The sequence below is a fragment of the Pseudorca crassidens genome, chromosome 9 (genome assembly GCF_039906515.1).
Source record: "Pseudorca crassidens isolate mPseCra1 chromosome 9, mPseCra1.hap1, whole genome shotgun sequence".
Lineage (NCBI taxonomy): Eukaryota > Metazoa > Chordata > Mammalia > Artiodactyla > Delphinidae > Pseudorca > Pseudorca crassidens.
Window position 1 is genome coordinate 66,666,186 of NC_090304.1, and position 288,358 is coordinate 66,954,543.

At 36.6% G+C, this 288,358-nt stretch overlaps 1 protein-coding gene, 1 long non-coding RNA gene and 1 other non-coding gene across 11 annotated transcripts in view; 1 reads left to right on the forward strand and 2 right to left on the reverse strand.

The window, feature by feature from the left end:
• Window positions 1-5,797: 5,797 nt before the first annotated feature.
• Window positions 5,798-160,208, reverse strand: NOX4 (NADPH oxidase 4). 8 transcript variants are annotated; one of them, XM_067750664.1, is made up of 18 exons: window positions 159,990-160,208; window positions 151,109-151,204; window positions 128,642-128,748; window positions 126,982-127,066; window positions 122,666-122,763; window positions 119,262-119,289; window positions 112,469-112,541; window positions 110,401-110,481; window positions 95,433-95,649; window positions 92,982-93,146; window positions 92,797-92,859; window positions 74,511-74,571; window positions 44,896-44,977; window positions 26,000-26,119; window positions 24,372-24,480; window positions 19,666-19,734; window positions 17,968-18,068; window positions 5,798-7,939 (listed from the first exon to the last, which is right to left on the reverse strand). In XM_067750664.1, the coding sequence occupies exons 3-18, from the start codon at window positions 128,681-128,683 to the stop codon at window positions 7,819-7,821; spliced, it is 1,515 nt and encodes a 504-aa protein (XP_067606765.1). In that variant the 5' UTR covers window positions 128,684-128,748; window positions 151,109-151,204; window positions 159,990-160,208; the 3' UTR covers window positions 5,798-7,818. The 8 variants fall into 8 exon arrangements, with proteins under 8 accessions (XP_067606765.1, XP_067606764.1, XP_067606762.1 ...); XM_067750663.1 differs by having other exon boundaries at window positions 128,642-128,752; XM_067750661.1 differs by lacking the exon at window positions 159,990-160,208 and adding an exon at window positions 155,226-155,244 and having other exon boundaries at window positions 128,642-128,752.
• Window positions 93,507-93,613, reverse strand: LOC137231389 (U6 spliceosomal RNA). Its single transcript, XR_010946511.1, has one exon. It is a non-coding gene; the product is annotated as a U6 spliceosomal RNA (small nuclear RNA).
• Window positions 160,209-283,295: 123,087 nt separating the features above from the next.
• Window positions 283,296-288,358, forward strand: part of LOC137231341 (uncharacterized) — a 6,563-nt gene continuing 1,500 nt past the window's right edge. For both annotated transcript variants that reach the window (XR_010946465.1, XR_010946466.1), the window contains exons 1-4: window positions 283,296-283,428; window positions 283,793-283,886; window positions 285,495-285,548; window positions 286,761-288,358. The exon at window positions 286,761-288,358 is cut by the window's right edge. This is a non-coding gene — a long non-coding RNA (uncharacterized lncRNA). The remainder of the gene's footprint in view (window positions 283,429-283,792; window positions 283,887-285,494; window positions 285,549-286,760) is intronic.

Genomic DNA, 288,358 nt, shown 5'->3' on the forward strand with positions numbered 1-288,358 from the left:
TAGAGATGCAAATAACATAATGTCTTTTACTCTGAAGGAAATATCTTTTCATCCTGCTGATGCAAGAAGTTTTTCCAATTATGCATACCTTAGGATCTAAATGTGACCATGATTGTGTATACTGAAGCATTTTTACTCATTCTGTCCACTCTAAAATGGAATAAGTTCTGTGTTCACAGCCAACACAGAAACACAAAATGGAATAAATCTTAGAGAAAATTCTGGTGTGCATTTTTCTGATGGGGAAGTCACACAGCTAGTTTTCAGATGGTACTGGAACACAGGTGTAAAAAAGAAGACAGAGCAAACTGCTCATATTACACCTATGTAAATGTCAGACATACCTGTGAGTTATTATTCTTTATTTTGTGTAATGCACAAATTTCAAAAACGGGAGATGGTGATATATTGGAAAAAATAAACAAAATCCTTTAAGCAGAAGTTTCTATATAGGTGTAAATATTTACAGTATAGTCAATGTTTAGGTAAAATAGAAATCCGCAATGATCAACTATGAAAACTCAACATTTAGAATTCATAATGTACATATTATATTTTATTAATTTTTATGAAGAGAAATATGTATAGTTTTGACATCTTAAAATTGTATAAATATTTCACTGTTTTGATAAGCACAATTATGAGATTTGAGAATAATACCAAAAAACAAAGAAACCAAAGATAAAATCCAAATCCCAAACCCAGCATAGTAAATTTAGAGATTAGAATTCCATAATTCCCAATTATACATCCTGCTGAACTGAAAGTTACAATAGTGTTGACAAGCTTGTTACTACACCACGTTCAAAATTTTTCAAAGCAACATTTCTTAAATATTACTTGTTTAATATCTTCACAAGTAAGACTAGTGTGATCATTTGGTCTTTCATTAGGATGAAAACAATACTAACACACTCAAAATCCTGGAAAACTCTTGATTATTACTGCCAAAGGTGAGCAATTAGTTTACAATGAAAGGAATTTTAAGAATATTTATCCAACCTTTATTTGTTTAGCAAAACAATGAAGGTTTTTCTGCAAACGTACCATAACTTTACAACAATACAATTACATATAAAAGTAAGTGTATTTTTTCCAATTCTTTACAAATATTGAATCTGAGTTAGTGCTTCTTCCCCAGCACCGCGTAAACTCACACTTCCATTTAGCCCAACAAGAATAAAATGCCACACCTAGAATGCTGAGTGTCTCATATTGTGATGAGTGGGCTATGCATCCTCCAATTGTGAACCTGCCACCATTGAATGCTTATTGATGAAAGATGGAAAGTATCATTACACATCATTGCAGAATGTAATTTTCATATAGGCTATTTTCCTTCAATCCATCATAAAAATATTCTCTCTCACATACACATGCACATTCATAATTTAAATACAAATATCTATAAAATAGTGTAAGCTTTGATGAAAATATATGATACAAAGTATCTTTGTTAAGAGTAAGAAAAAGATAAATTTAATTTATTTCCATCTAGGAAAAAATAGCTATGATGCAGTGCTTTTTTCTTTTTTAGAATTATTTCTAGTTCTAAGATAAAGGCCTTGGTTTTAATCCAGTAGGAGGTCTCAAAAACACCTGCTTTTCTCTCCATCAAACCTTAAATAAGCAAGTAACTTACAACACCCTCCAGCAATTGCTAGCTCAACTGTCATAGATCAATACAGCTATCTCCAGCCACACTGGGCCTGACCAAAAATAGTCAAGAGGAATTCAGAGGGCAGTTGTACTGGACAGACAGGTGATTTTGTTTATGGAAATGTCAGAAGAACCAAGGGAGATAGCGGTGCCAGTTTGCTTGTGAGTACTTCTTTACTTGCCCTGAAAATACAAATACTAATTCTTTCAGTTACAATGGAGTGTGACTCAGAAAAGCCTGTGTTTTCACTCTCTTGGAGCAGTGTTTTATTTTGACTGTGCTATCAAAAAACCTATTAAGAAAGGTTTGCTCAGGAAGTGTATCCTTCTTCATCACCCTTTCCTCCTCTCTCCCACATTCTTGCCCTACTGCATCCCTGTAAGTTTAGCAGAGGTAAATATTATTCCTATTCCTATTTTTATGCACATGGTCTAATACTTTCCAGGGGTAAAGGCTACAAGTCTTCTGATTTCTAACCCAGGATCCTGTTCACTCCACACATTGGAGGTAGCTGAATAAATAAAATGATGAAACTGGCACACTCTCGGGAAGAACTGCCGCCAATCATTTCCACTTTTTAAAGTGCTTTCTATGTTTCCCAACTCTGAATTTAAATTAAATTTTCATGAAAAGAGAAGAACACATAGACAGTTTCCTGCTAACGCCATTTGGCAAGCAGATAATCGCCATCTTTAAATACGGATGTAATTGTACCTAGTGGGTACCCAGTTATGTGATTAAAGACGCCAAGCTGACTCAAGAGCTGGTATTTTCCTGACCTGGATAGTCCCTGGGAGTTTCTAGAATAAACTGTGTAGCACATCTAATCATGGAGAATGGAGTGCAACCCAGGTCACATTCCAACACATGTGTGGTAAGGTATTTTGCATTCCTTAAGGCTCAGCTGGAGAGGATACCCTGGAAGATTTAACTGCTTTCTCCCTAGCCAGTAGAGCAAGCAAGGCTCCCATTTTATGCCTTGTGGATATTTCTCACCAGTAAAATGAATTATATAGTCATCCTAAAATGATAACTAGGTTCAGATGAATCTGCTGATATAGCTGAACAGATACACTGTTATGCTACAGCACAGAGAATATCTTTCTCAGCGTCTGCGTTGTTAGGAAGATTTCATTCCCTGTGTGGAAGGATAATTGCTGAGAAATATGACCTTGCAATGACAGAACATCAATGTGCAGTGTATGTAGCGGCAGCAGTGCATGGCAGCCTCCGCTTCTTTATTGCCTCATATACTAGAGCATTTATGTGGTATTGGTTTTCACCTAAATATTGGGGTTGTCTCCAGGTCCACTAGTAGCTCTTCAAACTCTAATTCTTATAGAAGCCAAATATAATTCTGATCAAAAGTAAAGCTTCTGCTAAAATTCTAGTAGCAATGAAAATGTGAAAGGATTCCTAAAAACAAACACTACATTCTTGACATTTCCCCAAACCAGAGTAATAGCTAGTTTTGCCCACATTTGAGCATCTACGTTATGGAAAAAAGCATAATCGTGTCCTGATCTGTTAAACAATTTCTCTTTCTCTGACTCCCTTGTTTTCCCTCCTAGTTTTGCTCCTATGAGGCACTTCCTGCCCTTACCGATTCTTAAATTTCAGTATTAAGATACCGCATGAACATTATTGGGGATTTTGCAACAGTGTAAAATACAATAAAAAAATCTATTTTCAGATTCTATAAGCAAGAATATCAAACTTTTGTATAGGAGAAAATAAAAATTCTGTGTATCTGCTTCAAAGGAATTACTGGTGTGCGTTCTAAAACAACTTTGCTTAACTCTGCTAATTTTAAGTGATTCACACAGCCTTTTTTCTCTTTTCCCTTAATGGACCTTTCTTTGCTAAGTATTGGAAGTCTGCTTCTTTTCTTTGCAGAACCTCATCTAGCTAGCTTTTGCAACTCTGTCCTTTGAGAATACTACAGAATGAAATAAAGAAGTTGGGGTAATGGAGGGGCGATTTAGACAGAAGGAAGTGGCGAGTTCTCATTGTTCTGTGGTAGCTGAAGTAAATGTCGATCTCATTATGCTTGATTTCATTTATTTCTTGTCTCAAGAGTTTACAAAAAGTTGACTTTCTTCTCCTGAACAAGAAGCATGTTATGGTCATGTGAATAGCGAACAACAGTCATTTGTTTTAATATCAACATTTCCCTGGGTGGTTAGAAAGCTGGTGAGGTTATGACTTCTATCTATCAATCAATTTAAAATTACAATATTAGCATTTCCTAGAAACTATACTATTACATATTTCTCCACTACAGACTTCTGGAGAATATAATCCCTTTATCACAATTGTCATATTTTAAAAGTGATTATCTAGAAATAGGTTCTAATATGCAAAACATATAAGACTAACAAATTATAATCAGAAGATATATAGGGAAAAAGACTTATTTTCTGTATCTGAATCTGGAATTAACACTCATACTTTATTTTCCACATAGCACTAAATAGAGTTTATAGGAGGTTCAAACTAACAGCTGTGACTTATAGATGTTTATGTTACAGGGAGGGGGAAAGTCGTTTTCAGTAGCAGAGATTAGAAAAGCTGGACTCCAGTTTCCACACTGTGACAAACTCAGTGGATGACTTGAAGCAAGCTTCCATCTCCATTTGGGTCTCAGATTCCTCAACTGCAAAATAAGAGTACTCCTAACTTCAGCATTTTATGTTTCTATAATATAACCAGATATGAAAGTATCCTGGACAGCACAAGAAAAAGAATCTGTTTATCATGAGTAGCACTTTAAAATGTGTCTCATGGTTTGTTTAGAAAAATCACTGTTCAGCTGAGTTTACCATCCTTAAGGAAAAAAGAAACAATTTTTTTTTTACTTAAAATTTTTTCTCCTTAATATAATGAACATTCTTTAGCACCAACATTATCTATTGATGACAACCATGGCCCGCTTACTTCTAGCAAGCCTCTTTAACAATGACTTATAATTTAAATCCATTACCTGCTGTGAATGCTCCAAGTAAACACTGATTTGGGGGGTTACAAGTAACATGGACATATGGATTAAGTCAATTCAGCCTATGCTTTGTCTACATTGCTTTTATTTATTTTTTATTTTTCTTTTGCGGTACGCGGGCCTCTCACTGTTGGGGCCCCTCCCGTTGTGGAGCACAGGCTCCGGACGCGCAGGCTCAGCGGCCATGGCTCACAGGCCCAGCCGCTCTGCGGCATGTGGGATCTTCCCGGACCGGGGCACGAACCCGTGTCCCCTGCATCGGCAGGCGGACTCTCAACCACTGCGCCACCAGGGAAGCCCCACTGGTTTTATTTTTTTGTTTTAAGTGCTTGCACTATCACAATCACCCTACTGGCATTTAAAGTCACTAAATAAAAAATACTATCAGTCATTTTACTTTTAACTTGAATTTTAAAAAACAAAAAAAAAGTAAAAAAAAAAAAAAAAAACCCAACAACTCCAGAAAACAAGCCCTAAATGTATGTCTGGGGTGTGTGTGTATGTGAATCTGAGTTTAGTATTATTATTGATATGTGAAAACCACAGCATTCCCTTACATAAAACAGGAGATCCAAAAGAGATTAAAAACTGCATGGAAGATTCCATTGGATTCTTTGTTTTGGGGCATATAAAGAGAATTTCCTTTCCTTTGTCCATATAGTTCATGTCTTAGTATAATCCTATAAAAAAAGGATAGTTTCATCCAAAACATCAGAGAAAAGAAAGGCATAGGATAAAAAAAAAAGAGCACCGATAATGATGATTATTTGTTCAGAGTTTCTTAAAAAGGAATCCTTGCTTTTGGAGATTGTGGGCCCCCCAAAATTATATGTAATACTTTGTAGGTGTGTCATAGTATTCATCTTAATCAGGTTCTCAAAAATATACATTACTAAAAAGACTGCTAACTACTGACCTAGTCCAAAAGAGAAGTCTTCATTCCAGAGTGAGGAGCAATTGCCACAGTTCCACCACTAGCCAGTGTCACTGACAGCCCCAGAACTGAGATCCTTAAGGCCACTCATGCTAGTGCACACTCAAATAAATTATGTTTCTTAAACTTGTGTCATCTTGTGAAGAAACTCTGCCTGCTTTATTTGTTGCAAATGTAAAGTCAGCTTATAGAGATTTCAAGGATACCTTTTCAATTTTAACATTTATTGCCATTAAAATTACTGTTTTAAGATTGCTCCAACAAGAATTAGCCCCAGAGAAAGAATCCCTCAAAACAAAACAAAGCTCTCTTGTACATGCATGACGAAGTCTTCGTTTCATTCCTACTTACAGAAGCAAAAATTACCTATGTTTAACACTCAACGTTGGAACATCCGCTAGAATTTAAAATAGGCAAAGAAGCTCATCTAGTATAGCAGACCTACTTGGAAAGATCATTCTTCTTGAAAAGTTTTCCACCAGTTTTACTAAAATGAGGTGTATTAATATAATCACATAAATAAATTATAATTAGTAAAGAGTGTTGCATATCAAGCCGGTACTAACTCAAGTTTCTTTTTACCAGTTTTTCCTGTTATGTGTTTTTATGAAAATTATTTTTATTTTAGAAAGTGTTGCCACGATGTACTGGTTATTAAATATGCCTTCAGAGCTAAATCTGCAGGAACATTGCACATTTCCCATATCTTTTTCTGACTCACTTTCCTTCCGGAGAAGGAAAAGAAAGAGTTCCAAGGAGAGGAAGAAAGAGCTCTAAGTAATATGTTCATGGGCATTTAATGCTAGATGGTTTAACATGCTTGATTGCTACTGGTGAATCAGAGCTAAAAGATGACAGTAGCATCTATCACGTTATGTTATACCATGCAAAATTTTAACAAAGGCACGACAAGCTACACTGCTGATTCCAGCAATGTGCTATATTTGGTTGCAATTGATAGATGTCTGCAAAAGAAAATCACTAAATTGTAAAAATGCCTTAATTTTTAAGGTAGTGAATTATATTCTCTGAGCCGAGAATATAATGGCCGGGGAGCATAAACTGATAGGATCACACAGTACAGTCCTAACAGTGACTTTAAACTCAGTAATTCTTTATCAGGACCCAGAATACCAGACAGTGCAACAATAATATTCTTGATTCTGCACTTAAATTTCAATAAGCAAATAAAGCATTCCCTCCTGTATAAAGAGTAAAATATAGGTTTCCTATTCAGGGTTGTGACTACACTTTCAATGTCTCCAGCATAAACCAATGTGTGACAAAAGAGAGAGAAATTATAGCTCAGCGACCTTGGCAGACATAACACCCTTTGGTCTTCAAAGTGCAAACTAAACAAAGCCCCTTAAGAGGCTATGATAAACTGCATTGGGAAAAAAAGTAAATAAAAATAATAGAGGCCAAAATGCTGAAAAAGTTATTAGTCTATATGTCCCTTTATAATTTATAGTAACGATATTTTCCTCATTAAAATGCAATAGTAATAGATTAAATAAATTGGGGATAGAAAGGACTGATTAAATCATTGTGTCTAACACGTGCCAAGGGAGGGCAGATTTCCCTAGACTAAGGAACAAAGAAGAAAGAAAAATATAAAAATAGGTATTATATCAACATCTGCAAAAGGTTCATTGAACATGAGTAGAGGTATTAGCATCAGTAGTAAGCAAGATTAGATACTGACACAAAGTACCCGTATCAATGGCGTCCTGTGCTGTATTTTCAGACTTCTAGTATATTTACCTGGAGCTTTTCTAAATCAAAGCTTCTCTGTTTATACTCACGTAGAAAATATAATCTGAGTTTCAATGAATTTTTAATTTTGTTCAATCTTGCACTTGTTCAACCAAAAACAATTTAAAGAGGACCAAAGCTATCAGCCTCTCAGTGAGCAACACCTTACTAGGGAGTTCTTGAATCTGCCATAAAAATCAACAGTGTGCATCTAATAGTTTTCTTTTAATTTGAGCAGTGAAAAGTGAATAATCACATCAAATATTCTTCAGGGCCTCTTTGGTTTCCAGATTAAACATGGAATGTGACCTGTCATCTTGCCACATTCTCTGCATTTCCATTTTAAATAATCATAAATAAGAAAACCTTGCTACTCTTTGGCATGACACAGTTGTTTGATCCAGCTGCATTTCAAAGTCTTAGAAATTGCACTCATTCCTTCTTTAGAGTCCTTGTTCATCTCAAAGGTTTTCAGCTGAAAGATTCTTTATTGTATTCAAATCTTGTCCCATATGAATTGTTTTGATTACTCAGTTTATGAAGAGTCTTAGAAATTGAATTAGGTCCACAGCAAAAAACACCAACTGTTTTCCTGGAAAGACAAAGGGAGAAAATGGAAAATCATGTGGGAAATTAGGCAGAACATGACAAGAAGTATCTTTTAGTAGCATGTTTAAGGTGTTAACAAAGTTAACAAAGTTAATTTCTTGCTGCTTTGCATACAAATAATTTTCCAATTATTTTTTTTGCATACAAATAATTTTCCAATTATTTTTTTTTGCATACAAATAATTTTCCAATTATTACCAAATATAAGTGACCACCGGGAAGATATGCTTTTCATGCCAGAGATCAAGATCATTCAAAGGATATAGCTATGAGCACATATTTGTTTATCAGACAGAGTGAGCAGTCTGCATGTCATTGATGAGGGCAGAAACGAAGTCAAGAGCTGCAACTGATAGCTGTCAACTGCTCCACATTTGACATATGAATAGATTTCTATCCACCCTGGACCATATCAGTTCTTCTCATGCTAAATGTTTTACAGACATTTTTTCCCCCTAAAGATCCCGTGGATTTTCATGGGAAGTGGTGAATAAGCGTAAAGAAAGGAAAGCTATTACCAATTTGAAAGGATAATTTAAATGACTAATTTATATCTACATTATAACAAAAAGCCTACTAATCTGGATACATTTTCTTTTTTATTTATGTGCCACAATAATTGTAACAAATACCAAGCAGGTTTTATTATTTGCTATATTTGCTAACTTAAAATTTTGGTAGATAAATTATACATATTGCTAACAAATAGAATAAATAAATCCCACAAAATGATTACTATTTCACATTGATTTCCTGCAAAGTTTGTTGATTTGCATTGAATTCTTCCTATGATATCAAAATGATTGACAATTCTTATCATATCTTGGACAAATCCAGTATGTATTCATTATCTGAGAATAATTGTTGCTGAAAAAAAGACAGTGAATCCATTTAAATGGGTACCAAAATTTATAATAAATACTGAAAAAAGTTTTATTAAAATTTTCACCTTGAAAACTGAAACAACTACAAAATAAACTTTTACTTGCAGCCATGATGGAGAAATAGGGGCTAGATTTACCCTCTTGAATTAAAAAAATAGGACAAAACAGATAACATATGAAACAATTATTTTCAGATACTGGACAACAGGCAGCACTGAACTGTCATCCCTGAGAAAAAAAGAAAAAACAAGGTGAGCCCGACAGCTATCTCTTCTTGTGACCTGAAGGCAATTTAGAAGCTGTAGCACAGAAGAGGGAAATTCATGCAGAGACTGGTGGTCTTACTGAGTTAAAGAGAAAAAGAATGGAGTTCATGAAGGCCAAAGCAGCTAGGACTTGATATCAAAAGAAAGAAGCTCTGGAGATCTGCAGAGGAGTATCCTCAAGTCTTTGGATCAGTACTAATCTCCTCATATGTGAGAGGAAACCATGTGAAACTGGGTAGAGAACTACCAAGGAGCAGTAGGTCAAACAACTCTGAGTTTACGCAAGGCTGTCAACAATTCATATTCCCACAGCCCAAATGGAAAGCTCTAAATATAATACATTGGCAATGGATAGTGTACTAAAGTTATTACCTTGTTTGCAAAGGGTAGGGAGGATGTTGGTAAAATTAGCCCAGATTGGAGGCTGCTCTGGACTCATACTAACAAAGCTTAATAAAAGCAAGCCTTGAAAAGATCAAACTGACGGACTTCCCTGGTAGTGCAGTGGTTAAGAATCCACCTGCCAATGCAGGGGACATGGGTTTGAGCCTTGGTCTGGGAAGATCCCACATGCTGCAGAGCAACTAAGCCTGTGCACCACAACTACTGAGCCTGCACTCTAGAGTCCGCAAGCCACAACTACTGAGCCCGCATGCCACAACTACTGAAGCCTGTGTGCCTAGAGCCCGTGCTCCACAACAAGAGAAGCCACTGCAACAAGAAGCCTGCACACCGCAACGAAGAGTAGCCCCCACTCACCACAACTAGAGAAAGCCCGCATGCAGCAACGAAGACACAATGCAGCCAAAATAAATAATAAAATAAATTAAAAAAGAAGAAAGATCAAACTGAACCCAAGTAACAGAACTGTATGCCAAAAACAATTCCAACAATATTGAAAAGAATAAATAAAAATTTAGAGTTTGATGTCTAAACTTCAAAGTGTATAGCATTTAATAAAAAATTATCAGGAATGTGTATAGCAAGAAATTATGAACTATAACTAGAAGTGTTATGGGTTAAATTTTGTCCCCTTCCCCAAATTCATAGGTTGAAACTCTAACTCTCAGTATCCCAGAATGTGGCTGTATTTGGATATAGGGCCTTTAAAGATGTAATTAAGATAGAGCGATGTTGTTAGGGTGGACCCTATTGCAATCTGACTAGAGTCTTTTTAAGAGGAGGAAATTAAAGAGACACTAGAGACGCACATGCACAGATAAAAGACTGACCATGTGAAGAGGCAGCAAGAGGGTAGTCATCTGAAAGCCAAGGAGAGGTCTCAGAAGAAATCACCCTGCTAGCATCTTAATCTTAGACTTCTAGCCTTCAGAATAGTGAGAATATAAACTTCTATTGTTTAATCCATCAAGCCTGTGGGATTTTATTATGGAAGTCCTAGCAAACTAATACAAGAAGAAAGATAAGTCAATAGAAACGGGACGAGAATGACAGAAATGATGGAATTATTAGATAAGGTCACTGAAACAGTGATGAGAAACATGTTTCATATGTTCAAAGAAAAACATCGACATGATGAGAAAGGAAAAAGATTTTTTAAAGGCCTAAGTGGAAATGCTAGAGATTAAATGAAATATTTAAAATGATAAATATACTGATGGGTTAACAGAAGAATAGGCACTGAAGAAGAAAAGATAAGTAAACTTGAAGATATAGCAGTAGAATATATCCAAATGGAAGTACACAGAGAACAAAAATTGGGCGGAAAAGTGAAAAGAGCCTCAAGGTCCTGTGGGACAATACCAACCAGTCTTTCATATATGTAATTATAGTCTCAAAATAAAAGAAGACAGAGGGAAAGAGAAAAAAAATTTGAAGAAATAATTACCAAAATTTTTACAAATTTGATGAAAACAAACAGATCCAACGATCTAATGAACTCCAAGGAGAATATGCACACACACACACACACCCACACACACATAACAACATAACGCAAGTTATAATAAAACTCTGGAAACCAGTTACAAAGAGAATAACACAAAAGCAGCTGACAGAAGGTGGGGGCAGAGACACACGACAAATAATAAATAGATGAAGGATAGACTTCTTGTCACAAACTATTTATGTCTGAAGGCAATGAAGTGAAATCTTCAAAGTGCTGAAAGACAAAAAAAAAAAAAAAAAGCAACTATTCTATATCGAGCAAATTCTATACCAAACAAAAATAACTTTCAAAATTGAAGATAGAATGTAATCTTTTCTAACAAAAGGTGAGAGAATTCATTACCAGCAAACTAGCACTATAAGGCATATAAAGGGAATTCGTAGGAAAGGAGAATGAAATCAGATAGAAATGTGAATCTTCCCAAAGCTATGAAGGACACCAAAATGGTGAATCTGTGAATAAATACACTGTATATTTTGTCTAATTTTTAATCTCTTTAAAATATAATTGATATTTAAAACAAAAGTAATAACAATACATTATGGAGTTTATAGTATATGTAGAAGAAAGATGAACAAGAACAACAGTCAAAGAGATGCAGGGTGAATGGAAGTACATGAGGTAGTATAACATTATTTGAAGTACACTGTGATAAGCTAATGGTGTACACTGTAAACCTAGAGCAATGCTTCTCCAATTTCAGCTTCATCAGCATCACCTAAGGCACTTCACAGACCACAGATATCAAGGCCGTATTCCTAGATCCCCTGATTCAGCAGATCTTGGATATGGCTCCAAGAATTTGGTTTTCCAACAAGTTGCCAGGTGATGCTAGTCCAAGGATTGCAACTTGGGGAACAATTCCTTAAAGAAAGAACTAAAGTCAAACAGAGAGGTATGGCTAATATGTCACTTTAGGAGAAAAAGATGGAATCATAAAATAACACTAATTGAAAAGAAAGCAAAGAAAGAAAGAAAAAAGGAAAGAACAAATGAGATAAGTAGAAAGCAACAGTAAACTGTTGGACTGTAACTCAATCCATAGGAGCCAAGATAACTCAATGAGGAAAAGATACTCTCTCCAATTCATGATGTTGGGAAAACTGGATATTCCCATGCAAAAGAATGGAACTGCACCCTATCTCACTCTACTCCCAAAAATTAACTCTAAAGGAATTAAAGACTTGAATATAAGACCTTAAACCACCAAATCTTAGAAGAAAACACAGAGGAAAAAACTCTTTGACAGTGGTCTTGGCAATAATTTCATGAAACTGACACCAAAACTACAAGCAACAAAAGCAAAAATAAATAAGTGGGACTACATCAAATTAAGAAGCTTTTACATAGCAAAAGAAATGATCAACAAAATGAAAAGGCAAACTAGGGAATGGGAGAACATTTTTGCAAACTACATATCTGATAAGGGGTTAATATGTAAAATATATAAGAAATTCATATAACTCTCTAGCAAAAAAATAATAATAATAATCCAATAAGAGGAAACTCTTTCAGCTTTTCAGCATTGAGTAAGACATTAGCTGTGGGCTTATTATATAGGGCCTTTATTATGTTGAGGTATGTTCCCTCTATACCCACTTTTTGGAGAGTTTTCATCATAAATGGATGCTGAATTTTGTCAAAAGCTTTTTCTGAATCTATTGAGATGATCATATAATTTTTATTCTTCAATCTGTTAATGTAGTGTATCACTACATGATAAAAAAATAAATAAAGATACTGAACCATCCTTGCAATGCCTTGGATAAATACCACTTGATGATGGTGTATGTTCCTTTTAATGTATTGTTGAATTTGGTTTGTGGTGCTGGGAAAACTGTACAGTTACATGTAAAAAGAATGAAATTATAGGCTTTTCTCCCACCACATACAAAAAGAATCTCAAATTAGATTAAAGACCTAAATATAAGACCGGAAACCATAAAAAAGGAAAAATAGGCAGAACGTTCTTTGACGTAAATCATAGCAATATGCTTTAGGATCTATATCCTAAGGCAAAGGAAACAAAAGTAAAAATAAACAGGACCTAATTAAAGTGAAAAGCTTTTGCACAGCAAAGGATACCATCCACAAAACGAAAAGACAACCTATTGAATGGGAGAAAATAATTGCAAATGATATGACTGATAAGGGGTTAATATTCAAAATATATAAACAGCTCATAAAACTCAATATCAAAACAAAAACAAACAACACATTTAAAAAATAGGCAGAACAACTGAATAGACATTTTTACAATGTCTATTCAATTCATTTTTACATTTTAAATGTTGGCGAGGTTGTGGAGAAAAGGAAACCCTTGTACACTACTGATGGGAATGTAAATTGGTATAACCAGTATGGGAAATAGTATGGAGGTATCTCAAAAAATTAAACTATCATATGATACAACAATCCCTCTACTGTGTATATATCCATAGGAAATGAAATCACTCTCTTGAAGTGTTACCTGCACCCCTATGTTTATTGCAGCATTATCTAGAATAGTCAAGACATGGAAACAACCTTGGTGTCCATAGATGGATGAATGGACAAAGAAAGTACGATGTGATGTGATACTCACACACTGAAATATTATTCAGCCATAAAAAAGAAGAAAATCCTGTTATTTGCAACAACGTGAATGAACCTTGAGGGCACCATGATTAGCACAATAAATCAGACAAAGAAAGACAAATGCTGTATGATCTCACACATTTGTGGAATCTAAAAATCCCAAACTCACAGAAACACAGAGCAGATTGGAGGGTGCCAGAGGCAGATGGGGAAGGTAGGGGATGACTGAAGACTGACAAAGGGTTACAACCTTATAGTTACAAGAGGAATAAGTTCTAGGATGTAATGGACAGCATGGTGACTATAGTTAACAATACTTATTGTATATTTGAAAGTTGGGAAGACAGTAGATCTTAAAAGTTCTCATCACACAAACACAAAATTTGTAATTATTTGAGGTGATAGATATGTTAGCTAACTTTATTATGGTAGTCATTTTGCAACATATACATATCAAATTGTTATACTGTATACAATATGATATGTCATTTTTCAACAAAGCTGGAAAAACGAAGAATATTTTTAATCTATGTAATGATAAAATGTAATTTATTTTGTAATGAATGCAGTATAATAGTAAGATGTAAACAGTTTAATCACTAAAACTAAACCCTAGAACTAAAAAACTTCAAAATACATGTATCAAAAACTGATAGAACTGTAAAGACAGACAAATCTAGAATTATAGTTAATGACTTCAACACTCTTCTTTTGGAAATTGACAGAACAAGTAGACAGAAAATCAGTAAGTGTACTGAAGACTTAAATACCACTATCAACCAACTGGAACTGATTGATATTTATAGGGTATTCTACCCCAAACCAATGGAATACAAATTCGTTTTTAGTGCCCATGGAATATTCACCAAGACAGACCATATTCTGGGCAGTAAAACAGGTCTCAATAAATTTTAAAGGATTGAAATAACAAGGAGTATGTTTTCTTAAAACCCATCTGAACCAGAAATCAAGAACAAATACCCCTATATTTGGAAATTAAACAACATACTTCTACATAACGAAAAAAGAATTCACATGGTAATTGTAAAATTATTTTGACCTATATAAAAATGAAAATAAAACATATCAAAATTTGTGGTATGTAGCTAAAGTGGTGTTTAGAGGAAAATTTATAGTATTAAACACTTTTATTATGAAAGAACAAAGATCTAAAATCAGTGACCTATGGTTCCACCTTAAGTAACTAGTAAAAGAAGAGCTAATTAAACCCAAAGTGAGCAGAAGAAAGAAAATAATAAAAAAAGTATGAAAATAAATTCTTACACAATAAAATTTAGGTTACTATCAAAACCAGAGCTAGACACAATGGATTACTTAAAATGAATAAAACTGAACTACTGAATTTATACCACCAAAAATAAAAAAAGCCATAGTGCAGTTTTCATTAAGATGAAAAGGGAATGAGACATTTTGGCTGTCTGTATACAGTCTCTGTCAACACTGCATTATGACAATAAGATACCATTATTTTCTTTTTTGGCTTTCATAGGGCAAATATAGAGTTAGATTTTCAAATTTTGCAAATTTCCTAAAGGCTTATCTTAAATTCTTCATAATAATATCATTAGTTTTAAAGCACCGTATATGATCATTTTTTTTTTACATTTTCTTATTCCATTATTATTAACTAGTTTAACTCTAGGAGATCTTCGTTTGTATAATTTGAGGAGTTCCCCAACGTCACTTTCACTAACAGTGAAATCCTACAACTTTTAATTAACATTTGTAACTAATTTGCACTAATTTTCATTAAGTTGCTGCAATCCAACAATCATCTAGAGATTTATCTACAAAAACTCTGTAGAGATGGGTAGAGATAGACTTAGATGCTAGCAGAGATTGTTGTTTGGGGGAAGGTGTTGGGAACTAGTTCCAGAAATGTTCAACATATTGGTGAATATTTTCCTGTTATACCGATACTCGTTTTTCCATTCATTTTTAAAGTGTGTGATCTCATATAATGAAAGCTTATTCACGCCTTAGGGATTATTCACTCCTTGTATTACAGATACAGAGGGTCGAGTGACTTGACCCAGGGACACAGGAGAAAATGTAAGAGACCAAACCTAGGTATCCTTAATCTGTTTTGTTTTTAAAACACCATGTGGCAGTAAAATATAGATATATCTCAGACATCAATCCCAGAAGAGTTTTCCCTACTCCAAAGGCCATGTAAAGTTCTTTCTTTCTCCCTTTCCATGATGCATACATTCAACTAAGTTAAGGTATGATATGTATTTTTACTATAAATAACAGGAAACTGGACCTCAGGTATAATAAATAATTTTTAAAAAGACATACAAGGAAGAGACCACTCTCATACATGTGTGCAAATTAATATGCCTCTCTTCTCTATTTTTATCTCTTTATATGCTCTCAGCAATGTATGTACATGAAGTTAACCAAAATTTTACATCTAAAATGAAGTCTTCTATTTAAATAGTGCCTTTTTCCAGTTAACAAACCTTAAGACGTTGATCCATTCTTTTCCTAGCTACGCTACATAAAAATCCTTCAAAAAATAATGCATTTGAGGTGCCTGCCCAGAGCAAATACATAAAACGAAAGTGTACAAAATGTCAACTGTAGATGGTGCACACTTGCTCTTCTTAAATAAGCTTTGCTGTTTAAAGAAAATGAACAAACAACCAAATAAACATATAAAATCCCTCTCAATATGAACAGTATAACAAATGAGAACTCTTGAGATCTAACCAAAGAAACCAAAAATCCCAATGTAATTTCTTGCAAAAGATCCTCTACTGTTTGGTTTCAGAATTGAGAAAAACAAACAAGCAAAACAAAGAAACAAGCTATCAAAGTTTTCAGCACTATACTATGAAAACTAATAAAAGAAGGCTTGTCAGAAGTCAGTTAAATGTCATTAGGGAGGAAGGAGTCTGTGGTGCATAGCAAGACCCAGGTGAGTATGACAAGATGATCACATCTAAGGTGGATGATTTTGGAGAAAGAAGGGAAAGAAATATAACAAAAACTGGGTTGACTTTTTTTTTTTTATTCTATAGTTCACCTTTAACTAGCGCCCTGAATATTACAAAGGACCTCTGCTTTCCAAATAATGCTTTCCTCTTTAACCCAAATTACTTCATCAAGGAAGGAAATCTAGGAGTGCTTTCAAACATAATTGTAATCTGAATTACATGGGTCACTGTATTCCTTTTTAGATTTTGCTTCTGGGGCTTCACACCATGATTCCTAAAACAAAATCTCTGAAGATGAAGCCAAACGCCATGATGAATCCATGATTATTTCAGTAGATCATATTCATCCATAAATTTACAAATCGGGGCTTTAAAAAAACTCTCCATCTAATAAGCTGTCTCATTCATTTACAACCAAATACGCTTTTTATATTTATCAAAATGTATTCTTAAAATTATGAATTAATCAAATATATGCTAATAATTGTAGCATAATTCAATCTAGAAGAAAACGATGATCACTGGTGCCTTAGAGTCACAGAAAATTTTAAAAATTAAATCTTCTATTTATATACATTCTTATTGCAGGTGTGTTTAGTTTAGCAACAAAAGTATGGTTAGTTCAAGTGTAAAATTATATTGAATTTTAATAAAATTCTGCAGGATAGAAATACAAGTTCAACTAGACAAAAGAGTGATGTAAAATTTCTAACTGATGGTGAAAGCTACAAAACATACAAATATACAAGGTTGGTATCAAGAAACTATGATATTTAGATTCCAGTAGGTATGTTTAAAAGAGTTACATTAATTTTAAAATGTCAATATCTGCAGTATGTTAGAAATTATAGCCTTTGGAACTATTTAAACTTATGATGAAACTTTTTTGACGCCAACTTTAAAATGTGTGAATGGGTGTATGGTTTTCAAAATGCTTTTAAAATTCTTATAGACCATTGCCCTGCACTATGATAATTTTACAGAAGACAAACAGGTTCCCTAGTCTGTGCCCAAAATGAATGCTTTCCTTCAGCTGTATCGCTTCAGATCATAGACATATAGCCCTCCCTCGCTTGCTAACGTGATTTAAAAAAACTTTCCCAATGATTACCTGATTTATGCTATTGGAATGAACACCCTTTATAATATGGATCTATGTAAATTTAAAAGTAGGTAGGAGAGTCTAGTTCATAAATAGACTATTTTTAAGCCAAATTTTAAGTATTTGGCATTACAGATGCTTGAGGTGGTTCCTGCCTTGCCTCCTCCTTTGGTAGTGATAATTGAGTGTTTAAGTGACTCTGTAATTTGTAAACCCATTACTAAGTAACCTTTAAAAACTTAATGTGATGACTTGGGAATATTTTAATTTGATCATTAGCCACATAAATGTTTTGAGGAATAGTACTTACCCTCTGTTATATTTTGCTATTTCATTAAACAGAAGTTTCCACCGAGGACGTCCAATAAAAAGTCTTGAATTCAGTGCTTGATATTTTTCTCCAATTATCTTCTGCCAAAAAGAAAGCACTATATTTTATATGACACAGAGTGGGACAAATAACCCAGTTCTCTAACATCATCTTTGCTGGTGCTGTGGCTTCCTAACAAATTGCTGTGATATAAAGAATACAAGTATCATATGGCAACCTATTAGGTAAAGTCATTTAGAAGCATCATTTCCTCCCTCTTTCCCTTTAAAATCCATTACCTTCTTGAATGCCATTACTACAAATGGCTGATTTTCCTAGACTTCAGTTAGTTGCATCATTTTTAAGTAACTGCAGCGTTAGAGAATGCATTCTAATTGCCTACTCTCAAAAAAGGCGCAGCACATTAGCTTTATTGAAGCGTTTTTGTACTGCAAAGTTATCATATTTGGCTCATTATATGAGTAAAATACTATAAATTGTCACCATAAATTTGGGGAAATGATCCTGGACATGATAGCCTAAAACAGAAGAGCTCCAAATTTTGGATCTGTCAAGAAACAACTTCTAATGTACTGGTGCTTGCAATTAACAGACTATTAGATCTGAATTGGTGATAAAGAGAGTGAAGTGAGAAGAGACGAGAAAGTGTCTGAGTCCCAGGAAGACAAACTGAGAACCAGATGTAATATATGCTCTGTACCTTAATTACAGTGAAACCATGAGGAATAATGATATTGATTTGCTTCATAAGAGTGTAAAATAAAATGTTTTTACATACCAAGTAGGGTAGAAATCTGACTAAAAAAATAGGCTTAGATTAGTTTCAAAGTAACTGACATTCATATTTTGTATTCAAACTATTATAGAAAATGTATGATGGAAAATACTACAATAAAACTTGTGAAAGCATTCATGCTCAGGTCTATACGGCTATACAGCTCTTCAATGTTGTTTGTAAACAGTTTCTTCATCTGTGGTATGGGGATTGCAAAATCATTTACCTCTTGAATATGTTGGAATTACATGAGATAACCTATATGAAATGCTCAGCACAGCGTCTAATAGTGAAGTAAATAATGCGTGATGACTGTTACTTTATTTAGCTTCCCTTGAAGAGAAACAAGCTTAATTGTGTATGATCTTATCTTCTCTCGCCACATAAAACCTCCCCTCGGGGCTTCCCTGGTGGTGCAGCGGTTGAGAGTCCGCCTGCCGATGCAGGGGACGCGGGTTCGTGTCCCGGTCCGGGAAGATCCCATATGTCGCGGAGCAGCTGGGCCCGTGAGCCATGGCCGCTGAGCCTGCGCGTCCGGAGCCTGTGCTCCGCAACGGGAAAGGCCACAACAGTGAGAGGCCCATGTACAGAAAAAAAAAAAAAAAACCTCCCCTCGATGAACATAATCACAAGACTATTCGCTTATGTCCTCATCTCTAGATGAGGCAACTGTGGAGAGAAGAGAGATGAACTAAAATGTCTGTTCCAGCTCCCTGTGAAAGGGAGAATACGGTTGACTTCAAGGACAAGCCATGAGTTTGCCAGACACATTCCAAAACAGGCTTTTCTCTGGGAAACATCTCTTCAAACCACCTGCAGAAATTTTCTTCCACACGGTCCCTACAGTAAATCTTCTATTCTCAAGAGGCTTGTTTAATTTACAATAACATCCAAACACATACCTGTAACCCATCTGTCTGACTGAGGTACAGCTGGATGTTGACATAGTCAGGTCTGTTCTCTTGCCAAAACTGACAGGACATAAAAGTAAATAGACATTAAAATTTGTTCTGTATACACAGACTCTCCCCTACCCTAACATATGTGATTCTACGATTTGTTAAGATGTATCGTGTCTTATTACAGCCAACATCTACGAGCAAATGTACATATATACATACATATATATGTACCACAGGCATGGCAGATTCTAACATTAATAACCTGTCACCTACTGGTTTAATTAGTTATGATGGAGGTAGTGGACAGGATTAGTTCTCTGTTATCTTCATAGATACAAAATCAAACACGCTAAATGTTACACTAATATTCCCCTAAATCCTCCCCAATTATTTCTTATTTTATTCCCTAAGAGCCTCTAAATTTTACTAAAAAGTTCACTCAGAAAGAATATGATTTTTTAAAAGCAAAAAGTGATATTTAATAGGCATGCTAGGAATCACAAAAAACAAAACAAACAAAACCTGGTTCCAGTTCCTACCTTCTTCCTATTCAGCACTGGTTTCCCTTGTATAAAAATGTATGAGGCAGCAAATATACCTGCCAAAATAAAATAGTCTGGAAAAGCTCTCAAACATTTTGAAATCTTGAAAAATAAACTGACAAAGAAAAATATCTGAAGAAAAATGAATTCAACAAAGGGGGTAAAAGGGTTTTGTCCCCGTAGGCTTCCTTTTACCAGAAGGCAAAAATGAATCTGCTAATAATGACTCTGGCCTAGTTCTGACTGAATCCTGACTTCTGAAATCTACATTTAAAAAAATATTATTCTTCTTAAGGCCTCCTTTCACCACCCTGAAATAAGGAGATGCTGAAAGATAAGGAAAAGGAGTCAAAAAGTAAAAAAAACAAGAAGTAGAAGAGAAGCAAGGAACACAATAACCATGGTGTGCTCTGGAGAACAGAGATGAGTATCTGATGTGTAGAACCTGAGGAAAGGCTTAGAAGAGACCAGCACTGCTTCAACAGCCAAACTATCTCTTGAGCATCAGTGGGCATAGGAGGTTTGCTGGAGATGGTATGGCTTTGCTGGACCTTATTGCAGAAAAAGGATCAATTGATTTCAAGTACTGTTTTTACAGAGTGTGAAAGTAATAATTTTTTAATGAATATATATTGGGGCTCCAAATAGAAGGTTCAGGAATGCAAAATAAGTCATTTTTCAAATAGAGGGTAATTAAGTGAGGTTACATCACTCCTCTGGCACCCTTTATAATAGTAAGGGCACCTGGCAGGTGGCTAGAGACTTGTTTCTACTGCCATCACTGTCTAACCTTGAGATTTCCAGGGAGTTACTCAACTTATAAAGGCCTCAGTTTCTTCATCAGGACAATGATAGAGTTGAATGACATTATCCTACAGGTTTCTTCTGGATCTAAAACTATACATTTTCTGACAGGTGGAAACTCTAAGTTATAAAATCCCAATAAAAACACATTTTACTTTTAAAGTGATAAGTGATGATTCTCTTATCATAATAGTCTTAAAATATAATCATTAAATTCCACACCACAGCTGCCTCAAGTTATACCCAAACACTAAAGTCATTTTAATGCCCTTCAGGAATTGAATCAGGGTTTATGAATTTTAATTGTGAGGAAACAGGAATTTCCAGGTGCCAGTAATGGATAGCACCTCACAAAACACATGGCTTGCATTGACTTTTGTCTTAAATGTCTACCAGGATGCTCCTCTGAGATCACCCCAATAACTCCTGCATCAATAACTGCTGTTTGGAAGTAAGATCATCTATACCATTTTTCCAGATTCCACATATATGCGTTAATATACAATATTTGTTTTTCTCTTAACTAATTAGAACATACTGTATAGCACAGGGAACTCTACTTAATGCACTGTGGTGACCTAAATGGGAAGGAAATCCAAAAAAGAGAGGATATATGTATAGTCGATTAATTTTGCTGTGCAGTAGAAACTAACACAACATTGTAAATCAACCATACTCCAATAAAAATTAATTTAAACAAAAAGAAAAAAAATAACGTGTTTGATGCCCACAGCCTCCAGAGAGAAGTATGCAGACTTAAATAATGTATTTAATGATTTCAATGTCTCCATTTTAACTTATCTGTCATTGAAAACAAGCAATAGTATCTACTAAAGAAACACACACACACACACACACACACACACACACACACAAACACACTGAACTTGGTAACTCAGTTGCAAACACAGAAAATAAAAAAAGACTTCTTTTTAACATCTTCCTCAGAGGCACAATTGCAGGACCACTGTTCATCCCCTTGATGTGAAAAATCGAAACAGGTATACAGAGGTGTGTGTAGAGATAATCATCACCACATTATTTACACTAGTTTTAAGCTTTTATATTATTTACTCCATGGAATCCTAAGGGTAAGGCATATCCACCAAAAAGTTTGAGAAGAAATCTTAAGATTGAACTACTTCGAATGTCCAGCCATTTATATTTTTTTCTTTCCTTTACTCCTTTCCTGCCCTGCTACTTGCCTTATAAAGCATCTATCATTCAAATGTGCCTTTCCACATCTTGGATCCAATTATAGCCTTTTATTAAAAAAAGTATAGGCTCTCTATCAGTTCAAAACAATTTTTTTAAACTAGAAAAACAGGCAAAGGTAGAATTAGGAAATCCGAGAAGTAATACAAGTGGTTGATAAGCATAGGGGGAGAAGTTCAGTCTCACTAGCATTCAGGGAAAACTAGAGATGCCACTGTTTAAGAGATGGATAGAAATTTGAAAGATTGGTAATATAATGTTTGGAATAAATTTCTCCTATATTCTTTGGTGGAAATGTAAATTATTTTAGCCTCCTTGGGGGACATTTTTTTAGTATATATTAAAAATTTAAATTCATTCCCAAAGTCCTCAGAGCCTCCAACTCAGGAAGTCCAGCTTCAGGCATTAATCTAGAAAAAATACCCACGATGATGCTCTTCTTGAAAGATTTTTCCTCCCTTTCCTCAAGGACAGAACTACCTCTTGGTTTCCTACTATCTCACTGGCCACTCTGACCAATCTCCTTTACTGACTTATCACTCATCTTCTGCCCCTCTGGAAACTGCAGTACCCCGAGGCTTGGTATATTCACACACACTCTCAAGATGATCTACAATCATATAAGTATGCTCAAATCCATTCAATGGCTTCTCATCTCTCCCTTTTTTTTTTCTCCTGATTTAGCGGGCCCTTGGTGAATCCCAGAAATCTGCACTTTTTTTTTTTTATTGTGGTAAAATATACATAGCATAAGACTGATCATTTTAACTGTTTTTTTAAGTATACAGTTGATTAGCATTAAATACATTCACATTGTTGTGCAACCATCACCACCAATCCATTTTCAGAACTTCTTCGTCTTCCCAATCTGAAACTCTGTGTCCATTAAACAGTAACTCCTCATTTCTCCTTCCTGGAAACCTGGCAACCACCACTCTACTTTTTGTCACTAGGAATTAGACTACTCTAGGTGCCTTATATAAGAGGAAGCACACAACAGTTGTCCTTTTGTGCCTGGTTAGATAGTAATAAGTTTATAGAAAGCAATGTGCAGAACAATACAAATAGTATGGTAGAATGTATAGAATGCTCTTGAGTTACATCTGGTTACAAAGACTGGGTGGGGATTTTGCTTCATGTGGATTATTAGAAAAATCTGTAGCAAAGATGCATATGTGTATTACTTGAATAACTTAAAAAATAAAGATAGATACATTAATAGATAAGTAACAGATTACATGTAGGATAGACGAAAATGCCTGCTTTTTATCTCTGTAAGGAATAAAACTTAGAATTTGGGATTTTTGAAATTCTGTATACTGTGCCAAAAGTCTGCTGATGATCCAACTTGGAATATCAAAGGTGGAGATAAGAGCTAAGAGCTACTAGAGGGGCTTCCCTGGTGGCGCAGTGGTTGGGAATCCGCCTGCCAATGCAGGGGACACGGGTTCAAACCCTGGTCCGGGAAGATCCCACATGCCGCGGAGCAACTAAGCCCGTGCGCCACAACTACCGAGCCTGTGCTCTAAAGCCCGTGAGCCACAACTGCTGGGCCTGTGCGCCTAGAGCCCGTGCTCTGCAACAAGAGAAGCCACCACAGTCAGAAGTCCACGCACCGCAACGAAGAGTAGCCCCCGCTCCCTGCAACTAGAGAAAGACCGCGTGCAGCAACGAAGACCCAATGCAGCCAAAAATAAATAAATAAAATAAATAAATTTATATAAAAAAAAAGAGCTACTAGAACAAAGGATGAAAGGTGTAATAGTAATTGCCTGTTGATGTTTTCCTCTATCTGTCCTCTGTCACAATCTCATATGCATTCACATTTGCATGCATATGTACCCTATATGCATACATCACCAGCCATATGCATACATTTCTGTGTTAAAACATTCCATGTTAAAACATGTTCTAAATACACACACAAATTCACAGATACCAATATCTGAAAAGATGTGTACCAAATTATTAACAGAGGTCACCTCTTTTTTTTTTAAGTTTAAGGGATTTTTTTTCCTCCTCACTACTTATCTGCATATCTTCTGGTTTATTCTATAGTGACCACTTATTACTTTTACAATTTGAAATAAAATAATTTATTTTAAATTTAGAAAGCTGCAAAAGTAAAAACAAACCTAATTTTACCTTGTTGTACAACACACATAGTAAGTCTGCAAACCAACGGAAGGATTGGATGTCTCTGCACACCCAAATAAAATACAGTCTTCTAAGCCTGTATGGTTTCCAGTCATCCCTTTAAAATTAAAATAACATGATAGTGATTATGATGGCAAAAAAATTAAGAATCCCTATATACTTGAAATTTTGCTTCTCATTAGTAAGCAACCTATAGAAAAAACAGTCATTTACATTCTAGCATCTGACATACCACTTACTTTAACTCCCAAATTTATTTAAAATGTAATATACTGACTCAAAGATATGATATACTCCATGAATTTAAGTGTTCATGCTTGTGGATATTATATGCATATCACCCATTTCCATTTGAAGGCAATAAACTAAACTCCTGAATTAGAATAATATCAGCTCTGCATCTCAGGAAAAGAAAGTTCTCTGTTTTCAGTGAATTCTATCACTCAACAGGGCTCCAATGGTCATCTTGCCCTGGCTTCCAGGCAAAATGAGCCAAAACCATTCCAGAAAGTTCGTTTTTTACCCCCTTCTTAATAATTGTTAAAGAAAGAGATTTCACAACCACCTACTATGTAATTCATTCTAGCAACTCACAATTCCAAGTCTGGATTCCTCCTTATAATTACGAAGTAGGCTTGAGGTTAAGAAAGTATTCTTCCTTTTTTTAAACTTTAGGTGTCCAAATAACTTGCAAAACGTTTTCAGAAACAATTTCTGGTTTGGAATATAGTTATTTTTCGAAGAACCTTCAAAAAGTCCCAGATTTATATCAAGTATCACTTCAACTTATTATTTCTTTTTTAGTACTTCATAAAACAAACTTTTAATGCAAATTGTATTTTCTTGAAAAGTGAACAGAATAGATTTTGTTTGTGGGTTTCATGACAATTACTGTCCATTAATTTTTGCTTATAATGCTAGAACTAAAATAACTGAATAAGTATATCCTGGTTAAGCAATCTTACCTTTGAAATTTTTATTCTTCAGTCGGTTATAAATTTGCTGAGTAACAGACCAAGGAATGATGTGCTCATTTGTCATCTCCTCAGAAAGGTTTTCCCTGACCATACTTCTAAAATAACCCGGGCCCTTTATTTCTATATCCCATTAATCTCTATTCTCTTCATCATAGTTCTAATATTTTCTGAAATAATGTTATTTATGAATTTTTCACTGGTTTATTTTCTTCCTGCCCCATTTGAATGTAAACGTTTTAAGGGCAGAGACTCTCTTTAGTCATTGCTGTATTACCAGAAACTATAAGATGAATCGGCACATAGGTGCTCAAAAATATTTGTTGACTAAATGCGTTAGTAATGCCACTTGCCCCTGATGAGAAAGTAAAGAAACAGAGGCTGGTGGAATGACTTTAACAGAGGAAAAGGACAGAGGAATGCATAATTGTGATACTGACGTTATTCTACAAGAGAACACGCTGAAAGCCATAGACCACGTATTGAGAATCACTCAGTTATTCCCCTTATCAGTCAGTAAATGGAGTTCCTTGAACAATAAGTAAAAGAATTCTGGAAGGAATTACTTCTTACTGAAAGAGAGCTGTCTGAAATATTGACAGTTCTCTACTTGGACTAACATAATGGATCAAAATGACATACAGCAGAGTGTTGAGTATTGATGCAAAAGGAGTTACTCCAATGCCTCCAGCCACGCAGAGGCTAACCTCATAGTTCAGTGAGTCTTCAAATGGACTTCCAAAGGGACCATCAATGTAGAGCCTGTGGACAAGGCAGACAAAGGTGGAAAAAATGAAAATGAGTTAAATTAAATTTCTATAATACGTGGCAAACATGATAAATCTAGTGTCTAGGCTTTGTGATGGCTCGGGCCTCATTTCATTGTTTCTCATAGTGATAAGCTTAAAGGAACAAGAAGTGTTGTTTATGAACTGTCAATATTTACACAAGCACATCTGTTTCAAAGCATGGGTATTTTGAGGGAAACATTCATTTAAAGTGTAGGGAAATGTATATAGGACCATGATAGTTAGCTAAGGACTAGTTAAGGCTTTGATCTATTTTATTACTATATTGGACTAAATTAAAATATCTTGTTTTATTGTGTCTAAATTCAATAATATTACTCTCCATGGTAAAGATAGCAGCAGAAATATTTCCTGAAACGCTTACCATGTGAACAGAAAAGAAATTAACCCTGTCCCTCTTCTTGCCCTGGTTAGGTTGATTAGTATAGAAATAGCCAGAGCACACTCTCAAAGGAATCTCTGATTACTCTACTTGTGATTGTATATTCAAATGTATGTGTGTGTATGTGTGTGAAATCCTTCTTAACTACAATGAAACTTGAAAATCGTTCATTCAATATTCATCCTCCCATTCTTTCTTGCTTTTTTTTTGATTGAAGTATAGTTGATTTACAATGTTGTGTTAGTTTCCAGTGATTCAGTTATACATATACATATATCTATTCTTTTTCAGATTATTTTCCCTTATAAGTTATTAGAAAATATTGAGTATAGTTCCCTGGGTTATACAGTAAGTCCTTGTTGGTTATTTACTTTATATATAGTAGTGTGTATATGTTAATCCTAAGCTCCTAATTTATCCCTTCCCCCGCTTCCCCTTTGGTAACCATAAGTTTGTTTTCTATGTCTGTGGGTCTATTTCTGTTTTGTAAATAAGTTCATTTGTATCATTTTTTTTAGATTCCACATATAAGCAGTATCATATGATATTTGTCTTTGTCTGGCTTACTTCACTTAGTATGATAATCTCTAGGTCCACCCATGTTGTTATAAATGGCATTATTTCATTCTGAGCCATTATTCATGGCTAAGTAATATTCCATTGTATATGTATACCACATCTTCTTTATCCATTCATCTGTCGATGGACATTTAGGTCTCATTCTTGCTTAGTAAAAAAACATTAACGTTATTCAGGGAAGCAAAGTGCCCAGCCAAAATACGACATTTCCCAGACTGTCTTGCATCTATTTCGGTTGTGTGACTATGTTATGCCTAATGTGATATAAATGGAAGTGTAGTTAGGAAAACTGGAAGGTTCCTTGAAGGAAGCTGTCTCAGTTGAAAGTTGCATCTCTATCCCTGTTCCCTTCTTTCCTCCTTCCTGGTGCCTGAAATGTTGACTTGATGGTCTAAACACTTATGATGACTATAAAATTGCCATACCCTCTATGGACTGCCTAGTTCCAGATATCTTTATGTTAAAAAAAAAAGACCCATATATATAAAACACTGCCATTTTAAAGCTTTTTTACTATTACAAAAAAAGACTTTCTTAAAAAATAGTAACTGTCCAGGGCTTCCCTGGTGGCGCAGTGGTTAAGAATCTGCCAGCCAATGCAGGAGACATGGGTTTGAGCCCTGGTCCGGGAAGATCCAGAGCAATTAAGCCTGTGCACCACAACTACTGAGCCTGCGCTCTAGAGCCCGCGAGCCACAACTACTGAGCCCGTGTGCCTAGAGCCCGTGCTCTGCAACAAGAGAAGCCACCTCAATGAGAAGCCCGCGCACCGCAACCAAGAGTAGCCCCTGATCGCCGCGACCAGAGAAAAGCCTGTGCGCAGCAACGAAGACCCAACACAGCCAAAAATAAAATAAATAAAAATTAAAAATTAAAAAATTAAAATTTTAAAAAACCTAGCAATTTAATTAAAAATACAGTATATAAAGGTAAAAAAAATACTTTTTCTTAGTTGACATTAAGTGGATAATAAAACTGAACAACTTTATAGTGTTTTAAAGTTTACAAAAAACATCTCTATAAAGTTCTGATTTGATCTCAGATCAATCCTGTGTTTGGCAAAAATGGACATTCCTCCACATATTCTATCTGGGTTGATGTCAAAGGAAATGTTATTTTTAATGAAATTTTGGAATATAACAAGCCTCTGGGGTAGTGAGATTTTTATAAGAGAATAGCTATCTTTGAACTAAATTAGACAGCCCAAAGATTATTTTTCTAACCAAAATAAATTTATAGGCCTAATCTTTCTGTTTATGTAAAGATACTACAATGTAAAACCAACAGCTTTTTCCTTGACTATTCTGACGTCAATAGAGCTATGTGACTGGCACAGTGCTACATGCTTTAGATGAATTATTTGTAATTATTAAACAAGAGTTAAGTGGTATTATTCTACTTCTTCAGTTAGGAAGCTGAGGTTCTAGAAGTTTAAATATTTCCTCAAGGTCACACATCTAAGAAGTGGTTTATATTGACCACCAGAATGAACTCCATTTCTATTTATGAAACCAAAAAAATCAAAACTGTCTTCTTAAAAAAGGAGTTCATTCTAATCCTTTCAACCAGAGAAATAATGAATTGAACCTTTTTTTCACTGAATATTAACTCTATGTCTGAAAATATTTTTACCTTAAAGTCTATTTTATCTGAAACAATATTTCTTTGGTTAGAATTTCTCTGCTGTATTCTTCACCTTCTTTAACTTTTCAGCCTGTCTTTACCTTTATGTTCTGACCAAATCTCTTGAAAACAGCTTATTGCCCTGTTTCATTTTCTTATTCCAGTCTGACAGCCTTTTCCTTTGAACTGTAGAATTTAGTTCAGTGATGTTGAATTACGTACCACAATATCACCTGTACTGTTTGTCCAACTTTTTGTTTCTTCCCCTCTTTTTTTTTTTTTTTTGACTACTTTTATGTTAAGTGTTGGTCTCTGCTTTTACCTTTCTGTAAGTAAATTACGATTTTTCCTAGGGTGAATTTATTTTTATTATGTTGCTTGAGATTCATTGATATCCCTGAATTTGAGCTATTATTTCTTCAAATATTACATCTCCTTCACTCTCTCTTTTTCTCTTTTTGAACCTCTAATGTAAAGGAATGCATGAACCTCTCACTCCATCCACCATACCTCAACCTTTCTTTCATATTTTCCATGGCTTTGTCTCTGTGTGTTGCATTCTGGATAATTATTTCAGTTCTACTTGACAATTCATTATTCTCTCCATGGCTGTGATAAACTGCTCAAGTTTATGATATTGTATCTCTCACTTCTAGAAGGTCTATTGGCTCTTTTTCAAAAGTGTTTTGAGAAATTTGATTGTCCTTTGTCTCTTAATCATTATTTTAATACTCTCCTTTATTTCTTTTGACATATTAAACATTTGCTTTATACTTTTTAAATATACATTTTTACTAACATGTGATATGTTTCATTTTTTACAAAATACGAGCTCTTTGGTGCCTCATGTATAGGAATACTTTGAGGATTAAAATGTGTCCCTCCAAAAGAGTATTTTCATTTTCCTCTTCCAGGCCACCAAAGGATGCCGTGAATCTGGAATCACTTTAAACTAAATTTTTGTCTCTGTGTTTAGTGGGCTATATACATATTGTGAATTCAGTGTTTCAACTCAAGTGAGAGGGAGCTTGTGGTTACTAAATATCAGGGGAGATTTCTTTTTTCTTTTTTTTTTTTTTTTTTTGCGGTACGTGGGCCTCTCACTGTTGCGGCCTCTCCCGCTGCGGAGCACAGGCTCCGGACGCACAGGCCCAGCGGCCATGGCCCACGGGCCCAGTCGCTCCGCGGCACGTGGGATCCTCCCGGACCGGGGCACGAACCTGCGTCCCCTGCATCGGCAGGCGGACTCTCAACCACTGCGCCACCAGGGAAGCCCCAGGGGAGATTTCTTTTCTAATTCCCTTCAGAACCAAGGACAAAATAAGTCAGGAGCCGACTGACTTCTGCCAAGCCGACTATTTAATCTCTAGTTTATCCACTGGGCCATTTGCAGGGGTCTCTGATCTGCTCTCCAACCCTCTTCAGAGCCCAGGACTTATCTCTTGTCCACCACCCATATGGCCTGTTAAAACCAGCTCTAACTTTTGGGGATAAATACATATGATGTTACGAGCAAATAGAGGCTTTAGCATTCACTTCACTTATTCATCTAGGTAGGACATTCCTTATGGGTTACGACCCCAAGCAATTATTTTTATCTCCTACCATATCAAACATGTATTAAAATTACTAATGTTTGTGTGCTTAGATTTTTAGGCTTTCTATACTAGTAAGGTTATTATTGAGCATCTAGTGTGCTATATTATGTTTATTTTTCACTCTTAAATACACACATACACATACATAAACATATAGGTGGATCCTCACTATTGGAATTAGTTCCTATAGAAAGTTAAGGAGAATTTGTTTTTGCCCTTTGATTTTTTTTTTTTTTTTATTGTGCTGGCTAACTTAGGCTTGATCTGCTAATATGTGACTTGAAATGCTTATTAATATGCAAAAACTAGTTCAAATAATATAAAAGAAAAGCTACCAAGCTCTTCAAACTGTGCACACACTAGGTAGTTAACTGGAAACATGAATTATAAGCTGACCAACCCCTAGTGAATCTTCAGGTAAAACACCTAGCCAAATTTCACACCCCATTCCAACATATATTTAAACCCATCTGCAAGCCACACTAAAATAAAATTACCTCTGAAAGCTTTTAGAGGGAATATATTTGGTTAAAATAAACACTTTAAGATTGAGTTTAGATCTTTAGTTTAGACTTTTATACTACATCAGCCTTTCCAACAAAGAGTGCTATTTTTTAAATTGTATTTAATTTGGAATGTTATTTATTAAGATGATAACCAAATCTTTTTATTTTCTGTCCACTTATCTGCATTTAGGTGCAAATATTTTACAATTTCTTTTTCTCAAACAAATCATTCCATCCCTTTCCTAGCTTTCTTCTTTTTTCCACATGGCAACTTATCTCCTGCTGAAAGCAAGGTATATAGCTCGCTGGCTTAGTTGCTGGCTAATTTTAGTGTGAATAAACTCTTAAACCTCAAATTTATTTATGCTATATTTTGTTTTGTCATTTCTTTTCCATTAGTGTAGAGAGCTCAATTCAATTAAGAAACAGAAGTAAAATGTCATTATTATGCATCTTGTCTTCACAGGCAAAAAAAAAAAAAAAGAGAGGGTAGGGGAAGAAACAGAAAACGTGGGACAAATAATGAGTACAAAATAATTCTGTAGAATGTAATTCAACATAAATGAACGAACATCTTCAGCTCAATGGGAAAGACTGTCAGACTAACATAAGACAATAAAATTGAGTCATGGGTTTTTTCAAGAGAATCAGCTAAAAGATAGGGTACAAAAAAGTTGAAAGTTAAAGAATAAAGATATAGGAGGAAAATTTATTCGAAAGTAAAATATTTGTAGTTAACACTTAGTTCAGATAAAACAGACTGTAAGGAAAAAACATTGTTACAGATATTATGTTACTAATCATTGGTAATTCAGCTCGGTGGGGTGTGCTTTCAGATTTTCCTTTGTTATCAAAGATAGGTGACCATGAGGCAAGAGACTTCTTTATTCTACTCTCTTCTTTTCTGTACAGCATGCTGAGCACTCCTCTCTTCCCTGGTTACAGATGTGATAAAATTTGACCTTGAAAGGAAGGAAAAGCCTTTCATTAGGCTTTGACTAATATGTGGTATATTTCCATCCAAAGTGTGGTTCTTGGACCAATAGCATTAATTTTATATGAGAACTTGTTAGAAGACAGAATTTTAGATCCAACCTCAGACTTACTGAATCAGAATCTGTGTTTTATTGAGGCCTCTGGGTGGTTTGTAAACACATTAAAGTCTGAGAAGCACTGCTCTAATGCGTCTTTCCAGAGAATTCCATTAATGCTGATAATAAAGTGAGACTTTTCCCTCTTTCTTTTGTATTCTGTGAATATTATCTTCTTCGTGACTTTATAGAAAGTGATGATTCAGTTATTTCAAGATCTGGAGGGTAATGTCTGCTACCTGAACGTGAATCTTCTCCAAAATTGTACGATCAATAAGGAATGCCAATAAAATCATACATAATTCATATCAGCATTACCAGGAGACAGAGAATAACTATTGTAGAAAGATGATCACTAAATACCAACAGAAAAAAAGAAAGTGGTTGAAAAGGAAGACAGGCAAGTAATGTCATATACATATATATAACTGTAGACTCTGAAATCAAAACCAGAACAATGACACAGAACTATATTTAAAAATATAATCCAAGAAAGTAAGAGTTCAGAAATACCATCAACAAAATCTCAACTATAAAGTTAGACAGCCTTTGGGAATTAAGTGTAATATTACCATATTTTGTGAGTATATGGATTTTAATGTTTTGTCTCACCTTCCTCTGCCATCATTTTTCTCCTCCCTAGGTGATTCTGGAATAACAGAACCCCAAAATGCTGGATTTCAGCTGTGATACAACTTACCAGCTGCAATATTTTTCAGACAGGAAGAAATAATCACTCTACTGCTATAAGTTTCTATCATTCTAGCTTCTATGCTTACTCTTTGATTGACTAGAGGTTTTTAATCAAAAAGAGGTAAATATAAGATAAACTCATAGAATAAATGGGTGTAACAAACAAAATACTACACATGAAAGTGCTTTGAAAACAATAAAATGCCATAAAAAATAAAACATATTTTTATAAATACAGCTAGCCCTATTGTCTAGGAATCACCAGATTTCCTCCTTGGGTTTTACTACTAACTCAAAAACCCAGGAAAATCAGGACACTGTTAAAATAGTTTAGCTCAGTTGTTATTTCTAGTTGCTGGCGTACAATAGGCACTAAAAAATTTTGGTTGAAAGAAGTACTGAAAGAATAAAATATGCTCAACACGTTCATTTGCCTTTAATTTAGAGACAATACACTTGCAACCTCATTCACCAGAGGGGAGAATGCTCACAGTAGGGTAAAATTTTCTGTTCTCAAAACTTTCACAGCAATTACTTTCAGTACAGAGATTTTAACAGCAAAAAATAGCCGTTTAAAATCCAAGTAGGAGGGAAAATTGCAACTTAAAAGAGCTATTAAAGAAAATTTAAGGAAGATGAATAAAACTATGTGTTTACTACATAGTAATATAGTAAATTAGAATGTAGGCTCTAAATCGAGTTTAAATCATGGCTTCAGCAGCTAGGAGCTATGTAACCTTGAGCAAGTTACCTATCACTTCGTACCTCAATTACACTCCTTGTAAACAGAAGGTTATGTAAATAATACACACCTCACTGGTTATTGTAAGGATTAAATGAGATAATTCAGGCAAGGTAAAGACCACTGGTTGTCTACCCTTTATCTGTTTTCTCTCCCTTATTCCCAATTGGTGGTGGCGTTACAGTAATGTATCCACTTAAGAAAAAAAAATGACTATATTTCCCACTCTTTCTTACAAAGACATAAGACCCACTTTAGGGTAATATGAAGTAAGATGCTTGGGGTTGGGGTTCTGAGCAGCTCCTTGAAAAGGAGGACGCTGACTCAGCTTGCCTGCACCTTTTATGCCCTCTGCTCTTCTTTCTTCTGTCTGGAAAGAGAATACGATGGCTGAAGCTGAAAGAGGCATCTTGCAATCGAGAGAAGGAAAGGGGAGTTGCAGACACCTCAGATGTAACATGCTGACCCTGGATTAATATAAGCCACCACTTACCTTGGTACTTCTTGTCACATGAGAAAAACAAGCCCTCATCACTTTTAGCTATGTTTCTATTTTATGTAGCTGAATGCAAATATACTTGATAAAACTTTTATCATGGTGCCTGGACATAGTAAGTGTGTGATAAATGTTAGATTTTATTATTAAGAATAAAGCATTATAATTTACATACATGTAATGCTGATGCAAATGTACATTTCTGGAAAATTATTTGCCTTTGTTATCTTCATCTGATTAACTTTTACTTTAAAAGTGATTCTAATTTAAAAAAAAAATCAAAAACTATCTCAGACCCTTACCTCCCAAAACCTAAAATAAGGTATCATAATAATAGATACTCCTCATTGAACATTTAATTTAACCCAGGACCTACCTAAATGTTCTATATACACCTTCACTCCTAATTCACACAACAACCTTTACAGGAAGGTATAATCTCCCTTTTACTGGGGTGGGAACAAAAACTCAAAATGTTAAGTAATTTTCTCAAGGCCACATTTCTATTAAGAAGCGTTACTAAATTTCTTGTAAGACTGACTCCAAAGCTCATCTTCTTAATGATCACATATTAATGATTACAGTCAATTAGAAATTATTTTGGTTAGGGATAATACATAAAGGCAAAACAAAATATGAAAAGGGCACATTGTATCAAGGAACTCCTGGAAATTCCTGCTTTGCAGGATGGAAGGGTTCAGAGCCATCCTTCATATAACAGTTGTTTCTGGGAAAAAGGTGAATGTGATTAACTGTTTCCCTGGAAAGGACAGTTGCAGTTTTGGACTATTCCTTTCCCAGGAAGTAATCATATCAATAAAAACAACAAGGAGTGGGAGGGAGTTAAAAAGCTTGAGAAAGTCTTCGAAATCTTTCTATCTTTCTCTAATGGTCCTCAAATGCTAGTGTGCATCAGAATCATTTGGAGGGCTTGCTATAAAACACAGAGTGCTGGCCTCCACCCCCAGATTTTCTAGGTCAGTAAGGCTGGGGTAAAGTCTGTGTTTCTAACAATATCCCATGTGACATTGATGGTTCTACAAGAGCAGGTAGGAGGATAGAGAGTGAGCTGGCGCAGGTGGGGATTTTAAATATGGTGACCCAGGCAAGCCCTTAACATTTAAGTTAAGACTTGGTGGGAGGTGGTGGGTAGTGGTCCACACCGCTTAGACTTTAGGAACAACTTAAGGAAGAAAACTTCATCAGCAGAGGGCTAAGAAATCTCCGTAATTAACGAGTGAGTGATTAATACATAATACAATCTCATGCATAAATAAAAGCGACATTGTTCGAAAAACTGCTTTGACTGATGTCTGTTTCTTGGAGTTCTGAATCATTTAATCAAGATTTTCCAACAGAAACCGTTAATTAATTTAGGGGCTGCGAGGAGAAAAATTCTTTGGCTAGAAGTTCCGTAAAACAAGTATATTATCAAAATTATACTACCATAACCATTATGAATAGATTAATTTTTAACTGCTTTTTTAATATTCATTTTTACTATAGGTTCATAAACTGTTTCTAAAATCATGGCTTAACTTTGATAATATCTCACTCTTCTAGAGCTGAGAATATTGTTGAGGAGCTATATATCACCTTATGCAAAAAGGAGGTTGTTTCTATCCAAGGGTGTTAAGATAGGATTTTAAGATTTTTAACAAAGGAAGAACTTCAGGCCACTTTCTCTCTCAACTGATAGACAATTTCTGAGTCAAAGACAAATAAAAAATTAAAAAACTAAAAACAGCTGATGCCTGAGAAGATGTATGACAGCTGAGAATGCAGGATGAGGTAGAACAAAGAAAGTAAATGGTCTCAAAGGCACTAGATGGAGAATCCAACCAATATGCTTAACTTAATCTCCTAGAAAGTGTTTACTTCTTCAACTTGTTCTAAGATTTCAGCTTCCTGACCTCCCAGCTACAGGTTCTTCTTGGCCCCATCCTTGAACCAGTTCTTATTTGAGTCCAGAACCAGTTATTCTCTCACTCAGCACGGAGACATCCTTATTCTTTGTCCATTAGTCTTGCACTAACAGAGTTCTTTGACTTATCGTGTATCTGAGCAGAATGTTCACAATTTCAGCAATGCCTCAGTTTTTGTAGAACTGTTTGGTGTTTTTTTTTTTTTTTTTGGTGGTCCAACTTGCTTTTGCAGTCCTGATGGCAGGGTTTTTACTTGTGAATTCCAGCCCAGGGGCTGGGACCTACTATCTATGGATAGATCAGCTTAATTTTGACATTATGCTTGCCTAGATTCGAAAATATTCAAGAATTAAGAATCCTAAAAATATCAATTTTTTTAGATCTCCTGCCAGCCAGGTGTTGGAATATTATCTACTAAATAAAAGAAAACCTAAGTTTAGGGATGAGAAAATGAGAGAAAGTAATCCTTTAATATTATGTACATTATGAAGAAGGTTATGATTAGCTGTGATTGTGGAAACTACTAGAACGGCTGTGCATCCGTCATAAGCAGGCCCAAAATAGAAAGAGTCCCTTCCTGAGTAATCACTGTGCCATCAGATCCCATCACCCAGAGCCATCATTGTTGGGCAGAACACGTCCGTTCTGGCAGGATCTAGACTGGAATGAAGGGATAGAACCTCACCACCCTGCCCTGAGGTGAGGCATAGCTTTGGGAAAAGGTAGAATAGAGCTGGGAATGGGGATACTAATGAGAATTCACATTTGCAAAAAGTCAGGTACTTTACATCATTTTATTTAACAATCACAAAGCTTTACGAGGTAGAATTATGCCAGGCACTGTGTGTTCCTCAAAGCAACACTAGAGGGAAGGTACTTATCTGTCTATCTACCCACCCATCCCTAGTTCCTGACACAGAGCTCCTAAACTCTTCTACATATGGGTACTAGGAAAATCTTTTATTCTAGTATTTAGTCTTTGACTCTTATTCCTGACACAGAGCTCCTAAGACCTTTGTAATTTCCTCAATGATAGGAGCCTCTGGCACAGAGTTCCTATATTCTTGGAATTTCCTGATTCTAGGAAGGTCTCTTGTTCTGATGAGACAATTCTTGGTGGGCTCCAGGATGCAGCTGGTCACCAGAAATGCCAGGCCATGATTAGAAGCTTGGAAGTTTCAGCTCCACCCCCGCTATTCTCTGGAGGGGGGAGAGGAGCTGGAAATGAAGTTAATAACTGACCATGCCTCTGTGACGAAGCCTCCATAAAAAGGGGTTTAGAGAGCTCCCAGGTTGATGAACACATCTACGTGCCAAGGGGGTGGTGCACGCCAACTCTCTGGGGACAGAATCTCCTGCACTTGGGACACTTCCAGACTTCACCTTATGTATCTCTTCATCTGGCTGTTCGTCTGTATGCTTTTTCATATCCTTTATTGTATAATAAATCCGTAGGCGTTTCCCTGAGTTCTGTGAGCAAAGGACAGAATCCAAGGAGAGGATCATGGGAACCCTGATTCGTAGCTAATTTGGGCAGACGCTGTAAGACGCTTGGGAACTTACTACTTGTGATTGGCATCTGAAGTGGGAGTGAGCAATCTTAGGGGACTGAACCCCTAAGCTGTAGGGTCTGCAACTAACTCTGGTTAGTGTCAGAATTGAACTGAATTGCCAGACACCCATCTGGTGTCAAAGAATTGGTTGGTGTGGAAAAAACTCCCACGTACCTGGTGTTAGAAGTATTGTATGTGAGAGTAAAGGAGAAACAGGGAGTTTTTCCTGTAGTGCTAATATTGTATTTGAAATAGAGGGGAAAAAAATCATGTTCAGAAAGACCTCCCACTTGTCCTCAGTCACGGGGACAGTAAGCCAGCATGCGATACAAGTGAAACTGCTTGAATTCCTTCCTTAAAGTCCTTCCTCTTCCCTTCCCTCCCCTCACCCTTTCATCCTCTACCTCCTCTTCTTTTTGTCCAATAGTCATCCCATTCTGCTGATTGTGCCTCCTAACATTCTCAGACATCTATCTGCCTTTCCCTATCCTTTATCACTTCCCTCCTGAATATGAAATATGATCTCTCAATGAACCACCCACTTTCAGGTTCCATATGCTGTTATACTCTTTGTTCCATCTATAAAAAGCCTCTTCATCTGGTTCCATAGCACTTGTCAAGATTTTCCCCAAAGGGAAAATTAAACTTTACATGAATTGCCTAGACAGGAAGGCACTTTATCTTCACTTCTCCGATTGAATTTAGTACTTCTCTATAATTTATAGGACTTATCATATTGCTATAATTAATTTCTCCATTAAACTCTGATTCTGCTTTTCCCCAATGGGACTCTAGGTCCCACAAAGCCATATACTATGTCCTAATCATTTTTGTATTTTCAGTAATTATGACAGCTTCTGGTGCATGTAGTTTTTGAATAAATATTTGAAGAATGGAAAAATGGACAGATGAATAAATGAGAGGCAGTATAGCACAATTAGGTATAATTTGGGGGCCAAACAGACCTGGGTTTGAGACCCAGCTCTGCCATGTGACTTTGGATAAGTCACTTAACCCCTTTAAATTTTAGTCCCTTAATCTGTAAAATTTGTAAAATTGGGAAAATGGTCCTACCTAACTCATAGGGGATGGTAAAGATTAATAATGCATATAAAGCACATAACACAATCCTGGCATGTAAAAAGTGTTAAATGTTGCTATTTTTTATTATGAATGAGAATAACTTCACTCAGGTAACAAATATATTACAAATGTGCAGATTGAACAAAAATTACTGAAGTGGGAGGGAGGGTCTCTGGAGGAAGAGGAACTCAAAACTTTCTTTGGGAAGAGAAAGGAAGACAATTTGGAGAATAGATGACATCTGGAAAGGTCATCTGAGGCTCTGCAATTTAAGTATATTACTCAATATCACTGTTTTAAGCCATTTTTAAACAGCCCATTGGAAATGACGTTAAGTTGAGACATTGCTTTTATTGTCCAAATAATCAAGGTTGTCCTCTGGTGGCGAACCAAGCCAAAAAGAAAGAGCTCTGAATTTTGTCATAAATAGTATTCCCCTCTCTAAACAGTTCTGACATTAAGCATTCCAGAGAATTTGATCTTTATGAGAACGAAATAGAGATACGTGACATTTTGTTCCTGTTTTCCACAATATTTTTATATGTATTATGATTAAACTTTCAGAGCCATTGGAATATGTTTTGCTGGCCTAATTGCCAACATGGTTGCAAGTCATTTGTGAGTGAAATTATGCCAAATGTCTTCAACCGTTTTACATCCCGAAGCTGCATTTACAAGGATAAGAATATTTATAGCTACCCTCTATTCTAAATACATTATAAACCTAAAGCCTTCACAGTTAATAATGATGATGACAGCTAAGAAATGAGCAAAAAAACTTAAGCTCATTATCTCCATTTCTTTCCTCTAACCTATGAATCAATATTTACTTTATATTAAGTATGCATTCATTTCCTGCTTTTCACTCATCTATTTCTGACACATCTACTCCTGCTCTGCGAATTTTCATGGTGCAATGTCTTCTATGACATTCTGATGAGAATGGATGTGCCCGGTTTTGGCAATGGGTCACCTTTGAATTCAGGAATGTAAGAATGTGACTAATTAGCGTGATTATAATTTAGAACAACGTTCCCCAGCATCATCGCAGGTAACGTTTTTTTAAAAAATGGCTTACCCTTAAAAAACACACGTACACACACATTTCAAGAACTAGTCAGTTCTCTTCATGAATTCTTTCCCTAAATAAAAGACACCCTTTTCCACGTTTCATTGTCTGTTAGGTGTCTCTATAAGATGCTCAAGATTATAGGGACACTATGCTCACTAGAGAACCCACTCCCAATCCAAATTACCACAGTCCATTCATCAGCCTATATTAACCAGTGTAGCTGAGTCTCACTTAAAGAAGGTCAGCTACATTATCCTCTGTAAATATCACTCTGTGACACCATGTAATATAGGGCAAATAAGTCACTTCTTAACCCATATTTTAGCTCTTAAAATGTATTTCTCACAAATGGAGTCTATATTCAATGAGTCAGTAAAAGAATCAGAATAATCGTAATGTAGTGGGAATGTAAATTGATACAGCCACTATGGAGAACAGTATAGAGGTTCCTTAAATAACTAAAAATAGAACTACCATATGACCCAGCAATCCAACTACTGGGCATATACCATGAGAAAATCATAATTCTAAAAGAGAAAGGTACCACAATATTCATTGCAGCTCTATTTACAATAGCCAGGACATGGAAGCAACCTAAGTGTCCATCAACAGATGAATGGATAAAGAAGATGTGGCACATATATACAATGGAATATTACTCAGCCATAAAAAGAAACAAAACTGAGTTATTTGTAGTAAGGTGGATGGACCTAGAGTCTGTCATACAGAGTGAAGTAAGTCAGAAAGAGAAAAACAAATACCGTATACTAACACATATATATGGAATCTAAAAAAAAAAAAAAAGGTTCTGATGAACCTAGGGGCAGGACAGGAATAAAGACGCAGAGGTAGAGAATGGACTTGAGAACACGGGGAGTGGAAACGGTAAGCTGGGACGAAGTGAGAGAGTGGCATGGACATATATACACTACCAAATGTAAAATAGATAGCTAGTGGGAAGCAGCCATATAGCACAGGGAGATCAGCTCTGTTGTTTGTGACCACCTAGAGCGGTGGGATAGGGAGAGTGGGAGGGAGACACAAGAGGGAGGGGATATGGGGATATATGTATACATATAGCTGATTCACTTTTTTATACAGAAGAAACTAACACAACATTGTAAAGCAATTATACTCCAATAAAGATGTTAAAAAAATTATATGGTTATATCTGTAAGTGCCAAAAACTTATCTGGTAGAATTCAGCAGCCAATTCTATGTTTATTAATATAAAAACATAATGTCATTTACTATAAAGCAGATCTAGCTGCTGAAATTTTAGCGACATACAAATAAATTAAACTCTCAAACAATTACTAAAAAAAAAATCTTAATATAAATAGATATACGGCATTGTGAATAAAAGCAACAAATACTAACGGTTTGATTAAACTTTCAGCTTTCTAGAAATCTTTGTGTGTCACAAAATTACAAATTCCTTGACTTTTAGTTATCTTCAATAATGAATAAATGAGAGTATATCTGAGAATGAATATAAATGAGAGAAAAAATGAGAGTATTAAAAACCATGAATACAAAATTAGTTTGAATTAGGTCTAGACACACAGATTCCCTGCCCACCTGTATTTACTAATTGGCCCTACCACAACTTTCTCTTCTACCGCAACATTCTTTAAGTGGGTATTGTCTACATGCACAGAGTTTTTGCTCCTATGCTCTTTCCTGGACCAACTCAACACTGCCTAGGCACAGCACAAACAGAATTATATTATCCCTTCTACGTCCCCCAGCATCTCCTAAAATTCTGCCAAACTAGACATTAAATCAGCTATGGGAAGATGAAAATGGTTAATATTCTGTAACTTAAATAAACTAATTGTATTTAATCCAGAATTTTATGTAAATATTTTCAGCCCCAGAATCCTTTAATTAGCGTATTTTCATTTGATAGTTCAGAAAACTGAAGCTCATAAAGATGTTAAGTGGTCACCTAGGTGGTGTCTCACATCAGCATCTCGCAGTAATTTAGAAATATTGAATAAATAGTACTTCCCTAAATATTAATAAGGGTGGGTTGACGAAAGTATCTTGACATAAAAGCTATCCTGCAAGATAAATGAACAACCTATTTCCTATGGTGTTTGGAAACATGCAAATCTAGTTAATTCTAGATGCAATTTTAAATGAATAGCAATAAATAACACCTGCAGCTAAAATGCAGTATTTACTGTGTCAAGCTCAGTTCAAAATATTTTATTACTTCATTTAATCTTTGTATCATGCTTGAGTGGTAAGTATTATTATCTTCCTCCTTTCACACAGGTGGAACTGAGGCACAGAGGGTTAGGTCACCCAGGTCACCGAGTCAGCAGGGAAGGCAATCTGCTTCAGAGTCTGCACACTGAACGGCCATAATACGGTGTGTGTGGCATCAATGGGTGATTTTTATTTCTTTAATCTGCAGATGTCAAAAAGTATATCTACTCCAAGGGTTAGACACTGACAAAGGATTGTCACATGATGTCTGCTGAATATTAGAATGGATCACATCACTATCAGAAAAGAAATCTAAGAACAAGAAGGATACTTGTAAAGCTAAGGAAACCTAGGGAAACAACTGCAGACAGATTACCAGTTGAGAAACCATTGTAAGTCTCCTTTAAACAATGGTATCAGTCAGACAGTAAGCCTAAGAGGCAGAAAAGCAAGTATCACTGGCCCCTGCGAATAGCAGCTGTGGGCAAAAATACTGATAGACATGCATGGATCTCTTCAGGCACCTCCATGCTCCCTGCCAACATGAACATGAGTGATGTACCCATGCAAGGCTTCTCCAGGCACATGTATGTCCCTGTGAGTACTGGGAAGAAATTGGAAGATTACTGCTAGAGATTAAACCTGGATTAATATCTGAAACAATGAACAGATAATTCAGATTATGTATTTATTTTGTGACCAGAATTAAGTAAATATTATCATAGCTATGAAATCAGGGAAAAACTAACTCAGGTGAAGTTCAGTAAATACTTGAATAAACTGTCAAACTGATCAAAGAATGCATCATTCAACATCATGATGAGTTTTGATTAAATATGTGTAAACCAAGCTCTAATTCTTTAATTTGGTGACTGTTTTTTCTATTTCAGATAATAATTTATTCATTCTTCAGCCTGTTGCATACTAGCTAAAGAGAGTAAGTAAAGAGAGTCAGGTTACTCAAAAAGTAGAGGGTACTCCAAGCTTCCACAGGAAGGATCAAGACACCAGCGTACATCAGCTTTTAGGGAAGAGAATACCTAATAAAAACCTGGTACTTCCTTATTCTCTGGGAAGATGAGGCACATTGCTTCAACCAATTAATACACTTGTGGCATCTAAGAAAAAGTCTATCCCATTTAAGAAAGAGTTATCAAGATGCTAAAGAAGAATAAATTCCTAAAATCATATCTAGCATGTGGTTATTTTGAAAACCACTTATTAACATAGGCAGAACACTCTATGACATAAATCACAGCAAGATCCTTTTTGACCCACCTCCTAGAGAAATGGAAATAAAAACAAAAATAAACAAATGGGACCTAATGAAACTTCAAAGCTTTTGTACAGCAAAGGAAATCATAAACAAGACCAAAAGACAACCCTCAGAATGGGAGAAAATACTTGCAAATGAAGCAACTGACAAAGGATTAATCGCCAAAATTTACAAGCAGCTCATGCAGCTCAATATCAAAAAATCAAACGACCCAATCCAAACATGGGCAGAAGACCTAAATAGACATTTCTCCAAAGAAGATATACAGATTGCCAACAAACACATGAAAGGATGCTCAACATCACTAATCATTAGAGAAATGCAAATCAAAACTACAATGAGATATCATCTCACACCAGTCAGCATGGCCATCATCAAAAAATCTACAAACAATAAATGCTGGAGGGGGTGTGGAGAAAAGGGAACCCTCTTGCACTGTTGGTGGGAATGTAAATTGATACAGCCACTATGGAGAACAGTATGGAGGTTCCTTAAAAAACTAAAAATAGGGGCTTCCCTGGTGGCGCAGTGGTTGGGAGTCCGCCTGCCGATGCAGGGGACACGGGTTCGTGCCCCGGTCCAGGAGGATCCCACATGCCGTGGAGCGGCTGGGCCCGTGAGCCATGGCCACTGGGCCTGCGCGTCCGGAGCCTGTGCTCCGCAACGGGAGGGACCACAGCAGTGAGAGGCCCACGTACCGCAAAACAAACAAACAAACAAAAAAACTAAAAATAGAACTACCATATGACCCAGCAGTCCCACTACTGGGCGTATACCCTGAGAAACCCATAATTCAAAGAGTCATGTACCACAATGTTCATTGCAGCTATATTTACAATAGCCAGGACATGGAAGCAACCTAAGTGTCCATCAACAGATGAACAGATAAAGAAGATGTGGCACATATATACAATGGAATATTAGTCAGCCATAAAAAGAAACGAAATTGAGTTATTTGTAGTGAGGCGGATGAACTTACAGTCTGTCATACAGAGTGAAGTCAGAAAGAGAAAAAACGAATACCGTATGCTAACACATATACATGGAATCTAAAAAAAAAAAAAAAAAATGGTCGTGAAGAACCTAGGGGCAAGACGGGAATAAAGACACAGACCTACTAGAAAATGGACTTGAGGATATGGGTAGGGGGAAGGGTAAGCTGGGACAAAGTGAGAGAGTGGCACGGACATATATACACCACCAAATGTAAAATAGCTAGCTAGTGGGAAGCAGCGGCATAGCACAGGGAGATCAGCTCGGTGCTTTGTGACCACCTAGAGGGGTGGGATAGGGAGGGTGGGAGGGAGGGAGACACAAGAGGGAAGAGATATGGGGATATATGTATATATGCATAACTGATTCACTTTGTTATAAAGCAGAAACTAACACATCATTGTAAAGCAATTATACTCCAATAAAGATGTTAAAAAAATACGGCTTCCCTGATGGCGCAGTGGTTGAGAGTCCGCCTGCCGATGCAGGGGACAAGGGTTCGTGTCCCGGTCCGGGAAGATCCCACATGCCGCGGGGCGGCTGGGCCCGTGAGCCATGGCCACTGAGCCTGCGCGTCCGGAGCCTGTGCTCCGCAGTGGGAGAGGCCACAACAGTGAGAGGCCCGCGTACCGCAAAAAAAAACCCAAAACAACAACAACAATAACAAAATATATATAAATGAATCCTTACATTCAAAGGACAGAAAACAGGAAACCAGATGGGGGATTAGCTGTGAAGAGCTTGAGACATTATAGTGCAGGAGATGCTCTAGTTAGTTAGGTTAGGTTTTTCAGGCCTTTTCAGAAATCCTAAAATGGAAAAATTTTTTCTTTGCCCTCTCAAAGCTCACCCATCATTATGCCCATTCCCTTCACAATACCTAGAGAACTCCTTACTTACTTGGGATAATTTCTAGATTGAATGAAGGGCAGAATCTCGGAGTCTTGACTAGATGGAGGAAGGAGTAAATCTCGAAATCGTTCTGTCAAAAAAAAAATAAACAACAGGCTATGAAAAAAGTCATAAAAGAATTTCAAAATAGAATTATTTCCTATTCTTTTAATTTGTTAACTATTTTGACTGCATATCTTGTATTAGAAATTTACCCACCATTTTATGTACTACCAAAATAGGTTTTTATTTCACTTTAATGACTATGCATATTTTTCTAATTAAGATGTCATAACAACTGCATATATAAAAATAACAAGTATTTAGTATTAGTTTATACTAATAACAAATTAGTATAAACTAATACTAAAATCTTACAATTGAAAGGTTAGAGGAAACATATATGACCAATAAATATACCAAGAGATGCACAAACTCATTAGTAACCTGGGAAATGAGAATTAAAACCACACACCATAAGATAGCATTCACATTATGTGGCATTCAATTGACAGAAATTAATCTCACAAGACCAAGTGTTAGGATTGTATCAACATAAGCTCTTATATAATTCTGGCGGAAATGCAAGTTGGTGCAATAGCTTTGGAAAACAATTCCGTATTATCTTTTAAGTTTAACTTTTGCATACCCTATGAGCCAATATTTCCTTCGCTAGGTATATACTCTGCAGAAACTTTCAAATATGTCTCAGGCAGAAGAAAAAGAATATTCATAGCAGCACTGGTCAGAACAACATAAATGGAAACAACTCAATTGCCTAGGAACAGGAGAATGGATAATTTGTGGTATATTCACACAATAGAATATTCGTTGAAGTGAAACAATGAATTCCGTTACAAATAAAAACACAGTGAATCATACTAGTATGATGTTGAGTGAAAAAAATACCAGCAGATTACATATAGAAGAATATTATTTTTTGTTGAGTTAAAAACTAACTAAGCAATGTGTTATTTGGGTATGTTATATATGAAACAAAGAAAACCAGTGAAAAAAGGGATGATATACACAATTCAGGACAATGGTTACCTTTTAGAAGGAGTGAGGAGATGAAATAGGAGAAAAGCAAAAAGGCAGGTGAAAGAAATTGTCAATAAAGTCATATGTATTCATTATAGCATCATAAATCAGTGAATGAATGAGAGCCAGAAATTGTCCAATGATGACAGTGGGTCATGAACCAAGAATCTGATTAATACAATTCTGTACTCATGAATTCATAACGAAGGAAAGAGGGAGAAAGGGAGGAAAAGAAAGAGGAAGAGAAAGAGACAGGGAGGGAAGAAGTGAGACAGGAAACAGAAAAGAAGAGAAGGGAAAAATGGAGTGTGGAGAAAGGAAGAATCCTCAGTTCTACCTTAGAAATAGTTATAACGAAAAGCTATCTGCACTGATAGAGTAATCTATCGCTCTAATACTGATCCCACATTTCTAGGATTAGATGGTCACTATCTCTAGAGTCATCCCTAGGGAAGGCTTCCTTGATCTCTCCTCTTTCTTTCTTTCTTCCTGCCAAATCTGGAATAGATGGCCCTGCTGGGTACTCCTAGTACACTCTGTGCTACGCTCTCATGGAATCTATCATATTACATTTTTACTGTTATATACATCTGTCTATCCACCCCTCCCCCTCCTCCTAGTAGATGGGTATTGTGCCACCAGGATGCAGAACACTATCTGATACATATTAAGGTGTTAGATAAATATTTGTTGGAAGACTATTTCTGATTTCCATTTTTACTGGATACAGAAAACTGTTTGCCTAGGTTAATCTTAACGCCTTTTAGAAGAGCCCCACTGGTCATCGATCAACCATAAAAAGCCAGGGGACCTGTACTCTAGCCTGGACAGAGTCACACCATCAGGCTGAGAACAGAGTACAAAGCTGAAACGCTGCACTGCAGTAACCATCACTAACAAAAGGTGAGTAATTTCCACAAAATACTGAAAATCTACACTTGACGATGACTCACCCTTTCCAGGCTACTGAATAGCCAGACGTTAAACATTTGTGAGTACAGTGGTTAACAAGTATGGCTGAGAAACAGGATGTGGATTTTATACTCATATTTATTAAAGTAGATCGAATCAGATGTTTAGCTGACCTCTACTCTGCATTTTGTTTTCACCACTCTGACAGTTCTTACAATACACTTGGAGAGGAACTAAGAAAATTCAAACAGAGGTGGCTGTACCCTACAGTCCACAAGTCCAAGAAAGCATACTTTATTTTTCTCTCCTTTAGGCACACTTACTCTTTAATTTGAGTTCATATTTTTTAAAATTAAATTCTATTATTAACTGATATGCTGCTTTGTTTTTTTTTTTTTTTTTTTTTTGCGGTACGCGGGCCTCTCACTGTTGTGGCCTCTCCCGTTGCAAAGCACAGGCTCCAGATGCGCAGGCTCATGCTCATGGGCCCAGCCCCTCCGTGGCATGTGGGATCTTCCCGGACCGGTGCACGAACCCGTGTCCCCTGCATCGGCAGGCGGACTCGCAACCACTGTGCCACCAGGGAAGCCCATATGCTGCTATTTTTCATCAACGAAATTCATGATTATTTCAATGAATGAAATTCATTGTAAATTTTTCTGATGACATGACCCATGCTTTTCAGTCTACTTCCCAATTTATGTAGCATCCCATTAAATGAGTGCTTTGCAGTGTTTCTCTTTTTCCTTCTTTTGCCCCCCATTTATGCCTTTCCTAAAATGGGTCTTGAAAAATAAAAGCAAAACCCAACAGCAAATATGAACTTTACACATCAAGTAAAGAACTGTTCAATCAAACAGTTATATTAAATGTGATATATCCTTGGGTGCTGAAAATTAATATAAGTTTAAAAATCTCTGGAGATGACATTATACTGATAGGACTAAAAAACAAACAAAAACCCACCCTCTACACACACAGCAAAAGTAGCATATAAGAGATCATTTATTACGCTACCCAAACTATGAAATCTATAATTAGTATTCCTACATCTGGAGCATCCTTTAATCTGGGTATCATAAATGCAAGGAATACCAAGTGAACATGAAGACTCTTGAGTAGCTAGCGCGACTGTCAAAAAAAAAAGTTCACATATACACAAACAGAAAATATACACAGTACCTTAAAACTGTCCTTTTTAAATTTTCCATTTTTATACCATATGTATAAATTCCTAAATGAGAATAATTAACTTTTTCCCGTAAAAGTATAATGATTGCTTATTTTTTCTTTATGAGGATAAAAATAAATGATAAAAATTATCCTTAGAAAAGTCCAAGTAAGTGATAAATTGTTTCAAATGCTTACATTAATCCTTCTTTAGTCTCCTAAATTTCAGCTATTAGCACCCCATTCTTTATCTGATGCTAAGGAAAAGACCAAAATAAATTGATGTTTCCTCTGTTAAATAGCAAAAATTTTAAAATAGTTCTTCTTTTCTTAGAGTAAAATGTCACACCAGCTGATCTGCTTTCTCAGTAGGCCCAAAGTCTGTTTCTTAAGAAAATGGCAGTTATCCAAAAACTAGAGCTCAGTCCTTTCACAGGGCTTCTTAGAACAATTTCATTAAAGCCACTGAAAAGAACCAGAGGATTTTCTGCAAAGTGATATTTTGATGAGCTGACTAATGATGTGATAATGTCTGACCATAATCTTCTACCAGTAGGGGATATATCTTAATTAACACAAGCTTTTGTAGCCTTTCACCCACTGTTTCTTTCTCTCATTCAATCAACAAAAGGATTCCCAGGCAACAAGACCTGGATGACATGCTGCACACAATTACATTAATTTGGGTTCCCTGGACAACCAATTGTGAGACAATATACTTATTTATTTGAAAACAAAGATGAGAAAACTAAAATACTCTTTCCAATTTTAACAAACTGTTTTGTACATTTACTGTGACTCAAATTCTTTATTTTCCCTTTAGTGGAAAATAGGCAATCTGCAATCCTCCCCAACATGCAGAACGTAACAAAAGCAATAAACATTTGCATAACAACAAAAAACAGTATGCATATATATTCTTGGAATGAGAAAAAATAAAGTCTTCTCTCTACCACTATAATAATAAGGAAGAGAAAAAGCAAAAAGCACAGTCAGCAGGTAGCCTCCAGCTGTCAGTTACAACATCAGAGTCTGCCTTAGGTGCAGGGGAATTGCCTTTCCCAGAACAGCTCAAATCCAGTGACTGAACAAGGCAGGGGTAGTTTAGCTGTACACAGGCAACTCTGATGGGCAAAATTTGCTCCAAAGCTTCCTGCCACTTTGGCTGAGGCTTCATAGAGACTACATGGTGGTTCAGGTTCTTCCTGTACCCAGTTTCACTGCCTTCCTCTTCCCTTCACAGGTGTGGATCTCTAATAAGCATTTTACATTCACAAATTACTTCTCAGAATCAGTTTCTGGTGAACCCAACCTGCAACAGGTGGGTTTGACAGAACTCCACTTTGTCCTTAGAGCTTCTGCAGTGCTCTTGGTTACTACTGGGTGAGATGCATGAATGTGTGGTTAAGTCAGAATAAGTCATTTCCTTTCCAGCTCTTTCCAGAGGTAACATAACTAACACCTTCACTGCAATACAGATGCTCGTTGTTAAGAAGAGTTGCTCTCAGAAATGCCCTCAGACACACATACCCTGCGACAAGTAATACCATCTAATCTGGGCTGATGATGGGAAAAATAAACAAGTGGCCTTTCAGGGCACATAGTATACTAGCCAGTTGCACCATGCCCCATGCTGAGGTCCATAAGACGCACATGGCCATCAAGCCTTCAGGTGACAATGTCAGGGGAAATGTAGAAAATTATAATTTAGGTTGGTATGAAAAATGTATAGGAAATAGAGGTTAAACAGTCTAATGTATAGGGTAGCCTGAACACTCTTCTTATAGTGGTTTTGTCCCTTATCATGAAATGTAGTAACTTATTTCAACAGTAATAAGCTAAGAAAAGATAATGATTAATTTAGAAGTAAATATTGGGACTTCCCTGGTTGTCCAGTGGGTAAGACTCCGCGCTCCCCATGCAGAGGGCCCAGGTTCGATCCCTGGTCAGGGAACTAGATCCTGCGTGCACGTCGCAACTAAGAGTTTGCATGCTGCGACTAAGAAGTCCGCATGCCACAACTAAGAAGTCCGCATGCCGCAACTAAAGATTCTGCATGCCACAACTAACACCCGGCACAGCCAAAATAAGTAAATAAAATAATTTATAAATAAACCAACATTTAGAAAAATAAATATTAAATTTATTTGTCTTTGTCAAGAAAGTTGGTGATGAACATGCAATTTGAACAAAATGTTTGTATTTTGCCATCCACCCTGGAAGCCATAACAATTTCACTGAATACATGAAAACACTCAAATCTGTTGATAATGAATCAGCATCTACTTCAAAAGTTATTCATTATTTTATGAAAAGACTGGTCCAATGATGATAATTTAACACATAAATATGTAGAAGGTGCAGTAGGTGATCCATGTCATGAAAAAAAAGTAATTTGACAATAACTGGGATCCAGGTGGTTTGGTCTTTGTGCATAGTGCCAAGCTATTCATCAAAAGATAATAAAGCTATTCTAATTTTATAGAATTGCTCAAAAACTGACCATTAATACATGGGAAGGTGAGTTGGAATGAGAAAAGATTATATTCGAAGTGCCCACAAACATCTTAAACTCTCTTACCCTCCTTCCACTGATTGTCTATCTCAACATTCTCTACTGCAAGGCAGAGTTTATCCCCCAAGGATCTCTAGCTTGTATTTTCATGTTAGGAAGAACAGGTACTTGTTTCATTTTTCTTTTTCTCTCCTAACTTTCCTTTCTACACTCAACTTCCTGTTCTTTCTCCATCTTGCTCTTTTTTTAAAAAATGAAACTTAATCCCTTCCAATGAATGTTCTTCTCTCTCACTTCTCTAGTCATTTTCTACCCACTCCATTTACTGTATCACAAAAACCCAATAATATCAATAGTTCCCAAAGACATCCTTTTCTTTGGAAAGGAAATTATACAGGAGAAAATAAGCTGGTCAAGTCCATGTTCTGGTTAGTGAGGTAGGGACTGGAGGCGAGCTCTTCAAACACATACACTTTGACAGCTTTTACACAAATACAAAAGAATGGGGTCTACCTATTGGAGTTAAAGAAGAAACAATGGCATGGATGAAGAGGTAAATTTAAGACTAACAACAAGACATGAGAAATGTTCCTTTTTACCTAGAAGTACAAAACACCAAGAGTAAATTATGAAAAAAAATAGAAAAAAGGAGATTATATTGATAAGGGGATTCTGACAGTGGCTAAGTGTATTTATTCAATTCATGCATTCTGGAATTAAGGTGGATTCAAAGACCCACTGGGCCTATGGTGATACAGAGTAAAGCCAAAACTATTAACTTCCTATAAGAAGTTACTGGTCTACTGTAGTAAGGTTTTGGTTCCTAAGAAAATGGTGTCACCTTAGAGTCAATGTTTAGTTCCCCCAAAGTTGAATATTACTTTCACCCATGCACAGCCACCCTGCCAAATGGCTACAGGGTAAGAGGATCATTTAATAGTTTAATTTTTGACATGTAGAAGGCTTTTTCTCAAAGGGACTTAACCATCCCTTTATTAAAGGTGTTCACAATCTATGAACTGACTCAGATCTAGGAATTGGATGAAGGGCTGTGACTCTCTACTGAGATGATTCAGGTTATGCCTCTGTTTGCCAATCTTTGAGTTTTCTTTTCATTTGTACAAATCAAGTAAGACTTTACTAGGCTGTCCTTCTACTTGAGTCCTAAGGACACCATGGTCAGTCAACACCAAAGATCTCAACAGGTCAATCCATTCTGATCACTGCTCTGGACATGCTGCCCATAATGGTAACCACACCCAGCTTGAGTTTATCAGTTAAGTGCTGCCTTGTAACCCCTGCCTCTCAGAGACCTCATCATCTCCACTGAGTTCAAGCAGCCCAATGATAGCCTCTCTCGTTTGTCATTCTCAGCCTGCAAACTGTCACCATAGAGCTTTTCAAGTGTTCTAGAATGCCTATCACCAATGTATTTCTCAAAGCTGTAGTGAAAGAATCGTTCATGAGCGTTTAGTTAAGGGGTTGATAGCCATCATATATAATAAGTTCTCTTCAGCTTTCCAATCTCTGTAAGGTATTGGATAACTTCATCTACAATATATCTAAGACGTCTATAAGCATATATACCGAAGAGTTAAGAATAAATATGGTTAAGGATTTGAGATGGAAGTTTAAAAGGCATTAATTTTTATTTTATCTGTATCTTGTTTGTATTTTAAAGAGAACTTATATAAGAGTAATCATTTTTAAAAAGATAGATGTGTATACTATCACACACACACACACACACACACACACGCCTTCAAAGGCACTTGTCATTTACACTCCCTACAGTACAGCTTTTGTAACACTATCCACTCCTCTACCTCCTGAGGAAGACATAACACTGATGCAGAAACAGCATGCATGCATGCACACACACATACACACATGCTGCTTAAAAGAGAAGGTACAAATTAATATTTCCCATAATATTTAGGAAGTACTACTTAAATATACAAACAAAATTTGCATATTTGAAAAAATTTTTTTCAGCAAATCTTTATGATCATGTACTAAAAATAAGGCACCAAGTTAGGTCCTCAATAAACTAAGAGTCTAGTAAGGAAGGCATATGTGTTATCAAAAGAGATGTACACTGCAAATAAATAAGTGATAAACCCGTACTCTAACAGTCCAGAAGAATAGAGCCACCAGCTTTGCCTGGATACATCGGTAATAAAAAGCAAAAGAGGCAGAGAGGTTTTATAAAAAAGTGAAATAAACCAAAAAGAAGTTCTTCTTATCCATGACGTTAGATGAAATGAATAATTTTGCTAGCATTTTTGCTGTCTTCTATATAATCAGTTAAAGCATCCTTTATTCATTTATTCACTCACTCAACAAACTTCCATTAAGTACCTATTATTTGTCACACACTATGAACAAAACAAATTGTAATTCTCAAGGGCAGCCCTGTTTATCACAAGGAAATGCCAGGACAACAAAAGAACTGCAATGCAATTACAGCCATGATGGGGCTCAGGGCAGGCTGCCCCAGAATGTGCCACTTTGGCATGTGGATTATTCCAAGCTAAAGACAATCAAGGCCCAACAGATGCAAGAAGAGCTTCTTACCTCCTCCTTAACTACCTAAAAGAATTTAGATAACGGGCCTTACCAGGAAGAGAAGTATTACCAGCCATAACTTTTTACATCAGAAAGACTTATCTGCATGGCGTGGGAAACATTTATTTACCAAACATTTGCTCTTCCCATCTTCCTGTGAATTGTCTTCCTCCCCTTTGAAGACCCCTACCTGCTTCTCCTTAGCTCAGCATGGCACATAATTCTCAATTGCCTAACTGGCAAGAAGCCACATCTCTTTGGGGTTCCCATATATACGAAATTAAGTTTTTTTTCTTGTTAATCTGGCTAAGGTCAATTTAATTATTAGGCCAGCCAAAGAATCTAGAAGGGAAGAAGGAAAAAGTTTTCCTCCCCCTATCTACTTGAAAAAGAATTTAGAATGTAATTACAACATTACTTAAAGAGGGAAAGAAAAGCTGTTCTCCTAGGGATTCAAAGAAATTAATGGTTTGTCAAAATTCGGTGTTTTATTTTCCTTAGGAAAAGAAACATGCACACTAATCTTAGAAGAAACAAATTACTTCAAAAAATGAGAATTAAAGGGCAAACTTACAGAGAAGTACATCCAAACCAACTAGAAAGATACGGAGTATAAATTTTCCTTTTCTGAAAAGTTCAGATCAAGTAAATGTTCTTTATTACCATGGTAACTCAGTATTGAATAACAATAGTTGCTATTTAAAATATTGCTTTCAAAGCAACATCAAAGGCATTCAAATTAATACTATTTTAGATAAATCAGAAAATCTAGCTGCAGAGCAAGAATATTTTCCTATTAAAGATATAGACAAATCTTCTGTTGATAAAATTCAAATGGAAATGGACTGCGATTTTAGAAGAAAAAAACAATCAGCGGCATGCTCTGGTTATATAAAACTACCTTTTCCACAAATATTAAGACCAATATCAAAGGAATACAAAAAAACAGAATCTTATACTTGTCTTATCCAAGGGAGGAAAAAACAAGTCCATACTTGTAACTCAGAAGATAAGAACATAGAGCACAATGTATACAACCAGAGCTAATAAATGAATACGAACACTAATAGGTGCTAGATAGAAAACAAACATAAAAATCCCATATTTGGCACTTATCCTCCACAATATTCCCTGTGAGATTTTCTCAACTATCCCTCAATTTATCTGTTATCATTCCTACCCTATGTGGAATTAAATTATCCACATTTTAGGATATATTTCTCTGAAAAGAATTATACAGCCTTACATCAGCAATGAGCTGGTGAATGAGAAAATTATATCAATGCAACAGGTTGTAGGTGAGGAAACTAAAAACCACACTGCCTGACTGACTGGCCAGGGCCATATGGCTAGCAAGAGGCAAAGAGATTTAAAAAGAAAACAAAAACAGAAACAAAAACAAACCCCCAAAACTCACAGTCAAGTGTTCTTTCCACTGCATTATATTGCCTCATTCTTGGGAGAGAAAATACTGTACTTCCTTTCCTGGCCTCCCCCCTCTCTTATTTTCTTCTTGCCTAAGGATTACATAATAAGAGAAAAATGCAGCAAGGTCATATACAATCTGTGTGCCTTCACACCTGGTACTTTTAACAGTGTAAGGTCTGGAGGTAGGCCATGCAGTATTACACAAAGAAAAACTATTTAATGGATGCTTTTATTTTCAGAGCAAGCCCAGTGATAAAAGTCTATTCCTTTAATATTCATTATTCTAGTTCCTACTTGTTAAACATACTATTTTAAAAAAAATCAAAAAAATCAGCTTTTGAAAGAACTGCAAACAGACTTGTTGGCCTCTAAATACATCAATGAATCAATGTCTGTAACTGGCTTTCTTATAAAATATGAGTTCTATTTCCACCGAAGCTAAATACAAAAATTGACAGGGTGAAAAAAAAAGAACAGAGGTTTAAGGAAGGTGAAAGCAAGTAACAGAGGCATTTTCAGTTGCACATATTATTGCTACTAAGCTTTCCACAATCTACCTCTTAAGGAGAATGTTTTCTTTTCATTTGTCACAGCAAATGCACTTTTTTGACAACGTTGGCATTCAACAAAGGAAACACCTCAAAGTGATCAAGGCTCAGCTTGATACTAATTCAGTCCCTGCTTTCTGCACAAACTCAGTACCCCCTGGGTGCATATTCAAGGAGGAATAGGCAATTTTATCCAAAGAAACTGGAGGGTTTTTTAATGTTTTTATGAAGTTCTAACCTAAAACCCTGGGCAAACAAAATTACTGGCATGAAATACATGGTCCTTTAAAACCTATCAAAACCAACCTGGCAGTGGGAATCTTCTCTGTTCTTAAATACAGGACCTCCTGGTCAAAGACCAAGCCTATGAAATGATGGATTAGGGAAGAGCAACAAGCAAATATATGAATTCACTTCCTTCATTAGGTTGTTTCATTGGATAAATTTGAGTCCCCCCATCTCTCTGGCTTTTTTATTGCATGTGCATTCCCGATGCCAGGACTGCTTGTCCTTCTTTTAACCAAATCCTGTCCAAGATTTCAGGACCAACTAAGATTCCCATTCCTTGAAGAGGCCTTCACAAACTATGCCTACCAGTGATAACCTTTGTTTTTATTTTCAGCATAATAAGGTTAGGTACTGGAGCAGAGATTCTTAATCTCCTGTGGACTATACAGTGAAGTCTAATTTGTTTATCTGGGTGTTGAATATTCTTTAAACAACTGGCTCCTACATATCTCTGCAGCCTTATCTCCTAATATTTCTAACTATGAATTCTAAGCTCAGCTGCATTAACATCTTATTGTTTGCTATGACATCATGCCTTTTATGGCAATGTGTTCTTTCTTCCAACAGTGCCCTTTTCTGCATAGAAAGCTCCTACTTTAACCTCTGTGTTCCACCTCAAATGCACCTCATCATGCCCACATAAATTTTCTGATTTCCTAAGGCAGAATAAGTTAAATCCTCTTAAAGAACTCTAATTATCTATCCATGAGAGAAAATGTCAATATTTTGCATCCTCACCAGCAATAGATTATTATTATTAATAAAGAAAATCTTTGTTAATTGATAGATGAAATATGGTATTACGGTTATTCTAATTAACATTTATTTAAATATTATTATGATCTACTCTGTTCACATAGTTTATCCATTTCTTTTTGCAGCTTATTTCTTATTGAACTAAACAAGCTGTTTATATATTGAAGGTTTTAGTGTGTATTTACTATAAATTTTTTTTGTTCAATTTCCTTTTAATTTTTGGCATGATTTTAAAATTTTTATGTAGTTAAATCTACTTACTTTTCTCTGTGAATTCTTCCACAATAGAATGATCCTTCATATGGAGAGTTTAATTTCTATATTTTCTTCTGATGCCTTTACAGATTAACATTTTTATGTTAAAGTACTTAACCTATCTGGAAGTAATTTTTGGTCATCTGAAGTAAAGATTTAATGTTTTTAAATAGTTAAGTGCCAAATGCTTTAACTATTTACAAACTAACACTTCATATTGATTTACAGACCTTCCTTTATCATATGATATATATTTTCATGTATCAAAGGGTCTGCTTCTAGGCTATTTTCCTCTGTTAATATATTTCTTGTCACTTTTGCTCTAGTGCCACAGTGCTTAAACTTCTTGAACTTTATAGGAGGCAGTGTAGTAAATTATAAATTAGCACATCCTTTAGCATTATATGAGCCTGAGTTCAAATCTCAGCTCATCCACTTAATAGCTTCATGTTCCTAGGCATATTATTTAGCCTTGTAAATTCTTAGTTTGTTTGTAAAATTCATTTTACTTTATAACATGTTTAAATAGAGCCAGTCCTATCTTGTTATTCAAATTTTTCTAGATTTTCTTGTTACTCATTTTTAATTGTTTTCTTATGCAGTTTGTTTATGTAAAACTTCAAGTGCTGTCAAAACTTGAGTTGAGATCAAGGTATCAATTATCTTGTGTTTAGAGGTTAAATTTATTTGAATAAAAGTTGAAAATCAGTGGCTTAATCTTAAAAAAAAATAGTCCTTCCAGTGGTTGACATATTTGGTTATTTATTGACCTCTTTCACCTTATAAATTTATTTTCCCCTTCTGAATATTTATAGTAGTTTGTTTTTTTAAGAACTAAGGGTAATTGTGCCAAGGAGACAAAAAGGGAAGACAGATGGATTTGTTTTCAGATATTCATGTGAGCCAGTAAACGTGGTTGAAAAAGTCAAAAAAAAAAAATTATTTTTCTTCAAATAATATTTGAAGTTTTCTTCAAATAATATTATTTTTGATCTTGAGTTCTGATTTTAATTGAAATTATATTAAGGCTGTAAATTATTTTGGGAAGAATTAAGAGTTTTAAATATTTTGCCTTTGTATCTAGAAAAATTGCATGTCCCTTTCAACTTTTCTATTCTTTAAAAAAAATCTTTAATTTTCTTTACATCACTTGATTCTCAGTTCTTACTGAAGTTATATCATTTCTTTTTCCTCTGTGACTTCCTCTTAATATGGAAAAATAGTGAACACCAAATGGATGCCTTTGATAGGCTTAGGAAATTTCTTGTTAGAAGTTTACATCATACAGGCCAAGACCTCAAATAAATAAATAATAAATACAATTAAGAACTTCTTTTTGAAGGATGATTTGAAAAATATTGCCTCTGTTTCTGCTCTGTGGAAGAAACAAGAATAGGAATATTTATTTATGTAAATTGATTCCCAGGCCTAAAAAAAAAGAAAAAGATAAATTCTCATTTCTATTGAGTTTGCATCTTAACCTTGGTTGTCTTTTCTACTATGTTCTCTGCAAACTCTGGAAGTCTGTATGGTTGAGTACTATATCTCAACCAGCAAGGACACAATATTCCAAACCACCACTGAACAGTCAACCATGCTAGCAGCAACAAAAGGTTTTCACTATTATTGTGAAATTGTAATGTCAGAGGAATACATCACAAATAAGAAGAAGGGGCTGGGCGAAGAAAGGATGACAAATCATTCAACTATTCCTGAAGGACAGTCTAACTCTTACAATGTATTTTCTTATTTGCTCCAATCAGAGGCATAACTTTCTGCTAGATATTGTCATTGAAAATATTGGGATATGCAGAGATTTCTATGTGGACCTTCTTGGCTTTCCCTTCTTTCTAGCTATGTGGGTAGCCACATCCCAAGACATTTTAGTAGTTTCTCAATACAGTGCCAACAAAAAATAAGATTGCCTTCTATTTTTAAGCTCTTCATCACTCTATGACAGACCATTTTACCTTTTCACTTTATTATCTATCCAAAGTACATTTCTTGGTGTTCCCTAGCATTCTATGTCCACAATTTGTCACCTCCAAATTTTCTCAAAATCTCATTTCATGGAAGAGTTTAGTTTTCCCATTCTATTTATATTTGTTTATGAAATCCCACCCTTCTCCTCTGTTAAAGTTCAAAAGTCATAATAAGAGCAATAGCATTTTTACTAGACTCTATTCCCAAAGTTCCCTTACTTGATTGCCTTTGAATCCATGGAAGATAAGTATATTCCTTTGGGATTAACATACTTAATGTCTTAGGTGTGTTCATTTGGATGTCCCTAAAGAACACTGTCTGTGTGATTATAATCCATTAAGTTACAATTTTGCTTTAAAAATTACAATTTGTTTAGAATACAGGAACTATATTCATTTTTAGCTTCCTTTATAAAGTGCTTAGCAATCGCATCAAACAAATGAGTATTTAAAAATGTTCCTCATGATAATGATAATGGCCCAGAATCCTTGTCTTTTTGGCTTTGGAATTATTTAGTCCCTTACCACTGATTAGCTTGGCAAAATAACCTATTCTTTCTTGATCACCCAGTACATTATTGTCATATTTTTGACATTGCTTAAGAAATTACGTTACCAATAAAATTCCTCACTATTCTTTTTTTTTTTTTTGGCTGTGCGGCATGTGGGATCTTAGTTCCCTGACCAGGGATTGAACCTGTGCCCCCTGCAGTGGAAGCACGGAGTCTTAATCACTGGACCACCAGGGAAGTCCATCACTATTCTTATTTTCCTTAATATTATATAGTAAATCAAGCAGAAAATAGTAGGTAACAGAGAATCCAAACTTAGGAACAAACAGTTCAGAATAAAAACGTAACAATCCATGCAAAAAAACCACTTTGCTATAATAATTCTACTTCCAGGTCCAGAAATTATATAATTTGCTTATTTTCAAAAATAAGAAGTAAAACTCTTTATTGGATAAAAATCCCCAATTTCTGTATTTTCCCTATCTCTGGTGTTGTAAGATAACTGAACTAGAATAAAACTTAATGAGGAGTGGATTCCAATCACTTACTAAGCAATCTCTATATTTTCTGTGGCTTTATAAGTGAACTATCACCTACTAAAAAATGACAGCATAGATTTCATGTTCATAAACCAAGAAACCAAGGGGAAAACAATTTATCCTCTCTCCTGAGAAAAGATGGGCATTTATATGGTAATACAAATTTCTCATTTCCCTGATAGAAAAATTTCCTTGAATTCTGAGACTATGAAATATGCAATTTAACCACAGCTCATATTTATTGAATGATTTATTATATTATGATAGCAAATGAGTTATGTTAAATTCCATCATATTAGCTAATTAATGGTCCTCAGTGATTTCCACATAGACTTACATGGCGCTAGAGTTATAGTGTTTCATTATACAAATAAAACATACTTTAGGACATAATATGTTAATCCTCACCCTGCCCTAGGTAAACAGGTATCTATCTATTTACCTAGATAGATACACAAGTAATTGCATATGTATTTGTTACTCAACACCCCCCGCTAATTAAAGGACAGATCAATATAAATTCAATCCCTATCAGAGTTCCGAGGCAATTTAGAAATAGGAAGAATTTAGAAATAGGACCATTTGCTATGTGCTTCTCTTTGTATACTAACTCTCTCTACTTACTGGTCTCCACTTTACTCAGTAATTCACAGCAACTTCTACCATCCTCAAACCTCTTCTCTGCATTTTCCCAAAAAGGTGGTTTTTATCAGGTTAGCAGTGATGCCCTCTCACAGTTATTGTTCAGTCCTACTTCTTTGGTCACCATAGATCATTCCCTCCACAGAACTTTTTATCTCCTCAGCTTCCTTGATGCTATGACAGTCCTTTAATTTGGTGTCTTTGTTTCTAACCTGGTCTTTCTCTTTTCCAATCTGTACAAAAAAACAGCAGGGGGACCCATATAAAGTACAAATTTGATTTCAGTTCCTGTTTTAAACCCTTCAGTTTTTCACCAACATCTTTAGGAAAAAAGACCAAGTTTCTTAGTAATTCCTACAAGCTCCTCCATAACATGACCTCTGGATATGGTCCCAGCCTGCCTTCCAACAGCATGACATTTTCCTGACTTTCCATGATACTTCACCCCTCTGTGCTATTATTCAAGCTATTTTTCTCCCTGGAAAAATCTCCCACTCTAGACAAGTCCTATTTTTCCATTACACTCACTTTGGCCCAGAAAGCCTCCCAAATCTCCCTCCCCATGCATCTGCATCCTCCATTTTGGTGAACACAGCATGACATTATGTATCTGAACCCTGCCCCACTTACTGGTGATTTTTCACAAAGCAGAGGATACACCTTCTTGCTTGCCTACCTGCCTTCTCCCCTTCCTTCCTTCCTTCCTTCCTCTCTCCCTCCCTTCCTCTCTTCACTTAACAAATATTTACATTTATTAGGAACAACCATTTTAATGGACCCTTGAGTACAACGGTGAGCAAAAAGAGATACAGGCCTCTATCATGATAATGCTTATAGTATATCGAAGAAAACTTGTTACACCAATGATCACACTTTGAATATATAGTTACCAATGGAGATAAATTTCTCAAAACCAGAAATACAGTGATGGCAGCATATAAGAAACAACACCCCAAATTGAGGTGTCTAGAAGGCTTCTCAGATGAAGTGGCTCCCGGGCTATGATTTAAAGATGCTAGGTACCTAAGTGGGTAGGGGTGGGAAGAAGTGGTGGAGGGTATTACGGGTATATGGATCATGATATATATATGGTGGGAGGTAACAAGGGAAACAAAAGGAGCAGAAAAGCCAAGGTGCTCTTGTGCAGAGAAGAAAAAACTGAATCAAGATAAGAGTAGGTCAGGGTCCAAGCAGGGATGCCTTTTTAGGCCACTGTAAGGATTTTTTGCTTTATCCAATGAGCAATGGAAAGCTATTAATGTGTTTGAGGCAAAAGAAGTGATTTAATCGGATTCATGCTTTGAAGTTTCTATGGTTACAGTGCAGAGAATAGATTGGAAGTGACAACTATAGTGAATTTAATCAGGAGTGGACCAATGCTGGTTAAATCCAACTCCCCACCTGCTCAATAGCTAATCTGAAGAAGTGGGCCATGCTAGGAAAAAACTCACAATTATACTGACTTCTATCACTTTAAATTTTGGACCACATATCTCAGTAGGACTCTTGGCACAACTCAGAAAGGGCATCATGCTTCACTCATGAATTTACTATTTCAAATGATACATTACACTTTCTTCCTTCTCCTCAAAATTCAAAGTACTTCCCCCCTTCCTCATTCTCAGTGAAAATCTTACTATTTATTTCACTAAGAACACAGAAAGAGGGACTTTCCTGATGGCACAGTGGTTAAGAATCCGCCTGCCAAAACAGGGGACACGGGTTTGAACCCTGGTCTGGGAAGATCCCACATGCTGTGGAGCAACTAAGCCCGTGCGCCACAACTACTGAGCCTGCATTCTAGAGCCCATGAGCCACAACTACTGAGCCCACATGCCACAACTACTGAGCCTGCGCTCTAGAGCCCGCGAGCCACAACTACTGAAGCCTGTGCACCTAGAGCCCGTGCTCTGCAACAAGAGAAGCCACCGCAATGAGAAGCCTGTGCACCACAATGAAGAGCAGCCCTTGCTCGCCTCAATAAGAGAAAGTCCGCACACAGCAACTAAGACCCAACGCAGCCAAAACTAACTAACTAACTAAATTTATTTCAAAAAAGAAAACAACAGAAGGAATCAGACGAGAACTCCCATTCCTCTCACTCCAAGTCCACCAACCAATCAGTAGCCATGCTCTATAACCATCTTCTCTTGTCTTCCTATAAAGCATGAACTGCCCAGCTGCCTTACCTGAGGTCAACGCCTCCACTTGTACATTGTAATCTAGTCCTCCTGAAACCCATTAGGAGACCCTCATGGGCTTTGCTCCTATAATTATAACCTCTATCTCTCCAGCATTATCAATATTTCCATCTCTACTTTAATCTTATTATTCATATTGTCCTTAGACATATATAAACATAATAGTTCACATTAAATATATAAGTGTATATATAAAATACATATATATATTTATTTTATATGTACTCTAAACTCATATGTGCCTTGTCCCTATATCCTCCACCCCTTCAACTACTGCCCTATTTCTTTACTTCATTTTATATCCCAACTCCTTAGAATTTGTCCAGAGATATTTTGGCAAATATTTAATAGACAGGTCTTTAACAAATGTTTTTAATCCCTACCTTATGGTGTTTTTCGATTTCTATGGAATGAATACTCACATTGTGGATGATTTAAAGCTATCAAACTTGACTTCAGTGAACACAGAGTTGGAAAATAAGCACCCTATAACCCAGTGAGCTCATAGGAGCTGGCCCCAACACACTGGATTTGTCTATACTTACCATCTCCAGTTCTTCTCCTACTATTATTATCTCTTGAACCCACCTCAATCAGGCTTCTGTTCCCAGCACTCCACTAAAAACACGATCCCTAAGGTCATTAATTAAGCCTTCATTTTACTCCGATTTTCAGCAGCCTTTGTTTCAGCTGGTCCATTCCTCATTTTTGAAACACTGTCCTGTGGTGCCAGGACTCAGACTTGCCTGGTTCTCCTTTTACCTCAGTGGCCACTCCTTCTTAGTCACCTTTGCTGAGCTCTATGTGTTGAAATGCCTCAGGACTCAGTCCTGCGTTAGATTTCTTCTCTATCTATACACATTTCTTAAACTAGTTACTCTTTTTTTAAAAATTAATTTATTTATTTTATTTATTATTTTTGTTTATTTATTTATTATTTTGGCTGTGTTGGGTTTTCGTTGCTGTGCGCGGGCTTTCTCTAGTTGCCGCGAGCAGGGGTTACTCTTTGTTGTGGTGCACGGGCTTCTCACTGCGGTGGCTTCTCTTGTTGCAGAGCACGGGCTCTAGAGTGCGCAGGCTTCAGCAGATGTGGCGCATGGGCTCAGTAGTTGTGGCTCGCGGGCTCTAGAGCGCAGGCTCAGTAGTTGTGGCACACGGGCTTAGTTGCTCCGCGGCAAGTGGGATCTTCCCAAACCAGGGCTTGAACCCGTGTCCCCTGCATTGGCAGGTGGATTCTTAACCACTGCGCCACCAGGGAAGCCCAAACTAGTTACTCTTGATGGAAGAATACCACCTCTTAGGGGGACTTTTGAGAGCTTGTGGAGGCAATTTGGTCTCACAATGATGATGAGAAGTTACTGATGGTTAGAGAGTAGGGGTCAGAGACAGCAGACATCCTGCAATTTGTGGAGAATACTGTGCAACAAGAAATTGTCTCACTCCCCATATGCTTTTTAAATGACTTTCTGGACATTCATGTACATGAAAAATGCGAAGTTTTTGCATGATTTAAATATGCACTGGAATTTCTGGGATTGCATCTACCCTGTAAACTAAATATTATTGTACTCTATTGTGTCTAGAACTTAACCAAAAGATGTTCACCATTTTGGAAAAGCACATCATAAGAGAACTGGGGCTCACAGTATTTGACTTGCATTGGGAGCCTGCATTTAGAACTGTTTTATTCATGATGATTCTGTGTGCGGGTACAAGTCACCTATTTCTTATGACTTCTAGTGTAGTCATGCTTAAGAATTTAAATATTGAATGTAAATCATTTACTATAAATTATTTACATAGCTCCTTTATACTAAGATATATTGATTTTTTATAAATCATTTGTGTATATAATACCTGTAAATTGAATTTTAAGAACGTAAAGTGGGCATATAAAATGTTATAAAACAAGGAGTTGGAAAAACACCTAAATCCTGTCCAGCTTCAAGGATTTAAATCCATGAAGATACTAATGATTCCCAAGTTTAGATCTCTAGTTTAGACCTCTCAAATTTAAAATGTGCAAAACTGAAATTTGAGTGTCTACTCTTGTCCCCCCAGTATGCCACAGTGTTCTATATCTCAATAAGCAGCAACACTGTCCACTTACTTACTGAAACTAAAAACCTTGGAGTTATCTTTGATTCCTAACTTTTTTACACTCCACCTGCAATGCGTCCACAGAACCTGTCAGATACACCTTCAAAATACATCCACTTTTCAAGACCTATGCTGCGTAACCAGCATTTCCTCTTGTCTAGACATCAGCAAGAGCTTCTCAACTTATCTCCTGATTTCCACTCTTGACTCACCCAACATATTCTCTACATAGCTGCCAGAATTACCATTTTAAAATATGAGTCATCCCCTAATCAAAATCCTCCAATGGTTCTCCATAACATTTATAATAAAATTGAAGTCTGCAAATGCCTATCATATCTGGTCCACGGGTATTTCTCAGACTTTATTCCCTATAACGTTTCCACTTACTCAGTTCCAGCAACACTGCACTTCTCACTGGTCCTTGAACGTAAACATTTGACGGCTTCAGGACTTTTACACTTTCTCTTACCTTTCCCATATACCACTCCTCTCAGTGATTCAATGCTTTGTTCAGAGAGGATTTGCTGACCTTCTAAGTCTGGGTCCAGCCAAAACCAGGAAGGGCTCTATATGATTTAATTGAAAGGAATTTGCTGTAAGGAACTCAGGTGAGGTAAGAATTGGGAGGCTATATTAAAGATAGGGGAGAAATCCAAAGAGTAGCAGGAAGCCACTACCATCCATACAAGCTAGTGGGATATAGGGTGTAGGTGAGGCTACCAGAACCCATAAACCAGGCCCATATGGCAGAAGATAGAACCACCACTGAGGCGAGGTATCTCAAAATGATGATACACCTCCCCCTTCACCAAAAAAGTTTGACCTGTTTGGTTTATTTTGATCTGTTTTCTACAGTGCTCAGAAGTATCCCCTTTTCCTCCTTCTCCCTAAACTCAGTATTTTTTTGAAACAACAAAGCAAACAAACAAAACACACACACACACACACACACACACACACAAAACCCTTGGGTTGGCAAACACTAGGTAGTATATATTAGAACAAAATGGCTAATCATTCAAATGTAGACTTCAAAATCATGCCTTTTATCTCAATCAGATTAAAATCCAAGTCCTCCTGTAACCCACAGAGTCTGATCCCCAACTCCCATCTCTGATCTCATTTTCCACTACTATCTCCCTTCACTGACTGTATTCCAGCCCCACTGGGATCCTTGCAGCTCCCTGACTATCCAAAGTTACCGCCACCTCAGGGACTTCGCACTTACTGTTTCCTTTGCCTAAGCACACTTCTTTCTGAAATCCACCTGATTTATTCCCTCATCTACTTACATGTCTGTTCAGAAAGTCCATAACTAAATACCTTATCTAAGTAGCACTACCACCCTTCATCATTCTTACTCCCTTACCTTCCTTTAGTTTTCTTCATAGCACTCATCACTATCTAACACACTATATATTGATTTGCATTTTTGTTTCTTGGAGGTCTCTACCGGTTAGAACACAGCATTGGTCAGCGCCGTACCTCCAGAGACTAGTGCAATGTCTGGCATAGAGTAAGTGCTTAATAAACATTTGACTATTACCCCAAATTACACATAGTTTAAATGTTATCTTCCACAAATATGACCATTATAATTTGCTAGTCATAGAAACAACAACAACAACAACAACAACAAGAAGTGTATTTCAGGTCACTACAGGTCTCTTCTTTTGGCTGCTTCATTTGCTTCTTGGGTACTCTACAGCTCGGTGTAGCTGATTAGTCTTACATTAGACACATGAGGTGGTATTAAACCTGTTCTTTAGACGTGCCCAGGGAGAACATATTTCAGGGAAGAAATAGTCACTGTAAAATATCTCTCAGTCAGTTTAGAGAAGTAAACCTTTGATACTCAACTTCTTAAGCATCTCTTTGGTGTTTTCTATACTTACTGCTCTTAATACTGAGTAATACTTAATAAGCAATTCTTTTAGAATAAAAACCCAATAACCCTTGATTTCAGCAATGATATTCCCAATTTTCCTTTCATAATTATAATTCCATTTTTTTAAGACAGCTAAAACGTCTTTTGAATTAAAGTGCCAGATAGTGGCAGAACTATTTAGTGGTTCTCTGCATGAACGCCTGACATTTTTTTCCAAATCAACAAATATTTAAAGTCAACAACCAAGAAAGTCTATTAATTGAAAAGCATCTAACTGGAACTGAACTCTCTGAAGAGAATGATCTTGTTTCTCCCTCAATGGCACTGTATATTAAAAAAGACGATAAAATTAAAACTATTAAGTGTTCCTAATAGAGAAGGTTGAAATAAATGACGAGATAATCAGATAATCATTTATTTTAATGAGCCACTGACAATAGAAAATAACTTTATGAAGAAACTCAGTAACAATAGCTAGTAATAAGCCATGATGGGGCTCTGGGTCCCCATCGCTGCACAGCAGCCAGGCGATGCCAGGGATTTGGATGTCCGTGTCTTTGGGGGACCATTACTTCACCTGCCACATGTTTTATCTTCTTCAGTGTACTTGAAAATTGCCAGTAATTGGAAGATTACTAAGAAGATGTCCATGTCACGCAAACTTCACACAAGTGTGTAGGTGAAGCCAGTGACTAACATTTATAAGTGCATGTGTGGCTGAGAACGCTAGTAGTGGTCTGCATTGGGAGGATTATAGATCTTGTGTATGTGTATGCTTCTTTGTGTGAGTTTGTCTATATATCTATGCTTTTACCATTTTACCTAGTGTTCTGTTTGTCTGTTTTTTTTTTCTTTTTTTTAATACAGTTTTTAGTGCTTGCTATCATTGGTGGATTTGTTTTTTGGTTTGGTTGGTCTCTTCTTTCTTAACATTTTATTAATTTCTAAATTTTATTTTTAATAATTTTTAGTTTTTAATTTTAATAACTTTTTATTTTATTTTCTTCTTCTTTCTTTCTTTTTTTCTCTGTTTTCTTCTGAGCCAGGTGGCTGACAGGGTCATGGTGCTCTGGCCGGGTGTCAGGCCTGTGCCTCTGAGGTGGGAGAGCTGAGTTCAGGACTTTGGTCCACCAGAGACCTCCTGGCTCCACGTAATATCAAATGGCGAAAGATCTCCCAGAGATCTCCATCTCAATGCTAAGACCCAGCTCCACTCAACGACCAGCAAGCTACACTACTGGTCACCCTATGCCAAACAATTAGCAAGACAGAAACACAACCCCACCTATTAGCAGGCTGCCTAAAATCATAATAAGGTCACAGACACCCCTTAAGCAAAATGAGAAGACAGAGACACACAGCAGATGAAGGAGCAAGGCAAAAATCCACCAGACCAAACAAATGAAGAGGAAATAGGCAGTCTACCTGAGAAAGAATTTAGAGTAATGATAGTAAAGATGATCCAAAATCTTGGAAATAGAATGGAGAAAATACAAGAAATATTTAACAAGGCCGTAGAAGAAATAAGAACAAACAAGCAATAATGAACAACACAATACATGAAATTAAAAATTCTCTAGAAGGAATCAATAGCAGAATAACTGAGGCAGAAGAATGGATAAGGGATCTGGAAGATAAAATAGTGGAAATAACTACCACAGAGCAGAATAAAGAAAAAAGAATGAAAAGAATTGACAATAGTCTAAGAGACCTTTGGGAAAACATTAAGTGCAACAATGTTCGAATTATAGGGGTCCCAGAAGAAGAGAAAAAAAAAAGGAATGAGAAAATATTTGAAGAGATTATAGTTGAAAAGTTCCCTAATATGGGAAAGGAAATAATCAAGTCCAGGAAGGACAGAGAGTCCCATACGGGATAAATCCAAGGAGAAACATGCCATGACACATATTAATCAAACTATCAAAAATTAAATACAAAGAAAAAACATTAAAAGCAGCAAGGGAAAAACAACAAATAACATACAAGGGAATCCCCATAAGGTTAATAGCTGATCTTTCAGCAGAAACTCTGCAAGCCAGAAGGGAGTGGCAGGACATATTTAAAGTGATGCAAGGGAAAAACCTACAACCAAGATTACTCTACCCAGCACGGATCTCATTCAGATTTGACACAGAAATTAAAACCTTTACAGACGAGCAAAAGCTAAGAGAATTCAGCACCAACAAACCAGCTTTACAACAAATACTAAAGGAACTTTTCTAGATGGGAAACACAAGAGAAGGAAAAGGCCTACAATAACAAACTCAAAACAATAAGAAAATGGTAATAGGAACATACATATCAATAACTGCCTTAAATGTAAATGGATTAAATGCTCCAACCAAAATGAATACACTGGCTGAATGGATACAAAAACAAGACCTGTATATATGCTGTCTACAAGAGACCCACTTCAGGCCTAGGGACACATAGAGACTGAATGTGAGGGGATGGAAAAAGATATTCCATGCATATGGAAATCAAAAGAAAGCTGGTGTAGCAATTCTCATATCAGACAAAATAGATTTTAAAATAAAGACTATTAGAAGAGACAAAGAAAGACACTACATAATGATCAAGGGCTCAAATCAAGAAGAAGATATAACAATTGTAAATATTTATGCATCCAACATAGGAGCACCTCAATACATAAGGCAAATGCTAGCAGCCATAAAAGGGGAAATCGACAGTAACACAATCTTAGTAGGGGACTTTAATACCCCACTTTCACCAATGGACAGATCATCCAAAATGAAAATAAATAACGAAACACAAGCTTTAAATGATACATTAAACAAGATGGACTTAATTGATATTTATAGGACATTCCATCCAAAAACAACAAAATACACTTTATTCTCAAGTGCTCATGGAACATTCTCGAGGATAGACCATATCTGGGGTCACAAATCAAGCCTTGGTAAATTTAAGAAAATTGAAATCGTATCAAGTGTCTTTTCCAACCACTACGCTATGAGACTAGATATCAATTACAAGAAAAAATCTGTAAAAAATTCAAACACATGGATGCTAAACAATACACTACTAAATAACTAAGAGATCACTGAAGAAATCAAAGAGGAAATCAAAAAATACCTAGAAACAAATGACAATGAAAAAATGACAAACCAAACCTATGGGATGCAGCAAAAGCATTTCTAAGAGGGAAATTTATACCAATACAATCCCACCTCAAGAAACATCTCAAATAAACGACCATATCTTACACCTAAAGCAATTAGAGAAACAAGAACAAAAAACCCCAAAATTAGCAGAAGGAAAGAAATCATAAAGATCAGATCAGAAATAAATGAAAAAGAAATGAAAGAAACAATAGCAAAGATCAATAAAACTAAAACCTGCTTCTTTGAGAAGATAAAGAAAATTGTTAAACCATTAGCCAGACTCATCAAGAAGAAAAGGGAGAAGACTCAAATCAATAGAATTAGAAATGAAAAAGGACAAGTAGCAATTGTCACCGCAGAAATACAAAGGATCATGAGAGATTACTACAAGCAACACTATGCCAATAAAATGGACAACCTGGAAGAAATGGACACATTCTTAAAAAAGCACAACCTTCCGAGACTGAACCAGGAAGAAATAGGAAATATAAACAGACCAATCACAGCACTGAAATTGAAACTGTGATTAAAAATCTTCCAACAAACAAAAGCCCAGGACCAGATGGCTTCACAGGCGAATTCTATCAAACATTTAGAGAAGAGCTAACGCCTAATCTTCTCAAGCTCTTCCAAAATATAGCAGAGGGAGGAATACTCCCAAACTCATTCTACGAGGCCACCATCACCCTGATACCAAAACCAGACAAAGATGTCACAGAAAAAGAAAACTACAGGCCAATATCACTGATGAACACAGATGCAAAAATCCTCAACAAAATACCAGCAAACAGAATCCAACAGCACATTAAAAGGATCATACAACATGATCAAGTGGGGTTTATCCTAGGAATGCAAGGATTCCTCAATATGCGCAAATCAATCAATGTAATACACCATATTAACAAATTGAAGGATAAAAATGATATGATCATCCGAATAGATGTAAAAAAAGCTTTTGACAAAATTCAACACCGATTTATGATAAAAACCTGCCAGAAAGTAGGCATAGAGGTAACTTACTTCAACATAATAGAGGCCATATATGACAATCCCACAGCCAACATTGTTCTCAAAGGTGAAAAACTGAAACCATTTCCTCTAAGATCAGGAATAAGACAAGGTTGTCCACTCTCACCACTATTATTCAACATAGTTTTGGAAGTTTTAGCCACAGCAATCAGAGAAGAAAAAGAAATAAAAGGAATCCAAATTGGCAAAGAAGTAAAGCTGTCACTATTTGCAGATGACATGATACTATACATAGAGAATCCTAAAGATGCTACTAGAAAACTACTAGAGCTAAACAATGAATTTGGTAAAGTAGCAGGATACAAAATTAATTCACAGAAATCTCTTGCATTCCTATACACTAAGGATGAAAAACCTGAAAGAGAAATTAAGGAAACACTCCCACTTACCATTGCAACAAAAAGAATAAAATTCCTAGGAATAAACTTACCTAAGGAGAAAAAAGACTTGTATGCAGAAAACTACAAGACACTGATGAAAGAAATTAAAGATGATACAAATAGATGGAGAGATATGCCATGTTCTTGGACTAGAAGAATCAATATTGTGAAAATGACTATACTACCCCTAGCAATCTACAGATTCAATACAATCCCTATCAAACTACCAATGGCATTTTTCACAGAACTAGAAAAAATTTCACGATTTGTTTGGAATCTTGGAAAAACAAGATTCAGTATAAAAGATTACACTGAATCTTTGGCCCGAATAGCCAAAGCAATCTCGAGAAAGAAAAATGGAGCTGGAGGAATCAGGCTGCCGGACTTCAGACTCTACTACAGAGCTACAGTAATCAAGTGAGTATAGTACTGGCACAAAAACAGAAATATAGATCAATGGAACAGGATAGAAAGCCCAGAGATAAACCCACGCACATATGGTCAACTAATCTATGACAAAGGAGGGAAGGATATACAATGGAGAAAAGACAGCCTCTTCAATAAGTGGTGCTGGGAAAACTGGAGCGCTACATGTAAAAGAACAAATTTAGAACACTCCCTAACACCATACACAAACATAAACTCAAAATGGATTAAAGACCTAAATGCAAGGTCAGACACTATGAAATTCTTAGAGGAAAACATAGGCAGAACACTCTATGACATACAACACTGCAAGATCCTTTTGAACCACCTCTTATAGAAATGCAAATAAAAACAAAAATAAACAAATGGGACCTAATGAAACTTCAAAGCTTTTGTACAGCAAAGGAAACCATAAACAAGACCAAAAGACAACCCTCAGAATGGGAGAAAATACTTGCAAATGAAGCAACTGACAAAGGATTAATCGCCAAAATTTACAAGCAGCTCATGCAGCTCAATATCAAAAAATCAAACGACCCAATCCAAACATGGGCAGAAGACCTAAATAGACATTTCTCCAAAGAAGATATACAGATTGCCAACAAACACATGAAAGGGTGCTCAACATCACTAATCATTAGACAAATGCAAATCAAAACTACAATGAGATATCATCTCACACCAGTCAGAATGGCCATCATCAAAAAATCTACAAGCAATAAATGCTGGAGAGGCTGTGGAGAAAAGGGAACCCTCTTGCACTGTTGGTGGGAATGCAGATTGATACAGCCACTATGCAGAAGAGTATGGAGGTTCCTGAGAAAACTAAAAATAGAACTACCATATGACCCAGCAGTCCCACTACTGGGCATATACCCTGAGAAAACCATAATTCAAAAAGAGTCATGTACCACAATGGTCATTGCAGCTCTATTTACAATAGCCCAGACATCTGTCCATTGACAGATGAATGGATAAAGAAGACGTGGCACATATATACAATGGAATATTACTCAGCCATAAAAAGACACAAAATTGAGTTATTTGTAGTGAGGTGGATGGACCTAGAGTCTGTCATACAGAGTGAAGTAAGTCAGAAAGAGAAATACAATTACCATATGTTAACACATATATATGGAATCTAAAAAAAAATAAAAATGGTTATGAAGAAACTAGGGGCCAGACCAGAATAAAGACACAGACATAGAGAATGTACTTGAGGACACAGAGAGGGGGAAATGTAAGCTGGGACGAAGTGAGAGAGATGCATCGACATATATACACTACCAAATATAAAATTGATAGCTAGTGGGAAGCAGCCGCATAGCACAGGGAGATCAGCTGAGTGGTTTGTGACCACTGAGGGGTGGGATAGGGAGGGTGGGAGGGAGATGACATAGGGAGGAGATATGGGGATATATGTATATGTATGGCTGATTAACTTTGTTATAAAGCAGAAACTAACACACCATTGTAGAGCAATTATACTCCGTTAAAGATGTTTAAAAAATAAAAATAAAAAAAGCCCTGATGAACTTTCTGCTTAACCTGATGAATTAAATTATGACTTCATTATGCTTGTTATCCTTCAGATATAGAATTCTATCAATTACCATTCATTATTGAAGTTAATTCTTACTATATTGGGATTCTTACCAGAGAAGAATTTCAGTTCATTCTTTATTTGCCAAACAGTGCAAAACAATTTTTATTATATCAACTAGTTCTGGGCTTATGAGAATTACTACTTCTATACTACACCAGTATTCTTCTAACAATGGACTACAATGATCTCTTTCGAAAGCTATCAAATGAATAATATGAATTTAAGCCTGATTTTTCATGATTCCAAATAGGTCATCACTGCTCAAAGATCTTTGGATTAGTTTCTTTGTTTGCCCATTAAATCCTATGTTGCATATTTTCCCCATTTTCTTCTCATCTCCATTTCCAAGCTGACTGCTCTTTTTAGAGACAAAGGATTTTATACACACTATTATTATTTAACTGTATAATATAAGCTCTTTCACTGTCCTTTCTAAAATATCTCTTCCCTGTTACATAACATCTTGTCCTTTCCTAATTTTTACAACAATTAGTCCCCCCCTTTCCAATACTAACTTCTTAAGCTGCATTTGCAAATACATTTCTTCTAGTCCTCAGTTTCCATCCTCACTCCTTTATTGACTCCTTCTCCTCTGCCTTCCAGTACCAATAAGTCTTCCTTTGATCCTAATCTAATCAACTACCAAGTTATCAATACCATTTACATTACGACATTCCAAATCCTTCAAAGATTCCCTAACATCTCTAAGTTGTTCTGACACCTTGTCAAGGCATTCAAGATCTTTACCATGCTGACCGTAAATGGTTTTTCCATACTACTCCCCAGAACAATATCTTTGCTTCTGCTAGACTGACTGACTCACACTTCTCAAATAAGGTTTAATCATTACCTTCCTTACTTTTTGACAGTGCTGTGGATTTTACTTAAATGAACTTCTTCTTTCTTCATTTGTCTGATTTTCAATGTTCAGCTCAAATTCTATCTTCTCTGTGAAGCTTCTCTTATTGCCCGAGATTACACTAATCTGCCTTTTTCTGATTCTGTATAGTTTTCACAAACCAACTCCTAGTTTAGCGTTCAATTCAAAATTATTTTTTATTTACATTTGCATCCTTTCCTTTGAATAGCCAAAATAAACAACCAGCCAACAAGCTAACGTTTGCTGAGCACTCACTTGTCAGTCACTCTGTTGGGCAAAGGGAATATAAGAATGAATTGAATAATGTTTATTTACTCAGAACTCTTAATACAATGCACCTTTTGCTATTATAAATGACCACTATTCAAAAGATGTTGTAGAGTTGCTATATATATAGATAATACCACGCAGACAATCATGTAAGAACTAGAAGATTTGTGTGATCTCAATCCCAGGTGTTCATTATTTTGAAAGTAAAACCAACCACTAATTTTAAAATGACATTTTCTAAAAGACATTTCAGTGTTCCCACTACTTCCAGTACATCTGACAAGCAGGTAGAAATCTATGATTTACAATCACATGAACAACACACTATTAACAATTACTGATATCCAAGGTATTCCAATTCCAAAAATGCATCTTACAGAAGAAAAAAAAAAAACACATGAATGTTAAAACTGTACAAGCAAAGAAGGAAAATAAAACAACAGCTTGAGAACACATACACATTTCTATATGTGCTGGTCATTCCACTATTTAGACATCAACATTATTGTATGACCCATTATTTTCAAAGGATATATTTTAAAACTTTATGTTCTACATACCTGTCCAGTCTCCTACTATTTTAAGGTGGACCCCAAAGGTTGCTTTGGTTTCAGTAGGACACTAAAAAAATAAATAAATACTGGAGTCAATTCTGAATAATAATTATGTAGCACCAGAATATGATTCAATTACTACTTTTATTCTCAGAGCAAATCTCCAAAATCAATAAGAAATGGAAAGGAATGGACTAAAAAAAATCTATAGAGATCCTCATTAGTGGGAGAAAAAAAGCAATGCCAACCAGTCAATAAGACATTATACGTTTCTCGAAAAGCCCATATTTATTATATAAAACAAAAAATACACATAGTCTAAAACGGCTAGTATATTATATCTAAGCATAAATCTTACTTAAATATATTTTGAGTTAAAATATTTAAGAGGACACAGCTTTTAACCACGAAGGAAGAAATGGAGACTAATGATTTTGGTGTCTTTTTCTTTGCAGATATTCTGATACGATTCACATCCTAACAAATTCCGGGGAAATGAAAAAAATAATTATCAATGTGACCTGAATTTTCTGTGTCCAGTGAAGAAACTCCTACTGAAAGAGTTTTATTTCATTCCCTCCCATAATTCTCAGAAGAAATCTGGAGTAAAGTGGCAAGGGTACCTGAGGAGGGGAGTAAGCTGTAGTACTGGAGGTAAGAAAAAGTACCTGTGGTCCCATGTTTAGCAAATATAGGAAACAGCCACACAGTAAAAATGAGAGAATAATTTTTAGTTCACAATAAGAAAATGCAGTATCTCCCTTTATTTTACAGAATCCCAAGCCCTTTCCACAATTCTAAAATTCAGAGATTTTCAAAAATGAGTTTTTTCATAACACATTTGGTGGCACTATCAGACCTGAATTGATGGGAAGGTAATGATGGGAGGTTAATACTTCTGTATAAAAGTTCATACAGAACTATTTTCCTACAGAAATACCCATTTGTTTAAGAATGCTGCCTCATATCCTACTAGACATCTTAGGTAATATATTAATTATGCATACCTTTTACAACCTCAAAAATTCTGAATTCCGAAAATACATCTAGCATAAGGGTTATGGGTAAGGGATCATCTGCATGTGACTAGCCAGTGTTCATTGAATATCATGTACCAAGGGCAGGGCTAAGTGCCTCATTTCTAAAAGCTCACAATAACCCTGGTGACTTGTCTTTAAAAAGAGTGGATATATATATAACTGATTCACTTTGCTATACAGCAGAAACTAACATAACATTTTAAATCAACTATACTCCAATAAAAATTTTAAAAAAGGAAAAAAAAAATCACTTGCCCAAGACAGAATTTGGGTCTGGGTTTGTCTGCCTACACAGTTCATAACTATGGCAGGCCACTGTCTCCACTAAAGCAAAGATATGGAAAATGGCTAAGGATTGCATGAGAAGTCAAATGGAGTAGAGGGAAAAAAAGGATTTGTTGAAAATTAGTGGAATCAATGTACAACGATATGAATTAATGGGAAATATGGGCTGAAGTTAAAGCACAGATGAAAGACTATGCCAGTGGCTCTGAGGGCCTTGTGATAGAGAATAGGTTACATGAAGTAAGTTGAAGATCCTCGAGCTCACTATGTTGACTAATTAACGTAGGTCACATAGGGATGCTCTAAGGAAAAGAAATAAAGGAAGGTGAAGACACCATGGAGATATGTAAACAGCTCATCAAAGAAGATAAGTAGCTTGGAGGTCAGTGAAAACACTAAATAAAAAGTTAGGTATTAATCATTTCTTCATGACAAATCATAAACAAACTAAAAAGCACATGTTCAGGGTTGAGATTTATTGTAACATGGAATTTCCAAACCACTATTTCACAATCAGTGTTTCTAATAGGATTATTACTACTAACTGTAGTTTAAAATATTGAAATAAATGAAAAGAATATAAAAATCATATTACTTAAATATTATTTATACTAGTAAAATATTGCTTCATTTATAATTCTCAATCTAACATTTAATTATTTAATTTACATTCTAGTTTTTAATAACTCCAAGAGCAATGTTTTGTCATTAGTAAATCTCCAAATAAGATGATGTGATCTGTAAAAACCCACCACCACTTTTACTTCGTACTATCAATACTTAACGCTGGCCAGAGCCTCTATGCTGTAAAAGTTGTAGCTGCCAGAAAGCAAGAATCCCAACAGAGTTCCAAGCTACCAATCTGATTGTTCCCATGTCTCTTGATGTTTCCCTTATTGTGAACTAAATCTTAGGTTATGAAAAGAAGATCTAAGCCAAGAAAATAGAATAGGGAGCAACAAAGTTAGTCTTTGTATGCCTGAGTACGCATCTGGCTTGAGTTAATCTTATAATGTATTCTAAAGGAAAATGTACATTTTGCCAAATATTCATATCTCTGTTCTATTCTTTCAGTGCAGACATTGTAAAAGATAATTACATATGATGTTTAACATTCCCTCAGGCCTTGTAGGAGCCTATAAACCTCCTTCTTCTAAGTGTTGGCCAAATGTATCAGGATAGCTTTTAAGGTTGATCTGGTTGTGAACAGGTAGAACACAATATTGTTCCTCTCAAACTCTTGGGAATGATGCCTTTATAAATTACTGATACTTCCTCAAACTAGCTAGGAATGAAGAAGACAGATTTTAACAGAGTCTTTGCCCAGTCATATCACCCCAGATTTGAAGGAGGCTTGCATAGAATAGCACACAGAATGACTTCACCATGTGTGGTTTGAAACAATGACTGAAAATCTTAGAATCACATTTTAGTACCTTTGCAAAAATAATGTTCAGATTCATTAATGTTGTCTAAAGCACAGTGTAGTGATTCCTTAATGTTGTTTCACTATCTTTTTAAAAGTGCTTAGAAAACTTCTCAAAGGGAAGAAATAATAAAGTATTCATATCTCTGGCTATATTGTTTCTCTTAGAACATTAAAAATAAATATGCTAATGACAAATTTTCAGTTAAAATATGTTATAGGACATGTAGTAAAGTTCACACTCTTAAAATTAAAACAGATATTAGGGGACTTCACTTGTGGCACAGTGGTTAAGAATCCACCTGCAAATGCAGGGGACACGGGTTCATGCCCTGGTCCGGGAAGATCCCACATGCCGCGGAGCAACTAAGCCTGTGCACCACAACTACTGAGCCTGTGCTCTAGAACCTGAGAGCCACAACTACTGAGCCCACGTGCCACAACTACTGAAGCCCATGCGCCTAGAGCTCGTGCTCCGCAACAAGAGAAGCCACCGCAACGAGAAGCCCACACACCACAATGAAGACTAGCCTCCACTCTCCGCAACTAGACAAAGCCCACGTGCAGCAATGAAGACCCAATGCAGCCATAAATAAATAAATAAATAATAAAATTTAAAAAACAGATATTAGTGTTTTTTCTCTATACACAAATACATTGATGAGACTATATGATACATTGTTAAGAATATTAATTTCTGGGAAGTAAAGTTGAAGACAGAGAAAATAACTCATTTCATACACATCTATTTTTAAAATTTATTATTAAGGTTTTTAATGTTTATAAATTTACATACTTTAAAAGTTTAATTTAAAATATAAACATTAAAACATTCCTGAGTCTTACTTTAGTCTCACTTAAGTTTCCTAGATGAAGAGAATGGAGTTTGGCTGTTACTGACCTTAATATAAGTAGCAGAATACTCATCACCTAGTTTAAGGAGAAGAAAATAGAATGACAGAATTTGCAAGAGACCTGGAGGAATGTGTACTTTGATATCCTGGAGAAAAACAACCTTTTCTTTCAAATTATTTGTTCAAAATGGCATTGGGTTTTTCATGTGCTCAAATGACTAATGATTTTATAACAGTCCCACAAAAATATAAACAGATATTACATAATCATCTTACATTTGAGAACAAAATGTAAAAATGATGTCACTGCACAAGAATTTATTCAACACGGAAAATGAATTTAAAAGCCACAATGTGTTTATTTTAAATCAAGAGCTTTGCAACAATAAATAAAAATAATTCTAAAATGGATGTTACTATGGTAAATATTAAATTTTCAATGTAACAAATTTCTTAAACCAGAGAAAATGATCACAGAATATGATGTTCTTTAATCATTATTGTCAGGTCTTTATTTTTAACCCTCTTTTCCAAAGCTCTAGTTTCACATTTTCTATGCCTGCTAGATAATTTCTACTTGAAATTCGCTCTAAATGTAATATATCTAAAATTGCTGTTCTCTTCTTTCCTAAATTATCTTCTCCTTCTAATTCCCCTAGGTCTGGACATGGAACCTACATCCCACCAGAACAGACGTTCAAATCTCAGAGTAATACCAGGTATTTCTCTTCCTGCCAGCATTCAATCAACTTTCAAGTCCTTTCAAATAATATTACCAAAGAAAATGTCTGATCACAGCAATCTCCTATTGATTAACCTTTCGTATCCTATTATGGGAAAACACGCACATTCTTTCTTTCCTACGGTCTCTGACCAACCACATTTGTCCCAAATTCTTTCCAATTTTATATCCCATTTTTCCTCTTTGATTCACTCTAATCCAGCTAAGCCAACATGGATCAACTAATATATTTTCTTGTCTCTTCGTTTTCTCACTTACTAGTATACTCATTTAGAATGACTTCATTCCCATTTCTCATACTGGACACCGGTAATTCTTTAAGGCCCATCTCAAATGCTACCACTTTCATGAAGAAATCTTGATTTCCCATGCTACAAAAATCCCTCTCTTCTCTGAAATTCCAAATTACTTGACTTTTATGCCCTTTATTACAGTTTACCTCTTTAATTTTGTGTAATTTTTCCAGTATTAATATACGATAAATGTCTTGAGATCAAGAACTATTTCTAAATCATTACCATATATTCCATAGCATCTTATCCTTATTGGGTATGCATTCAAATATCAGTTAATAAAATATTGGAGAATTAACCTGAGAATGAATAAGGACTTCAACAATGGGCAATTCTTCTACAATTTATTCAAACATTCAACAAACATGTATTGAGTATTAAAAAGTTTCACAGACTATACTAGGAGCTCATGTAACTTCACAAATGAGGATTGTTCTAAAAGTAAGAGAGGAGATAATGTGCCAGGAGTGCAAAATCCATCACAATTAGTGCAACATCGTGACTCTAAACGTTTTGACAAATATAACATTTCAATATTTACTGGTTTACTTGAAGGAAAAAGTGTTTACTTGTATAGTTTCATGAAAAAAATGCTAAATATTAAACAGAAAGATCCTGGAAAAGTATGTAAGTGAGATTTTTGCTAACTGCAATGGAATATGTGCATTTATCTCAGCTCCCTCAAAAGAAAAAAACCAAAACACTGAGATAACAATTTATGAATATAAAAATACACATGGCAATATCAAAGGTAACACAGGGAATGATAACAACAATAGAGAGGTGTCAACACATTTTGAAAGATGAAATGTGGGTGACATGGTGGTTTGGGAACTGACTGGAAAAAATTCCAAAGCTGAAATCGCACAACCTTCAGAAAAGGGATCACCTTGAGAAGCAAACCCATCTTTCTCACACCTCACTGGGAAAACTTAGGTCTCAGAGACCTCACAGACAACAGAAGAAAACTGAGGTTGGACTTATCATTTTAAAAAAGAGAAGAAATGTGTTCATGTCTGTATATGGGATAACTTGACCCCCAAATTACCTCACCCCAAGCACAAGCCAGGCAGCTATGCTCCCACAAATCCAAACACAAGTAGGACAAGTAGAGGTGGGACAAAAAGGGCTCAAGATACAGGAATAGTCTGTACAGTGGAAAGTAGGGCTGAGATGTCATTCATTTGCTCAGGAAATATTTGATAAAAGTAGACTAAGTGCCATATCACATTTACATATCCCAAACTGGGCTCTACAAATTCTCATCAGAATGAGAGCTTTTGTAGATGAGAATTTGATAGGGAGGGCCCTCCCTATCTCACATAATGCAGCTCCAGTTGCTCAGACCAAAAAACAAAAGAAAAAAATAAAAAAATAAAAAAAAATAAAAACCCTAACTCTTGTATTTCCTTCCCATTCCATACCCAGTCTATCAAGAAATCCTGCTAACTCTTTCAAATATATTAAGAACCTGATACCTCTCACCAGCTCCACTGTCACCATCCTGGTCCAAGCAGCATCATACCCCAGGTGGATGACCACAACGGCCTCCTAACTGGTCTCTCTGCTCTGCCCTTCATCTAACCCTAACATAGCATCCAGAGTGCTCCTGTTAAAAACTAAGCCAGGTCATGTCCTTCCTCTACCCAGAGCCACTCAATGGCTCCTTCCTCACTCAAAGTAAAAACCAAAGCCCTTGCAGTGTCATATAAACCCTACATAATCTGACTCCTCATGACTTCTCTGACATTATTTCCTACCATCCTTCCTTTTCCTTAGTCTATTCCAGACACTCTGACCTCTGATCTCCCTTCTCCACTCACACCCCTCCCCACATACACACACTCACGCAGATACAAGTCAACAGATATCAAGTATAGCTCAAGGTGAAAACTGCCTGTTTTTTTTAACAGAAAAATGACATAATCTGGTTTTCATTTCAAAATAATCACCTTGGCAGCTTGTTAAGATTAAATGGTAGCTGAACAGGGAGATCAGCTCGGTGCTTTGGGACCACCTAGAGGGGTGGGATAGGGAGGGTGGGAAGGAGGGAGACGCAAGAGAGAAGAGATATGGGAACATATGTATATGTATAACTGATTCATTTTGTTATAAAGAAGAAACTAACACACCATTGTAAAGCAATTATACTTCAATAAAGATTAAAAAAAAAAAATGGTAGCTGAGTAAGGGCAGACAGATGCAGAGGAGTCAGGAGGCTATCCAATGGTAGTAGATTGGACCAGTGTGGCAACGGTGGAAATGGTGGACATATATTGAAGGTAGAGCCAAGAAAATTTGTGGATGGATTTTTGCCGATATTTTTAAAAACTGGTAAAAGTCAAGAATGATGTTCAGGTTTTCAGCCTGAGCAACATGGACAACTGAGTTGGCATTAACTGAAGTGGGAGAAGATGGTGGGTGGAATAGGTTGGAAGGCCAAAGGTTAGTTCAATTTTAGACATGTTAATTTAAGATGTCTATTAGACATCCAAGTGGAAGTTCCTGGTAGACGATTGGACACAGGGTCCTGAATTTCAGAGGTGGGGTCTGGGCCGGAACTATAAATTTGGGAGATGATAGTATACGGATACATCAATAGGAAAGATCACCAGAGAAATGAATTTAGCTGGCGGAAAAGTAGTTCAAGGAATGGACACTGGAGTGTTCTGATATTTAGAGGTCATGGGATGACAAGGAATAGCGAAGAAAGAAAGACCGAGTAAAAGTACCCAGAAACCTAGGAGACAAACCAGGTGAGCGGATGTCCTGGAAGCACAATGAAAGCAGGGTATCGATAAAGCAAGAGATCAGCTGTGCCAAATGGAGATGAGAGGTCAGTCCAACTGAGGACTGTGAAATGACCCTTGGACCTGGCAATAACATGGTCACTGTTGACCTCGGAAATGTTTAAGTAGAGTGGTATGGGCAAAGTTGGTGGATTTAACAGAGAATAAGAGGAAAGGAAGAACTGAGAAATGGGGAAGTAGCAGAAAGGAGATATTAAGTCAAGAAAGGAGCTTTTATTGATCACCTTCTCTTTGGTATCTAAGTAAAAGGAGGCATCCAAAAATACCAATTGAATAAACCAAGTTTAATATTAAACAACAGGTTTGCTCTGAATACATTGACCTATTTAAGTTCATATTTATCATGCAGGATCACATTAGGCACCGAAGGAATATTTTCTTTTCCCCTGGAAAAAAGTCAAGCTAGAGCAGTTAGAAAATGTCTAATTTTCAGAGAATTCAGATGCCCTGTTAAGTTTCCTGAACATTAGTGACCTTCTGGAGCAATTTCCACCACTGTGCCTGCTCTATGGTTAAGACACATTGTTGCCTTGCTAATGTATCATCCATCCCAGCTGAGTTTCTAAATTGTCCAAGCAAAAGATTTGTGAAACCCTAGAGAAAAGTAATTTTTAAGAGTTAAATAGATGAGATCAAGACCCAAGATCAAAACAACTGATGCAGACTTCCTGGTTATATTTAAACCCATGGAATTAAACAAATAATAACAAAAATAGTTTGCCAGTCTTGAGAAATCCATGGCCATTCTTGTCTGGTTTTCATTGAAAACTGGAAGGACTATTCCCAAAGTGACTGGTTGAGACATGAAAAACAAAAATCAGAAAAACGATGGCAAGTGCAGGCATGCTATGTAAAAGTACAGACAATAACAAACTAACAACTAGACTTTCCTGTGACTCATGGAAAAATATGTGAAATCAGGTTATCCAAGTTTAAAAATAATGAATCATACAACTTAAAATACAGATGTCAGGAAAGCACGTGTGTTTCTGAATAAAAATAATAATGAAAGGATACAGAGATATTTATGCAAACTTCAATCAATTACTGCTATACAAGAGCAGATTCTGCATTCTTTACTTGAGAATCCATGAAAAGTATTAATAAACATAAATAATATCTACCTCAGTTAAATATAAAGAGATGTTACATTCTGTAGTAAACAGTAGGTTTCATGCTTTCTTAAGTTTGCCTTTTTAAAATCATCTGTGATTTACATATCAAATTAGATGAGAGCATACCTTAATACATTTGTTTTGGCAGAAAATCCAAAGTTTGGTAATTACAGAGCACAGCTAGAAAACACTTTAAGAGATCAACTACATAGTCAAAAAAAAAAAAAGAAAAGAAAAGAAAAATCTACCCAGGTTTTAAGTCAATAAAGGTTTAAAGAAGGAAAAGAATCAGAAAACTTGAATTTTGGTTCCAACTTTGTCATCAATTGTGTTACTTTGGGTTTTTTGATCCTTTAAACAATTTATGTTTTAGATACCTCCTTCCCTCACAGCAAAGAAACAAGTAAATCTGCTGTTTGGACTACAAATTTTTAAAGTTCAATAACTTTAGATAAACTATTAGAATTTATATGTGTCTCAAGTTTAAGTTTTAAAAATAGAATTATCTCACAAAAGCTATATTTTAATACACCTTTTATATATTTATAGGTATATAAATGTATATAAATATATAAATTTAAATACATCTCTCTAAGTGTTGTGTGTAGTGGAAACTGTGGTGCCCTGTTCAGGTCTTCGTCCCTTCTCCCTTTTCCCAATTTTCAGTATTAAAACACTCATTTCCCCAATTTCCCAGTTGCTGAAAGTGCTGCCTGCTGAGAGCTACTTCTGAGACCCTCCCCAGGAATTGCCATCCACAGACAAACGCTTCCCCACCCATGTCTAAGCGTCAAACCCAATGACTGTAATTTGGGAGTACACAGATTTGTCCTCCTGACTTCAAGACAGGACAACTCTGAACTACCATTTTACCTGTAGATCTCCTGTGTGAGCTGCTGAGGTCTCTGTGGAGACTATATCACAGTTCAACTTCTGCCTTGCCTCCTTAGTCCCTCACTCCTTACCAGCTGTTGATCTGAGCACACTAACCAACAAACCTCTGGCACGCAAATCTCTACTCCCAGTCTGTTTCCCTGGAAACCCAACCTGAAACATCCTTCATCCCACGGGCTAGTAAACCACAAGAGGCAAATCATCAGTCCCCCAAATGACTGTTTCTAAACCAGTCTGTGGCCAGAGCTTAGTCAGTTATTGCATGCTGGAGAAGGAAGCAAAAAAAAAAAAAAAAAAAAATCAGTTTAATCCTGTTTTGATTGTCCACACATTATTGGAAATAAAAATATCATATGACAATGCTTATATGTGGAATCTGAGAAAAAGGTACAAATGAACTTAGTTACAAAACATAAATAGTCACAGATGTAGAAAACAAACTTGTGGTTACCAGGGGAGAAGCGGGGGGAGGGATAAATTGGGAGATTGGAATTGACATATACACACTACTATATATAAAATAGATAACTAATAGGGACCTACTGTATAGCACAGGGAACTCTACTCAGTACTCTGTAATGGCCTATATGGGAAAAGAAACTAAAAAAACGTAGATATATGTATAACTGATTCACTTTGCTGTACACCTGAGACTAATACAACGTTGTAAATCAACTATACTCCAATAAAAAATTTTTTTTTTAATTGTGGGATTGGAGTGAGAAAAACAACAACAACAACAGAAACAACTTCTAACTGAGAACCTCCTGTGTGCCAAGCACCCTGCTTAGCTTGATTATATCTTTTTAATTCATATTCAAAGCTTCATAGAGAAGTTACTATTATTATCCATGTTTTATAAAGAAGTAAACCAAAGGTAAGTGTGTTAATTATCTTGTTCAAGGTCACAGTACTAATAAGTGGGGTATTCAGGTCTCCAATCCCAGCTGTTCAGGATTCCAAAATCTATGGTCTAATACTGTACAGTAGCCTCTGATCTCCAACAACCTTTGCCAGCAAACGTTCCTGCTGGTTACACCCTGAGAGAATGCAAGTGTTACTGCAGAAAACAATCACAACTTTCTGGGAACACCCACCAAATAAGCATGGCTTCCGTGTGTAGCAAAGTCAGTGTCAAGTATAAGAAATGTTGAAGCACTTTAAGCAATGAAAAGTCCAACCTTTGAGTTCCTAATTAAATCAGTAGTCAAAACTTAGCCTTACTTTGACTGAAATTATGAAAAATATTATAGTGCTTCTGTACCTTATCTTTGCACCAACTTTTTTTGTTATTTTCAGTTGTAAAAGCTTCACCTCTGTTTAAAAAATGAGGTGAAATTCAAGCTACTGAATCTGGGATCAATGGATATGTTATAGATCTGATTTTTCCTTATACTGACACGATATATTAAAGTAAATATTAGACTTTTCTAACAGGGGAATTTGACTTTCAACTCCCCACAATATTTGAAGAGCTTAGTAGTGTGGGCAATATAAAACTTTCAACTTCATTTTTCTCTTGAAAATACATTTTTATAGTTTCATAAATTTCTCTTTTAAATGGTAATTCTTTTTTGTTGACTCCAACAAGTATGTCTAAGAGCAATAGGAGTTTTAGAAATATGAATGCCCTGAACATGGCTAGGTGGTGAGGCATGAGAGAGACAGGGCCGAATAGCTAACAATACACCTTTCAGCCAGGCAGTCTGTGTTTCTATCTCACCTGTGCCACTAATTAGTTGTGTGCTATCTAATATTTCTGAGTCACATTATTTTCTGTATCATAGAGAGTTAACAGTACACATCACATAGAAATATAGAACTAAATAATATAATATTTTCAAAGTTTGTTTAGGCATTTAATTAGTAGGTACTATTATCCTTGACAAAGATGGGATGTGTATACAATTTTAGTGGGAATTGGCATATTGGAAGTCTCTTTGTTTTGTTTTGTTTTTTGTTTTTTTTTTTTTTGCGGTATGCAGGCCTCTCCCGTTGCGGAGCACAGGCTCCAGACGCGCAGGCTCAGCGGCCATGGCTCACAGGCCCAGCCGCTCCGTCCCGGCTTCCCAGACCGGGGCACAAACCCGTGTCCCCTGCATCGGCAGGCGGACTCTCAACCACTGCGCCACCAGGGAAGCCCTAAGTCACTTTGTTTTCCTTTGTTTTATTTCAAAGGAACCCTTAAAACTATCCAGTGAAAATGCTTGAAAAGCATGTATTTTACATGTAAGTGCCAAACAGAAGGAAATGGCAGGAAAAGACAGTAAATTAACATAATAGCATAATGTAAAATTTAGCTTAGAAATGTTTTTGCTTTACTCAAATTCATTTCCAGGCAGCAGTACAGTTCACCTCTTTTCCCTCTTACAAAAACAGGGACTCCCTTGGGGCATGGTATGAGTGAGACAGCTAGCAATCCCCCCAAATGTGGGAGGGCTATAAACCATTTCCTAAGCCTACACGAAGTACATGGTACACAGATGGTCTGGTGAGAAGAATCTTCCTTTGTCTTAAAATTTCTTTTGGAAGCCAACTATTGTTGCAATTTAAAATATCTATGAGATATAAGTCTTTCTAAAACAATTAACACTTTGAGGTTTAATATGGCATAATCAAAACATACAAAAACGGATGTTTAAAATAAGGATAAATGTGAATACAAAACCAAAACTTGCAAAGTCAAGATCCATTTTGACCTGCAGGTTGCTAGGCAAACCTAAGATATATTGATAACATTTGTCACATAAGCAACAGAAATTAGGAGCAAGTAATTTTCCACTGTTAGCCCTGAGAATGGGGCAGTGGAGGTGAAAACTTGACCTGCTGTCTCTAACCAGATGTTCTCAGTAAATTGTTTCCCTTTGTCTTTGGTGGTTCTTCCCAAACTACCTCCACCATAAGTACATTTCCCAGTCCTCTTATCAGCTAAAGAGAAATAGTCATCATGATCTTAAAGATTAGACTCAGTGGAGAACAGTATGGAGGTTCCTTAAAAAACTACAAATAGAACTACCATAGGACCCAGCAATCCCACTACTGGGCATATGCCCTGAGAAAACCATAATTCAAAAAGAGTCATGTACCAAAATGCTCATTGCAGCTCTACTTACAATAGCCAGGACATGGAAGCAACCTAAGTGTCCATCATCGGATGAATGGATAAAGAAGATGTGGCACATATATACAATGGAATATTACTCAGCCATAAAAAGAAACGACATTGAGCTATTTGTAATGAGGTGGATAGACCTAGAGTCTGTCATACAGAGTGAAGTAAGTCAGAAAGAGAAAGACAAATACCGTATGCTAACACATATATATGGAATTTAAGAAAAAAAAAATGTCATGAAGAACCTAGGGGTAAGACAGGAATAGAGACACAGACCTACTAGAGAATGGACTTGAGGATATGGGGAGGGGGAAGGGTAAGCTGTGACAAAGCGAGAGAGTTGCATGGACATATATACAGTACCAAACATAAGGTAGATAGCTAGTGGGAAGCAGCCGCATAGCACAGGGAGATCAGCTCAGTGCTTTGTGACCGCCTGGAGGGGTGGGATAGGGAGGGTGGGAGGGAGGGAGACGAAAGAGGGAAGAGATATGGGAACATATGTATATGTATAACTGATTCACTTTGTTATAAAGCAGAAACTAACACACCATTGTAAAGCAATTATACTCCAATAAAGATGTAAAAAAAAAAAAAAGATTAGACTCAGAACCTGACTGGAAGCTCTTTGACTGAGAGACACATCAGCCATAAGCATTTCCTCTTTCTCCTTAAATCCTCTAGCTTTTCCTTTTCTCTGGCTTCACCTTCCAAGTGAGAGATGGGAAGAAAAGACAATCCATCTATGAAGTATTTCTCAAGGTAAGTCCCAAACACTAACTATATATTAAGCGTTTTTCACTCTTTCAACAGATATATATTGTGTTACTCCGTGTACCAGATGCTGTGCTATGAACGTAACTTTGAAAGGGTTCCTGGAGCTTATGGTCTAGGAGGAAGACAGGTATTAAACAGGTAATTTAATGGCACTAATTGCTGAAGAGAATATACAGGGTCTTATAAAAGGAAAAGGTCAAGAGAATGTATGGTATTTGGAGAGTGAATAAGTGGAAGAAGCAGTGGTTGGTTTCTAGGGCAAAGAGATTAGTCTAGACAAAGATCTAAAAGTGAGAAAGTAGAAAAGGGTTAAATAAATGGGTGAATAAATTCAATGGGATTATTTATTAAAGAACGTCTTAAAACCAGTAATATGGTAAGAGAAACTATGAATTTTTTAAAGCGATACACACTAACCACTATTTTCCAAACTATTTTGGGTCTTTTCTTTCTTGTTTTTCTTAGAGAATTTTCAGAGAACCATGTTCCTTAAAGAGAACTGAAGACTGGCCTGGAAGAAGCAGAAGGAAAAAGGAAAAATCTTTTCTTAATTGAAGAAAGTAAGAAAGAAGAAAAACTATGATGGATACAGAATCCCAGGTATCCAACCTCTTTGCCTCCATCCAACACACTCCAACCCTGAATCTTCTGAAACAAGCCTGTAGTGGACACAGAGCCCTTGTGCTGAGGACTTACCAGACCTCCTTTAGACCTTCCTCCTTAGCTGTAGGAAGCTGCTCATAAGGAGACTCAGGAGGACTGTATACCTAACAGCGCTTCACTGAGGTGAGGAGAAGCTCTTCCGTCTCCGCACCCAGCCAAGTACATCCTATTTCTCAAAGTAGTCACTAAACCAATATTCTTTCTCCAAGAACAATGTACTGTGGGCTTCCCTGTTGGCACAGTGGTTGAGAGTCTGCCTGCCGATGCAGCGGACACGGGTTCGTGCCCCGGTCTGGGAAGATCCCACATGCCGCGGAGCGGCTGGGCCCGTGAGCCATGGCCGCTGAGCCTGCGCGTCCGGAGCCTGTGCTCCGCAACTGGAGAGGCCACAACAGTGAGAGGGCCGCGTACCAAAAAAAAAAAAAAAAAAAAAAGAATAATGTATTGTTATTCCTATTCTTACACCTTAGGATTCCACGGGGTGGGAGTGGGGAAATGTAAATAGTCCTTCATTCACACAATAAAATGTAAAGTACCTGAGAAAATTCTTATATCATTTTAGCTTGTTTTATCTTTAGACTGCTATCCCTATCTTTTCTTTTGATTCATAGCCAAACACTGCTATTTGGGAGTTGATGAGAGCAGAGATCCACTCACAGACAGAACTAATAAGTGACAGAGTTGGGACTGAATTCTAAAGTTCCTGTCATTTGTGTGAATATTTCTACCTTTGACCTCACATGTAATTTGTTCTCCCTTTCTTAGCTCTCTCTCTTATTTCCAGTTGCTGCTCTTCTGTTCCCTACATTCCCTTCTCCTCTTTTCTTTTCCTCCCATCCGTGCCTCAAGCCAGCTACAGGGTTACCACAGCTCTTCAATCAGCTTTCAGGAAGCAGACCAGGCCACATAAAGCATTTGCTTAAAGACCTTCAGATTCTACACAACACTTTACGTTATTTCTCCTTTGCCCTGTGAAAAAGTTCTAGGCCAGCTGAAAGAGACTAGATCTAGAAGCATCTACTCAGTGTGTAACACAGGTGAAAAGTTCCTGGATTTTCTGTTTTGAGAGAACATAAAAGTTTTCAGTGACAGAATATATACTCAAAAGTAAACAATCTTCTTTTTTTTGTCGTTGAAGCTGGGTGATGGGAATGTGGGAGTTCATTATACTATTCTCTCTACTTTTGTGTATGTTGAAAAACATTTTTATAAAAAATCCCTCTCTTCTCTGTAGTTGACATTCAGCAACTGCCTTCTTTTCTTATTCCATATTCTCTACTTAATGCTATGATGAAGAAACAATTTTCAAAATATAGTCTCATGTTGTACACCTTAAATATATACAATTTTCATTTTTCAATTATACCTCAATAAACCTGGAAAAAAGTTTCAAACACAAAGAAAGGTTAATTTCTGAAGTAATTTTCATATGACCCCAAGATTGGGCCAAACTTCCTAAACTACTCTATCAAGACAAACTTACTTGTGTATTTCTCCCTTTTTCATTCTCCCCCTTCTTTTTACCAACTTTATGCCTACAGGATGTAGGGATGCGGAGAAATAGAAACATGTCTTACAACTATCAGAACTAAAGCACAGTGCTTCTGACTGTAGTGGATGCAATCACATGAAAATGGCTTCATGACTGAGCTGAAACATCACACCTGAATGGTTCTTGATCAGATTTACTCCCCAAGCTTCCTGCTGTCCTAATAGGATGTGGGCAATCTTATTCAGCCACCCTGTAGGGTGTGCATGTGCTACAGGAGTGAAGGGTGTGACATGGCTACTTGGCTCCTGATGGCCTCAGGACTCCTGTTGGTTTTATATCTCATGAGGGCAACTAAGTTTCCACTGTTACTCATGGTGACACATTTCCCCTTTCACTGTCACCTGCAGCCCACACAGCACCAGATGAAAGGGTGTCTATCATCACTATTGGAGAAACTACTATAACTACTATATATATACTACTATATGTATATTATATATACTATATATATATATATATATATATATACTATAACTACTGTAAACTACCATAATGACTATAAACTACTATACTATACCTGTCTCCAAGGTAGGCCAATGTTGCCATCTTTCTTGATAAAATGGAATGTTGTTAATTATTTCACTAGATACCAAACTACATTTCCTCAATAATTAATAATCTAGGAAATACAGTCAATAACTATGTCATATCTTAGTATGATGACAGACGGTAACTGGACTTATCATGGTGATCGTTTAGAAACATACTGAAATATCGAATCACTATGATGGGTAACAAGAACTAACATAGTGCTGTAGGTCAATTATACTTCAAAAGTAAATAAAGACACAAACAAACTCAAAAAGAAAAAAAGATGAGATTTATGGTTACCAGGGGAACCAGGGTGGGGCATGGGGAGGGGGAAGTGGATGAAGGCCGTCAAAAGGTACATACTTTCAGTTATAAGATAAATATGTACTAGGGATATAATATACAACATGATAAATATAATTAACACTGCGGTGTGATACATATGAAAACTGTTAACAGAGTAAATCCTAAGAGTTCTCATCACAAGGAAAATATATTTATTTTCTACTTCTTTAATTTTGAATCTATATGAGATGACAAATGTTCACTAAACTTATTGTGCTAATCACTTCATGACATATGTAAGCTAAATCATTATGCTGCATACCTTATACATATACATATACCTTATACAGTGGTATATGTCAGTCATATCTCAATAAAACTGCAAGACAAATTAAAAATAAATAAATAGATAAATAAATTTGCTACATACAAATGGAATGCAAAATTTGGAGCAAATGAAGCAAAAAATTCTCTTTCTTTTTAAAGAATTGCTATTGGATAAATAACTTCTGTTTTTTCTCTAACCATTTGACACTTCTTTTCTGCTTGTTTTATCCTTTAAATACAAAATTTTCTGGCCTAGCCATCTTCACAAGTACATGTTCTCAAGGGACAAGTTCACACTGAAAATAAAAATCATAATACTTGCTAACATGTATTGACATGTACCTGACACTTCACGTTCCAGGCTGTGTTCTACATACTTTATTTGTAGTAGTTCATTTAAACTCATAAATGTGTGAATAGCTGTTGCTTTTATCACAATATTACACTAAGAAATGAATGTACAAAAAGATGAAGTAACTTGGCCAAGGTTTCCAAGTTTTCAACTTGACTAATACATCAAATTTAACAGCGGTTCCAATCCCAGCACAGCCTCATCCCTAAACCTTAGCACTTTGACACCAGTTATTTTTCTGGTCTCTCCCCCATAATTTGTTCAATTTTATTTGCATATCTTAGCATATAGTTTAAACATGTGGTCCCTGTCTCAGTTGCCTTTGTTAGAAACTGAATAAAATCTTAACCTCTATCATCAATGGGGAATATTAAATAAATTACAGTATGTTCCTACTGTGAAATATTATACAGTGATCAAAAAGAACGAGGCATATACAAATACGGTAACATGGAAAGTTGTCCATGACATATTGTTGTGTAAAAAGAGAAAATGATAAAACAAAGGATCCAACAAACAAATGCCAGACACCTATATATGCCAAAGTATACAGAAAAATACCTGGAAGAATATAGGTCAAACTCAAGAAAAGGACTGGGGAGTGGGGAAATGAGGAAAAGTTATAATGTGATCTTACATGCTTGTGAATTGTCTACTTTTTTATAATGGGTTCAGGCCATTTGTATAATGGAAAAAAATAACATTAAACAATGGGCTAACAATATTTGATAATGCCGTTATTTAGCTAGATTTCCCCTCATTATTATTCCATTTTATTTTTCTGACCTTATTTTCCTTTCCTTTCTCCATACACAACCTGGGTGCCAATTATACTGGGCTTTTTCTTTTCTGAACATTTTCTTATGCTTCCACCTCAACCCAGAGTAATTTCCTTTTCTATAATTTTAATCTCTCTAAAGAAAATCATGCACATATTATATTTTGGTACATAATTCATAAAAGGAAGAGTCCAAATATTCAGGAAATTTTCTGCATTTTGAATCAACAAGGTTTAATGAATTAAATATACTATTTCCTGAAGTTTAAAGTTGTAGAAAATAATAAATAGTTTAAAAGTTTCTGAATAATTATATTTCTTTGTAAAAAGATGGCTTACTTAAACATTAAGGATATTGTGACAGGTCTGAATGATATGGAGTGGAGTGTACACACACAAAAAGAAAAAGACACATTTCATTCTAAAAATTAAAAAATCAAAAAACAAGTTTCTTACCATTGTGAGAGTAAATGGATGGTTTTCCAATGCAGACACACTGGGACAATGTAGAACAATATACTAAAAAGCAACAAACAATTTTTAAATGACCAGAAAAGAAATCCAAATAGTCTAATGATGTTAATTTTCAAAAAATATGTAAAGATAAAGGGTATTTTAAAAGTTTCCGGACACTGACTCACCTGGCCAGGTCTTGCTTTAAAATTTTCTTTGACCATTCGGATTTCCATGACATCTGAGGGATGACTTATGACTGAGATGATGGTGACTGGTTTATTGCTCCGGATACACCTGTAAAGCCTTTCAGCACAATACAGGCACAAAGGTCCAGAAATCCAAAGCCAGGTCTAACGGAGAATTTTTGAAATACACTTTAAGAAACTCTCGTATTATAAGAATCTTTATATCCTGCCCAACTGCTTATTTGACACATTACAGTAATAATACAGTAATAATATATATTTTTTAGCATTCAATAATAAACATTTATTTCTTGGTAACATATCTGTAGGACAACTGGGGTGTTTGTTCCATGTGTCACATCATAGGACCAAAGCTTGAGGAGCAGTGGCTACCCCAGGTATGCTCTTGCCATGGTGCTGGTAGAAGTACAAGAGGACAAGCCCAATCAGACAAGCACACACATCATATCCTCTGCTCACATCACATCCACTAGCATCCCATTGGCCAAAGCAAGTTACATGGCCAAAGATATGGAACGCTTCATGAGTTTGCCTGTCATCCTTGTGCAGGGGCCATGTTAATCTTCTCTGTATCGTTCCAATTTTAGTATATGTGCTGCTGAAGTGAGAACAGTAATAATATTTTAATCTGTATTTTAAATAACAAAGTGTAAAGAAAAATGCGTAAAAAACAACAGATGCTCACTGCAACTTAAACAAGAGTAAAGTATGAAATAAAAGGGGAAGTAATATCAAGACCCTACCCTCTAGCCCTTGCTAAGGGTATAACTACCATTAACAGGTAAGCAAACGTTGTTTCATATATCCTTCTGTGCACACCAGAAATATATAATGTATATATATACAATATCTTTATCTAACAAGAGAAGAAAGGGAAGTAAAAGCTCAAATAAATCTGAAGATGATTTTAACAAAAATGTACCAGTTCAATGTTTGTTAAAAAAATGAGAACCATAGATATTGATAATGCACACAATGTATATGCATAATGTACGTATACAAAATGTATACCCAACGTAAAATACGGATATGCACATATTTTTAAATATGGGTATACCACATGTGTTGTTCACAACTTACTTTTACGTAATATGAATAGCAGATAATATTTAGAATTTGGAAACCATGACAATTTTGCATGTGTGCTGGAGGGATAGCCCTGATCCCAGGATAACTGCGTAACCTGTGTAGCCAACCTTTCTCTTACAGCTGCATACTTTACCTCCCTCAAAACCTGGAGGCCTCCAACCCAAACTTATTTTCATGGTCACTTCTTTAAACCTTATTTACAGAGTTATTCCAGAACTATATTCTTCCACGCAAATCATGCCTCTTCCTCACATTTGGTTAGAAACTGTGTGAAGAGTAAGCATCACAGGACAAGCTCTGCAACTTTGGGGCAGTCACCATTCGAGCATCAGGTCGCACACAAGTAAAGTGGGAGTCCCAATACCTGCCCTCCCTAACATATAGTATTGTGTGAAGCCCAGAAAAGCAATGAAGGTTGTAAAGTCTAATAGAAATCTAGAGGGTTATTATTAATAATAAACACAAGACTAACACTCACTCACTCCAAAGTCATCTACAAACTCGACCTTTTGATCCCCCTTTCTTCTTCTTAAAACAGACATTCAACATCACTATTCCCTGATTTTCACTTGCTACAGACAAAGAATACAGGGCATAATACCCATGTGGACAGCTCCCATGGCCACAAGGGAAGATTAGGACCTTTATCAAACTACTGGCTGGGTCTTTGGGAAAGAAGTTTTCTAAGAGCAAATCAACAACCTGGTTTTACACTCTACTTCTCCCACGTGTTAGCCTGTAGAGTTTGGTCAAGGTATTTTATGTGTTTAAGCCACAATTTCCTCATCAGAAAATTGAGGATGATACTAATTACTTCAAAGAGTTGTGAATACTGAAGAAATTATGCATATAATATATTTTAGCATAGTTCCTAGCAGATGATATTAAGCATTCAATAAATTGATTTTACAGCTTAGTATTTATAATATTATATATAATATTGTACCATAATATTATAATATACCATAATAATTATTAGTAGTAGTACTAGTTCTTTCACTATTGTTTTCCTTATTCAACTTATTTTTCTCAATGCATAAGGAAAATATCTTTGCTACCTTTCTTGTGGCAAGTACCAGTGCCACAGTATGCAAAGACCATATGATCAGTTAAGCAGGGATTTTCTATATTCTGTAATATAATAGGTCTTTCTCGTTGAGCTGTCGGCTGCCTATAATGAAACAATAGGTACTAACTTGCTATTGAAACATCCTGAAACATTCTCTTCTGCAAGAATAATTGCTTCATTACCTTCAAAAACATGTCTAAATACAATGTTGATCAATTGTTATGGAAACATGGACTTTGCAGAGACTATTAAAGACATAGAATTAATCTGACCTGTGGAAAATTAGCTTGGAACCTGGGCTCTTCCATACAAATCTTCACAAATGTGTTCTGGGTAAGCTCATCTGGTTTTGAAAATCCTCCAGGGAAAGATTCATGAAAATGTTCGGAGAGATACTCTGGTAAGTGAATATTCTGGTAGCGGGTTCCATTAAGATTGATGCAGCCAGGAGGGTGCGTATCTAAATTAGTTTGATACTTAAGCAGCCCTCTAAAGTTAAGAAAAAAATAAAAACAAGGAGATGAAAAAGAGGTTGAAATCAGAGAACACAGTACAAGAAAATAACCTTATTTTCTTGTTAACTTTACACAGCATTTATCCAAAAAAAATGCTTCTCATATATCTTACTTAAGAGCAATTGAGAAATCTTAAAACTTTTAATAAATTCTTTACTATGGAACTAAATCAAAAAATTTAGACCCCCCCCCACAAATGCCACAAATACATGGTAGAGAAGACACTTGCAATCTTTCCAAATATTCTTGAATTTGACAGCCTTTACTTCAAGTCTATTAGGCATTCATACAATCACATACAAGTTTTCACTTCAATGAACACTATAATGATGAGTACTTTCACTATAATTTCGAACACAAATGGAAAAGTATAGGAATCATACTTGATTTGGCTAAGACTAGATAAAACAAGCCTTGTTGATTTACAGAGAAACGTTAAACAAACATAACAACAGAAACTGGAAGCTTGCATCTCCTGTGATCTGAAAACAATACACAGCAATCAGGCCCTAAACCTGCTTACTTTTCAATTTCTCCATAAACAGCACCACATAAAAGGCTCAAAATAATGAATCAGGAAGAACTTAAAACCCTAAAATCCCATTCTTATTATTTCATATTTTGTGAGATTTAAGATAACCCTTCAACTTTCTGTGCTCTTTATTTCTTATAAGGAGTTAAGTAAGATCTACCTCACAGGGATAGTGCATGAAATCATAGATTATATAAAAAAAATTTTTTTGGCATAAGCAAATCTTGAAGAAAAAAGTAAGATTTTGAAAAGCATTGAAAATGTTTATTTTAATTTTGAGATATTAAAATTTTGGTTTCCAAAATTATTTTTCCTCGTTGTCTATGTTTTTAAATTACCCTTCATGCTCCCAAACAATCAATTTTAGTACATTTAAAAAGTACATCTTTAAGTTCACCACGGCTATAATTTTACAAATGATATTACAAGGATGATATTTTCAAACAACAAAAACTATAACAAGAAAACTGACACTAAATAGGTCAATGACTTAGCAATGACTAAGGTAGTCTTTGGTGGAATGTACCATCTACTCAACCTGATCATTCTCCCTTTTACCCCTTTTACTTATGTTCAATTCCCTTTCTCTCTTCACTTTATTTTACTTTCTTCCCTAAAACCAGTCATTATGAAGTCACTGGAGAGCACAGAGAACACGTCAGGAGAATCTAAGTAGTGGCTGTATTACATAACATCCATGGTAGACCACACACACATTTTTTTTCAGTAATGCAGTAGATATGGCCTAGGTATGGAATAAATGAATGCATATTATATAAATGTGAGCCAAGTACTCTTTAAAAGTAATCTAAACTCTATAAAAGTAATCTTTTATAGAGTTCTAGTCATATAATACAATTGTGTCATTTTAATACTTGAAAAATCCATTAATTTGATGCAGCTTTTATTACAAGTAATGAGTTACCCAAAACTGTTGCTCTTACTAACTATCCCAAGGGTAGTGGCTGATGGGTGGGCAGGCCAAAAATCTCGATCATTTTTTTCTATTGGTTGCTAAGTTGAACAAACATTGGCATAATACAACTGGCAGTATCCTAGATGGTGCTACAGATAGTCAGATCTGGCCCCTAACACTCCAAAAACTTAAAATCCAGTTTAGAAGATATCTTTAGAGAAGCTGAACATAACTCAGACCACAAATAATAATTTGAGTAGAGTGATTTGATAAGAGCTTAGTGGGCTTCCCTGGTGGCGCAGTGGTTGAGAGTCTGCCTGCCGATGCAGCGGACACGGGTTCGTGCCCCGGTCCAGGAAGATCCCACATGCTGCGGAGCGGCTGGGCCCGTGAGCCATGGCCGCTGAGCCTGCGCGTCCGGAGCCTGTGCTCCGCAACGGGAGAGGCTACAACAGTGAGAGGCCCGTGTACCGCAAAAAAAAAAAAAAAAGAGCTTAGTAATGTATAGAAGACATGAGGTCCAGTCCAGAGCAATTTGTATACATTTCACGTTACCCTCACCACAGCTACCTGAAATACAAATTATTATTCCCATTTTACAAATTAAGAAACTATTTTAATAAATTAATACCCTAGGGTCACACAGCTAATAAGTGGCCGAGCCAAGATTTGAACACAGGTCTGACTCAAATTCTAAGCTCTTCACCTCTTACTATACAGCATGTTAGTTCACTGGATCATTGGATCCTCACAACATACCTTTGAAAAAGTAAGGGAGGGGAAGGTCAATATTTATTAAGAAAGTATGTCAGGAATTTTGTAAACATCTATTTCCCACTTAAAATTCAAAACAAAATAACATACCAGGCCTTTTTATTCCCATTACACAGATGAGAAACACAAGGCTATCGTTTAGGTCAGAGATTAATTAAGTAGTAGTCAAAGCATGGGATTCAGAAACCTGAGCTCCCTCACTCCAAAAACCTATATCGCGCATAGAAAATCAGTTGGTTAAAGAAGTAGACATTAAGGGAAGGGGTTCAAAACAAACAAAAGCCTGGCAATTAGGTCAGATAGAGAGAGAGAGTGTGTGTGTGTGAGTGTGTGTGTGAGTGTGTGTGTGTGTGTGTGTGTGTGTGTGTGAAGGGGCTGCTTCACATCAGGCAAAGAAATGTTATTTATTCCTTCTCCTAAGTCATCACAGCATTCAAGTGGGCATCACCCCATGTGCTAATGGTCCTTAGAATGACAAATGTTTTTACTATGCAGTACAAATCTTCAGGACAGCCCAATCAAATAAACAATGTTGCCATTCTTGGTGTATAAAGTAGCATATAATATTCTAAAATCCCTTTTAATTTTGAGAGTTTTATGTTATTTTAAGCTATTATTAAGCTTAATGGCATAGGTTACCTCTGTCTATGCCCATTAAAATGGTCTTTTCTTTGTCTCAGATTGTAGTTGTTGCCATTGAAGAAACATGGATAAGAGAGAAAATATCTACGGGCAAACAATGATAAGAAGCCAAAACTATCATTCATCAGAAAAAAATCAAGCATGGAATCTCTGGGTTTTTTGGCTAAATTAGGTGGTAAAAATACTGACGGGTTCAAAAGGAAGGACACTGGCAGGTATCAAACTTAGTATTGGAAGGATAGGTAGTACATGCCAGACAGGTGCTTGCTGCTTCAATACCTATTTCCACAAACTTCATAATACATTTGTGTGGTAAAGGTCAGTAGCCCCATCTCAGAATGAGTGAAAACATTCAGAACTGTTAAGTAATCTGCCCAAGACCACACTGTCAGTCTGTAGCCAAGTCAGAGTACAAAGGCCATACACCTTCCCATGTGCTAGACCTGCTCCCCCTGCAGAATCCCCATTCTACTTATGAACAATATACTGAAATTGAAGACCAATGTGTGCAATGAATAAACTTTATGGCTCTACATGGTGATATATCTGGAAAAGGAGGTAGTATATTTCTACCAAACCAATAATTTTATGTTATTTTTTAAGTTTAAATAAATGCAGTAACTTACTTTTTCATTGTACTAGTAAAAAATAAAACTTTTTTAGTACTGGTACAGAACTTTTTAGAAATTTTAGAAATTTCTTTGGTACTACTGAAGAAATTCTTAGAATTTGCAACCCTAGAATATAACATTTCTTTAAAAATTATATTTCAAGTCCATAAAATAATTTCACTCTGAAGGATTTTGAATAGGAATGTACATTAGATATTATAGATGCTAGATTGATAGATAAAAATCAGATATCATCTTTTTAATCCAGTTACTTCACTGTGACCACGTTTGTTAAAACTGAGTTCAATATTACATGTGGTCTTTGTGATTTCTTTGAATCCCTAGTACCTATATTTATTTCAGCAAACATAATAGACTTGTCTTTCTTTAGAGTTTAATGCAATCTTTTCAAATACAACAGAGCCCACTTTAATTAACACTTTAAATAATGCACAGCTGTATCTATCTGATGAATAATCCTGATTTTCTTCCTTGCCCCACATCACCACTGAGATACACCTATTTCACATTTATTATTATTTAAGTTTTGAAACGTATTAATTTAAACGATATGGCCTCTGTCTTTAAGAAGCTTAGAATTTAGTGCACTTCTATCCAACAGAACTTTCTGTGGTGGTGGAAATGGTCTAAATCTGTGCTGTCCAGCCATGGGCCACATTTGGCTATTGAGCAATTGAAACGTGGTAGTGCAGGCAAAAAATTGAATTTTTCATATTATTTCATTGTAATTAATCTAAATTGAATAGCACAACTTTAATGGGTATAATTAGGCATGAAAGCAAAAACAACTAAAAACCAAAATGAGTAAGGCTATATAGACGTATAGTGACCCCTGGAGAGTACATAGAGATAATGAACTCTGATTATGACATTCTGGAAAGGGCTTCACGGGGAAGCAACTGAAGGATGTGGAGATTCTAATGTTAGAGACTAGGGAAATGGCATTCCAATATGAGGGAGTAGTATGAACAAAAGCACATTGTTTATTCCCAAATTAGTAGAAGGGATAATATCTTGTGCATTTATATATCCCTCTTATAACTACACTCACTGCCAAATCTCATCAGCCCTCCTGCAAGTTTCTTGCATGTAGTAAGTCTTCAGTGAGTTTCTAGTGAATTGATTTTAAAAGCAAATAATAACTACATAATTTGTTTGAATACAGCAAGTGCATCTAAAAGTTAAAATAAAGGGAGGGCTTCCCTGGTGGTGCAGTGGTTGAGAGTCTGCCTGCCGACGCAGGGGACACGGGTTCGTGCCCGGGTCCGGGAAGATCCCACATGCCGCGCGCAGAGCGGCTGGGCCCATGAGCCATGGCCGCTGAGCCTGCGAGTCCAGAGCCTGTGCTCCGCAATGGGAGAGGCCACAACAGTGAGAGGCCCACTTACCGCAAAAAAAAATAATAATAATAAAATAAAGGGAACATTCTTATATTGTTGTACCTTTCCTAATTAAATGAAAAATCATTTGAAAGTGAAAGAAAAAGACGTTAGTGAATGGTAAGCAGAGAATATTGCCAAGTTAAGACAGTGATGTGGCAGAGAGTTGGGGAAGGAGGCACATGGCCTATGTGGGAATAGGAACACTTATTACTAATTTATTTTAGGTATATTGCATTATGTTCTAAAAGAGAGATTTTGAAGTATCTCTGGAATGTCTAGCGTCCTTCAATCATGAGAGATCAAAGATTTTATGGTGTATCAAAACACATGGTTGTGGACACTATTGTTTTTGCACTCATAAGGATTTCAAGATGTGCTTTCAACACTCAACAGTGTTTCCACAAAATAGGTTTCTTTCTTTCTTTCCTTTTTTCCTCACTAGGCATTATAGTTATACCACTATTTTTTAATGCCTGGCTGTGACAAAGTCATAGAAAATAATATAGTACACAGAATAAATCCTACCAGGTTAAAACATAGAAATCATAAGAACTTTTTACGGCAAAAGTTAAATATTACAAAACACTATGCCTGCCAAAAAGAGAATCACAAAATCATCTCTACTTTAACTGCAAGTTACACATTCTTAACAAATGCAGTGTTGCTTATGAGACCTTTATGTTTGTGGTGATTTTAATCCTTTTTTAAAGTGGAGAAAAAAATCCTTGTCCCAGGAGGAATCTATTTTTTACCTTGTATTCTATAACATACAAAATATTTCTTTTCTTTACAGAAAAAATATAACAACTTGTTTCTGACCATTCTTTTTACTTTGCTTCAAGTACAAAAAAAGAGCTTAAGAAAATACATCTAAATTCAATATTGCAAAACCCACTGGAATTCACTGGATTCTGAGGAATCCACTAGAATATACACTACTTAAGGTCAAAGATTTGTCCTGTGCCTCTATTTTTCTGGTGTCTGGAACAGTGCCTATAATCTGTAACAAGTGTTCGATAAATATTCACTGAATGGATTAATAAATGGCTAGAAGTATATAAATAATTTTTTGTTGTGGTTATTTTTGAAACACGTGATTGAGGAGTCACCCGGTTTTAACAAACACACAAGTTAGTTTGAACTCATTCTAATTTCAATAAAGATGTCTAGACTTTAGCAAATGGCATTTAGTAAAATAAACCATGTGTGTTCATTCAACTTTGCAGGGAATAGCATTAAATAGGTCTGCAACTTACAGCATCCCTCTTCACCCTTGAGTACTGCAAAGTCCAACCTGAGATCTCAGCCCTGCCCTGAACCTGAGCCCATCCTAACCTAGGTAGACAAGTCATCAAGAGAGTCAATCCTATCTGTTAGCAGCATCTAGAAATAGAGTGCTTTCCTAAACTAAGGATCCAGCGTGCCTCAGGGAAACCCTAAGCATCAGATACCCATCCAACCAAAGCTTCTACTCTCGCCCCCACTTTGTCGGGTCTAGCCAGATTCTTGCCAGATACTTGCCTCTGCATTCTTTGCTGGGCTCTTGCTACAGATAGCCGAGTGTGCTCGCAACCTGCAGCTTGAGTGGAGCATGTATTGTGTCTAGCTCTTGCTGGTGGTGATGCCCAAGGTACGAGACTGGGCAACACAAACAGAGCCAGCATCATGGGTGTGTGACCTGTGTGCTCTCACGGGACCCTGATCTTAGAAAGGCACTGTAATTGGTTCAATGCTCTGTTGCCATCATCTTGAAATGCTTAATAATTTTCTATCAAAGGGCCCGCATTTTCATTTTGCAGTGAGCCCTGCAATTAAGCACCCTGCCACAGACACAATGCAGCTGGCAAAACAAAGCCTTGGAGTCTAAGGACATAGGGTCAAGATCCCAACCCTCCCTAAGTGTGTGAAGGCAAATAGGTCATTTTAATACGTTTTCTCAGCTGAAAGCGAGAGACAGTGCCTGGGGGCTTACCCTCTACTTCACAGGTATATAAAGGAAAGGACTTTGATCTCTTGGGAAGGAAAAAATATGTAAGCATCTAATATTTGTTACTATTTCCTCTGCTTTCAGGCTTTGCTAAAAGGGCAGTGGGAGAGAAAAGGATTATTCCACATTTCATAAAAAACATTAATGTACTGAAAATATTTTTACCATAAATTTAGCCCTAGTTCCTTCTCCTTCCTCCCCAACTTTCTCACCCTGTACCTCTAGCCAGAACCACTTGTTATTATAAATAAGGTCCCAGGAGAAACACTGAGGTTAAAATTATGTGAGAAAGTATTTGGGCTGAAGCTCACTACTTCTATCCTCAAACTGGGGAGAACGTTAACTCACAGTTTAGAAGATTAAAAATGCATTAGTAAGCATAGCTCATAGCATAAATTAATTCATTTACATGAAAATGCTTCAAATATACTACACATCTCTGTCTATACAATGGCCTCCTTATGGGAGAAAATACCGCACGATCTCAATTCCCACCACTACCTGGCTTTCAGGATAAAATATCAGCAAAAATAAATAAATCATAAGACTTTAGTCAGGAATTATTACATAGAAAAATCATTTTTTACACAAGAAGGAAAATTAATCCTATGAATGGGAAATTAGAAATGGGAAAAAACACATACATGTCTAAAGATCATAGTTGTATAGAACACTATATTTATTAACATATGGAAAATATGTAAATATTATGAGGGGGATTTGAATTCCACATAACAAAGACTTAATCCCTCAGGAATTTTATTCCCCCAATATATTTTAAGTAAAAAATTAAAAAACCAAAAATGTGAAAGAAGACAAATAAAAAGAGATGAAAAACTTTCCTCCATGATCCAAAGAATTTTTAGCCACAGAAGCACACAAAAATCTCCAGCAAAAATGTGCCAGTCTACAACACAACGAAAATAGTTAAGACTTAAAAGTTAATTCTTCAGGCACAGGAATTGATATTCCAGCTGCCATAATAACTTATTACCTAGATAACACTAAGTATAAGTGACAGGCCCAAAATGGTAATCCAAGTTGCATTTAAATAAATACACAGATTATTTTTATTGCTATCTGCAATACTTTAATATTTGAGGAAAATTGGAAGGGCCTAGAAGAATAACACATTCCTAGCTAAAAGCCAATTAATACAGTTCCATGTAATCTAGCAAACACTGAGTGAATGATGATTTAGGATTGATGATGAAAGGGATTCCACTGATGAAGATAAGTAAGAAACAGTCCTACCCTCAAAAACACTATAATTTACCTAGGATACGTCACTCTGCTATATGTTCTTTTCTCTTTCATACTGTAACTCGCAGATGCATAATGGAGGTAGACTGCAGAGAATTTTCTACTATTCAACTACAACTTCAGCTATAACCTGACTTTCTCCCTTTTACCTAAGGTTTTATATAGTGTTTAATATTCTGTACTTTGGGCTTAACATACAGCTTCTGGGCCTTCCTTTCCCGTGGCTTCACCAAGTTTCCATTTGACATTCTAAGAAGAGCTGGTGCCTCTCCCCAGTAGGAATATCCCACAAGCCTCTCCTCCTTCCACATCAGTGTGGGTAAAAGGAGCCCTCAGGGTTTCCCTGGTGGCACAGTGGTTGAGAGTCCGCCTGCCGATGCAGGGGACACGGGTTCGTGCCCCGGGCCGGGAAGATCCCACATGCCGCGGAGGGGCTGGGCCCGTGAGCCATGGCCGCTGAGCCTGCGCGTCCGGAACCTGTGCTCCGCAACGGGAGAGGCCACAACAGTGAGAGGCCCGCGTACCGCAAAAACAAACAAACAAACAACAACAACAAACAAAAAAAACCACAAAAAAACCAAAAAGGAGCCCTCAGTACAAGTGCTTCTAAAAGAGAAGATTCTTGGGAATCGACAACTTCTAACACTTAACTATATTGCATAAATACCTCCATCCCCCAAGAGTATATTCTTAATTTTCTCCTCCTAAGGGCATAGTAGAGGGAAGATAAACCAACACAATAGGCCTAATCTCATAAGTATTTGTCTACCCTGGGTTAACTTCTTGAGTTTCAATACCTATGAAGCTGACAGTGCCTCTGGTTCATTGTCATTGTTGACAAAGGCTGCTCACTGTGTTCCTCGGGTTTAAAGAACAAATGTTTTTAGAAACATGCACCTAGAAAACCATTCCTTTTAAATTCTCTGAAAAAAATGATTCAAGCAGAATATAAATCATGTTCTACAACGAACTCTTGCCAGCAGTAGTCCCAAGTGGCAGAAAGCTCTATTTAAAAGAATAACCCAGGTCTCATTTTTGTAATAAAATATAGTCTGGGAAGTCCAGCTGGCTCAGTTATTCGCTATTGTTTGGCTCTCACTGCCATCTACACCTTTGAGAAGGACCTTCCCCCTTTCTTTCCCAGAATTCTCACATTATATTTCCTCTCTTACGTAAATAAAAAATAAAATACAGTTACTACCCATGCAACACTTCCGAGAGCTAAAGCCAGTGGGAGCGTTGACTGTCATAAAATTGAAAGTCTAGGGTGCCCTATCTCATTTAAGGGTGCCCGATCTCATTTACGATGCTTTCCCTCCACACGCCTTTCAAAGGAGTGGGGTTAGGCTCTGGGCTGAGACTCTGTGACATTCATAATTGCTTTTCCCTCCAATACCCTTTCATCAGTAAGTGAGAATGGCAGTATATCTCGCCTCCTGATGAGTTTTTCAAATGAAAATGAAGAAAGAAACGTCCAGTTATATTCATGGCTGGAAAGAGGAAACATTTTTGGCTTTTAAAATTTTTTCTGAATGTCTTCTGAATTGAAATATCTTTAGTACAGTGTACAAATGGCAACCTCCTAGAAAGGTGTGTTAAAAATCAGAAAAAAAATTCCTCAGGAGAAGGCTTGTCTTGCAAATCCCAAAATAAACCTTTATCATTAAAATCAGTTGAACCTTTGAGACCTAACAACATTATAAAAACTGTTGCCCTTTAAGATTATTCTTTTGATCTGCTAAGCAGTTTTCGTTATATGTTTATCAAATTACTTTGCTGATAGGAAAATTTGGGCTCTTCAAAAGTGCAGTGTCTTTATCAAAACAAAAACGATTCTTCAGCAAATTAAATGTGGAGTTTCTTCCTTACACAGTTATTAGTATCAGTACCAGTATAATTTTTTATCCTGCTAACATTTATTGAATATATCTATATTCTGCCTACATTGCTGCATTCACTTATTTAAACATGAGACAACCCTGATATAGATATTTTATTATTAATCCCATAAAATAGATGAAAAAGAAAGGGCAAATTATCTGGCAAGGCCATACAGCTATTAAGTGATGTAGCTCTTAATTGCCATGTTATACTGACCTCCTAGGAAAAAAAAAATTAATGTATTTTAAAAATCTATTTGAACACTGATAAAACATCTGAATTTAGTATATATGAAATGTGGGTTTTTTAGGGTGCCATGCAATAGAATTGCTTATCCTAATGAAAAAAATCTAAAACATAGGTAATAGGAATGAAAACTAGGTTAAGCTAAAGGCATGCATAATCGTGGAACATGATAATTGGATCTTAAATAATATTGAGTTGTAATATTTTGAGCAAAGAAGGTAAGACTTCCACTTTGCCAATATAGATTGCATACCCCAAGAACATCGTATTTAATTTTGGTTTCCAGATTTGAAAGGGATACAGGGAAGCCATGCCAAACTGTAGCCAGTTTGATTTACTGGTTAGGAACGTGGGCTCTGGAATCTGATACCTGGGTTCAAACCCAAGCTCTTCTATTTACTAGCCATGACTTTCAGCAAGTTTCTTCACCTCTCAGTGCCCCTGTTCTCTCACCTGGACAATAGGCATGATATTAATGATAATGATAATAATAATAATAACAGCAAATTTTACCGGAGTTGTTGGGAGGACTTAATGAAATCAACCATTAGTAAGATAAGTACTCAATGAATATTAACTATTAATTTATTCAAAGGAGAAAGTAACAGAGGAACAGAATTTAAAGAAGGAGAAGAACTCAATTTCCATGGCCTCCAGAGTCACAGACTTTTAAATCATTGGGTAGAAATTAAAGTAAAATAGATTCTGTTTCAAAAGAGAAATGACTTTGTGAAAGTGAGAGTTTTCCAAAAACAGAATGGGCTTTTCACAATTATATATTTACTTAGACATATTGTAGGGAGACTCAAAGATTCTTGGTCAAAATCATCTTTTGAGCTTCCTTCAAAGTTTGAGATTCTATAAAAATAAAATTGACTTTAGAAAATCATATGAAGCAATTGTTCGTCCTTATTACAGAAGTCTGATTATATAAGGAAACCAGTCGACAATTTCAAATTGCTTCACTGTTGAAGTCAAAAATTTTCTAAAATTTCTAGCCCACATTGATCCTTCAATTCTTTAGGCCACCAGAATTCTTGAAAATAAAATATGTTTACACTTGGAAAATATGCAGTTTAAAATTGTCTTTAGCTCTTTCAACTCTTTTTGTTTAATGTCAAACCAATTACTAATTCTGGGAAACTAAGTATCATATATTATATAGTTCTTTCACACTTTATTATAGTACTTACCACATTGATAGAGAAAGAAGCAAATGCCCAACAAATAGTGCTTTTCTGTTCAAATCTAAAGCATACCATTAACAGAAATCTCAATATAAATTCAAGAAGCTTGTTTTGAATAGCTGCACTTTACTTGTATAACCAAAAGCTAGAGAATGACATTATCAAGGAATTTTATAAATAAAGATATGTCTAAGTCTTCAACATTGGCACAAATAATAGCTTCAATAGATTTACTTGTAGATAGATCCTTTAAAGATAAAAAAGAACATTTTGAGAAATGTTGCATTTTAAGAAAGCTGTAAGATTTATCAGTAATAATTTTTCCTACACCAGAAGCATAATCTATGTAGTTTTATTAAAAATTAAACTTCATAGAGTTACAAACTTTTAGTTATAAGATGAATAAGTTCTAAGAATCTAGTGTACAGCATGGTGACTACAGTTAATAATACTGTATTGTATACTTGAAATTTGCTGAGAGTAGATCTCAAAAGTTCACACCAGAAAAAAAAAAAGAGGAAACTATGTGAAATGATAGATGTGTTAATTCACTTGTACACTTTAAATACATGCAATTTCATTTGCCAATCATACTTCAATTAAAAAAATTAAACTTTATAAAAAATGTGCACTATAGAATGCTTAGAGTATTATATATTTGTTGCACAACAGTTATTTCAGTATTTTAATAATTGTTTTCTTCATTTTTATCAATCATATGTAAAGAACTATTAATTCAGTTGGTATAATAGAGTGATTATATTTAACTCATTCTGTTGATGTCTTTGGTTATTTCTTTACATAAATTAAAGTCACTTTCTGTTTATGACCCCTGTTCTACAGAAGTAAAATCAAATTTTAAATATACCTTCTTTTACTTCCAAAAAAATGGAGAAAGGACTCTTAATACTCTCTAACTTCAGAAGCCTGTTAGAACTCCTGAAACTTAGAAAAATAACTCTACTTTGAATTACAAAGAAACAGATTTTCTCAGTTTTAATTTAGTACAACATAAAGGCAAAAGAATGCATAACTAATTATACTAACAAATTATTATATTTTTCTCTCATCTGTTATAGCTAAAGAGAGAGAGAGGAAGAGAGAACAATTCCAGATAAATCAAGATATTAACCTCTTTAAAAAAACTTAAGACCAAATCCTTAGAAGTACTGAACTCTCCAAAAAAAAAAGTATAACAATATAAGTTTTTGAGTCAGAATGCCTGGATTTGAATCCAGGATACATCAGTTAAGTAAACTTTAGCAAATTATGTACTCTCTCTAAATCTGTTTTCCCACCCATAAAAAGGGTTTAACAATATTATTTATCCTTATAAAACTATAATCTTGGGCTTCCCTGGTGGTGCAGTGGTTGAGAGTCCACCTGCCGATGCAGGGGACATGGGTTCGTGCCCCGGGCCGGGAAGATCCCACATGCCGCGGAGCGGCTGGGCCTGTGAGCCATGGCCGCTGAGCCTGCGCGTCCGGAGCCTGTGCTCCGCAACGGGAGAGGCCACAACAGTGACAGGCCCGCATACCGCAGAAAGAAAACAAAAACAAAAACAAAATCGAAACAAAAAAACACTATAACCCTTTAATAATATAAATCATCTAAATCATTTTGAATTTATGCTTGGCATATAGTAAGCACTTTGCAAATGTTTTAAATTAGTATTTTCATTAGTAGCACATCTGTTTACTCATAGTCCATTTTTATGATAATAGCCCTGGACAGGGATGCAAGCCATTTAAAGAACAGAATATAAAGCAGTTTTTCTCTACCAAGGGCTTTCTCGGTGCCCTAATGCTCTACAGAATGTGTTAGCCCCACAATGGGAAAAGAACAGAACCCAGAGGTTCCACTGATTGTGGCCCTCTTCCGTGTGTGGCAGCCATGGCTAGCTGGAAGTCGGGATTATGTATGGCCATGTGTCTAATGCTCTACAATTATATGTTCTAGAACCATGATACAGAATAAATTGCACCAGGACGTAGGAGACGGAGATCCACATAATACTGATGTCTAAATCAATGGCCTCCAAAACTGGGGGAACAACATTTTGAACATGCACCTTGAAATAAATATATAATTTATGGATAAGATTTACTGTACTGACAAAGTACATTATAAAACATTCTGAAGAAAAAATTAACAGCAGGTCTGAACTTTTCTCCAAATACTGTTTCCCTGGAAACATTTTGAGTTAGGATAAACAGGGAGTGCCAGCTGTGTCACCAACCAGCATTGATTATTATTGATGGAAAGCATCTGGACCTGGAGGATGCTGAGTGACCTCAGCTTCCTGATGCACTGTGTTCTAGCAACTGAGGGCATCCCTTGAGGAGACTTGGACTGTTACCAAGAGACTGGTTCCTGTGGAGCATGAGCCTTCCCAAGGCAAGGTAGTCCTTGTGTATCCATATGGTCTCATCTTAAAACTGAGTTACTACATTCAGGTAAGGGAGAGAAGGTGGAAAATGGTTACTGTGCATCTAGAGGGAGCCCTACTGAAGAAGCACCTGACATTATCCTGTTGACATTCCATGTTTCCTGTCCTGTATCCCTCTACTAAACCAAGTGAACCTGATGCCAGACAATAGCCTATTGTGTCATATTAGTGTGAGTGTCAAGACAAAATCACAGGTCCACTCTGTAATCATGCAGACATATAGATACACAAAAATATATTATTTATTTACATCCTCTGACCTAATGAATTATTTTAAGCACCATACATTTGAGTATACTGCTTGGGTCAACATACTTTTCAGAGTATTGGGGGTAAATTCTTTGTAAAAACTTGGGATGCTATCTCTCTTCCCTTTGTGATTTTCTGGTGTTTCTGACAGATCCTTGTCTTTGGGTCTTATAAATCTTTGGCTGTCTCTGCAAATATTAGTAAACTAGTAACTCCACTGTTACAAACTCTGCAGCAGCAAGACATAATGAATTCCTGAAAATTCAAACACTAAATATCTTCTTGAAGTTCTTCAGTTCCTACTCACTTTCTTTTAGAGCTTATCAGGATATAACTATAGGGGGCTTTAAAAACTACAACATTGTGGGAGAAGTAACTCTGTCTTTCCATTTTAATATACTTTTATGCTAGTTTTGTTAAAACATGCTATGTCGAAAATAGAACTATTTATTCCACTCTTGACACTACCCTCAATTCCAAGTAACCAAATAATTTTACCATTTCCTGTGAAAATTTCTATAGAGTTCTCTTTTATTACCCCATTTTTAGGCACACATAGCTTTAAAAACATTTGTTTAAACTTACCCTGATACGTGTAACATCAGCAGCATGTAGAAGACCAAGAAGAGATTATGAGTGTACCAGAAGATGTCATAGTTAGAAACTCTGAAAAAACAAATAACTTAATTTCAATTCCACTCTACACTCCATCTCACTAAAAAAAATCGTGCATCCTTTCAAATACATGTCACAATTGAAAGTTAAAATATGAGTTTTAACTCATATTTAATATTTTAACTCATATTTAATAATGAGTTCATCTGAGATTTATCTATTAATATCAAAGTATTAACATACCACTGCAGAGAGAACTGACAAAAATTATAAGTAACGCTTTATCATTTTGAAGGTTCTTTGTATTTCAAATAAAGATACATAGAAAGAATTAAAATCAGCTGTTTATATTAAAGTTATTATGATGTAAGGCAAAGGTGCAGGCAATAGTCTGCTAATACGTACTTCTGCTGTCCTTTTTATCAAAATTCTCAATTTGCAAATGACTTCTAAGACAACCAATGTTTCTATCCCAATATATATTTTGAGAGTAGTTCAAAGGAAACTCAGATGGAGAGAGACTAAATAAGTGTTCATTAAAATTTTCTCTTATCTTCCTGGACAGTGTATAACTTTAAAGTAACACCTTGTGTTATTGTCCTGGGGGAGGACAAAGAGTCTGAAGAGGAATGGGTATAATAAACACAACCTAGAATGTTTGAGAGAAGTAAAAAGACTAACAGTTATTTTATTTCATATATCTCGGCAGATAGTCATGTATTAGAATCTTGGAGGTGGCGGGCAGGTATTCGTAAAAGCTTAGATGATTCTGATACAACCCCTAGAAACTTTAGAACCCCCAATTTAGGCAAGAGCTAATAGAGTCACATTTACATGGGCCACAGTTTTTGCTATCATAAACAATATCATTAGCATCCTTGTAACGTATGCCTTTTTGCACAGATCTGCTTCTTTTTGAATCTAAATTTCTAGAAGTGGAATTATGACATCAGAGGACACACATTTTGTAAGGCTTTTGATACACATTACCTATTGCTCTCTGAAACATGTTTATAAATTACAAACCCAATCATAGTGCAGGAGGGCCTGTTTCCCCAAACCCAGACTCCACTTTATACATCTTCAGTATTTTGTATAAGTGGAATTAGGTATTATTTCATTTTTGTGTTACTCACTTTGTATTCTCCTGTGACTTATCTGTTCATAATAATTACCCATTTCTATAGCATATTTCTCAATTGTTGTGGCTTAAACTATTCAAATTTAAGAATGTACTACTTCCATATGAGTGTAATAATTTTTGCAATAGCATGTTTATTTTTCAGTTTTTATACTGTATATTGACATTCAGGAGTTTTAGTTTTCATATTGTTAGGTAGCCAAATAGTTCCTATATTTTTCCTTGTCCATTATGAGAGCTGATAAAATATCCACTTAAAGTTTCTTCTGAATCTTTAGTGGTATAATTTTTTACAGTAAACTGTAATTTATCTAGAATTTAATTCACTTAAGCCTTACCTTCCTCATAAGTTTATAATGGCACCTTTACTATTTAGCAGGTTTTTACATATAGCGAAGTCTTTTATAGTGCTTTCTGTCTACTATCATTTAATTCAATGTCTTGGTCATTTTTGCAAGTAAGTCCTATTCTGGTTGTTGTTTTTTTCATTGAAGTATGGTTGACTTACAATATTATATTAGTTTCAGGTGTACAATATAGTAATTCCCTATCCTGTTTTAAGTTACTGAAGCATAATCATTTTAATATTTAGTAAGCCACACCCCGCCTCCTTTTATTCCACTTTGGAACATGTATTTGGAAAGTCTCCATACACAATTCCTTACAACCCAGAATATTTGACTGAAAGAAAGAGATTTTTCAAAAACAGGAAATGATATATAGAAATGCCTCTCTATTTCCCTCTTAGTTACACAGAACAGTCCAGTAACCAGAATATTGCATTGGCTAAACATTCGGGTTACTCGAGACGTTTTCTACCCATGAAAATGAAGATAATCTTAAGGAAGTCTAAATAATCTGACCAAGAAACATCAAAATAATGGCTGTGACACTCACCGTATTGCATATGTCGAAGCTGTAATCATCAGGAAGAGCACCAATACCATGCAGACCCCTGTCAGGCCAGGAACTATAAAAACGTACATAAGTATGTTTAACTTAAGTCATGCTGAGAAAAAATGTACAAAAAGTTATTACCTTAAAATTCAAAGTACTAGGCTGATCTGTGGGAAGCCCAATTCAAATTGTATGTCTCCTTGTATGTTCCCTCTTTAAAAAGCCTTGTTTGAATTAGCGTAAGTTTCAAGGTATTTAGGACAAAGCAGAGTCTTTTCCACCTTTAACAGAAGAGTCCATTTTGGTATTTTCAAATATTCTACTCAGAATTGTGAATATGTGCATACTTTTATAGGGACATACTATAACTAAAGTCAATAATTAATACAACAGGACAGGGTTGACATTCAACTCCCTTGTTGTTTTGGTTTTCTCCACCATAGTACTAAACCCTCCTTACTCTCACCTCCCCGCTTTTACGGAACTAGTAGCTCCTTCAGTTTCAATGACAAATAATTTCTTTTGGGCTTCACTAACTAGAATAATTTTCAAGAAAAAAATAAACAAAACCTGAACCTTTCTAAAAACTGCAACTTCGAGTGTAGAACAAAAAATGGTGAATTTGAAGAAAAAAGTTACAGTGTTGATGTTTTAAGAACACTTGCAGACATATTTCCCCTCAGAATGGAAAACATTTTGAAATCAGTGCTTCTGGTAGTACATAACATTTTGTAAAGTGTGTAAACATGTCAATTTTCAAAATTAATACTGACACAATAGATTGCTACAAATCTAGTGTTAGCTCATACAGCACGTCCAAGATGAATAGGTGATATGCTTTATCAAAGAGTGAAAATCACAATAGCCTCATTTCTTATTATCTTATTACTACCAAATAAAATATTCTGTCTATAAGTCACCTTTATTTACTCTTATAATCATACAAGCAACAAAAAGTACTAAATGACCTAGCTGAGAGATTCCATCTTAAATCTTTGTAGAAAAGGTATTGAAACAATTCTGCCTCCAAAAGTATAGACATACCCCCACTCTTCCTCTTGACAAGGAACCACCTATGAAACAGAAGGACCATCAGGGACTATAAGCCACCAGCAGAAGCAAACAAGCTGGGGACAATATAAGAGCAACAGGGATGTGCACCGTTAGGATCACAGAGGGTTTAGAATCATTAGAAAATAACATTAGAAATCCCAGTACAATAGAAATGAGTTTCCACTTGTAAAGGGACACAGGAGAAATAAGGGAGTTGGTCTTTGGAACTTAATACTGGAGTATGCTCTCCTTTCACTCTTCCCAATACACAAATTTGGAAGCCTAACAATCCTTGCCTTTCCCAGATGTGCCTAATCCAAATCGTCTCTTCTCTGCACTTCTTTCGTAGGGTACTCCCTTTCCCATTGCCCCAGGTGAGTACTTACTTCCTAGGGGGTAAGAGAAGAGCAAGATAACTACACTAGTTCACAGGAAAGGACAAATAGTGCAGAAAATTACTGTTTAAAAAGAACAGCATGTCTACAAAATAACCAAGCTTTTCCACTCCCAAGAATATACCCCCCCAAAACACAAACATATATTCACCCCAAACTTGTTCAAAAATGTGCATAACCATTTTATTTTTAATACTCAAGGCCTGTAAACAATTCAAATTTCCATCAACAGATGAATGGATAAATAATTGTTTATCTGTACCTGGAAAATTAACCAGCAGTTTAAAAAGAAAGAACTGCTGATACACACCTATGCATATATGACAACTCAGATGAATCAAAAAATTTATTAGACTTAGTGAAAAAAGCCAGACTGCCCTCCCCCACCAAAACAACCTGAAAAAACATAAGCTCTATGATTTCTTTTATACAACATTCTAGAAAATCAGAGCATTCTTTAGTGATAGAAAGCAGATCTGTAGTTAGGAGGGGTAGAGAGCAGGACAGAATGATGGACATATTTGTTATCTTGATTTTGATCATGGTTTCACATGTGTATACATATATCAAAACCAATCAAGTAGCATGCTTTACATATGTATAATTCAGACTGCTTCAATTGTAACTGAATAAATTTAAAGAAAAAAAAAAAGGAGGTCTGTCTCTCTGGCTTCAACTAATTTCACTTAAAATGTAAAATTTGTGGTTGGAGTGGCCTTTCCAGTAATTTTATTGAGGCTCTATGAATGTCTACTGTGTCTACACACAAGGTTTCCTATGTAGTCCTGAACATGCCAAGATTAGTTACAGAATGTCTGCAAATCACTTCATCGGGACACCTGAAAAAACAGAGTATGTTTAGAACAAAGTTATAATTTCCAAAGGGTATTATTGAAACATTAATTCCTTGAGGTATTAATTTCTATTACTCAAAAATGTTATAACCATTCCTTGAAGAATCACAGGGCACATTAATGTAAAGCTTCTGAGAAGTACTAAAGTCAAGAATCCAGTGTAAAATTGAACAGATACTTCCTCAAACATTTAATTAGAGCACATCTTTTAGAGCAGAGCATGGAAAACATACTGGAAAGACTTAGAGAGGGTGAAATAGTTGACCTCAGTCATTTGACTTCAACATGAAGTAGAGGTCCCAGACAGCCTGGGGTATGTATATATATTCTGGGATTGCGGTCCTGTTACTGTCCCTTAGGCCAAACCCCTAGCTCACTGAATCTCATCTGTAAACTGAGGATCAATTCAATGCTTCTTAAGGTTCTTTCAGATTTATGAAGTTAACTTTTTTATCTAAAGAATTCATTTTTCCTTTCTGTCTCCCAGAAGTACAAAAGGATCAGAGTTTGTAAATTATAGAGTAATAGACTTCAGAGCAATGAAGAAGAAAAACTGACTTATAATTAGCAATGAAAAAAATTGCAATTATGGTGGTCAAAAAAAAAGGGTGGGATGGGTAACTTAAAAAACAAAGGGGATTCTGGGGGGGAGATAAATTAGGGGTTTGGGATCAACATATACACACTACTATATATATTGAATAAAACAGGTAAACAACAAAGACCTATTGTAGAGCACAAAGAACTATACTCGATATCTTGTAATAACCTATAATGGAAAAGACTCTGAAAAAGAATATACGTGTATACGTATGTATAACTGAATCACTTTGTTGTCTACTTGAAACTAACATAACATTGTAAATTAACTATACTTCAGTAAAAAAAAGAAAAAAAGCTATGGTTTTCTTTACTGGAATTAAACAAACAGGTTGGCCAACCAATCATCTGGAATGTTGCAGAGAATATCTATGCAACAAGTAGTAGAGTTTAAAAATAAATGACTTTTATCCATTCAGTGACTATTTTCTAGGCATCTGTACTGTACTGTTAAGTGCTAGAGGAAAAAATGAATCCTGCTCTAAAAGAAATCCCAGTCCAGTGTGGGAGACAGCGTAAGCAGGCAATTGCAACATAGGGTATTAAGTGCTGAAAGAATGCTAAGCATTGAGTGTTTTCGAGGTACATCAAAGGGCATCCTAACTTAGCGCTGGATGACAGCGCAGCCAAGTCCCAATAAATTAGCCTCTATTATCACACATATTCCAAGAGTCAGGAAGCACAGGTTAAAAATTATTGCGCTAGTCTAAGCTCACTGGGGAAAGTTACTTGCCAAAGTGAAGTACACTGTGAACTCTCAGTCTTCAAGTTATGAAGCAAAACCTATATTTGTTTCCTTAGGAAAAAACATGCTTGTTATGCTTACTCTTATTACTCTTTTATCTATGCATATTAGGTTAATTAATTAGTAGCCCTTCAAATGAATAACTGTACTATATTGCCATTTCTAGATGAAACTGAAAGATCATTTTCATCCATACCCAGATATAGTCAGAAATATACCATCTAGTCAGAAATATACCATCTTGTATTCATTACCCTGTTTTTACAAACATAATTGGAGACAAAATTGTATTTGTTTGTGAGGGATTTTCTAATTAAAATTAGATACTATGCATTTTATTCTCATCATACAAGTACTACCAAATTTGGAGATATGTAGTAAGCATTATAAAATGTTTGAATAATTCAATCTATTAAATTTATTTTATTCTATAAATTCTTAATTGAAATGTCTTTAACATTTCTTATTTAGTGAGTCTGAATCCCATATTTTATGTCACTTGTGCTGCCACAGGCTTTATTTTCTACAAGACAACCTTATTTCTTAGGCCTAGGTTACACGGAAAAACTTTTAAAGACAGAGAGAGAAAAGACTCTATGTAACATTAAACAAATTAAAATTCAAGAACTATATCAACTAATAGAAAATATGCTTTATCATCAGAACATCTAAAAACATGCATGCCTTTCTTCATCAGGAACTTTATTCTTCCTCGGTATTGTGCCTGACAATATTCAAAGATAGCTGTGAAATAGACTCAGTCAGAGATGTATTCATAACACAAAGTTGGACTAAGTGAATTCAAAGTTGGACTAAGTGAACAGTGTCACTCATCCCATTACCATCCTTAGATTCTGCTTTGCTCTCTCACTTGCTACTATTCAGTGGGGTCGACCAGATGCCTGAGGAGCTCTAGCCTCATATTTAAGGGGAGGGTCTGTGTCCCTGTGAAGTAGATGGCACCTGATGGCAAGCACAGTACTTCTTTCATGAAATTTTTTGGAACTAGGCCACTACAGTGATGCTGACATGCTGATTTTGGATAATTCAAGTTGTTTGTATTGACAGAAATGCCACACAAAATATTTTCTCTGCATGCCCTACGGACATCCCTTTTCCACCCTGGAGAAGCTCACCTTTAAGTGGAAGACACAGTATATGTAAGGTAATAATTATTCTACAGTATATGCAAGGAAATAAATTATTCATAGTATTTTCACTATGTATCTTTAGGCACCCAGGGCAAGAAGAGACCAGCTCTACTTAGTGAAATTTGGCAGAAATCTGTGCATGATAGGCATGGCAACTGAGACTTAAAGGATAGGCAAGAGTTGACCAGGTGATAAAAAGAGAGTAAGAGAGGAGGTAAAAGGTAGGTAGTGGTGAGAAGGTATGCTCAAATGTATATATGAGATGTGTATAAATGAGATGTGCACTAAAGGGTAAAACAGTAGTGGAAAGGTTAATAAAGCATATTGGCAGGTCCCAACCTGGACTCTCTCTAGGCTGGAATCAGGAATTTGTGTTTTTAAGTATCATCTTTACCTAGCCCAATACACTCATGGGAACTACTGGGAAAGAACATAGGATGATGGTGTTTCAAGCTAGGTGGAGAGATCACCTACTTATAAAGAAGTATTAATTTTACTACGTTTCTTAATGTAATATCTTTGTCATATAAGAAATCTCCTTATATCTTTGTAAACTAAACTTTTTTAAGCATTTCAAATGTTCCAAGTCTTCAGCTATACTCTGTGCTGAACAAGATAATATTAAAACAAAATTCTTGTTTATTTCTCTTAAAATGATTCATATGAAACAAAAAATACATTGATTCATACATTGTTTTGTTTTTCTGCTTTTTCTCCCTTCTACTTCTCACCCAATTCTTAAGGCTTAAATAAAAACATGTTTTCAATGAGCAAATCTGTAAACAAAACTAAATTGTGTTCCTAAAGAGAAAACTGAAATGAGTACTTTGCAAATGGCAAGCATCATACATTGATATGCAGAAAATATATATATATTATCAATCTAAATATGTAGTTGCGACGTGGAGGGAAAGAACACCCCAATTATTCTTATTTTCACCATAAAATTGATTCAAAAGAAAAACAATGCATTTCACAGAGCCATGCCTCAGTCCCATATGCAATTCTGATCCTTAATAAGGGAGTACAGCCAAGCCTTTATGATAGACCATCTCCGCTACACAATCATCCTTGTCCCCGAAATAGAAGTTAAAAATCCTTCAAGGGCTTCCCTGGTGGCGCAGTGGTTGGGAGTCTGCCTGCCTATGCAGGGGACACAGGTTCGTGCCCCGGTCCGGGAGGATCCCACATGCCGCGGGGCGGCTGGGCCCGTGAGCCATGGCCGCTGAGCCTGCGCATCCGGAGCCTGTCCTCCGCAAGGGGAGAGGCCGCAACAGTGAGAGGCCCGCGTACCACAAAAAAAAAAGAAAATCCCTCAAATACAGTTTCTTTTTCATTATTATAAGTGTAAGGTTGAGAAAAAGAAGAAAATAGTAAGAACTGTACTAACATCAGGGCAAAATTTTGAGATATTCAAGTGTGCTTTAACAAATGAATAGTCTATACTGAGATTTCATGGACAATATGTTTGAGAAGGAAAAGTAAATTAGAAATGAGAAAGAAGACATTTCAAGAAAGATAACTTATTTTAATGACTGTTTCTCCTTTTTTTCCATGGGTTTTAAGATCACAAAATATCCTACTAAATTACTGAATTAGAAGAACTACACTGACACTCAGAGTGCTTGGTGTTTCTTTCTAACCCTTGAGGACGGAGAACTGGTCCATATGTATTATCTCCAATAGTACTTGCCAAAGCAGTGGGCACATAGCAGGCCCTCAACAAGCATAAGGCATTATGTTATTTTCTTTGAAAGAATATATGAAAGGCAAATGCATTTGCTTACTTTTACTCTTCATTCATCTGAACCCTGACTGTTTGCCCTGTCCCTCTGTTTTCATTGCAACTGTATGCTTGAACTCCTAATCATTTGTTCTCATATGCAAATTTTCCATGTTATATTTTAGCATATATCTAAATGCTGTGTAATTTGATGATGCTTATTTTCCAAGATTTCCCTGAATCTTCAGAAGCAGAAATGAGTAACAACTTACCAGTTGTGAAGAGAAGTTTTCTAGGATCCTGATAAAAAGGAAAAAAAAAAAATTGACTGAAAAATAAAACACTGATAACATAAAATTCTGCAATGAGTCTGAGAGAGATAAGAGCCATGTATTAGGTATGTAAGAGACTGTTCTCCCAATGGAAATAAGACGCAATTGAATTTCATAATGTTTTTACGGTATCACAGGAGATTATAATACATACAAAACCCAATTCCAAGAAGTTTAGCTATCTGAAAAAGGAAGAATATTGTATGAAGAGTCAGAAAGCCTAGGCTTTCATCTTCATGGCCAGTTATAAGCTATTATAAGTTAGTGGCAGTGGCCTGAAGCCCACCCTTTGACCATTTGGGGTCTCAATACCTTACCTATATTGTGGAAACGTTAATATATACTTTATCTACCACAATTGCCAAACTGCACCTAACGAGTGTCAAGACAGTGAGAAGCAAAAGTGATAAAATATGTAGGGGGGGTTGTACTGTGTAAATTCAGTACAGAGAATACTAACTGAGAACTAAAATGTTTCAAAGGCTACTGTAAAAATAAGTGATGATATTCAAATAAGGAAGACAGGTTCCTGCTACTCAGAAATATAACACATTAATATGGTTATTGTAATATTTCCTTTAAACTACATTCCTGTGGTATAATGGACTGAAGTCAACTCCCTTTCTGTCTTCTGGAAAACTTTAGATCAATTCCCAGTAGAATATGGATTAATTTTTCATCCTAAGGGTGCCTAATATTGCACAACTTCTGAATTTCTTTCCTCATGCCTCCATTGAATCTGGGGTCAGGCCAGGCTATATACAAAGGAGGAAGCCATTTATATGATACAGTTTTAGGGGTCTTGAACAAGGACCATTTGCCCAAGAATAGCTCCTCATCCAGTTTAGGTCAAATGAATTCTACCATTGATGTTAGAAACATGACTAAAGACTAATCTAGAGTAACCTAATACACAAAAAATTAGTAAAAATACAAGATGGGGTGAACAAAGTGGTAATACCAGAAATATGAATAAATAACTATGGAAACTCAGAAGATGGAACAATTAATATTGCCAGGGAATGAAGATGGAATAGAAGAAGAGTAAGAGACTGTTTCACAGGTGACAAGAGGAGGCCAACTGAGCTAGGCCGTCAGGAATGCACCACCATCACAAACTGGAGGATGGAGGGGGTCATTGGAGATGTGGAGAAGACAGGATGAAAGCACAGAGCAGAACAATAAGGTGCATGTCATAAACCCATCATTTCCAGAGACAATTCACAGAATATAACCGTTTATATATGTAATATATGTGTGTGTGAGTGTGTGTTTGTATATGTGTGTATTTTTTCATTTTCATCTAGTACATGGCCTGGTACCGTCTAGGTACCCAAAAATATTTATTACAAGAAAGAAGAGAGGGAGGGGAAAAAAGGGAAGATATGAAGGAAGAAAAGGAAGGAAGGAAGGGGGAAAAAGGGAAAATGTAAATCAAAATGAGTTAGCATTTTTCATCCATCAGATCAGCAACGTTTTTTTACAAACAAGTGAAGTGTAGAAATAAGCATTCTGATAAAATTGGTAGAGTGTATCAAGCGGTGAAGCTTTTTTGGAAGGTAATTTGTCCATCAAAACTAAAGATGTGCATAACTTTGAAACCCAAATTCTACTTCCATGAATCTGCCTAGCAGAAGTGTACAAAAAAATAAATTTATTGGCATGCAGTTCATGACAAAAACTCGGAATCAAGCTAAACATCTGTGAATAAGGAAAAGGCTAAAAATAAATTATGGTGTATTCATATGAAGAGGATGAGGTAGATGTATACTTTCTGATATAGCAAGCCACAATACATATATTTACAAATTGCTGAAGAATATATATCATAAAATACCACTCAAAATATCTTATAAGAAAACATAAAATCATTCACTGCGGTAGTTTTGGAAGAGAAGCTTTTGCTTTTCATTTACTTGGGAGTTTTAAAATATTTTCCATTGAGCCTATATCTCTCTTAAAGTGAAATAAATTTAATAACTAGAAATCTTAAAATGACTAAAATGTTGGAATATTAAGCAAAAGTATATTGTAATGAAATGATAAGATTATTGTAGTTATCGAAGACATGAATTTAGAAAGCAAAAGAGAGAAGCAAAGAAGGAAAAGGTAAAAAAGGAAACTGCATAGCGGGAGTAAGACACAAGTAACCCCATGTGATTTGGGCAGAGGAGGAGAGAGGAATGAGAGAAGTGATGGGAGACAGGGAGAGATGGAAGCTTTGCTGTGAAATCATTACATGGGAAGAGCTTCCACTGGCATGCTAGGGAGCTAGACTTTTCCATGGTTCTTAATGTTAGGCGCACTCTACAATCACTAGTGAGCTTTTTAAAAATATTAGTGCCTGGCCCTAACCCAGATCAATGAAATTACGTTGGTGTTTTAAAAAATACTGGTATAGTTATGGGATTTATCCAGGGCTGCTTGTTATTTTGGTTTCGTGATTTATGTCTACGCTTGTTTGTTGTTACTTTGACCTCTGTTTTGTTTTGGGAGGGAGGTCAAGCACATGGTCACAGCAGTATTAATCTAGAGAACTCTGGTGATATGTAAGGGGAAGATGGAGAACAATCCATTAAGTCAGTACCGCACTTAGCAGAACGGGGTGGGGTTCTGATCGCACGGGACCCTGAACATTTCGGTGTTGATGCAGTCTTGGCTTTGGGAATCAGAGGCAGCCTGAGGACACGATGAAAATGCCGAGCAACACACACCTAACTAGGGCTGTGCGTGTGTTGTTCATTGGTCCAGCCCAGCACCCTGTACATATAACTTCATTTCATGGGCAGCTTCACATGGAGAAAAGCACCCCTAAGTTAGATACTGCCCACTATAGAATTCAGCTCAAGGTCACCTACTATAAGGATTAAAAACAAAATAAAACAGAGTAAAGCATTAAAACTCAATAATATTTTTAAGTCAAATCAACTGATGGTCCAGGATCCTCAAATAGTCAACCTTCTTTTCTGCCTTTTTTCCCCCAAAGCACTGTATGAGTTACCGAAGGAGTTTTACCCTGTAATGGCACTATCAACAGTCTCCACTGAGCGACAGGAATTAGACAAAAGCGGTTGGGAGGCAGAAGGCAGACCTGAGTGGCAACTTTCTGAACATTGCAGAATATAAAAAGTAGACGCTCTCTGAACTTTCATTTTCGGCGGGAGAGACTGTGAAATAGTAATTACCTCTATTTCCTACTGAAAAGAATAAAACTCAACTTGACAAGTGCATTTTAAAAGCACTGAAAAGGAGCAGCAAGGTACAAATTTTCTGTGAAAATCACAGACCCTTACTAGTCATCTCACGACAAGTGAAAGGAAAATGAGAAGACAGAGACCACCCACCTCATCTCGGTATCTTGCTGCGTTCAGTTCAACAAAATCCTCATGGTAGTTCACTGAGAAGTTGAGGGCATTCACCAGGTGGGCGGCCACGTGCACACCTATAGAATCACACCAATCACTGGGATTTTCACATACGCTCTATAAGAGGGAGTCAGTTCCTCTCCTTAAGTAAACACAGGTCACAATTTGACAGCTTTGTATGCAATAAAATGTTCAATTAAAAGGGAAGTTTTAAAAGCACAAAGAATCTTAATTACAGACAGTTTTAGTATGAGAAATCATGTAAAGAAACAGAATTTTCAAAGGCTGGAATAAAATAACCCTGGTAAGTCAAGAGTTAGAAACACACATACACACACTGGCACACATGCACACACGTTATGTGTATAATAATATGGGAATTATTTGTTCATTTAAGCAGCTTCTGAATACAGTAATCCCCCCTTATTCACTGTTTCATTTTCTGCAGCTTTAGTGACCTGTGGTCAACTGTGGTCTGAAAACATTAAGTGGAAAATTCCAGAAATAAACAGTTTATGAGTTTTAAATTGCATGCTGTTCTGAGTGTAATAAAGTCTCCACCCATCCCATTCCATCCCACCCGGCATGTGAATCATCCCTCTGCCACGTACATCCTACCCGTTGGTCACTCAGTAACTGGCTTGGTTATCAGATCAACTTTCCGGGGTATTGCAGTGCTTGTGATCAAGTCGTCCTTGTTTTACTTAATAATGGCCCCAAACTACAAGAGTAGTGATACTGGCAATTCATTTATGCCAAAGGAAACCGTAAAGTGCTTCCTTTAAATGAAGAGGTGAAAGTTCTCGACTTAATAAGGAAAGGACAAAATTTCGTATGTTGAGGTTGCCAAGATCCTTAGCAATGAATCGTCTATCCGGGAAAGTGGAAGGAAAAAAGAAATTCGTGCTCACTTTGCTGTCACACCTCAAACTGCAACTCATGTTTAGTTAAGATGGAAAAGGCATTAAATTTGTACCATAAGATACTTTGAGAGAGACGAGGGACCAGGTTCATGTAACTTTTATTACAATTGTTATATTTTATCATTAGTAATTGTTGTTAATCTCTAAGTGTGCCTAATTTAGAAATTAAACTTTATCACAGGTATGTTTGTATAGGAAAAAACAGTATATAGGATTCAGTACTGTCCTCAGTTTTAAGCATCCACTGGGAGTCTTAGAAAGCATCTCCCCATGGATAAGGGGGAACCGCTGTACTTTAGATTTTCCACATCTTTCACTTCTCCCATAGCTCCAAACCTGTTATATATCTTGTGTACTTCACTGACACTCAACCTAAAATATAGGTCCATGAAAAGGCTTTTAACCAGTTAAGATTTTTCACAATCCACAGATTCAAGTCATAGTGTTTAAACCCAATAGCAAAAGTGTTGGCAACCACTTCATGGGACAAAAACTCAGGAGATGATGATCAGCATTTAATAACCTACCTACAAGGGCACAGTAATGAGTAGTCAACTGACTTAGAGATAAAAGTGTTAGGAAGTTATTAGAGACTTGAAGACAAATCCATTTCGGCATGGTCAGGGAAAAGAAAATTATCTTGAGAAGCCTGGACAAGAAAGAAGCTAATGACATTTTGCACAGAAATGTAATGCCCTCCTCCCTTCCCAGCCTTTCCTTGTAGGTGAAATAAAGTTAACATCAACAGCACATTGTAATGTATGGGAAAGAACAATATTTAATTAGCTAGAGAACCTGTTTTCTTGGCCACATTGCTTGCCTACTAATGCCTCAGTTTACTTCTCTGTAAAATGATGATGACAGAAATAAGAGACTTAATGAGATAAGTGAACCTACATTGCTTAGGAAACTATTACAATTTACACTGATATATGGAGTGCTGAGATTCAAAAGAAGACATGGCCTGGAAACTAGAAAATTCTATGACCCCTCCAACCTAACATACGACATGTACATAGGTAAGCCAAGAGTTCCAAATTACACACAAAGACAAATGAAAGTGAGAGAGAAGGGCTAGAATGCTAAATAACCTAAAAGTTATTTAAAGGATTAAATTCCTGCCAGTGACCAAATTAGAGGAGGGAAAAGGGTCCCATAAAAAATGGGCAGGGCTAGTGGGAAGCAGGGAGATCAGCTCAGTGCTTTGTGACCACCTAGAGGGGTGGGATAGGGAGGGTGGGAGGGAGACACAAGAGGGAGGGGGGATATGGGGATATATGTATATGTATAGCTGATTCACTTTGTTATACAGCAGAAACTAACGCAACATTGTAAAGCAATTTTACTCCAATAAAGATGTTAAAAAAAAAATGGACAGGAAACTGAAAGTGGGTTAACTAACAAGCAAGGACAGGGTTCCAAAGAAATAAACAAAGGGTGTCTAGGTGAGACTCAACTATGGCACAGATATAAAACATTATAGAAGCAAAACTGTCTGTGTCCTATAGCTTCAGCACTTCTAAAATCTATAGGAAAAAAACTCCATTTTAAGTGAAAGGTTTACATGTTCATTACATATTATATGGCTCAAAAGTGCAAGGGCATCCTTAGAGGAATTACCATTCTTTCTGAATTCTCCTGAAAAAAAGTCCTAGGTAACAGCTGTATGAGATACAGCCTTAAGGGATACATTCACCTCCTTAAAAGGCTTCTTAGGTTAAAAGACTTCAGGGCTTCTAATTTTAGGAAAGAGAAAGCATTGCACTTTGCATGGATTTCCCCATTTAATTCTCATAACAAAACAATGAGGTAGGCAGAATCATCTCTATTTTTTTTTTTTTGGCTGCAACTCTCGGCTTGCAGGATCCCAGTTCCCCAACCAGGGTTGGAACCCGGGCCCCCTGCAGTGGAAGCATGGACTCCTAACCACTGGACTGCCAGGGAATTCCCTCATCCCTATTTTACAGATAAGAAAACTAAGGTTAAGAAAGGTGACTTACCTAAAGTCAGACCCCTAGTGAGTGGCAGAAGGCAAACCCTCTGGAACACATACTCATTCATGGCAATACTCCACACTATCTGAGTCTTTCAGCTGTTCTCCAACTGAACAGAATATTTGGACACAACTCCCATTTAGAACAAATCAAGTTATGAATGTGCCAGCGTTTCCCGATCCTTTTCCATTTTGACCTTTCACTCTCTCTAGCTGTAATCCAACCCTAACCCTGGCCACACCCTTGGTCCTCATCATATCCTGGACTCTTAATCCATTCCTAGACTTGAGCTATACTGGAGTCTTCAGCCCATCCCTGAGCCTCTCCCCATCTCTCACTTCCAGGGTGGGAACTACGAGTGGGAAGATGTTCAGGGATAAAACACTGGGAAGATGCCTGTTTTAACAATACTTGGCAATTTTAGAAAAGCTTAAAGTTTAATGATTTCTTGGCAATAGCTATAGCAAAACACTTCTGATTCAAAATGGCCATACACAAATATCCAGATCAAATGTCCCAAGTATCAAAACACCTATGTCCTATCAAATAATGAACAGATGAAAATGTCAGGTGCTATGCCACTGAGATAATTTACCCCTGAGGTTGTAAATTATAATAACTAATTCTATCCTAAGAACTTCATAGGCATGTTCTTACTTTAGTCTTAAAACCGTGAGATAGGTGCTACTGTTGATCCATTTTACAGTTAACAACAAACTGAAGGTCAGAGAGATTATGTCACTTGGTAAGGCAGAAGGGCAGCTGGGGATAGATCCTACAAAATCTGTCTCCAGAGTACCTGTACTTAATACATTAATTAATTTCTGTTTCAAAAATTTGAAAAGTGTCATATAAACGCTCAGAATAAAAACTTATTTTAAAATGACTCTTAAAAACCACAAGATTCTCACTTCATATTTTAACTTGGAATTGAGAAGGATAAATTTCCACAAATTTTGACATTTGCTTTTCTGCCCAAGCGTTAATATCAAAGTAACACTTAACAAATATAATTTTGATAGAATCATATTCTGTGAATGCACATTTCACATTCTAATTTTCACACATTTAAGTTTCTATCATATCATTACTTTTAGAGGTTAAAACCTTTTAATTACTTTCTTCCAATCTTTCTAAATGAAATTACTTAGTTTTAGAAAATAATCATTACCAGCTTGGGGGCCAAACTTTGCACATTTATATATATATATATATATATATAAAACACACCCATTTTCTGTAGCATCACTAGATAAATCTTTTTAAATACACAGAAGAGAAAATTAAGTTATATAATAAGAAAACCATAAACAATAAAAATATCATTCATAAAATGTGCTATTCTAACATAATATTTAACATCTTTTGGTTTTCTCACCTGAGAAAATACAGATAGTCACACCACAGGTTGTATGGAATGTTCTGCTTTTATCCAACAATCTTCTGGTTCTCCTGCTTGGAACCTAAATTAAAAGCATTTAATATGATAAAAATGATGCAGCAAATAAGATATATGCATGAGTCTTTGTAAATACGGCAGAGGCTTATCAATTAAAAATTGGTGAGATGAAGTATGCTATATCTAGTCAATGGAACACTCAAATCATTAAAGAGAATGTGAGAAGGCTTATTATTGATATGGAAACATACACATGATATATTGTTAGGTAAAAAAAAGTTACAACACATAAACTAAACTATGATCCTGTATTGTTTAAAATGAATGACATTATGTATGTTAACATATCTGCAGGCATTTATCTCAAATAGTGGTTGTTCTGGCCGAGTAACATTTAGGAGAACCATCACTGTTTACTTTGCATATTTCTGGAATGTTTTAACTTTACAATATATACAATTTCCTTTTGTGGTCAAAAAATAAGATTATTTTTAAATAAAGCAATTTTATCTACAGGTTTAAATGCCTGCTTGATCTTACACAAAAATAAAATGTCAAGCATCTTTGAGTACCTATGTTTCACACTGGGGGATAATTCTTTAAGACTTATTAAATACTGAGAGACTTATGTGGGCACTTTTCATTTCCTGCCATTTATCTTCTCTTTCTTCACACCAAGCCAATGGCCAGCCACAGGGATCAAAACCTAGCATTTCGCAATAGTTGGCAACCTACAGAAAGAGTTATTTCCACAAATTACTGCATTAAAAGCAAAGAGTTTCTAAATATAATTATGTGAAAAGGTTGAGAAGTTTTACCACAGTAAATCCACTCACATGAACTTCACAGAACATCAAAATGACCTCATGTTAACAACTCCTTTTAAAATATCAGTATCGATCCAGCAGTGCCTAACTATCTTACTGAAGACAGGAATAAACACACATATATCACACAAACACACACACACACACACACACACACGAGGATAAGAGAAAACAAAAAACAATTTCAGATGAATTTTAACTTTCAAAGGGCTTTTCTGTTTTCTTAAATCCTTTGTTTTATACTAAATATCATATATGACATCACATCTTAATCAAGAAATCTATTTCAAGCCTTTTACATAGCACAAAACAGGTATGTGTTTTAAGAAACTAACACCAATACCAGCAGTCATCCTGTATATTAATCAAAGTCCACACAGCTCTAGTTTGCTCACTTGAATTTAATTAAATGAACTACAAGCTCTCAGTGAAGAATGAGAAGGAGCTCAGAACTGGGGCTGATCTCAGCTATACCATTCACTAGTCTCAGGGTCATGGTCAAGTTACTTAAACTCCCTAGGCTTCAGTTTCTTCATCTGCAGTACCCACAGAATCATGTGAGGATTCACAAGTATTCAATATATGTGAATTTTATATATGTTAGCACAGTGCCTGATACTCTGTTATCCTCTGCCCTTACCTACTGTTGTAGAATAGCTCACTGATCACCTTGACATGCGACGTGGTCTTTACTATCATCTTTGAAGAAATCACTCCAGCAGAAAGTCAGACCATGCAAACTAAGTAGGACTAACGTGCCACTTTTACACTTGATTTCTATGCTGGAATCAGTGACGGATTTTTTTTCTTACCTTCTGGGATCCTCGAAGGTAAGCCAGGAGCATCCGGCACATGGGTAAGAGGATAAGGCTGCAGTTGAGGTTAAGAACTGATGCGGAGGCTCTGCTTAGACACAATCCTAGCTGAACAAATAAGGCAAGGGGCAAAACACAGTCAAGGACAAAAGTAAACTACAAGCATGCTGCAGACCTCACCCGGCAGGACTGTGGCAGGTGCCAACTCCTTCAAGAGACCTGAATAACCCTCCACTTTCTCTCTCACCAAAAGAGAAACCGGTCTCTTTCTGCTCCGCACTGCCATAAAACTTAGCCTCCTCTCATTTCTACTAGTGTTCCAATCACCTCACTACATTGTTTCAGTGCAAGGTCAATTTCTTATTGTACCCATCCTGGACTGTTCTGGGTGTTAAGAGCCCTAGAGAGCTTCAGTAGATTCTGTACCTCCACACAGGTGCAGTGTTGAATCCTTTGTTCACTGGTAGGGTACCAAGAATTTAAAACAAAGCTTTTTCATTTGTGTTCTCTCTAGAACACTCCGAGCCTCCCCACAACTCCCTTCCACACCAGCAGCCGCCTTTAAGCTCTTCACCTTACTGACTCTACCCATCTTTCAGGGTTCATCTTAAGCACTCCTCCTCTAAAGTTCTCCCCTGACCCATAAAGGTGTGGTACATATATACAATGGAATATTACTCAGCCATAAAAAATGAAATCATGCCATTTGTATCAACGTGGATGGACCTAGATATTATCACACTAAGTGAAGTAAGTCAGAAGGAGAAAGACAAATACCCTATGGTATCACTTATATGTGGAATCTAAAATATGACACAAATGAAATTATCTACGAAACAGAAATGGACTCACAGACAGAAAACAGACTTGTGGTTGCCAAGGCAGAGAGGAGTGGGCGAGGGATGGATTGGGAGTTTGGGACTTGCAGATGCAAACTATTATATGTAGAATGGATAAACAACAAGGTCCTACTGTATAGCCCCGGGAACTATATACAGTATCCTGTAATAAAAAATAATGGAAAGGAAGATGAAAAAGAATACATGTATATGTATAACATATATGCATAACGGAATCATTTTGCTATACAGAAGAAATTAACACATTGTAAATCAACTAACAAAATAAATTTAAAAGTTCTTCCCCAAACCAAAACCAAGAGAGATCCCAGATCAGCTGTGCCTCATACCAAGCTGATCATAATCACATTGTACAACATATTTTTCAAAGAATCAGTCCCCTTGGTATGATCCAATATTTTTGGCAACTAATTTTAAATCAAATTCTTGCTAGATTGACATCTACTGTTGTCTGGTACTAGCCACATTCTTCATATGATGAATGTATCACACGAAAACAAGAGATGGGGTCATATCTGTGCACTTGTCCTAAAATAAACACAAAACTACTTTATGTTAAGGATATCAACTAAGAAACTGGTGTAAGTCAGATGCTTTTCTTATCTTGAAATTGTTTATGTCCCTGAGATTCCCAGCTTAACTCTTGGCAAAATAGCAACTCTGTTACACAGTGTTTATTGTCAGCATACAAACTATTATTCCTGAAAGGGAGATGGAGTAATAAGTCATGTCAGGAAAGCCATAATTTTCATTGAGTTATATAAAAAGTAATTGATATTTCCAGTTAGACTATTTCTACACCACGAATTTGAACACCTCAGGGACACAGTTCAATGAGTATACCAGTCAGTGGACAAGTAGAAATAATCCTCACTGGACTATCTAAAAAAATGTTAAGTATAATTTTCTCACCTCAATGAGCAAAAGTAATATCATTTCAAAGTGATAGGTTTTGTTGTTTAGGCCTCCAGAGAAGGAATAATTATATCTTTTTGATATGGCATCTGCGTGTAACAAGAAAATTTTAGCTCCAGGGATTTTGGATAATAATTTTATTTGTAATTTTAATGTACTAGGACAATAACTCACTTAAAATATATCAGCTAAATTCTACCATATACGTTCAGGGCTTAAGAGCTACAAATAAATAATCCAAATTATCTTTGCAGTTTAGTGCTTTAAAGAGCATTCTTATATTTTTGCATTTTCTAACCATTTATTGCACGGCTGGAAGTGTTTTATTGCTGTGTTTACATTAACTCATACAGTAATTTAATTCAAAGTGGCTTTAAGTGTCCTGTTAGGATGAATGGAGTTTATTTTGGCATTCCACTTCTTCCTTATGATGCTGCAACATCTAACTGGAAATTCTACCCAGGACTCATTTCTTCATATATATTTATTCCTGAATATATTTAGCTCTTTCAACCAAGATGAAAAATTCTTTTTATTAGGTTATCAGAGTACAAAACTCCCTCATTCAGAAGCAGTCAAGAGGGTAAGGAAATGGAGACAGATCTCAGTTAAGTGACACAATCATAGGAAACCATTTTATCTACTTACTAGATGGGTAATAGTCTACAGCTAAGATTTGTTTTATTTAGTCATTATTAATTCATGACCTTCATAAGAATCAGCTACTTCAAATGTTCACTAAAAAGAAATGACTGCCTATGTTATGTGCCCAGCCCATTCTATGTGGATGATGTGTTCTACCATTCCTAGAGAGCTCAACCTGCTACTCTAGTTTTCAAATCTCATTCAGGTTAGTTATCACTAGATGGCAGCGTTACTTTCACCTCTTACCTGTGAAGGTCTCAAACATGATTAACTGAAAATTCCAAGAGTAATTTTTTAAGCTATAAGTCTATTTTAGATGAATATGTATAAATAATACACAGTTTGGTCCTTGCTATGGACTGAAGGTTTGCGTTCCCCCAAATTCACACGTTGAAACCCTAACGTGATGGTATTTGGAGGTGGCGCCTTTGGGAGGTAATTAGCTTAAGATAAGATCATAAGAGTAGAGCTCCATGATGGGATTAGCACCCTTATTAAGAAGAGGAAGAGACCAGAGCTCGCTCTGTCTCCTCCACATGAGGATACAGCAAGAAGGCAGCCATCTGCAAACCAGGAAAAGGGCTCTCAACAGACACCAACTCTGCTGGCACCTAGATTTTGGACTTCCCAGCCTCCAAAACCAAAAGAAATAAATGTTTGTTGTTTAAGCCACCCAGTCTATGGTATTTTGTTGTAGCAGCCTGAACGAAGCCAGTCCTATAAGAAAGTATGCCATTTAAAGCAAGTTATAAAAGAATGTAATATCTGGGTATAACAAGTGCATGGTCATTTTCTTAAAATCTCAAACATTTTTTTTTTAATATTAAATCTGTTACCTAATAACTATTCTTCTTGGGCTAGTTAACTGTCCTTATCCGTAAAGTTGAGGGGAATAAAATTTTCTTATCCATAAAATTAATATAATATAATATGATATGATATAATAATCCTAGCTTGCAAGACTTTTGTGAAAAGTAAAACTGGTCTAAAAAATGCAAGCACTATATAAAATTAATTTATTGATTACGGTCACTGTATCACATCCTTTCTCTAAATGGTCTCTTCTGTGCTTCCATAGTAAGTGTTATCTATTCCACTTACATTATTCATTCAAGATATATTTATTATGATATGCACATATCACAAGGCACCAGGAGTTCAATAGTGAACTAAAAACAAAAAATGCCTTCTTCCTTAGGATGTTATATTTTAGTAGGGGAAACAGATATTAATCAAATAGCTACATAATCAAATGTAAATTGTAACCAATACACAGTGACCAATGCTGTGAATGAGAAATACAGAGTATGAGCATGGCTAACAGGAAATGCAATCTAAATAGGAAGGTCAGGAAGGCTTCCTTGATAAGTGAAAAGTGAACTGAGATCTGGAGGGTGAGCAGAAGTCATCTAGGAATGAGAAGGACATTTGTGCAGAAAAAAACAGCATGAGAATGGATGTGTGGCAAATGGGAGCCTGGTGTATACACGAGAAATTAATAGTAGGCCAATATGGCTGGATTGGAAGTGGAGGAGAGTACAACATAAAACCGGAAAAGCAGGTAGGGCTAGACCTTGATGGACTTGGTAGGTCATATTAAGAATGTTCATCTTTATCCTAAAGTCAATGCAGAGCACTGTGTTTTGAGTAGGGAGGTGGTAAGAAGCGATTAGTATTTGGTAATGATAACTCTGAACGAAGTGTGGAGAACAAGTTGGAAGGACATAATTGGGGCAATGACAATACTTTGTGTAGTTAATCATCACAGAAGTGAAATTTTGTTTGAGACAGGGACTACATTTTATGGTAATTATATCTGAGCCTTACATATAGAAGGGATTCAGTTTCAACTAAATATTTATTTATCAGTAAATTTATTTTGCTAAGTAATTTCCTAAAACATATACATCTAAGATTGGAGAACTAAAAGGGTCTAACCCACATCCCACCGTCCACCCAGTGACTAACCTCCTCTATAACAGCCCTGACCAAAGGTAACCCACCCTCTGCTGAATGTGTCCAGAGACAGCAGACTGTTCTACTGTCAAGAACTTCTATTTTGTTTTCTTACACTTACATGAAATCCGTGTCTCTGTAACTTCTACCCACCAGGCTACTCTGGATAACAATATTCCTAAATAGACATTAAAAAACTGAAGGTAAAAGTAGGATGGTTTCCTAGCTCAATCTTGTTTCCTTCAGGCTGAACACAATTCTTTAGGCCTCTAAAATTCTTGATATACATTTAAGACTCCCACATCATCTCAGTGACCTTTCCCCATTCACCAGAATTCAGTATTTACGATCGTGCTCTCCCTCACCAAGGACACCGTCCAAGGCCTGCTGATCCTAAGACAGTGTTATATTGTGGGGCAACCATGCGGCATAATGGCTCATCTTGTGTTTGCAACAATTTTCTCACATGACTTGCTATCAAGCAACAAAGAAAGAGAGGTGTGAGAGAGCAGGTACATAAATGTAAGAATTTATTGGTGTCAGCCCATTATGTTATACTGGGTGTGAATGCCGTATTTTGATACTTTTCCTTCCCAATTTTACCTTAGCTGAATATTTTACAAATTCACGTTTCCTCATCTTCATCCAAGTTCTTGACAAAGCTATTAAATTGTAACAAAATTCTTTTGAAATAGTTGACTCTAGAAAGGACTTGAAAACTACTTTTTCTGGTAAATTAACTTTCAAATGAACATTTTGCTCTCAACTCAGTAATTTTAGGGCAATATAAAATGACATTCTACATGTAAATATCTATGCAAAACTGGTGTTCAACGGGATTTGAAAAGGCCAGAGTAGTATTAATAGTAAGCTTTAATAATTGGTCCGTTTTCTAGCTACTTCTTGGTGGGTCAACAATTAGTCATTTCCAGGAAAAAATTAAAATAAATGTTATCATAGAGGTTTATTAAAGATTTTATATTGCGATTTGGCATTTTGCGTTTGTCAAAAAGTATGTAAATTTGTATTCATTAAGGTCAATTTTATGGACTCTTTTCCTCCAAGGAAATATTTTTAATCAAACCAAATGAAGCCAATTCAACACCTAATTCTTACATATTTTATAATCATAGAACTTAGCTCTTTCATGAGGCCTTGCATATCATCCAGGCCAACCATTTTGCCTCTATTTGCACTGTTAGTTCGTAAAGACACAAAGGACTAGAACCCAGGCCTCCATTTATCCTTTTGCTGTTACTTCCCTGAGAACAGAACAGGACAGGTCACTCTCCAAACAAGAGATGTGAATTCAGATGCCTTATGTAACTCTTTCCAAACCATAATACTTTCTTACTCTTTCAGTTGCTTAGCCTCTTATCCAACCAGTAGGTTTTCCTGTCATTTTGTGTAAATCTTTACCTAAGATTTCCATAATCTAACTACACATTGAATTCACTTGATGGACTATTTAAAAATAAACATATCTCTGTTGTACTTCCTGAAATTCTGATTCCTTAGATCTGGAGTGGGGCCCTCAGGAGGTACAAGCAGGCTTGGCCATCACTGTTTTAGAATCCACTTTGAAGTCAGACAAACCTGGATTTTAAGCACTTCTATTAGTTGTGCGGCCTTAGGTAATTTTCTTACCCTTTCTGTCTCATTTTCCTCATCTATAAAATGAAAATAATCACCCCAAAGGGTAATGGTATTAAATGAATATATATATACTAAGTGTAGTACTCAGCATATAGTAAGAAGTAAATAGAAGCTATCATCCTGGTCCCTGGCCATCCACAAATTAGGTCTAGTTACAGAATGTAAATGCTCTTATGGCATAGTTTCCTGGAAATCACTCTTTCCAAGCCTGTCTTTTCATCCTCACCTCTCGTTATAGTTGGAGCTATGGGAGCTGAGCTTTATTCCACTCAACTGTATCTAAAGAAGACAGAGAGAGCTCTAGGTAACTAGTAGGTGTGCAATAAGTATATGGTGGATGAGGAATGAGTGTGCCTCTGAGAGGATCCTTCAATGCCCTCATTTTGGAAATAAAGGAAAAAAGAATCAAAACCAAAAGCGATTACCCAAGAGATCTGGTTCACATCCAGGACCAGAGCACAGGACCTGCTCTTTCCTGCACACCACATCTCCCAGGATATCAACTCTACCTCCACGCCCCCAGCACCCACCCTTCTAGAGACTGGGATCAACTGTATGGAACTGAGCAACACCCAGTTTGAAGGAAACCCTCAGGGACACTCTAGCTCTGTGATAAGACTGGATAAGTCACCTAGTCCAAACTTCTTTTCAACCCACCTTGTATTAGAAGCCTGTAAATAAGCCAAATTGATGATGCCATAAGGCCAGTCAGCTATACTTTCTATTCTATGACTCAGTTCAGCTCCTGGATGCATTATCCAGACCAGCTCTTCCAAGCTTTCCCTGCATATCTCAGTTGCCGACCCACAGCTCATGCTGTGGCCATTCCTTCGCTTTGTGGTGGCTTTCCACCTCTTCCACTCACTTCCATGCTAACTACCAGATGAACTCTTTATTATTCTTCAAGTCTCAGCCCGGGGTCATTTTCTCTCTTAGGCCTTGCTAGGGCCACATCCCCGACAGTATCCTCATTTACACCTCCAAATTTTTCCCTTTTTCAAATATCCTGAAAAATTTGGAGCATCTTTCTCAAAGCTTCCCTCCTGCCTCTCACCATACCTCCTCTGGAACACTTAACCCACTATATTGTAATGGTTTACCTATTTATCATATCCTTATCTCCCCCACAAAGCCAGCAAGTGGCAGCATAGTAAGTGGACAAGCCCAAACTGCCTCTTACCCTTGGGAACCTCAAAAACACATGGTCAATACTAAAGAAAATTATTTCAAAAAAAAACTCCTTGGGGAAAATATTCCTTTAGCAGTGAAAGCCAAAGAAAGTGGTCATGAGGCAAATACAGGAGCAAGAAGAGACAGCCCTGGCCTTCCCTGGTGGTGCAGTGGTTGAGAGTCCGCCTGCTGATGCAGGAGACACGGGTTCGTGCCCCGGGCCGGGAAGATCCCACATGCTGCGGAGCGGCTGGGCCCGTGAGCCATGGCCGCTGAGCCTGCGCGTCCAGAGCCTGTGCTCCACAACCGGAGAGGCCGCAACAGTGAGAGGCCCGCGTACCACAAAAAAAAAAAAGAAGAGAGAACCCCATAAAGTAGTCTATATGAGTTCCAAGGCAATGGTAGGAATTTTTTAATTGTCTTTATAGTAACCAAAAGGGTTCATGGCAGAAAATCAGAACAATTTATTTTTCCTCTATCTATAAATCAAAACTGTGGTTCTAATTTAAATGTTTAGTTTGTACCATTAATATATTATGATAAGGATATGAATATAGAATATGATGAGCATTCCATGGGGGCAAGATTGCACTTAAGAATAAAAAAACGACATTTCAACGAAGGGCTACTTCAAAAGTGGATTACCTAACTATTTTGATAAGGTTTCGTGCGGAAACAATAATGAATAACATGTCATGAGCAACCAGAAAGTCGTTAATAGTAATTGGAGTAATTATTTTTTAACATAATCCCAATATAGACTACCAATTCAGTGCTCTTGGGGTACATCCAACAGCTCAAGAATGTCCCTTCATGCCATAATAAAAAACTGTAATTCATTCCAAATGATCCTAGCTGGTTTCCGTCAACTAACTGCCCTGGAGACTTTTAACTATGATGTAATTTTTGACTCAAGTTGACCTTTCTTCCCATCTATAAACTGTTTTTTTTTTTTAAAAAAAACAGTGTCTCTAAAAGAAGCTATCAGTTCCAAAGAAGGAAGCTGGGGGAAAAATTTTTTCCATATAGCTCAAGGGACCACCAAAAGTCGAGTGTCCATCCTGACACTTTATCCAGATATCCTTATGCTTAACTCAAATCTTCCCTTTTATATGTCATCATCCTTCATTCTACCTTTTCTAGAAATGAACTTTCTTTCATTTTCAGTGGGAATGTGGTCTTTTCTTAGACATCTATTATGAATTGGAAGGAAATGTAGCTATTACAGAGAGAGATGAAAGCAAGATGGATAGATGGTATAGTTCTGTCCTGATTTCGTCTACCGTGTCTTTCCTGTACCAAAAGCCCAGAGAGCAGAAGAGATTCACTTCTAGACTATGTGTCTGTCTGGAAAAGTTAAACTTCAACATAAATGGCAGTCAGAACTGCATATGAACACGTTCATGGGTTTCTAAAGGCAATGCTGTCTACTGAACAGTCACCAGATTAAAAGGTATGAAATTCTTACCACAGTTGACACCTGTGACCTCTACCAAGGTCACTTGTCTCCAAAACCTAGCACTGAAAAATTTAACAGAACAGTAATAAAAATGTCCTCTACTTTCCCTCATGGAATTGTTCTAAAAGGTAAAAACATATAAAGTAAAAATTATCTGACCTCTTTAGCTGACAAACATTATTAAAATGGAATTTTAAAAATTCATCTATGACATCCCTGTGGATATTCACACCTATCCCTTTTCTCTACTCCTTTCTAAGGCCCAACAACAAGGGCCTCAAGAGTTACAGAGCATTTGATTGCACGTCATTGTTACATTTTCCTCCTCCTACAGAAATGATCCATGCACAGGGGAAAGCACTGAGGAGTGAAATGTATTTTGCAGAGATTGGTTGGCTAAAAAGCTGAGAAAGGCCTTGTTTCTCCTACATCACAGGTCCAGCATATCTGATCACAATTACTGAGTATTTAGCCACCTCTAAGCTACTCTTCATCAGAAACAATCATTCTTGTATCTTTCTTCTTCATCTTCACACCACTTTCAATTTCTCAATATTCCTCCTAAAATTTGGAAGCCAAAACAGATATACTAGTAACCTGAGCATATGGAGTAATTTTTGGAAGGAAACAATACTCATAGCAATAGTACCCATTCACTTGGTTAGAATTTTAATCAGAATATCCATAATGACATGTATTAAAACTCATATATTGAATATAGGATATTCAAAATTAAGATTTTTCTTGCACGTCTGTCAAGCATAACCTACTTTTAAACATATCTATTTTATAACTGCCGAACTCAATCCTGTTAGTTAATAACATTTTTAATTGAAACTATAAAAGTGTCTTTAAGTTCTATCTTTGTCTTTGAAATACTAGCACTGTTAGCTAACTCAGCATCTTTCAACCATAACTTCCAAGTTTGAATCAAGTTCACTGTCTTCCAGTCTTTCTTTGAAGAAAAAAAATATATATGTATAAATATAAATATAAAGATATATATATATATATATATATATATATATATATATATATATATACACACACACTGTCTCCAAGAAGTTATCAATTCTAAGAGTAAGAACTCCAGATGCATTAAAATGGCCCAAATACCTAACAGAGTAGGTAAAGTAAAGATGGACTGGATGGATAGATCATTTGTTACAGACCATTTACTTAAACTTTCTGATACACACATATTTAAGTATTAGACACTTCTGACAAAGTCTTCAGTGTTTAATTGGTCAACTTACAGTGGCCATACTAGCTCATCTGCTGGTAGAACAATACATTAAATCAAATACAAGATGATATATTGGTATAAGAGAGATGTAAATAAAGTTTAACCTTTTTTCCCTAAAAAACTAACATTAAATAAGACCAAAATATCACATCTTGGACTTTCATAAAAAAGGAAAATAGCAAACCAAGGGTAAATTTCTAAGATACTCACTGCAGTACAATCTGTGATACAAAGAATAGAACTAAAAAGGCCAACAGTGAAGAAATATAAAACAAATTATCATACACATTATGGGATACTACGTAGCCATTAAAAATAAGATAAATTAAACTTGTGTAATGGAAATGAAATAATAATATCTGTGACATATTTTTGAATTAATAATATACATGCATATAAATGTTTATCTACATATACAGGCATAAATATAGATAGAGAAATTGACATAGATTTTATATATACAGTTGGTTATCTCTTAGAAGTGAAGTTTCTAATTCTGTGTCATCAGCATTCAATATAGAATGATACATGTCTTCACATTATTAAAAAAATTTGCCAAATAGGGCTTCCCTGGTGGCACAGTGGTTGAGAGTCTGCCTGCCGATGGAGGGAACACGGGTTCATGCCCTGGTCTGGGAAGATCCCACATGCCGCGGAGCGGCTGGGCCCGTGAGCCATGGCCGCTGAGCCTGCGTGTCCGGAGCCTATGCTCCGCAACGGGAGAGGCCACAGCAGTGAGAGGCCCGCGTACCACACACAAAAAAAAATTTGCCAAACAAATGGTGAAGAAAGCAAACAGGGGCCTTGCACAGACCCATGAAGACAGTGTGCTGTGAACTGAGGTACATGTTTAAACACTCTGTACCTAACATCAGAAACATAGTTTTCTAACTCCTTTGTTTTTACAGAGAGGATTCACTGCTAGTGTCCTATAAAATTTGTTCTCTTCACGTGAACTTCAAACTTTGGTTTGCTTGATGGAAAGTTTAAAAAAGGCCAAGAAATTTGGAGCTAAAATTTGAAAACTACTGCCAATTGAAAAGCAATTAATTGTGAGCTTAAATATTTCTGAAACCATAATGAAGAAAAAATGTATACTATACTTTGCAAACTATCTTTTTAAATACTTCAGAATTTATACATTGCACAAAATTAGGCCTTAACACTCCTCTTAGTTACTGGAAACTTTTAGTCATTAGCAAACATTTACAAGGAGATTGCAATATCAAAACATTCTTAACTTCAACAGTGTTTCCTGAAAGAAATGAGTCTAGCATTGTCATGAATTTGTCTACTATAACTTGCCATTAGAAAGAAGGGAAGTAACACAATCTGTGGTCTTCGCACTGATTTCTTTTTCATCTTACTTAATCCTCTCCTCAAAAATAATAATAATAATAATAATCCTAAAAGAGAGAAACGAGGTTAAACTATGCCAAATTGCCATTTTTGTAAGTCAAAATGTTTCAATATTGAAATTTTCATGTAGTTCAATCTAATAATATAATTCTCAATTTAAAATTGAGGAAACTAGGTTTTGAAGATTTCAATAAAGATACAGTTATTGAGAGATAAAGTCAAGATTTCAACTTAGGTCAATTTGTCCACAAAATCCATGTTCTTTTCACTACATTATACTTTTGCCATTGATACTCTGAAATTTTTACAGATATTACTTTTTATTTGAAATTTAAGCTAATAGTCGCTCTGTGCTAGGAAAAAGCAATAGCAGGCACTTGGTTTTGATAAGAATTAGAATGAATGTCACACAAGACTTTAACAAATTAAATTTCATATATATAAAATTTGTGGGTTGAACAAAGTATATTTTCTTCTTTAAGCATGACACACTCAAGCTTTAAAACCAGTACAAGTCTAAGACTAGTTTTCTTCAGGCAAACCAAAGTTAAGGAAACCTTGTAGATCCATTACGATCCAGGAAACTAAACTTTTCCAAGATTTTCATTTGACTCATTTATCACTCTCTTAAGTTTTAAAAAATGTACAAACAAGATCAAAATAACTGAACAGTTCAATGATGGGTTCTACATAGTCCAAGCTAAGGCCCTAACTCCAGAAAATTCTACTGTAGGTAACAAACGTAATACAGAGAATGCCCAACAACAAATGCCATTTCTCAGATGGGAGAAGAACTTCCTTACTGAAGCTCTACATTCTTGTGGTTTAATATGAGTCATTTTTTTTTCCAGTTGGAATCCATTAGTATAGACCACTGATGATATTTGCTTGGTTTTCCCTTTAGATATTCTGAGCTATGGAAAAAGAAAAAAAGAAAAATGTATCTTCACCTATGTTTGCATAACTCTAAGCACTTTACAAATGTGCTTTGGAGCCTGTGCTTTTCAAACCAAGAGAATTAACAAAGCTCAAAGGCTCAAAGTAACTTAGCCAAGGAAAATCAGTGAGAACTAAAAACTCTCTCATCACCCTATCTCATCAGTATTTTCAATAGACAGTTCTTATTTTCTTGCTCCACAACTGTCTCTTCTTAGGGCATCCTTGAAATCATGTTCCTATACGAGGTGGGGCGACAGGGAGTTCACTCAGGATAAAATGCTAATTGAAAGGCACATAACAGAGGGTATACTGGGGGAATGGAAGTCAACAAAGAGAACCAAAAGTATAGCCCGGGGGGGTGGGGGAGAGAAACTTGTTTAGAAGCTTGTTTTGATAACACTATCATAGGAAAAATGACTATAGTCAGAAAGGCATTTGCCATAAATCATTTCTTAAATTTATCTTGGTGTTGATGTACCTATTTTTTAAAAATCTCAGGTGTATAAGATGCTTTCACTTTGTGTACATCATTCATCTCTTCTTGCCTTAAACTATGTCAGACCTCTGGGATTCCTGATATGTGTCTGGAGACTTTAACAATTTCCAAATCCATGAAAATCATCAAAGCATGTAACTTTTCCCTATAAAATCTATGTTGGATTCATCTATCCATAGATAGGAGTCATTGTCAAATTCAACTTTCCAGCTTCTAAAAATGTAAACAAATTCTACCGATCATGGAATAACCATCTTCTTCTTTATCTACTTTTTCTTTAATCCCATTGCCAGAACTGAAAAGAAACTACATTTCACAAGACTATTTATTACATCGGCATTTATCACATCACAAAGCTGCATTAAGACATGGATACTAAGAAGTAAGGTAGGCTCACTCTGCCTTTAGGTAATTTACTCTTATACTAAAGTCTCACTCTTAGTTCATGCCTTGGCAATTATTAATTACAACATGTCACAGCCCTTTAAGATCCCACTTCAATAATCAATACTGGAGTAAAGCATATTAGATGTTAAGGGCCACTTGTTGCTTTTCTGTCATGAAAATGAAATCTCATTTCTTTGTCCAAACTGTCCTTTACGACTCCCAAAGGAGCTCTGTTAGAGTACCAATGGCTGGAGCCTTAAAAGCTGGCAGGAATGAATAGGAGACAGAAACAATATGTAATAATAACCATTACGTTTTACATCTGTGATGCTTTCAATTCTTCAAAGTAGTTGCCTGTTAAGTCATACCTAATCCTCAGTACAACACTCTGAGATAAGTGGGATCATTTCATCCTGTTTTAATGGGAGTACAGAACAGTTAAGTGAATTGCTGTATATGAATATGAAGGATGAGAGAAAAGGGAAGGAAAGAGGAAAGCTGGCATTTTGGGAACTCATTACATCATAGGCTTTGTGCAAGGTACTTTAATCCATGAGCAAATTATTTATAATTTCTGTGCTTTAGCTGCCTCTTTTGTAATAGAACCTACCTTGTAGACTAGTCAGGACTCTGACACTGAATGTATAAAGAATTTATCATGTCTGGCCCATGAGAACATTTCAGTGAATGTTGGCTGTAGATATTATTGAGGTTACTTCTTTTTTTTTTTTTTTTTCTTTCTTAGCGGTACGCGGGCCTTTCACTGTTGTGGCCTCTCCCGTTGCGGAGCACAGGCTCCGGACGCGCAGGCTCAGCGGCCATGGCTCACAGGCCCAGCCGCTCCGCGGCATATGGGATCTGCCCGGACCGGGGCACGAACCCGTGTCCCCTGCATCGGCAGGCGGACTCTCAACCACTGCGCCACCAGGGAAGCCCGAGGTTACTTCTTTTAATTGTCTTTAAGGTTCACAGTAATCTTGTGAAATAGGCATTATTACCCTGTTTATCTGCTGAAGACTCCAAAATTCAATGAAGATTAATACAAGCTTTTCTGAATAAAATGCGTTCTACCTCAAGATAAAATTCCACTCAGCAATCATAACCAAGTTGCTACAAATTTTGTGCCAATTACAAATAGCAACTGACAGGCTTCCTTTGTCCACAAGGATTGGGGGTCAGCCAGAGGCCAATCAAAGGAAAGGAAAAGTCTCTGTCTTAATGCCATCTGCCATTTGCTCAGCAAATTCCTTCCATCTTTATATTTCTCTGAATTCCTTTTAATATTTTCATTGATAAGCATAAATAATTTCTATTACTATTTACTATTAATAGTATTAATACCATTAATGCTAACTAATATTACTTAATATTTATAGTAATGCTATCATTTGCTAAGCACATATGCACCAAGTGCTAAACATTTCACTTGCATTTTCTCCGGGAATCTTCACAACTAACCTAAGAGGAAGATGACTTAAGCTTAGTCTCAGAGAAGTAATTTGCCAAAATCATAAAGGGAGATAAATGCCTGAGCCAGGGTTCAAACTCATATCCATATAGCTCCAAAGCTTATGATATTGTCAATAAGGGATTAAGGATGATTGATTTTTCCTCCATAGAATTACCTAGGCATTTTTAAAGTCAATTTTATGATCAACACAATGCTTAGCATGATGAACTAGAAACACTGACTAGAGTTTGAAGAACTACTGTCCACATTCAACTTTGCACTGAGTCCATAAAGAAGGCATTTCCCAATACTAAATCTGTCTATCGAATGAGATAAATGAACTAGAACAATACCTAAGGTGCCTATAACATTCTGCAGTTCTACAAGCTTCATTCCCTCAGGCTGGGTGATCCCTAGGAAAAAGCATACAGCCTCCAGGATTATGAGGAAATAAATTTCTGTTGTTAAAGCCACCCAGTCTGTGGTCCTTTGTTATGGAAGCCTGAGCAAATTAATGCAGTAGGAGTCAGTTAGGATGAGGTATATAAGTCTGCTTCAGGTTTAAGAATAATCTATACACTATATTCTTATCTTTACTTATTAATACAAAAACACACAAACATACATACAAACAGTCTTACCCAGAGCCACCGTGGTGGGATGCATAAGAACCTTGGATAAGAGTAGAAAATTCCAGGCTCTAACCCTCTGTGTCTCAGAACCTCCCTGGAGGAGCAGCGTGATTGAGGGTGTGGTCTTAGTATGAGACAAATGTGGGCTCAAATTGGGCTGCTCCAGTTGTTAGTTATGTGACCTGGGGGAAGTTACCTAACCACTCAGAATCTGTTTCTCAGTTCTGTAAAGTGATCATTCTTATCCTCCAGGGTTATTATAAGGATTAAATTAAATATGTAAGGATTAAATGAGATTATAAAAGAGCAAAGAAATGACTGTGTCTGGTACATAATATGTGATTTACAAATGGTTATAGTTGTTATTAGGTTGAATCACATCAATGGCTGATATTGGATTTTTTTTTTTTTTTTTTTTTTTTTTTTTTTTGCGGTACGCGGGCCTCTCCCGTTGGGGAGCACAGGCTCCGGAAGCGCAGGCTCAGCGGCCACGGCTCACGGGCCCAGCCACTCCGCGGCATGTGGGTTCTTCCCGGACCAGGGCACAAACCCGTGTTCCCTGCATCGGCAGGCGGACTCTCAACCACTGCACCACCAGGGAATCCCTTGCACCACCAGGGAATCCCTTGGATTATTTTTCTTCTATCAAAATGACAATTACATATGGTTCAGCCTACGGTAATACTAATGTTGCCTAGAGGCAGAAGAGCCCAATGGTTAAGAGTACAAGTTCTAGAATCAGGATGTTTGGGCTAGAGATCTGGCTCTGTCACTCACTAGCAAGTTACAGAGCTTCTTTAATTCAATTTCTTAGCTGGAAAATTAAGAATTAAAAATATCTACTCCATAGGATGGGTGAAAAGATTAAATTAATCCAAGCAAAGCTCTTAGAGTAATACCTGGTACTTAGTCCGCAATGAATGCAATCTGCTATTGATACTATTAATAAGGAAATGAAGGAAGTAGATTTGAAAATCTAAGAAATTAATGCCAAGTTCCAATTCTATGCTATTTTGGATGGTATTGATAAAAGAGAATTATACACTGGGTATTTAGGTGAATATAACAAAGAGGTTAATCATTGTGCTAAAATTCTGTCAAACATCATGGAATCAGAAAAAATTTAAATAAAAATAAATCTCATAATCCTTAACAATTTGTCAAAAACAACTGTAATACTGGAAATATATGTTATCTTGGGTGTAAATCAATAATTTTTCATAACTTCTTGAATTGCTCAACATCTTTAAATATCATTTCACATAAGATGAAAAACTAGTGGTCTACAGAGTATGGCGTTTAATGTGTCTTGCATATATCTATAGAGCTGTTCATTATAACAGGCTGAATATTGGACTGAGAGGAGCAATGAACCAGGATAGTGACCAAGCCACTAATCGAGTGAGTAATAATGAGCAAATCACTTCAACCTCATTTTTCTATTTGGGAAAATGAGGAAGAAATCTAAGTAAAGATTACAAAGCTCTCTTTCAAGTGTAAAATTATATGAGTCTCTATTGTAAATGGATTAAGTACATAATGGTTGCATCATGTAATGTAACTCATTTCACCTGTCAATAAACAAGAAGTAAATTGTTTTCAATAGCAGAATGTTAAGAATAAACACAAATAAACAAACAAAACCAACTTATTTAAAAGCATCCTCTGAATTGAAACCACAATATTCTGTGCAATAGAAGGAAAGAGTTAATGATCAAGCCTTTTCTGAAAATGACAGGAGGCATATATTCCTTCTCAGCAAAATTAAAGCTGCCTAGGCCAGCTGTAAAACCAACAGTGACTTAAAATCCTAGGTCTGTTTGTCCAGAGACTCCAATCTCCACCCTTAAGAAACTCACATGACATCAGACTTCTGTCTCTGAAAAATGTTAATTATGATACAAGTCTTAGGACTCTTGAGAGGGTAAATTGTTAATGTTTCTAAATCACTTGAAGCATAATGATTGACCAAAGAAAGATCATCATTGTAAGATTAGAAAAAAACCTCAATGCTCACAACTTTCTTCTTCACAACTTCTTACTGAGATACCAATCAACATAGGTATCTCAATAAGAGTTTAAAAACAAGAAAGAAAAGATCCTCATGACCATGTAGCAGATCTAAAATAATAATTGTGAGATAAAGCAAAAAAAAAACACTAAATTCTCATCATGGCACCGTGAGAAAAACTAGGTTTTTCTTCCCCAAATATTAGCTTTGGGGAAAAATACATAAAACAAAGACTAATTGAATCTGGTACCATAAAATGCATTCTCTTTGCAAATTAAAATGTTTATATCAATTAAATTATATCCTTTAATTGTTCAAATGTCAGAAATAGAACTCAGAAATAGGTGAACATGAATATGAAGGCTTCTATACTATAGATAGTATCCTGAGTTAAATTGCCCCAACATTTCAAAAAATTTAGGAAACTGAATTTCTCAGAGTCTGTCACAACACATTAGTATTTGCTATTAAAGTACTAAATACATTTTCCATTCTTTGAAAATAAATAAATCAACACAGATTTCAACTTAAGTAATCAATGGAGTCCTTTGTTTAAAACATCGCTATGGGAAGGTGAGGAAAGTTATTGTTTGGTTTGTTTGTTTGGGTGTTTGTTTTGGTTTTCCTCAAAACACTTTTTTTTCCCTCTTAGCTAATTTTAAGATTCCAATATTCACAGCATGTCATAATTAAACATCTCCTAGGAAGTGCACAGTCTGATTAGCACATTAACTCAGGCATAAACCAGCCGTGACCATGTTGCCTCCAGGCCTGGGTCAGCCTAGTCTGGGAAAAAACAATTCTGATGAAAACTCCTACTAAGACATATTAAATTCCAACATTATTTTATCTTCCATCATTTAAGATCTTCTTTTCCCTTAACCCTTAATTTTGGTCTGAGAACAGTCACCAAGGCTACTAGTAATAAAAATGGATACTCCAGTTCTGAATTTTACCTTCATTTTCAAAGGCTCCCACCCCAGAAAGCTAGGAAGATTAGGGAGAAGTCAGAGATATTTTTATAGTTATATGCCAATAACTAGAGTGCACAGCTTCCTACCCAATATTAAATCCTGTTCAGGAGAGAGGGAACAAGAGGACTACCCATATGCTGATGTCTTTTTATTGGGCTGATTGGTGACTAGTTGCTTGCCTTAAAGCAAAATGATAAATGCATTTGGCCATGAAGGTAGGAAAATCTCCCCCCACCACAGCCAACACATATACTGTCCAAAATGGTACCCACTAACCACACATGGCTATTGAGCATGTGAAATGTGTCTAGGGCCACAAAAGAGCTGAATTTTTAGGTTCATTGATTTCATTAATTTAAATTTTTTTGAAGATTTTTTTCATATGGACGATTTTTAAAGTCTTTATTGAATTTGTTACAATATTGCTTCTGTTTTATGCTTTGGTGTTTTGGCTGCCAGGCATGTGGTATCTTAGCTCCCTGACCAGGGATTGAACCCGAACCCCCTGTATTGGAAGACGAAGTCTTAATCACTGGACTGCCAGGTAAGTCCCTTAATTCAAATTTAAAAGCTGATATTCATTTGTGTTATAGGAAAATCTTTAAATATGTTTGGAACAACTTGGGTATGTGAATACACGTTTTCATCTGTAAAATTTTATGAAATTTAAACACAGGTCAAGTATTCCTGATGAAAATTTAGTGACTGAATTGTGATGTACATAAGTGTAAAATATACACTATTTCAAGAACAGGCAAAAATAATGTAAACTATCTCAGTAATAGTTTTGAAAAATACTAACCACATGTTGAATGCTTCAATCTATTACAGTACTTTGGATATATTATTTTAAATAAAATATATTGTTAAAGTTAAATGCCACTGGCTTCTTACTTTTTTGAATTACTACTGGAAAATTTTAAATTACATATGACTCACATTATATATCTATTGGGCAGCACTGATAAAGAGTAATACTAACCAGTAACAGAAATATCTGAGATGGGCCAGTGAAGTGGTTTAGAAAATCTGTGTAGTATGAGGGAAAAGCAAAAGGCCAGAGAGCACTGCATTCAAATCCTAGCTTTGACACTGACCACCCAAAGGAACCTGATCAAATCATTCATTCAGATTCCTCAGCCTATACTTCCCCAGGAGCAAATGGGAAGAATAGTTTCCTAGCTCAAACACAGCATTTGTAAAGTGACTAGTATATCATCAGTATAAATAAACAGTTGAATAAATCATCTTTCAATAGAAAGCAGAGATTTCAGACCACTACAAAGAATTTACTGCTTCTGAATGTCTATGTCTTCCTGCAGATGAGCTATATCCTGTGGACCCTTTATTCCTATAAGACTAGTACAACTTTATTATTACCTTACATTTTACAGATGCATAACAGCAACCTTAGACTAAAGGCTATTATCAAAATGTTCAACAAATGGAAGTACTGTTTCCATTTGTGTTTTAAAGTGGTAGCAATCAAATTCATTTCCAGAAATACCATCATAATTTTTATGAACTTAAAATTTACCTAAAAGGGACATATAATATCAGAGTACCTATGTCCTTTTCAGGATTCCTACAGTTCTATCATGGTGGGACCATGTTCTTGTGAGTGCTTGGTAGGCTCTAAAAAACTGCTCTAAGGCATTAAGTTCATAATATATAGTTATTAAACATGTAAAACATGGGAGCCTGCAATATTTATTTTAAAATTAATTATATCTCGTTATACTGTATTTCTTTGCAATTTGAAAAATGCCTGCAAATTCTTATATTATGCAACAATGCCACAATCATCAAAAGATTAGAAAAGATAAGCCAAGGACAAATAAAATTAAATACTCCTTCATTAAACAATAGTCAAACTATAGATAGAGTTCCTTTTTCAGTAGAAGTACAGATGATATCTATTCCAAATGGTGTAGATAAATTAATGACTAGAAAATTCAGATAGTGATTACTGAAAAGTGAGACTTTGTAAGTCATCTTTCTTCCTTCGCCATGATGCCAAGAAGAAAAGCTATTCCTTTCCACTATGACTCTTCATAAAATGTTGACTCCTGACTTGGGTTAAGGGTCAACTCACTATGATCATTCTTATGTTTCCATGAAAACTAATTTACGACGACCTTTCTCTCCTTCAGTCTGCCTCTTGCATTATTTACTCATAGTCTTCCATTGAGTCCTTTTATCATTTTTGTCTTCATTCAACTGATTAATATTTATTGAGCCCCTACTATGTGCCAGCTATTCTGTAGGCCTCACCATTGAACCTCACTAGCCTGTCATATTATTCAAACAAAACCACTGAAGCGGGATGAGGTAGAGAGAGGTGAAACATATATTTTTTTAATTAGTTGGGTTATATATGTGTGTGTGTGTGTGTATTCTTCATATCTGACTTGTCACCAAAATAAATTTGAAGCTGTTACACAGCATCCAAACTCATAAAAAATTAACTTGTTGGTTTCCAACATAATTAATTTTTAAATAAGTTATCATTTTAGCTTATACAATGTCATAGAGCTGAAATCCAAAGTTCAATTATGACATTCCAAGTTGTCTAGGCTTAGATTTTATATTATTACAACTACGTCCTGATCAAGATTTACCATTTTTTAAAGGCAAATTTTACCATCGTAACTCTCAAGAGTTTTCTCCAAGTTGTTCATAAGTTATATAATAGGTCAGATATAGCTCCCACTGAAAAACCTCATGTTTGCTAATTTATACCCAAGGGGGAATGTTTAGGAAACAAAGTAACATGATAGGCCAGTAAACCTTCCTGTGTTCCTTAGAGAAAATTTTTTCTTAACTTGTTTATTGAATTAGTTGTTGGAGTTTCCATTAGATTGTAAGCAACCTGAGGGCAAAGGGGAGGTGTTACTCTCTATGTGCCCATTTGAAAAGTAAAGGTTTCATGACAGTCTTCTGGATGGCTGGATGTCAGGGTGGTTGGACAAAAGAAAGAAATGTTCAGATTTAGGAATCTGCAATAAAATGAGTTTAATCTTTGAGACTATGTTTATCAATCCATCAGTTGAAAATACAGATGTTCGGTGATTATGATGTATCAATGTAGGTCATCAAATTGTAACAAATGTATCACTCTGGTGTGGAAGGTTGATAATGGGAGACGTTATGCATGTGTGGGGATAGGAGAACATATGGGAAATCTCTGTGCCTTCCCCTCAATTTTACTGTGAACTTTAAACAGCTCTAAAAAAAATTCTTTAAAAAAACAGTTGTTAAACTTTAAAAATATCAACTGTGTGAACAACAGATATTGAAGATAGTACCTTACTGTATAAAATGAAATATACATCAATTAATTCAGCCTCAATTTATTGCAATCTTAATATGTGCCAAGCACTACTATAGGAGCTGAGGTTTAAAGATAAATGAGATCTATAACTGTAAAGCAGGAAACGGAAGGCTGGCTCCACTAAATTCATCTGAACTAATCAGAATTTTAAATAGTCATTAAACCATGAAAAGTAATGCATCTCCTATTTAGAATGTATTTTCTTCCCCAGTGAAAAGGAATGACAAAATCTGCTTTTTCAGATGCCCTAAGATTTTTCAATATGTTTTATATTTTTTGCTTTTGCTTAGAAAAAGCTGTCTCCTTGTATTGTACAAAGTAAGATGTCCTCAGTGCCACTGCCTTTTGTTCAGGAGACAAGTAGGAAGGGGAAGGAGAGGAAGAATAAGAACAGAAACATCATGGAATGGAGAAAAGAAAACTATCGACCTGAGATAAATCAGAGCAAAGTTTTGCACTATATCGTTCTATTAGACCAGAGCACTGGAACCACAAGCAGCAGTTAACCTAGGGCAAGCCGCTGAGAAATGCCCAGAAGTGAATAACCGCCTTAGACACATACTTTGTGAGAACTGACAGTAAAAGGAAACAGTGCAGAAATTCTCTGTAAGTTGATGGGCGGGCTGAAGTCTTGATTTAGTAAAAACTAAAATCCTGTCATGGGTTGGTCCTCCAAGTGAAGGAGACCTCAGGACTCTTTGCAGCTGGCAAGGAGTAGCACTTTTCTCAGATACTACTAGCCCAACAGTTCACTTTAGAAGATACTATCTTTGGCTCTTAAAAGAGTCAGTCGTTTTAACTTGGACCTGTATAAATGATAAATCATGAAAACTTGACCACTTTAGACAGTAACAAATGTTTCTGAAATGAACAACCCTCCTGGTGTTTCTTTAATGAATGTAAAAACTGACCAAGCTTTGTAGCATCCTCTGCCCACATTAAAGCCATTCCACAGGTCAACCAAGTCCCACTTACCCCCAACATCTGGTGGAGGTAGTGATACTCTGGCCCTTGGTTATACAGCAGGAAGGTTTTCCAGAAAAGCAGGACATTCAGGGACAGCCAGATAAGCTAAATCATACGAAGGGTGAGAGAAAAAAATTAAAAATAAACATTACCTGATGAATGGACACCTCAAGTACATTCATTGGACACAGTACTTTCAATGGAACCTCAATTAGTCATTGCAACAAAGTATTATTGGAAGAGAAGTTGGGAAATTTATTCTCCTCCGGGCTTTCATTTCTTTCCCTCAAAATAATTACTGAGAACCTACTCATGTTTCAAGCCCAGGGAAATAAGAATGAGCAGAAACAGAAATGTACCTGCCTTTGGGGAGTTCACATTTTATGAGAGAAATAGACATTAATCAAATAAACTCATGAAAAAATATATAAATACAGGCTATCAGGCTGTGCAATGGCCCAGGGGTAGGGGTTGATGGGGGAGGCTGGTGAGCTCAAAGGGCTGAGAAAAGGGTTTCAATCTCCTCTCTAACAAATTAAATGGAAGTTATGATGCTCTCCAAAGCCTTTCCTGTTCTGATGTTTTTTATGACTCTAAAACTCATATTATTTAACATGGATTGCAATAGTTATGGCTTAAGATTTTTATGATATGTTTAGAAAGTGAAGTGAGACTAGGAAAGAAGTCCAATCTTATTTCCTTAGCATTTCAAAGCTGTTTGAGGGTGCAACCAGAAACATGCAAGCAGGTGTTAAGATAATTTTTTTTGGCCTCCTGGGACACTTCTATTTAAAACTTTAAGAACAATAAAATAACACAAACATCCAGGAATTATTCTGTTAATGGCTGCATTCAGGAAATGCCACACAATAAAAAGACAAATAATATAAATAACAGACAAGCCCGTCCTTTGAGAATGTGTACTGTCTTAGCAGCACATTGGTAAATTCCTACACACCTCAGATTACTGGGGGGAGTTGCCAACCATGGCTCCATTTGGGGTCTAAAGTTTTACAGCTCAGAAGGCAGGGAAATTCTAGTTCAGCGATGGCTCCATGGTGTAGAGGAGGAGCGTGGGTATTGGCTTCTGGGAATCTACTACTTAATGCCTCTGAGACCTTGGGCAAATTTGTTACTGTCCATGTGCTTCAAATTCCTCGTGTATAAAATTAGGATGAAGGCAAGAATGGGCCTACCTATCTTACAGAATAGATCTGAGGATAAAATAATGAAAAATAATCAGAGAGGGGAGAGAGAGAGGGGAGAGGAAAGGTAATGAGTTTCTGTAGAAGCTGAAGGTAATCAGTATTTCTTACAGTTATTTTTGTGTTAAAAGTAAATTTTCTTTAATGAGCACACCAATGGTATTTTTGTTTGTTTGTTTGTTTTTCATTTAAAACATTGTCCTTACTAGCAGTAAAATTTGCACAGTCTGTGTTGGTTTCCATTTAGTTTTTGCTTTTTGAAAGTTTATTTGTCTATGATATTCAGAAGTTTGGAAAAGGGTTCTATGTAGGGCAATTCCGAACCAAAGTTCATTATCATTCAGTTTTATTCAACAAACGTTTATTGAGCCTCTTCAGTCTGGCATTCTTAAATTGCCTTCACATTAGCAAGCCTTATTTTCCAACAAAGTATCTGATCCTTGAGGGTTTCAGCTTCTTCAGTATTTCTCAGGGAATTGACCCAGCTGTGTGAGTGCACGGTAGACATTCCTAAAGGCCTTAAATGGTCTTTCCCACACTCACTTTCTAAACATATCATAAAAATCTTAAGCCATAACTATTGCAATCCAGGTTAAATAATATGAGTTTTAAAGTCATAAAAAACATCAGAATAGGAAAGGCTTTGGAGAGCATTCTCAATTGACCAGCAAGCTGAAAACCACTCAGAGGAAAACCTATCTGACCTCACTCAGCCCCTGCACACCTGAGATTAAGCATCTGGGATGCAAACAGGTCTCCTAAAGATCGCAGTTATCCGCTTGCAGGACAAAATGAGACTAAGAAATGAGCGACATCACCACGTCCCGGGCGCTGCATGTTGTTAAACTTCAAAAATATCAATTGTATGAACAATAGATAATGAAAAATAGGACTTTGCTGTATAAAATAAGACCAACAGAAGCAATCTGGAAAAAGAGCAAAAGGCGGGGGGGGGATGTTTAAATGGTTAAGGAAAAAGCTGTGTTCACTAACAGCGATCTCTTCTCCCTTCCTCCACATCCGCTCTCCCATCAAAAGTGTAGGAAATTTGCCCAGCACTTGGAGGAAGGGAGGAAGCGGATGGTTATTATCTCCAGGTATTCCCGGCAGAAAGTTTTTGTTAGTTGAGAATGTTTGCGTTAGAGGCAAAACTTCCAGCTCCCCACCCGCGCTCGCTCAGAGAATGAATCAAAATCGCTGTCCCAGAGACAAAACGCCGGGAGAGCCTCGCCCGCCATCCTACCAGGCAGAGGTGTTTAACCCCTTCGTTGGCCAGCCAGCTCCTCCAGGACACAGCCATGCCGCCGGCCCCGCCGCGCCGCGCTCTCCGCCCGCCAGCCCGACAAGCAGCGGCGGCCGCCGGGGCAGCGGTTACAGTGGTGCGTGCGGCCTGCGGGGGGGGCAGGGTGGGGACGGAGGGTCAAAGACTGAATGGAAGCCCGGCGCCGCGCCAGGCCGGGCGGGGTATGCGCCCCGGTACCGGGTCTCCCGAGCGCCGCGGACTCGGCCCTCGCGGGGTCTGCGCTGCGCCCTCCGGCCGCCAGCACCCCCTGCGCCGAGCGCGTGCTCCCCGGCTGCGCGAGTCCGCCCCGCCGAGCCGGCCCCTTTGTCTGGGGGCGAGCCTGTTGCTGTGGCTGCCGCAGTGCAGGATGTCCTGGGCTAGGATCTAGGAGGCGTCCCCCAGCAGCCTCAGCCCGGCCTGCCCCGCTCCGAAAGACCCACCAAGATGTGGAGACTGGTACTCAGACATAGAGTGGACACCCTCGCTGCCCCCTTGGACACACCTAGTCCTTTTGGACTGGTCGTTCCCCCCACCCCCAAAGGTTCCTCTCTGAGAGCCTTGGTAAGGAAATTTGAGCCGGAAATTGTCTTTTGTGTACTAGCGTCCCCCTTCTCCCGCCCATCCTCAGCAACTCATCCCACCCCCAAGCAAACGCCCCCGTCACAACCCTTACCTAAAGCCTCCCTCTACCTACCCCTTCCTACCCCCCATCCCTAACACCGATGCAAAGCTTTTAAGAAACTTCTGAATAAAGAGTCCTGCGGAGAATTAGACAGTGGTAATGATTGCACAACTTTGTGAATGTACTATAAATCACTAAATTGTACACTTTAAACGTGAATTTTATGGTATGTGAATTACATCTCATAAACCCATTATTTTAGGAAAAAATAATAATAAAAAAAATAAAGAGTCCAGGGGAGTTAATGGTTAAAACTGACGTAATTCTCAGGGGCTCTAGGGAAGCTCAGATTCACTCTATTTAGAAATGTGTGTTTTACTACCTAGTATCAGAGTCTGTTAAGTAATAAGAATCCTCTCAAACTTGTACCAGAGGCCCGGTGAAGGGTGATTAAAGTGTGGAATGTTCACAGGCTACCTAGCCTACACTGCAACATATCAGTATTAGGGAAAAAACAAAAAAATCTTGCATGTGAAAGAATGTCCAACGCAAAGTAAGTGTTGGATAAATGTTTGTTAAATCAGGAACTTTCTCAACTCTAGCAACTAATAAGTGGCAGAAAAAGTAAACCACTAGTAGCCTAATCTCATGGCTTTCAAGCTCTTTTTTATTTTAGTGAAATACCTTTTACAACACGTGCTATGATATATAATTATATTAAATTATAATATATAATGTATAATTTCATAAAAATCATACTTCCTTTACTACATGCAGTGTACTTACCTCAATTTCGTGAACTGATTAATGACTGCAACCCCCAGTTCAAAACACGAATAAATCAGTATCAAATCCCAGTTAGAATTCACAAAGTGCTCTAATAGTCCTGCCATCTCTTTGACATACGACGTTCCTGTTTCATGCATGATCTAAACCTGAAAACTGCCTCAGATCTTTCTGGGGCTAGGGAGTGTATTATTTATGAATAACACCCTGTTCTTATTGACCATGTGATACCTGAGGACAAGAAAAAGAGCACAGGGAGTACCCAGGGGTGTCACCACTGGAGGCAGGTCAAATTCTGAGACACGCTGGTGTTCCTCAAATTCCCCCCTAAGAAACCGTCCTCCAGCCACAATTTCAATCGATGGGAGGTGGGGAGATTCTGGCACAATGGTCTGGTTCTTCTCATGAGTTGAGAGGAGGGAAGCAACTGAAGAACAGTAGAATAAAAGACAATTTTTTTTTAAGTTTAACTACTTCCAAAAAAAAAAAAAAAAGACAAAAATAATGGATCCAGCTCTTACTATGTACTTACTGTATCAGTCACTGTCCTGGGTACTTCATGTACAGAATCTCACTTCATTCTCATAACAGCTCTACATGTGGATGTCAGTGCCCTTACTCCAGAGTTGAGGAAACCGAAGCTAAAAGAGATTAAGAAACTTGCCTGAGCAGGTGGGGAGAATGGGCAGACGTTGGTTTAAAGGTACTAACTTCCAATTATAAGATGGATAGTTTGGGGAGATCTAATACACAGCATGGTGACTATAGTTAACCATATTGTCTTATATACTTGAAAGTAACAGTGAATAAATCTTAAATGTTCTCTACACACACACACACACACACACACACACACACACACACACAAATGGTAGCTATGTAGCTATGTGAGGTGATAGAGGTGTTAGCTAAAGCTCGGATGATAATTATTTCCCCATATATAAATGGATCAAATCAACATGACGTACACTTTAAACTTAGACAATGTTGCATGTCAATTATATCTCAACAAAGCTGGAAAAACATTATGTTAACTGGAAGAATGCAAACATCGCAATAAAGATGAAAAACAATAAATTAAAAGAGAAGAGAAATCTGTCTGAGATGACAAAACAGGCTTTTGCTTATAGTTCAAAAAAACCCATAATCAGATCCTTTTCTGAACTCTTTTGTACCATGATAGAATGCTATACAAACATTGATTATTATATTTATCACTATTATTTTATAGGAGCTCTGTAAAAGGGGACTAGGCCCTAACTGTTTATGTTGCCTTACAAGGATACAGTACTGCAAGCTATCCCCAGGGGACAGAGCTATTGCCATGTTGTGCAGGAACTCTCATTAATGAGGTTCTTTTCAATATAATTTTCTCTAGGCCCTACTGTTTAGTGCAAGTAGATACTGTCTTTCCCAAGATAAGGAACGCTGTCCTTGAAAGTAATGAAGAGAGAATCCTGTAACTGTATCAGTATTCCAAACATCATAGCAACAACAACAACAAGAATAAAAATCACACTTTTACCAGGAAAAAACTTCACAGGAAAAAATCAAACGACAAATACCTTTGCTCTTGGCCAAAATAATGTTAAAATAGTAGTGATCATCCTACATTGATTACAAACTCTGTTTGGAAGTTTGAGATGTTCTTGGTCTATTATTTATTACTTACTAAATACAGAAGCTTTGTTTTTTGGTAGACAGTGTCCCTCAAAATATGAAATCCATGGGGAAAAATTGATAAAAGTTTCCCCCTTTGGTCTGCTTCATTAGTTGGCTTCTTTATGTATCAGCTCAGAGGCGCACCTTTGCCATGAAGCTTTCCCTGGCCCACCTCACCTCTATGCTCACACAGACTCATCCTGTAGTCTGCATTTTTCAATGTGTTTATAATACTCCAAACACATGATCATTACTCCATTTTCCACATATTATTTTAGTTGTATGCATGTGAGTGTGTGTGTCTAATTCCCCTCATCAACTGACCTCTTCAAGGACAGGGATCTTATCTTATTTAATTTTTATTCCAGGACTTTGGAAAAAGATTGTTACATAGTAGGAACTTCAGAATGTTTGATATATGAATGAATAACAGTTAAGTATATTATCCTTCTTTTTGTACCTCTCTCAAACTCCAGTTTCTCAAATGTAACTTTCCAATAATGTAAGAAAAGTTTCTGCTTAGCTCAATAATTAACTACCAGAAAAGAACCAACGGGGCAGGAACTCTTGCTATGGGTGTCACCTATACCACACTAGTCACAGGATATGCAGCTGGGACAAGTGAGTACCTATATTACCTTCCTGGGGTTGGGGTAACTGTCACAAATTTAGTGGATTTGAACAACAGAAATGTATCTTCTCACAGTTCTGGAGGTCAGAAATCCCAAATCAGGCGATTGGGTCAAAATCAAGGTGTTGACAGGGTCCCAAACCCTTCAGAGAGTCTTGGGGAGAATCTGTTCCTTGCCTCTTCCCAATTCTGCTGGATGCTGGCGTACCCTGATTTATGGCTGCATCCCTTCGCTCTCTGCCTCAGTGATCACGTGGCCTCGCCTCTTCCATTGTGTGTATGTCAAATTACCCTCTGCCTCTCTCTTATAAGGACTCCTGTGATCGTATTTAGGGATCAACAGATAGTCTAAGATAATCACCCTATGTCAAGGGCCTTAACTTAATTATACCTGCAAAACTCTTTTTGCCTTATATAAGAAGTAATATTTACAGGTTCATGGGATTAAGATGTGATATATCTGGGTGGTCATTATTCAGACTACTCTAGTACCTAAAGTTACTTAATTGATGTTAATTTTCTTTCCCTGATTTCCCAGCCTGAGAGAAGGATTTTTGAGGAAATTCACCTTAAGACATAAAAGTTGGAACTTTTACTAAGTTTTTCTGTCAAGAAGTCAAAAATTATAGACCAGGAATCATGCCAGAGAGAACTCAGCAAGCTTTCTTAACCTTTGTGACTTAGACTGAGTTTAGTATTTTGGTTATTCCATATCTGATTATCAGGAGTTATTAGTATTAAACTCAAAAATGGAAAAGAGCCTGTGTGTTTTTCTTACAAACAGAAAAGAAGAAAGTAGGAAAACTCTGTCCCAGTATGCAACATAACTGGTAAAGTGGGCAAAAGAATCCTAAAGTTGTGAATAGCTGACGGCCATATTAAAGAGAAAAGGAAGCTACACTTTATCCCCGGGACCCTTGGCAAGGAAGAAGGGCCCCCAGGGAACCAGCAAGAAATGGCCCAAAGGCTTAACATTCACAAGCCTGGGGACAAGTTCCAGACAGTGACTCATTGTCATTTCTACACAAAAACAAGTGTAGACCATCTTCTGATTCAGGCCTTTAGGAATGTCTACCATGCACTCACACAGCTGGGTCAATTCCCTGAGAAATACTGAAGAAGCTGAAACCCTCAAGGATCAGATACTTTGTTGGAAAATAAGGCTTGCTAATGTGAAGGCAATTTAAGAATGCCAGACTGAAGAGGCTCAATAAACGTTTGTTGAATAAAACTGAATGATAATGAACTTTGGTTCGGAATTGCCCTACATAGAACCCTTTTCCAAACTTCTGAATATCATAGACAAATAAACTTTCAAAAAGCAAAAACTAAATGGAAACCAACACAGACTGTGCAAATTTTACTGCTAGTAAGGACAATGTTTTAAATGAAAAACAAACAAACAAACAAAAATACCATTGGTGTGCTCATTAAAGAAAATTTACTTTTAACACAAAAATAACTGTAAGAAATACTGATTACCTTCAGCTTCTACAGAAACTCATTACCTTTCCTCTCCCCTCTCTCTCTCCCCTCTCTGATTATTTTTCATTATTTTATCCTCAGATCTATTCTGTAAGATAGGTAGGCCCATTCTTGCCTTCATCCTAATTTTATACACGAGGAATTTGAAGCACATGGACAGTAACAAATTTGCCCAAGGTCTCAGAGGCATTAAGTAGTAGATTCCCAGAAGCCAATACCCACGCTCCTCCTCTACACCATGGAGCCATCGCTGAACTAGAATTTCCCTGCCTTCTGAGCTGTAAAACTTTAGACCCCAAATGGAGCCATGGTTGGCAACTCCCCCCAGTAATCTGAGGTGTGTAGGAATTTACCAATGTGCTGCTAAGACAGTACACATTCTCAAAGGATGGGCTTGTCTATTATTTATATTATTTGTCTTTTTATTGTGTGGCATTTCCTGAATGCAGCCATTAACAGAATAATTCCTGGATGTTTGTGTTATTTTATTGTTCTTAAAGTTTTAAATAGAAGTGTCCCAGGAGGCCAAAAAAAATTATCTTAACACCTGCTTGCATGTTTCTGGTTGCACCCTCAAACAGCTTTGAAATGCTAAGGAAATAAGATTGGACTTCTTTCCTAGTCTCACTTCACTTTCTAAACATATCATAAAAATCTTAAGCCATAACTATTGCAATCCATGTTAAATAATATGAGTTTTAGAGTCATAAAAAACATCAGAACAGGAAAGGCTTTGGAGAGCATCATAACTTCCATTTAATTTGTTAGAGAGGAGATTGAAACCCTTTTCTCAGCCCTTTGAGCTCACCAGCCTCCCCCATCAACCCCTACCCCTGGGCCATTGCACAGCCTGATAGCCTGTATTTATATATTTTTTCATGAGTTTATTTGATTAATGTCTATTTCTCTCATAAAATGTGAACTCCCCAAAGGCAGGTACATTTCTGTTTCTGCTCATTCTTATTTCCCTGGGCTTGAAACATGAGTAGGTTCTCAGTAATTATTTTGAGTTGAAAGAAATGAAAGCCTGGAGGAGAATAAATTTCCCAACTTCTCTTCCAATAATCTTTACACACTATTTTCCTTTGTACACTGACACGGGATTTCATAATTCTCTAATTCTTTCTCTTCCCCAAATATATCCTCTTTACTCACAGTCTCATCCATGTGTGCGTGCTCTTCTTGCTTCCTGGCATACCAGACCTAGTGATACTCACTTAGTCTCCAGACTCAAGATGAGAATCCTTCCTTCTTAGAGGCTCACATGGATTTCTCCCAGCGGGATCAGGAACCTCTTCTTTGTGAGCCTGTGTCCACTGTGTGTAGCCCTCTCTCAGGGTAGTTATCAGGCTGAATTTGTTGATGTATTTTCTAGGTTGTTTCTCCAACTAAAACTGTGAGCACTGTGAAAACAGGAAATTGTTCTTCATTACCTAAATCCTGGTGTATGGTAAGAGCTCAAAATATATTTAGTGAATGAATCAGTGAATGAAACTCTAGCATGCAGTAACAGTTTAGGTCATTTTCCAAATGGAAAATCAGCACTCACAAAATTTTATTCTATTTGCCCAGAGTATAGTGTGGATGAAAAATGTTGTCTGCCATTTCAGTAAACAAAGGATGTGGTGGCCATCAAGCCAGTAGCCACTGTGCACCCTGAGGGGATTTAGGATGGAGAGAAGAAGGATACCGTCCCTAGATAGTTAGGGGCGCATATCGAAGTAATGATTTCAATAAGCCCAACTCTTTCATCTTCCCATACAGAGAAAAGCACTAAGTTCATTAACTTGAGATGCCTGGTTTTCTTTAATTAGCAGTAGTCTTTTGATGTTCAACTACCTGGGTTTTTTGTGTTTGTGAACTCCTATATATCCCGGCTCCTCCCTTACCTCTTTGGAGCAGTCCCTCAGAGTGATCTGAGAGGCTGTCTTCTGGGCTTAATTCCTCAGAAAATCCGCTGAATAAAACATAATTCCCAACTTTTAGGTTGTGCATTTTTTTTTCAGTTGACAGTAGCAAAGATTTTATGCTAGACTTGATGGAAAACAAGTTCAGGAACATGAAAGAAAAACAAATTGACTTTTGTCTTTTCATCCTTCTCAACAACTTTCCATGTAATTTAACCTTCAGACAAACTCTTCCTACTCTCCAAATATCTGAGGCTGGAAATTTCAAAAGCATTTCTTGTTCTTATTGTCATGCTCACCTAGTGACTCACTCTTGCTTATACTGACAAAGCAACTTAAATGTCTCTATGTCCATATGCAATTATGTATAGCCTAGCTGATTAGAAGTAATCAATAGCTTGGAAAAATATTGTATGGGATCAAATGTTAAAAAGCATAATGATCTGACATCTTGGGGTGCCAGATTCATGTTCTACATGGAACTTTTGGTGAAGAGGAAAGGTTTACATCCTTAATTCCTTTTTCCCTTTTTCTCCAAGTTCTATCAGTTCTTTATCTGGAGCCTCTTTTGAATCAGATTCCCCCTGAAGACAGCACTATGCCTCCACTGGTCTTTCATAGTCCTTAGTTCAGATTTACATATGCTCAGTTATTTACGTATGTTCAATTACTGAACTGTGACGCAATTACTTGCTACCCAAATATTTCCATATCAATGGATTTCATTGGAGTGGCAGGTTGGCAAATCTTCCACTATTCTCCTCATCTTCATTTTCATAATAAATAACCCTGATTTTCAGTTGGATCAAACCCACCCAGCTAGCAATTACATGTCTCAGCCTCTCTTGCAGCCAGTAGTAGGTACTATGTTTCTGCAAATGTGAGGTGAGCAGAAGGAATGTGTACATCCCTATCACAAAGGAAATTGCTTTCACTCCACTTTCTTTTTTCCCCTTTCCTACAGCTGGAAATACACTTCAAATAATGAAGGTAAGGATAACACTTTGAACGATAACGAAGAAATAAGATATTAAGTATCTTGATTACCTTGTAGGTGAGTCACAGCTGCCCGCCTATATAGCTTGCTTCTTGATTGTTGTGAGAGAAAGAAATAAAATTCTGACACACTATAGTTTAGGTTACATCTGCTTGGCTTGTCCACTATTTTTATAGAAATTGGCTCCTGGAAGTGGGACACCATCATTATAAAAATCAAAATATGTGGCATTAGTTTAGCAAGTTGTGTAGTAAGTGAAGAGATATCCAGGCTAGAAAGAAGTGCCCTTTGTTATGCCATTAGAAAATACAAGCTAACTTGGAAACAGACCACATTACTACCAAGCTTGTAGCTCTAGAGGAATAGGCTAAAAGGATATCAGATTTTTGGTGCATGTTGGCTGCTGCTTGGAATTTTTAGCAAAGTGCTACAAGAGACATGTGATAAAGTTAGACAAGAAATGGCCCATTTGCAGATTGAGATGAAAGAGAATATAGCTCTACTAATGGAGAGTCTTTCTACCCTTGACCTGCACTTTAATGAATTAAAATGCCATTCATTTGGGACCCTACAGGGTTGGAAAAGTCAACTGCTTCTATTCCTCAAAGAGCATGACATAACATTTTCATTAGAGCCAGCCACGGGGCAAAGATAAGTTTAAGAGTATTAGCTTCCCAACCAACTTGCCAAGACTTTAGTTTCAGATGGCATTAGGGTGGCTGACATTAAGTTAAGGGAAAGAGAGCTAAGCAGAGCAAAGGAGACAATAAAATTTTTAAATAGTGTCTATAGGCTCTACAGAAATTTGTCCAGCAGACGTCTTCGAGTGTGTCTATTCCACATGGAATTGTCTAGAAACAAAAAACCGAACTAACATTTTTCTTGTGTTTTTCCAGTTTTACTGAGATATAATTGACATCCATCACTGTATGAGTTTAAGGCGTACAGCATAATGGCTTTACTATTGTGTATTTTGAAATAATTACTAAAATAAGTTTATTAGCACCCATCACCTCATATAGATACAATAAAAAGAAAAAGCAAAAAAAAAATTGTGTGTGTGTGATGAGAACTCAGGATTTACTCTCTTGGCAACTTTCATATATAACATACAGCAGAGTTAATATTTATCATGTCATACTTATATCCCAGGTACTGATTTATCTTCTAACAGGGAGTTTGTACCTTTTGACCACCTTCAGCCAATGAGCACTCTTCATCCTCACTGCCACCCCCTCCACCTATGAGTTTTCTACGAGCTTGTTTTTTGTGCGTGTTTTGGTTTTGTTTAGATTTCATGTATAAATGAGATCACATACAGTATTTGTTTTTCTCTCTCTGACTTGCTTCACTTAGCATAACACCATCAAGATCCATCCATGTTATGTCAAATGGCAGGATTTCCTTGCTTTTTCATGACTGAATAATATTTCATTGTATCTATATACCACAACTTCTTCATCTATTCATCTGTCAATGGACACTTAGGTTGCTTCCATGTCTTGGCTGTTGTAAATAATGCTGCTATGAATATGAGGGTGCAGATATCTTTTTGAGTTAGTGTTTTCATTTCTCTACTAAGGTTTTGAGGGAATTTCATTACCAAAGAAACCACAAGCCTGGTGTACAAGAGCCTATGATTGTTAAATTTCTAATACAATACTCAGTCTCCTAAAGCTGCCCTAAGTGGAGCACACTCTTTCTTGCTGCTTTCTGATATAGATAGTGGACAGGGAAAAACCTCCCCACCACGCACAAAAGCAAAGCTTCAGGGGCCAATGAACAGGGGAGACACTTCAGGGCTGGCAGATGAATTAACCAAGGAACCTACTCCACTTGCAAGAAGCTTTCGCAGTTCCTGCCCAGGATAATTTAACATCTGCTACGGACAAAAACTACTGTGAGCTTTCCATTTTATACATTTCTGAAAGGATGGTTTTCTTTCTTCCTTTTTTAATTAAAAAATTCATTGTGGCAAAATATATATAACACAAATGTACCATTTTAACCATTCTTAAGTGTACAATTCAGTGGCATTAAGTACCTTCACATTGTTGTGCAAACATTACCACCATCCATCCCCTGAACGTTTTTATCTTCCTGAACTGAAATTCTGTACCTACTAAACAATACCTCTCTATTCCCCTCTCCTCAGAACCTGGTAACAACCATTCTACTTCCTTTCTCTCTGAATTTGACTATTCTAAGTACCTCATATAAGTGGACTCATACAATAATTGTCCTTTTGTGTCTGGCTTATTTCACTTAGCATAATTCATTCATAACATCACTTAGCATAATTCAACCTTAGCAATGTTCATCCACTTTGTAGTACATGTCAGAATTTCATTCTTTTTTATGGCTGAATAATATTCCTTTGTGTGTGTTCTTGACTGGAATTTCCACAAGTGATGTTGTGATCCTTCTCAGGGTATCACAACTGGGGTGTATTAAATTCAGTTATCCTGTTTCTATTCTATCATTGTATATCGGAGTTAGAGAAGACATATGAGTTGTGTTTAGTTGATGGGTTATCAGATTAAAAGGAGCCACTTCCAGAACCTGATACAAAAGACTACCTATGGTTGTGGATTTTCAGTTGCTTGCAGTTACTGGATAGGATTTTAGGTGGGCTCCCTTGTAGAAGGTTTGAGTGTATTTGTGAGGAAAGACGAGGGTGCATAGATACCTGGGTGACTAAAAGAGAAAATTGAGACAGAGACTGCTAATTGTCCATGGATATTCATTCTCCCCTATTCCACTTAATAACAGAACCTCCAGGCTTTTATCCAAACATTGAACTGTCCAGCAAGAGACTGCATTTCCCAGCTTACCTTTGAGGTAGGAGAGAGCATGTGACTAAGTTTTGGACAACTTGATGTTCGTAGAAGTAATGTGTTAAAACTCTAGTCACATTCACTAAATAGGAAATCACTTACCTTTCATTTCCTCTCTCTTTCCCCTTTCTCAGAACTAGAACAAAATGGATGATGAACTATGAACTGTCTTTTACGAGGAGAATGAGGACCGTACTCTAAGAGATAGTTGAGTAACCCAACAGGAGAGACTTGGCCCCTGAATGACCTCCCAGAGCAAAATCTTTGCTAACCAAGATTGGATGGACTCCTATATGAGAGAGAAAAAAAATTACCACCTTGATGAACTCACTGTGTTTTTGTTACAGTAGCTTAGTCTATACCCTATGTGTTATAATTGGATTGTAAAAATATGGATTGATAATGGAGGAATATTTTTGATATTGAGAAACACAGCCATATTAACATTCTAAATGTTTCTATTACATCTTAATTTATTGATAAGTAAGGGACTGCATCTTAATCTTCATATTCCTAATATTTATCCCATTGCCTGACATGATAACACACATTGCTTTCATTTATTAATTAAATAATTCACATAATGACAATAGCAAAGTAAGAACGGTTGTGTGATTCAAACAGCTTTTTAAACGAATGTTCATTCTGCCTCCTTTACCTGTTAATTGAACTTGTTTCCCTAGTGTCTAACCCTGTGCTAGATTTGAATTGAATTACATTACTCATGTTATCTGTCCTATCTAAATGAAAAATGCCCTTGATCCCTATTTATCTGTCCTATAAAATTCTAATCATTTATTTTAACAGCAAATTCAGAAACAACAACAGTAGGCTAAGTATTTGGTAATTGTGGAGATGTGCTTTGTTAGCAGAAGATTTCAAACTTCCTTTTTATATTTTTGTAGACCCACAGCCAAATTTTCAGTGGCAAATTCCATACTACGCTGCAGTATTCCAAAATATTATGAGGTCACACAGAAATAAGTCCTCAAATAATCTCTCCCACACAGACTTAATTCAAATAAGAAAAGCAGCCAATTCAATTTGTGATAATTATCTGAGTGGCAACACTCATTAATATGGTCTCTAACAGAATATAAATAAGAAATATGTGTGGAGAACCCTGGAATAATATAACTGGGCCATAATATTCAACACAGTAGAAGGAAAAGTGATGCTCATTTCTTTGATTATTACCAAATTGTATTTCCTCCTTCAAGCTCATTAGTATTGGATGTTGTACTGTTTTCCTCAGTAAGTAAAAAAATCAGATTGTGAAACTGAAAATGTTATGTTAGGAAGGCTGTCTAATATTCTGGACAGAGCAGTGAATTTGTAGTTAGAAGGCTTTGGATGAGTAATTTAACCTTTCCAAGCTTTATATTCTTAATATATAAGATTAGCAGGATGGGCTAGATGATTTCTAAGGTATTTTCTGGTTTTAGAGTTTTTTGATTCTATAAATTTCCCAGTCTATCCTGTAACATTAAAAACTCCTCCGAAATACATTAATATATTTTGTGTTAGATACCACGTTATACCAAAGCTGAAGATAAAGGACTAAGACAGACATAATCTCTATCCTTCTGGAACTTACAGTGAAGTGGATAGAAAAATATACACATAATTATAACACTAAATAATTAATTGCATTTGTGGGAAGTTCTACCGAGAAAGGTAGACAATAATGTAAGATATAAAATAAACAAACTTACTGTAGTCTAGAGTGCTAGGGAATCTTCTCTGATTAAGAAGTATTTAAGCTGATACCTGAAGGATAATAGCCAGGCAAAAAGGAGGGGGATTAGAGGGGAAGTACAGACAGAGGAAATAGCATGAGCAAATCCCTGTGATGAAAGAGAGTTCTCCATCCAATTAAGCTGCTGAAAGTAAACCAGTGTTGCTGGAGCAAACAGAATGAGAACAAAGTGGTACAAAATAAGATTGGAGTTGGAGGCAAGGTCAGGTCACTTGGAGCCTTAAAGATAAGCATAGTATGAATTTTGGACTCTACAAAGACATACAGAAAGAGATAGAAGGATTTTAAGTAAGGATGCAATCTGATCAGATTTGCTTTTAAAATATTACTCTATCATTGAGGAATACTGGATGTGGCAATTGTGGATATGAGAAGACCAGATCAGAGGCTACTGTAGCAGATAAGTGAGAGATGATGGTGAATTTAACAGGGATTTTATAGTTTACGTGGAAATAAATGAATAGATTTTTGATATATTTAGAAGCTAGGAACTACCAAAATTGTGATTAATTTGGATATTGGTATTGAAGAAGCATGAGATTTCAAAGGTCATACTGTATTCTCAGCCTTCAGCAGCCAGCAGATGTGCATAATGTATACTAAACTAGATTACACCAGAGAAATGATCACTGTGGAGAAGGGAGGAATTGGGATTTCAATTTGGAATAATGAGTCTGTGCTGCCTATGCAGTACGTAAAGAAAATGTTGAATAGCATTTGGATACAGAGGTCTAAATATTAATAGACATTTTTGGGATATATAATATATATTGTTTTATGTATTATAAAGTGAGCAGTTAACACGCATACGGTATTCATTTATTAATTAATTTATTTTTTAACATCTTTATTGGAGTATAATTGCCTTACAATGTTGTGTTAGTTTCTGCTGTATAACAAAGTGAATCAGCTATATGTATACATATATCCCCACATCCCCTCCCTCTTGAGTCTCCCTCCCACCCTCCCTATTCCACCCCTCTAGGTGGCCACAAAGCACCGAGCTGATCTCCCTGTGCGATGCAGCTGCTTCCCACTGGATATCTACTTTACATTAGGTAGTGTATATATGTCAGTGCTAGTCTCTCACTTCGTCCCAACTTACCCTTCCCCCTCCCCGTGTCCTCAAGTCCATTCTCTATGTCTGCGTCTTTATTCCTGTCCTGCTCCTAGGTTCGTCAGAACCTTTTTTTTTTTTTAGATTCCATATTACACATATGGTATTTAAAATGATGAGAGTGGATTAAGTTTTCAAGGTAGAAAACATAACAAGAAAAGAGAGGAGAAGAGAGAAGGAGGGAAAGGGAATGGGAAAAAGCCCAGGACAGAACACTGAGGATATTTAACATATAAGACTCATAGAAAAGAGGAAGAAAAACCAAGGAAATGGAGAAGTGATAAGAGAAGTAGCAGAGTTTGGTGGGGGTAGAGGTGGGATAGAAGCACTTAGTGTCAAGAAGCCAAAGTAAGATGGTATTTCTAGAAACAGTGTACAATCACTTATATGAAGAGCTGCAGAAAAGTCAAATAAAGTGAGGACTGAAAGTACCTACTAATATAATTGACACAGGGGTCATTGGAGTGCTCAGAGGAGTAGTCTGGGTTGGGTAATAGAAAACAAAAGTGAATGAACTGAGAAATTAATTGAAGATAAGAAATGGAGATGGGTACCTTTTCAGATAATTAGCTATAAAGTGCTGAAAAGAGATTTGGACAGTAGCTGAAAGGGGTGATAAATTTCAAGGATTTTTGTTTTTTTTTAATGATGGCAGGATATGTTTAAACGGCAATGTAAGGATCCAATATAAGGTAGGTGGTACCAAAAAAAAAAGAAGAAGGAATTAAGAAGCTAGTTGATAGGAAGTGTTTCTAAAAAGATAGAAGAGTAGGAGATCCATAACACAGGTAGAGTTTAATTGGAGAAAGGATACATCCTTTAACAGAAGGGAAGGAGGAAAAGATGGTAAAGACACAGGAAAATTTATAAAGTTGGAAACAGGAAGTTGAAGTGGTCTCCCTATGATGGCTTCCATTTTTTTCTGCAAAATAGAAAAATTTTTACCTGCTGGAAGTGAGGCAAAAGATCAGAGGTTTGAAGAGAATAGAGAAGGTTTAAAATAGTAGTTTTAGAAAGTAGGAAAGACAGCTAATGAGAGAAACACAGGAATACTGCCAGTCCCTGTTGAGACAGTTAAAATAGGTAGTCTTGAATCATAAAACAACCTCTCTGCTTCATTGTGCACTTGTAGTTAAATGAATTTCAGGAACATGGAGCCATTAACCCAGGGAGAGAATTGTATTAACTCAAGTGTGATGTTTTATTCTGGGCAAAGGGGCAAGGAAATCTAGAGATGGCAAAAGTGCTTGAAACAGGGGACTACAGAATGTGTGTCATGTATATAAGTGAAGAAGAGGAAGCTGATGAATAAAGAAAAAATAGGACAATTAACTGGATACTGTAGAATTCTGGATAGCAGAAGAGATGTAATATAAATAACTAGGAAGCTAATCTCCAAAACAATGGAGGTTGTGGTCAGAGGATTACAGAATTAGTTTTTCTACTTAGAGCAGTTTTGAGCAGTGTAACTGACCAGTTGGTGGACATAGTAAGGGTGGCAATGAAATGGAAAAGGACACCACTGGATAAGAGAAGCATCTTCTGCCTTTACTCTTGCCTCATGAAGCGCTCAGTCTCTCCTAGCCTTAAACAAAAATTTAACAAAAAATTAGAGCTTATTTTGAAGTGATGCCAAATCATCCTGCCCAGGATGACCATTTGTCCTGGAACAGCAGTGACCAAGGAGGAGAAAACACTAAAGTATTTGCTAGGAGTATTGACAGTTGTTCAATGAATACTTTCTGAAGGACGTGACATGTGAGCTGAGTCTTACAGGGTAAGTACTAGTTAGTAAGGTAAAAGGAGTTCTAAGGAAAAGTTCCAGATAAAAGAACAGGCATGGGAGAGATAGTTACATCTAACATTCATTTATAAACTGTCCTTCCATTCAAGGAAAGCTTTATACTAGCCACCCTGAGCAACACAATGATGTTTCAGAACAGTGCTCAAATGAGGAATATTGAATGCGAAGCCTTGCCATTATATCTGGACTGATACTTCCTAGATTACAGGTTTAAGGATGGGGTCCAGACTTATTTTAAATGCCTCTGTTCACTTAGTCCCTAGAACAATACTTGGTGTCTAGGAGGTATTTGTTATAATTGTCAAATAAATGAATGAATAAATTCAACTGCTAGTCTGAGTCCCAGCATAAATTGTATTTCAGGGTACTTGTGATTAGAATATTACATTTGGAACTACTGCAAAGCTATGCTTACGTATACCTTTAAATAATGATCATACAATCTTTGAGCACCTCAAATTTCAGAGAATTTATTACATTTTAAAGACAGTTGGTTTGGACATTTCCAGATGTTAGAAAGATCTTACTGATATTGTGTCAAAATCCCGACTTTAATTATCATCTTAATTCCCTTGTCTTATCTCTGAACTTCAGAACAATAGAGACTATGATTAATTTCTCTTTGACATGGCAAGAGTTCAAACATAACAAGGTAGAAATATTGCATATCACCTTTCCTTCTATGCCCAGCTTGCTTCCACAAGCCTCTTTTCCCCAGGCTAAGTATAGGAATTCTTTCTTCCTTTCTTCAGTCACTCTTTACTAGCTGTTACTCATCTTTTAGGTCTTTTAGATTAACTACTACTCTCTCAGAAAAGCCTAACACAGGAAGATTAAGTTCCCTCATGATAAACTCCTGTCTCGCCTTAATTTTTCCCTTCATGGTGCTTTTTAGGTTAGAATTGTTAATGTTTGTCTTCCCTGCTAGATATAAAGTACCTTAAGAGAACTGGGACCACAAGGGGGGAAGACAAACAAAAAACACTGGGTAGACAAAGATTAAACTCAAATGAGACAGATAACTGTTAAATGAGTAAACAAATAAAATTAGAAATGGCATAGATCATAATAAAAATGAAAATGCTTGATCAAGAATAGTATGGGAATAATGGGAAGCAAGTGTCAGGAAAGGCCTCTCTAAAAACCTGATATTTAAGCTGAGACTAAGTAGAATTTAGTTAGGTGAAGATTTTGATTCAGGATATTCCAGAAAGAGAGGGTAGCATGGGAGAAGTCTCAGGGTTAGCATGTTAATATGGCTAGAGTTCACCTACTGAGGAGACAGCTGGAGGGAATGTTCAGTGAAGAGAGGGAGCATGTTGTCTTATTTGATGGAAGTGTAAAGTTAGGAAAGCAGAGGGATCTTGAAACTGGATAACTTACTAGTGCAACAAAAACTTGACTATCAGTTCTACAAATAGGGTCACCATTTGTAATTAGCATAAAAATATTAAAATACAATTCATTGGACTTTTGCTTCCAGTCAAAATGGTGAAATAAGGAATAGAATTAGCTTTCCTGCTGAGTCAACTGAAAAACCAGATAAAATATATGAGACAATGCTTTCAAGATATTGGACACCAGGTGATGAAGGGTAGTGATCCCTAAAAGTGGGAAACAATGCAAGGTCAATCTTATGATTGCCTCAGCCATTCTCTTCAGAAAGTTTCTAGGTTGAGGTGTGGGGAGTGAGGATACAGATGGAGCCCAAGAGACTTCTTGAATTGACAGGATGAAACTGAGAGTCTGGGAGACCAAGGGGTTTCACATGGAAGAGAAGATGCACAAATAGAGAATTACAGACATCTTCAGAGGCCACCCTCGAGTACTCATCAGTATATGCATGTAAAGAAACCACGTGAGAATGGGAAAAGAACTACAAAAAGATAAAAGGGAACGATATCCACTGGTCAAACAGAGCCAGGAATAGCGCCTCTTCCCAAAAATCAGCCTGGCAAATATGTAATACACAAGATTTTGAGTAGAGTACACAGAAGGATCAGTTGTGGATTAGCCTTAGATTAAACACCGTGTTGCTCCACAGTACAAGACAAAATCAATCTACAAAAGGATCACTATTTCCATGTAATTTAACTGTGACCTTGAAAAAAATCCTCTGAAAAATATAAAACTGTCCAACATCAAATAAGGTAAAATAAAATGTCTAGCATCTAATATAAAATACCCAGGCATGCAAGACTATACCTAGCAAATATACCTTTCATAAATAAAGGTGAAATAGATACTTACTCAGATACACAAAAGCTGAAAGAATTTATCACTATCAGACCCACACTACAGTAAATGTTACTGGAGGCCTTCAGGCAGAAGAAAAATGATACCAGTTGGAAATATGTCTATATCAAAGAATAATAAACATTAGAAATGAGAACTCTGTGGGTAAGTATAAAAATTTTTTCATATTATTTAAAACTCCTTAAAATATAAATGGATACTTTGAACAAAAATATGAAAAATGTAGTGTGAAGTTTATAACATATGTAAAACATCAATGAAATACTACTACACATCAAACTTTTTTCATTATTATTCTTTTTTTTTTTGGTTACGGTGATCTGTGATGTTACTATTGTGTTTGTTTTGAGGCACGTGAACCATGCCCATATAAGATGGCAAAATTTTTTTAACATTTTTATTGGAGTATAATTGCTTTACAATGGTGTATTAGTTTCTGCTTTATAACAGAGTGAATCAGCTATACATATACATATATCCCCATATCTCCTCCCTCTTGTGTCTCCCTCCCACCCTCCTATCCCACCTCTCTAGGTGGTCACAAAGCACTGAGCTGATTTCCCTGTGCTATGCAACTGCTTCCCACTAGCTATCTATTTTACATTTGATAGTATATATATGTCCATGCAACTCCCTCACTTCGTCCAGCTTACCCGTCCTCCTCCCTGTATCCTCAAGTCCATTCTCTACATCTACGTTTTATTCCTGTCCTGCCCATAGGTTCTTAAGAACCACTTTTTCTTTTTTTTTAGATTCCATATATATGTGTTAGCATACGGTATTAGTTTTTCTCTTTCTGACTTACTACACTCAATATGACAGACTCTAGATCCATCCACCTCACTACAAATAAATCAATTTCGTATCTTTTTATTGCTGAGTAATATTCCACTGTATATATGTGTCACATCTTATTTATCCATTCATATGTCAATGGACTCTTAGGTTGCTTCCATGTCCTGCCTATTGTAAACAGAGCTGTAATGAACATTGTGGTACATGACTCTTTTTGAATTATGGTTTTCTCAGGGTATATGCCCAGTAGTGGGATTGCTGGGTTGTATGGTAGTTCTCCTTTTAGATTTTTAAGGAACCTCCATACTCTTCTCCATAGTGGCTGTATCAATTTATATTCCCACCAACAGTGCAAGAGGGCTCCCTTTTCTCCACACCCCCTCCAGCATTTATTGTTTGTAGATTTTTTGATGATGGCCATTCTGACCAGTGTGAGATGATATCTCATTGTAGTTTTGATTTGCATTTCTCTAATGATTAGTGATGTGGAGCATCATTTCATGCATTTGTTGGCAATCTGTATATCTTCTTTGGAGAAATGTCTGTTTAAGTCTTCTGCCCATTTTTGGATTGGGTGGTTTTTTGTTTTGATATTGAGCTGCATGAGCTGCTTGTCAATTTTGGAGATTAATCCTTTGCCAGTTGCTTCATTTGCAAATATTTTCTCCCATTCTGAGGGTTGTCCTTTCGTCTTGTTTATGGTTTCCTTTGCTGGGCAAAAGCTTTTAAATTTCATTAGGTCCCATTTGTTTATTTTTGTTTTTATTTACACTTCTCTAGGAGGTGGGTCAAAAAGGACCTTGCTGTGACTTATGTCATAGAGTGTTCTGCCTATATTTTCCTCTAAGAGTTTTATAGTGTCTGGTGTTACATGTAGGTCTTTAATCCATTTTGAGTTTATTTTTGTGTATGGTGTTAGGGAGTGTTCTAATTTCATTCCTTTAAATGTAGCTGTCCAGTTTTCCTACCACCACTTATTGAAGAGGCAGTCTTTTCTGCATTGTATATTCTTGCATTCTTTATCAAAAATAAGGTGGCCTTATGTGCATGGGTTTATCTCTGGGCTTTCTATCCTGTTCCATTGATCTATATTTCTGTTTTTGTGCCAATGCCATACTGTGTTGATTACTCTAGCTTTGTAGTATAGTCTGAAGTCCAGGAGCCGATTGCTCCAGCTCTGCTTTTCTTTCTCAGGATTGCTTTGGCTATTTGGGGTCTTTTGTGTTTCCATACAAATTGTGAAATTTTTTGTTCTAGTTCTGTGAAAAATGCCATTGGTAGTTTGACAGGGTTTGCATTGAATATGTAGATTGCTTTGGGTAGTACAGTCATTTTCACAATATTGATTCTTCCAATCCAAGAACATGGTATCTCTCTCCATCTGTTTGTATCATCTTTAATTTCTTTCATCAGTGTCTTACAGTTTTCTGCATACAGGTCTTTTGTCTCCTTAGGTAGGTTTATTCCTAGTTATTTTATTCTTTTTGTTGTAGTGATAAATGGGAGTGTACCATTAATTTCTCTTTCAGATTTTTCATCATTAGTGTATAGGAATGCCAGACATTTCTGTGCATTAATTTTGTATCCTGCTACTTTACCAGATTCATTGATTAGCTCTAGTAGTTTTCTGGTAGCATCTTTAGGATTCTCTATGTAGAGTATCATGTCATCTGCAAACAGTGACAGCTTTACTTCTTCTTTTCTGATTTGGATTCCTTTTTCTTTTTCTTTTTTTTTTTTTTTTTTGGTGGTATGTGGGCCTCTCACTGTTGTGGTCTCTCCTGTTGTGGAGCACAGGCTCCGGATGCACAGGCCCAGTGGCCATGGCTGATGGGCTCAGCCGCTCCATGGCATGTGAGATCTTCCTGGACCGGGACACAAACCCATGTCCCGTGCATCGGCAGGCAGACTCTCAACCACTACGCCACCAGGGAAGCCCCTGGATTCCTTTTATTTCTTTTTCTTCTCTGATTGCTGTGGCTAAAACTCCCAAAACTATGTTGAATAATAGTGGAGAGAGTGAACAACCTTGTCTTGTTACTGATCTTAGAGGCAATGTTTTCAGTTTTTCACCATTGAGACTTATGTTGGCTGTGGCCTTTATTATGTTGAGGTAAGTTCCCTCTATGCCTCCTTTCTGGAGGGTTTTTACTATAAATCGGTGCTGAATTTTGTTGAAAGCTTTTTCTGCATCTATTGAGATGATCATATGGTTTTTCTCCTTCAATTTGTTAATATGGTTTGATTGATTTGTGTATATTGAAGAATCCTTGCATTCCTGGGATTAAACCCCACTTGATCATGGTGTATGATCCGTTTAATGTGCTGTTGGATTGCATTTGCTAGTATTTTGTTGAGGATTTTTGCATCTATGTTCATCAGTGATATTGGCCTGTACTTTTCTTTTTTTGTTTGGCATCTTTGTCTGATTTTTGCATCAGGGTGATGGTGTCCTCATCGAATGAGTTTGGGAGTTTTCCTCTATTTGCTATATTTTGAAAAACTCTGAGAAGAATAGGTGTTACCTCTTCTGCAAATGTTTGATAAAATTCACCTGTGAAGCCATCTGGTCCTGGGCTTTTGTTTGTTGGAAGATTTTTATCACAGTTTCAATTTCAGTGCTTGTGATTAGTCTGTTTATATTTTCTATCTCTTCTTGGTTCAGTCTCAGAAGGCTGTGTTTTTCTCAGAATTTGTCCATTTCTTCCAGGTTGTCCATTTTATTGGCATAGGGTTGCTTGTAGTGATCTCTCATGATCTTTTGTATTTCTGAAGTGTCAGATGTCACTTCTCCTTTTTCATTTCTAATTCTATTGATTTGAGTCTTCTCGCTTTTTTCTTGATGAATCTGGCTAATGGTTTATCAATTTTGTTTACCTTCCCAAAGAACCAGCTTTTAGTTTTATTGATCTTTGCCATTGTTTCCTTCATTTCTTTTTCATTTATTTCTGACCTGATCTTTATGATTTCTATCCTTCTGCTAACTTTGCGGTTATTTTGTTCTTCTTCCTCTAATATCTTTAGGTGTAAGGTTAGGTTGTTTATTTGGGGTGTTTCTCATTTCTTGAGGTAGTATTGTATTGCTGTAAACTTCCCTCTTAGAAGTGTTTTTGCTGCGTCACATCGGTTTTGGGTCATCGTGTTTTCATTGACATTTGTTTCTAGGTATTCTTTGATTTCCTCTTTGATTTCTCCAGTGATCTCTTGGTTATTAAGTAGTGTATTGTTTAGCCTCCATGTGTTTGTATTTCTTACAGATTTTTTCCTGCAATTGATATCTACTCTCACAGCGTTTTGGTCAGAAATGATACTTGATACCATTTCAATTTTCTTAAATTTATCAAGGCTTGATTTGTGATCCTATCTATCCTGGAGAATGTTCCATGAGCATTTGAGGAGAAAGAATATTCTGCTGTTTTTGGATGGAATGTCCTACAAATATCAATTAAGTCCATCTTGTTTAATGTGTCATTTAAAGCTTGTGTTTCCTTATTTATTTTCATTTTGGATGATCTGTCCATTGGTGAAAGTGGGGTGTTAAAGTCCCCTACTCTGATTGTGTTACTGTCGATTTCCTTTTTTATGGCTGTTAGTATTTGCCTTATGTATTGATGTGCTCCTATGGTGGGTGCATAAATATTTACAATTATTATATCTTCTTCTTGGATTGATCCTTTGATCATTATGTAGTGTCCTTCTTTGTCTCTTCTAATACTCTTTATTTTTTATTCTATTTTGTCTGATATGAGAATTGCTACTCCAGCTTTCTTTTGATTTCCATTTGCATGTAATATCTTTTTCCATCCCCTCAGTTTCAGTCTGTATGTGTCCCTAGGTCTGAAGTGGGTCTCTTGTAGACAACATATATACGGGTCTTGTTTTTGTGTCAGTTTAGCCAGTCTATATCTTGGGGTTGGAGCATTTAATCCATTTACATTTAAGGTAATTATCAATATGTATGTTCCTATTCCCATTTTCTTAATTGTTTTGGGTTTGTTATTGTAGGTCTTTTCCTTCTCTTGTGTTTCTTGCCTAGAGAAGTTCCTTTAGCATTTGTTGTAAAGCTGGTTTGGTGATGCTTAATTCTCTTAGCTTTTGTTGTCTGTAAAGATTTTAATTTCTCCATCAAATCTGAATGAGATCCTTGCTGGGTAGAGTAACCTTGATTGTAGTTTTTCCCTTTCATCACTTTAAATATGTCCTGCCACTCCCTTCTGGCTTGTGGAGTTTCTGCTGAAAGATCAGCTGTTAACCTTATGGGGATTCCCTTATATGTTATCTGTTGCTTTTCCCTTGCTGCTTTTAATATTTTGTCTTTGTATTTAATTTTTGATAGTTTGATTAATATGTGTCTTGGCGTGTTTCTCCTTGGATTTATCCTGTATGGGACTCTCTGCACTTCCTGCGCTTGACTTTTTCCTTTCCCATATTAGGGAAGTTTTCAAGTATAATCTCTTCAAATATTTCCTCAGTCCCTTTCTTTTTCTCTTCGTCTTCTAGGACACCTATAATTCGAATGTTGGTGCCTTTAATGTTGTCCCAGAGGTCTCTGAGACTGTCCTCAATTCTTTGCATTCTTTTTCCTATATTCTGCTCTGTGTTAGTTATTTCCACTATTTTATCTTCCAGATCACTTATCTGTTCTTCTGCCTCAGATATTCTGCTATTGATTCCTTCTATAGAATTTTTAATTTCATTTATTGTGTTGTTCATCATTGTTTGTTTGCTCTTTAGTTCTTCTAGGTCCTTGTTAAACATTTCTTGTATTTTCTCCATTCTATTTTCAAGATTTTGGATCATCTTTGCTATCATTAATCTGAATTCTTTTTCAGGTAGACTGCCTATTTCCTCTTTATTTGTTAGGTCTGGTGGGTTTTTACCTTGCTCCTTCATCTGCTGTGTGTTTCTCTGTCTTCTCATTTTGCTTAACTTACTCTGTTTGGGGGTCTCCTTTTCGCATGCTGCAGGTGCGTAGTTCCTGTTGTTTTTGGTGTCTGCCCCCAATGGCTAAGGTTGGTTCAGTGGGTTGTGTAGGCTTCATGGTGGAGGGGACTAGTGTCTGTGTTCTGGTGGTTGAGGCTGGATCTTGTCTTTCTTGTGGGCAGGACCGCATCTGGTGGTGTGTTTTGGGGTGTTTGTGACCTCATTATGATTTTAGGCAGCCTCTCTGCTGATGGGTGGGGTTGTGTTTCTGTCTTGCTAGTTGTTTGGCATAGGGTGTCCAGCACTGTATCCTGCTGGTCGTTGAGTGCAGCTGGGTCTTAGTGTTGAGATGGAGATCTCTGGGAGAGCTTTTGCCATTTTATATTACATGGAGCTGGGAGGTCTCTGGTGGACCAATGTCCTGAACTTGGCTCTCCCACCTCAGAGACACAGGCCTGACACCCGGCCAGAGCATGAAGACCGTCTCAGCCACATTGCTCAGAAGAAAAGGGAGAAAGAAAGAAAGAAAGAGAGAGAGAGAGAGAGAGAGAGGGAAATAAAGAAAGAAGGGAGGAAAGAAAGAAAGAAGGAAGGAAAGAAAGAAAGAAGGAAAGAGAAGATAAAATAAAGTTATTAAAATAAAAATATTTTAAAGTATTAAAAATTTAAAAATTAAAAAGTAATTTTAAAAAAGAGAAAAAAAAGAAAGAAAAAAAGAAAGAAGAGAGCAACCAAACCAAAAAACATATCCAGTAATGGTAACAAGTGCTAGAAACTATACAAAAATAAAAAAAAACCTGGAAAGACAGAACCCTAGGACAAATGGTAAAAGCAAAGCTATACAGACAAAATCACACAAAGAAGCATACACATACACACTCACAAAAAGAGAAGAAGGAAATATATGTATATCTATATATTAAAAAAAGGAAGAGAGCAACCAAAACAATAAACAAATCTACCAATGATAATAAACTCTAAATATTAAAGTAAGATAAACATGAAACCAGAAACAAATTAGATGCAGAAAGCAAACTCGAAGTCTACAGTTGCTCCCAAAGTGCACCACCTCAATTTGGGATGATTCGTTGTCTATTCAGGTATTCCAGAGGTGCAGGTACATCAAGTTCATTGTGGAGCTTTAATCTGCTGCTCCTGAGGCTACTGGGAGAAATTTCACTTTCTATTCTTTGTTCACACAGCTTCTGGGGTTCAACTTTGGATCTGGCCCTGCCTCTGCATGTAGATCCCCTGAGGGTGTCTGTTCTTTGCTCAGATAGGATGGGGTTAAACAAGCGGCTGATTAAGGGGCTCTGGCTCACTCAGGCCAGCGGGAAGGAGGGGTACAGAATGTGGGGTAAGCCTGCGGCAGCAGAGGGCAACATGATGTTGCAATAGCCTGAGGCGTGCCGTGCGTTTTCCCGGGGAAGTTGTCCCTGGATCAAGGGACCCTGGCAGTGGCGGGCTGCACAGGCTCCCAGGAGGGGAGGTGTGGAGAGTGACCTGTCCTTGCACATAGGCTTCTTGGTGGCTGCAGCAGTAGCCTTAGAGTTTCATGCCTGTCTCTGATGTCCACACTGATAGCCACAGCTCGTACCCCTTTTTGGAGCTCTTTTAGGCTGTGCTCTGAATTCCCTCTCCTCATGTACCCTGAAACAATGGTCTCTTGCCCCTTAGGCAGGTCCAGACTTTCTCCTGGACTCCCTCCTGGCTAGCTGTGGCTCACTACCCTCCTTCAGGCTGTGTTCACACAGCCAGCCCCAATCCTCCCCCTGGGATCTGACCTCTGACACCAGTGTAAGATGGCAAATTTTATCAATAAAAATTGTGTGTGTTCTGACTGCTCCACTGACAGGCTGTTCCTGCATCTTTCCTCCTCTTCTTTAACCTTTCTATGTTCTGAGACACAACAATATTTAAATTAGGCCAACTAATCACTCTAGGATGACCTCTAAGTGTTCAAGTGAAAGGAAGAGTTGCACATCACTCATTTAAACCAAAACCTATAAATGATTAAGCTTAGGGAAGAAGGCATGTCAAAAGCCAAGAAAGGCCTAAAACTAGGCCTCTTGCACCAACTAGCCAAGTTGTGATTGCAAAGAAAATGTTCTTGAAGGAAATTTAAAATACTACTCTAGTGAACACTCAAATAGTGAGAAAACAAAATAGCCTTACTGCTGATATGCAGAAAGGTTTAGTGGTCTGAATAGAAGATCAAACCAGCCACAACATTCCCTTAAGCCAAAGCCTAATCCAGAGCAAGGCCCTAACTCTTAAATTCTACGAAGGCTGAGAAACATGAGGAAGCTACAGAAGAAAAATCTGAAGCAGGCAGAAGTTATTAGTGCATAAGGTTTAAGGAAAGAATCCATCTCCATAACATCAAAGTGCAAGGTGAAGCAGCAAGTGCTAATGTAGAAGCTGAAGCAAGTTATCCAGAAATTGTAGTTAGAATAATTAATGAAGGTGGCTACACTAAACAACAGATTTTCAACGTAGATGAAACAACCTTCTGTTGGAAGAACATTCCATCTAAGACTTTCATAGCTGGAGAGGAAAAGTCAATGCCTAGCTTTAAAGCTTCAAAGGACATACTGACTCTCCTGTTAGGTGATTTAAGTTGAAGCCAGTATTCATTTACTATGCTGAAAATCCTAGAACCCTTAAGAATTATGCTAGATCTACTCTGCTGTGCTCTGTAAATGAAACAACAAAGCTTGGATGTTGGCACATCTGTTTACAACATGATTTACTGCGTATTTTAAGCCTCTGTTGAGACCTACTGCTCAGAAAAAAAGATTCCTTTCAAAATATTACTGCTCATTGACAATGCACCTCATCACCCAAGAGCTCTGATGGAGATGGACAGTGAGATTAATGTTGGTTTCATGCCTGCTAACACAACATCCATTCTGCAGCCCATGGATCAAAGAGTAATTTGGACCTTCAAGTTTTGTTATTTAAGACTTACGTTTCATAAGGCTATGGCTGCCATACATAGTGATTCCTCCGATGGATCTGAGCAAAGTAACTTGAAAACCTTCTGGAAATGACTCACCATTCTAGATGCCATTAAGAACATTTGTGATTTATGGGAAGATATCAAAATATCATCATGAACAGGAGTTTGGAAGAAGTTGATTCCAGCCCTCATGGATGACTGAGGGATTCAAGACTTCAGTGGAGGAACTAACTGCAGATGTGGTGAGAATAGCAGGAGAACTAGAGTTAGAAGTGGAGCCTGAAGATGTCACTGAATTGCTGCAATCTCATGGTAAAAGTTGAACAGATGAGGAGTTGTCTCTTATGGTTGAGCAAATAATGTGGTTTCTTGAGATGGAATCTACTCCTGGTGAAGATGCTGCAAAGATTGTTGAAATGACAACCAAGGGTTTAGAATATTACATAAACTTAGTTGATAAAGCAGTGTCGAGGTTTGAGGAGATTGACTGCAATTTTGAAAGAAGTTCTAATGTGGGTAAAATGCTGTTAAACTGCATTGCACACTACAGAGAAATCGTTTGTGGAAGGAAAAGTTAATCAATGTGGCAAACTTCATTTTTGCTTTATTTTAAGAAACTGTCATGGCCACCCCAACCTTCAGTAACCACCACCTTGATCAGTCAGCAGCCATCAACATGGAGGCAAGACCCTCCACCAACAAAATTATTCTGATTTTTGAAGGCTCAGATGATGGTCAGCATTTTTTGTAACAAAGCATTTTTTTACGTTAAGGTATGTACATTGTTTTTCCAGACACAGTGCCATTGCACACTTGATAAACTGTACTATAGCGTAAACATAACTGTTGCATGCACTGGGAAACCAAAAAATTCATGTGACTCACTTTATTGAGATATTCGCTTTACTGCGGTGGGCTGGAACCAAACCTACAATATCTTCGAGGTATGCCTGTATATGTATTACAAGGAGATTAAAGATGTGTGTATAGGTATATAGGTGACTTTGTGTTAAAAGTCATCCTCAAATCTATCCCTCTCTGCAAATCAGTATCTAAACGGATGGGCCTACCTCACTTTGAATGTCTCTTATGTAATACTCTGCCTAATTGCAGTTACTTTAATTTACTCTTCTCTCATTTTCTGCAGTGCTCAAGTTAGTGTTTTGCACATGGTAAGTATTAGAGAGCTCATAGTTGAGTTCAGTAGAAGTAAGCTCCTAGAGGGAATTATTTCTCTCCCAAGAATAGCAATGATGGGACTTTAAAAAAAAAATGATTTCTTAGAAAAATCACAGTTAATTCAAAGGTCAAAGAATCTAAATAACTTGAAAATAAAATCCAAATAGTTAAGCATTCTCTCTCACTTAAACCAATTCAAACCTTGTATCTGCCTTCATAGTTTATATAGAGGGAGATTTATTTTTATTCTAAGCACCCACTCATTTAGAATGTATAAAGCCAGGGAGATCACATAAGCATGCTTTTAAAATGGTACAATGCAATAACTATTGATATACAAATTAACTTTTCCCTAACCCCGAAGATACTGTTAGATATAAGAATCTTAATAACATGCAGTTTTATAGGCCACCAGTCCAAACCTTCATTATGTAGAAGAACAAAACGAGGCTCAAAAGTGACTTGCCCAAGGTCACACAGTTGGCATGTCTGTACTACAGATGTGATATGTCCCATGAGTGAGCGCTATCTCTCTGAAAAGAGCTGCTGTCTGGCTGGCCTGGGGGCAGACAGCCCAGAGCTTGCAAATACACTTGATGGTAACTTTAATCATCAGCACCTCTGAACCATTGTTTTCTTTAGCCTCCCTAAGATTACTCATGTTGAGAAAATAGAGGTAGTAATGTATATTTTAAAAATGATTGTTATATTGTTATGATTGTTATACACCTAGGACTGAACCAGATTCCAACTACTGAAACAGACATAATCATATGACCAATGACATGTCATAAGATTCCCATTCTCTCAGACTTGACCAGAGACTGCCGAAGTAGGGACATTTTTTTGGAAAGATTTATGAGGGTGAAGTCAGGGAGTGAGGACAGGAAACTAATATCTACAATCTACCAGGCACCATGCCAGGCCTGTTATAGATGCTGTATTATACAATACTCACAACATTCTGTAAGGTAGCTATTATTACCCCTATTTTATAGACAGAAAAACTGCGGCTATGAAATGTTAAGCCACTTGCGGAATTCAGAAAGCAACAAAGTAACGTTGTTATTTAAACCCAGGGTTGTATGACTGCATAGGGTTTCCACCATACTATCCAAACTTCCAGACAGAAAGATCCAGCATAGAGGAAAAATTTAGTGTTTTCATATTATTCAAGAAGCAAAATTCAGATCCAAATTCAGATCATGATGTCACTGAGGACTTTATGAAAATATGTCTCTTATATTGCTTTTATTTTTTTTAAATGATGAATGACATGATTCTGCTCCTCAATAAAAGAAATAGTAGAATCAGAAACAATAAGCAGAATATATTTATAAAGAATAAATCATTCTGAGCAAACCTAATTACTTTCTTTCTTCCAACAGAATTACATGGCCAAAAGATAATGGAAGTATAAAAGAAACAATGTATCTTGATTACTAATATAACAGATAGTGTCTCTTAGACATTAACTAGCACAATTAATTGAAAATAGTCTCAATCTCCAATAAAAATTGACTACAAAGGAACAAAAGGTCAGTGTCATATAATGTCAGGGGTCAGTGTGGGCTGCCTGCCTTGCCCAGCCCCAAATGCCATTTGTAATCGTTCTTGTAGAAGCACCAGTTGTCTGGAATGACAAAGCCAGACAAAATCCTTCTGCCTAGTGCTGGCTCTGCCTATCCAGGAGACCCAACTTGCATTAGATGGAGATAAAAGTGGGGTGGGGGATGGAGAATTCACACACTAGGGAAATGAGTAGCAACTGTAAAGCAAGTACATAACGATTCAGGATAGAAGTGTGCAAAACCACCCTGGAGAACCATCGTGACCTCTGGAACTGGGTTTGTTACCGAATGTAAACTAAATCTTACAACATATCTGAAGAAATAATGTATCAGTCAGAGTCAGCCTTGAAAGCATGGAGAAAGGATCTGCTGGGACAGAAAGTGAACCATTTTAGACTAAGCAACGTTCAGTAACCTGTCCAAGGGCACACTTTTGTTCGGGGACTGAGGGAGAACTAATCCACGGATCTGTCAGTGTCTCCTGATTTTAACCAACAGCCCTTCTCTGATGTTACTCTGTATAAAGATGAACAACACTGACAAACAATTCTCTACCTCCATTATGGTAGACTCTGCTGGCCTCATAAATCAGAGAGATGACCTGTGGGTGATTGGTAGTAGAAATGCCACAACCTCCTGTAACGGAGATGATTAGAATCTACAGAGCGGTAAATAGAAAGACAGCTTTCTGCTTTCTTCCTAGGAACCTGTGGACCCTTGGTTTAATCAGAAGGCATGAAGAGCCACCTGCAATGCACCTAGTGGGACTCTAGCTGGGATAGAGATGGCCAGGCTTGCCAAAGCGATCACACCCTCAGGTTTATCCTAGGAGGCGCCCTCCTCATTACGATTCTACATAGAATGACCATTTGAGATACTTAGGGAAAAAGGCAAGGAACATTCCTCATAAATCATGCAGAGCAAAAAGCCTATGTTTGCTGTTGAGAGATAAAAAATATCTCAGGATGTAGCTTCTATGTGCCTAGGCTGAACGTAGGCAAACTCACCCTAGACAAAAATGTGAAGGCTACAGAATGTTCTTCCATATACCTGGGATCGCATTTTGCCTTTGAGTGTGATAGACAGAGACTACTACAGCTCAATGCTTCTCAAAATTGTGCAGATGGGAGAGTGCCCCCAAATCATAGTACTTCCTACAAAAGAACATGAAAGATTGTATGTTTAACTGCTATCAAACCATGTAGTTTTGTACTGAATCAGATGTTGTTTTATACTTGAGTATAGTGTTGATATATAATAGCAGACGCCAACAGTTTAAGAAAAATTCAGAGAAAATAAGAACATTACATAAGCCTGAAATGTTTGATACATTTTTCTGAAAAAGGATCATTTTTCCATCTTAGCAGTAAGATGCGTCTAGTTTACATGCTGTGTAGGCATATTATTTGAGGAATACTGACTTGGATCCAGGAAGTGCTTAACTTGCAAAAATTCTACTCCAGGATTTAAACTTTGTTCACTCCTAAAAGAAATCAATAAGTGATTGCCTCTCTTTGGGTTTGTAGTTCACTCCCTTCAGTATCTCAGGGTAGATAAAGTCTCATCTAATTTTAATACAGTCCTTCTGCTGCTGCTGCTTCACTGGTCCCAGGTAAACATTTTTGGATTATTTGACGTAGCGTCATTTTTTTTCTAGAAATAACTATTTGTGTTATGTTAGTATGCAGCGATGATACCAAGGCTCTTTTGGAGTCCACATCGCCTTTTAGTGCAGAGTTTGGGGAAGGTTTTTCTGGTATAAACTCCCTAAGTAAGGGTTATTGTTTAAGGCTAGTCCTTTTCAGGCTGTCTAATTGCAAACATCATGGGCAGGCTCCTGTTTACAAATACCTGTGTATCAGAAGACAGTCCTCTCTCAAATAATACTGAATTTGATCAACGTTGAAGCTGGAGTAGAGCCTTCCTAAAAGTGCTTCTTTGGAGCACAATTTAAGGATTTAGAACCACTTACAGTATTCTCCAGTATTCATATTCTCTGAGGCTTACATTTATTTGGACAAAGTAAAGTTTTCCAAAGAGAAGACCCACTCTCCAGGTTTTCCATGGGGTCCACACATACCTCAGACTTGTTTCCAAACAGACCCTACTTCTCTTAAGATCATCACAGTTTAATGAACTCGTAAACGTATTAAAGGAACATCTTCTCAGTAAGACCACCAGTCTTCTTCGTTTGGAGATTATAAACATCATTAGTGGGTGTTTTTACTGCTGAGCTTGACACTGAGCTCAACAGAGCACTTTTAAAAAGAAATGTTTTACTTGATATTTTGTAGGAGCTCATTATATATTGCATTATTTCTTCTTGATTAAACCAATATGTTCATTTTAATCTCAAGTGAAACATCCCTTGACCATTGAATCTTTTCCTAACCTACCATGTGTTTCTAAATCATTCTATGATTCCTTCCCACTAATCACACTTGCAGTTCTGGTCTGTATATAGGCACCACAGATATGCAGGTGCCATCAGATTCCTTTCTCTTATAGGTTATTATAAAATATTGATTATAGTTCCCTGTGCTATACAGTAGGTCTAGGTCTCAAGTACCATTAGGGTAGGGCTCTGTCCTGACTTGCACACCACTGCATGACCAGCATCTAGCAAAGTGCCCAGAACATACTTGACATTGCAAATATATTGAATAAATGAATTTACTGAAATCTTCAGAGGAATATTTGTGAAACTCTGTTATTATATTACCACACTGATGAAAGGAATTCCAAAAGAGCTTTGTCTTAACTCACTGGGTCCCCTGGAAAACTTGACTTCAAATCTCATTGAAAACCAAACACAAAACAAAAATTCAAAACAATGAAAAGCTCTCTAGCTTCATCTCTCTAGTGAGATTTCACAATGACATGCCACAGAAATTAAGGGATCTGTTTATAATTTTTCAAACATAAGCAAAACAATTTTTGCAATGCAGTCAGCTGAATAAATAAAGTAGCCTGCAAAAGAAATGTAGGTTTTTCAGACATTATAAATCCCTATTTAAATTCTGGATGATTACGTATTTATGTGCCATAGATTTAAGACTGCAGAACAGATATTTTGTCCAACCTAAAAGCTATCTTTAGAGAAAATGATGCTCAAATTTCTTTATAACAGGATTTTTTAACGTGATGGGTCATGGATTAGCTTCATCAAGTCCAGAAACCTCCTGAAATTCTGAGCAAAACTTTCAAGTGTGTCTAAGTACATTTTACTACAGAGAAAGTCCATGGTTTCCTTGTCTCCGTTTCTAAGTCAAAAATGTTAAAAACTGCTTCATTAGAGTAAGGTCTAAGAATCATAGTGGCAGGTAATATTACCTTCCCTTAGGTGATATTGATTTTTCACAGGTCATTTGGATCACAAAAACTGTAATTTTCAGAGGGTTGGTTCAAGAGACCCTAGATCCTTGCAGCATTCCCTGCAGTGTATACAAACGACTGATCACAAAGTATAAGCTGATATTTTGGTGATATGTAAGGCATAGGTGGTACCACATGTTAATTATTTATAAAAATACCAGACGGAATTTCTCATTACTTTCCTTATCCAAGAAGCTGGAGACTTTATAAAAACCCTCAATATAATGATTTGTATTGATGCTATTCAAACTTCGCTGTGGTTTCAATATGATCATTTTTATTAAGAAATTCATTAGTCATTGCATATGGGAAATTGAAAAACTTCTTGGTAAGAATATCACTGTCAAGTCATATGTTTAAGGCTTCCATAACTCAATTACATATTTTCTGAAGAATACAAAGTTTATGATGTCAGGCAGGGAAATTCCATGCGTTTTCAGTCGTTAAAGCAGTTCATTTTAAGTTAGAACCTCTAGGCTTTTTTTATTGAGATATAGTCGATATATAACATTATATTAGTTTTATGTGTATACCATATGATTCAATATTTGTATATATTGGGAAATGATCACCACAGTAAGATGCATTAACATCCATCATCATACAAAGAACCTGATTAAAGATCTTAATTTTTGCAATTACTTGAATGCTGGTTAAAAATAAATTGTCCTGAAATACAAACTGACATTCTTAGGGAAAAAAATACAATTTGTAAGTCCCTCCTAGTTGACATAAAATAAATGAGGCACTTTAAAATTTTTATTTTATTTAATCATCAGAACAATTCTGTGAGGTATATATTAGTATCCCTATTTTACAGAGGAGAAAACAAGTACAAAGTGGGTAAGTAATCTGCCCAAGATCACTAAATAAATATGCCATGGTATAAATCTGTGTTTCTGTCAACATATTCAATTTTTTCTGCTACTCGAAAGGTTTTTAAAAATTAAATTTATTAGGATATAATTTATGTTCAATAAACTGCATCCACTCACTTAATAGTACAGTTCAATGAGCTGTGGTAAATATATACACCCATGGGACCATCACCGCAATTAAGATATTTCCAGCATAATAGTTGCAGGATATTAGTAGCATCCTCATAAGTTTCCTCATGTCTTTTTGCAGTCAATCCTCCTCTGCTCCTGGTTCCAGGAAGTCATTAAGATGGTTTTACTTTTTCACTTTTTAAAATTTTGCATATTTATTGAATATAATACATGACCATAAATTCAGCTGTTTAAAGCATGCAATTCAACGTCTTTAGTATATTCACAGAGTTGTGCCACAATTACAACACTCCATTTTTAGGACATTTTTATCACTTCAAAAAGAAAGCCCAGGGCTTCCCTGGTGGCGCAGCGGTTGAGAGTCCGCCTGCCAATGCAGGGGACGCGGGTTCGTGCCCCAGTCCGGGAAGATCCCACATGCCGCGGAGCAGCTGGGCCCGTGAGCCATGGCCGCTGAGCCTGAGCGTCCGGAGCCTGTGCTCCACAACGGGAGAGGCCACAACAGTGAGAAGCCCGCGTACAGCAAAAAAAAAAAAAAAAAGAAATCCCATACCTATTAAGAATTAGTCCCTATCTTTACTCTTTCCCCAGCCTCCCACCCCCAGGCCTCAATAAACACTAGTTTACTTTTTACTTACTCTGCACATTTCATCTAAATGGAATCATACAATATATGGTCTTTTGGGATAAGCTTATTTCACTTACCATAAATGAAAATTCACCCATGTTGTGATATGCATCAGTTCTCCATTCCTTTTTACTGTGAATTATTTTACTGTATAGATGTATCACACTTTATTTATCTATTCATTATTTGTTAGACATTTGACATGTTTCCACTTTTTGACCATTATGAATAATTCTGCTATGAACATTCATATATGTTTTGTTTCTCTTAGGGTATAATACTTAGAGTGGGACTTACAGTTTCCTCTCCATCATGTAAGGAGTTTGGAAGTTGTCACTTCTCTCCACACAACAAGAAAAATGCTGAACAAACAAAAAATTAACAACTCTTTTTGCATCCATTGGAGAACTGAGGTCTCAGGGCAAACAACTAACTCCAAAATTGGAGGGACAGGCAGGTAGATATAGAGAATCACAGTTCAGTGGAGCAGAAACCCATGAGCTGAAATCTCTGGGAACTGGTACCAGAGTGGGTAAACCTAAACTGTAATTGTTAAATTGCTAGAGGCTCAGTGTAGACAAGTCAGAAAGTTAAAAACTTCAGGAGGTCCTAGTCTTAAAGGGATTCCCCAACTTGGGTAAATTTCACCTCCAGAAGTCTTGAGAAGTTCTCACAATGAAGGAAACGCTTCCTCACACTTCTAGCAGGGGGAGGGGGAAAGTTGCCTTTTTGAAATACTCCTGGAGAATTCTGTTCTTAACAAGACCAGCCCTCAAAAGAAACTGTTTTACCAGAGCCTAACCAACTGGGATTTTACCAGAGCCTAAGCGACTTCGGGAAGGGACATACCCAACTGAAGCCTACTCTGCCCTTTGACATGAAGCTGGCAAATATCCAACTCTAGTCCTCTATAGCCTTCCTTCCTGTCTCAATTAAAGGTGCCGGGGACTGAAAAGCGCTTGTGAAAGTCACAGCCTAGGGGCACAGGCTTACTAAAAGACTGAGACCAAACCATAGGCTATGGAAGGCTTATCTTCCCCCTATACCTTATCACAGCATCATATGGTTCCTGCATAATAACAGGGAATACAGCTAAAAGAACCGCAAGTCCCGGGTTTTATTTGAGAATTCTCTAGGGAAACCCAAAGATAATAGGGAGACAATAACAAGGACACCTGTGAAAATTTTAACCTCTGACATCTACAGCTACAGCAAACGGTAAACATAGTCTAATCCGTAGGCAGATAAACATAAAACCTCATACTAAATGTTATTTAATTCAGTTACTTTTACCCAGTTCATCACGTCTGGCTTTCAACCAAAAATTACAGAACATACTAACAGAGAAAAAAAAAATTTTGCAGAGACAGAGCAAGCCTCAGAACCAGACTCAGATAAGGCAGGGATATTAGAATTATCAGACTGAGAATTTAAAACCACTATGATTAAATGCTAAGGGTGCTAATGGAGAAAGTAGACACATGCAAGAACAGATGGGCAGTATAAGTGGAGAAATAGAAAGTAAGAAGGAATGAAAAGGAAATGCTATAAATCAAAAACACTGTAACAAAAATGAGGAATGTTTTTGATGAGCTCATTAATACACTGGACATGGTCAAAGAGAAAATCAATGGGCTTGAAGAAGTGTTAATAGAGATTTCCAAACTGAAATGCAAAGAGAAAAAAAAAGTGAAAAAGACAGAACAGAATATCTGAGCCCTGTGGGACAATTATAATTCTGTAACATACATGTAATGGGAATGCTAGAAGGAGAAAAAAGGGAGAAAAGAATAGAAGAAATAATTTGAAGCATTAATGACTGTGAATTTCCCAAAATTAATGATAGATACCTATAGTGGTACCTGGATAATACAATAACTCTGTTTAATATTTTGAGTAACTGCTATAACTATTTCCAAAGTGACTACACCACTTCATTCCCACCAACAAGGTATGAAGGTCCCAATTTTCCACATCCTTGCCAACACATTGCTATCTGTCTGTTTTATTATAGTCATCCAACTGAATGTGAAATCTCTTTTGCGTTTCTTTAATGTATAATAATGTTGAGTATCCATGCATATGATTCTTGGTCATTTGTACATTTTCTTTGGAAAAATATCCATTCAAATTCATTTTTAATTGAGTTAGTTGTCTTTATTATTGAGTTGTACAATTTCTTTATATATTCTGGACATCAGTCCCTTATCAGATATTTTAAGTGGGCTGTCTTTTTGCTTTCTTGATAGGATCATTTGTTTTTAATTTAATATAGTTCAATTTATGTATATATGTATGTTTATGTATGTATGTATACACTTGTACATGTTTACCGCTTGTGCTTTTGATGTCATGTCTACAAAACCATTGTCTAACTCAAGGTCATGGAGATTTACTCCTATTTTCAAAGAGTTTTTATAACCTTAACTCTTAGATTTAGGTCTATGGTTCATTTGAATTAAATTTTGTGTATGGTACAAGCAAGAGGACCAACTTCATTCTTTTGTGTGTAGGTAGCCAGATGTCCTCACACTATTTCTTGAAAAGAATATTCTTTCCCCATTAATTTTTCTTGGCAATCTTGTTAAAAATCAACTGCCCATAAATTTATTTCCAGACTATCACTTCTAGTGAATTTATCTATATGTCTATCCTTATGGCAGTACCACATTATCTTGATTTAAATTCAGAAAGTATGAGGCCCCCAGTTTTGTTCTCTTCCAAAATTGTCCTGACTATAATAGGTCCCTTTCATTGCTATATGAATTTTATGATCAGATTGTCATTTTCTGCAAAAAATACCAGCTGAGATTTTCATACAGATCACATTAAATCTGTAAATCAATTTGGAGAATATTGTCATCTTAAAAATATTAAGTCTTCTGATGCTTGAACATGGAATATCTTTCTATTTATTTAGATTTTCTTTAATTTCTTTCAACAATGTTTTATAATTTTTAGTATACAAGTGTGCTTTGTAAAATTTATTTCTAAGTATCTTATTTTTAGGATGCTATTGTAAATGGAATTGATTTCTTCATTTCATTTTCAGATTATTCATTGCTAGTGTATGGAATTTTAATTGATATTTATACAGTGATACTTTACCATGCAAACTTCCTGAACCCATTTATTAGCTATAATAATTTTTATGTGAATTCCTTAGGATTTCCTATATGCATGATCATGTATCTGCAAAAAGAGATAGTTTTCCTTCTTCCAGCACAATTTGCATGCATTTTATTTCTTTGTTTTTTCCCTGATTAGAAACTGTAGTACAATGTTTATCAAAGGTGGCAAGACCAGGCAACCTTTTCATAGTCTTAATCTTAGGGGGAGGGCATTCAGTCTTTCTCTTGACGTTAACTGTGAGTTTTTTATAGGTGCCCTTAGTCAGGTTAAGGCAGTTCCCTTTATCCCTAAACTGTTGATAAATTGGTTTGTTCATTTGTTTGTTTGTTTGTTTTGTGTCGTGCTTTGTTTTATCATAATGGGGTGATGGACTTTGCCAAATGCTTCTCTGTGTATATTGTGACGTGTCACATAGCTTTTGTTCTTTATTCTATTAAGGTGATGTGTATATTACATTGACTGATTTTTTTATGATAAATCAAACTTGCATTTCTTGAATACATCTATACATCAGTTTTGCCTGTTCTAAGGTGTCATATATATTGAATAATTCAGCATATTTTCTTCTGTTCCTGTTCTTTGGATCAGCATGCTATTTTTAAAATTCATCTGTGCTCCTCCATGTACCAATAGTTCATTTGTTTTTGTTGTTTTTTTCTCTTGTATGTGAATAACATAACATTTTTCATGCATTACCTGTTAACGGACATTTGGTTTGCTTCTAAGTTTTGGTTAGAATGAAAAAAACTGCTATGAATATTTGTGTATGAGTTGGGGAATGCCCTCTGCCAAAAAACTTGACTTTCTTGTCCTTTTCAGCTGCTGTTTTTTTAAACTCCAGTGGCTTTTGTTTTTTGTAATGTTTAAGAATTTAAATAATTATTTTTAATATTTGACTCAGTTTATAAAATTTATGTATTTGCTAAGTACAATTCCAGTTGTTCATCAAGTTTTCAAATTATTTGGTTGACCACATCAATGTATTGATATCTGGTTAAGTATTACCTGACCAAGTAATCCTTCTGTTCCTTCTTTTATGTGCTTTGAAAGCATTTGTATGTTATTTTAGTGCTTATCTGCCTTCTAATTACGTCAATATATATACTGTTTTCATGAGGATATAAGCACCAAAGAATTAGCATTATGTTTGTTTTGTGCACCACTGTATGACCAGCACCCAGCACAATGGCTGGAACATAATAGGCACTGAATACATATTGACCGAGTGAATAAAATAAAATCGCTGGCAAACTATTTATAAAACGTGAAGTTAAAATTATCTCTAGTCTTGGGCTTCCCTGGTGGCGCAGTGGTTGAGGGTCCGCCTGCCGGTGCAGGGGACGCGAGTTCGTGCCCCGGTCCGGAAGGATCTCACATGCCGCTGAGCGGCTGCGCCCGTGAGCCATGGCCGCTGAGCCTGTTGCTCCGCGGCGGAGAGGCCACAGCAGTGGGAGGCCCGCGTATCGCAAAAAAAAAAAAAAATTATCTCTAGTCTTAATGAAGCAATTCCAGCAAACATCAATAGTATAGAAACTTTTGACTTTAAATCACATTGGATTTAAAATCCCCAAATAATAAAGATTAAATGAACTGGCTAAATAGAGTTAAGGTTTTTTTTGTTTTTTTTTTAACATTGAAAGAAAAGCAACATGGAAGTTGAGACACACATAAGAATTTTCAGTTAGGAATAAGTAAAAAATGGAAATAAGAAAAAAGACAACAAGTCTTTTGGGGAAGAGACAAGAATTTAATAAGAACAAACTCCTTGTGCTTTAATAGGAGCAGGTCATAAATTCATACCAGTAAAATTTGGAAATGTTTTCTGGATATCTGTAGAAAATAATCACAAGAATTCAATTATCAAAGTTCTTATAACGATTATGGAAAATCAGTGGGATGGGAGTTGGGGGCAAAAATGTTACTTGCTGTTGATAAAAACAGTAAAATCAGAAGAAAACATAATCAGAACTAGTGGCTACACAAACTAAAATAATATGATTATTTTGAGATTCTATCTTAATGGTTCTCATATATATATATTTAAAATATATATATATATATATATATATATATATATATATATATATATATATATATATATGTAGTAGCCATCTTGATGTTCCTTGCAAGATGATATCAAAAGCATTTTGGTCTGGGTTAACTCTATCCCTCTATCCCTGGTAACAGAAAAGAGTCCACAGCAGCATTCCCTCCACTAAGAAACAAAAACCTGAAATCCCTGCCCAGTATTTTTGCCAAATTGGATAATCCAATACTAAACAAAAAGCTGTACAGTATGATAAAGGAAGAAATGGAAAAATAAATGAGAAGCTCTGTCCTTAATGAACTGTGTGACATGGAGTATTTCACTAGACAACAGGGCATCAGTGCTCTCAATGGCTAAGCAAGGAGGCTCAACAAGATGACACATAATATATATTCCGTTTTTTATAGTTTTCTAATTTGTCATTCAAATAATTTTCCACTTAAAGATCCACCTGTGATTATGATCTAAAACTTTACCAAAAAGACAAGAATTGGAGTAAATTTTTAAAATTATAAGGTTGTAAAGAATATCTTGTAGTCCTTACATAGGATTACACTGCATTGCATTTTTTCATTAATTCAGTAAATACTAAGTGTCTGTTATGTTCCTAGGTACTGGGTTAGGCTGTGGATATGAAATAGTAATCAACACATTTCAAGTTTTCAATTAAATTATAAAGAAATAAGGGAGACAGGCCAACAGAAAAACTTTGAACCTTATAAGCAGTGCTATGACTTGAATAAATGCAAAGTACTGTAAAAGCACAAAAGAAAATCACTTCACTTGGTTTTCAGGAAATTAGGGAAAGTTTTTCAAGGCAAATGATATCTTCTATATAAAACTGTGCTATGTTCTATGGAGAGATGCTGCAACAACAAAAAAACACCTAATTTTAAGGTGATTATGGTTTTGAACAGAAGATAAAATGTAGGTAAATGAAACATTGGATAAGAAGTAAAAACTGACATAAAAAGTGACCTATACAAATTTTTATCATTTTAAAAGAGGAAATTTCCTCCAACTAAGGAAATCAAGATATCTGCAAAGAAGCTGTGGCATATCAGCTGATATTCAAAGGACAAGGGGAAGCACTCCTGAAAGAAGAGATTTATGAAGAGCTACGTAGTGGCCAACAATGTCACTTACCAAATCCTGAAATAAGGAACAGGACTACTACAGACAGCGCATTGTGACTGATGACATCTTTAGAGTTGGGAAATGTTGAGGAAGGGGTAGCTCTCTAATAGAAGGGTGATTCTGAGTAGACAAAAAGACTTATACCCTACAGTTGTTGCCCTGAGGATTTGAGAAAAAAAGATTGGTAAAAAGCCTTATTTTCCCCTTTGCTACATGTAAAAGTACATACTGTCATGTCAGTGCTTGATAAATATTTACTGATTTAAAAAGAAACATACTAATAATTCCCATAAATGTCTAGCATTTAATAACATTTTGTTACATAACCCCATCAGCAAACATAAACACACATTCCAGATGTAAAAGAATGGTTTGAATTCTATAAATAAAACGGGGGACGAAAATGTTTGAAAAATACTAAAAAATGAGATCAAATTATTAGAGCTTTTGAATGAGAACCATTAAAAGTACTTAAGAAATTGATTGAAGGATTTTTTTAAATGTTTTCCACAAAGTAGAAGTAAATTCCTAATTTTCTTGAATGTAACAATAATATCTACTAAGGAAAGTAGAATCAATCCATGGTGGTTTATCCAGTTTATCACAGGGTACTTCTCAACAACCAATTACCCAGAAAGTAGGAAAAAGAAAAACAGTCTTTCAAGAAAGTAAACTAGATGTCTCTGGAACTTGTGCTCTTGGGTAACAGGAAAGCCTCACTCAGAGTTTCATGTCTTTATATTAGCATCACTTATAATGAGCTTAACTAAATTATGTGCATGGGTTACCTGTAAAAAATAGATTAGACCCAGTATGAGAAAGTAGTGACTGTCAAGTGGCAGGCATATCGATAAACACAAGGAAGGACAAAAGACACCCCCATGATGAGAGAAGAGACATAAATGAGAATATAAAAATCAAAGTATGGATGTAACAGAGATTATCATACTAAGTGAAGTAAATCAGAAAGAGAAGGAAAAACACCATATGATATCACTTATATGTGGAATCTAAAATATGACACAAAATGAACCTATCTACAAAACAGAAACAGAATCACAGATATAGGGAATAGGCTGGTGGTTGTCAAGGGGGAGGGAGATGGGAGAGGGGTGGATTGGGAGTTTGAGATTAGCAGATGCAAACTGGTACATATATTGATAGAATAGATAAACAACAAGGTTCTACTGTATAGCACAAGCAGCAGTATTCAATATCCAGTGATAAACCATAATGGAAAAGAACATTAAAAAAATGTGTATATATATATATATATATGTATATATAAATAACTGAATCACTTTGCTGTACAGCAGTAATTAGCACAACATTGTAAATCAACTGTACTTCAATTTAAAAAAAGAGAAAAAGTGAAAAAAAACCCAAAAACCCAAAAAGTATTTCTGAAAATGTGTTAACCTTAAACACAAAGCAGAGCACTGTTTAAGGCCTAGTGACTAAAAAGGTCAAGTAGGTTCAAGTTCTAAGTATTTTTTTCCTGAACAGTATTTGACAGGATACTTATTAAAGGCAAGAGATACAATTATTTAAAAGAACCTAAGGGGAAAGAAATTAACAAGGACTGATTAGCTATTAAGTATAAATGTTTACTTATGCTATATCATTTATTTCAATGAAATATGTCTAATTTAATTTATATTATAAGTGAAAAAACCCAAGGCTCAGAAAATTTATCTGATTTCCTCTGGCTTTCAGATCATTGCAGAGAACTGCCTCACATTCTTATGTAAGATTTGCTTACTTAACATGTTGAAGTGCACGTTATGTACAGTAAAATGTACCCATTTTAAGTGCACATTCCAATGAAAATTAATGCATTTATCTACTCATGCAATCACTATCACAAGCAACATGTAGAACATTTTCATTACACCATACATTTCTTTTATGCCATTTATGAATTGCTTCAATGTCTGGCCCTAGTCAATCACTAACCTTATTTCTCTCATGATAGAATAGTTTATAATTTCTTATATGCAAACTTTTATATTTTTATATTGAATATAAATTTTTGTATTTTTATACTAAATATGCATGCTTTTATATTCAAAAAGAATATGAATAAAATCACATTCTTTTGTGTCTGGTTCTTTAATTCAGCATAATCATTTTATAATTAATACATATTGCTATCTGTATAGGAAATTTGTCCTTTTTAATTACTGAGTAGTCTATCATATGGATATACTGCATTTTTAATATAATCACCTTTGGCTCGATATTTAGATTAGTCCTAGTTTCCAGTCTGGAACGATTACAAACAAAATTTTATGAACATTTGTGTACAAATCCCTATGTGCACATATCTTTTTATTCTCTTGGTTAAATGTCTACCTGTGGAATAGCTGGATAATATTATAGATGTATATTTAACTTTATAAGAAACTTCATAAGCCAAATGGTTTTCCAGTTGCACCAGCAGTGAATAAAAGCTTTATATACTCTATATCTAGCAAATATATAGTATTTTTATTTTAAAAAATTTTAGCCATCCTAATGGCTATATCCATAGGTATTTCATTTTGGTCCTAATTTGCATTTCCCTGAAGTTGAGTACTTTTTATGTGCTTATTAACCATTTAAAATCTTCTTTTGTAAAGCATCACTTAAGATATTTTGCCCATTTTTATATTGTGCTGTTTGTCTTAATGTGTTGAAAGAGTTCTTCATGTATTGCAGATAAAAGTCCTTCATGAGATATATGTTGTACAAATATTTTTTTTACAATGTGTACTTTCTTTTCCTTAATGGTGTCTTTGAGGAGTAAATGTTTTAAATTTTGTTAAATTTATTAGTTTTGGGAACTTATAATTTTTGTGTGCTAGATAAGATATACTTACTATAAGGTTTCAAGGATTATTCTTACATATTATTCTATAAATTTTATATCTTAGGCTCCACATTCATGTATAAAATCCATTTCAATTTGATCTTTTCTATATGGTACGTGGTAAAGATTGATGTTCATTTTTTTCCCACAGAAATATTCAGTTATTCTAGCACCATTTATTTAAAAGGCTCTCTTTCCCCATTCATTTATATTAGCATCTTTGTCAGAAATTTACCATATATATGTGAGTCTATTGCGGATACCATCTATTCTTTTCCATTGAACTCTATACCAATATCACATTGTCTTGACTAATATATATTTGTAAGTCTTGAAATCAAATTGTATAAATCCTTCAGCTTTGTGTTTTCTTTTTTAAAATTTTTGACTGATGCGGGTCCTTTGAACTTCCATATAAATTTTAGAATCTGCTTGTCAATTTCTCTCCAGAAAATCTTGCTACTATTGTAATTTTGATCTAGTTGAACAATTGGATCAATCTGAGAAAAATTAACATTTTTTAGTAATACTATTGAAATTTTATTTTTAACTTTTTAATTTTCTAATTTTTAAAAATTGAAATATAGTTAACATACAATATTATGTTAGTTTCAGGTGTGCTACATAATGATTTGACATTTGTGTGCATCGTGAAATGATCACCACAATAAGTCTAGTAACTATCTGTTTCCATACAAAGTTATTACAAGATTATTGGTCATATTCCTTATGCTATAAATTACATACCCGTGACTTATTTATTTTATAACGGAGGCTTGTACCTTTTACTCCTCTTTGCCTCTTTTGCCTCTCCCCGCCCCCCGCAATTCTCTTCCCTCTGGCAGCCACCCATTTGTTCCATGTATCTGTGAGTCTGTTTTCATTTTGTTTTGTTTGTTTATTTCTTTTGTTCTTTACATTCCACATATAAGTGAGATCAAACATATTTGTCTTTCTCTGTCTGACTAATTTCACTTAGCATAATACCCTCTAGATCCATCCATGTTGTCACAAATGGCAAGATTTGATTTTTTCTTATGACTAATATTCCATTGTGTGTGTGTGTTTGTATACATATATATACACCACACCTTCTTTATCAATTCACTTATATGTGGACACTTAGGTTGTTTCCATGTCTTGACTATTGTAAATAATGCTTCAATGAATATAGGGGTACATATGTCTTCTCAAATTAGTGGGTTTTTGGTGGGGGACTGTTAAGTATCCAGAAATGAAATTTCTGGATCATATGGGAGTTCTACTTTTAATTTTTTGAGGAATAGACATACTAATTCCCACAGTGGCAGTAACAATTTATAATCCCACCAAGAGCACACAAGGGTGGGATTGTAAATTTTCATCCATATCCTCACTTATACTTGTTATTTGTTGTCTTTTTGATGATACCCGTTCTGACAGGTGTGAGGTAATATCTCATTGTGGTTTTGGTTTGCATTTCCCTGATGATTAGTGATGTTAAACATCTTTTCATGTGCCCATAGCCTATTTTTATGTTTTCTTTAAAAAATGTCTATTCAGGTCTTCCACCCATTTTTTGATTGGATTTTTAGTTTTTTTGACATTGATTTGTATGAGTTCTTTGTATATTTTGGATATTAACCCCTTATCAAATATATCATTTGCAAATATATTCTTCCATTCAGTAGGCTTCCTTATTGTTTTGTTAATAGTTTCCTTCACTGTACAAAAGCTTTTGAGTTTGATGTAGTCCCATTTGTTTATTTTTGGGTTTTTTTTCCCCAGCTTGAAGAGATAGATCCAAAAAAATCTTGCTAAGACTGATGTTAAAGAGTGTACTGTCTATGTTTTCTTTTTTTTTTTCTTCTAGAAGTTTTATGGTTTCAAGTCTTACACTTAAATCTTTAACTCATTTTGAGTTTATTTTTGTGCATGGTGTGACAAAGAAGTCCAGTTTGAATCATTCACATGTAGCTGCCCAGTTTTCGCAACACCGTATATTGAAGAGGTTGTCTTTTCTCTATTGTATAGTCTTGCTTTTTTGCAAACTAATTGAACATAGAAGCATGAGTTTATTTCTGGACTCCCTATTCTGTTCCATTGATCTATGTGTCTGTATCTGTGCCAGTACCATATTGTCTTCTTTACTGTAGAATAGTTTGAAATGAAGGAGTGTGTTACCTCTAGCTTTGTTCTTTATCTCAAGATTATTTAGGCTATTCAGGGTCTTTTGTTTTTCCATGCAAATTTTAGAATTAATTGTTCTAGTTCTGTGAAAAATGCCATTGGTATTTTGATAGCAATTGCATTGAATGTGTATATTGCCTTGGATCATGTGGTCATTCTAAGAATATTAATTCTTCCAATCCGTGAGTACAGTATATCTTACCATTTATGTCATGTTCAATTTCTTTCATCAATGTCTTCCAACTAACTAAGGTAACACTGAGTTGAGGATTCATATGGTTGGAATTTAGCAGTAAATACCTTAGTAGTTCACTTTCATTTATAGTTAATTTATTGTAAGCTCTCCTGTTGTAGGACTATTCCTCTGTCTACTGTGTCAATATACTCAGCTTTGTGACCTGAAGGTACAGGCTCAGGGACTACGATGTGATCTTACTCTAACTTTGGTAGAAATGTGCACAGTGGAGAAAAAAAAGGTTTGAAATGCATGGAGCCAGAAACTGGTGTGTGAAAAATTCTTCCAAATAGGAATATTCAGCACACAATATATTTCTTCCTCTCTGAAGCCTCAGTTGCAGTCAACTGAGTACTTAGGGCCTCCTGATGCCTCCAGAGCTGATGAAGGTGTTTGGGGAAAGGAAATTTCCTTTGTAAGGGAATCTCTAGAGTAAAATTCAAAGGCAGTAAATATTTCCTACACCTTTTCATATTTGAATGTGAGTATGAACTATATATAGTGATTAAGAACATGGAGTTTTGAATCATACAGACCTGAGTTGGAATCCTATTTTGCTATTTCCTAATTATATGACATTGAGCATGTTTCTGTGAATTTTGGTCTCTTTCTCTATAATATCATGTATATGTGTATGTGTATATATATATATATACACACATATACATTTGAGAGACTGATATTTTTATCTCCATACTATCAAAAAATGTATGTATGGTATTTATTACTGTGCTTTTGAAAGTTTTGTGTTTGATGTTCCATCTAACACCTTTCTCAGTTTTCTCAAGAGACCCTCAGTAAAGATTTACATTCTTTTTAAGGGTTTTTAGAAGTAGTCTTTTTTTAAGTGACTTTGTGATGAGGATGGCTTTAAGGTAGGAACAGGAAAGTACAAATATATTCAATTTACAATCATAATCAAGTTAACTAAAACCAAAGTGTCACTGCAAGAGGTGACAAAAAAAAAGGAATGCATTGGGGAAATCAGGAAAAGCAGACTGAATATATGACCCTTCAGTGTACCAAATAAACAATAATATTAGAAGACATTTAAGCAGGTAAAATACCTGGGAACAGATCCTAGACAGTCCTGAAGCCAAGGATTATTTGTTAAAAGCCACAAATACGATCTTCGGATACTTTATTTCATGTTCATTCCAGAGTAACTCCTGAGATGTTTACAAACTCAAGATTCTTGAAGAACCTATAAAAAGAACAGAACACAAAATATCAATCATCAATCACTTTATAAAAGATAAACTGTGACAAGAGGGAACATACAAACTCTAAAATCCTGTCTCCAGACAGTTTAATGCTTTCATTTTTTCAATGACATATTGGAAATCTTTCATTGGTAAATATATCCAAGACTGGAAAATAAATCAGAGTTCTTTACCAAATTAGATACAATGTACAAATATTGGACATGATAAAGAAACCTGTGGGGAAAACATTTATAGCACAAGGGCTCCCATGTTCTTGGGATAGGTGTTATAAAGCCTATTGTTATAAAACCTATCTCCTCTGGGGATGATGGAGCTCACTTTCATATAGCTAGAACACACAAAAGAAATGAAAATATAAGAGAAGAACTAACAATGGTAAATATCTGTTTTTAGCACCCACTATATGCTAGTTATTTCACATACTGTATTGCCAAACATTACAGTAATTATGAAAATATGAGTTATAAACCCAATATTACAAGTAAAAACTAAAAAGTATAGAGCTAAAATGATCTATGCAAAGTTATATGAGTTGCTGAGATAATACTCAAATTTAGATCTGCTTGGCTCCAAATCCCATATTCTTTTCAGCCAGAGGCTATAGGCATGGTCAATGTAGTACACCCTGCAGAGTGTCAGTCTAGCACACAAAGAACCCTTAATTGCCTCCCCCTCACTTCCTCTACTACACACACATTCATAGTTAATCGATACTGGTTCTTCTAGAAAACTATTTTTTTTAGACTACCATTCAATTCTTTACTTCATATATACCACTTCTTTCCTTCTTGGTCAGAGTTTATTCGTTCATGAGTAGATACCTGATACAAGTTGAGCTAACTGGGATCCCTCCTCCGGCTTTTTGAAATTAATGACAAAGAAGTGAAATTAATGACCAAGAGGTAAAATTAAGAGTGACATATGTGGCTTTGTAGACTGGGAAGCAGAGGATGCCAAACTGTAGAGAAAAAGAAGAAACATATGTACAAAGAGAAGTAAAAGTGAGAAAGAGAGATTGCTGCCTGGGCTTTCAATAGTTTCTATTTCCAGCACCCAATCCCAGTCCTTCCTGGGGCCCAGCTGCACTCTTCCCGTTGGGTTCCATGACGTCATCCCTTTGTTCCACCATAATTTGTTGTCCTGTTTTGCTTAAGTTAGCTCCAGCTGACTTTCTTTATTGCAATCCAAAAGTTCTAATACCAAACATGCCAGAGTTGATTTTCATCAAGAGGATAAACAGGCGAAATTTTACTGACCTCAAAGATCAAGTTGCCCCTCGGGGCTTAAATCTTTTCTTACAAAGATCTGGGTAAACCTCTAACTCTGCATTTCTCTATGAGACCCCTGAGGCCACACATTTAGCCCCACCCACATACCGAGGACCAAACCTCTTTCCAGGCAACACTGATTTTAAGATCCTAGAGCAGGGGTTCCCAACCCCCTGGCCATGGACCGGTAGCGGAGACCGGTAGCGGAGACAGGCTGTGCATCAGGAGGTGAGTGGCCGGCGAGCAAGCGAAGCTTCATCTGTATTTACAGCCGCTCTCCATCACTCACATTGCCGCCTGAGCTCCACCTCCTGTCAGATCAGCGAGAGCATTAGATTCTCAGAACACAAACCCTACTGTGAACTGTGTATTGGAGGGATCTAGGTTGTGCACTCCTTATGAGAATCTAATGCCTGTTGATCTGAGGTGGAGCTGAGGCGGTGATACTAGTGCTGGGGAGCGGCTACAAATACAGATTATCATTAGCAGAGAGGTTTGACTACACAGACACCATAATAAATCAATTGCTTGCAGATTCATGTCAAAACCGAGTGGCAAATGACAATTAAGCTGCATCTGGTGTCAGGCTTTATAGTGACAAGTGAGTTGATGCACTTCAATTGTACAGCTGCATCTGCTGTCAGGCTTTACGTCAGAACCCGACACTTATTTTAGTCCACACGTGGCCCGCCCATTATTTTATTTACTACTTCCTCCCGCGCCTCTTTCCCGCACTGCACATTTGTCTCAGTCACAGTTTTGGTAAGCCCACAAGCTAACCCTAGACAAAATGAGTAAAAAAACAAACGTCGCTGGAGAGCTTCTTTGAAAGGGGGGAAAGACCCAATGATGAGACAGCAGAAGACTCTAAGACTGCCAGAAAAAGAAAGCTGCATTTAAAAGAAAACACCAGGAATGTTACTTAAATTACGGGTTCATTGCAACAGGTGATTCACATTCTCCAAGCCCGCTTTGTTTCGGTTTTTGTTTTTTTGTTTTTTTTTGTGGTACGCGAGCCTCTCACTGCTGTGGCCTCTCCGGTTGCAAAGCACCGGCTCCGGACGCGCAGGCTCAGCGGCCATGGCTCACGGGCCCAGCCGCTCCGCGGTATGCGGGATCCTCGCGGACCGGGGCACGAACCCGCGTTCCCTGCATCGGCAGGCGGACTCTCAACCACTGCGCCACCAGGGAAGCCCTCCAAGCCCGCTTTGTATAACACGTGGTGACCGGCTATCCAACAAAGCCATGAAACCTTCAAAACTGCATCGCCACATGGAGACCAAGCACCCTGCATTAAAAGACGAGCCTTTGGAGTTTTTCAAAAGAAAAAAAAAACGTGAACACGAAGAACAGAAGCAATTATTGAAGGCCACCACTTCATCAAATGTGTCTACACTGAGAGCATAATTCTGAGTGGCTAACCGCATTGCTAAGGCTAAGAAGCCCTTTAGTATTGGTGAGGAGTCGATCCTGCCTTCTGCTAAGGACATTTGTCGTGAACTTTTAGGAGAGCCTGCAGTTCAAAAGTGGCACATGTTCCTCTTTCGGCTAGCGCCATAACTAGACAAATTGATGAAATAGCAGAGGATATTGCGGCACAATTGTTAGAGAGGATTAATGAGTCATCATGATAGACAATCCAGGTTGACGAGTCTACCTATGTTGACAACAAGGCAACAATGCTTGTTTTTGTGTGATATATTTTTCAGGAGGGTGTGCATGAGGATATGTTATGTGCACTTTTGTTGCCAACCAACACCCTAGCTGCAGAACTATTCAAGTCTTTGAATGATTACGTATCAGGAAAACTGAACTGGTCATTGTGTGTTGGTATATGCATAGACAGAGCGGCTGCCATGACCGGACAGCTTTCTGGTTTCACTACTTGGGTCAAAGAGGTCACTTCTGAATGTGAGTCTACGCACTGTGTCATCCATAGAGAAATGCTGGTCAGCCAAAAAGTGTCACCTGAACTTAACAATGTTTGAAAATTATCAACCACGTTGAAATATATGCCCTTAACTCATGTCTGTTCATGCAGCTCTGTGAGGAGAAGGACGCAGAGCACACACGTCTTCTCTTATACACAGAAGTGAGATGGCTTTCTAAAGGTAGATCATTGGCCAGAGTTTTTGAGTTACGAGAGCTGCTCCAGAGATTTCTTTTAGAAAAACAGTCACCACTGACAGCACATTTCAGTGACACAGAATGGGTCGCAGAATGTGCTTATTTGTGTGACATATTCAACCTGCTCAACGAACTCAATCTGTCACTTCAGGGGAGAACGACAACTGTGTTCAAGTCGGCAGATAAAGTGGCTGCATTCAAAGCCAAACTGGAATTATGGGGGTGACAATTTAACACTGGGATTTTTGACCGTTTCAAACATTAGCAGAGATTTTGAAAGAGACTGAGCCGGGGCCTTCTTTCTCCCAGCTGGGGCATGATCACCTATCTCAGCTTTCAAAAGAGTTTGAGCATTACTTCCCAACCACAAAAGATCCCCGAACTGGGAAGGAATGGATCTGCGACCCATTTGTGAATAAGCCAGGTGAATCGACTCTGTGCTAGAAGAGGATCAACTGCTTGAGATCGCAAATGACAGTGGCCTTGAAAGTATGTTTGAGACAACTTCAAATCTCCATACATTCTGGATTAAAGTCAGTGCAGAATATCCTGAGATTGCCACCAAAGCACTGAAAAGGCTGCTTCCATTTCCAACATCCTATCTTTGTGAAGCAGGGTTTCTGCAGTGACAGCAACCAAAATGAGGTCACGGAGGAGACTGGACATAAGCAACACACTTTGGGTGTCACTGTCTCCCATCACCCTCAGATGGGACCGTCTAGCTGCAGGAAAACAAGCTCAGGGCTCCCACTGATTCTGCTTTATGGTGAGTTGTACAATTGTTTCATTATATATTACAATGTAATAATAATAGAAATAAAGTGCACAATAAACGTAATCATGGCTTGAATCATCCTGAAACCATCCTCCCTCTCCCGATCTGTGGAAAATTGTCTTCCACAAAACCAGTCCCTGGTGCCAAAAAGGTTGGGAACCGCTCTCCTAGAGCATTAATTCAAACGAATCAACATTAAGACTTGCACAGACTTTGGGTAGACCAGACCTGAATTTGAATCACAGATGCCAGCTGCCTGAGCGATTTTGAAAAAATGACTTAGTCTCACTAAACCTTAGCTTTTTAAAAATGGAGATAATACGATGTATCTCAAATTATGGTTGTATGGATTAGAAAAGAACTATGTAATGTGCTAAACACAGTGTCTGACAAATAGTAGCCACTCAGTAAATGGTATTTTTTTCTTACTTGTCACAGTTCTGACCTTATTGCTAATAAGTGTCATTGCCATCTACGTGAATTCCTTAAATTGGTTTTCTATGTAATTGCTATATAATCTTCCTTTAAAAGAGTTTTCCTTCTTTTCCTTCCTTTCCTTTCTCCTCCTTTCTTTTTTCCCCCTCAAATATCTTTGATTACCAAAAACACAAACTAAAGATATAACTGCTGCCTTTAAGGGTTCATAGTCTAGTGGGAGAAATCTTACAGAGATACAACAGTGCAGGCTGGTGCTACTATAAAGGGAAAACCCCCGTGCTAAGGTGACACAGGTAGGAATATCTCACTCAGACTGGAGATTCAGAAAAAATTACCTGGTGCCCCAGTTCCCTAAGTCATTATTTGGAGAAAAGCTGCTCAGTAGAGCTGTTAGAGCTGCTTCCAACCGGTTCACTGTGAGTGAGAAATAAAATTCTTTTCCATTAAGTGGTTAAGATTTGGGAATTCTTTGTTATAACAACGAACGTTAATTACAATGACTAACTGAACTCCCAAGAACCAGAGCCCCAACTCTGAACACAGCCCCCAGGTTACAAATTCCTGCACATAGGCTCGGGAACCACTTTCCTTCACAAATTCCTGACTAGTGTTTGCTCTAAAGGCTGTGAATTCTAGATAGCTTGTCCTAACGCCTTCCTTTTGATCATCCCAGGTTGCTCTTTCTGACCACTCTCCACACCCTTCCCCAGCACAGGCCCCCATGGTGATGTCTGATCGTATCACTTGACTCACCTCACAGTGTCTGTCTTGTCTCCAGCTGCCCAACTATGTTGGGAGGACAAATAGAACAAAGTCCTTATTACAAAGAGGCAGATTTAATTCCATTTTCTCACGTACTCCAAGTCTCAACTTCTGTTTTTATCCTTTTCTTAATTCTCCAAAAACACATTGGTCATGTTCACTCTCAGTGACACTGTTCTGTGATTAGATTAGACAGGATGACTCTTTCCTAACTGTTCCGAAGAATGACTTTTGTTCTGGGCATAAGCATAGACCTTATTTTTCTGATTTAGTGTTTCCTAATTCCTCTTTATCTGTACTGGCACAGTCTACAGTCTTGATTTTTCTCCTTACTCTCCCCATCTTCCTTTCCACTGCCCCTCCTCTTCAACAAACAACCACCATCTCCACACCACACACACCATCACTGATGGGGTTCATTCTCATAATAATCAGATTTCCCGCAGAATCTTGTTTTGTCCTGTACCCCATCCAATAGGACTTGGTTCAGGTTTCTCTGTTCAGCTCTTTCCAGAGCTTTCTCCCTAGGGATAGATCTAATTCTCTGAGTTAGTGAAAGTCTTGTTAGAAAAGGAAATCAGCTTAGAATAGTCTCAGAGTTCTCCCAGATTCTGCTCTTTTGAATATTTTTACCCAGTAGGTTGGGTGCCCAGGAATCTTGCCTGGAAATATACTTGAGCTAGATGAACATTTGGGACATGGTGCTTTGGCAAGTTTGGCTGTCCTTACCGGATTTTCTTCATAGTATACTTCTATCGTTTTTGGTTCAGTTCCACCATATTTTGCACATAGAGGTGTTTGCATTGTGCCTGCTTGTGCATAGGAGTGGCTGATAACTACTAATTCTGAGAGAGAGGTCTTTAAGTATGATCTTGGATTTTAACTCCTTCCCAGCTCGAATGTGTTGAATTTAGAATCTAATTTTATAAAACTGAAAAGTGACTTAAATCGAGCTCTCTTTGCAAGAGTTTGATCTTTTAGCCCTAGAATATTTTTATTTTTGTTACATTTTTCTTTGTCAAAGTCATGTGAACACATTGCAGGGGGAAAAAGAAACAAATACAAGAATTATTCGATCTCAGCACCCTACAATAAGAAATGTTAGCATTTTTCTACTGTCTTTGAGCCATCTTTTAAATGAATACAGATGTTACAGACAAAATTATAAACATAGTATTCTCAAATTTTATTGTAACTAATTATCCTACACCATTTGGGGTTTTAGTTATTTGACTATTTGCTCTTCACCTGCCTTTCACCTAAATACCTGAGTAAAGAGACACATAAGTAAGTTCTCCAAGGGGGTTCTTACCAACTTTGGAGTGATACCCAAAACGAAATAATTGTCCAATAAACAGCATTAGTTTATCCACTAAAGGAGGGAGAAATGATTTTTTTTCTACTGCTGTCAAAAAGGATCTAAATAACGATGAACCACCAGATGCTATAACACAAATCTTCATCAGATCCTTAAGGTAATTTATTATCATGATCAGCCTTTCCTCCTTTCCTTTCTACTTTTTACTTTCCCACTTCTCTCTCTTTCTCTCTCTCTCTCTCTCTCTCTCTCTCTTTCTCTTATCTTTCAGGAGTAGGCACTGTGCTAATAATATCTGAAGATAAAGAGATGGATAAGATAGAATTTAAACAAACTTTTAACTAAATAGTACAGTATTTAAAGAGACTCTAAATTAACAATTTTAACAAATTTTTTTAGAAACTAGATAGCAGCCATATAAAAAAGCATAGCCCTACTACATCATAATATATTACAGATACTTTTTTCTAAAAAAAACATTGAAAAATCAATAGAAAAAAGAAGAACATATTTATTCCAGACATGGAGGAAGATTAATTTTCAAAGATGAAAGATCAGAGTGAAAAGGAGCACATTACAGTCTCTTAGTTCAGACCTGAACTTTTTCTTATCTGGAAAACTTGGCTAAGCTGCATTCAGGCTGTTCCAGGAATTATCTATCTAATCACATTACTGTCCTGCTTAATCACCTTGGACAGAACCCTGTCACACACTCAATAAAGTCCAATGTTCTTGGCAGTTTTTCTTGATCTTATCCTTCTCTACCTTTGCAGTTTCATAATAATTCATGATCTCTCTCCCTTGCCTCCTTTTTCCACTCCCACCACAGTTAGCTAAAGATCTAGTGTTGTAGGATTGCTCCAAGGATTAAATTGCTTTAGACATGCTAATACTTTAAATAATACCTGGTACGTCAAAAGCAATTCAATAAATGTTACTGTAAATACTATTCACATCACATCTCGCCCTATTAGCACTATTTCTACTACTATTCCTCCTTCTTCAATAACTACTACTTTTTTCTTCCTCCTCCTCATTATGATTATCATTATGACTCAGATTATGGTTCAGATTTTGATTAGCTAGATCCTATAGCTAGCATAGGATGGGTATTACCATCCTCATTTTTCCCTTAAGGAAATAAGACTGGGACAGTTTAAGTCAATTGCCTAAGATTAAAAGGTTATAAAGCAAGAACTGAAATCCAGGCAGTCTGACTTAAAACCTTGTTCTTTCTTCCATACCATTACCATTATGAATGAGAAGGGTGTGTTGTGCAAATCTTCATTTTGCAAACAATGACATAGTTCTTGAAGAACTTGGAGATGTACATCTAAACTACATAAATGGGATTATGTCTACTTCTGAAATTAACAATCTAAAAGTAAACTGAACTGGTGTCAAATATTTGACTGAAACCCAAAAAAAGCAAGGCATACCCAGAGCCAAAAAGAGCAGCTTGGCCCTTCATATTCTGAATTTTTGCCATTGTTTAAAAATATAAATACAGAATGTAACATGTTGGAAGTAAAATGTCAGCCAACGTCCTTAGTCGAAACTGGGAGTTGCTTTATTTTTACAGTGTTCTAAAATAATGTTATGCAAACATTATGACCTACTGAATATATTATTTGATTTTTTCATGTTGGGCATGAAAATATGTAATAAAATGTCTTAATTTAAAAAGCATACTCATATTTTCAGGGAAAATATCCCTTGAATTGTATTATTATATAATACTTATAAACACCCTTACACATATTCTATTATATAAGGAATTGTACTAAAAACAGGCATATATTTCCTTTTTTCTCCTCCAGCTTATCATAAGTGAGCTTAATTTTTTTATTGAAATACAGTTGATGAGCAATATTATGTTACTTTCAGGTGTGCTACATAATGATTTGATATTTGCATACATTATAAAATGATCACCACAATAAACCTAGTAGCCATCTGTTCTCATACATAGTTATTACATGACCATATTCTTCATGCTGTATATTACATCCCTGTGGCTTATTTTTTTATAGGAGTGAAATAGATGATGTTCTGGTGATCGAATGTACAGCAACGTGACTATATGTAACAATACTGTATTGCATACTTGAAATTTGCTAAAAAGATAGATCTTAAGTATTCTCATCACAAAAAAAAGAAAGAAAAGATAAGAAAATGATATCTATGTGAGGTGATGGATATGTTTATTAATTTGATTTTGATGAATATTTTACAATGTATATCTAACATCAAACTGTACACCTTAAATATACACATTTTTTGTCAATTTACCTCAAAAACACTGAAAAAGGGATAGGATTTAGTATGTTATAAGAATTGATATAAGTAGTTGAAGAATTATGATATATAGTAATACAATTATCAAAAACAGTCAGATGTAAGATGGCAGCATGAGTTAGTTAACAACTCACTTTCCATTGTGTAAAGTAAATAGATACCATCTGAATTAATATATCAAGAAATAGAACTAGAAGCATTTTATTAATAATAATAGAGATGACCACTAAGAGAAATAAAATCAGAAATGCTTAAAAGTGATTGCCTCCAGAGAGTGTGGCTGGAGAGGAAAGGAGAAGGGAAATCCATTCCTTTTCATTTTATGTATTTCTATGCTTTCATTTATGAATTTATAGATGCATTATTTTGAAAATAAAAAAGAAATAATAATTGCCATTTTTCTAATACTGCAGACTGTTTCATAATATTAGGACTACGTTTCTAAAATTTCTGGCCCAGGCAGAGGCACTGATTTGGTTAAATGTATCTCAGTGCATTTCAACAAATATTTTTTTAGCTTCTACTGTGCTAAAACTATTTCATTCTTCCTTTAGGTCTCTGCTTAACTTGTCTTTGAGAGCTTATTACTAGCACCCTAGCTTAGTTTACATCTTCCTGGTCTCTCTTCCCATTTTATGTGTTTATTCATTGCCTGTCCCACTCACCTAGACTATAAACTCTGTGAGGGGAAGAACTAATACCTTTTAGCTTTTTCCTTCTCCAGAGTAGTGTCAAAGCAACTTCTTAGAATGACCTGAGCAGCTTAGAAAGAAAAAGATCAAACAGACAAACAAATGATATTTGGAACCCACCCTCTAATTTAATTGGTTTGAGATGGGCTTAGACATGGATATTGTGTAAAGCTTCCCTTAATACACAGCCATGATGGAGAGTCACATCTGGGGGAGTACAACTATAGTATATAGCAAAAAATTCCCAGTATTCCTCTGCACCACTTCATGCATGGGACCAAGAATATACGGGTCTTTCTCATCACCCTATCCCCACAGGACAGGGGCGGGGGAGTTATGAACAAAGAGACATGGTTACCCTTCCACAGAGCAAAAGTAACTAAGCAGACAAAAAAGCTTAGAAATTTAACTTCTGGCAGTAGATCATTTTGCAAGACACTAGATGAGATAGAGGGAGAATAAGCATACATAATTTTTGTAGGAAAGCATGACTGATTCTAGAGAAAATGCAAAGAGGTGGAATTTAGTAGCAAAAGAGAACTAATGTCTGGAGGGTGTGGAGAAGAGATCAGGGCACTGGGAGCACAAGGAAGGTGCACTGGGACTCTCACAGTGAGGCCAGGAAGTGAGGCTTTCCCTCTAATGTTGTAAGATTTCTCTGTCTACCTACCCTGATTCTCATGCTTTGTCCTCCCATTCCACTCCCTCCAGACACTTGGAGACTAATTACTTGAACAGCTTAAGAACCTTCACTAAACTCCGGTATTCTAATGAAAATGTGGGTGGAATGGTAGCTGCAGCAGATACATGGTGAATTGGAACCACTGCTGTGTTTGTTGTCTACAGACACCTGCTGGAGAAACCATAAAGCTTACCTCCAGACTCACCTCCCCCACTGGGAATTCAACCAAAGTTTCAATCCATATCAGACAGCAAAAACAAAGGGAGTCTCATAAAGGTTTTATGTGTCCCAAGTTCCAAGACTGTTTTTGTCTTACATTATATACATAATGTAAGTAGTTTATTTCCTTTTAAAGAACATACTTAAAGGCATAGAGCTGCTGTTCATTGTTCATTGTAATTTCTGTGTAGAAATCATCTTGTCTGTTTCTTTACATGTATAGTTTATATTTTTTACTGTCATCTGGCACTATAAAGCATCGTTACTGTATATGTTATTAACAATAGATATTTTGCAGACTAAGTCATGTTTTGTAGATCACCTTTGATTTTTTTACAAGTTAATTATTTTTAAAACAATAACCTCCTCTCTGATTTCACCCTCTTTTGTTCTCTGCTGTATTTCACACCATTAATCAACCCATCCTTGAAACTCTCCTGTCATAGTATTTTGTGGCAAACTGTGTTCTCTTCCTGTGTGTTAGTATCATGTGAAATGCTCTACATGTATTATATAATACTGCATTGTCAAACTTGTTTTAAACACAAACCATGACAACAAATACAGTTTACACCCCAATACATTCTTTATATTAATACATCATATACATGTATGTATAAGTGTGTATGTGCTGAAATCTATCTCTAGAGTTCTAAAAATGTTTTTAATATTATTTATTACCCTTTTGGTTCCTGTTATCATTATAAAACCCTTGAAAGAAGAAGTGATACTTGAATAAAATTTTTAAAGACAAGGTATTCTCCAGGTATTCTGTGGGAATTTGGGACGGGAAAGACATGCCAAGTGTAAGGGACAGGACGAACAGTGGTACGTACAGAAGTACAATGAGGCATCATATAGAAGTTCTATGAGATTCTCCAAAATAAAATGTTTCAATTATTGATAAGGAGTCTTGTCTTGGCTTTAGTGTGTGAATGTGTGTGTGTGTGTGTGTGTGTGTGTGTAAGTAGAGGGAGTAGATATGTATTATATACTATTTAATAGGCATTATAATCTGCATATTACCATACTCATACTGCCCTGACACTTCTAGTGGTTGGTTTATTTATTCAAGACTTTAGCTCAACAAAAGAATGTTTAAATAATGATGTGGGAACGAAAAGTAAACTCACGTTATTTGATAATCTGTGGGACTCAACAAAAAATTTGTGTGCTAAAAACCTTTGTGAAAGGTAGCTGTCATCTCTGAAATACACAGACTTTTTAATCAAGAATAGGACAGTCAGCAAAAGCTTATATCTCTTATTAACTAATTATTGCCCTTGTGTACCTTGGACCCAGCAGCTAGCCTACCATATAGTTAACATAGACTAAATATTTATCAACTAAATAAACAAAATGAACAAATGGATGAATAAGTATGAGCATAGCCCTAAGCTAAAAGGAACACGATGGAGGTCCTGGGAGGAAAGCATGGGGATGAGGGGTTGAAAAGAGAAAAGAAACCTACATCTTCAAGAGTAATAGCAACTTTACAAGTCCAGAGGGAGAAATTTGAAGGAAGACATTCTAATATCGGGGGGGGGGAGGCAAGATAAAGAAATTAATTAAAACCATTCATTAAAAAAATGGGGTTCAGGAGACAAGTAATTGGCAGGATTAACTATATATATATTTAGTCAGCTCTCTATTCATATATGTTGAGCTTCCAATACAGCTCAACTTCCATTCGAGACAGATCAATAATAAATGCAGTGAACTCTAACAAGCTTGGCTTTGAAATATGAAATCTCTTGGCACTATTATGGGACAGTGAGGGTGGGGGAAGAACCAAACACAGTAACAATGCTCTGGGCAGGAGTTCATGCAAATGTGCATGGTATTTTAATGAAAATGTGAGGTTGCCAATGCTAACTTCAAACGTGCAGTCACATTACCATGACGACCAGTAGTTCTCTAGAGTTCAGATGTGGAGTAATGACTTGCTTATGCCTGAACATTTAAGTTTTTAATGCTGCTAACAAAGATTAAATTGACAAAGAACTCTGAGTCAATTCTGACAAGCATGGGAAAAATTCATTTCTGAAAACAAATGTTTAAAATAATTGCTGGCTGTAATTGCTTCTTAATTCTGAGGATCAATCCCAAGGTGTGTGGCAATACAAAAGCCTAATCTATGAATTTTTCAGTGGTGAATGCTAGAATTCTTAAGTGAAAATGACTTTGCAGCATAAACTTGAATAACAATTATAGCCAGGGTAGTGTTGGAAGCACTTCACTGACGACTACTTCTCTGGGAAGGAAGAGACCCAAGCCAGGTCAATTAATTACATCTCTAAAGAAATCTTTTCTCCTGGAAGACTTTCGTGCTGCATCATTGACACATCTCTGAGTAGTAAATCACATCCTTTAAACACTTATCACGTTCCCTGGTCCCTTGCCTGCCTTCTGTTGACTCTTTAAACATAAACAACTGCCAAGTACTGACATAATTTAAGGAACAAGAAAAAATAGGTTTTACTCCTTCTTTTTCTGCAGCTGGGACTGACTAAGTTTATTGGCACATGCAGAAAGGTAGTCTGTATTTCATGCTACTTGAACTTAGTCTCCCACAACATCTAGCCGGGATACCCCTGAAAGCAGAGAACACTCTGGGAGCTATTCTTTAGGGGAGGGGGAACCTACTTGAAAGCAGGATACATGACTCTCAGTTATCCTGTTCAGGTTCTGAAGCAGAGACTTTTGTAGAAAAAAAAGGGTTGACATTTCTGTCTCTAAGGGCAAGGAAATCTGACTTGAAAATCCAACTTGATCCTTGCCACGGGGGGAGGTAGGAGAGGGACAAAGGGGAGGAGGGAGTTTTTAGAGATGTGACAGATTTCTGTTTCAGACAAAGCTCAGGTTAATATATGATCTTGTTTAATCTTTACCTCAACCCCAGGACTATGATGAATGGTTGTGCAGTTTGCTTCCTGTATTTGGAGTTAGTGGTCTCGTACCCTGACTATGACTATTGGAAAGAGGAGATACCTATTTTGTTCGAAAAAAGGCCATCTCCTTGTCAAGCCACTAACCAGAGGAAGTGCATCAGCTCAGAGTGGGTTGATGTTTACTAATTCACAGAAAACTTCCTTAAAGGTTAGCAGTGACTCTGCCACCCCATGAGATTTGTCTGGTTACCCCCATTTAAGAGACAAGGAAATCAAGCTGTGAAGAGCTTAAGTAACTTTCTGAAGGCCACTTAGTAAATGGAGAGTTGATTTTAATATCTTAGTGCTTCTACTTTCAAGACCCCTGCTCTTTCTCTTCTATCATACTTTCTGAGTCTGGGTTTTTGGTAACTAAGTCTGGTTTGGAATAAATTGCTCCCTAACTAAAGACGATGCTGCCTACAAGTAGGTACTTAGTAGGTACTTACCTGGAAGCCAGCAATAATGCTTACCTCCTCCGCCGTCCCTACATTATCACCTGGGTTCAGTAGGAGCCCAAGTGTACCTCAGGTATGATGATCTATCCTTTCAGAGAAGGTATTTATTGTTCTAATGCCTATGGTTAACCCACCTTCATTTCATGCAGTTCCTTACATTGAGGTCACCCAAGGATTCCAAGGGACACATGGCAACTAGGTTTTGATGCCACGGGCTAATTTACATTCCTTTCATCTATTTCCAGGTTCTATGATTAGAATAAATTTACTCCATTCTAGGAACCTCTCACCTAGGTGTATATCATACACACAACAACAAATGAGGAATAGAAAAAGGAACTGAGAAAGTGAGCATAATTGGAGGAAGGAGCCTAACTTAGATGAATGCTATGGAAAGCCAGCCTGAGAAAATGAAGACCAGGCCTAAAAGAAGTATAGGAATTATAGGACTTAGTGATATCCAGTAAGCGTTTAACAGCTGACTTTCCATGGAACACAGAAACCCTAATTTGTAGCATTAATAGCTTTCTGTGTCATAAATACTCCCACTGTGGCCAATTTCAAACTACCAAGCTGATGTCACTGAATGTGGACTTTGGAAGAGATATGAACACCATTATTTTATGTTTCTAATATGCAGATTTAATAGATGTAAGTCACTGAAAAAACATAAATAACAGTCAAATGTAGCAAGATAATTAGAAAATTATCAGTTTTGAGAATTTATTGCCTCTGTTTTAAATTGAATTAATTGTAAGTTTAGTAAGTTTATATAATGTAATATTTAATAATAGCTGTTTTTAGGAACTGACTCCTGAAAATTTACAAAGGGCCTCTCATGAGCTGGTATGAGCTGGCTGCAGCACACAACTGGAATGCAAGCCAAGAGTGGGCACAAAAGTAATGCAGACAAAGGAGACAATATACGGGAAATGTCTGAATTGAGAAAGAGTTCTGTGTATTAAGCCCATTATTAGCAATCCTACCATGCGGATGCTCCCCAGCTGTTATGGGTTGAATTTTTTTCCCCCAAAAGATATGTTGGAGTCCCAACCCCTGGTATCTGTGAATATGACCTTATTTGGAAATAGGGTCTTTGCATGTAATTGAACTAAGATAAGGTCGATTAGGATGGCCCTAATTCAATATGAGTGGTGTCCTTATAGGAAAGGGAAATTTGGACACAGTTACCTACAGAGATGATGGCCACATGATGATAAAGACATAGGGAGAATACAACGTGATCACAGAGACAGAGACTGAGAGAAATAATTGCAAACTAAGGAAGGCCAAGGATTGACTGCCACCATCAGAAGTTAGGAAGAAACAAGGAAGGATTCTCTCCTACAGTTTCAGAGGGAGCATGGCCCTCAATACACTGATTTTGGACCTTTAATTCTGATACATTTGATTTCTATTCTCCAGGACTATGAGGCAATACATTTCTGTTGTTTTAAGTTACCTGGTTTGTGGTACCTTGTTACAGTATCCCTAGGAAACTAATACACTACCTGTCTTTTAAAATTTGTTCTAGCCTACTCTCAATACCTCTGATGACCATTTCATAAAGAATTAAAATACATTTAATCAATAGGTAAAGCTACAGTGACATTCTGTGCTGCTTCAGTATGCAAGCAGAAGGTGGAAGAAAGCAAAGGGACACAGGCAGACAGAGTGCAACCCAGCAGGTAAATAGCTAGGAAGCATGGAGTCTGTCCAAGTATAACAAATCACTATTTTGTCAGAAGATTATTTCTCCACCCATTAGTACAATCTATGTAGTTCTCCCAGATATCCATCTTGCAGCATTGCTGTGATGATTGGAGCTAATGTGGATGTCAAAACATAGGTTCTTAAAAATGAAACTAAAATAATGATAGTGAGAGTAATAATTGCTAATGTTACTCATGTTATATTCATTACATTGATTAATTTCTCTAGGCTTCAGTTTCTTCATGTGAAATTCTTTCCTCTACATTTTATAGATGTATTCTTTTTTATTTTTAATTTTTTACTAAAGTATAGTTGATTTACAATGTTGTTACAATCTCTGTTATACAGCATACATTTTATAGATATATTCTTTATTCATTTGCTTGATAACTATCTATCTACCCTGTACCAGACACTGTCCTTGGTGCTGGAAAGGTACAGCAGTGAAGAAAACAAAATCCTTATCTTTGTGGAGCTTACATTCTAGTGGAAGAGACTGATTGCAAAACATACGTGACTGTAAAGAACATCAAATGGTGATAAGTGTTATGGAGAAAAACAGCAGGACAAAGCAGGATTGAGAGTGGCAGGAGGGTGAGAAGTGGCCTTTGCTATTTTATATAAAGTGGTCAGGAACAAGCTGATTTTGGAGATTATGAAGGAATGAGCCACGTAGATGTTTGAGGGAAGAACATTCCAGGCAGAAGGAAAAAGTACAAATGCTCTGAACTGAGGCAGTGCCCATTTTGTTAGAGAAACAACAAGGTGAGTGTGATTGAGAAAAAAAGAGTTACTCCCAAAAACCTCTGGGCATTAGAACATCCTCAACAAAAACATTAATTAATAAGCAACTATAGTCACTTACATGCTAAATATTCTTAATGTTCAATTAATTGGAAATATTCCTCTTTATAAAGTCTGGTGAAAACAATAACAATGCCGATGTAAGTGCACATGAGAAATATAACTGAAAAGTAAACAAACAGCTGTGGCTTGGGGGAAATTAGAAAGGGTCAAAGGAAAGAATGGGACCTTAGGAAACTTGCCCATGACTAAATTCCACAGATTTCATGTGGGAAGCAGAATATAAAATTCCAGTGGCTGGGGTAGAGAACTTAGAAAGGTGTCTCAAGGAACAATTCAAATAAAATCTTGGAAGAATGAAAGACCATTGTAGGCAATCCACTCCTTGTCCCCAACCTTCTCCTTCTCTACCCACTCAAGCACTCAGCTAATCAATAACTCCTAACAAAATTCTTATATCCATCTAGTCTCTCTTCTGTCCTCCCTCCCCTTCCCTCTTCTCTTATCTTTTTTCATTATCACTAGTCAAGTTCAGGAGCTTAGGACTTTACCAACCTCACACATAAATCATTAAAATAGCCTCGTTAATAATTTCCCTCTCTCCAACCTCTCCCTGATTCCACCACTGACTACACTGTCCTAGGAATTTATCACCGGTATATATGAGCAATGTGAAATGGTAGCATGTAGGACATTTAATCTTCTGAAAAAAGCTGTGGTGGAGGGCAATATTCTTATAGGGAAGCAGTGGGCTTCTGGCGCTTCTAGCATCACAAATGCCAAATGACAGTGGCAGTGGTGTTTCGGTTATAGAAACTCCTCGATGGGACTGAGTATTATTTCTTCCTCTTCCACAGATATGCTCTCATGCTCTGTATTTTCTTTCATGTGCCATTTCTCAGTGAATTCCTTTACCTAGAAAAGAGTAAGTAAGAAAAAAATTTCAGGCTAGGGGATCGTCAATTTGTTTTTGTCCTCTGGGGCTAATAAAGGTATCTCAAGACAGCAGATAGAATAGAACTCAAAATCCCGGGAGTATGCTCATTTTAGTATAGACTATTTCTTGATACTTAGCAAAGACTCTTTGAAAGTTCCATATTATCTCAGCTGTTGTGAAGGAAGGAAAAAGGAAAGAGGTCTTTGTCTGGGGTAAGGAATGAAAAACAGAGAAGCCAGCCTGGTGGTAGCAGCAGTAACTGAAGTAAGACAACTCCAAATAGAAAACGATCTCCAGGGAAACTGAGCCAAAGCTCATTTTCTATCTAGTTCTAACCTGCAGAGATTCTGGACTGTCTTCCTTTACAGCTAACAAATCTCGCTATCTATAATCTGGGCCTCTTCCCATCTATACCACCCATCAATGCCAACATGAATAATCTGTCCATATTTCTCTCCTCTTTGATTAAAATCCATTGATTTCATCCTATTACCTCTAGTCTAAAGTACTTAATATCATTAATAAGATTCATAAAAACTTGGTCTCAATTTCTAACCCTGTTTTTTACCCTCATGAAGTCTAAGAGTTAAGCACATGGAACTATGGTTTGTTCCTTATCATCTGTTAAGGCCCAGCTCAAAGAGGAATTTTTTTATGAAGCCCTTCCTGATATCCCCTGTAGAATGGAATACTCCTTCATACATAATCTTGTGACATTAGTGCTATTATGGAACTTTTCACCTATGATTTATTTATTTGTTTATGATTCTGTCTTTATCATGAGAACATAATCTTTTCTGAAGTGCTCCCATGTTTTATTTTCCATACACCATTTTCAGCTAGCATGGTTCCTAGAACAAAGTTGAACCTTAATACATACTTTTTGAATAAATTAATGAATAGAGAAATTAGTCCAGGGCCATCTAAGTAGCCTATCAAGTAAAAGTGTTAATCTTGAAGCAGTCAGGTCCAGCTAGGAAGGCACTAGTGACTTCTAGTCGAAGAAATGAGTAATGAATACACCACTGACAATAACCTTGAGAAGAATCGAGAGAAGGATAGTCTTAGAAGTAAAGAAGGAACTAATAAAATGAAATGAAGTGAAGGGCTAGAGGTTGAAAACAAATTACAATGGATAGATAAGTAGTTAGACCTCTGGTTTGTAACAAAGATCATTGTGAACAAACACAGAGGATCATTTTGAAGTTTAGTGTGCCTGCATGCTACACTTCCACTCTATCAGTTAGAGACATGATATAAGCTCAGCAAACTTTCACGTGTACTTGAACATTGGGACTGAAACTAGAGTCATAAAGATAGCCACGGAGAGAAATTAATTCCTGGAAAGACAATGACATTACTGGTTGCAAAAATGGTAGTATTGAATTGATTATTCATTCCTTGCTCTGACACAAAAGAATAAGTAATAAATTGACTTTTTGGCAACTGTCTAATTTTATGTCTTTACACGTAATATATGTAGGGATGGAGGAGGTTGTGAAAATTTAATCAAGACCTCAACATAGTAATTCCCAGGTTTGCAGACTTTAGTTTAATTCACCTTCATGCAAACCATAGACATTTTCACAAGGAAGATTGCTAAGCTACAGCCAGTGTGCTTGCCTTGGCAGAAGCTGACAGTGCTCCCATGCTGGGCTTCCAATAACCAACTTGAATTTACACATCAACACACTGCCTTCTAGTCCATTGGTTTTCATGAGAAAAAAGTATAAGAAGCCATGTATCAAACTCATTTGTGAGCAAACTCAACTGAAAAATAAAAGTTCACTTTAATGGAAAGAATGCTGGACTAGGACTCAAAACCTAAATTCTGATCTTGAATTGTTCATTATTCTTTGTAAATATTGTAAAAGATAACTTGTTAGACTCAAATTCAGTGGAAATTTTCTTTTAGAGGCAGTGAGGAGGAATGAAAAGCAAGTAATAGATTTAACGCTAGTAAGAATTTCATTCAAGTAGAAAATTGTGGAGACACAATCATGGTGGGGTAGGGGAAAGAGAAAGGCCATGATAAGGTTGTTAGTCTGGGAGGCTGGTAGAAACTAGGGATCTGGATGAGATTTAGGAAAACAAGAGAATGAAAGGAGGCTGTCAGCATAAAGAGGAGCTGTATAAAGTCAAACGATTTACCTTAATTTTGTTCAGCTTTTGATATCTCTGGTAACAACCTAAAATACCTTCCTGCTAAATTACCACAAGTTTCTACTCTTTAGGAAAATGGAAGAGATAGTTTGTGTATGGGAGGGAGATTTTGTACTACTCTGAGTTTTGGCCTGGTTTCTAGGTTCTGAGCTTGAGCAGTGACTCCTTGAGAGATTGATTTACTCCAGCTTCATCTCTAACTCTCCCTCTAAGTCTCAACTCCAACTTCATTTGGTCTCTCTTGTGTATATTTTTGCCGTTCCAATATTTTCTTTTTTTCTTCCAGTTTTATTGAGATATAATTGACATACAGCCCTGTACAAGTTTAAGGTGTCCACATTAAGATTTGACTTACATGTATCATGAAATGATTACCATATAAGTTTAGTAAACATCCATCATCTCATATAGATAAAAGAATTAAATAAATAGAGAAAAAAATTTCCCCTGTGATGAGAACTCTCAGGATTTACTCTCTTAATAACTTTCATATATAACATACAGCAGCGTCAATTATATTTATCATGTTGTACATTACATCCCTAATATTTATTTTATAACTGGAAATTTGTACTTTTTGACTGTCTTCATTCAATTCCCCCTCCCCCCTACCTCTGGTAACCAAAAATCTGATCTTTTTCTATGAGTTTTTTCTTCGTTTGTTTTTGAAGTATAGTTAACCAACAACACTATGTTACTTCCTGCTACACAACGTAGTGATTCAATACTTCTATACATTCAAAATGATCATCATGATAAGTCTAGATGCAATGTCACCATTCAAAGATGTTACCTAATTATTGACTATATTCCCTACACTGTACATTTCATACCCATGACATTTATTTTCCAGCTGGAAGTTTGTACCTCTTAATCTTCCTTACCTATTTCTATACCCTATAGATCCATCCATGTTGTCACAAAAGGACACAATTTGTCTTTTTTAATGACAGAGTAATATTCCATTGTATATACGCACATATACCACTTCTTTAACCATTCAGTTGCTGGGCCCTTAGGTTGCTTCCATATCTTGGCTATTATAAATAATGCTGCAAAGAACATAGGGGTACAGATATCTTTTTGAATTAGTGTTTTTGTTTTCTTCAGATAAATACCTAGGAGTGGAATTGCTGGATCATATGGTAGTTCTATTTTAGATATTTTGAGGAATATCCATGTTATTTTTCATAGTGACTGCACCAATTTACACCCCCACTAACAGTGCGCCAGCGTTTACTTTTCTCCACATCTCCACCAACACTTGTTATTTGTTGTCCTTTTTTTTTTTTTTTTTTGATGTTGGGGGTAGGAGTTTATTAATTTATTTTTGCTGTGTTGGGTCTTTGTTTCTGTGTGAGGGCTTTTCTCTAGTTGTGGCAAGCGGGGGCCCCTCTTCATCACGGTGTGCGGGCCTCTCACTATCTCGGCCTCTCTTGTTGCAGAGCACAGGCTCCAGACACACAGGCTCAGTAGTTGTGGCTCATGGGCCTAGTTGCTCTGCGGCATGTGGGATCCTCCCAGACCAGGGCTTGAACCCGTGTCCCCTGCATTAGCAGGCAGATTCTCAACCACTGCACCACCAGGGAAGGCCCTATTTGTTGTCTTTTTGATAAGAGCCATTCTGACACATGTGAGATGATATTTTGATTTGCATTTCCCTGATAATTTGTGATGTTGAGCATCCTTTTATGTGCCTGTTGGCCATCTGTATGTCTTCTTTGGGAAAATGTCTATTCAGGACCTCTCTGCCCTTTTTATAATCAGGTTTATTTTTCATGTTGAGATGTGTGAGTTCTTTTGCACATTTTGGATTAATTGCAAATATTTTCTTCCATACAGTAGACTGTCTTTTCATTTTGTTGATAGTTTTCTTCATTGTGCAAAAGCTTTTTAGTTGGAAATAGTCCCATTTGCTTATTTTTGCCCTTATTTCCCTTGCCTGGGGAGACATATCCAAAAAACCTTACCAAGACCAATGTCAAAGGGCATACTGCCTGTTTTCATCTAGAAGTTTTATGGCTTTAGATCTTACATTTAAGTTTTTCATACATTTTGAATTTATTTTTGTGCATGGTCTGAGGAAGCAGTCCAGTTTGATTCTTTTGCACATAGCTGTCCAGTTGTCCCAATATCATTCATTGAAGAAACTGTCTTTTTCCCATTGTATATTCTTGACTCCTTTTTTATAGATTAGGTGACGATAGGCGCATGGGTTTATCTCTGGGCTTTCTATCCTCTTCCATTGATCTACATTTCTGTTTTTGTGTCAATAGCACACTGTTTTGATGACTGTAGCTTTGTAGTATAGTTTGAAATCAGGGAACATGATACCTGCAGCTTTGTTCTTTCTCAAGATCGTTTTGTCTGTTTGGGGTCTTTTAAGCTTCCATACAAATTCTAGAATTGTTTGTTCTAGTTCTGTGAGGCATGTCATTGGTATTTGAACAGAAATGACATTGAATCTGTATATAGCCTTGGGTAGTATGGTCATTTTAACACTATTAAGTCTTCCAATCCATGATCATGTTATATCTTTCCATTTGTTTGTGTTGTCTTCAATTTCTTTCATTATTGTCTCATAGGTTTCTGAGTACAGGTCTTGTACCTCCTTAGTTAGATTTAGTCCATTCCTAGGTATTTTATTGTTTTTGATGCAATTGTAAATGGAATTATTTTCTTAAATTCTCTTTCTTATAGTTCATTGTTAGTGTATAGAAATGCAACAGGTTTCTGTATATTAATTTTGTATCCTGAAACTTTACTGAATTTATTGATGAGTTCTAATAGTTTTTTTGGTGTCATCGTTAGAATTTTCTATCATGTCTTCTGCAAACAGTGACAGCTTTACTCTTCCTTTCCAATTTGGATTTCTTTTATTTCTTTTTCTTGCCTGATTCCTGTGGTTAGGACTTCCAACACTATGTTAAGTAAAAATGGAGAGAATAGGCATCCTTGTCTTGTTCCTGATCTTAGAGGAAATACTTTCAAATTTTCACCTTTGAGTATGAAGTTAGCTGTGGACTTTTCATAAATGGCCTTTATTATGTTGAGGTATGTTCCCTCTTTACCCACTTTATTGAGAGTTTTTATCATAAATGGATGTTGAATTTTCTCAAAAGCTTTTTTGTTAATGTGTTTAACACTGATTGATTTCCAGATATTAAACCATACTGCCATCCCTGGGATAAATCCCATTTGATCACAGTGTATGATCCTTTTAATGTATTGTTGAATTTGTTTGGCTAATATTTTGTTGAGGATTTTTGCATCCATGCTCACCAGTGATACTGGCCTATAATTTTTTTGAGGTGGATATCTTTGTCTGGTTTTGGTGTCATGAGGATGCTGGCTTCCTAGAATGAGTTCAGAATCATACCTTCCTCTTCATTTTTTTGGAATACTTTGAGAAAGAGGTGTTAACTCTTTAAACGTTTGGTAGAATTTACCTGTGAAGCTGTCTGTTCCTGGACTTTTGTTTGTTAGGAGGCTTTTAAATTACTCATTCAATTTCATTACTGGTAATTGGTCTGTTAATATATTCTATTTCTTCCCACTTCCCAGTCTTGGCAGGGCAAGCCTCCTGGTGCTAATAGGCTAGAGGGAGGATTCCAAAATAGTGCTTGCTTTCCAGTGCCAGTGTCAGGGTTGTAGATCAAGAACACAAAAATGGCTTCCATGAGCATCTCCACCCCTCAGGGAAGTTTCAGCTGCCTCCTACCTCTCCAGGAGGGGCTCCAAGATCTGCAAGCATGTCTGACCTAGGCACCTCTCAAACTACCACCTTTACTGGGACTGGGAGTGTGTGATTGTGTGTGTGTCCTTTAAGAGCAGAATCTGTTTCCTATAATCCTCTGGCTGTCCCAAATATAAGCCCCCCTGGTTGTCAAAGCTAGATGTTCCTGCAGCTCATCTTCCAAGGGCAGACCCCTGAGCTGGGGAGATTGATGTGGGGCTTGGACCTTCCATTCCTCAGGAAGGAACTCTGAGGTTAATACCTCTCTCATTTTTGGGTCACTGACCCCAGGGTGTGAGTGCTGACCACACCACATCTACACCCCTCCTACTCACCTTGTTGTGGCTCCATCTTTATATCTTTAGTGGTGGAAAATTCTTTCTGCTAGTCTTTAGGTCATTCTCATAGATAGTTGCTCTGTAAGTAGTTGTAATTTTGGTGTGCCCATGGGATGATGTATGTTCAGGGTCTTCCTACTTCACCATCTTGATACTGCCCTCCAACATTCATTACCTAAGGTGTTTGGTAATTTGGGTTTGCTGCCTAGTTTCAAATCAGAGACTTTTTGGATTATTTTTCTTATTTTCTCTCCCAGCTTACATAGTGGGTTGATTCTTTCCAGTGTAACAGTTTTACACAGCCTGCAACACACATTTCTTATCACCCATTCTTTTTTGGTTTCTGGACCCAATTCCACAGTGTGTGTTTGTGGGGGAAAAGTGGAATCCCACACCAGCAGGATGTCTAGGAATTCAACTCAATTCTGACACTCTGTACCTGGAGACAGCATCACATTCCACAGGTTAAGGATTCAGTCCTACAGGACCCTCCTCCACCCCCTTCAGATGGCAATTGCAAGCCCAGGTTGTTACCTATACTTCTGACTAACTAGCTGTAGATCAGGGGTTTTCCTTGGGTTAAATTAAAAAGCGTTGGAGCTGTCAGTCGCAACCACCTCCCTCACTCCACCTCTGAAGGTTGAATGAATGGGCAACGACCAATGATTTAATCACCCTCAGCTATGTAATGAAGCTTCCATGAAATCCCAAAATGACAGGGTTCAGAGAGCTTTTTCGTTGGTGAACACATGGAGACGTGGGGAGACTGGCACACCTGGAGCAGACAAGGAAGCTCCATGCCATTTCCCACATCCCTTGCCTTATGAATCTCTTCCATCTGACTGTTTCTGAGTTATACCCTTTTATGATAAACCAGTAATCTAATAGGTAAAATATTTCTCTGAATTCTGGAGCTCTGTTAGCAAATTAATTAAACCCAAGGAATGTACAACACCAAGAGTGAACGCTAAGGCAGACTGTTGTCTTGGGATGACTATTGTGTGTCAATGTAGGTTTATCAGTTGTAACAAACATATCGCTTAGAAGGGGAATGTTGCTAATGGGGGAGGCAATGGGTGTGTCCCGGTGGGAGGTGTATGGGAAGTCACTGTGCCTTCCTCTTAATGTGCTGTGAACCTAAAAAAATATACATGTCCTAAAAGTTCAGTCCAATGTGTGTAGCTCAATACTCCCTGCAGTCATTACCTTATACTAGAGGAGATGGAGAGTTAATCCCTATCCTGACCTCTAAAATCATAGATTAACTTTGCTTTAATTTTATATAATTTAATCACAGATTCTGTACTCTTTTTTTTGGTCCAGCATCTTTGCTTAATTATGTTCATGAGATTACTCCATATTTTTCCATGTTTTATACACATATTTTGTGCACTGTTTATTCTCATTGCTAGAGAGTATTCAGTGTGGCTATTCTGATAGGTGCAGAGCACTATCTCATGGTGATTTAAATTTGCATTTTCATGGTGATTAATGAGATTAAGCATTTTTCATATTTTGAATTGTCTGTGGATATTGTCTTAGTTGACTTGGGCTGCTATAACAAAATACCACAGGCTGCATAGCTTATAAAAAACAGAAATTTATTTCTCATAGTTCTGGAGCCTGGAAGTCCAAGATCAGGATGCTAGCATGGTCAGGTGTGGGGCCTCTTCTGGGTCTCAGACTTGCGGTTTTATCCTTACATGGTGGAAGGGCCTAGGGCTCTCTGTGGGATGTCTTTCATAAAAGCACTAATCCCATTCATGAGGGCTTTATGTTTAAGACCTAATCATCTCCTTAATGCATCGCCTTATAATACCATCACATACATTAAGATTTCAACTTGAATTTTGGGGGGACACAAACCTTCAGACCACAGCCTAGATCATATATGGCTTACCTTCACTTTTAACTCTTCTATCTAACTAGAAAAAAATTTTGTATATGGTGTGAGATAGGCCCAAAATAAATATATTTTATCCAAATGGCTATCCAATTGATCCAGCACCACTTATTTTAAAGACCATCTTTTTCCACTATAGCCCAGTGTTTGTTTTTCAAAAATCAGATGACGTTATATTTCTGGACTCTCTCTTCTGTTCCATTTTCAGTTTGTTCTTGCACTGAGATGTAGCAAGGTTATTTAATTATGGATTGGATTGCTTTAATAAATATAAAACCGTGAGGATATTTTCATTTTTTTCCTTGTGTCAATTGGAATGCTGTATCTTTTAAAAGAATTTGTCTATTTCATCTAAATTTTGAAATATTTTTCATAAAGTTGTTCAAGAATCTTCCCTTATCTTTTTAGGTCTGCAGAATAGTATTAATGACCACTTTTCATCCCTGATTTTGATTATTGGTGCCTTTTTTTTTCTTCATCAGTCTCATTTAGAGTTTATCAATTTATTACTCTGTAAATAACTATCTTTTAGTTTTGTTTGTTTTCTTTAATATATATTTTTCTTGTTTCAGTAATTTCTGCTCTTTTTTATTATTATATACCTCCTTTTTTTAATCTTTTGGTTACTTTTCTAATTTATTGAGGATTGATTAGCTCATTGTTTTATCAATCTTTTCTATTTTTTGAAATATGCACTCAAAGCTATAAAATTGTCTGGAGACACTGTTTTAGCTATATGCCACAGTATAATGTATAGTAGTTTCATTATAATGCCATTCAAAAATATTTTCTTGTGTCTATTTTGATTTATCTTTAGTCCCATGAGTTATTTGGGAGTGTATTGCTTAATTTCTGTACATATGGGAATTTTTTTTTTTTTTTTTTTTTTGCGGTACGCAGGCCTCTCACTGTTGTGGCCTCTCCCATTGCGGAGCACAGGCTCCGGATGCGCAGGCTCAGGGGCCATGGCTCACGGGCCCAGCCACTCCGTGGCATGTGGGATCCTCCCGGACTGGGGCACGAACCTGTGTCCCCTGCATCGGCAGGCGGACGCTCAACCACTGCGCCACCAGGGAAGCCCCCCATATGGGAATTTTTTAAAGGTTTAAAAGTTTTTGTTTTGTTTTACTGCTTATTTTGATTTATTTTTGCTAAGGATCTCTACCTTCTATGAATTGTGGCCAGAAGACATATCTGTATGATTTCAATCCTTTGAATTTGATGAGTATGCTTTATTGCCAGTACATGGTTAATTGCTGTTAAGTGCTCCTTGTGGGAATAAAAACAATGTGCCTTCTGCAGAATTACATTCTATAAGTCTTATTCTGTTGTTGTGTTTTATATATGCCAATGAAATCAAGCCTTTTATATCTTTTTCCTATCTTTTCCCATTCAATGTATCTGTATTTTTTTACATATATCTCTTTGAACAGAATATAATTGAGTTTTGTTTTCATCCAGGCAGATAACAACTGTCTCTTAGTTACATAGTCTATTTACAGTCAATATTTCTTTTATATTTGGGTTTATATCTACAATCTTGCTCCACATTTTCTATTTGTCCTACCTAGTCTTATGCTTTTTTCTGTCTTTTCTTGACTTCTTTTGGATTAGGTTTATCCTCTATTTTCCCCTAAATTAATTCTATTTAATCCTCTTTTACTATACTTCAGTAGTTTTACTGATGTTATAACGTGTACTTGAGTTAATTGATAGTTACCCTCTTCCCAGGCAATGCAAGCACATTAGAACACCTCCCCATTCAACTTATATGCTTTTTTTCATTTATTTTAATTATATATTTTAATCCCCATGAGACAATATATTAGTGTTTTACACATTCAATATTCACGTAGATTTACCTGCATATTTTATCATTGCTGTTGCTTTAACCGAGTTTCAGGAACTGAAATTTTCTTGGCCACCCAAATGACTCAAACTAGCTGTTTTACTTCTGATGCATCCTTAGACCTAGAGTGTATCCCCTCTGATTCCAGCCCCAATCACAGGGGACTTATCAGGGCCACCTTATTTGGTAACACTGGCTTCCAACTTAATTCTCCATAGACGCAGAAGCCTTCCAAAAGTACTGCTCAACCTGTCAGACACCTATATTAGATTGGCAGATGCCCACAGAGCAGAAGCAATTCAAAAAACCAGGTTTCTCTCTGGATTTCTGTTTTCTTTCAGAGGTTGATGCTAGGATTATTATTTTATTAGCTATCTGATAACTTTAAGAATATGTCATTTTTTCAACATTTTTGTTATTTTATGACAGAAGTTTGTTTCAAAATATTTAGCATGCTACTATAAAATGTCAATAAATACCTTTTATAAGCCTTTTTCTCATAATTAGACTAGTTGCCTAAGAGTTATTTTATTTTTCTTTGCACTTTTAAGTACCTGCCTTGGACTTAGCAGGCAAAAAGTCAGTTTTATTAAATAAATCATTCACCATACTCAAATAGCTCCAAGGAAAATACCACAATACATAAATAGTGCTATCTCAGAGGTCCGTATGTTTAGAGGTAAGCCTTGGTGAAGACAGAACATAGTTTTTCTATGGCAGTGTTTGAATAACTCAAGTAATTACCTAGTGCCAACAAGTCACTAAAGATATTAATAGCAATAACTGAAATTTACATTTCTAGTGAAGCTAAGTGCTTGTTAAGGAATTGAAGTGTATTGTAATAAGGGTTATATTTTTCACTGACTTCCCAAACTGGGCAGAACCAAATAATGTTTTCCCTCTTTGTGATGGTACAAGAGTTTGTTTCACCCAAGAACCAGTTTTATGAGCAGCAACCTGCAGATCTATATTAAGATAAAAGAGAAGATGAGTGAAAAGTTAAAATGGGGAAGCACATCTACTGCAAAACTGAGAAAAAATAAGGACAAACATGACAATTTAGACTAAATGGAAACATTTATTGATTCTACTTGCTGTACATACCATGTAAGGCATTGTTCGTTGCCTACAGTTGCAGGTAGCTATAAAGGGAAAATATGGCATTGCTTCCCAACACCCAGGCATGTATATCATAAACCATTTCTCCCACTCCTTCCATCAATATGATTATAGCGGTTCTTTCCTTTTCCCCTGTCTTTCAGCCTTCCTTCCTTCTTTCCCCCCTCTTCCTCCTTCTCTCCTGTCCTTTTCCTTCTTTACCCTTCCGTCCTCTTCATCTATTTTCATTGTCCCTTTAATACCTTTAAGTATCAGAAAACCACTGGATCCTTATTCCAATCTGGGTTTTGTCACTTGGGAAAGTCTCCAAACATTTATTGTCACAGCTGACTAACCTATAAAATAAAAAGTCATTAGAAAAGTAACATTTAATATGTCTTGTTGTTCCAACAGTCTATAAGTCTATGAATTCTCCATGTTCATACACATCTGTATCTTTGGCCACAATTGTTGGTCTTGTTTTAGGCACATGATCCAAGCTGACCAAATGATTCTCTTCTCTGAAATGTTTGGACTTAGAACCAGATATAGCAGCAGTTAGTAACTCTTTCTAGGGGTCAAATTGTAAGATGTAAAACATAGCAATTACTTGCAGTCAACTTTGCTGCCAAGAGGGGAAATTTCTACTGAAGGGAAAGATAAATTTAAATAATTTAAGTTTAAATCACATAAAAACAATTTTGAGCTTTGATAATCTCTTCTTATTTATTTAATTCTGAGTGATGCTATATAAGATAGATTTAGATTTAGAAGATTAAGTCACAGGATATACAAGAAAATTAGATTTTTAAAAAATCTATTGTATGAGCCAATTTTCTTAAGCCACTTCCATATCTTACTGAAAAAGAGAATGCTGGAAAGGCTGGGATAAAGGATTTAGATAAAAGAGATCCAAGCAAGAATTACTATTTGAAGATCACTTATTATGAATCAGGAACTTTACAAATATTATTGTCATTCATGAGATAACCCAGAAAGATAAGAAGTATTATCTCAATTTTAGGTATGAGGAAATTGAGACTCAGAAAGATTAAATCAATTGCCAAATTTATACAGCTAGTAAATCACTGAGCTGAGATTCAGCTCCAGCTCATTATGACCAGAGAGCACAAACTTTTTCCATTCTATGATACAGAATTTTCTCTCAGTATGTCACTATGTAGATATTAACCTTTACAATTAGATTATAATATGTTTGGAAGTATAGGAATGAAATAATTTATGAACTAAATTCACATAACAATTTTTTTAAAAAATTCACATATCAGTAAGTTACTTAAAAACAAATCCAGGAGAATTTACTTTCCTAAGAATATATAATATTCTGAGGAGTATGTATGATTTTGTAATCTGTAAATTGCACATTTCTGAGGGAAACTAAGTTTGAGATTATGTATTAATGCATATGTGTTAGTTTTGTGGGAATTTGCTTCGTGACACTTGGACATCTTAATTACGCAATACCATATGTATTCTTGGGGCTCTGGAAGATGAGTTTTTGTGACCCACACTGATTTTCACAGTTGAATGTCCCAAGCCTGCTCTTTTTGACAGACATGCTGGAATTTTTTCATGTGCCTCATGTTCCAAATTATTACTTAAATTATTGCTAATAAATATAGCTGCCATTTATTTACTACAATTGATATTCTCAACAACCGTGAAATATAGGTACTGATATTGGCATTTTACAGTTAGGTAAACTGACATACAGGAAGGTTTTCTTATACAAGATCACATGGCCTGTAAATAGTACAATCAGCTAACAAGCCCAAAGCTGTCTGACTCTAAGGTGAAGATGCCATAGCTTCAAACAACCTCAGTCAGTCAGTGTTGGCTCCATAGACTTACTGAATCAAAGGGAAATATTTTTTAAAAATGTAAACACAATTAAATCAGATTCAGTAATTATTTCTGGAAGTATGATCTCAAAATTGTATATATTACATGTTGATATATACAAAGCTTCCTTTAGAAACAATACAGTGAAAACTTTTATCCACACAAAAACCTGCACCCACATTGTTTATAGCTGCTTTATTCATAATTGCTAAAATTTGGAAGCAAACAAGATGCCCTTCAATAGTTGAATAAAAAGCTTGTACTTAACATGCAATGGAATATCATTTAGCACTAAAAAGAAATGAGCTGTGATGTCATGAAAAAGCATAGAACTTTAACTGCATATTGCTAAGTGAAATAAGCCAATCTGAAAAGGTTACATCCTCTACGATTCCAACTATATGACATTCTGGAAAAGACAAAACTATAGAGAGAAGAAAAGAGATCAGTGGTTGGCAAGGGTTCAGGGGTGGGAGGGGAAGAAGGAAGGGATGAATATACGGAGCACAGGGTTTTTTTTAGGACAGTGAAACTATCCTGAATAATACTATAATTATAGACACAGGTCATTATACATTTGTCAAAAACTCACAGAATGTACAACACAAGGATGAACCCAAATGTAAACTGTTGACTTTAGTTAGTAATAACATATCAATATTGGCTTATTAACTGTAACAAAATTATCACACTAATGCCAGATGTTAATAATAGGGAAACTGGAGGGAGTGAGGGGAGAGTATGGGAACTCTGCACTTTCTGTTCAATTTTTCTGTAAATGTAAAACTACTCAAAAACTAGTCTATTAATTTAAAAAATATAGCAGATGCCAATGTTGTGGAGATCATGAGTATACCACCACAGATCAAATGAAAAAATGACTATTTACAAAATATGCAAATGGATTCTGCTGTTTGAAATAAAATTCCCAGAGACCATAAAATCACATATTTTAAAAATTCTTAGATTCCAGTGAAGTTGTTATATCCTGGAAAATAATGATGATGTTTATAAATGTAAAAGATGAAGATTCCATGATGGACTCACGTAAGATGGATTCATGTAAGAGTCTGAGTAAGTTTTTTCACATAATGTGAGAGAGAAAAATTGTGCTATTTCTTAAATATTATATTGTTTGGAAAAAATGTGATTGAAATATGTAAGTGTAACTAATTTAATAACTAGAGCAAAACAACTAGCTATTAGACTATCTCATATATGATAAATAAATTTATATTTGTCTTGGGTAAAACCCTTTCATTTGTAAAACTCCCATTCGGAATATGGAGGCTTACTCTATTGGGGGGATTATATTATATTCAGGAATTTACGGTATTTTTTAGGTGCGTATCGTACATTGGGTTGTGGGTTAGACACTGTAAGGTAGGTATAAAATAAGACAACAACATACAGTTCCTGCTCTGAATCCTTAAATATGGTCCAATGATAATATGGAATGGCACGGAGATAATTCAAGTGTAACTCTAGTCAGTGCTTAATGTTTATAAGTAATAAGTGTGAAACATGGAGTTTATTATGCTCATTTAACTAAGGAGAAATTGCCTCTGTCTAGAAAATTCAGAAATGTCTCTGTGGAGAAGGCAATATTTTCAATGGGCTTAAATGGATTTGAAAGATGGAGAGGGAAAAAGTGGAACTTCAAGGTAGAAAGGATTTTCACACAGATGGAGGTACAGAAAAGAGTAAGTCATGTCCAAGGATTGACAGTTGATTCAGTTTGGTTAGATCACAGGGATCTGAATACAGAGTGGAAAGGAGAATTTTTATGGAAATTATGGATAAGGGTTAGTCCTGTGTTGCTCTTACCAAATCCAAGCTCATACTGCTTGCTCACTGTGCAACAGGCCAATAAATCAAGAGACATGGTGTTGGGGCAGGGAATGGAGACTTTATCTGAAAAGCCAGCAAATGGAGAAGATGGTGGACTAGTGTCCCAAAGAGCCATCTTCCCTGAGTTGGAATTCAGGCTTCTTTCTTACTAAAAGGGGAAGGGGTAAAGTCAAACATGTCCTGGTTCCTGTCTGCCTCTGGATGGGATGTGTTCATTTTTTCCTTCCTGCAGTCATTCACAGGTGGGCCTGATCGGGATGTTTCCTGTGAGCTAAACAAAGGCATTTTAGGTTAATGCTCATATCCTGGGAAGCAGGGTTCCCAGATATGGGCTATTATGTGTAATTTTAGCTTATAGGCAACATCCCTTCAGTGATTAACTTGTAATACAATACAGTTTCTTCCCTGTTACAGGGCTCTGACATAGAAAAGTGAATGTTAGTCCTTCATTCAGTTAGAAATTTGATGGGGGGAGATATTGAATATATTGAGTTTCTGAGCAAGAAGATACCCTTCAGAAAAATGAATGTTTCATCTCTTTTGCGATAATAAAATTTATGTTACTGCATTATATATTTTCATGTCTATTTGCCCTTTAGACCATAAGATCCTCAAAAGCAGATGTCATTTTATTCATCTTGTTATTTTCAGCACTTAATACATAACTGGTACACAGTGTAAATTCTATAAATGCTTACTAAAGAATAATTGAATGGTACTTCTATTAATCATTTAAAAAATAATTTTAAGAACCCTAGAAGTATTGGTTTTAAAATAATCAAGTCTGAGTTGATCCAAATAACCATTGATTTACTACTTCTGATTGGGCTCTTCCTCTAACCTCCTTTGTTGGACAGCAGGAGTAGATAGGAAAGAGGCAACAGAAGGAATGGAAAGGTCATGGTTCAAAGGTAGACTAACCACCTAATAAGCCAACCGCTGCTTTTCTTTAAATCTAGCATCCTTTCAATATACTGGACCTGGTAACTGGACCCTTGGATGGTTCCTTGTGCCTGAAAAGCTTTTGTCACATGTCTCAGACCCCAGCTTCTCTGAGATTGTGGCCTTTCTCCTCCAAGGTCCCTGCTGGAAGTTAGAGTTCAACCTTGAAACTCAGGCCAGTGCCTGGAATCCAGAGAGTCACTTGCTGACAGGTGTTCTTCAGGAGATTCTTCTGGAAATCTAAATGTTGCTACTTAAAGGTTCTCCCCACCCCCACTTTCAGGGCACTTCTCTGAATCCTACACTCTGTCCTCTAGACTGCCCTTCCCCTCAGCGCCTGTCACTCAGTTTCTATCCTCAGTGCCTCTGCTCCTATATAGGAAGACTTTTTTCTTGGTCTGGTCCCAGACTGCTATAAATAACTGAGCCATATACAAGCAGCTCCCAAGATGTTACTGAATATAAGATGAAAGCAGTCTTTATTTTTAATTTAAAAACACACAAAATAACCCCGCTAAATTTAAAAATACATACGCAAAATAACACTTCTTTTTTATGCTTTATCAAACTAGCATAGCAATATTAAATGACAAGTCAGTTGGCTTAAACATGATCAGAAAATGTGTACTTGAAGCTAATTGCTTTTTAAAATATGACAAAAGGTCTTAGAGAAATCAGAGGTAGTTTTAATATAACATATTCTGATGTCTGAGAAAGGTTGTCCTCAGCACTGCATAAACTCAGGTGAAACTTAATATTGTTTATTTTTAACATTTCCAATGGTTATTAACTAACAGACCATCAGGGTTGGAAGAGACTTTAGAAGTCAGCAATAATTTCCTTTTTGAATAGAATAACTGCAGTAAACTTATAACCTTTTTAAAATAAACTGATTAGCTAAGCTAATTCCTTTCCTACATTGAGGTACTAGGCAATCTATCTGAAAAACTTGGCTGCATCTATTCCTGTTGCAGCAAACAGAAAATTTCTTTTGACATCTTTTGCTGGTAGCCTTTTTAATAGCAAAACTTTATCCTGAAAGGAACATAAAATAGTTTCTAATAGAAATAATATTATAATGAATTTGTTGTAATAAGTTGCCTCCTCCATAGTGAAGACTTTCCCCTGAGTTACGCTGATGACTTTTGTACTATCACTAGCCCTCTCCCCATCTCTGTTGTGGCATTACCTCAGGTATTGCTTTGGTCCCTCAATTGTCTGTCTCCCCACCTGAGTGAGCATTCTTAAGGGTTGCATCTTTGTTTACCCAGAACCTACTGCTGTGCTTTGCACACAGCAGGGTTTCAATAAATACTGTTTTAAAAATAAGATAAAGGAATACATGAAGGAAAGATGAATAAATATATATTTGTATCAACACAGAGCAGAATGTATATTTGGAATTGAGTCAGAGTTCAAAATCAGCAATGCCTTTGAAAAATAACCTGACTTTTGCATTCTTCCTTTTCTTCTGGTGTCTTTATGGCAGACATAATGTAAGCTAAACACTGCATCTTCTTTGGGGTAGTGAATTCTTACTCATTCTTCTTCGGACAAAAATGTAAAATTATGTGAAGCCTTTCTCTTTCATTCCCTTGGGCAGGACTTTATTCCTACTTCTATCATTGCTTATCACATTGTATTGTCATTTTCTCTTCTAGTATTATCTAGGCCCTAAGTGAATATTAAATGTGAATCTTTATGCATCATTCCAAGGTTATTCACTGTGTTTTGTAACTTTGGATTTAAATTTGCTGCCCTTGACACATTCTCTATGTTTATAGATACATTTGATGGATATATATTTATTTTCTATTGTTATCAGTTTCACGCCATAGGTAATTAGCCTTTTAAATTGACTTATATTACTTTTTTTTTTTTTTTTTTTTTTTGCGGTACGCGGGCCTCTCACTGTTGTGGTCTCTCCCGTTGCGGAGCACAGGCTCCGGACGCGCAGGCCCAGCGACCGTGGCTCACGGGCCCAGCCACTCCACGGCATCTTCCCGGACCAGGGCACGAACCTGTGTCCCCTGCATCGGCAGTCGGACTCTCAACCACTGCGCCACCAGGGAAGCCCTGATTTATATTACTTTTTACTCTACCACATTAACAAATATTATTACAATGTAGTAACAGTGGTCTGAAACCTGTGGTAAATAAATAAAATTGAAAGTGTATCATTTACTGAGTACTTAAGTGTCAGACACTGTGCTAAGTATTTCAAATGCATTATTTAATGTCAATTCTCACAACTCTGTGAGGTAGATACCATTATCTTCACATGAAGGAAATGTGATGGTGAAAAATTAATTAAAAGTCATTCAACTAAGTGTCAGAATGAGATTTGAATATAGCTTTGTCAAGCTCCAAAGCACATTATGCAGGAGAATGCACTTAACTCATTTAAGATAAACTCACTCAGAGGTTAGTGTACATCAGGCCTTATTTTGGGCCCTGAGAATACAAAGATTGATAAGAAACAAACCTTTTCCTCAAAAAATTGAGGTTAGTTGGTGGTGAAAGCTTGCATACAATCAAATAAATACAAAGCAACATAATGCAATAATAAAGGAAAACACAAGGTAACATGGTAACAAATGGGAGAAAATTATTAACTTTTTAAACAGGAATCCTTACAGATGAAGCAACAATTCAGCTTAATCTTAAAGAACAATTTGAAATTGACTAGGTGGAAGACAATTTTAAGGGACATTTCAGGAAGAAGACACACCATGTGCAAAGGTGTGGAAATATACCTCAACCTGCATGGTCTTCTACTGCTAGAGAACACAGAACTGGGAGGTGAAACTATCATTTAGGAAGAAGGAATATCTTCAAGAATCTTGAGTGACTTCTATGGAATTTGGATCGTTTTCTGTGGGAAATAGAGATATGTTATAGGGTTTTATGGTTTGGTGTATGTTTTAGAAGGAGGACGCTCCCAAGACACTGGAAATGACAAAGTTTGGGAGCAGGGAGACAGGGGAGATATATGAAGAGTTGAGGAAAAAGACTGAATAAATGCCTGAAACCATACAGGGTCAGTGCAAAAAGAATACATTCAAGAAAAATACTGGAAGTTGAATTATGAGAATTTAGAAATGTATGCAGGAGTATGGAAAGGAGAAGAATAGAGGCATCTTGATGACTCAGATTTCTGTCTGAGAAGACTGTTAAAGTGGTGATGCCATTATAGGGGTAAATTGATTAAGGAGAAAAAGCACATTTTTGAGAGAAGATAATGTGCTTAATTTTGAAATTATGAGTTCCAGATACTAAAAAGAGGATTTCCAGAGACAGAGATTCTGAGAGTCAAGAGTTAAAAGGACTTACCTTTTGGTAAGAATGGGTGATGTGAAGACAGACACCTGGAACACAAGTTGGGGAGAAAAAGGACCTAGCATCTAGCAAAGGAGACTGTAAAGGATTTAGATAAAGAAGATCAAAAAGTAAGAAAATTACCCAGTCACAGAGGTGTCCTCTAAACCAAGGAAGGGGAACAAGAGAGGTGGGAAAAAGAAGTTTCAAATAGAGCAAGAACAAATAGAACCTTTGGATTGGTGTAGTAGGAACAACTTCACTGGAATTTTGGAGACAAATCAATTAATAATTAGTTGAATAGTTAAATAGTTAAAACTATTTCTATGTGTCCAACTTTGTTTATCAAACAGTTGAATACATTTATATTGATTTGTACCAAAATATCCCTATATATGTATATCAATATAAATAACTCTACTTTTAGGTTTTTCTCTTTTTGTGGATATGCATTACTTTTATTTTTTTAATATTTATTTATTTATCTTGGCTGCTCCAGGTCTCAGTTGCGGCATGCCAGCGGAATCTATTTTCCCGTCCAGGGATTGAACCCAGGCCCCCTGCATTGGGAGTGCAGAGTCTTACCCACTGGACCACCAGGGAAATCCCTGGATGTGCGTTAATTTTAGATTTTGAACATATAGCTACATTTTTAATATACTTTATGATGATTTTTAACATTAAAATACAATCATCAGGGCTTCCCTGGTGGCGCAGTGGTTGAGAGTCCGCCTGCCGATGCAGGGAACACGGGTTCGTGCCCCGGTCCGGGAAGATCCCACATGCCGCGGAGCGGCTGGGCCCGTGAGCCATGGCCGCTGAGCCTGCACGTCCGGAGCCTGTGCTCTGAAACGGGAGAGGCCACAACAGTGAGAAGCCCGCGTATGGCAAGAAAAAAAAAAAAAAGCAATCATCAGTAACTTTATTTTTCTCATTGCAACACACCCTCTGATTTATGAAAAAGCATAACAAATGCTTTCCTTGTTATTTCTTGTATCTACTCTCATGCTTCCTATTCCTATCATATGATTCCACATGATTATAATTACTTTCTCAGTAGTGAATAAACAATCATTTGCTTTTACTCTGCCAAACATACACCACATTTAACAAAAATATACAATCTTGTTAAAATTGAAAGAATTGAGTTTAAACTTTTGTTGCTTGACCTTTTCTGATTCAAATAAATTTATGTTTATAGCAAAATATAACAAATGTTAATTGTGTAGTAGACACTACTTAAGTGTCAATGTTTGGGAAAAGTAATTATTTTAGGCTAAAAGTAGCGAAAAGTTTTATTTTTAACATGGCTTTCAAAAATGTTGTTAAAAAAAGATTTAGAAATACATTCCAGAAAACACACACTTTAGACTAAAATTGTTTCCTATTCTGAAATGACAGAAACATTGATGATTGTGCCCATTTTAAGTCTCAACAGGTCATAAGGTTCCTTTGCAACCATGCAATAATAAATTACTAATTAATAATAAGAACATGCTTCTTCAGCAAGTGGTTGCCTGTCCCTGAGATAGGTCAAGGCAGAATAAAATTTTCACCTGGCTTTAGGCTGCAGATTTCTGCACTGAGGATACTAGCTAAAAGGCTGTTGCTTGCCATAACTAGACAGTGATCTTTGTGAAATAAAATGGTTGGCTGATTTCATTCTGTTTACTTTTGCTTAGGAGGTCACCTGAGGGTGGGAGGGAGAACTCTCTTGAGCAGCATTTATTTTTACAACAGTCCGCATCAGTTGAATCCATGGGCAAGTCAACTACATTTATTAAGCATCAAGAATAAATACAGTGCTGTGAAAACAGGTGCTGTGCTCCTACCCACATAGAGTAAACATTATAATATCAATGGCTGAATATATAGACACACATAATTCAAAAAGAGTCGTGTACCAAAATGTTCATTACAGCTCTATTTACAATAGCCCAGAGATGGAAACAACCTAAGTGTCCATCATTGGATGAATGGATAAAGATGTGGCACATATATACAATGGAATATTACTCAGCCATAAAAAGAAACGAAATTGAGCTATTTGTAATGAGGTGGATAGACCTAGAGTCTGTCATACAGAGTGAAGTAAGTCAAAAGAGAAAGACAAATACCATATGCTAACACATGTATATGGAATTTAAGAAAAAAAAATGTCATGAAGAACCTAGGGGTAAGACAAGAATAAAGACACAGACCTACTAGAGAATGGACTTGAGGACATGGGGAGGGGGAAGGGTAAGCTGTGACAAAGCGATAAAGAGGCATGGACATATATACACTACCAAACGTAAGGTAGATAGCTAGTGGGAAGCAGCTGCATAGCACAGGGAGATCAGCTCGGTGCTTTGTGACCACCTGGAGGGAGGGGTAGGATAGGGAGGGTGGGAGTGAGGGAGACGCAGGAGGGAAGAGATATGAGAACATATGTATATGTATAACTGATTCACTTTGTTATAAAGCAGAAACTAACACACCATTGTAAAGCAATTATACTCCAATAAAGATGTAAAAAAAAAAAGAAAAAAAAATTAACTAGAAACATGTAGTTGCAGAGGGGTTCCACTTCCATTATCACAGCAAACAATTTAGTTGTAGTTGATTAAACGTGCCCCCAAATCCCTGGCCACGTTTTTTGAGAGGTGGAATTTCTTTCTCTACCTCTTTAGTTTAGGCTGACCCAATAACTTGTTTTGACCAATAGAATCTGGCAGTAGAAGCCCTGTGGAAATATCAAGACTGAATCTAAAGAGATCTACAACTTATACTTTTGAGCACTTGGATGCTCCCTCTTGGAACCAGCTACCATGCTGTGAGAAGTCCACGCCACATGGAGAGGCTGTGTGAAAGAGAATCATGATAGTCTGGTCAGCAGCCTCATCTTCATCTGAGATCCAAGCCAATAGCCAACAGCAAATGCAGCCATTTAAGTGAATTGTCTTGGACATTCTAGCTTAGCAGTGCCTCCAGATGACTGTAGAACTAGCTGACATCTGGTATAGTATGGCAGAAGAACCAACCAGCTCAGCCCAGTTAACACAGAATAATGAAGAGTAATTAAAAGTTGTCATTTTCACGCACTAAGTATTGGGTGGTATGTTACACAGCAATATATAATTGAAACACTAATTATTATCTGAATATTTTGTCTTTTAAATTTCCCAAGGATGCTTGCTCACTAAAATTTTGAGTTTTTGTTTTTGATGAGATTCATTTGATCAGAATGCATGTACTTAGAGATCAATGAGATCTGGCTAAAATAAAGACATTATTCCTTAGTAACTATATGACTTTGAGCTAGGTATTAAACTTTCCTAAAGCTCAGCTTCCCTCTCTGGAAAAAAAAAAAAAAAAAGGTAAATAACACCAACTTCTTACAGTTGTTGTAAGGATTAAAAATAAGTAAGGAAAAAATTTAGCACAGTTCAGGATCCACAGTCTGAGATCCACTTATAAATACGTTTTCTTCTCATTTACCATATCCATATATAGCCATATATTTATTTTTCTTTCTTGCACTCCCAACTATACATATTTCCATTTTGTTACCTCTCAAAAGACCGAAAAAAGCAATCAACAAACATATTGACGAACTCATAAACAAATGATTCTGCTTGATGTTTGGAAGTTGCCAGAACATCCTTCTAAATTGTCTCTATTTCAAAATATGGCTCTTGCAACTCTTCAGGCAGGTACAAATAAATTCCACTAGAATAAACCTGAGCTGCCAATCTCTTTATAGCTCCAAGTGGCTCCTGGAGAGAAGGGATAGTGTGGCTGAAAATTATACTTTTCACCTCCCTTAACACTGATAGCTATTCATTCCTGATTTCCCCCCTCTCCATTCCCCATTCATGACCTCACTAGCTATTGAAACTTTACTTGGTAATTTGACTATCCAAATTATTGTTCCTCTACTTGACACAACTTCTGTCCTCACAAAACATTCTGCCATTGCACATATTTTGAACTCCAGTGTAATTATCCATCTCCTTTAGGAAACTTTCTAACTAGAGTCCATTTCATCAGGATCTCTCCTTTCTTTAAATTCAGGAAATTTAGATTTCACAAATTGGTTAGGGGGCATTTAATAAGGTAATGTCATGTGGCATGTCTTTTGTACTCATGTTATTGTGTAACTGTTCCATGACATCGTTATTTACTCAGCCAGATTGAAAGCTTCTTGAGAGCAAAGTCCAACAGTTACTCAATGTGTGACATTGAGCAATTTACTTAACCTCTTAAAACCTGGAAAATGGGGGTTATAAATACGTTCTCTCCCAGTTACTTGAATTTAATGAGATAAAATACATGTAAAATACATAGTTTAGCACCTAATTATGTTCATTATAAGTCAGTTAATTTTATATGCAGTTTTTGAATATAATGGCTGACAAATGCCTGATGGGGAATAGATTGAAAGATATAATGTTTGATGGCATCCTTGATGTGCTCATCGTGTAAATAAGAAAATACTATTGCACAGAGCTGACCTGATGCAGATGAAAAGTAGGTCACTGCTATAGAGATGATACATGGAATACCAACATCCATTCCTTGATGCAGTGATTGTTTCTTTCGGGAATATCATGATAAAATCAATTATGCCTTCAAATATTAGAGTTATAAACTTCAAATATTAAAACTTCATTCTGATTGTTTTAGTTCCAACACAGGAAATAACATCACATGAATGAGAATGATGTTTTGCTCTTGGATGCAGGCCTAAAATAAAGATCCTGGGCAAATGAGGACAACAGGAAAACTCTAAGAACATCAGTGAACAGTGGTGAAGAGTAGCAAAACAGAACCAATGTGAAGAGAGTGGGAAATAAAAAAGATGAGCTGAAAAATCATTAAAGTCAAAGTTTACCAACTTTGCAATTTTTATGACCTCCAGGGCACTTGAGTTTGGAAAGGACCTAACAAACATGTAGCCCAACCCCACAAGTCATGGTGGAGGTGGCATGTTATTTATATTGAAAAGGATAGTAATTCACAGCAAGAAGATTTTATGTGCTGATCAAAGCAAGTTGCAACTGCTTGCATAGCTGTCCTGGGCCCCCTTCACGTAGTCTCTGCACATTTCTCCTTTGTTCCAACCTTGGGAGCATGCTCTAAGAAACAACAGCAACAACAGCGGAAGCTAGTGCTTGCTTGTTGAGAGCACATGAGTACATCATTGTCTTTTGAGGCTCTTTTATAATTTCTGTAGAACCAGGGTCATTACTTAAAAGGATTGTTTACCACCTGGTTTTGATTGACTTCAATAAAGGAATATGGAGTTTGAACAAGAATAAGTCCCTGGTCTCCACCTCCTTTCAGATGCCTTTCCATTAACTAATAGGAGAGGAGTAAATGTTACATCCCTCATTACAAGGATTTAAATTCTAGGAGCAATGAGCACAGTGTGGGTATCACGATGGATGATGAGGAAAATAATGTCACTGTGTATGAATGATCCAATCCCCCACATAAAGATCACCAGGGATAACTGTTGATCACACAAAGCTGAATTTATTAAGCTTGCTGAGCACAACATTAGCAAGAGTATCTGTAGCTCTCAAAAGGGAAAATTTAGAGAAAGGTACTTATAGGATTTAGGAGAGAAGGAGATAGATAGATGTAGTGCTTTTAGAACAGAAGTTAATAAGCCTGGTCTGGGCAGGGATCGGTCAGAATTTATAAACAAGGCAAATTGCTGACCGTCAGTGGTCTTCTTTTTGAAATATGTGAGTTTAGAGATAGGGTAAGCCAATTCATCTGTGGTCTTATTTTGGAACATATGGGTCTATGGTGATGTTAAATCAATTTGGGCTTGTGTGTGTTGCATACTATGATTTAGTCCAGATTGTTATGCAAATCATAGTACAGTTTGCTTTGTAAATTGTCATTTTTCCTTTGACTTCTCAGAATGTATGTAATAAGCCCTTAAAAGAAACATTCAGCCTCACCACTGTGGTGAATTTCTAACAAGGGAGAATGAGAAAAAAATACTTTTGTGTCTGAAGGGAATATTCCAAACTTTTGTGTGAAAAACCAATGCTGTTATTATTTAACTCATTCCATTCAAGTAGCTTACTGAAGAAATACCTGATAAAAATACATCAGATACTGAAAAACTGTGGGTAATTTCCATTTCTGGAATATATCAGATATATTTTCGTATAAGAAAAATTGCCAGGAACATCTGGCACAGTGAATGATTCAGCCATAGTTTATCAACCTGTTTCCTAACAATGTCATCAGAATGACTGGAAAAGCTGGCACATTTGCCTTTGAGTCTCAGGAAGGTACTGTGAGCATCCCAGAATATGATAAAAGCAATAATATACCATTTGAGGAGCAAAATAAACAGTTTTTTTCCTGATGCACTGGCAAGGAGAGTTTGAAATATTTGAAAGAGGAGGTAAGATAGCAAATGGGGAGAGTAAATACACTGTACTACCAGGGAATCCCCTAATTCATTCACAAAGAAAGAAGCAGGAAACAGAGGGAGTCAAGTTTGCAATCAAACCATTATAAATAATTCTGAGGAAGCTCGGCTGTGAAACATATTTCCAGCTTTATTACCACAATTGTACTAAAGAAAAATAATGCCCCAGTCTATTAAAACTCATTGTTCGAGTAGAAACAATTTTTTCCTGAGTAGTTAAATATATTTGGCCATAAGCGCTTGAATAAGCATAATACTTGCTGGCTTCATTTACTAGTAAAAACAAACAAACACAAACAGTGTTCAGAACTAAGCCCAACACAGAAACACTTATGATTCCAAATCATAGCATATGCAAAAGTCTATTACTGTGTGTTTATTCCAAGAAGAGCCCTATTTAGTGGAAATAATTATTTAAAAATTATTTCTCCATGGGCAAATGAACTTGTGTTAAATGTGTAATTATGACTCAGGTACTCTTTAGAGTTTACAATTTATTCTTATATTATTTTAAAAGTTTATCCTCACAATAGCCTTGAAAGCAGACAGAATCAACTCTGTGTTAATCAAGAATATTTTAATTTCAAGGAAATCAAAGTACTTTGAGAACAAAAAGGAAGGTAATTGGTTCATAAAACTAGGAAGTCCAAGAATTGTAGCTGCTTCAAGCATGGCTGGAGCCAGGACCTTTTAGGGATGTAATTCTCCTTCCTTCCCTTCAGTGCTTTCTTTTGTGTTTTGGGTTCATGTTCACTCTCCATTGGTTAAAATATATGGCCACTGCAGCAGTCCTTAGCCCATACTATAGCTTTCCTCCAAAAGCTCTTCTTACACGCACATATCAAATTTCATAGTCTCCAAGTGGCCTTGCTTGGGTCCGGTTCTCATCTCTGAATCAGTCACTGTATCCAAAAGGATGAGGCACTTTGACTGCCATGTGGTTATATGCCTGTGGCTGGGGAAGGGAGTGGTTGCATAAGGAAGGATTAAGTTTTCAAGGAAAGAAATACTAGGCAAACAAATAGTGTATTTCTAATACAACCTCCAAAGTACAAATGAGCAAATTTAAGCCCAAGGAAATTAAAGAAATTAGTGACCCTAATTAAAGGAAATAAATACCTTTAGTGTAAAGTTTAATCTGCTTTAGCTGAATCATAAGATTCATCATAATCTAATTCCAGGTAGTCTCTCAAAGTTTACCTACTTTATTCTCTTAGATATACCCTTCAAACTGTAAGCATCTTTCAGGTTCTTAAGATGATGGTTTCCCTCATCTCCAGGCTTTCTAACTCTTCCCCCTTGGTGTGCTCCTTTTCATCTCTTAATTTTAACTTAAACAGGAAATCTTTTTACCTTTTTAAACTGCCTTTCTAACACCTTCCACTGTTAGCTGCTACTGCCATCAGCTCTTGCAGTTCCCTGTATTTGCACAAACATAGCTCTTGGCTTATATATGTATAATTTGTCTACCCAGTTGTTAGCCTGCTAGACTATGAGCTTCATGAGGGTAGTCATTTTTCACCACTATACTGTATGCCTAGCAGTGCCTGGGACACAGTAAGTGCTCCATAAATATCTATTGAATGAAAAAAATGGGTACTGGTACAGTCAGTTTTTTTATTCCTGCACCAGAGCTCATTAAATCACACCACACAATTTTACTAAAGTGCAGCAAAGTCCAAAAAAATTAAAAGACAAAAATGTCAAGCTTAATTTACTACCACAAACAGTGCAGGAATAGCAAAATTCAACAATTTCACGCTGGCTATAGAGCTCACTTCCTGGCTATGCAATGCCCCTACTAGAGGCTTGATGCCTAATGAGAAAGGGCATTCCCTAACCAAGGAAAGAAAAGCAGTGTTAGCCATAAATTAGAAGTTTGAGTTAATTGCTGGAATGTTTGTAACTCTAAGACGAAAGTCACTGCTACTCTCTGGCTGATTTTTAAGTAAAGTGAAAATTAAGTAAATAAATGAGGCAGAACCCAATAGCAATCATTTTATGCTAACAGTCATAAAGTTGGGGGGTATGGTTAGAGTTAGAAGGAAAATATTTGCTTTCCTGTAAAAAACTACTTTATGGCAGAAAAAAACTTTTAAAAACATTCAAAAACTCTCAAACATACCTGAATATAATAAAAACCATATATGACAAACCCACAGCCAACATCGTATGCAATGGTGAAAAGCTGAAAGCATTTCCTTTAAGATCAGGAACAATACAAGGATGTCCATTCTCATCACTTTTATTCAACATAGTACTGGAAGCCCTAGCCACAACAATCAGACAAGAAAAAGACATAAAAGAAATTCAAATTGGACAGGAAGAAGTAAAACTGTCACTGTTTGCTGATGACATGATACTCTATATAGAAATTCCTGAAGATGACACCAAAAAACTATTAGAACTCATTAATGAGTTCATTAAAGTTGCAGAATGCAAAATTAATATACAGAAATCTGTTGCATTTCTTTTTTTTTTTTTTTTTTTGCGGTACGTGGGCCTCTCACTGTGGTGGCCTCTCCCGTTGCGGAGCACAGGCTCCAAACGCGCAGGCTCAGCGGCCATGGCTCACGGGCCCAGCCGCTCCGCGGCATGTGGGATCTTCCCAGACCGGGGCACGAACCCGTGTCCCCTGCATTGGCAGGCAGACTCTCAACCACCGCGCCACCAGGGAAGCCCCTGTTGCATTTCTATACACTAACAATAAGTTATCTGAAAGAGAAATTAAGAAAACAATCTCATTTACAATTGCATCAAAAGTAATAAAGTACCTAGGAATAAATCTAACTAAAGACGTAAAATACCTGTACTTGAAAATCTAAAGATACAGATGGAAGAAATTGAAGATGACACAAACAGACGGAAAAATATGCCATGTTCATGAATTGGAAGACTTAATTTGTTAAAATGAACATAGTACCCAAGGCAATTTACAGATTCAATGCCATTCCTGTTCAAATACCAATGGCATTTTTCACAAAACAAGAACAAATAATTCTAAAATTTGTATGAAAACACAAAAGATCCTGAATAGCCCAAACAATCTTGAGAAAGTAGAACAAAGCTGGAAGTATCACACTCCCTGATTTCAATCCATACTACGATGCTACAGTAATCAAAATGGTACGAAAACAGACAGTAGATCCATGGAACAGAATGGAAAGCCCAGAAATGAACGTACTTTTATATGGTCAATTAATCTATGACAAGGGAAGCAAGAATACACAGTGGGGAAAAGACAGTCTCTTTAATAAATGGTGTTAGGTAAGGTGGACAGCTTTGTGTAAAATAATCACACTGGATAACTTTCTCACACCATATACAAAAAAAAAACTCAAAATGGATTAAAGACATAAATATAAGACCTGAAACTGTAAAACTCCTAGAAAAAAACATACAAGCTTTGACTTCAGTCTTGGCAATATTTTTTTTGGATTTGTCTCCTCAGGTAATAAACACAAAAGCAAAAATAAACAAATAGGACTACATCAAAACAAAAGTTTTTGCACAGTGGAAAAAAAAGGCTGCCTACTGAGTGGGAAAAAATATTTGCAAACAATAGACCCAATAAGGGGTTACTATCCAAAATATACAAAAAACTCATACAAATTAACCTCAAAAAAAGCAAAACAAAGAAGAAAAACTGATTAAAAATTAGCAGAGGACCTGAATAGATATTTTTCCAGAGAAGACATTCAGATGGGCACACACACATGAAAAGATGCTCAATATCACTAATTATGGGAAACACAAATCAAAACCACAATGAGATATCACCTCACACCTGTCAGAATGGCTGTTATCAAAAACAACAAATAACAAGTGGTGGGGAGTATGTGTAGGAATGGGAATTTTTGTGTACTATTGATGGGTCAGTAATTTGGTGTAGTCACTATAAAAAACAGTATGGATATTCCTCAAAAATATAAAAATAGAACTGCTATATGATCCAGCAATTCCACTCCTGGCTATTTACCTGAAGAAAACAAACACTAATTCGAAGAGATATATGCACCCCTATGTTTGTTGCAAAATTATTCACAATAGCTAAGATATGGAAGCAACCTAAGTCCCACTGATAGATGATTAGATAAAGAAGATGTAATATATATATATCACATATACATGCATACACACATACATATATATGTAATGGAATATTACTCTGCCCTGAAAAAGGAAATTTTACCATTTGCAACATCATGGATGAACCTAGAGGGTATTGTGCAAAGTGAAATAAGCCAGACAGAGAAAGTGAAATACTGTATTATTTGACTTACATGTGGAATCTAAAAAACAAAAGAAACAGAATTGTAGATACAGAGAACAAAATGGTGGTTTCCAGAGGGGAAGTGGGGAAGAGGGTGGGTGAATATCGATGAGGAAAATTAAGAGCTACAAACTTCCAGTTACAAAATAAATGAGTCACAAGGATAAAGTGTACAGTTTGGAGAATATAGTCAATAATAATGTAATATCTTAACAATGTAATATCTTTGTATGGTGATGAAGGTGGTCAAAATGTACAAACATCCAGTTATAAAATAAATAAGTACTAGGGATGTAATGTACAACATGATTAATATAATTAACACTGTTGTATATTAAATACGAAAGTTGTTAAGAGAATAAATCCTGAGAGTTCTCATCACAAGGAAAAAATTAACGTTTTCTTTTAGTAAATTTTGTATCTGTATGAAATGATGAGTATTCACTAAACTTACAATGGTAATGATTTCATGATGTATGTGAGTCAAATATTATGCTGTACACCTTAAATTTATACAGTGCTGTAAGTCAATTATATCTTAATAAAACTGGAAGAAAAAGAACTAGTTTGTAGCTTTGGAGTCTTTTACACTACAACTCTGCCTTCTCATTTTCTGGTCTTCTTTTATAGAAAGGAACAGGTTTCTTCATTCCTTTTTGCCTGAGAATGTTCAGTCTTTCTTCCTCTTCATAGGATAGAAATTCTCTTATTCAGTTCATTCTATCTTCTTCCCTTCTGGCTCTCCAAACCATTTCACTTTCCATTCCCCCACCATGTCCTTCCCCGTACACACATTTTAAAAAACTAATTACATTATTTGAAATGCCTACTTTGCAGAACTTCAAATATCTAGGAATCTTCATGGGAACAGCTTCCTTCTACTCTTGTTCTTAATCACAGATAAAGCAAACATTTGAGACCTCTTCACTTGTATATAAATTAATACGCTCACTCAATGCCCCCACCATAGCTCTTTGTTTCGATATTGGCACACCACTTACCAAACTGTATTTTTGGTGGATATTGTTGGTATTTTCTGTCCAACATCTTCTCTCTTGGAACTGCTTGTCACCCATCCACATGTTCTTATTGATTTTTAAAAATTAGCTTTATTGGGCTTCCCTGGTGGCGCAGTGGTTGAGAGTCCACCTGCCGATGCAGGGGACACGGGTTCGTGCCCCAGTCCAGGAAGATCCCACATGCCGCGGAGCGGCTGGGCCCGTGAGCCATGGCCCCTGAGCTGCGCATCCGGAGCCTGTGCTCCGCAACGGGAGAGGCCACAACAGTGAGAGGCCCGCATACCGGAAAAAAAAAAAATTAGCTTTATTGTGATATCATTAATGTACAGTAAAATTTACCAATTTTAAGAATATAAAGAGTTTTGCTAAAGCTATTGGTGTAACTGCCACCAAAATCATAATATTAAATATTTCCATCACCCCAACATTTCCTTCACGTTTCTTTGTATTCAATCTCTTCCCCCCATTTCTGGCAACCATTTATCTTCTTTTCCTCACTATAGTTTTGCCTTTCCCAGACTTTCATATAAGGGAAATCATATAATATACAGGGGTTTTTTTTGTGCCTAGCTTCTTTCACTTTCCGTAAGCTTTTTGAGATTCATCTGTGTTGCCCTGTGTGTCAGGATTTCTTCCTTTCACATGGTTTTAATGACCTTGATTTTACATGATTTTGTTACCCAAATCCTGATTGATTGGTCCAAGGATGGGTCACTGGGCCAAGCTCAACCAAAAAGAGTTTTAGAATATCTCTTTCTATGTCTGAAGTCAGGAAATGTAGAACTAACAAACTGAAGATAGCACTATATCCTAAAGTAGAGAAAGCTAGTCTAAAGTGAAAGAACAAAGGACACAAAAAATCCTGGAAGCATTTGAGTTTCTAGCTCCAGGGTTTTCGAAGACTAGCTATATTCCTGTCCTTCCTGTAACTTAGTTGTTGAACATGTGTTTTGATTTTATAAGTCAATAAAGCAATCAGTCAGTTGGCTCTGGCTTTTTTGTCACATAGAACTCAACTATACCTGATGGATACTGGATTATTATAGCCTCTAGCATATGAACTCCTTGTAGATAAGGGCCATGTCTGACTCACATTTGCACTTCCATCATCTGGCCACAGGCATTCAGTATGTCTGTTAAAAAGTTGAACTAGCTTTATAGTAACTAGACTTATTGTGGTGACCATTTTGCAATGTATATAAATGTCAAATCATTATGTTGTACACCTAAAACTAATATGTCAACTATATTTCAATTAAAAAAAAGTTTAGCTAGCCTGTATCAAGCCATATATGATCATCATTATTTGTTGAGCACATACTAAGTGTGTGACACTGGGGTTAGTGTTAGGGGTAGAGATGCTATGTTTGTCTCCCATCTACCTCTCCAATCTCATTTCACACCAATTTCATTCTTTCTTCTCCAGCCACACTGACTACTTCTATACATGGGTTGTTTAGAGGCTTGGCCATTCTACCTCTTAACTCACTGTCAAGGAAAACTTTCCTTGCCTTGCAATTAAGACTTGTTCAAATCTCCCATATATAGATCCTCAGAAGAACATGCACTGGTATCTTTAAATAGCACTGGTTAGAACTTCAGTTTTGCATTTATTATTGTGATGATTTATTTAACTTCTGTCCCCTCTGGTAGCTTAAAAGTTTGAAGAGTATAGGGCTCTTATGTATATTCATACACCATTATACCTCCAAAGCCTAATAAAGTGCCTGGGACATTAGGGGTCCAATATATATTGCTCAATCTATGAATGTATGAATAAGATTGAGACTTGCTTTAAAGAGATTATAATCAAGTTAGTCTATACACATTTTTAAAGTGCATTAAGTCCTCTTTTTATTTGCTAAACCTGTAAATCATAGATGAATCATGGAACAATTAGGGAAGGCTTCATGAAGGACACAGTACAAGAACTGAATATTATTTGAAAGATATCTGCAAGTATACTAACCTACTTTTGTTGTAGTAACTAATATTCCCATTATCTCAGTGGTTTATGACAACAAACATTTATTTCTTAGGTTACCTGAAGACTATGATATGGCTGCAGCTCTCATGAATGACACACAGCTTGGCTTGGCTCAGCTCAGTTTAGCTCCACCTGTTTTCTCATTCTAGAAGGCATGTAAATGGAGTAACCACTATCTGGGACTGACTGTTTTAATGGTGGAAGCGCAGAGTTAGAGGGACTGAGCCACACCATGAATGCACATTCTGCTCATTTCCATTAGCCAAGTCATGGCATGGGCCCAAGGCCAAGATCACTGGGAAAGGAAATGTGCTCATTAACCATAAGTAAGGAGCATGGTAGGGGGAATTGTAAGGACTGGTAAGAACAAAAGGACAGATGAGAGAATGCTCTTGTAAACAAATGTTTTGGAGGACTTCAATTCATTTTTTATTAAACTTCCTATCTTAGAATATTTTTAGATTTATAGAAAAGTTGTGAAGGTAGTACAGAGAATTCAACACACCCACATCCAGTTTCCCCTTCTGTTAACATCATATATTCATATGGTACATTTGTCATAACTACGGAAGCTGTATTACATTATTATTAACTAATGCCCATACTTTATTCAGATTTCCTTAGATTTTACCCAGTATTCATATTCTGTTCCAGGACCTTATCCAGGAAGTCATATAGCATTTAGCCATTATGTCTCCTTAGGATCCTCTCGGTTGTGATAGTTTCTCAGACTTTTTTTTTTTTTTTATGACTTTGACTATTTGGAGGAATATTGGTCAGGTATTTTGTATAATGTACCTCAGCTGAGGTTTTACTGATGTTTTCATCATAATCAGAAGACTTATATGGTTCTTAGAGATGAAGATCATAGAAGTGAAGTACCATTTTTATCACATCACATCAAGGATACATACTATAAACATGACTAATCACTATTGATGTTAACCTTGATCACCTGGCCAAAGTAGCGTTTGTCAGATTTTTCCTTTGTAAAGTTCCTCTTTTTCCTCATTTCCATATGGAACTTTTTGAAAAAATATTACTATGCCCACCCAGTACTTAAGGAATAGGGAATTTTGCTTCACCTCCTTGAAAGTGGAGTATCTACATAAATTATTTGGAATTCTTCTGCATGAGATATTAGTCTATGCCCTCCCTTTGTTTACTTATTCAATCATTTATATGTATCAGTATAAACTCAGGGATATTTATTTTATAAACCTAGAGTAAATTTCCCTGGATATTTTTTTAAAACAAAGTCCAAACTGTGATCACATTGTCTCACCCTACTTTCTGAAAAGATTGATTTACAACTGTTAGTTTTGTAACAGAGAAGAACAAACCTAATAAAATAAAAATTACAAAAAAAAAAAAAGAGGAATGAACCTGACTGCATACTGTATCTATTCCTTTAGCTCTAACCTTTGTGCTCTATTGCTTGTGCTTAGTCATGCTGGCTCTGCATCTCAGTAAAAGAATATTGCCTTTAGCCTGAAATGTACATGATAGCCCATTCTCAAGGCTCTGCCTCCCAGGCTTGACCTTTAAAGATGTTAACACTTTCCATTCATATAGAGTTAAAAAGTTGCAGAACAGAAAATAACATTTGCCTTGTTGGGAGATTTACAGGAACATGGTGACCAGACCCTCATGGACAGATTGGAGAACAAAGGATTACCTTAACGCCTCCAGGGTCTGGCCAGCACCAAGAAGTTTGCAACAACCAGCCACATCCCCTTTCCTTCTAGCATTAAAGAAGTCTGAATTCTAACCTGGGTAAAAGGGTTCTTTGGGACACTAGTCTGCCATCTTCTTGGCCTGACAGCTTTCTGAATAAAGTCGCTATTCCTTGCCCCAACACCTCGCCTCTTGCATTATTGGCCTGCCATGTGGTGAGTAGTATAAGCTTGGACTCTATAAGAGTTTTTAGGGCATGTTTGCATCTGGAGTCTACTGAAACAGAGCTGAAATGTAGTGTCACACATCTGGGTGACACATATTCTAGAAAACCAATGGCTGAGTTACTAAGGGACTGGATTTTGAGAGAAATGCTGAATATACATATCCTTTTCCACCCTTATATTAATGATATACACAGGTAATATTAAAGCTAGGAAATGATGACTTTTTTGAAATGTAAGAAAATATGCAAAAGATTGGCTTGGTGTGGAGCTGTCACATTTTACATGTTATGCTACAGAGTAAATGTGAGATACTGTAGCTGTAAGATCCAAATGTGAGATACTGTAGTGGTCCAAGGAAGAGATCTTGGGCTTCCAACTGGCTGTAGAGAAAGTAAATGGGGTTAGTGTAAAATATAAGAATGAAATTTAAAGCAAATATACAGAGAAACTACGGTAACTCCATTTTCTAAACAAAAATTAGAATAGGTGTTTTTAATTGATTTGAAAACAGGACAAAATTTGTCTGGGAAAATGCAGAATGTTGAAATGCAGAATACATTTCTGCAGAATGCAGCTAACATATTGAATAGACTGTTAGGTATAATTATAAATATTCATTTACTATCACAACAACCTATCAGATAGGTTTTATCATCTACATTTTTCAGCTAAGGGAGAGAGACACAGAAAAATTAAGTAACTGGCATATAGTAAGTTTCTAAATCTGGCACCAGAGTCAATGCCATTGTCTCTACCCTGCATTGCCTCTCTGCTTGGACTCTGTTAGTACATGTGATGGACACAGGGATAAACCATCCAGACTTCCTTCAAGGAAGGATGTGTGCCCTCATTTCTGGGAGTGCTGTCTGTAGACAGACTTCTACAAAGTGGGTAGAAGAAGTCAGTCCCTTTGGGAAGTGCGCAGACCAGAGACTCTCCCTAGCACAGTCATTTTTGGGGCAACAAAAATCCAATGACTACAGGAGTTGGGGTTGTAATGGCACAACCGTTGTGTCCCAAAGGGGAGCATTTTGATAGGCCGTTTAAGCTCTGGAGCTACCCGTAGAATTTGTCAGGGATCTTACCAGGTCTGCATTGCAGTTTGACTCCTGCCCAGTCCTGCTTTCTCTCCTTCCTTTCCACAGGTCTTGATCATAAGGGCACTTCCTACTAAAACGCTGTGCACTAAACTCTGTCCCAAAGTTAGCACCTTGGAAACCAACCCATGACAACACGCCTGCATGTGAAAGGCTATAGAAAATGAAGGCGATTTTCTCTAATTCCAGATTCCCCATCTACGTTAATAGAAAGGAAATAATAATGATTAACATGGCAATAGCAATATGTGTCAGGCATTAGTCTAAATACTTTATATATTTTAAATAAGAGTATTTTCCCAGAAAATGTGTGACGGTGGTAATAGTATCCCTATTTTACATAGGAGGAAACCAGTTCACACAGAATTTTAGTAACTTGGCTAAGCTTGCACAAACAGATGTAATTTGGTGAATGGAAGTAGGTATGCTCTATTTTACATATAACAATTGTTGCTCCCAGAGCTAATTAAAGGCAGAGCTGAGACAAGACCTGGCCCAGTGCTTTTTCCCTTTTTCCAGGCTCTTTCTGGTCCACAGTGCCATGGGGGTTGTTGAGAATACCCTAGCTTACATGTGTGAATGCACTCTGAAAAGAATAAAAATTGACTTAATTTTCCTTTCTTTTGCCTTTTTTGACTGAAGACTAATATATTAGCCTATATGTTACCAACTTTTTAAAGTTAAAAACCAACAGACCGGGCTTCCCTGGTGGCGCAGTGGTTGAGAGTCCCCCTGCCAATGCAGGGGACACGGGTTCGTGCCCCGGTCCGGGAGGATCCCACATGCCGCGGAGCGGCTGGGCCCGTGAGCCATGGCCGCTGAGCCTGCGCGTCCGGAGCCTGTGCAAAAAAAAACAAAAAACAAAAAAACCAGACCTACATCAAAAAAGAGATAAACTAATTTTCTAACCTGTCTATTATCTACATACTCGAATAAATCCTCAAATCAGAAGTCAGTAAGTTTAAAAGGGACAAATAAAGAAAAGACAGCCTTTTCCTATTTGCTTCGAGCAATGGTCTCATACTGAGACATTTACTAAGGGCAGCAAATAAGGTCAGAGAGTCCCATGTGGGAGATGGTACTGACAAGGCAAAGGAAAATTTCACCACTAAAACAGTCTGAAAGTGAACTGGGCGTACTCACATTCACAGAGTTGGGATGGGTGATGGTGATAAATGGTAGCAACTAAATCTTTCAGTAACATCCATGTAATAAACATTTATTTAGTAACTACTACAAACCCAACAAGGCCATCCTCTTAGGACTGCACAGACATAGCCTATTATCATCCATGTTCCTAGCCCCCAACAGACTATGGGCTGTTTGATACCATAGTCTATGCCCTACTCGCTGTGTATCCTCAGCACCTTTTGCAAGTGTGATGCAAAGTACGTACAAAATCAATGTTTGTACAACAAGTGAATTAATGGAGGGGGCTTCTTGAGGATATTGAAAATAAGTAAAAATTTTCATTTAAGTATTCTGCATTTCAGGCTAACAAGAACTAGAGTAATGACCATAGTTAAGCTCAAGGGTGTCACTTGCATTGTCCAGCAAGCAGTCATATTTGGAAGAAAGATAGAAAGAGAGAAAGAGAGAAAGAAAGAAAGAGGAAGAAAGAAAGAAAAAGAAAGAAAGAAAGAAAGAAAGAAAGAGAAAGAAAGAAAGGAAGGATGGAAGGAAGGAAGGAAGAAAGAAAGGGAAGGAAGGAAAGAAGGAAGAAAGGGAGAAGGGAGGGAGGGAGGAAGAAAGAAAAAAGAACTAAAGAAGGAAAGAAGGAAGAGAAGATTTATAAAAGCATTAGATTAAGTCTTAAATGGCAGACTGTAACTCTCCAGGGAGAAACAACTATTGCCAAGAAATTAAATTGTAATAAAAACTTAATCTGCCTTATGTTGTATTTGATTTGCCACACTCTTTGATTTCTTGTACATTGACATGGTAATCAGATAAACACAAAAGTGCTACACTTGCTTTTACGGTCATATTTTTCTCCTTTCAGTGAGGGTAAGGTTGAAAGAAACCCCACTTCAGATTCAAACAAGATTAAAGCCAACGCTAAAATTGTCAGTTCAAATAGAACATGATGCACGTTGGTGAGAACAAATCTTAATCTTTCAAAATTCAAAGCAAATGTAATGCTCTTAGTTGCTTCAGGAAGAGTTAGAATTTGTAAATAATATTTGTGTAATGGACTTCATTTTAATTACAGTCATGTTCTTTCCACATACTAGTGCTGACGGTGGAATGGGAATACCTTTCCAAACCACTACTGTTCAAGGACACCATGCTCTGTTTCCAGGGCTTAGGAGTGTCCTGGACAGTTAAGAGAGGAGTAGCCACAGCACAGGTAGCTCAGGTGTACTCAACAAATCTTCTGGCTGATCAGCAACTCTCCTGGAAGGTTCTCAGACTTGGAGCAAGTAGGTGATGATGGGCTATCCTGTCTAAGAGTTCTGAGATCAGCTAACACGGAACCTCACATAGGTGATGTGCAGTACCTCTGCAAATGGTCACAAGCATAGGACTACAAGCTTTCTCTGGCATCCATGGAGCTGTGAGCACTGGTGACTGAAATGTACTTGGCAGTCTCTTGATGATGATTCTGGGTCTCTACTCATACCACCCCTCTATCTGTCCTTCTTCTCAGGCTCCTATGACTTCCTCCAAGGTCACTTTCCATCCAGATCTCCTCCATGCTCTACCCCTAACTTTCAATTCATGAATTTCAGCTCGTTTCCCTTAGGAGTGGGGCTAGACTGAGCTTATCATAAAGGAGAGACCTAAGCAAACAGGTTTTGCTGACTATTAATCCGAATTGAACTCCATCAAGAAACATTTTGACTGTTAGCTATCTACACTTAGATTAGTTTCACTCTCAGATTCGTCTCTCGTTCAATGTCCTATGGACTCATAGTTTTGCTAAGACGTGGTATAAGTAAAACACTAAAAGAGCTATTTCACTATAAACTTTGTAAATTATTGAGAAACAAACATAAATGTTTTATGGTCATGTGGAACGGTCATACTAAAATTAAGAGAGAGGTACTCTCCCCACTCCTCCGTGAGAAATGCAGCTCAACTTCAGGTCATTGTCTTTGAAGACTATACCGGGCGCCAGCTTGGTGCCTCCAGGATTCCAGCATGTCAGCAGCACCTGTACTCAGTAGCTCATGCCTGTTGCATTCAATTTATCCATGGAAAGGGAGCTGGAGCATGAAGAGTGGGAAGAGAATTTGATAGACGCAATAAGGCCACTGACCAAATTTATCCATGGCAATTTGAAGTAAAATATTTGTAGAGATGTTATCAGGAAATGAGTGAAACATAGACTGCATACAGGTGAACAGGAGAAATAAGCAAAAGATAATTTAATGAATCTTAAAGTTGTAGATAACTGAGACAATGGCAAACAAACAGAACACAAGCAGATATTCGTCACAGTGTAAATCTGACCAAAATGGCTGTATCAAGGGGTGAAGTGGAATTAAGAATATATGTCTGAGTTTGATTGCTTGTGTTTGGCTCCGGTTGAGATATATCATTTGCAGAATGGATTTGCCAAGTATAAGACGAAACAACAGATAAAATTTAGTCTGCTGGGATATGATGCGAACAGGAAGAAACAGAGGTGCTTTTAGGATGCTATCCTGATGACTTACAGTCCTGCCTGTGCTTCGACACTGGAAACAAAAGGCAACAACTTTGCCCATGAAGATGTACTTATTGTAGAAGCCATTAGAAGGCTAGCTAGCAAGCAACCTCAATTCCCCAGGAAATGTGCATTCACTGCAAAACAACTATTATGGGAAGCATTGTGTTCAAAGGGCAAGGATGTCTGTATGCATCCTAGGGAGCTGAGAGTTAGGATTTAAATGTGGACTTTGACTTGAGGTCTGAGGATTCTCCATCCTTATTGTACAATGGGACAAGTGCTCACCACTGCATCAAAGACCTATATGTTGTTAAAAGTTCTTCTTCACTGACTCTAAGCCTGTCACCCATTCCAATGCTACCTTGGAGTTCTTAGAGTTAAAAAGATCACTATGCTTAGTACGATTTTTTGTGGCATAAAACACTGGTAAAAGTAGATGAAATGAATACCAATAGAAACTGAATGTAATAAAAGCCTAATGATGAACTGCAATACTCCAGGGGAAAACTTATATAAAATATCTAATAAAGTTGTACTATAGGAAAGAGAGGCCCTTGAAGAGATGGTGAGAAGAAATGTTCCCAAGGGAATTTAAAGGGGACTCTTAAAAAATGGTAGAGGAAGAAACAAAGATTACAACAACGAGAATAAAAGAAGCAGTTATCTCAAGCTATGACACTTAAGAGGGTTTCACTTCTGGACCACAAATTTTAAGAGCACATAAGGTTACTGGAAAACAGCAGAAGGCTACCTTGTGGCCAGTGAATTCCTGGAAGGCAGGAGGTACAGAGATCATAGAACAAGTACAAAGGCCAGGAGGTGAGAGAACTCATCATGGGTACCAGGAAGATGGCTTTGGTGATTTTTTTTTTTGCAGTACACGGGCCTCTCACTGTTGTGGCCTCTCCCATTGCAGAGCACAGGCTCTGGACGCGCAGGCTCAGCAGCCATGGCTCATGGGCCCAGCCGCTCCGCGGCATGTGGGATCTTCCCAGACTGGGGCACGAACCTGTGTCCCCTGCATCGGCAGGCGGACTCTCAACCACTGTGCCACCAGGGAAGCCCGGCTTTGGTGATTTCTAAAAGAAAGAATAAAGTCACAGCTGAAGAACCTCTTTTTGTTTTAACACTCCCAAGTAAATTAACTCACAGGCCAGGAACATGGCAGCAAGGCTGCAGAGGCAGGGAGGAAAATAGGGTAGGTATTCATCAACTTTCTATATAATTCTCCCAGCTTATCATGAAATTTGTGGCTTTTGTTTAAGCATGCTAATGTACCTCTATCCCTCTAGTGCCTGATGCATCCCTCGTGTAAGAATACTGCCTCATTTCTTATATTGCACCCTACTTTATATTACACGTGCATATTAAAACACTAACCAACGTGAAGCTATTTATAAAATTTGCCATCTGCAGCCCTCAAATTCATCAAATGAGGGATAGAAGTTACAAGAACAATTCCAATAGGTCTTCTGCACACTTTGGAAATTTGTGGCAAGGAGCTAATATTTTACCTAAATTAATAGGTAAAATAAACTTTATGTAACATTTAGATATGCTAACCAACCAAAAGTTAAATGTCACAGGTTAGTTTCCCTGGGAAGCAGATTCTGAGAAGCAGATTAACTTGCAAAATGTTTAGTAAAAAGTACCCTTGGGATCCACACCTATGGGCCTGTGGAAGGAAGGAGATGGAAACAGGATGGGGTAGGGAGAAATGGATATGCAAGGTAAACTTAACAACAGTCTCAGCTGACCCCATGGGGAGCTCTGTAGTTATAAGGATCCTTCAGCATTGTCCCAACTTGAGTCAACACAGCCAGATCTTCATGCCCTGACATGTACTAGAGATTTCATGTGGGCCACCCCGCAAAGAGTGTGTGTTTGGGCAAGGTGGCGCCATAGCTGGGATGATCTCTGAAGGGACTTGTGATTCACGGTCACGACTGACAACCCTCTCAGCTGTCAGGGTATTGAGTCCTTCACTGATGGGGCATCTGGAAAGCTCATCAAATGTCCACCCTCTAGGATGTCTGTGTGTCCAAGACTATAGCAGGTAATATAGAGAAGGTAGATGCATAAAATATTTAAGATATGGTTCTCTCCCTTGAGTAGAGAGTAGAAGAGACTATGTAACATGCCCATTCAAGAGGAAGTAGAGTATATTTGAGTCAGTTCAGACACTTGGGAGTTGTGTGAGCATAACTCTTCTATGGCTCAAATTTTTACTTGGAAATTGTAGGTAACAACTGTATTAGTTTTCTGCTGCTGTAACAAATTATACAAATTTAGCAACATAAGACAACACACATTTATTATCTCACAGTTATCTAGGTCAAAAGCCCAGGTGGGCTTGGCTGGATTCTGGGCTCCGGATCCCACCAGGTGGAAATCAAAGTGTCCACAAGCCTGCATTCCTTTCTAAAAGCTCTAAGGGAGAATGCATTCCTGCTCATTCAGGATATGGGCAGAATTCAGATTCTTACAGTTGTAGGACTAGGGTCTTCCTTCCTTTGCTGTCATTTGAGGGCTGCTCCCAGGTTCTAGACACCAGATATATTCCTTGGCGTGTGGCCCCCCTTACTGTATCTTCAAAGATACTAACAGTGGGTCACGTCCCTTTCATGCTGTGGATCTCTCCTGCATCTTCTTCTGTCACATCTCTGATTGCCTTTAGTGTCTTCTTTTTCCACTTTTAAGGGCTCATGTGATTAGACTGGGCCCAGCCAAATAATCCAGGATAACCCCTCTTTTTTAAGGTCCATCACCTTAATTTGCAAAATTCCTTTTGCCATGTAACATATTCATAGGTTCCAGGGATTAGGGTGGGGACATCTTTGGGAGCCATTATTCTGCCTATCACAATGACTCATAATGATATGTGAAAAGATACTTTTAAATGTCTGTGTATCTGTCACAGAGTGAACCCTCAGCAAACGAAGCTCACACCGGGAGTTTGGAAAAGAGATTGATTAATAAGCACTGGAATCATCAGTAAAAGCTTCATAGAGAATGGGGGCTGAGTCTTGAAGGATAAAGAGAATTTGGATAAAGGAAAGGATGGAGAAAAAGGCCATGATGTCCTAGAATAATATAAAGAAAAGAAAAAATGCAGCAAGTTCTTATAGCAAGAGGCAAGATTTAAAGACAAATAGTCCTGAATTCAAATGCTTACTTTGCTTGTAATAAGATCTGTTATCTTAAGCAATTTAGTAAACCTCTCTGGGCCTCAGTTTTTGCTTTTTAAAAAATTGTTGTTGTCTATTGACAACATTCTAGGACAAAAGCAAGACATTTTAGTATCCTCTCTTTGCTCCCTCAGTTTCACTGATTACAGCAAACCCACATTGTCTTTACAACCACATTTATAGCTATTCTGGGGGGATAAACAAATTCATCTCTAACCTACTTGTGTCATTGCAAAATACTGAGGTGAATAGCTCCTCAGGTTTCATAAGCAGACGAGGAGAAGGGCTAGGCAGCAGTTTTCAAACTTCCTCAATGCTTCAACCCATCAGTGGAAATTTTGGTGAATGTATTTCCAATATATGAACAATATGTATATTCACTGAATATATACATTCATCCAAATGTGTTCATACATTGGAAGTACATATTATACATATGTGATATTAACATATACATTTGTGTAAATATGAATAAACCTAAATCATGTTTTATTTTAATTTTAGATAAAATAATTATTAACAGAAGTGTTAAGAGATTCCTTTTACGTTACAATTGATTGTCATGCATAATTCTTAAAGTGCCTTTGAATAGAGATCGCCTTGAATTTAGTTCAGAATGCCACAGCGTGTTCATTCTAAGTCTGTCCCTGACACACTTGCACTGTCTTCATAACCTCAGAGAGCATCCTTCTTTTTTGACTTGTTCAAAGAACCATCCCAACAAGTACCTAAAAAAGGTATGTTTGGTCTCACGGTAAAAGACTGAACTGGGGTGGCTTCTACTTAATGTTGCTTTAAGAAGTACGCAGATCAAGAGAAAATTTTCAAACAGCCTAAAACTGTTACAGATCAAGAATTCAGTGAAACTTGTTCAGGAAAATTCTGGAGATTAAGAAGGAAGGTAAAGTGTGCATTTTACTTGGTGCAACTGCATGTGACTGAGGTGTCAGTGTCCCAGTCCTCAGGAACTGCCAGGTGGCCTCGTCACTATAGGGAAAAGAGCTCTTGGGAGCCTCCACCTGTGCTTTTTTTCCTCCAAGAGGAGTGTTCTGACAGCTCAAGCTTCTTCTCTGAGGAAAAGACTGCCTCTTGCCTCTGTTGCTTCTGATTGCCCCCTGTCCTCATGGATTATGCCTCTGACTTCAATATTAAGATCAACGCCCCCTACACACAAGCAGTTCTTACTCCTCCACAGCTTAAAATTTTAAAAATTGCCTCACACACGTGGAAGCAACCTCTATCCATTGACAGAGGAATAGATAAAGAAGATGTGGTACATATATACAATGGAATACTACTCAGCCATAAAAAGAATGAAATAATGCCATTTGCAGCAACATGGATGGACCTAGAGATTATCATACTAAGTGAAGTAAGTCACACAGAGAAAGACAAATATCATATGATATCACTTATATGTGGAATATTAAAAAATGATACAAATGAACTTATTTTCAAAACAGAAATAGACTCAGACATAGCAGCAAAAACTTGTGGTTACCAAAGGGGAGGGGAGGAAAGGATAAATTGGGAGTTTGGGATTAAAATATACACATTACTATATATAAAATAGATAAACAACAAGGACCTACTGCATAGCATAGGGAACTATATGCAATAATTTGTAATAACCTATAATGGAAGAGAATGTAAAAAAGGAATATATATATTTTTATATCTATCTATCTGTCTATCTATCTATCTATACAGCTGAACCACTTTGCTGTATACTGGAAAGTAACACAACATTGTAAATCAACTATATATATTTCAATAAAACTTTTAAAAAGAAGTGAGATTTGGATTCACATATATACACTATTGATACTAAGTATAAAATAGATAACTAATGAGAACCTACTGTATAGCTCAGAGAACTCTACTCAGTGTTCTCTGGTGACCTAAATGGGAAGGAAATCCAAAAAAGAGGCGATATATGTATACCTACAGCAGATTCACTTTGCTGTACAGTAGAAACTAATACAGTGTAAAGCAACTATACTCCAATAAAAATTATTTTAAAAATAAGAAGTGAAAAAAAATTGTCTCATGCATACCTTCCCTCTCCATCACAACACTAGTGAATAGAGTTAGATTTGTAGAACCTTGTTAGAGAAATTTAGATTTAATGTTTCTTGAAATGAATCACTGAGGATTTTGTTCTGAGAACTTAAAAGACTTTAGGAAGATGGTCTTGTCAGCTGGATTGGAAAAGCATAGGATATGGTGGCTGGGAATGATTGGGAGTGGGGAGAAGGGCTCAGAGTTGTACTAGCCAATAATCTAACCATGGTGTGGGGAGATGCTCGCATGGGTCCCCCACCTATGTCTTTGTATGGAGTGATAAAAGAGAAAGTTTAATCAGGTGTTTACAATATTTATGATAGTTATTTGCAATGCACATTGGATGAGCACACTGCTAGATGCTATATAAAAAAGGAAAATTAAAATTTGATCATAAATATATGCTTTCAGAACTTCCTCTTTTTTGTAATACAATCTACTCTGGGGATTGAAAAGGAGAAGTTCAAGTGAAATTAAATTATTAAGTAATACGTTATTAAGGAAGTCAGGGGCTGGGGGGATTCTGGCACATAGTTGAAAACTAACTATGTTCTGGTTTTGGTGCTGCTACCAATTGACTGTGTGATTTTGGGCAAAACACTTAGATCTGTAGTTTCCTCAGCTTAAAAAAAAAGTATTCAATAATACAAATTCCAAGAATCTTCTTGATTTAGAAAAGAATATGATTGTAGAAGAATAAAAAATGCTGAATTGGGGGAAATTTTCCTTCTTTCTTCTCTTTTTCAAGCATCATGCATCATTCTTCAACCACAGTTGATTTTTCTTCAACCGTGGTTGAAGAAATATATAAATAATATATAAGTAATATATATGTACTTATATATTATTAATCTATAGCATATGTGATCCTATTTTCAAGTGTTTTTAAGAGGATGTAGCATATAATTAAATAGTCACTATATGGCATTTTAACAGTAACTCAACATAAATAGAACCAACATTTAATAATAATCATTTCTTCATAAAAACACAAAATGATCAAAATTACATTTTCCTCTGGAAGTTGTACTGTTGCAATATTGTAAAAGAACTAAGAGATTTCCAAGGTAAGAAAGCTAAGTGCCGTGTTGATAATTTGAGGAAGTCCATGCATATGATACATATAGAGGACTCCTCAATTATCGCTCTGATGGATAGAAGCATTAGCACAGAGAACCTAAAAACAATTATGTTACATCTAACTCTGAACTAAGCTTACAAAATTATGTGTAAACATGACTGTATCTAATGTCTTGACTGTATCTAATGTCTTGAGGATTAACAATACTTCAAATTAATACTTCGAATTAAATAATGAAATTTCAATTCAAGAGACACAGGAAGTGTCCAGCTTCACCATCAACAAGTGCTTTAAAGAGAATGAAAATTATCACCTCTTCTTCCAAGCAAAGAAATAGCTTAAAACTGACCAACCTATTTCTTCAAGTTTACTTTCTGTAGACAATTAATACTTCGATTTAAATAATACTTTTGGTGGATTGGAGTAAGCTTGGAGTCAGAAGACCTATATTTATATATTGGCACCTACTTTTACTAGCTATGTGACATTGAGCGAGGCCACAAATCCTTGAACTTCAATGTGATCATCTGGGACATGAGATAATAATAGAGATATATCTACCTGTGTTCTTCAAATGAGTATGAATAAGACACAACAAAATGATTAATGTGGAATTACTTTGTAAAGTAAGCTTATAATGATTTGATGAATTATTATAGATAAAATGTTTTTTATCTATATAGATATTTATTATAGATATATTATCTATTAGATTATATCTAATAGATAATAGATAATATAATATCTAATAGATTATATCTATTATATATAGATATATATTTATTATAGATAGAATTATTATTATTATAGATGAATTATTATAGATAATTTGATGAATTATTATAGATAAAATTATTATAGATAAAAAAATATTATAGATAAAATTATTATAGATAAAATTAAAATAGATAATTATTATAGATAAAATTGTAACAATATAAATAATTATTATATCAAGCAACTTCATACTTCATGAAAACTTTCTGAACTAAACCAAATTTTTAAAATGACTCTACTTTCAAGTATAATACGATTTATCTGAAAAGACATAGAAACAAGAAGACTTAGCATTCTTCCACTAACACCATGTGAGCTTGGAGTTGTTTCCTCAGCTGTAAAGAGTGAGTATTGGTTTGGTGGCCTCCATGTTTTCTTGAAGCCCTAAAGTATGATTTGAGGAAAAAAGTCAAAAGAAAGTTGACTTTTGGAAGTCACATTTGGCATTAACAAAGGAAAACAGATGCTAGTGCATCTGGCTTTGATTGCAGATATAAGAATGAAAGAGAACCGTAAAGATTCAGTGGTATCTTTAAATCATATCAGCTTTTAAGAATAGTGGGTAGATACAGATACATTAAAAAAAAAAAAAAAAGAATAGTGGGTAGAATGACTGTATAAATAACCTGCATATGAATAACACAATATGACACTCATGGAAGTTTACAATAACCATGACAACCAAACTCCATATAGCTCCATATAGCTATGTCATGAGTTTCTTTCAAAATGCAAAGTACTGTAAGACACCACACAGGACTGCTAAGTTTTCAATCAGACTCTCAACTTTGGCATATATGCCTCCATAAACCCATGGGCACCGTACTTTGCACAGAGCCATGTGATGTTGTTTTGAGCAACCAGAGCACTAAAAGTCTGCAAATAGATCAGTCCTAGGCTGTCAGGCAGAACAAGACACGGGTACTCAACCTCGGGGACCTGGAAACCCCCCGAATTGGATGGAACATTTCATACATTACCTCATATGATGCTGCTAAGGAAGTACAGTAGGTAGAATTCTCCATTGTTTCCTCCCTCCCTCTGTTCTTCTCTTCTTTTCTTCCTTCCATCCTCTATATATTGAATAATAACATTTCAATGTGACTGCTAAGTACAAACATGACCCAGTGGAACTGTTTAGCTGAGGCAAGAGCCCATGTACCTGTCAAACCACCAACATATAAATAAAGAGTAGAAATGAGTCACTGAAACAAAGATCATGAAGAATAGTTCTCTAAGAAACACTTGAACTGACCCTTGAAAAGTTATCAAAATACATGAAGAGGGAGAGGCAAGAGAACATTTTATAAGTTTCAAAGAGAAATCAATTGGGTGACGTTAATTCAGTCTCACCTCCCAGTGTATCACCCCCTCACTAACCAATAAGCACAAACCACACACAGGCAGTTCTCCAGTTTAATATACAGTTCTGTGTCTCTGTTTCTTTGCCTCTGCTGCCCCCTTTGCCTGAAATACTCTCCCAACCTCCCATCCAAACTTGCTGACTTTTTCTTTGAAATGCAGATCAAGGGTAACTTTGTAAATCTTTGTGAAGCCTTCTTGGGCTCCCCCAGACGGCTTAGGCTTGCCTTCCTCTAGCCCCCCACTGCCCACTGACATAACTCCACTGCAACGTCCATCACTTTGCTGTGTCCATACCTATTCGTGCTGTGCCCAGGCTACCCGGTGTACTATTTGTTGTCTAAATCTCAGACCATCAACAGTGCAAAGCGCTTAGTAAATACGCAACATATGTTTCAGGAATGAATAAATTCTACAAAAACATTTGTAAACTTGGTTCATGTATATTGGGTAGTGGATTATTGGCTCTAAGTGTTAAGGGCTCCGTCTAATTGAGGTTATTCTCAAAGATACTACTATATGGCTTAATCCATAGTAAGAGAATTACAAAGGAATGGTTTGAGACTGCTGGACCCTCACCATCAAAAGAACTACCAAATGTAAATAGATAGCTAGTGGGAAGCAGCTGCATAGCACAGGGAGATCAGCTCGGTGCTTTGTGTCCACCTAGAGGGGTGGGATAGGGAGGGTGGGAGGGAGACACAAGAGGGAGGAGATATGGGGATATACATATATGTATAGCTGATTCACTTTGTTGTAAAGCAGAAACTAACACACCACTGTGAAGGAATTATACTCCAATAAAGATGTTAAATAAAAAAGAACCATATGAAATGTGTATATCAACCAATGCATAAATATTCACAAAAAGAGATAAATGAGGCACTCATACAACAACAGTGTCTGAGTCTTCTACAAGTGGTTTGTGATTGCAGGCTGCTTGTAACACCTTAAATAAAAGATTAATCTGTATGAGTTTTAGGTAGGTGGATGGGTAGGCAAGAACAGAGAACTGGTAACAAAGAGAAAGAATATTCAGATTAGTATTCAGAAATACCTAAGGTACATAATTCATTTCCCAGTGAGAATGAAACCCCCAAAATGACTGTTGCTAAAAGTATCATCTTTACATATTGACATCTTAAACAAATTTTTTGCAACATTTTTATAATAAAAATGGAATTCTCTAGAGGGAAAAGGAATTTCACACATGTCAACCAACATCTGGAGATGGTGTGGCAATGAGAACCTGAAGGTTTTCCAGCTTCACAGTAGGTCACAATCCATGAAAGCCCTCATTTAGAATAAAATTGAGTGTGTAAAATGTACCCAGAATTCTCATGTGAGCTGACTTCCCAGTCACCACTGGAGGGAAGGAACTCCTTTCTATGCCCTAAGGAGTAGCAAGAGGAGGGAATAAAATCATCAGAAGTTAGAGCTGAAGTGTTTATGGGGATCATCTTCTTTTGCTATCCTTATTTTCAGATGAGAAAGCTTTCAGAGACCAGAAAGGTGAAGAAACTTACCAGGTAGTCAAAGAACTGGAAAATGTCAGAGACCAGTCCCTCCCACCAGGAAACTTGCACAATCCTCTTAGATAGCTTCATCCACCAGAGGACAGACAGCAGAAGTGAGAAGAACTACAATCCTGCAGCCTGTGGAACAAAAACCACATTCACAGAAAGATAGATAAGATGAAAAGGCAGAGGTCTATGTACCAGATGAAGGAACAAGATAAGACCCCAGAAAAACAACTAAATGAGTGGAGATAGGCAACCTTCCAGAAAAAGAATTCAGAATAATGATAGTGAAGATGATCCAGGACCTCGGAAAAAGAATGGAGACAAAGATCAAGAAAATGCGAGAAATGTTTAAAAAGACCTAGAAGAATTAAAGAACAAACAAACAGAGATGGACAATACAATAACTGAACTGAAAACTACACTAGAAGGAATCAATAGCAGAATAACTGAGGCAGAACGGATAAGTGACCTGGAAGAGAGAATGGTGGAATTCACTGTTCACTGCTGTGGAACAGAATAAAGGAAAAAGAATGAAAAGCAATGAAGACAGCCTAAGAGACCACAGGGACAACATTAAATGCAACAACATTCATATTATAGGGGTCCCAGAAGGAGAAGAGAGAGAGAAAGGACCCAAGAAAATATTTGAAGAGATTATACTCAAAAATTTCCCTAACATGGTAAAGGAAATAGCCACCCAAGTCCAGGAGGCACAGAGAGTCCCATACAGGATAAACCCAAGGAGAAACACACCGAGACACATAGTAATCAAATTAGCAAAAATTAAAGACAAAGAAAACTTATTGAAAGCAGCAAGGGAAAAACGACAAATAACATACAAGGGAACTCCCATAAGGTAAACAGCTGATTTCTCAGCAGAAACTCTACAAGCCAGAAGGGAGTGGCATGATATACTTAAAGTGATGAAAGGGAAGAACCTACAGTCAAGATTACTCTACCCGGCAAGGATCTCATTCAGGTTCGATGGAGAAATCAAAAGCTTTACAGACAAGCAAAAGCTAAGAGAGTTCAACATCACCAAACCAGCTCTACAACAAATGCTAAAGGAACTTTTCTAAGTGGGAAATACAAGACAAGATAAGGACCTACGAAAACAAACACAAAACAATTAAGAAAATGGTCATAGGAACATACATATCAATAATTACCTTAAACATGAATGGATTAAATGCTCCAACCAAAAGACACAGGCTCGCTGAATGGATACAAAAACAATACCCATATATATGCTGTCTACAAGAGACCCACTTCGGACCTAGGGACACATACTGACTGAAAGTGAGGGGATGGAAGAAAATATTCCATGCAAATGGAAATCAAGAGAAAGCTGGAGTAGCAATACTCATATCAGATAAAATGACTTTAAAATAAAGAATGTTACAAGAGACAAGGAAGGACACTACATGATGATCAAGGGATCAATCGAAGAAGAAGATATAGCAATTATAAATATATATGCACCCAACATAGGAGCACCTCAATACATAAGGCAACTGCTAACAGCTCTAAAAGACGAAATCAACAGGAACACAGTAATAGTGGGGGACTTTAACACCTCACTTACACCAATGGACAGATCATGCAAAATGAAAATAAATAAGGAAACAGAAGCTTTAAATGACACAATAGAACAGATAGATTTCATTGATATTTATAGGACATTCCATCAAAAACAGCAGATTACACTTTCTTCTCAAGTGTGCATGGAACATTCTCCAGGATATATCACATCCTGGGTCACAAATCAAGCCTCAGTAAATTTCAGAAAATTGAAATCATATCAACCATCTTTTCTGACCACAACGCTATGAGATTACAAATCAATTACAGGGAAAAAACCGTAACAAACACAAACATATGGAGACTAAACACTACGTTATTAAATAACCAAGAGATCACTGAAGAAATCAAAGAGGAAATCAAAAAATACCAGGAGACAAATAACAATGAAAGCACGATGATCCAAAACCTATGGGATGCAGCAAAAGCAGTTCCAAGAGTAAAGTTTATAGCTATACAAACCTACCTCAAGAAAGAAGAAATATCTCAAATAAATAATCTAATGTTACACCTAAAGGAACTAGAGCAAGAAGAACAAACAAAACCCAAAGTTAGCAGAAGGAAAGAAATCATAAAGATCAGAGCAGAAAGAAATAAAATAGAAACAAAGAAAACAATAACAAAGATCAATAAAACTAAAATCTGGTTCTTTGAGAAGATAAACAAAATTGATAAACTATTAGCCAGACTCATCAAGAAAAAGAGGGAGAGGACTCAAATCAATAAAATTAGAAATGAAAAAGGAGAAGTTACAACAGACACCACAGAAATCAAAGCATCTTATGAGACTACTACAAGCAACTCTATGCCAATAAAATGGACAACCTGGAAGAAATGGACAAATTCTTAGAAAGGTATAACCTTCCAAGATTAAACCAGGAAGAAATAGAAAATATGAAAGACCAATCACAAGTAATGAAATTGAAACTGTGATTAAAAACCTTCCAACAAACAAATGTCCAGTACCAGATGGCTTCACAGGTGAATTCTATCAAACATTTAGAGAAGAGCTAACACCCATCCTTCCCAAACTCTTCCAAAAAATTGCAGAGGAAGGAACACTCCCAATATCATTCTATGAGGCCACCATCACCCTGATACCAAAACCAGACAAAGATACTACAAAAAAGAAAATTACAGACCAATATGACTGATGAATATAGATGCAAAAATCCTCAACAAAATACTAGCAAACAGGATCCAACAACACATTAAAAGGATCATACACCATGATCAAGTGGGATTTATCCCAGGGATGCAAGGATTCTTCAATATATGCAAATCAATCGATGTGATACACCATATTAACAAATTGAAGAAAAAAATCCATATGATCATCTCAATAGATGCAGAAAAAGCTTTTGACAAAATTCAACACCATTTATGATAAAAACTCTCCAGAAAGTGGGCATAGAGGGAACCTACCTCAACATAATAAAGGCCATATACCGCAAACCCACAGCAAACATCATTCTCAACGGTGAAAAACTGAAAGCATTTCCTCTAAGACCAGGAGCAAGACAAGGATGTCCACTCTCACCACTATTATTCAACATAGTTTTGGAAGTCCTAGCCATGGCAATCAGAGAAGAAAAAGAAATAAGAGGAATACAAATTGGAAAAGAAGAAGTAAAACTGTCACTGTTTGCAGATGACATGATACTATACATAAAGAATCCTAAAGATGCCACCAGAAAACTACTAGAGCTAATCAATGAATTTGGTAAAGTTGCAGGACACAAAATTAATGCACAGAAATCTCTTGCATTCCTATACACTAATGATGAAAAATCTGAAAGAGAAATTAAGGAAACACTCCCATTTACCATTGCAATAAAAATAAAATACCTAGGAATAAACCTATCTAAGGAGACAAAAGACCTGTATGCAGAAAACTATAAGACACTGATGAAAGAAGTTAAAGATTATACCAACAGATGGAGAGATATACCATGTTCTTGGATTGGAAGAATCAATATTGTGAAAATGACTATACTACCCAAAGCAATCTACAGATTCAATGCAATCCCTATCAAATTACCAATTCCATTCTTTACGGAACTAGAACAAAAAACCTTAAAATTTGTACAGAGACACAAAAGACTCCGAATAGCCAAAGCAGTCTTGAGGGAAAAAAATGGAGCTGGAGGAATCACACTCCCTGTTTTCACACTATACTACAAAGCTACAGTAATCAAGACAATATGGTACTGGCACAAAAACAGAAACATAGATCAATGGAACAAGATAGAAAGCCCAGAGATAAAGCCACACACTTCTGGTCAACTAATCTATGACAAAGGAGGCAAGGATATACAATGGAAAAAAGACAGTCTCTTCAATAAATGGTGCTGGGAAACTGGACAACTACATGTAAAAGAATGAAATTAGAATACTCCCTAACACCATACACAAAAATAAACTCAAAATGGATTCAAGACCTAAATGTAAGACTGGACACTATAAAACTCTTAGTGGAAAACATAGGAGGAACACTCTTTGACATAAATCACAGCAAGATCTTTTTTGATCCACCTCCTAGAGTCATGGAAATAAAAACAAAAATAAACAAATGGGACCTAATGAAACTTCAAAGCTTTTGCACAGCAAATGAAACCATAAACAAGACAAAAAGACAACCCTCAGAATGGGAGAAAATATTTGCAAACAAATCAACGGATAAAGGATTAAACTCCAAAATATATAAACAGCTCATGCAGCTCAATATTAAGAAAACAAACAACCCAATCCAAGAATGGGCAGAAGACCTAAATAGACATTTCTCCAAAGAAGACATACAGATGGCCAAGAAGCTGCTCAACATCACTAATTATTAGAGAAATGCAAATCAAAAGTACAATGAGGTATCACCTCACACCAGTCAGAATGGCCATCATCAGAAAATCTACAAACAACAAATGGTTGAGAAGGTGTGGAGAAAAGGGAACCCTCTTTCACTTTTGGTGGGAATGTAAATTGATAGAGCCACTATGGAGAACAGTATGGAGGTTCTTTAAAAATCTAAAAATAGAATTACCATATGATCCAGCAATCTCAGTACTAGGCATATACCCAGAGAAAACCATAATTCAAAAAGACACATGCATCCCAATGATCACTGCAGCACTATTTACAATAACCAGGTCAGGGAAGCAACCTAAATGCCCATCACCGGATGAATGGATAAAAAAGATGTGGTACATATATACAATGGAATATTACTCAGCCATATAAAGGAACGATATTGGGTCATTTGTTGAGATGTGGATGGATCTAGAGACTGTCATACAGAGTGAAGTAAGTTAGAAAGAGAAAAACAAATATCGTATATTAACGCATATATGTAGAACCTAGAAAAATAGTACAGATGAACTGGTTTGCAGGGCAGAAATTGAGACACAGATGTAGAGAACAAACGTATGGATATCAAGGAGGGAAAGCCATTGGTGGGTGGGGGTAGGGATGGTGGTGTGATGAATTGGGCAATTGGGATTGACATGTATACACTGATGTGTATAAAATGGATGACTAATAAGAACCTGCTGTATAAAAAAAATTAAATAAAATTCAAAAATTAAAAAAAAAGTCTTAAAATCTTGATTAAAAAAAGAAAGAAAATGTCAGAGTTGGAGCTAAAACCCAAGATTCTGATTCCCAGTCCAGTGTTCTTTATTCTAACCTAGATTATGTCAAAATCAGGTCAAAAATAAAATATTACAGCTACTAGGATTTACATTCAGATGAGTTTCTACAAGGAACTAGATTTTGCTTCATGTTACAATGTCAAGCCTTTGTTTCCTTCTTGTTTACAGAGTGACATGGACCACAGTCTCCTAGTGACATCTGGTGTCTAAATCAGGGTAATACAAAATATAGGAATAATAAAAATAAAGTACTTTTGTATTTATGTTTATTAACATTTTTCTAGGGTTATTAAGTCCAAAATTTGGAAAGTATGTTAAAATTTTTGAAGATAGTCTTTCATTGATCCCCTCTTATTAATATGTCTATAAACAAAGCTCTGTTTTATAGTAATTTTCTTTTTAATAACAGTGAATTGTTGCCAGTATTGTGCCATCTGAACCTAAATTACATAATCTATTCAGAAAGACATAAGAGAACTTACTACATGACAGAAACAGTTCTAGCAAAGGTAGATATCTATTACCCCTTTCTTCAGGAACCTCACTGCCTATCTGGAGAAATAAACTCGTTAGAGGGAACTATAATAAATGTGATAAGGGCTAAAATTAAGATATGTAAAAATATGCTGATGAAAGGATGATGAAGAAGGAGTGACTGACTGGGAAGTCAGGAAACCTTCAGAGAAAATGAGACCTTTTTAACTTAATTCTGAAAAGGGGTTGGAAGTCCACTTGACTTAAAAAGCAAAAGGTCTCAATTCATTCTCTCAAATGTATCAAAAAGCATCTAGCATCCAAATATATTTTTATTAAATTTAATTTCATGAGTATGAATGTCACTGATATTTCTTCAGTATTGATCAACTTGGTCCTTGTAGGGAAAAAGAGTATGTTACTGTTTCTGGTCAATAACACAGGGGTGTTCCTAGTGTTCTCAATATTTCTTATTTCTGTATCTGGTAAGTAGAGGAGCTGGGGGACAGAAACCAGAGTTGTCTGACTTTGAGACACTCAAGTGTTATTTACTGGGTGCCTACTATGTATCAGATATTCTCCGTGGTGCTAGAGATAGAACAGTAAACAAAAGCCAGGCCCTCATTTTACTTACATTCTAGAGGGGAGAAAAGTCAATAAATAAATAAATAAAATATATTGTAAGTCAGATGGCTATAAATATTATTAGGAAAAATTGATGAGGGATGGAGGATAGATAGTGCTGGGAGGAGTATAATTTTAAATATGGTGGTTATGGAAAGCCTCCCTGAGAAACTGACATTTTAGCAAAGACCTGAGGGAGGTTATGGAGGGAGACGTGGGTATTTGGGGGAAAGTGCTCCAAGTAAAGGGCACAATAAAACTCTGTGTTGGAAGCATGCGTTGAGTGTGAAGAACACCAAGGAGGACAGTGTGATTAATGAATGAGGCCTGAAAAGAGAAGGATAAGTTAGGTCTGAAGAAAAAAATGGTGGCCAGATCACGCAGGTCTGTTGGCCATTGTAAGGAGGATGGTGGGAAACCACTGTAGAGTTTAGGGTTCAAGGGTGACATTACCCAATCTGACCTAGCTGCTATGTTCAGAACAGACCATAGGAGGGAGGCAAGCGCTGAATCAGAGACACCAAAAGTAGAGTATCGTATTTACCCAGGAACCAGATCAGGGCCACCTGGAAGAGTTGGCCTTGGGAGAGGAATAATTAGATTATTTATACATTTTGAAGGTATAATTAACAGTATTGATTGATGGATCGAATACGTATGAGAAAAAGAGAAAAGTCACTTGGGAAGGGGCGGTGACTCCAAGTTGCTTAAGCAACTGGAAGAAGTTGACGTTAAATGAGATCGGGAAATGTACAGAAAGATCAGGCTTGGAGGAGCTGGTATCAAGAGTCCAACTTAGGATGTATTAAATTTGAGATGTCTATTAACTTTGCAAGTGAGGATGTCCAGTAGCAGTTGAATAGAATCTTAAGTTCAGGGGAAAGAACATTTGAACATCATCAACGTACAGATAATATTTAAAACCATAAGAGTGGATGATATCACCTTGGGAATGAGTGTTGATACAGAAGAGAAGGGATCTAAGAACCAAACCCCAGTGAACCCCAGTGGAGAGATGAGAAGAGTCAACAATGGGAGCTAGAAGAAACAACCAAGGGAAATAGGAGGACTGAGAGGGAAGCTTCCAGAAGCCAAGTGAAGAAAGTATTTCAAGGAAAGAGTCATCCACAAACCAATCAAAAAATGGACAGATGATCTAAATAGGCATTTCTCCAAAGAAGATATACAGATGGACAATAGGCACTTGAAAAGATGCTCAACATCGCTAATAATCAGAGAAATGCAAATAAAGACTGCAGTGAGGTATCACCTCACACCAATCAGAATGGCCATCATTAAAAAGACTACAAACAGTAAATGCTGGAGAGTGTGTGAAGAAAAGGGAACCCTTCTACACTGTTGGTAGGAATGTAAAATGGTGCGGCCACTATTGAGAACAGTACAGAGGTTCTTTCAAAAACTAAAAATAGAACTATTATATGATCCAGCAATCCCACTCCTGAGCATATATTTGGAGAAAACTGTAATTCAAAGAGATACATGCACCCCAATGTTCATAGTAGCACTATTTACAATAGCCAAGACAGGGAAGCAACACAAATGTCCACCGATAGATGAATGGATGAAGAAGATGTAGCATACATATATATATGAATACTACATGGCTATAAAAAAGAATAAAATAGTGCCATTTTCAGGAACATGGATTGACCTAGAGATTATCATACTAAATGAAGTAAGTCAGACAAAGACAAATATCATATGATATTACATATATGTGGAATCTAAAATATGATACAAATGAACTTATTTACAAAACAGAAACAGACTCACAGATATAGAAAACAAACTATGGTTACCAAAGGGGAAAGCGGGGTAGGGATAAATTACGAGGATGGGATTAACATATATACTACTGTATATAAAGTAAATAACTAACAAGGACCTACTGTTTAGCACAGGGAACTATATTCAATATCTTGTAAAAACCTATATGGAAAAGAATATGTATATGTATAACTGAATCACTTTGCTGTGTACCAGAAACTAACCCAACACTGTAAATCAACTATACTTCAATAAAAAAATTTTTTTTCAAAGCTATGGAGAAATTAATTAAGACAAAGACTGAGAGTTTACCAATGATTTTAGCACAGTGGAAGTCATTCATAATCTTGAGAAGGGCTACTTTTTGTTTATTGTGGAGACCTTTTGGAGTAGATTCAAGACAGAACTGGAAGAGAGAGAGGGGACAGAATGAGTAAAAGAAACCTCTTTCAAGGAATTCTGATACATAGGGAAGCAGAGAAATCAAGTAATAGTTGGAGATTATTTAAAGAAGGTTTTTTTTTAAAAAAAAGATATTACAGTATGTTTGCATGATTTTGGTAATGGTCTGGTTGAGACAGAGAAATATTGCATAAAAGAAGAGAGAGAGAGTCTAATTGCTGAAGTGAAAGGGAGTGAGACCAAGTGTACAAGTATTAGCATATAGGATCACGGTTAGTTCATTCCTAGTAGCATGAAAGAAGAGAGAATACTCATGTGCAGATAGAACAGGTTAGTTGATGTGGTGGCAGCAGGACAGAGGAGCTCACTACGGATTATTCTAGGGTACAACCAAGGACCTGAGTAGCTGAAGTAGAATGGAAGTTCTCTGAAGGAGAGGTCAGGATTTTGGAAATTTAATCCATAGACATTTATCATGAGTTATGACAGGAGTGTTAGAAAAACTTATATGACACACAGGAGTGCTGTAAAGACATATATGATATAATCTTAAGGCAATAAATAAGAGTAATAAGTAACATAATCTAATGATATGAGCAGTACGCTGGGGGAGTTTTAAGGAGAACAGAAGGAAAATGATCTGGAAGTGTCAACTAGGAGAAAGAAGGACAGACAACCTTTCTACATCTAGGTCCAGCAACAGAAGAGGTATTAGAAACAAGCCAGCTACCTCTTAAGAGCATGTATGCCCTAAATTTGTTATTGATATTTTTATTTCAACAGATATTTATTGGAATGCCAACTACCTTCAGGTCAATAAATGAGAACTTCATAAATAAGGGCTTTAGTATCGTTTGAGCCTGCCATTTATTTTAATGTTTCACCCCATTCATATGTATTGGAATCCAGCGTGTTTTAGAGAAGATGGGCACTCACATGTCTATGTTCTAGCCAATTTCCAACTCAGAAAACAATATTGTGCTTCCCTACATATCTTCCTGCTATTTCAATGGACAAAAACTGTTCTCTGCTTCTTCTCTGGCACTCAGCAGAAAGAACGCTGCCTGCGTGTTTCCAGAGCAGGAGGCTGTAATCAAATGGTGCTTTATATTGCCTCCTAATGGTGACGCAGCCTCTTCAAAGTGCTTTCAGAGTCTGTAGAGGAAAATTACCCAACAGACATAAAACCTGCTAGGAACTTAATCATGCACCCTAAGCAGCAGATCACTCAGATATAATAGGCTAGAGATTTCATTTAATTTTGTTTTGTTGGTCACATATAAGCATCCCTGTACGCCCACGTGTTCCCTCTTCCAGACTTACAAATCGTGTTTTCTTGAATTTGTTCTCTTTTTCAATTCAAACAATCCTAATGATTCTTCTTTGACAAGTCTTTCGCTCCGACAGTTCAATTCAATTCATCCACATGCTTATTATGAGCAAGATCTCAGGTCCTAGTGGGAAAAGGAATGAAAAGATGAATGAATTCTGGTCCCTGCAGGCCAAAGGCTTGCTGTGAAGGAGGACGTTTGGCTCACGTTGCTTCCCTAACCTTTGGGCTGAGTGAGAACAGAATATTGTCTCAAGCTTCCTCACATCAACACTCCCCTGGGGTAGTGCCTGGAAAGAGGGATTATTAAGAGGCACCTCAGATGCTTCTTGTGCACATTAAGCCATCCTAATAATACATCTGTATTTCTCATCTGGATCTTCCCTTTATTAAGGGCTAAGGGATTCTATATTCCCCAATTTCTTCCTGCTTCGACGTTTTAGCATGTATATACTAAAACACATTTCAGTTCATGTAACTACTTTGCCAAAGTTCTATTTCTCCCTTTGTTTATTCTAAAATAAACTTTGCAGTCTTTAGCTAGGAATACAAAGTATTCCAAAATCTGCCTGCAAGCCATCCTCTGACTGTAGGTGGGGATACAGTCCTTTTTCATGGAATAAACAGTTTGTTGGAGTTAGAGACCTCATTCCAAATCACAGCTATTCCTATGAATCAGTCTTGGTGGTGTGTTGTGTGGTATGATAACATGAGTTCAAAGCAATGGCTGAGCAAACTTCAACATCCTCATCTGTAAACTGGGACAACTACAGGCCACCTCATAAAAAATGTGAATGTAAATAAGATAATGTAAACCTTTGTTTCAGTACCTGGCACTTAGTAAGCATTAAAAAATAATAATAGCTATGATTACCATATCATTCTGCTTATTCTATTTCTTTATGTTCCAGACAAGTGGACTACTAGTGACCCAGAGGTTCATGCTTATTCCCATCTTGGGAATCATATGTAATCAAGTGTACATCACTGTAAATGGGGTCTCCCCCTACCCTCTATCAAAGTCAACTGCTCTTTGTAAGCTGAGCTCAAATGCCCTCGCTTGGAGGGCTTCCCAGACCATCTCACAGCAAGGATGATCACTGTTCCCTCCTCTCTGCACAGTTGTTTCTTTCCTACTTGGCCATGATCACATATTTGTATGCATTGAAATTACTATTATAAAAATGTGATTTTCCTTAAAACTATTTATAATAACGTGCAATTATTTTGTCTTGCATATGTTCTTAATGCTTCACCCCACTGCCATCTTCCAGACTATTTCCTCCATGAGAGTAGGGGTCACCAGCTCTTGTGCTCACCACTGTGAGATCCATATCCTGACTGAGTGCCTGTTACATAGTTACATCTGGCACTCAATAGATATTTGATTTAAAAATTTCATATTTTAAGTCCGGAATCATGTTATATTTTGTATCCCTTAAAAAACTACCACAGAGTAAAGTATGTGACAAGCAAATTTACTTCTCCTGATGAATGCCTACTTCAGTATAGAACAGAAATGCCAAAGAAAAAAAATCTGCAGTTAACAAGACAGTTGTTTCACTAGAGACACTGTATTAGTTTCCTAGGGATGACATAACAAAATTCCACAACTGGGTGGCTTAAACAACAGAAATTTATTGGTACAGTTCTTCAGGCTAGAAGCCCAAAATCAAAATGTTGGCAGGGTCGGTTCCTTCTGAGGGCTATGAGAGAAAACTCTGTTCCGTGTCCCTCCTGCAGCTTCTGTTGGTGATAAGGATTGGCATCCTTGGCATGTAGAAGCATCACCCTGACCTCGGCCTTCTTCTTCATAAGACATGTTCCCTCTATGAACGTCTATGACCAAATTTCCCCTTTTCATAGGGACTCTAGTCATATTGGATTATGGCCCACTCTAATGGCCTCATGATTTCCTCTGTAAAGACCCCCTCTCCAAAAAAGGCCACATCTGAGGTACTAGGGGTTAAGACTTCAATATATAAAATTGGGGGAAACATATTCAACCTAGAACAGGCACATATAAATTGGGCTGGAGCATAGAAGTGACACATTTCTAGACTTAGTCCCACCAAAAAAGATTTGAGGTGGCTTATAAGGGGGTTGTGGAGTTTGGGTGAAATGGGGTCTAAGGACTGTCATTGAGTATGGGGTTTCTTTTGGGGGTAATGGAAATGCTTTAAATTTGATTTTGGTGACGGTTGCACAGCTCTGTGAATAGATTTAAAAACCATTGAATTGTATACTTTAAATGAGTGAATGATATATGAATTATATCTCAATAAAGTTGTTAAAAAGAAAACTAGGAAAAAAATAAGATTCACAAAGTACAACAGAATGAAAAATAAACAAGAATATAGGGAAGATGTACTAAATAAGCATACATCCCTAACATGTTATGGGCTATAAAATGGTTAAACAATAACAATTCTAAACTGTTTCAGCCAAAGGAAGATATTCTATGCACATTTCTGTCCAATGGAAGGAACTTTTTCATTTGAGATCTCCATGAATAATACACTCTTTTTGGGAAGAGAAGTGCATTTTAAATGGTGCAGGCAGTGGTCAACACACACAGGGAGAAACAGAGACAGAGGGGGGAAACAGAGGGACACTGCACATATACATCTGGATATGTACAGTGAATTCTGAACACTAAGGATGTACATATATATGGTTAATTTCTTTTCAGTACAAAGAATCATCTGAATGCAGAAGAACAGAATATGAAGACGCATAGAAGAGCATTTGCAGAATTTAGGCCATGCAAAAGAGAAGAATTCTTTAATTGTATTTCAAAGTCCTCAGTTATAGAACTCCTCCATATTTGGGGCTGGGACAATGTTACCTTACTCTTGCTGTCAAGATTTTAGAACCCAGAATGTACAAACCCAAAGCTATAATAGTGATGATGATGATGATTTTGGAGGTGTCCTATCTGCTGAAATATGAGCTAGCACAAACATCTGTCCCACTTGCTTATTAATCCAAATAACTTTCCTGTGTGCAGAGTTTTAATTGAACGATAGAGTTGATCTGGGATGACAAAGTCCAGAGTGTTTTTGTCAGTAACTTACTCCATGTTTATGTAAAGTCAATAACGAAAATGGAAAGGGAAAAAAGTGTTTATGACCTCAATTCTTTTCAATTGAAAGGAGGTACAGAAAGAAACTTAAAAAAATGAGAAAACAACTTCGGCCTCTTAAGAATCTCGGCTTCATACCTCTAAAGAAGTTATGCTTCCTCTCCTCCCTGCTTCTCATTTCACCCCATTATATAGCACCATGTTCCCCTGGGGCTTCTGAATGAAGGGCATGACTCAGCTGTGTTATGTATCTATGATAGTAAATACACTGGTCTTGCAATGCCCAGGCTGCTTTCTAGTGAAAGTAAGACATTCAGATGCTTAGGCTTGACAAAAAGTAGTAATAATAAAGGCAGACTTCTCCTACTGAGTTACTCGGCTGAGCTGTAAAAATTGTCTGAAATACTTCCCACTTATGCCTAAATACAAAACACACTAATGATTGCCGTAGATAATTTTATTTTATATTTTATTCTGTAACCAAACTGAATATTGTCATATATATCTAGTGTGTTGCTTACTTAACATTTCATTTATTTTCAACTGCCCATGTAAACCATTTATCACAATCCCAGACACATAACAAATAAGCAATAACTGTTAGTTATTATTACGTTATTATTTCTTTTATTTAAAAAAATTGTTATCCTTACTATGTGTTGTTTTATTTACTTAAAGATGATTCCAGAATTTTTACAGCAGCTGTTGCAGCTTGTTAAGAAAAGTAATTAAGAATGAAAGTACTATGAATAATTTTGTAGCAGTTTAAATAATTTTAAAAGCTAAATAGTTACAAAGTAAGAGGACTTTACATTGTTCTGTTACCATTTCTTTTCAACCACAGCTCTTGATTCCTGGTCTAGTGTTCTTTCTATTAAACAGCAAAATCCAGTTGAATTATATATTAGTATATGATAACAAGAAAATAATATCCAGATAGAAACACAGATGGAATTGAGCAGTTTTCCCAAGATCAGGAAGAAGAGTATCTAAGAGACACAGGGATGGTCATCTAAACAGAAGCTAAGCTGTAGATGGATATTTTGGCAATCCATGCGGGGACCCTGGTTCTTCTGGAATCTGAAACTATGTTGCAATTTAGTCCAGAGACTAAATCTGTTCCCTCACTATTAGCAGTAGCTGGAAAATCCCTACCACACTGCAAAAACTAAATAATATATATTTTTTTTATGGGCAGAAGGTTAAAGGATTTTTTTTTCTTTTTTCTTTTTTTTTTTTTTTTTGCGGTTCGCGGGCCTCTCACTGCTGTGGCCTCTCCCGTTGCGGAGCACAGGCTCCGGACGCGCAGGCTCAGCAGCCATGGCTCACGGGCCCAGCCGCTCCGTGGCATGTGGGATCTTCCCGGACCGGCGCACGAACCCGTGTCCCCTGCATCGGCAGGCGGACTTTCAACCACTGCGCCACCAGGGAAGCCCAAGGATTATTCTTCTAGAAAAACTCCTGGTTTCCACTTCATATCAACTTTCTTGTGACTGGGCTTTCCAAAGAGGGCCCTCCTTACTGGCTTGCCATTTAGGGATAAGCCATTCCCTTACTCAGTTAGGTCTGAGATCTGGAAGCATTCCTTAACCTATCAATTCAGCTAGGACAAAGGTGGAGTTTTAAAATCTAATTTGTACTATAACACATTTTTAAAGGAGAATTAAAAGAAAAAACTGGAGCAAAAAGACATAAAGAAAAAAATTCTAATCCAAATTCAAACTCCACAATCTGTTTCGACTGGTTGGCGTAATTCTTCATTCTTCCTGGAGAATGTCACCTTGAAACCCTCACCCTCAGGTCTTCATCACCACCACCCCCAACTCCCTCCTCTCCTTTGATTTACTTGCTGTGAAGGGGAAGAGCTGGAACAGAAGAACAGATCAACTTCCTCATCGGAGTGGACAAGAAACAATGAACTGAATTACAAAACCTGCATTAATATCACTTCATATAATCATGTCAGAGTCACAGGTGGATGAGCCAATTCTGAGGAACAGCTCGATTTTCCTGCCACTTCTGAAGGGTAAAGAGGTCTTTCTCCTCCAAAGCCATTCTAGCTAGCAAACTTATATCAAAAAAAAAGAACTTTTTTGCATACTATTGGCCAGTGGCTCAAAATACATCTTGTTTAGTTCAGCTCTTGGCAGAAGAAAACGTGGAAATTCATAAAGAGTTTCTTAACCAAGATATAGTGCATATTGGAAATGGATGCAGTCATAGTATAGACATTTCTGAAGAAAATTACAAAGTATTCTAGTGCAAGAGGGCATTGAGTACCCCAATATAAATCAGAAGAGTGTGAAATAGCTCACAAACAACCTCGTCTAAGCCCTCAAATGGTTGCTTAACGAGCTACTGCTCCAACAACAACAAAGTCCTTATAAACCTAAATAACTTGCATCAGAGATATCGTTGGCAAGAGATCCTTGCCTGATACCCATTGGACTTGCGATAAAATCCAAAATCCTGAACCTATAAATGAGAAGTGTTAAATTAATTAAAACAGGAAACCATTAGATGGTGTGGCCCTAATGCCACGGTGGCCCATGTAACCAAACCCAAATCTAACCCTATAAATGCCTTAATGTTATGAAATCAAAATGCCAAACACAGCCAATCACAAACAGGAAACAAGGCTTTAAACTATACCCAATCAATAATTTTCTTACTTTTCTCCCGATTTTTCTCTAGAAAAGCCTCTCCCTGTGCTCCTGTCGGTGGAGCATTCCTAACCACTTCTGGTTTGATGTTGCCAAATTCCATTTGATTTTTGCTCTCATAAATTCTTAAAAATTTTAATATACCTGAGTTTATCTTTTAACGGTTCTGGTTTCAGACTGCGGAACCAAAGGAGACTCCCTCCAACCTCCCCCAACACCCCCAGGAGCAAGAAGCAACCAAGCAGTTGTACCTGCTGAGCCCTTGAATTCCCTGCTTTCTCGATGCCTCTGGAGATGGTGGGTACATCCCTCTTGGATCCTAGCTCTGCAGCTTTTACATTATTAGCTTCCAGAATTTATTCGTGCATTTCTTTTTCCAGACTGGGTCCGGAAACTGGCCAGAGTCAGACTGGGTTTGACTTACTGGACTGGGTCTGAGGTTGGACTGGGCCTGACTTAAGCCTCGGGTAAATAAAATTTTGTCCTAAGGCTGAACAAACAAGTTAACCTTATCAACAAATATTTTGAATTCAGTGACCACAGTGGAGAAATTTTAACTTCGATAAGCTTATCTATATATGAGGTAACCTAGAGAAAATGAGGTCTCAGACAAGCACTCACCATAAAGGGTATAGGGAAAATTATTTTTCCTCTGCTACAGTTCCTGGTGACCAAGATGGGACCTGCTGGGACACCCCACTCGTTCCAGAGCCTGCAAATGGGATCCTGGGCAAAATGGCAGAAGCCAGCAAAGGGTGAGAATTCCTACCAAAGTCAGTTCTCTCAGATCTCTATCTGTGGTGCTTGGTAGAGAGAGGAAGGTAAATTTCATGCTGTTCCTTCCTTTCCAAATTCAGATTGCCAGGCAAAAAAAAAAAAAAGTAAGAATTAGATCTTTGACTTGTGACTCATGAATTTGCTTTCAGGTACTCATCGGTTGTCTGCGCTTTCTCTCCCAGGAACAGCTATTACCTTCTTGTCTGTTTTGTTTTGTGTCCTGAGAACTTGGCTTGACAATTGTCAGGTTGTGGACCCCTAAAATATGACTGGAGATAAATGTGGGTTACATCCTATTGGTGGCTAGATATGGCTGAACAGAAACGTGCATTGTACCATATTTGCAGTTAGGGTCCTACCACTATTGCCAGCTCTCAGGATAATTGTCTAATCCATTTTTCCTTTGCCGATCTGTGCAAGTGGCTCTGGATATTGAGAGGATAGTATCTTTTGCATCCCTTTAGACCATTGGGAATTAAGAGGACATTGAAAAAGGTGATTAGAGGGTTAAAGACACCTGAAGCACTTAAGTTGGTGACAATCTTTCTTCCAATGTCCTGGCTCTTTGCAATAATAGCAGAAATTAGAAGGGCTTTGGTTTTGTTTGGGAACCTTCATTAGCTGGAGTTGAAAATTAAGAATTCTAGCAGTCTTTCTTTTAGATGACTCATCTAAGGTGCGAGGGAGCTGATTTGCCAAATTAACTAAATCTGGAGTGGACATAGTTTCTCATTCCACCTTGGTCCTTTTAACTGAAAAAGAAAGACACCAGTTCAAAATGTTAACAAGCATAGAGTTAAAGGCTACACAAGTAGATTCAACATCTGAAGGAAGATGAGGATTTTCTTTGAAAAACATCTGAAGTTGATTATAATAGCCATGAAAAGGTTCATCAGATTTTTGTGTGCTAGCCCGAATTTTGTTCCAATCAATAGGCTTAAGAAAAGCTACTGTAAGTGCTGGGTAGAGTTCTACAGCGAGTGTTCTAGCCTCTTGCCAAAAGTTAGGAGTTTGTTTTTTTAAATCTCTTTCAGGGAGTTCCCATTGGGCAAGTTTCATCCAATGTTTGGCCTGACTCTCACCAACAAGCATGTAAACTAACTGATATAGATCTGAAAAACCAGGCTGGGAAGTCTGATAACTATGTTGAATTCTTCAGCAAACCTATGGGGTGGGGGTGATCCTTAGTTACTTTAGGAAACTCTTTTAACTGTGGCTCACAATTTGGCCTTAGTCCAGGGAACATAAAAAACTTGAGGTTTGTTTGTATCATCAGAAGACTTAACTTTAAAGGGGCAGGTTCTGATAGGTTCAGAGGAGGAGAGAGTGTGGAAAGTTTTAGGAAAAAAGGGAAGTTTGGTGAGAGAATTGGAATGGAGAAGCAGAGGTTATAGGGGAGGTAGAGGCAGTGCAGAACAGAAGGAGAAAGATGGCGCTGGAGGTGGGGCCTGAGCACAAGGATGGCTCCCACGCATCTGGATAAAAAGACTTGGGAGGTTGGGGGAGGGAAAGAGCAGCCTCAGAAGCCATTGTGTCTTTCTTTAATTGTTCGTTTGCCTCAGTTATTTAAAAATTGTATTTTTCAGAGAAGAAATTTTAGACTTCTGATAACACTTGAAAGCCTCAAAATACCAATCGACGTAAGTATCCCATTCAGTTTTGACAATTTTAAAGTCATGGCTGTCCAATACAATTTTAAGAAAAGTAAGTTTGGGGAGTTCAAAAAGTTCCCCGTAATGGGCATCAGTGTTCTAAATTACTTTTGGTTAAGTAGGTCCACTTAGATAGAAGTGTGCGTGAGGAGGGACTGTGGTTTTAATTTATAAAACCAGCTGGGGTTTCTGAAAAGAGAGGGCATGCTCAAAACTTCTAGATAACTTGGATGCCATTTCTTAGAAGTTTTGCTCTAGAGAAAAGCAAAGAAAAATCCTAAACTGCACAATTTCAATAGGTACAGGCTGGTTCCAAAGGAATCTGACCAAAGGCTTAGCAGCACATTTCCAGTAGGAACAGCCCAATTTCAAAAGAGTCAGGCCAAAGTACCAAATGAGTATTCAGAAAAAAGATAGAGCCTTTAACAGAAAGGACAAAACCTTCAAAGAAAAAAAACAAAACAAAAAGCAGGTCCCGTGAATAAAGCCTGGAAAGTTTTAAAATGCAAAAAGAGCCCAGCTCCAGGGTCTTCAAGAAACCAGTGAGCTCAGTGGGCTCTGTGGGTACCAGCACCAAAGAATACCCCCAATAACCAGCCTCAGAGTTATTGGGGGGTCTTCTCTGGATCCCACTCTCTGACACCAAGTAATGTTGACCTACACAATAAAACAGCCAGTTATTTTACCAGCAAATTGAGTTTATTTGAGAACAGGAAAAAAAAATGCAATTTGGGACATACAATTTATGGTGGTGAACCACAGGCAAGTCTGGAGGACAAAGGAAAGGACAGTTCTTTTCTAGGAAAGGGAGAAGTGAAGGAGTTGTTATAAACAGAGAGTCCTATTATAGGAACTGGAAGTTTTCATTGGCTAAACTGTGACAGTTTCTCATTGGCTGGTCTGTGTCCAAGCAAGGAGAAATTCTTTCTGCTTCCTGCTGGGCAGTAAAGTAGTAACCTTCTTCCTGTTGGAGGCATAAAGGTAAGTTTCTTCCTGTTGGGTCTGCAACTGACAATAAGTGGTAGGGCATTAGAGCTCCCCCTTCTGGCCTCCCAACTCCATTCTAAATGAGGTTTCTGTTTATTAATTTTCCTAAAGAAAATTGAAGGTAATGTAGTTGAATGGATAGGTCAGCTTCATTGTCGTTTAGGTTGCAACCCATTCTTTGAGGAATTGAAAACAATTGTATTTTTCTTACAGATCAAGTCTTTACAAGAACAGAAATGCAGCTCTAGAAACAATTAAAAGCTCACCTATCTTTTTACCAATCCCCAAACCTCCTCTATTCATCTCAAAAGACTTGTAAGTATTGTAAAATTCTGGATTTAGGATCAAAAGTCCTTTTTGAAGAAACTTGCATTCATTCCCTGTGTCTTCGAGACATAAATGTTCTACCTGGTCTTCTCTAGGAACTGAGGGCCATCTCTTTGAAACAGAAACTTCAGAGAGGTAATTCTTATCAGAGGAAAAAGAAAAAAGAAAAGAAAAGAAAAGGAAAGAAAAAAAGGGGGAAAGGCTATTTGGAAACTAAGCAAATGAAAAAATGGAAAATCTTAACACTCTCCACAAATATTAATAAAATGTGTGTGCCATCTGAGCTGGTAAACTTAACTTATGCATCTGCCAGAAACACAATTTGGATCCAACCACTTCTAAACTTGTGGGTTTTGTATTATTATACTATTACCAAAAAACTGGCTTCGCCCCCTGGTGGGTGTCAGCCAAATTGCACAACCAAGTCAAAGATCAGGAGAAGGAAGGTTGTATTACTTGCAGCAAGTAAGGAGTGGACCGGGGATCTTTCCCACAGCAGTGTCTCCCTGCAGAGCAACATTGGGGAAGTTTTAAGCTAAGTGTACATACATTCTCATGAGGGGGTTTGAGCAGAGGAAATTCAGTATAGAATTAGGGCAAAGTTCGACAGAGTCCAAGCTCTAGTTGATTGAATTCAGAAAGGGTCAACATCATCATTCCTTAGGTTCCGCCTGATCTGGTGGTTGAGTGCTCAAGGGCGTCCGAATTCTGTGAAACAGCTCGAAAATGTTCTTCAGGTTAATCTTTACCATTGTGGAACTGGGAGTCTTTACAACTGATTTATTATCTTTGTTATTGTTACTTCTCTTGCCTGATAACAGTCATCTGTTCCTGAATTATTTTGTTCTTTTAAGATCATTAATTACCGAGACCTGTTCAAGAATAAGCATTGTGGCCAGGCTTAGATCACAACATAGCTTAGGCCAGAAAATAGCTTTTCTTATGTCAAGAAACCCATGTCTGGTTCTCTTTCTCCAGGAACCCCTACCCTATCTGCTTCTTGGTAAAATTTTAGAACCATAAGTTCTCTGTTTTTGCCTCTCTGTATGTTTATGTATGTCTATGTATGTATCAGTGTGTGATAGTTTTCTACTTCCAATGGTATTGACAAAGTTAGTTTTTAAAGTATTCTATTTAGTTAGCTTAAAGACAAAGCATCTCTATACATCATGTATACTCTCAGAAATATAGAAACTAATCCAAATGCTTTTCAGAATTAAAGACCATTCCTACACCTGAGTTAGTCTAATGTGGAAGAAAATCTCTCAATAGTAATTTCATGTCCTTTATGCTGTAACAGATGTGTAGATGGAGTACTATGGCAACACAGAAGATGAAAACGTCTTCTTGGCAAAATCCAGAGAAAGTGAACTGCAGAGGTGATATTTGAGAAAAACCTTAATATACAACTAGAACATTTCCAGAAAGTTAAGTGGTAATGGGCATTTGAGGCACGAGACAGATTTTATAAAAGCCTAATGCCA

Excerpts from the sequence above, each read along its gene's own strand:
- NOX4 (XM_067750659.1), bottom strand. The coding sequence starts at position 153,604 with ATGGCTGTGTCCTGGAGGAGCTGGCTGGCCAACGAAGGGGTTAAACAC. Across the intron at positions 151,205-153,547 it reads GGGTTAAACACCTCTGCCTG|CTTATCTGGCTGTCCCTGAA; the intron begins GTAGGATGGCGG and ends CGTATGATTTAG. Across the intron at positions 110,482-112,468 it reads GCTTCGACATATGCAATACG|AGTTTCTAACTATGACATCT; the intron begins GTGAGTGTCACA and ends TTGTTTTTTCAG.